A 288,358-nucleotide genomic window follows, 5' to 3' on the forward strand; every position below is an offset into this window, starting at 1 on the left:
CTGTAAGATCTGAATGGATCATAGGACTTCATGCTGTGAACTTGCAACACAAACTTGAGAGATTAAATCTGGAAGATTTCTTAGCAGTAACCCAATGCCTGTTTAGAAGACAGTGTTCAGATTCCTTATTGGAATATCACTGAAATGACCATTATTAATTGTTTCTCCTTCTCACTGGTACATCTCAAGTAAAAGGTTGCACTAATTAAGTGATATGAACCTGCAGGGTGAATATCCTCAAGCAAAAGTAAAATACTCTTAATTTGTTCTAGAAACGTTTATTAGTTTTTCTAACTGCCAATCACCTGAAGACATAAATTAAGAAAATATGCAATTCTATGTAACAAACATATTTTTAATTCAAACTGGGTGATCTAAGTAGTATTTTGACTGCCCAAGTCTTCCTATGATCCCAAGTCTTCCTATGATCAATAATACACTGGTGAATCCAAGTGGAGTTGATTAGGATGAACAAGATAGAGATTTAAAAAATTAGAAAAGAAAGATTAAATAATTGAGGACTTCTTCTGTAACTTAAATATAAACCTATTGGAACTCTTGTTTCAGAAAGGAAAAAAGTTGCTTAGACTTGCATCCCAATATTTTCCTTTCAATGATACTTCTACAGATCAAGGGAAATTCAGAAGCGCTGTCAGAAAGGACAAAATCTTCAAATTTCCAATGAATACGCCGATATCAAACAATCAGTGTTTCATTCACCTGCATAAAAAGGTGAAAACTCAGGGCACTGCAGTGCTTCTATGATGATTAACAATATCACTGAAGGTTTTAACAACTGAAAGAACAGAGGAGCAACAACCTTCCATGTAATTTTGCAAGTTAACGTCATGATATGCTTTGCTAGCATAACTGAATGAGTGCTTCACAAAGAATTTAATATATGCAAAGATTTGGGGAAAAAAGAGATTATGATGAATGGGAATATACTCAATCTTTTATACTCTCATCCTTTTTATAGTATTTCCCAGTTAGTTTCCTTGCAGTATTTTGAATAGAACTGTTTTTTCTCCTATGAAAAGCAATAGATCTAATTCCAACAGTCTCTACGGAAACTCATAATGTTTGAGAACAATTACTAAGTTGTGAAATGCTAATGTACACAGTGTTCTTTGGCTTGAACCAGACTAGAATACAGATGCAGAATCAGTGAAATTTTAAATGGAAGCCTGATGGCTCTTTTGATCTAGGACAGACAAGCTATTTCTGTTCAGGAAAGTTTTGCTTGGAAAGCTAATACAATCACATCAGTGTACAACAGCTTTTGGTATCTCTAGCTGTTAATATTAACAAATCTAACCACTCAGAAAGTGCAACCTTATTGCCAGCATCCACTGAGTAATGCAAAAAAGCAAACAAGCCATAAAATCACATACAAGAAAGACGCAGGCCAGTCCTAAATGAGGACTGCATAAATCCTTTTATACTGAAACCATGGGGAAGAAAATTGTCTTCTTATCTCCACAGTGGCCATTCCAATATTGAATTGATGTCTTTTCCTGCATGGAAAGAATAGAAACCTATCAGCAGCCTGTAAAACTGTTTTTCTTAGTTTGTAGCTTGTATGTCTCTGTCTACTTTGACACTGTGATTGCTTGCACGAGGCACAAGCACAGTTCCTTGCCTCAGAGGCTATTATTAGATGCATGAAATCAGTTGGAAGGCTGTGTTTTCTAAAGCCTGCCCCATTTCTTAGAGTACTTAAACACTGCAGGATACAGGCTTGGGAAGTGCCAGACTTTATAACAGGTCACATCTGTTCTTCACTCCCTGAAAGAAACCAGGCTTAAAGTGAGGAACACAAAGAAAGGAAAGGATGGGCACTGTGAGAACAGGCTCCAAGCCCTAGCAGTGTTCTATTACATAACATAAAGATGGCTTTAAAAGTCATTGGGGTATGTAGGTTAACTGTTTTACAGACAAAAGGTCTAAAACAAGCCACTAATCTAAGATGTATCAGAAGGCAAACAGTGAGAACTTGCTTCTAGTTTTAGGTTATGTCCTGAGCAACACTGAGTTTCAGCATAATACCAGAACAGAAATGTGATTCAAAACCACTGTTTCTCTTCTTTATCCTCCTGGCTTTGATGAATACTCCTATGTTGCCTCTGCTTGTTCAGTGAATTAAATTCTTTTAACCTTTGTTTGGGAGGACTGTCTTATTTCTGTTTGTTCAAGAACATAAAAATGCAACTGTGACTTGCCAGGACTAAGAATGTCGATTATCAATTCTGCTAGGTATTGGTGAGAATGCAATGATCATACTAAAAAATGTGTCCATTCATGTTATTAACAGACTGTTTTGTCATTATTGCTGGAAAATTGTGATGAAGTACTCAAAAGGGCAAAAAAGGACAATTTCACTCAAAAAATTTTCCAAGTGAGTTGCAAATGGTAAAAAGCAATAAATAGGAGCACAGTGTATTTCTGATGGCTGTGGCTGAATAATAGGTCAAGCAATCTCATTCATAGGCAATGATCTGATGATGCATATGCGCTGCCACAATAGCTGCATTGAAATTGCATTGCTTAAAAAACACTTTTCACAAATTCGCTTCACATAAAATACATTTGAGAGAGAAGTGATTGATCTTGTGAATAGGGCTGAGTTAATTTTAAGACTTAAAATGGTTGGCAGCATTCCAAGGAGAGTTAGACTCACAGATTTCTCTGCAATATTCTTATCTGCAGAGCAGTGCCAAAGATTTCTGAAAAAGAAATCAGCTTCATCAGCAGAGAAAATTGCATACAGGCACTGTGATGAATGCTGTTAATCAGAAAGGTGTGTGTAACACAGGTCTGTATCTCAAGTTGCAAAGTCAGCATGTTGACCTTCAATTGAGATTCAGCTCTTGGTTACTATGTTACTTAGTTTCCAGCTGGAAGAGACAGTAGGAAAACCCTCACAAAGACAGCAGTTTTCTGTCTGACCCTATAAAATCTACTGGACTGCAGTAATAACAATAACAACAACAATAATAATAACAACATGTGGCTGGAGTATTGATGTCTGTCTTTTTAGGCTTTGCAGTTTTTATTTATAACACTGCCTAACACATATTACAAACTCTTAAGAGACACACGAAAATAGTCTGGGCTGAAAAGTGTGCTAGTAGATGATAGTGAGTCGCAGGGAAGACTACTGGAATGCAAGGCTCTTCTGCAAAATCACCCCTGTTCTTACAAGGTACCCAGTATAAACAGCCAGAGCTGTAAGAGCTGTTTGATCTGGCTGATAGATACTCAGTTTTGTAAGAAAGGGGCTCGAGATCCATTTGCAGATGGAAGGAATTTGAAAACTGGAATTCCCCTCCAGAAAAAGGAGAAAAAATTAACCAAGCTCAAGAAGATTCTTGAGCATATAATTGATTATGCTAACAAAAGAATTAAACACAGTGAAGTGGGTGCTTGTGGGCATTAGCAGTATGTGTCATCACTTGGTTTAGATCACAGATACCTCAATGCCTTGTTTAGAGTTTACCTTGGCCTTGACATGTACAGAGCAGAGACAAGATCAGGGGAGAAACATAGGCAGCAGTGAATTTGGATTTTAGGGAGAACTAGCAGGCACAGATTTGTGGTCTCTGTAACTGAAACTGCCATCATAGTAAGAGGGGTATCAACAACAGTGTGAAATGTCAGAGTGGGGAAGGGAAAATGTACAACCCTACAACACCAGTCCTCTCACAGAACTGGATAGTTACTATTTCCTTGTGAATGGAATGAAATTAATTTGGAACAATGGGTACAATGAACTAAGAATCTCAAAACCAACAGGAGGATATTACCTGGGCAGAGGCAAAGCCTGATCCTGTATCACTAAACTCAGTAGGAGTGTTTAAATTTAGTAAATGCAAGTTGTGAAAGGCTGAATGCCCCACCCCCATGAGCCTAAATCTGTCTTGGTGTCTGGTGTTACCTGTGCAGGGATGCTGGAAAAGAACAGAAGGTCTCATTTCTTCACACCTGCTCAAGTTGTCCTAGACATTCAAATTGTCTCTGAACCTAAGTTATAGAAGAAAGGAAGAAAACAGACAACAGAAGTGTTGAGCAGCACTTTAGACACGTACCACAAAATATGTACTAACGAGGCAGGTTATTATTTAATTTTGCAAATTTAGAGATGTGAACAAATCTTTTGAGGCTTGATTCATTATGCATGTACAGCTTCAGGGCTCTCCATTCTGTGTAGCTGTGCTTACCTATGTACAACATGAAAATTAAAGGACCTGTTTGTGTCACTAAAACCAGAACGTGTTGTCTCTGAAAGGTGAAAGAATGTCTTCTCTTATATCTTGCCAGACCACATAGCTGCTGCTCTTTGGTGTCAAATTATCTGACTGTGCTGTACTTCTCTGTGCTGTATCTCCTTTACCTTCCTGGCAGACATCTTTGCAATTTTATTAGTATTTGCATAAGTGAACATTGTCTTGCACAAATGGTTTCTATGGAATGTATGCAGTAGCTTTATTTTCCTTGGTAAAGTATAAGCATTAGTAACTGAGGTGACTGATATGTTATGTCCTTACATTTGAGCTGTAATTAGACTACACAGGGAAATATTTGTACTAGTAATTGCTCTCCTGTTCTGAACTTCCAGGAATAATATTTAAATATATAAGAATATAAATTTATAATATATATAATTATATAAATTTTTATATATATATATATATATATATATATATATATATATATATATATATATTTTAAGAGTGTCTGAAGTGGGTGGGTTTTTGTATGAATATGTCAAATTCTAGCTTTGCTAAACAATATTATTTTGCTAATTGTCCATGCATGCCAACAGGAATTTATGCCTGTCTGTCTATGAAAAGTATTTGTGAACAGAAAATAACCCTTGAATCTTAATGTTAGCAGTAATGATTACTATATTAGCTAGAGATCATAAGCATGAGAAATAAGGAACTCAGTTTTGCATGTTCTTGGTAAATAAATGATAGAAATATTTTTTACATAATCTATACTGTAATGAAAGAGTATATTTGAAGAGGAATGTTTTATTAATACCCTGGCTGCTGTGTTTTTACAGAATATCAATAATAATAATATTTGAAGACTTGGAAAGCTAAGGTCACGAGTGACCAAAATGATAATTACTGCTGCAATGATTTTTGTACCCCTTGCTTCTTTGTGACTGAAAACTCCACTATTTTGCCCTGCTCCTTCTCTGATAGCCTCTGGCTAGAAATTTTGGCTCTTTATCCTCTGTCTCTTACTCCTATTATCCCTTAAGCAGCTCATATTCCTCCATTCTTTTTTTCAAGCTCCTATACATCTTATTAATAGCAACTATTCTGGTGCCTGATCTTCAGATTTCTTCCTGAGCTTTCCTTGTCATCAGCTTTCCCTTGTCCTCCACACTTCCAATCGCTAAAATGTTTTAGTTATCCTACTGTTTGTTTGTTTCAAGTCAGCTCCTGTTAGTTGTTTGTTTCAAGTCAACTCCTATTAGTAGTTCTGTGTTACTCTGAGTTACAGTCCTCCCAGCTGTAAAATAATTGGTCAGAAGTGTGAATGAGGTAAATTTATAACATTCCATATCAAAACAGACTTTCCCCCTTCCTTATTATAAAGCCTAATACAAGATTTCTTGCAAGTGTAATGAGATAAAAATTAAATAAAATCTCAGTTGTTAAGCATAAAACATACCTGGGCAAACTTTCCAGTGAAGAGTTGATCATTCAGTAGCCATTAGCAACTTTTGCACTCATTTGGCAATTACCTTTAAAAATAAAATTAAATTATCTAGAGAAATTAAATGTAAAAAAGGGGGTTTAAATGAACCCCTTACATTTTTTACTGGATTTGCAAATTGACTAGAAAAGCAAAGGAGGAAGATTTGTTTATCACCTGTACTTCCTGTCTGTCCTATGCTCTCAGCTTACATTTTAGTCCAGGCAGCTGTTTGAGTATGCTTGAATAGCTGAAGATTTAAGGTTGAAGTTATTATACTGAATTCAGATTAGTTTCTAAATCTAATGAAAGACACTCTGCTCTAGAACTTAAATCTTCCACTTCTCAAGCAGGAAAGCTGACCATAACCAGGATACTGATGAGTATTTCAGAAATTTACACTAAATGTAACACTTCAACAAGAAGGAAAGACATAAAAGAGAAAAGAAATTTAAGATAACATCTCATATATTTTTCCCCACTATAGCTCCCTAAAGGTTTTCAGTTTAATACGATACTTGTTAAATGGTTTGAAAAGTTAACCAAAGACAACCTTGAGTGAAACAAAGTATTACAGTGACTATGAGTTTTGAACAATTAAATTTCTTAACATTTCTGCATCAAAAATATTTTCAGTTTCACTGAAACCACAGTTACTTACAGAGTGATTAAAAGGGACAAAACTGGTGAAGTTTTTGTTCACTTACCAACTCCCACTTACTACATAATAGGTCTGTTTACATATTAATTTGGCAACCTGTGCTGGGTCAAAAAAATAGCAACCTTTCTCACATATTTAATCTAGTCTGAAAGAGCTACCAAAAGAGAGCAACCCCACACAGGGTCAGGTTCCATGGCCACCAATAACAGCGTGGTGCTAAGTACAGATGTGGCTGTTACACACGGCATCCTGGTATAGAATGTTAATCACATCTTACTTGCTTTAAGTAAATTATTTACTTACAGGTCTTTAATTATGAAGAACTTCACAAGCCATTAAACCCAAGTTCCTGTGGATTCAATGAGTAATCAAAACTTCTAGAATGTAAAAGGCTAAGATGAACTGAAACTCCTATGATCTCCTAGGTTTTACTATACCATGTCAGCACCTGCCACTTCACTAGAAAAATCAAATATTTGATGTTTCTTGATTTGTGGAGAAACTGAAAGTTTCAGAAATTAGCATGGACAATATCAGCAGGTAGATGTTTGTGGGCATGACAAGTATGGCAGATTTTGATCTTTCTGCCACGGCATTATTATATTATATTATATAATTTCAAAATAAGAAGGGTACGAAAGAACGTCCTTGTATGGATGGATAACTGGTGAAAAGATTGTAAGGGAAGGTGTGAAGGGAATATGATGTCTTATTATATAAGTCATTATATACTGACTTTTTTTTGTTCAGCAACTATCTACAAAGGGAGAGGAGCAATGAGATGTGATAGTTTGCCAATACATAAGAGTATTCAGAGTACTGAGGATGAGGGAAGGCATTAGAAATGAGGTCAGAAAGACCTTATGATACAGAGGAAATGATCAGATAAAAATCAGATAAATTAGGTACATAGGAAAAAAAGATCCCTGGCTTCAAATATAGGCAGGTGGACCCTGAGATGAAAGTTATGACTTAGGAGCAAGATCTCACTCCCACAGAAGTATCAACTCAATGCATTGTGTCATCTTCAAGCCACCAAGTTAAAGTTTTACTAGTCCTTGAGTAGTACTAGATATAGTTTAAACCACTATCTTACATAAAACAGCCTAATGGTTTTCTATTGCTCACCTTCAATGAAACAGCTTGCCGACTCTGACATTATTTAGCCTCACAAACACACTCAAATATTACAAGTTGCACTGAAAGGAAGTGAGATTTAATCTTTTATTCTCATTCTTAATGTTCTACTCTAACTTTGTCAGCACTTCATTCCTGCTGAGCCCGCAAGCCAGGGAGCCACTTCAGCTTGCATCAAATTAACCCTAATGAGATTGCTCAGCTCCAGATCATCCTAACCTCTGGGAAGAAAGGCCCCAAATGGAACACAACACTCTTTCCTTTTTTCCCTGTCCATGAATAAGTTAAAAGCATGTAGACTAAAAAGTCCAGCTTAAAATATGAAGGAATTTTACAGGGGCTTCCTATGAGGGGATAGTAGATCAAAATGTCCCAGACAAAATGGAAATGAGATAGTGGTGCTAATACATATTTATTTCTTTCAAAAGACAAACAGCTCCCAGTACTGAAAATTCTTAGCAGAACTTTTAGCAAAATAAAGTACTTCAAAGTGAAAGTGAAATATTAGTACACATAAATGAAATTGACTTTGGGCAGCAATTTCCAGCTGTGTCTTTTTAAAAGAGCTGCCATATCTATTTGGACAAAATGGAAAAACCAGCACAAAAAATTCCCTTTTATCTATACTGCAGCTAGCATAGTGCCCTATTGATCCACACAACCTATTAAACATGTATTTTACCCGTTTATCAGGAAGGATTCAAAGTTTACCCAGCATATTTGGCTCACTTTGTAACTAATTGCTGCTGTCAAAGTTGGACCAGCCATGCTGGAGCACGTAGCAGATCCAGACCAGAGGGATGACATCAACAAATTAAGCACTGTTTTAAACTCCCCGAATTTTCTAGTCCTGATATATGTGATTGCATAGAGTCAAATTTGGTTTGCTTAGATATCTGATAAGATTGATACCTGAAAGGGATCTGGCTAACACCCAAGTTTTTAGCAGGAATAACAAGCACTGGCTTGTGTGCTTCAATGCAGCTTGTTCCCAAAACCTCTGTAACCTCACAATCTGTAAAAAAAAGGTGATACATTTGGTGAAGCTCAGCTTTGTGCTGAGCTTTACCAAATGTGCAGCCAACTTATACCAAAGCCCTGTCACCTAGCTTTTGTGCAGCCCTGCTGCAGAAGTCTGTACTTCTATCTTCCCTGTGCAAGGCCACTCGTACCTGTGACAGACGCTTTTGTGAGGTGCTAGGCTGGATCTTGTTGGAGAAATAACACGCCAAAAGTAATCACAGATTTTAACAGAATCACAGCAGTTTTCCCCTTATTCAGGAGAATTAAAGTTGTCCTTGAAAGCATTGATGTAACAGGAACAAACTTTACAGGGAAAAAGCAGATTTCTGGTTTTTGACAAAGATTATGTCTGATTTATTGATTATTGGAATATTTTCAATTTTTTTTCCTCTTTTCCCTTTTTTTAAAAAAACAAAACTACTGGAGACAACTTTAAAGCATGTTTCAATTACGTTTCAAACTCTGAATAAAAACAGAGGCTGAGACAGCTAAAACATTATAATTTCAAGTGCAAGTGAAACCCCAGCACCTTCTCTGGGGCTATTCCTGCACTCTGGGGAGCTCCAGTCCTGTCACTAGCGGCGTTTCGATGCTGTTAGGAACGTGAGTGTCACTAACACTTAGCTGTAAACGTGCTCCTCGAGTTTGCGACAATTAATGCTGTTTGGACTTTTTTTTTTTTTTAAAAAAAAGGGCTTTTTTAAAAAAACCAATAAAACAAACCAAAGTTCCAAAAGGACCGTGCGAGCAGCTCTCGCTCCCGCGAAGGCATTTTCTTAGAGTGCCGTTCAGGGAAATCTCTGGAAGCGCCTCTCCGCCCCAGCCCCGGGCGTGCGGTTGCCCGGGGGCTCTGTGCCCCGGTGGATGCCGCGGGGCCGGGCGGCTCGGCCCGGTCCCAGCGGATGGACCCGGCTGCCAGGCCGCGCTACGAAGGCGGAGCGCCGCCCGAGCACGGCGGGTGGCGGCGCCCCGGCCCCCGCTGCGGAGCCGCGGTGCGTGTGGGCCGAGGTGGAGGCGGGCGGGTTGCGGCCCAGGGGCCGTGCCAGGGCCCCGCTGCCCTGCCCTGCCCTGGCCTGCCCGGCCCGGCATGGGGCGATCCCTGCCCGGCACGGGCCCGGGGGCGGTGCCCGCAGCCCCGCCCGTAGCGCCCCGAGGGAGCCGCAGGAGCCCGGCCAGGTACGAGCGCCGCGGCCCCTGCCCAGGCCAAGGGCAGTGGCGCTGCCCGCTGCCCGCTTGGGGAAGCTGGTTGCGTTTCAGGGCCTTTCCGGGCAGCGTTTCAATGAACGAACGCTTTGCCTGATTTTACCAAGAAATAGCTGCTTTCCTCCACCCCCGCCAGTGTGCTTGTCCTGGGAGTCGAGTTCAGCTGTTTCTTGTAAATGGAGCGCAGGAGGGGAATGGTGCGGTGGCTGACTTGTTTCCATGACTCTCTCTGGTGTTCGCTGCCCTCCAGCTTGGCTGGAGCTGGGGACAGCAGAGGCTTTGAAGCACAGTGTCAGTCGCAGCGATGGCAGGAAGCAGATGCCGCCATGTGTCCCCACAGAGTTAGTGAGACGAAAACCACGGTGTATCTACGGCTGTCAAGGATTTTCGGTTTGTTGGTGTGTGAGCAGCCACGTCCATGGCCGCGTACCCGCTTCTCACGGGGCCCCCGTTAATGTGAATCGGAACTGGCTGGTCAGGCTGCTTGCTGTACCTGGTACAACACAAGTGCCAACACAAGTGGGGCTGTTTTCTCTTTATCTCTGTGAAAAATGCATATTTTATGATTGGCTTTTCGCAAATATTAAATTGAATACTATATGTATTATGGTATATTGATTAGAAGTGCTGTATTAACATTTTAATAGTATGGTATATGTAGTTTTGTAGTTAAAATAGAACCTATGTATGTGGGGGTTTTTTTTACTAACTCAAGCAAGAGATGAGATAATGAAGAAACTCTTCACACAGAGATGACAGTGATGGGGGCCCATAAAGAATTACTGCCTCCTTATCGGAAAAGACAAACATTCTTCCACCTTCTCTCCGTCCTTATGGAACCACCAGGATTAAGGGGAAGAAGTTGACAAAAACCAGAAAAGTTCTTAATTTGCAAGGAATTTATGCATCATGTATGAGATGTATGAATATGCAACAGGCTACTGCTTTTAAAGATTATTCCTTTGTTCACAAGGCATGCTTATCGGGCTTAAGTGCCCGAGAGCATCCGGACGTCTGTAATTCTTTGCTTTTTATTGTCTTGTAATTGTCCTAACTCTAAATTTTCATTACTCTAATTGTATTACTATTTTTATAACCATTTTATTATTATTAAACTTTTAAAATTTTAAAAAACAAGTGATTGGCGTTTATAACAATCTCTTTTCCTTATTTGTAGAGGCTACTGAAGGTGGTAACTGAAGAAATGGGAAGAATACACTTACTGGTATATAAACTAAAGAATTAGTGATTTTTATGGGGATGTGTGTGTGTGTGTGAATCACTTACTATGCCGTGCAATGAATAAATGTCATAATTCTGTCTGCTTGAGTTTAGTAAGTCAAAGCTGGAGATATCCTTCAAGCCATTCTGGTTTTGGAGACCTTGGGATCTTGATTGTTTTTTTTTCCCTGTCAACTGAGCAGTCTGCTTCAGATCCACAAAGAAAAGCAGGATCTTTTCTCCCTTGTCTGGGAAGCTCTTCTTCCCAGATGAGCTTTGTATTAATCCTGCTTGGTGTCCTCTGCTTGGCACAGCGTTCAGTAAATCATACTGTGATTTACAGTGTTGCAAACATGCAATGTGTCTGCACAGGGCAGAACACTAGCATTTCATCTTTATTAGGATGACATTTGTCTTTTGGGAAAGTATATTCATCAAATCATCCTGATAGCAGTGTGTATTGTGGCTCAGCAAAAATGGCTTTGGCAGAGAAGTCACAAAGAGTAATTGGGAGCTCTACAACTCTTCAAAGTCCTTACACCATAGACATAGTTCACTTGCTGCATATTCTAAAATGGAATATTTACATTCACTTGGACAAGACATACGAGTTTCAGGTCTCTGAGATGGTGCCAATGTTTCTGTGAGATATATGTTTGCTGGTCAAAATAGTGTAAAATATCATGAAAGTATTTATTTTTTTTTCCTTTCTAAGCACAAGTATTTTAATTTGGTTTAGGTGATCTGGCGCTTCATTCTAGTGGAGAATAGGGCTTTCTTTTGATAGCACTGCTTGTTCTGTTTCAATATGGCTTCATAAAACATGTTTGCTCCATGGATCCATTACTGCTGCATCTAATGGGGATGTTGGAGCAAAACTCCTGCTAGAATAAACTGTTCGTCTGAGGCCTCTGGAAAGTAACAGTAAGAGTTGCTTCTGCAGGGCTTGCAGTTCTCAGTTTTGGAGAGCAAATTGTGAGGAAGGAGAATGAGATGTGTCCTCCTCCAGATAAGTTGCCAGAATTCAGGAAGCCATGCTGGTCCGTTATGTGGAGCATGCTGGGCTGGTCAGACACTGACCTGTGCTGGTCTTGGAGAGGGGAGAGATGGGCTGAGTGTCACCCATGTTTGGGAAAGGGACTTTGAATGGAGGAGTGCTGGCTCAGCATGGAGCATTTCATGGCTGCCTGCTAGAGAGGCAACAGTTTGTGTCCCTCCCCTTGCCCCTCCAACTCTGTGTGCTGCCATCCTCCATTGCCATCCTCCATTGCCACTATGGTTTTTTGTGATGGGGGCCGGGAAAGGAGATGCTAGGGAGTGCAGGGAAAAAGCTGGAGAATTGTAATGAACTAAATCATGTAGCAAAAAAGAAGATGCCTTCCATTTCATCAGAATAGCACCTTCTTTTCTTGACTTTTAAACTGGCACCCTCCCCACCAAATTCTGCTATTTTGTGCTGTTAATCCTAAAATACTCAGAATTCTTTGGCAGCAGTAAATCCATGCCTAGCTTATTGTGCTATAGCTACCAAATTCCTCATAGTTCTTTTGTATTATTCTTTCCTAGGCAGGAAGACTAGTTAGACTAGATCTTTGTTCTGAGTTTAAATTTGTTTTGGCTTAACCCATTTCTGAAGTTAATATGACTTCTGCATCTCCAGGCATTATCATAAATGCATGTTATAACAACCAGAGCAAGTAGGGTAAATCCAATACTTTAGGTATGTTTTATGTGGAACTTTAGAATATTTTTGCATGCAACTAACTCTGTGACTTTTTCATTTTCTTGAAGCCTTATTCCACCTCTGGGAAAGGTAGTTTTTATATATGTTAATGTAAGATGTGTAGAAAATTTAAGAAATGCACATGGGCTTAGAGGGAGTTGGATAATACCTCTAGAGAGTTTCAGAATGGACTTCCTGCATTTTAAATTGTGCTTAGGTAATACATTAAATACATCAACATTTAGGTGATCTTTGTTTTCCACTTTTAAGAATAGATATGCAGTTTAGTAGAGTTCACTGCAGCTCTTTTCAAGATGGTTCTTTGGAAGACATGATGTCTGCTTTGAAATTTTGGTGCCTTTTTTATTAAAGGAGAATTCCTAGTAAGAGGTGCTATTCTGCCTGCAATAATAATGGTTCTTATTGGACACAGAGAATCAGATCTGTGTGTATACTCCGTAAAGGACTGGTGATTGTAAAGCACTAGCCTTTTTGAAACAAGTAACCAGTCTTTGCATGTGCATTGGTGAAAACAAATAATGTAAGAAAACCCTCATAAATACTTCTCTATGATGTGTAAGATGATAGATGTATAGAAATACAGATGATACACATATATATGTATTTGCAAGATTAGAGCCTGAAAATTGAAAACCCTAAAAGGAAGGGAAAAGTGTATTCTAGTGAAAGAAAATTTCATTATTCAGTACAAACTTTGTTTTTTGCAGAGGCAGCAGGATTGTGACTTGCACTTTCACAGTCAGCAACTGGAAACATGCCAGATTCTGAAAGTAATTTGGTGTCTTCACATGTGGATATTATAAATGGTACTTCAGTCTTGAGTGAAATGAAAATTTCGAATGAAAAGGGATCTGTTAAAAAAAGAGCAGTGACTCAGATTGGGAAGAATGGCTATCCTGACTCCATATACATAAATGCAGCTAAGATTTTTCAAGGCATTCGTACTGAAAAGAGTACGGGTAGAATCCTGGTGCGGTATGGCGACAACTCCGAATCTCCCATGGTGGCTTTTAAAGGTGAGCATTCCAGGCGTGTATCTTATGAACTGGCTTTCAATGCTCTAAAATGTAAGTACAAAACTTACCCAGGAATTGCTAACAGAAACGATGCAGCAGAGAAAACATGGAAAAAGAAATGTTCCATGTCTGCCTGACAGCAGAGATCTAGGGAATTTTTTGTTAAACTTCAGGTTTAACAATTTCACAGAATATTCTGAATTGGAAGTCACCTACAAGGATCATCAAGAATGGCCCATAAGGGGATTGAATCCACAACCTTGGTGGTTGCTCTGACCAACTGAGCTCATCTCAGTGGTTCTTTTCAGATCCAAATTATGGATGTAATTTATACAATTTTTCATGTAAATGAATTACATAGGGTTGTTACTGTTGGTAATTGAATTTGCCCTCAATTTTCATGATGTTTAAGATTACAATTTAGTGACTTACTTCCATAGAATCTTCTAGAGAGTGGCATAACTTGTCAACATTTTCTTCTTTTTACAGATCAAGATCTTCTTGAAGAAATACTGTTAGATAGTAAGGTTTACCCATGCTACTCAATAGTAAGTGAACATTTTTGTGAGGCATTTTCGTTTTCTGTGTTGTTGTAATTAGTGCCTTTTCTGAGGATTCTAAAATGTTCTTCAAAACATTGTTTTGAATTCTAAAATGTTCTTCCTGTGTTGTTTTGAACTACATGGCAGCCTTAGACTGAAATATTGCTGACCTTTTTACATAGTTGTCTAAAGCATCCATCTCCAAAGCCTGTTGTGGGATTCTGTTGTAACTGATTGCTGGAAGTCAAAACCTTCAAAGAAAGAAGATGGGAGAGCGAGCCATGAACTTCACTGCGGCATAGTACTTGCTTGGTGATATTGTCCATGTCCATGTGCTTTCCTTCCCAGCTGTATCCCCTTGTGAGCAGGGGAAAAGAATGTTTCCTTCCAATCCTTGGGAGTTGGAAAACATGGAGTGATAAAAACAGACAAAAATGCATTGACCCCATGGTTCATTTGCTGGGCAAACAGTACTGTGTACAAATATTATACTGGCAAAACTGGGCCAGTTTACTCTCTCAACATGCTTTCCTGCTTTAATATGGAAAGAAATTCTAAAGCTGGCAGAATATTCTGCTGTTCCTTCCAGTTTTGTCTTTGATGCCTTTGAAAATTGCAGGATAAACTTGAGCTGATACAGTTTGTGGAGGTTGATATGAGCAGGCAAATGATATAGCAACATTATCTTTGGCTTGTTTTTGTAAGGAAGTAAGACTTTCATGCTAACATCTTGTGTTTGGTGGTATTTCCCAAATAACTTGAGTTTTTTAACTAATTTTGGTCATATTTGGGAGAAGGTCAGTATTTGAGAAGGCATAGTAACTGTAAGAATTTCATGTAAAGAGGCAGACAGGAATAAATTAAATGCAGAAATTATTGTCCTTAAGCAGGAGATGCTCCCTGGTTTAAACATTTAGACAGAGAAAGGAGGTTTTTTATGTATCCCACGAGCAGAAGGGTTATTATCACTGAGTGTATTGGATGCTACATATGGAAGAATCGCACAAGAGAGGAATTGATAGATGAGAAGTTTTTGTTAGCTTAGCTATTTAACAAATTATTAAGAGAAAATAATTTCAAAGTTTCAGTTCTGATAACGTTGGAAGTTAAGATACAGTATTTTATCTGTGTGCATGGAGAATATTTTTAATTTTGATAATCTAAACAACTTGTAAGTTTTGTATTTGAGTTTAAAAAAAATTTAAAAAGTGTTTTATTAACTCTTCACAAGTAATTACTTTCATACTCTTGCAAGTAAGCATTTAAGGGTTTTTAATGCCTTTTGCATGGAAGACTGCTGTTTGATATGGATCTTTTTGCAGAAATAAGGCATGCATTGGGTCACTTCCTCTATCCAGTTGCTTTTCTCTTGTAGCCAGATGAGTTAACCAGCTTGCTTGTTGTGATGCTTTATGACCTACAAGACCGAAAGTTTCAAAAAAGAAAGATTTTTGCTGAAGAGGAACCTGTAGCAGAAGTTCAGGAAATAGGGCATTATTTACACAGGTATATGTGCAAAGAGCTATTTTTTTTGTTTATATAGATCAGCAAAAATGAAGATTTGTATAATTAACGCCTTTTAAAAGTAATTATTAAACCTGTCTTCACCTTAAAATTTTGTGGGCTTTTTTTAAATGAGAGACTAGTTTAGAGGCAAACATTCATATTTATATAGTTATGAAAAATACAGATAAGAAACCACCCTCATATTGTGGATTGTTTTGCAGACATCTTTTCTTATATTGGCATTGTTGAAACTTTTATACAGTTCTAGGAAGGAAATTAAATATTCAGTAAATATTCATAAATGCTAGTGTAATAGAATCAAGAGGTCATGGAATGGAATAATATTTATCTATTTAGCAGTACTTCTACCATGAAGATTTGTTAAATATTTATTATTTTAAATAATTAGAACAAAAAACAGGGTGCATAAACATTTGAATATTTATTATCTCTTCCACCAAAATACAAACAACATTTTGTTTAACTAAAAAGGCATTTATTAGACAAAATTGTGTTGCTGCTGGATTTAGAATGGCCCAAAAAGTCCATGAATCTCTTAAGTGCAAGGTATTTCTGGAGGGCAGTAAGTAAGATAACTGAAGTAGTTCACCAGCAATTTTTATTTATTTTGAATTATCATGTCTCAGGAATAAGCATGAAGCTTGTGGGAAGAAAAGACTGGAAATATTATCTCAGACGTTTTCATGTAATAATAATGAAAGTGACTCCTGGTTGCCATCATACTTATATTGTTTTTGTACATGCTTAGGGGCCAGCTTTCATCAAATGCTCGTTCTGCACATGTATGTATTTACATATTCAAACATGCAAATACATCTGATGGTTGTATTCCACACATTGCAGTTCCAAAACATATTGAGATTATTTTTTAGCTGTCTGAGAAAATGGATGTATTTGAGGGTCCCCTGCTATAATTGCAGTCCTGCCTGATTTAAATAAAATAATCTTAGCTATTCACTACCACCTTGCATCTGCTGTTGTCTGGGGTAGAAAATGTTCTGTAACTGTATTTTCTATTGCAGCTTGCAGAAGAACGTGTCCCTTTTGGATTTGGTTTGTGAGCAAGAGGGTTAGGGTTTTGTAACAGAAATGTTGCATGCTAACAGCTGATGAAAACATTCATAAAACTTACTAAACTTGTGACTCTTTTGTAAGACCAAACTGGCAGCTGCATTAGCACGATGTCGCATCAAATATGATGCTCTTTCAGTTGAATACTTTGTACCAGAAACCATATCGAAGCAGGAAAAAAGGACTTCTGCTTTACCTGTCTGTTTTTGGATAAACACATTTAAAATCAGGTAAGGTCTTTAAAGTATCATCTGATATTGATGTTTTTGCATATGAAGCGATGTAGTTTGTTACATACTTGTTTTAGAATTTCCAGATTATATTTTTACCATTTGTTAAAAATTCTTACAGGAAAATTATGCGTAGTGCAGTGCCATTGTGTTATATATTTTTTGTAGTTTTTATCTATTGCATTAGTGGTATTTATACACTGTTTTGAAACAGTTCTTCTTACTGTTCTGTTGCTTGTGTGGGTCTTTCACCAAATTGATGAGGAAATAAAATTAGAAAAAACATATGGGTGAGTTAACTTGGTGACAGAAAATAAGAGAAAATGTCTTTAAAAGCAGGTGTATTAGTGTGAACCATAATATTGGCAAAGGGTGTTAAAACACAATACTTTACAATACAATACTGCTGTTTATTCTGTAAGGATATTGTAGACTTGAAATTAGAATGCATATTTTAAAATCTTTATATTCTTTATAAATCTTTATATTCTAATGTCCCCAGTTCTGTACTGATACATGAACCATACCAGATTATCCTGTTATCTGTTTTGTTAGACAGGTAATCCATTTTATAACATTTTCAAGAATTTTGTTTTACTGCTTTTGTCTTGGACCAGTGTTGTTCAGTGCTTAGGTTATAGGCTCTTCAAGATAATGTACCTTATTTCAGGTGTGACTTCAGAACTCTTAAATAGGAAATAAATAAAAACTGCTCCTTTCATCCCATGTTTAATGTACTGAATAAACTCATGGCACTGTCTGAAATAACATTTCAACAAACATCTCTTGCTATATATACCTTTAAATCTTTATGATATTTGAATTGCTAACCTCAGCAGTTATGCCTTCATTACATTTACACAAGGATTCTTTCAGTGTCAGCCATTGAAATTATTGGTGAGTTGGGCTAGATTGAAAGCAATTGAAAGAACTAAAGCATTCCAGCAGTAAATTTACTACAGCCTCTCCTGAGCACATGGGCATTTCTGTTTTGATGCTTTGAATCATCCTCTGGAGATACATACCTCTTTTTAAATTAATTGTATCAGACTTATTAATTTAAGTGTTTCAAACCAGAACTTACGTGCCTAAAGGAGAGTAAGTTTCCCTCCTGCATTAGACAGTATGCATTTTATACCTATATATGTATGCATATATATAAACACACACAATAGAAGAAAAAAATTCTTATAATCAGTGTAAACTATGTTGCTTAAGTAACTCTTGTATATTTAATGGTCAGAATTGTATGTTAACAGCCTTGAAGATGTTATCAGAGATTTGGAGATGAAGGGATTCACAAAGGTTGAATCTGTGTCAGACTTTGACTATTACACGTGTGCTGTGGACCAACATTGCCATGATGTATTGGTTTTTCCTTCCTCTCTTAGAGAAGAACTGCTTAATTTAGATCTTTTTGCAGATTGCAAACTCTTACTGCAGGTGAGTTGATGTTCAGCCTTGAGTCAGATGATCCACAAATAATAAAATAATTGAAATAATTGCTTTGCTTTAGAAAGAGGTTGTGTATTGTGTGACTGTTGTATTAAATCAGTCAGGCAAACTCTCATAAGGTTTTGGACATTTGTAATAATTAGGTTACAAACTGATCCACTTACTAAACTTAGCATACAAATGTGAATGCTTAATTGATAGCTGCAATTAAGTTAGTAGAATGTTTTAAATTTAATCTTAGAACTGTTGAACTAAGTATAAAAAGTGATCAAAAAGAGGCAGTCTCACTTCTGAAAATGTGAGGAAAGTTTCAATATAAGTCCATATGCTTTCCTGCAGTTAGTAGATAGTGGTATGCTATTGTAATATTTCTTTCTCTTCAAATACGTGTTTATAATGGAATGATCACACTTTGTATTTTGTGCAGTGTGGTTCCTTGATCTCCATAACCCCCACTGGTCTTTTTCCTGACTTGCCATTGTTAGACTCCCCAGTAAAGTTTGGTTGGAGGTTTCTGTTCCAGAGTAGTGGTTTGCAGTAACCATGCAACATAACCATGAATTACCTGAACTATCTGATGATTCTTGAGTGCCTAGCAGAAGCATTTCAACCAGCATTTTCACTAGATATCTGCAAACTTCAGCCTCAAAATTTATTGCTCAACTTAAAAAGTGACTCAGTATTCAATATTCCATTTCAATGTGTAGATTTTCAATACAATACTTAGAGAAAAGAACTATAGATGACAGCCCTCTAGGTAATGGGAACAAATTCTGAGTGTAACTACTTAAAAATATTCAAAATGAGTAAATAAAACTGTCAAAACTTCCATCTCTGTGGTGGGGTGGATGGTGCTTGAATGCTGTGTGTACATAGGCAATTATGTGAATTTAAAGGCTTAGCACTTTCTTTTTCCCTTTCCATTTATCGTCAGTTTGTCAGATTTGGTGCAAGACCTGGTATCTGTGGTCAGTATCTTCACTTCTTGCCTTTTTAAGTAATTTGATAAAAGTTTTCTCTTAATCACCAATGGTACAAGAGCATTTACTCTTGTGGAGCTGTCTCTGTTTTCTGCATTCCAGTGAGCCTCTGTTGTTTGAATTTCGGCTAAATCTTGATCTTTGATCTACAAGGGCAACATTTTTCCTGTAATTATCATCAAGAGCTATGTGAATAGTTTTGCATTTCTCTGTTAAGCTGCCTCAGAGGATGAATTCTACCTGAATCATGGCCAAAGTTTGTCTTTTCTGGAAAAAGTTGTTAATAGGAGTTCCTCCTTATGAGGATGATATGTACTTTATTTTCACCTATAGATGCGATGCTTTTTCATGTATTATTTAAAGTTATTAAAATTTATTGAGTGACTGCTTGGTTTTGTAATTTATTTAATTCTGTATTAGCAGATATCCAGATATCCCTGATTAGTTTTTTCCCTCCCTTCTTTCCATTTCCTATGAAAACAATGGAAGACTTTCCTAATTTGGAGAAGAAGGTTGGCATTTACAGAAACCAAGATAGTTGATCATACCTAATTTTTATGTCATTGTTTTGTAGGATAAGTCTCGCAGCCTTGCTGTACACTCTGCACAGGCGCTGTTGAGTGAAGGTCGTGACATTATAATGGCTCACGTAGGCTCCCATCTGACCATTGCCCATATGTCAGTGCTGACAAATGACAGCAGCTCCAGAATTTTTGTTTGTGGTGTGAAATCTTCGTCAAAAGAAGAACTGAGGAACAGTTTCAGTCACATGGGATGTAAAAGTAGGTACTAAAACAGTTGGTATTGAAGAAGTATTGTAATACAGTGATACAGTTTGTGATGTCTGTAAATATTGACTAATTCTATCAGAACTCAGAGATCCCCTCTTTGGAGGCTTGGGGATGGCAGTAAGAACTTTTTGGTCACAAGGTGGGCTGATAGCTCTTCAGCTACAGTCAAGTTAATTGCAGTCTAACCATATCATAGATGCAAGCTCCAGAAATATTGGTGTTTTCCTTAGAAGTACCTACTGCGTAGCAGTTGTTGTAGCTGGTAGTGGGGAACTTTTGGTGTTCTGGCTGTTGCTTTCAGTCTGATTTCCAGCTACTTGAGAGTGTTAATCCAAAACACATGCACTTGTCCAGTTTACCTGGATGACACTGTCAGGACAGAATGCAGCAAGACTGCAACCCCATTAAGTGTCTTTTCAGTGGAAGATACAGCCCTTCAATCTGTTTGAAATCCATAGGCCATACTCTGGAGAATCTGAATCTAGCAGGCTTTAGCTCTGTTGAATTCTATGTAATACCACAGTCTCTTCACCTCTATCACCTGTGGGCAGGCATACTTGCAGTCTATAAGTGTTGAGTTTTCCTTGTTTTTCAGATATTTGGTTGTTACATGAAGACTTTACTGAGCTTCAACCAACAGACTCAAGATTTGAAAAGGCAAAAGTTATTTTGCTGCTACCACAATGCTCTGGACTGGGTTGGCAATCCAATGGAGCTTATTTTAAGTGAACACAGAGGTAACTTTTGATACAGTATCTAGCTCATGCTTTCTGGTAGAAATATATTTAAGTATTGTGGTCTAGACTGTGCAGGTGCTTCCGTAAATTGTATAATTGTATTAAAGAAACCTTCCTTATTTTAATTACTATAAAATATATAAATTGATTTGCACAATTCTGTGACTGCTTCAGGTTGATAGTATGAAAGTTTGAGGGTGATTCTGGGGAGCAGAGTGTGTATAGCTTTTTTTTAAGTAAAAAGAATATAGGCAGAACATTTATTTTAAGATACCAACATGTATATAATTTTCTATTTGATTACACTCCTTTATTGACTGTTTGTATTAGTTCTTTCAGTACAATTTTCCTTAACTAGAAGCAAGTAAGAGACACAGGTAATTACAGGTAAAGAAGTAAAGCAAATAAATCAGGCACTCCTTGGTATTCTAATTTGTAAAACCTGCCTTCCCACTGCACCAGTAATAACCAGGTCTGCTTCTGCAAACAGCTGAATTTTCAGACACTAATACAAATTGCAAGACTAAATTTACTACTCTGCTTTTAGATGCAGGATTGCTACGAGACCTTTTCCAAGGATTTGTGTCTGAGGATAAACTCTGTATTCTTGCTGAGAGGCAGCTTAACGAGTTGATTCATGCGCTGAAATGTGAGTGTGCTAGTTTCTCAATTTCTGGGAAGACTTTGGGATATCAATTCCATTGTATTATCACCATTATCTAGTATAGTTAAAAATGCACAAATTACTCTCTTAATTAAGAATAAGCATGTAACCAAACCTCCTGAACAATGATTTCCTCCATTCTGAAGGTGTTCCTGTGTCCTAGTGTCCACCAGATATTAATATAATACTCTTCAGTATTGTGTAGAGAACTGGTTTATGGCTTAGTTATACTCTGCTTTAGAAATCCTGCAAATGTAGTCTCCCTCCATCTGCATGCTGCCACTTTTTTCCTCTCTCCTTTGGTAGCTGTATGAAAAGACTGGAGACAGCTTTGACTTTGTGCTGAAATCTTCAAATATTTGAAAATATTTGAATTACTTAAAAACACTAGAGACCAAGAGGTAAAGGAGACATAATTTTTATGATGCTTTAAATCCTTACCAAACCACTGTCAGTATGAAGAATCTGAAGAGTAAAAAAGTTGTGTTTTGTTTTGTAGTTAACAAAGTACAAGGTATTGTTTACTGCACTTGCTCAATTTACCCAGAAGAAAATGAACTTGTAGTGAGAAAAGCACTGGAATCTGGAGTGGAGGGAGATAAAGTACGACCATATAGGTACAGAATGAGCAGTTTTATTTGTGGAAAAATTAAAGTATGACTTTAAATTGTAGCATAATTCTTATCCTAGACTGATATGTATCTTGCATTAAATTGAAATAGCTTTTGCTGCCTGTCCTGCCATTCTTTCTGTTTATGAGATTACTTAGCAGTATTCTATTGACTTTCTCTTCTAATATTTTTGTTCATCTGAAATTAAGATGGGAGGAAAAGCATCACTGGTTGGAAATAACATTCTTCGGATAGAGCTATTGCTATTATTGTATTAGTATTCAGAGAATGAAACTAACTTACTAGCATGCTCCCAGCTTCTGAGGTAGAATGATCAATTTCAAAGGAAAAAGAAATTAAATTGTAAGAATCATACAGAAGAATAAGAACCCTTTGCTGTAGGATTGCTCTTTGCTGTATTCAGATGAATGACTTGTGGGAAGGACAGGTTACAGTAAGAGATCATCCTGTGCAATCATGGAAAATACAAATATATATGAAAAAAGTATGTACGCTGTACACTTCATATGTAGTTATAACCTGTCAGCTGTCACCCCTGTCAGCCAGAGGAATTGTTAAAAGACTGATGGGTACTTTCCGGATTTTCCTTTCAGTCACATAAATGCAAACAGTTGGCACTTGCACATGGATACAATAGTGGATTACAGGATGCAGGTTTAAAAGAGTTTATGTTGTAAAAAGCACAGAAGAGTAATACTATATTTTTAGATTGTATATTACCTTAGTTAATAATCTGGTTATCAAAGGGAAAGGCGCTGTGGCTCAAGATATTCAGTGTAACTAAATTTTGCATGATTAAAATGGTAAATATTAACTGGGGCCAGTTCAAAGAATGTTTAAAAGTTGTATGTTATTCATAAGACACAGTGCAACAAAGTGCATCTTTCTTCAAATTCACTGATAGAAAACAGCAGCCTGCTTGATTTTTTTTACAGCAAGTGGGATGAAATGAGGGTATGTCTTGCCGATGATGGTGTGCCAGATCAAAAGCATTTATGGGCTCTTGCTTGTGTTTTCTTTTGGAATTTGAAATTTTCTGGAGTCTGTCATGTTCTCTGTGCAGCTATTACTCTATGGGGAGAACTTAGGAGACCTTGGAATGTAATGGTCTCTATTGAATATAAATAATATGTAAATTAATAACATATAAAATAATTTTTATTTTAAAAAAAGTTCCTGGAGCTTTAATTATTTTTTTAAAAAATCCCCCTCATGTAAAACACCTCTCTCCCCACAAAGCCAAGCCAAAATCTGTTTACTGTTTTGCAGAAGCATCATGAATGTTGTCAAACCACCAAATCATATTACACTTTCAAAAAGACAATCTTGGATGGTAAGAAAAGGACAATAAAATGACAGTAGGATTTTTTCAGACCTGAGCAAATTTCTGACTGATGATTGATTGGACTTCATGAATGACAATTTCAGATTCAGTTTCTCCTTCACTGTCATGCTGTATCTTGGATGTTTCGTCATAGTCCTTGCTACAATAAAGCTGCTGGTAATCAGCACAAACAGAGCAGTAATAGAATGCCATAAATAAAATATACTGAGTGATTATGCTTAAGATGAAAGCTCAAGCCATTTAAGATGCATGTACTACTTAACAAAAATTCCTTTTACACTTTTCTTAGAATCAATTAGAGAACTTATTTGACTAAAACAGTGCAGTATAGAATGAAAGGCTGTTGCAGAGTTACTAGCCCCCACACTCACAGTAGTATCTTTGAGAGACAAGTCCTAATAAAACATGTTGTATGATCATCAAAGATCTACTGAATATTAATTCCATTTTCCAAGAAAATTGAGGGCTTCCAGGAAGCTCTTACAACATTTTTGGTTATGTGCATTTTATCTTTTGGAATTACTCTGCAGTGCTGAAATGGTGCCAGACAAAATAAGGCTCTGTTGGAGTTTGGGGTCACACAGCTGGTCTTAGGGCTGTGCAGTTTTAAGGGTGATTTCAAACATGTTTGCACAGGTTAAGCTGAACTTACCTTCAGGATATGACAGTTTACAGCAACAGCTTTACCTAAAGTAAGGGTACCCGTGGCAAACAGGTGTGTATAGAGTAGTCTAAACCACTTGTGCATTTTGCTTTGCCTATCAAATTTGAATTAATTTCTGCATCATTTTTCAGGGTCATTGAAGGGATTTCTGGTGAACAGTAACTTGTATACATCAATAAAAGATTACCACTGGGTTTTGTTGTTTTCCATTGAATAAGCTTATCTAAAATCAAAAATCTGTGTCATAAGACGTAAGGGTTTTATTTAGTAATGTGAGGAGGATTTGTGCCTTGTAGCCTGTTTTATCAAATTCCAAGGAACATAGAAAAAAAATCCTGATCATGGTAAGAACTTGGAAACAAAAGTTTTGCAGGCTTCCCATTAAAAGTGAACTAGCCAGCCAAATCAGGATATTGCTTTCAAATACTGAATACATTTCTCTGTAACCAACTTTGAATAAAGCTCTTGTCACCAGAGGGTTAGAGGGGCATTAAGGAGTAGGACTCTATCTTACAGTCCTCAGTGAAGAGGAGGGGGCTATAATTACAAAAGGACATTTTGATAGTGTTTTTCTGTACTGAGACAGCTTAGTACTAGTTTGCCAGCCTTATGAGCCAAGTCCTTGAGACTGCTTTATAACAACCAGGAATTTCTGGAATTCAAGGAGAACAGGAAAAGAGGCTAGTTCTTCCCTCCCTAGTGATGCACTGTAAAATTGGAGAAAAAGCTCTCAATTAGAACAAATAGCAAATTTTCCTGTCTTAAGATTTTTAGCTTAGATAGGTATTTTTTTATTATTATTATTACTACTTAAAGTTAACACCTCTACAATTTCTGCAAGCTCCTTAGTGTTTTCAGACCATTCCCCAACTTCACGGACAACCTGATAACTCAATAATTGCACACATGAGAAAGAACATGGTTTTTCATTGTTATATGACGTATTTATTATCTGGTAATAAATATACTTAATAATTGGGAAAAGAAAAGGAATTACTGAAAAAAAAATAGAAAAACCCCACTTAATTCTAAAAAGATGAATTCTCATGCATTTCTTGAATTTCAGTTTTTAAAAATTATGATAAAGCTATGTTACTGAAAGACATAATTTGAAAATTACTCAATGTATCCTTGTTTATTTCCTTTTATATTCTTAAATATTATTTTCTGGTCTTCCATTTCTTTTTTACAGGCTTATTCCTTCTATTTTTTCTACTTGCTGCGATTCAGTCTTCCACTGAAATGTTTTTCAAAATGGAGCCATCAGAAATTTCCAGTGGTTATTTCCTAGCTATTCTAGAGAGAGAGGTAAGCTATGAAAATAACCATTTAAATCACTTCATAGAAGATGATAACTGCAGCTTTCCACAGAAGAATAAACAAAATTGAATATTTGAAATAAAATTCCTGGCTGCTTTTTAGTTGTCTTAAGACCAAAAGACAGGTGAGCCGTTGAAATGTGCCACTTCTTGGGTTTTATACTGAGCACAGGTTTAAAAGACGTGCCTGTTCTTCTGGAGCTTGTGATCAGAGCAGACCCTTGATCCAAGTTAGTGCCAGCAAGATCTAGAGGAAATATATTGCTGTCATCACACTTTGGAATGAAATACAGAGCTTGATTAGACTCAGGATAAATGGTATCTAGTAAATGTGTTTGTTATATGTGTCACCAAGATTTTCCTGTATCCAAGCAGCCAAAATCTTAATCCCTATGGGTGACACTATTATAATTTGAATTAAATAGGTATGAAAATGCTTCCTTTCCAAACGAAGGCATATGCAAATCTAGCTTGAAAGGCAGGGCGCTTTTGCTGAGTAAACTGAAAAGTCTTGGCATTATTCCTGAGGAAAGGCCTTAAAGGGCTAGTTTGCATCTCTGAGCATCAACATTTTCCTCTTGTCTCTAAGAGAAACACACATTTTTTCCATCAAAAGTGGAAGGGCTGTGGGGAAGAACTAATCACAATTTCATTGCAGATTAAAGATAGGAGATTTTACTTGGTTATTTGTACCATTTTCTGTCATATTACAATTACAGTGCTTGAAAGAAGCTGGCCTCTTGGGGGAAGTTAGATTTTATTAAAAGTAAGAGAATAACATATGAAAAGCCTTTCAAGTTACCTATTATTGAGCTTTTTCTTTACAATATTAAATATTTTTAACTTGATCTGAGTTTCAGTTAATCATGCTATGTGCATCTCTCAACCATATTGTCTCTATCCAGAGAAACAAACACTTTTGTTGCAGGTAGTTAATTCAAGTAATTTTTTTGGGTCAAATTCTAATAGAAAAAAGCAATTGCTCCAATGGCCAATTTTTAGGTGATTCAGCAAATGAACATTTTCCACAAAGGAGAAAACAGGTACTTACAATTTAAACTGAAATTCCTTGTTTACAGAAACGTTCTTCTTAGATAGTTGTAAACAGTTTCTCCCCCATAGTTTCTCGTTATATACTTGGATGTTGACCTGGTTCCTAGTTTGAGAGTTCCTTACTTACATATTATGAGCAAGAACTTTCATTACTGTGAAAATTATCCGTATTTAATGTTACTGAAATTTCTGTATTTTCTGATACACACACACACAAAATTGTTCTTACAGGCACATTACAGACCAGGTCAGTGTGGGAGTGTGTTGGTTTTGGCTGGGGTGGAGTTAATTTTCCTCACAATGACTGGTGTGGACCTGTGTTCTGGATTTGTGCTGAACACAGGGTTGACAACATACAAAAAGTTTTGTTATTGCTGAGCAGGACTTACACAGAGCCAGGGCCTTTTCTGTTTTTCATACTGCCACACTGGTGAGGGGACTGGGGCTCTGTGGGAGGCTGTGAGGTGACACAGCCAGGACAGGTGACCCAAACTGACCAAAGGGATATCCCAGACCATGTGAGATCATGCTCACTGTATAAAGTGGGAAGAAGGAGGAGGAAGGGAGGACTTTTGCAGTAATGGCACTGGTCTTCCCAGGGAACCAGAGTCTTTATCTTAACCCAGGAGTTCCCTAGCTTTACTCTTCCAGTTCCTTCCCTGATCCTGTTGGTGGGGGAGTGAGCAAGCGGCTGTGTGGGGCTTGGCAACCAGCTGGGGTTAAACACACGTCAGACACACATTACAGAGCCCAGAACTGAGTTTCCCCTCTTTGGGTCAGTAGAGAAGAAAGCCTCTGAAGAGCAAATGCTCCAGTACCTCTTTACACAAGTCAAGTTCTTACTTTTGTGAATAAATAGTTTGGTTAGCATTTATCACACATGACTTGAGTCCTTCTGCTAGATTCTGCTCTTTTTCTCATGGAGTAAATTCTGAGAAGCTCTGTACTGGGGCTTCTATTCATTGTTGTTTTCTGTGAAATTTTCAGAATTATACTTCTAAAAAAGTGTCTGCTAAAGACATTTTGGCTTCTGCTGCAGCAAAAGCTCTACTAGATGGCATTGTTGAAGAAAAACTAAAAGAAGAGGTGAAAAAGCAGAAAGTAAAACAACGTAGACGTAAGGTTACTGCTAGTGATACTAAGCCAAAAGCTGCAAAACTCCTTCACCACCATACTAGAGCTAATGTTAAGGCTGAAGTTCCTGTGTCTAAAGCAACCAATAAGATACAAGAAAAGCATGTGTGCCCAAAAAAAACAACCAGTAAGATACAAGAAAAACATGTGTGCCCCACAAAAGCAGCCAGTGACACACCACAAAAGACTGTGCATGGGAAGAAAGCTGCCAGTAACACACCACAGAAGACTGTGCATGGGAAGAAAGCTGCCAGTAACACACCACAGAAGACTGTGCATGGGAAGAAAGCTGCCAGTAACATTCAACAAATGAATGTGCACCAGACAAAAGCAGCCAGTAACATATTCATGCCTAAAGCAGCCAGTAACATATCCATGCCTAAAGCAGCCAGTAACATATCCATGCCTAAAGCAGCCAGTAACACAGAGCAAAAGAACATTCCCCGAACAGACAGTCGTGTTGAGCTGAAGAAATCTGCAAACCCTGACTGACACACAGTCCCACTGAACTTGCACAGAAAGTACATCTCATCTGTCACCTCTGGGCAAGGTGTATGAGAGACAGACACCTGCTCAAAAGGCATGTGCAGAGCAGAACAGGGTTGTACTGAAGTCCCTGACAATCACTTTGCCTTCACTGATAACACCATATGAAAGGTTGTAATGAAACAAACCCAGGGTATAAACTTAACGTTGCTTTCATGGCCAGAGTACAGCATCCAACTGGTTGGATATTTACACCACCCTGGTCAAAAATGGTCAAGCCAACTTGGCTGTATGAACCTTCAGACTCTGGCCTCCCTTTGTAAAGAAAGTAAAGATTCCTGTATATTAATCAACAGTCTTAAATTACAGTATATATTTATGCAAGGATAATCTGGCCTTGGGAAGGATATATTATGTGCTACGTATATAGAAACATCCATGTTAGATAGTAACTTTTCATCCAGTAATCACACTTTAAGTGAATGGAGCTGCCTAAGGCTGATAGACTGTTGGGGGAAGTGAGGTCAAAAAACTATAGACTCTTGCTATACACTTTGAAGTGACAAGTTAAATCATACACTCAACCCCTCACTGTATCTAAACCTGTACAGGTAATCAGTTTCATATTGATGTTTTTAAAGTGAGACTGAAATTTTTTAAGTGGCTTTTCATTACAAGCGCTAGATACCATTTTTGTGAGTTTCCACTTTTCCATGGAAAACAAGCCTTGTATTTCTAAAACTAGATGTGAATTTTTGTACAGGAAACTGGCCAAGTACATTGAAACCCATGCATAGGCTTTCTAAAATGTGTTGTCTTGGTTTCTTCTTAAGTGTTCATTGAAATAAATAACAGTGAAAAATAGATCAAATATTCTCATGTTAAAAACACTGAATTGTCATCATAATGTCACATCAGACTATGTCATGGTTCATAACTGCTTTTTATCTATTTCTTAACATAAACAGTTCTTAGTTGAAAAGAGCTGCTACTGTCAAAGTAACATTTTTGTAAATGTTACCGCTAGTCAGCTGAATAATGACTGGGCAGAGTAGCTGTATTTGTAAACAGCTGTGGGCTTCTAAGCTGCTCCCTTTTGCTAGCAAAGATAAAATAACTGTAAAATATCTACAACTGTCTTGTAATCTGAGTAGAAGATAAAAGGAGGCACCGAGGTACTTTTAACAATAAATCTGATTTGTATCTAGAACTTGTAAAAATGAAAGAGATAGCACAATAATACAGAAAGACAAAGGTATCTGTGGCCCAGAAATTTTCCTCTAGGCAACCTTGTGGATACTTGGGAAGAGTGTTGCCAGGAGCATCAGCACTATAGTGTGGAACTTAGCCCATTTGACATACAGGTCTGGATTTAGAGAAAATGTTATTACATCTCTATTTTGTCTTCACCCACACCAGTCAGTGTCACTGGATCAGCAGCACCTTTTTAAGAAAGGATGTGAATGGTATTGCCCCAGCAGTGTAGACAGCTGGCTCTTGTTCATCTGATAAATATCCTTGCTTCACTGAATCAGTGAAAATTTCTTTCAGCATTTTAATCTGAGCCAGCTGTCCTGTACTATACATCCCTCACCTTCTGCATATTCCTGTGAGCAATCCATGCTCCTTACCTGTTCCAGTAACACAGTGAACTCTACTCTTATTTCTGAACAAACTTGTAAGGATAGATTTAGACCTGTACACATGCCATGTGTAGAACCAGAAAAAAAAACCATATTTTATTTCAAAACCATCTAGAAGGAGGAGAGATTCTGCATATTGGATGGAAGGAATGGACACTATAGAGATTTTTTTTCCAATATGGTTGTTAAATGCTTAAAATAATAGATTCTGCAGTTAAAGAATGTTTTTTTAAATCAAGATCTGTATCATTCATTATTAAAGGTAAAATTACTTGTAAAACAACATACATGTGTCTAATAACAGAATTTCTGGGCTACTTTCGTAATATGTGTCATGATGTCCCACACTTGGCCTCATCTTGCTTTCAAGAATTTGCATTTTTGACATAGTATAGAGGTTAAACCAGTCAAAATCTTGATGTCTTACCAAGAATATCAGAGAGTGAATATTTCAACTGCAGGTCAGCAGCTTACTTTGTAAGCATGGAACATCACATGGTGGCAAATCTGGGACTGACTTCAGATAGCTTGTAGGTAGATACCTGTAACAGTCAATGACTTTTTACAGTAAAACTGTATTTTATGTAACTACTTTTCTGTAATCTAGTTGTTTATTTGTAATTTTCAACTAGAAACTGTTGATTCAGCTTTTCAGATACAAAAACCCTCATAATACTGCTATTGCCTCTAAACCACCAGTATGTTTTTCCCTTCCCTCAACCACTAATTTGAACAAAATAATTTTGCAGTTTCATGGAGCAGTAACAGTTGAGACAATCACTTTATGCAGCTAAATTTATTCTCAGAACAGATTACATTTAAATATGGAGAAGTGGTCAACAGCAGGGAAAATTGTCCTTTTTGTTGTCAGTCATGTACTTCTATGTAAGACTGGGCTCTGCTAATAAACAGTGGTGTGTTTCCTTCTGTCTTACTGCTGTAAAATTGAACCAGCATGGGCTGAGGGGACAGCACACGTTGTGGCAATGTGTTAATTAACATGCCCAAGAAAGGAGTAATGCATTTGGGAGTAATGCTGAAATGCTGAGCCCATACTGGCTCTTGAAATGAGAATGTTATCTTTTCCATGGGTGATGTACTAACACTTTTAGATTCCATGGTAAGTGATCTATGAAATGCCTGATAAAATTAAGAAATGTAGAACCCTTAGTGACAGCACTGGTGTGAGCTATTAGGTACTTCACAACTTTTGTTCCTCTGCCACTGAAGGGCATAATATTTCTGTAGGTACAGGTGACTCTGCACAGGAAGTGTATCACTAAACCTCATTTTACTGTGAATGGATTCTGTGCTGTTCCTATGCTGTTTTTGTTATTCCCAGTTAGCCACCCTGTAGGTGGCCTCCATAGCCTTGCATCTCCCACACCTCCTTGCTCCCCTGTAAATGAAACAGTAAGTGGCTTAAATAAAACCTACAGCCAGCACTACAGATTTCAAAAGAAAGGCTTTTATCTATTAGTCATTGACTGTGAATATAAACCTCCTTGCTTCTGCAAGGGAGCCTGTTAATGACATGACTGACTGACATGTGATACCTCTAACTTACTACTTGCATTGAAAAAAATTACGAAGTTAGCTTTGCTTTACATGATTCTTCTACAGACTTCAATAAAAATGTGACTACAAATAATTACAAAGCCTGCCTTTTTTTAGGCAACCTATAGTATACAGAGTGGAGAATGTTACAAGAGCACATCCAGTAAAGACAATACATCAACATAATAAAGCAGGATATTTCAGTAAAAATAGAATAAATAAAATAAAAATATTTTAAGCTGTATTTAACAGGTTAAGTTAGAATATGGCATCAGACATACAAGGCATAGTGAACATGGCTGCCGGCCTACAGAATGACTAGGTATTATAAAAAATGCATAGATAACTGAAGGGTTGCTATAACATCAAGTAGAACAGTTGCAGTTGCTCAAACACACACACACACACACACACACTCCATACATACTTTTTTGGCCATGGTAAAAAGAGTGTCTGAATATATTGTGAAACAAAAGATAATAGGCTTTGTTATATTAGGCTCTGATTCTGCAAACACCTGGTGTATATTAAATCTTTTGGAGAACAAGGAGCTCTACTGAAGCAGAAAGGCCACATATAGTCAAATCATCAAGTACACTACTTAAATATTTGCAAAATGAACAGCATTTTGTTAACAGACATAAACCTCTTAAAACATACACTGGCGAGTGATGTACAGCTTTTCAAATACCTTTCTGTCTTCTCCTCCGCCCTGCCTGCAGTTGCACACATTGCTAATGAAAGCTAACCAGATGTTCCTAGCCTTGACAACATGGATGTAGAACCTTTACACTGCTGTTTGCTAAGTGTGGTTCAGTTAAAGAGAGTCTGGATCTCTCTTTTAACACTAGTTAATCAGCACTGTGCAGATGCAGTGACAAAATTTAATTGTACTGTTTAAAACTAATTCACTGCTGTACAACAGTTGCCAATCCCAAATCACGACAGGAATGTCAGCAGGAACTTTAAAAAGACACCATCAAAGTATTTAATTTAGAATAAATTAAAATGTGACTCACTAGCACAATGACGAACAAGGAAACTTTTATCTCTTAAATTCACAATCCTACCTAAGGGTACCTGTTAGCCACCACAGTCTGAGAGCAGTCATCCCTGGAAACATTCAACATCAGGTTGGATGGGCAACTTTGTCTGGTGAAAAGTGCCCCCCGATAGGGGACTGGAATGAGATGACCTTTGAGGTCTCTTCCAAACCAAACAGTTCTGTGATTCTCTGATAGGAAGTGAGTTTTACACTGCTCCTAACAGAGGTGACTGGGATCAGTAATGGAAACTATAGAAGCTATATGCAAGCTGCCATCCCCATGCTTTGTGATCTGGCTCTGTGGTCAGTTCAACCACAGGTGCTGCTAAAGGGGGTGGGTTTGCTTGCACCCCTCTCCTCCAGCTCTCCCTGTGTACTCAGCATAAGCAGCTTCTCCAGCTGTACAGGCAATAGAGGTGGTGCAAAGGAGGTGGCAAGAGCGTGAGCCTTGAGGGGGGAAACAGTTGCTTCAGTGCCTGAGGTGCAGAATCGTGGACATGAAGAGATCTGAGATCCGTAGAGGATCAGCTCTTCAGAGGATATTGTAGAAAGCTAAATTTAATTACAATAGTTGCATAGCCAGCCTTCACCTGACACTTGCTCATATATCACACTGAGTTTAGTAATGATTTTCCTGCATTTTTCAGTGCAGAAATTTCTTGGATCATCATTATTTTCCTGTTGTGTTCCTAAGTTACTTTGCCAGGTGTGGTCATTAATTTCTTTGAACAAGGAAATAAAAAAGAAAATAGTTTGTTTATAACAGTCTCTTGTATATTAAAATAAAAAAAGAGTTATTGTAACAAGAACTTTGCTAGGGCTCCTTTAGCATTGGAGTATCACAAAATTTGCAGAGCTTGGGAGAACCTAGCTATAGAAGGAGGCAAAACATTTTTAACACTAGTTAAATATACTTAATGCTTCATTTCCAAAATCTGTACCAATCTGCAGGTTTAGACAGAAGATGACAAAGGGAGACACTGAAGATGCATGACTGCATTTCAAAATCAGCCTGAGGTACAATTTCGAGGGCAATGCTGGGCTGATTGGTGAGGGTCTGCAAGTGTGTAAAGCAAATCAATTAGATGAAGTCTTTGGAGCAAAAGCAGTGAAATCCAATTGTACTACCTGAAACACTATCCTGTTAAAAAAGAACTCTCTACTTATTTTGTTACAAGGACATTAAAAGTAAAATAAATTTCATGAAGTTTTGTAAATAACAAGAAATATAATTGTTCTTCTTCTGGCATGCTAAGTATTCAGCAACAAACTCTTGAGGGAAAGGGAGAATTATGCAACCAGACACTGAACTGAACATTTCATCAAACACTTGTATAGAAAAGGTATGGCATAGTCTAGTCTATATAACAGTTGTAAGAGAAAAAAATCACTAACTACTTCTTATTCCTGATTGGTTTGAGCCCTTCATTAAATAAACTATTTTTGATGAATTAAGGATAGATTTAGGAGAATAAATTTAACAGCCAGCAGTTGAATTTGTATGTTTAAAGCTGAAAAGCTTCAGTGGATCACCCTGCAACTCAATTACTGAAAATGCTTCTGGATTTTTCATCATTGGTTTGGTTTTAAACAAAATTCTTCTGTAAGACCATAATGTGTAACCGGAAGATGACATAATGACACTATGCTTCAAAAACACGTCAGGGAGGTGTTAAAGTAGTTGCTAGACCAATGCTGACAATTTAAAACTAACAGGTGCAGTTCTGTAAAAAATAAAACTTGGTATTTAATCTACAGTAATTAAATGGTAGGTGATACTTGATACCTATTCCAGTGTTGAAAACAGAGCAAAGTGCTGTAGGATTTAAGATTGGTTTATGACAAATCCAGCTCAAGAAGGTGAAACTTTTAACTCAGGCATCATTCACTCCAAGGACTTTAGCATGAGTTCACTGGGAGGGACGTGGCCATATTCTCTTTTTTTGTGTGAGTTTAGGTAATGTTCGTGTATTTACAATCAAACAGACCTTCCATTGCCCATGATGTAACTCACTGACAGCAAAAAAATTATTCATGCTTCTTTTCATATCACACGATGGTGGCAAGAACGAGAGAACATGCTTGTCTAACATTGTTTTGATAGGGGTAAATTCTCTGAAGAGAAAGGATCAGCAACTGAAATGGAAGGTCAGACATCATCCGTTCATTTTCCTTAGTGTAGCTACTGCTGTCTTCAGTCAAATGGTGGGAGAATCTTCTCTCTTAAGCAGCTATGGCATGTCAGTGACCGGACGTTTCTGTTTCAAAGTGTCAATGAGAGACAAGACTCCTTTTTTTACGTTAGTTGTAACTCTTCTGGTCACCGAATCTACAGGCGGCGGGGGCGGACGAACTTTCTGTGAAGGAGGTCTGGCTACTAAGCACTTCTGATACCGTAACTGCAACAAAGCAAAGCCATTCTGTAATCATTTCTGGATCAAATCACTTCACAGACCATTTGAAATACACTTCTAGTATTTTCTCATTAAATATAGTCAAACATCTGCTTTGGCTGTGACAAAAAGCTCAGCTGAAGTCAATGGGAAATTGGTCTGTCAATGTTTGGGCAGAAACTGCCCATTAGCACACAACAGATATGGGTATAAATCATATAAATACCCATTTGAAAACTGAAAAGTAAGATTTCTGGGTTCAGTTACTCTTGAAAAAGGATTATTTTCACTATATTACCTCTGGATTTCATAACATGACTCCAAGCAAAATGTTTTTTCGGCATTAGGTTATTTGTGTAGTGAAAGAAAAGATTTCTAATGTACATAGATGTTGTAGAGGTTAGGAGAGAAAATAATTAAAGGGGCATTGTTCACTAGCTGGTGCTTCAAACATTAAAATGTTTGGATTTTAACTGATTAAATATATCATAATATTAATTGCTATTTCTATCTTTCTTTTCTCTGTCTTGAAATTAATATAATTACAAATTTTTAAAAAAATTGTAATTATATACAAATTTTATAAAAATTTGTAATTTATGGAGGCAGTGAAAATCTAAAGTGCTATTAGATGCCTTTGAAGAAGGTCACTTACCATACATGCAGCCTGAACAGCTTCTGATACATTGCCTGCATTTGGTTCACACCAAAAAACGTGGCACTCAAAATGCTGGTTTCCTGTGTCCATAATGAAGGCAAACGTGTGGATGTCTTTGCCTACTCCCATGAAGGACAGGAACCGCACACGACACTCCACCATGACTTCCTCTTCATTCTGGTCATGAGCCAAAGGATTGACGTTACTACTGGATACTCTGCGGAACTTTCAATTTTGATTAAATGGGAGGATATCCTGATACAGTACTGTAATTCCTTCTTATCTAGCTGCATTAACCAAGCATGCTCAGGCCTGGGCTGGATCTCCCTGTCCCGGCTGTCACCGAGGCTTTGAGCATTACCACAAAATTTTAAAATGTGGTACATTTTAGAAGCTGCTTGTTTTGTGAAGAAACAAAACAACATAGGTATAATGACTCCAAAACATGCTCCCCTATCACCGGTATGTTATAGAGATGTTGGTTTAGTACCTCATCAAAAGACATATATAAAATACAGCATCAGTAAGTCTCACTCCATGGAAAATGCTCTACATTTTATTCTGTAACACAGATTTTTATATTACTCTTGGCTTCCATACCAAGAGTAAGGCAAATGCAGTTTGGAATTTAGGATTGCTACTACTTTGGGCTTAACCTGCAACATTTTAGGCTCAAAATTCCTAGAAAGGAAAACACTGAATTTAATTATCTAGTGAATATTTTTAATAATTTATTTCTGAGAACATGCTTGGAATGATAAATAAAACTGAAACTGACATGAGCAGTAAGAGCCTCTGCAGATTCTGGAAAGAAATAAAATGCAAAATAAGCAAATGAATTTTAGTTTAAATGAAGCCTACTAGCATTTCTGTGTTCCTGGATTTCAACACTCATTTTAATTGTATCTTAAACAATACAGTATGCCTTACTCTTTCATTGATGACTGTGACAGTAGCATCAGCAACGTTCATGGTAACTGGCAACCAGTCATCTTTGCTAGAGGAAGCCATTAGACTTTCAATGGCACTGTTCAGAGTATCCATACCTAAAAGAGAATAAAATGCACTACTGAAAAATAATATACATAAAACATAACAGATTTTTTTATCTTCACACAGTAGTACAGAAAACAGATTGTTTTGGATTCCTTATTAAAATTAATTTGATCATGGAAAAAGGTATTGTGAAGTTGTATTTCTCCATCTGAAAGACCAAAACAGGTGCCACTGGCTCACAAAAAAACCAATATAGCATCTTGTTTAGCTTTTGTACTGTTTCAGTTCTTTAGGGCCCTTCTCATTAGTAGCAGAACTCATATTCAGAGAAAGCTGCATAAAGAAACTCCGCCTTCTTGGCAGCTCCCAGAATACTCTGTTTGCAAAACACATGTTCATGTGATGCCCTGAATATTAGATGTCTTTACTAAGCCTGATTCATGTGACTGAAACAGAAGAGCTGCTACCGTCCAAGAGTCATGCACTGGCAGCTGACAAGCCATTAGAGTTTAAGCAAGGTAATTTGGAATTCACTTAAGTGTTACGTACCCACAGGTTTAGCTACAGGTAGCATGCCCAGGTACTGGACGTGAAACTTCTGTACCAGTTCTGTCTTTGGTGTTGGAAAATCTACTGCATGGGAACAAAAGTCAATTTCTATTAATCGGCATTCACAACAGGAAAAAGCACTCTTATTTCATCAATAACATAAAACTATTTACCCATTAATTGTACTCTGAAGGTATTGCATTGATTTAAAGAAAATTTTATTCCTTCTAACAAGAACAAGCCTCAATAATTTCTAAAGGAATTTTTGGTCTATGCTAAGAATAAAATCACATTATAACGTTGGCATATTAAAACACAGAAAATAAAGATGAATGGGTCTCTGAGATGTATAAACCTAAGTTTCACTGCAACAACTATGTAAAATCTGTAATCTACTTTAATACCATCCTTGCTAATATGTTAAACATAGTCTCCAAGTACTCAATACTACTGCCTGAACAGTACACATTACACAGACCATTGCACAAGTTGATGTATGGATTAGGAGTAAGATATTCCATACAAACTGGTGGATCTAAAAGCATATAATTTGCTGTAAAACTAATGCAAAGTATATTTGTTCTCCTGGAATAGTTTCAAAACAGCAACTACTAAGATACAACAAATAACAGCACACAAAGGCAACTTCCTTCTACCATGCAGTGAAGTGTGCAAAAGCTGGGTGACAACCCATTTGGTGCCCTCGCCTCACAAGTTGCTAAAATAGATGCTGAAACCTAGAAGTACTCCTATGGCACTTCTGAATCCAAGTGAGTAACTGGAGTATATTCTGGGTTTAAGGAAGATTTGGCCAACTGGTGCAGTCTCAAGTCACGATGTATTTTGATTTGAAAAATACAATATCCTGAGTAGCCACAAATAAGTATGACTGCGTTTGAAATAATTGCATTTCAAAATAAAAGAGGAAATGCACAAGTTGACATTACTGACCAGGACTCCATAACTCTCAACATAACCAAGAAAAATACAAAAAGTAATACAGGAATAGATTACAATCAGTCAGATACATTAATTATAGATTAATGATATAATAGATTATATTACAGATACATCAGGAATACACTCCTGACTTCTCCACCTGGCATGCTCCATTTTTGTCAACATCTGCATCAGAAACAAAACTCATGTGAAACAGGAGCATCCTGAGGATACTAGCTGTAACACACAGTACCTTGCAGAGGAACATCAAGGGTGACATTCGTCCTGTCTTGCAATGAGCTGCAAGCCATAGCTTTAGCATTTTTCCGTTCAGCCATAATCTGAAGACAGTGATAATACAGCATTTAAAAAAATGTGGTACAGCAGCAACTACAATCTACTCCCTTTACAACCCTATTTCTGAAACCTGAAATAAGTCAGAGGGTACATGACTAAGCTGGTTATTCTTATTAAATAACAATTTTAACAGTTAGCAACTATTTTCCTCTATGTCCTGCAGGATAATACCACTGAATAACACCATTCAAACAAGGTCTGATGTATTTATGGAGTTTAACATCATTGTTTATTATTAATTGAACCTCTGTGTTCTTTTTCCATTTTGAACCTGCAGCATCTTTATTATTCAGGAAAGCCTTTGGCCTCTATACACACTTGTCAAATCAAAAGCACATATCATCCTCCTCAAATCTAAATGCCCACTCTCTCATAATTCCCATCCATTTCCATCCTTTCCCTTAAAAATTCTCTACACTGTTTCTCGTTGTCAGTTATATAAACTAAACTAACACTGCATACAACTGCTGATTACATGTATAAGGCTCAAGGACCTCTGAACAGACAAATGCAGCTGATTTTAAATCCACTTGCCTTTGAGCAGATTTCGTGTAAACTTGTAGCAATGGCTTTTGCAGGTGTGTCACACCGGAATACATGACATTTCAGAATTCTTGTGTCTTTGTCTCTTGCCACGTAAGCAAAGTCTCTGTGTAAACAAGATAAATGGACACATTAGAAACATGCAAAACAAATTTGATGACATTAGAATCAGTAGTATTTTCAAAACTGCAAGTCCTACTTCAGCTTATGTCTCAGCTCTCAAGATATAAAATACATGTCTTCAACAAAGCAGGTCTACAAATGTAGTAAACTGCTTACCCATGAAACATGTATCTGATCTATATAATTCAAAAGCTTAATCTATATAATTCAAAAGCTCATTATGTTTTCTTAACCATGCAACTTACTCAAATTACAACCTGTAATTCCAAATGCAATTGTAAATAGCAACATTTACTCAAATACGTTACTGAAGATGAAGTAGAGAGAGAATTACATATTAAGACAGAAACCTTATGCAGCTCTTAACTGCTAAAAACCCCAAGAAACAGCATACAACACTGTAGTCAGAGAAAAATGGTATTTCAAAGGACTGTATAAAGTGTTTAAAATATGCAGATAGTAATTAGAGATCTGGTTGCATAAGGGAGATGTGAACCTGCTGAGCTTTGCTCACACTAATTGCCCTAAATTTCTGACCTTATTTTTTCAAAAGTTAAATAAAGCTGCCCTACAAAAGGGATTTTTGCATGGTACTGGCTAGTCACCACAGCACAGTATCGCTTTCTAGCATGGATGAAGGAAGTGCCATGACTAGGTTTGTTTGTTCTCAGGCTGCTTAAGAGTTGGAGCTCTTCTGAAACAGTCAAAGTGATACATACTGAGCCTGGCTTTGCCCAGCTGCCATCCTTGCTATACCAGACTCTGTTTGCTGGTCTTGCACCTCTGCTTTTTCATGTCCTCCAAGCAACCACAGCTCACTCCTACTTTGTGATGCTCTTGCTACCTTCAGATTTCTCTGGGACTTTGCTCCAGCCTCTTATACCTGAAATCTCTTTTCAGTGCCTTTCTGCTTTACACATAAATAATTGCCAGCAAAGCTCTCAGTGGTGAAGAGACAGGAGGGATATTCCTAAGCCACAGACCTAGTATAAACTCAATTATTTCTGTATATAAAAGTCTGTAAATATACTGAGCAGGGTTTAATGGATAGCCAATTTTAAAATTAATTTTAAATGTTCCGTGAATTGAAGAATTTTACACTGAAGCTATCCAGGGAGAATCAGACTGTGACAAATGGATTGCTGGCCATCCTGCTCTGTACAAGATATAGACACTGTCATGCAGTTAAGTACTGTGCCTGTATCTAATTGAACTGCAGATTTTGCTCTTCATAAGCCCTTGCAATATAAGGGCTGCTCAGTACCAGAACAGTTGGTTGCTCCATCTAAGTGCTTTGCAACCCGAATCCTGATGAATGATATTTAAAAAAAAACCCCAAGCCACACAAAACTATCAGAGCATGAGATCAGAAAGCAATTCCACATGACTGAAGCATGCAGAAACACAGTGAAGCTGGAGGCCCCTCTCCATGTCGCTGCATCAAGCCTGCGATGGCACACATTAGGGCACAGCAGGGACAGGAGGCAGTGGGGCAGCACATGGAATGTGCTGCCACCTGAACCCTTCCTGCATGGAGAATGCAGCCTGTGGGCTGCATTGGCTGTCGCTGGCTGCAGCAGTGCCCTGCCAGCATGTGAGACACAGGCATCCTTTGGGACAGTGTTTTACCCAACTGATGGTGACCTGCAGGAAAAATCACAAAGCAATAATCCAGGAAGGTGCTGTCTATTGCAGACGATGCCCCAAGGCTTCCTCCCCAAGTCTCTGGCCACAAGAGCTTTTTGGCATGTCGTTCCCTTTTTCTGCACTGCAAGATGCTGAATTTCAGCTGGGATCTTGTTCCTGGAAAAAGACTGATGCTTTTGGCTCATCTGGACATGTGCCAAGCCTTGCTTTAGAATGGTTTCCTCCTTGCTTAATGCATCAAAAGCAGGCTGAAGACTCCTAGCTGGACTCCAAGAGAAGAGGGTATGGATCACCTGTAGCCTATGAAAAACTAGCAGCTAAGGGGAAAAAACATGAAACAAGGTGCCATATAAAAACCTCATGGGATTGGTGCTGGGTGGTGGGTGCTGGGAAGGAGCTGCCAGGACCACCTGGGCCACGCCTCAGTACTGCAGTGCTGCATGCAAGGCTTGTGTCCTGCCCCTCCAGCACTTGGTCCTGCAGCTTCTGTAAATATTTCTGCTTGTAATGGTATGCGGTCATAAACAAGGCTGTGTAACACAATTACAGAAGAAAATGACACACCAGCCAGTACATCAGTTTGGAGTACTGAGAGCTAATAAAACCCTGGTGGTGGTGTTGCAGACTCACACACTAGTGTTTCACTTTAAGTACCTGAACAGCTTCAACAAAGTAAATCAGCTAATCACATTCATGGATTGTGAATATACATAAAGCTTTAGATGATCAGGGCCTGTATCTACTGAGACAAAGTATGAAATGTGAATTCTTCTAAACCTGTGGTACCACATCACACTCAAGCCTGCCAGCACCATCTGTTTTCAAATCATCAATCAAAATTAGCACACACACCAGCCTTCCCCATTCTGGCAGCACACAGACAGTACCACTGATGCCATTAATTCATGGAAGTCACCTAGATGCATGCAGGAGTGGCCCTACATGGCAGCCCAGCAGCCAAGACCTGGAGATGGGGTACCAGCTGGTGGCAGCTGGCTCCTCCACTGCCAGCAGGAGCCTTGCACCAGCCTAGGCACCCAGAGAACAGAGCTCCATGGTTGGTCTTGGAGAAGAAAGGTATGGCTTTCTGAGGATTTCAGAGCATCTGCTTCCTACAGCAACAATAAAACGTAGGAAAAGCTTTGTGTTTCCCGACATAGGACCACAACGGAACAGCTTCTTTTTTGCCCAAAGCCTTGAATCCCAAGTAAGCCAGAAGACCAGCCTCTGATTCTTTCTCCACTTCAGATCTTTTCTGGGTTGGTTCATCTATAAAGCTTCATTTGACTGCAGCTCACTTGAAGCTGATTAACATTTAAGTGAGATTTATGTGCAACAGGCCCCTGGGATAATGAGGAAGTGCTGAGAAACGTGTTTGCAATAGAAATTTACAGAAAAGGGCAAATGCCTCCTCTTATCACTCCCCTATCTTTACATTCTGCTAGGAAAACAAGTGAAAAAAGAAATTTAAAAGCCATTACAAAGCCCACAGCTGGATAGAGAGCTAGCACAGGGTTAACATCACATCTCATCCAGCTGGATGAGTCTCTGTCTCCATAGGGTGTGTGTGCACATGAAATCGGTGGGATCTGAATGACAGCTCCTAGTAAAATTTAATTCCATGTCAGTGGGGAGAGCAGCAAGGTATTTAGTGGGAGAATGATGTTGCAAACAAAGCTGTATAGTCTTGAAATTTCATAACACAAGTGCAACACTTCAATTGGTACAGGATTATAGAGAAGTACTGCATAGAAGGTAATTTTAATTGTTTTAAAATCATTTGCACACTACATCATCCACTAATAACTTTCCAGTTATAGGAACTGGAATAGGAATCAATAATCAGGACAAAAGCTAGAAAAACAAAACAACAACAACAACAAAAGAAAAACCACCAAAAAAAAAACAAAAACAAAAAAAAAAATTACTTTGTGCAAGTGTGGGTAAGACTGGTTCTGCTGAACAGTTAAAATTTATAGTAATTTATTTTGAAAGAATACAGAACTAGAGAAAGACATTTTAAAAAGCAATTTGGAGAGTTGAAAGGACAATGTAAGGTGCTAAGTAGAAGGGAATTTAATTTCTATTTGCTCTTTTACTCTCTTTAATTGGCAAATGCCTACAGTCATTGACTAAACCTTAGATAATCATACCTATTTAACATCTGGCTAAGCATCACTTAGCTGCTCAACCTTGGATGAATATAATCACATTAAAAGCAATTTATGCTAATGCTGTCCTGTTTGAGTAGCAGTTATAACCATTTGCCACTATTAGGCTAAAGTCCTAGGAGGCATCTCAATTAAGTACAGCCTAAAAGAGTAGCACATCCTCCATTTACCTTCTCACATTAAACTTATTTATTCAAAAGACTGTAGAAGAATGTAGAATTGCATGAACCCTTTTTGGTTAAAAACTCCTAACATTCTAGCCTTAAAGTATGAAATAAATTTTTTTACTCTTCTCAATAAAATTAAATTGCTGCTTTTTAAAACATCTACATTAAAATTATACACATGCAGGAAAATGTACATTTCTTTCCAGATTTATGTGTTACAAATTGTAACAAGAATCCTTGAACCACAAAATTATATTCTCTGGGTTTGTCTTAAAATTGATTGAAATTCACCCAGAATAGCCTACAGAAGATGATTTCTCTGTACTGGTGTATAGACTTCTGTAACTGCGGGGTCAGAGAACGGGTATGCCAGGCTGTGAGGAAACCATCTCCTGAGTCTGTAACTTTCAGGCTTGACTTTGCTTTCCTGGAAACAGCTCACTAGAAACTTATGAAAGCAGGAAACACAAAGGGGAGAGCAGCCACCTCTATAGCAGAGCAGGGTCAGAGGCACCTGGCAGGGGGTTGCCATTCACTGTCAAGACTTGAATGTCCATGGGAGCAGAGGACGAGAAAAGCAAGAGAAGGGAGAGGAGGCACGTGATAAAAGCAGGTAAATTTAATGCCATCAAGACCATGCTCGGGAGGGGCTTTTCCATGACACACAAACATTCTAGTATCATGAATGGCAGAGAAGATGAGGTGCAAGAAACCCTACAGTAATATGTATGTTAGAAATTGCAGATCCTCTGGATTAACATTTCAGACTTTCTATCCAGACTTTTTATTCACATAGGAGAAAGGAGAATGGCTTATGGCTGAAATAATGTTTGTGACTCTGTTCAATTCACTTGTCTTTTTATTATGGTCACACCAAGGAACTTGCAAAATTAGGGAGAAAAATCCAAAGGTAAGAAAACGATAACTAGATGAAACAAGCAGCATTTACAAACGCTGCAAAATCTGTTTGTGAAAGATTTACCGAGGACCTTTCAACTACCAGATACCAGACAGATACGAAGTGAAACCATTGCTTCCCTTCCACCTGGTCCAAATGAAACTCATAGCCCCTTCTCCAGGTGAATATACACCCAACCCTTTGGAATCAAATCCTGGAGGAGGAGGAGGATGAAAAATAACTATTCCCAAGAGTCTTCTCCTTCCCATTTCTGTTATACAATAAGCACATGTACCCTTCTCTCCTCAGTGATGAGAGCTGAAAGTGATGTGGGGGAGAAAGAATTTTTCCTCTGTTTCTGACAGTTGCTGGAAACCCTAAACACACATTAAAGCCTTCCATGTTTCTTCACTCCAAGCACTTCACCTCACAGAGCTCCTCCACCTCTTTAGCTACTCTCCAGCCGTAGCCCACCTGGTCACCATGACATTACCCTGGTGATGAATTTTGGATCCAAGTAGTTAAAATGCCCTTCCCAGGAAGAGGGAGGGAGACTTTTCTTATTTCAGTTTTTACACAATTTGAAAATTGATTTCCTTGCAGCAAAACATCAGTTCTGCATTTTAATAAATTATCCTCAGATGGTCTGGCATTGACAGAGTGTAGCTTGTTTTTCTAATTCAAGCATAAAGTTTGTAGGGCAAATCATCCCCTGCTGAAAGGCTGTTTGCTTCATTCCTTGATAATGTCACTTGCTAACTCTGAAGGAGGAGCTATGGCTACTTTGTGTGATACTCAGAGGCTTTAATCTGGCAGCTCTAAAACTCACAGCTGCCGGTTTTTCTTTGATGTCTTATCATTGCCACAGTTCTGTGTGCTTCCAAAATTTGTTAAAACCCTCTCAGAGCTGATACGTCTGGTACACTGCTCAGCCCTTCAGAGCCCAGCACTTCCAAGCCTGAAAGCATTTGCATGACTTTCACTCCAATTTCCTTCCTGCAGCCTGATGCTTAGGCAGCTGCAAGCGCTGGTCCCCCAGATTGGCTTTCAGGGTCTCAGTGCTGCCTGCCACCTTCTCCTGTGCCCAGGGGACAGGAGCCCTGTCAGCCTCACCACCACTGCCTCACTAGCATGAAAGGTGGCTCTGAGATGTTACAAATCACTTCCCTCCCTACTGCCAAGGGTTTTATTCTACTCCTGCAAAGGACCACAGGTTTGTATCAACTGGAGCCATGTCAAAGTGCAATTCTCCAGCTCATGAGCTCTGTTAGCACAGTGACAACAGTGCAGACTAAACAGTGCAGACATTTAACAGTACAGGTTGAATGTTTGTTCCATGTTGGTCCTCCTTCCCAGCCTCACCTCACAATCCCATGGCCAAAGCACCACCATCATGGCAAGGAGGACAGTCTGTCACATGTGCCATGGTCACCACCAAGGGGGTGCCCTGGGAACTGAGCTCCTGTCAGCCTGGCAGCCCAAGGAGGCCCAGATAACAGTGTATTACATCCAGCTGGGGCCTGGGGGTCAGACAGGGCTTATGCTGCTCACCAACTGCTAGACAGGCATGGCAGACTGAAAAGTCAATCAGTAGCTTAGACCTCTGCTTGTTTTATAGATGGATTTAACAAGAGACAGAACTTCTGGGACAGATCGTATGAAAAATCCCTGGCCACTGACTTGGTCAACACAAATTTTTCAGGGTCTTATGTTGGTATTTCCCTTAACTACTTCACAATATTTTTGAAATGTGCACGGGCAAGGGGCTGCCCTCCTACCCTTGTGCAGCAGTTTTCAAAGAAAAGGCACAAAAACGAGGTAGTTTGCCAAGGCCATTATAGTTGCTGCTTCTCCCTGGAAGCATTGTAAAGTGGTGGTTTAACTCCTCAGGATGGCCAGCGTGATGAATCCTGAATTTCCTTTAAGTAAATGAATCTCTTATTATGCCTGTGAACCTCTGAACAGCCTCTTTGCAGCAGATCCTGTAAATTTGACTTTGACAAATTAGTATTTAGATATTTTTGACAATGCTTCTGCCTTCCAGATCTAATTGGAAGATCTAATGGGCTTTTGTTTAAAAGGACTATTTAAAGACTTAATAAAGAAATGCATCAAGTTGAGATGCTCAAAGCTCTGTTACACATTTAACTGAAGACAGAAGACTACACCAGAATAGTTAATCTCTCTAGTGTGACTTGTTTTATAAGCAAGGCTTCCTAGTTCTCCTTTGTTCTTTATTATTCAGACAGAGAACACAGCAGTTGTGCACAGACACAACACACAAATCTGCTTGAAGCACACTTTTGCCAGTGCTAGGCTGGAAGGCTCATCACTCTCCACATGCATGAAAGCTACATTAGACTGCAAAACCATAATCAAGAAAGTTCAAATATTTCCCTAGGCCAACACTGCCTGAAGAATTGATTAAAAAAAAGTCAGGCCTGGAAACCATTCTCATTATATTCCACAAAGCAAACACAAGGAATAGTCTGCATCTCTAAACCACATTCCTTCCACTCAGTCCCACTTTCAGGTTTTTGCAATTTAGAAGAGCAAACAAATCCCAAATCTCATCTGAGGGATGCAATTCTATTGCTAAGAGCCTTTGGAGTGGCAGCAGCCCTTGTGCTACAAAGCACCTGACTACAATGCCTTAGTGTCTGTGCTCCCATGAAACAGGAAGCATTGTAGAGAATTCCAAACGATCCCTTTGTACATCCAAACAAATCAGACGTACTGGGGACAACTTTTCTTCAAACTTAAAATACAAGCAAACAACCAGACAGACCCAAAACAAATACCAAAATATAAAATAAATGTTTACTTTTTCAAATCTCGCTAAACAGCTCTGAAATCCCCTGCTCTTAGTACCATATTTCCTTATTTTTTTAAATAAAAGCTGGGATTTTAACACTACTGTCTTGCATTTCAGATTCCAGAAAACATCATCATCTGAATTTAATCCCAAGACCAGAAGCAAATACTAAAATCCACTGCACTGCATGATTTTAAACTGTTCTATTATTAGAGGGCTTGGGGCCCGAGGGAAAAAAAACAAAACAAAACAACCAACAACCAGTATCAGTTGAACAATTCTGTTAACAGCAAATTGAAAAGGTGACAGATATGAATTTACTCACTTAAGTTGAGCTTCTGTTCACTGATACAAGCAAACCAATACAACATTTTTCAGTGCATGCCAGAAGGATAAACACAAAAATGGAAAAATGAAAACGATTTACCTCTCTCTGAATCCAGGGAAGCATGAAGAAACAGAAAGAGCAAGTTAGGAAGCATTCAAGCAGACAGAGCTCCAGCATATGATAAGACAGGGTAGCTGAAAAGTGCTGTACACTTAACATCCACTGTTTGTTTGCAGCACAGCGTATCTAAGCATACGGCCACTATTTCCTCTCAACACCTTTTTTTCATTGAATATTGTTGCTCTGAAGTTTGTATTTTTGGAAACATGCAATGAAGCCAACAGGCATCAGCTGAATTCAGTGAGGCAGTGCAGACATATCAACAGAGGGAGGTAATAAAGCTTAAAATACCACACACAAGTCTGGGAAGTAGTATGCAGAAAGTATAAATAGACACAGAAAGTGCATGAACCTTCCTTCTTCCAAAATAACACTTTCTACAGCTGACACTGACAAAAGAAACAAGAATAATTCTTCAGGTTGTGCAAACCTTACATTGTTTAAACTCAAAGAGAAGAACGATTGTCATCAGTTTTTTAAATGCCTCTTCCAAAAGCTCATGCCTCAAGGTCGCTTGGGGTCCTCTGAAAGTTGCACCCTGAAGAAGTGACAGCCTGGGGAACAACCTTCCACGAGCACTGAACTGAAGCCAGGATGTATAAAATCACCACACACCTTCATTTCTAATACACTTCAGCAACCACTAACTTTTGGTATGACTTAACCAACATCCCTTTCCCACAGGCGAAGGCAGGCAGGAGAGGCACAGGCTTCCCTGGCCGGTGGCTGTCCTTCTGCCCCCTCCCGCAGACCTGCTCTGCCTGAAGCCCTGGAGGAAGCTCTTCCTCCTGCCCTGAAGCCCTGGAGGAAAGCTCCTTGCAGGTGCTGGCACCTACCACAGCCTGCTGCCTTCCAGGTCATGCCAGCCACCACGAAAGCCCAGCAGGGTGAGCTGCCAGGGACACGTGTGCTTCTGGAGCTTGTCCTGTGAAGAAAGCACAGTTCCCTGGGGTGTTACCACAAAGGGTTGGCTGGGCTGGGGAAGGACGTGGGCTGCTGCCTGATTCTTTGCACCTCTCCTTAAACACTGGATGTCACTCTGTGCAAGGCATAGTGTCTCTACAGGGATAATGGCCATTCTCAGAAGAGAGCTACTTAGTCCTGCTCTCCCACTCCTGCCTCTTGCATGCACCTCACAACTTCCCTTTTTTAAGAAGGGCTTAACTGTAGTGAGCATCTGAGCATGGTTCGTGCACTGTGTGCAAAAGTGTGGGACCCTACATCATCCCAGCTTGTAACTAACTCTTGGGAAAAAAAAAAAAAAAAGAAGTGCAGTGGAAAAACCATAATGTAACAAGTAATAAGGCTAGGATTAAAGACAGAGCACACTGAAGAGAAGGGGTCCAATTCCCATTAGACATCTTATGTCAGCAAGCTTGCAGCAATTGATCTGTTGCTTAGAAATGGCTTAGTGAATAGATGTGGAATAAACATAGGTTTTCTAAGGAAGGTTTTAGCTAAACATGCATGTGGTTCCCCTAAGGAATCCATCCAAAAAGGATGCGTATGCATGCAACTAGAGATATAATTTTTTCTCACGCTGAGATGAAACTTCTCCTGTCGCAATTTGTACCTGCTGTCCCTTGTAATAATCTCTATGTGGCTCCTTGTGTCAAACAGGAATTCACTGCAACAACCTCTCCATGGACATGTCAGAGCTCCATCACAGGAGGCTTCATTTGTTAGGGTGCTAGACTATTTCACTTAGGCTCCCCTTCCCATAAATGGCTGGATCAGATGTTTTTTTCATATTCCTTCTAATCTGGGCTGTTCTATGATTCTAAGAAAGCAGTCAACTTGGAAAAATTATCTATATTTACAAATGTAATGGACTTTCCCAGAAATTTTGCAACAGAAGCATGAAACTTAGCTTCATTGTAAAGAAGAATCAGATGGTGCTCTGCTCCACTCCTGTCATACACTGAACTGGGAGTTTCCCATTATCCTGTGTGGATCACCCCAGCCAAAACCCCAGTCACTCCTTTGTTTCAGCTACATGGGCTTTCTACTGGGCTTTGTAGAGTCAGCAAGCACTTCAGCTATTGCTAGCATTTTATAAAATACAGGGCTAAAATCTCAACATTGCAAATACTGGAAGTCTTTCAAACCTAAACACCGCTGATATTATATGTCAGTGCCAATATGAAAATCAGAATTGAAAAAGAAGTATCACTTTCACTTTCTGAGAAAACACAGTGTTTCTAAATAGTATGAGAAGTAAAACATACACTATTTTGCTTTGTCCATTAATCACTGACTTTATATGAAGTAGACAAACAGAGATTTCCATCTCCCAGAAAAAACATTATACTGGAGAAATTGTCCTGTAACTTAGACACAACATACTGGGGGGAGGACAGGAAAAGAAATGTCTTAGAGACACAAAACATGACCTGCTGGAGCAAACTCTGAAAGGGAGATCTGTTAATTCCCCAATTGTTATGCAAGATACAACTGGACAGAACAATCACCACTGCAGCTGCCAGCCCAGAGAAAAGAGCACTGAAGGAAATTCAGGAAGGTGAGAGAAAAACAAGCAGTTGAGCTGCTGGACTTCCTCAGGCATCCAGAAATGAGTTGGGCTCTGGCTGCCGTGGTATGCATATGAATCAGGGGAGGCTACCTCCTGTTTCTAATCAGTTAATTACAGCTTTGCAATTAACCCAACAACTTCTTATAGAGTGTCTTGTAATTCATTAATTATTTTCATACAAAGGACTATTTGCCTGTCTTCTCTTTACATTCTAGTAACTCAAATATGATTAAATAATTTACCTTTAAACTTAAATAAACAAATTTTAAAAAAACTGCCCCAAGGCTAAAAAGTAGATACGGAAAGTTTCAGTTCAAGTGGCAGATTTTATTGATTGCTCTAAGTGCCAGAAAGAGCAGCTGCAAGAGCAGCTGTACAAATGCTTCGGTGTGTGCCCTACATATCCCTTTCCAAGCTGAGTTTAAACGGGTCAAGCCAGAGCCTGCCAACAACCTGGGAAGACAATCCCCAGAAAATTGTATCAGGGCTGCTACAGAGGATTTGAGATTCATTTCTGAGGGGAAAAGGCCAAGACCAAGAAAAACAGCCCATGACCTTCCAGCCTGCAGAGGTGTGAGAAAGGACCTCCCTCCTGGAGCAAACCCTGAGAAGACACTGCCTTCCAGGGAAGGTGGTAACAGTCTCTTCCTCCCCATCACTTCTGCCAGGCTCATTTATTCCAGGTTGTTTTCTGATCAGTGCCTTTAGGGACAGAGAATTGCAGTACTGGAAGGGCACCTGCCTCTCCAATCCCTGCTTTCCTCCAGAGTCCCCAAGCCCAGGGATGCAGTGGAGGCAAGAGACTTGTAGAGCACTGTAAGTGATGGGGCACTGCTTGAGTACAAGACCATTCCTTCTTTCAGTGCCATGTTTTGTACATCAGTGACTGATGCAAACTGTATCCTGGGGGCTGGCACTGATGTGCAATGCCCACCGCACAAGTGAAAGGGTGATGGAGATTTCACTGAGAGGTGAATGAACACCCTTTGACATGATGCTCATGAGGTTTATTTGCACTTCTGCATGCAAGTTTGGGCTCACCAATCCATGGAGAGTGACAAACTGGAGTGAGCCCAGCTGTGGGCAACCAAGGCTGTAGGAGCCATGCTTGTTTAGCCTGGGGACAATGTAATGGGAGAGGATCTAATTAATGTCTCCCACTTGCTCATGGGAGGGTTTAAAAAATAGAGCAAACCCAAGTTTCTTTGCCAAGAGAGTAGGTAACCCAGAGATATATACTCTAAGAGGCTGTGCACTCTGTTCTTGGAGTAAATATCAACCTGAAGTGGCTCTGAGGTAATCCTGAACGCTGCCCAGGCTTGGGCAGGAGGCTGGTCTAGCTGACCTGTTGCAGTCCGTTCCAGGGCAACTTTTTTCCCCTGACTCTGTAACAGAAACACCTCAAAGCACAGATCTGAGATGTCTGTACTGATGGACATGGTGATGCTGGTGTTTATGCAGATGATCAACCTATGGGACTGTCTCAAGAGGGAAGAATGAAGCTGGCAGGGATGAAACAACATGAGGCTCAGCAGCTCAGGTGCCCCACACATCCAACCCTGTGGCTGGGACAGCATGAGCTGTCCTGGACTCCAAATACTCCACAGGTGTTCCTGTTGTGTCTTCTGCTTCAACAAGGGCCACTGTAAGACTACAATGGGATGGAGAGCAAATCACACCAAGACACCTGACAGGTTTTGGTTTTGTCACCTCCAAAAAGGTATTTAAGGATCAAGGTGATGTTCTCGTGCTTGGATGATGTTCTAGTGTGGCACTGCACTGCACATAAGCCTGGGAGAGTGTTAGGGGTTTAATCCCCTGTACCTGGTAGAGGTCTACAGCCCAATCATTTTTGTGACTGATGCGTTCAGCTAACTTTGTGAAGACATTGTTAACATCTCTTCATTCCTGTAGCTTCCCCTGGAGTCTGGCATGCTGCAACTTCCTCAGTTGTCTTTTTTAAGCAGATCAGAAAAAAAAAAAAAGGCTGCCAGCAGCCCTGACCATCTCTCTTCCCAAGAGATAACAACCAGTTGAAATGTCTTTGCTGTCAATTACTGTAGAGTTTTAATGGAGTAAATCATATTTAACTTGATTAAAAGTTACAGTCCATTGCATGAGTCTTTCATCTTTATTTGCAGTTACAAGTATTTGCCTGAGCACATCCTCAGAGGCACAGAAGAGGGCCTGTTCTAGTTCTCTAATTTGTAATTACAAAGACTAGTAGCACTTAATGCAACAAAATCCCTAGGTAAAATGTAGTCACACCTCAACAACACAACATGAAAAAATAAAGGAAATGTCCTTCATTTCTGTGCATTTGAAAGCCTCCTGTTGCTTAGAGAATGATTATGTCTATCACTTTTGTGTGCCATAAGAGAAATAGTTTCTTTTAATGAAAGGAAAGTAGCTGTGGTTTATAATTTTTGTAAGGGTTTGGTAGCTTTTTAGTGTTTGTGGTTTTATTTTTTTTAAATTTTGTTTTGTTTGTTTATGTGGGAGTTTTTGCCCTTTGTTTTGGCTTTTTTTTTTTTTGTTTGTTTGTTTTTTGTTTTGGTTGGGTTTTTTTTTTAAGTAGTCCTTAAGCCTTTTGTCTCCCAACAAGTATTGAAATTGGAGACTATTCCAGCAGACTGGTCTTGAGTTTCTGGGTCCCTGCCACCACCAGAATGGAGACTGAGTAGAATTACAACTAATGCTTTCTGCATGAATCCCCTGTTCATTGTGGGCCAGACTGTGCCATCAATTTTTAAGCAATTCTCCACTGGTAGCAAAGAAGAGCTCTGCTTAAAAATTGATGGCTTGATCTAGCATTCTGTTGCTAATTATATATTATGAAGCCTACTATAACCAAATCAGATTCTATTTTTAAAATAAAAAAAAAAAAATTAGGCACCCTGACAAATCCATGTTTTGTAAAGACTAAATTTTACTCCTAAAACCAGAAGAGTTTGTTTTTGAGTACAGATTTTCTGAATCAGTAAGCCCCACTTACTGGGGCTTTTGGTATTTTGTCAGGTGTGACATCTAGGACCCAAATGGTGAAAGTTTCATCATTTGATAGTTTGGTATCTGACAGCCAAGCTTGGTTCCTTGTTATTCTTAAGTCGTCTCCATAAATAAGGAACCTCAGGTCATTCTGCCATTCCTTCAGGGTTTCCCTCATCTGCACACACTCAGTGACTGAAAAACTGAGATTAAAGAGTGGGTGCACTTAGAGCCCCCTGAAGCACACGGCCACCCCAGGTGCCTCCTCCCTGATGTAAACCAGAGACATCTTCCATAATACACTGCAGATCATTTCCCAATCATGAGGACATGTTGGCTTGTTAGGGAAAACAAACACATTTCTGGAAGCACAAAAAGAATGTTGACCAGCAAGCCACCTTTCCCCCAAATCACTAGAGCACCCTTTAAGATGAATTGGTTTGATATTCCCAAGCAACCAGCAGTAGGACAAAAGGACACCATCTTAAGCTGTGCCAGGGGAGGTTTAGCTTGGGCATTTAGGAAGAAGTTCTTCACAGAAAGGGTGATTGGGCATTGGAATGGGCAGCCCAGGGAGGTGGTGGAGTCACTGTCCCTGGAAAGACTGTCACTGTTTAAGAAAAGACTGGATGTGGCACTCAGTGCCATGGTCTGGTTGACAAGGTGGTGTTGGGTCACAGCTTGGACTCTATGATCTCAGAGGTCTTTTCCAACCTAGCTGATTCTGTGTTATAAGAATTTCTGTTTCAAGTTATTAAACAATTACTAAATTAAGCCATAAAAGTATTTCCAATTTAGAAAAAAATTTAAAAAGTATAAAGAAGATTTTAATATCACATCAACATCAAAATACTACCAAAAAAAAAAAGGTTATGTTGTTTCCTTTGGCAGACACAAAAAAAAGTTCTGGGACATGCCAGTTATTTTCTAATAGGTGGAAATGAAACATAACACTTTTTACTGACTTGATATCCCTGATTTAGAACAGTTAAAGTTCAGAGCTGACCTATATTAACTTTATCAGGAGAATAAGGCTATCACAGCAAATTTAAGCTTTACAATGCAGTTGAATCAATACTAGCACTCTAATATCAACTCTAGCAGAACTTTGTTCACTGTAACAGTTTTACTTCATATCATGAAATACAGGAAACTGTGAATGATGAATCAGAAAGCCTTGCTGAATTCCCAACAGACTGCAACAATACAAGAAATACTACAGACCTTCAATACACACTTTGAATATCTAAAATACTAATTCAAATGGTTTGTTCTCCATCTGTATTACAACAGGTCTCTGTTTAAATTTTCTTCATAGAAAGAGTTTATGTATATACACCCCCTTGTTGTCAAAGGGAAAAGTAACCTGCATTTAAAAAAAGAAAAACTAAAACTTAAAAAAAAAAAACTTAAAAAATTTAAGTGGTATTACATAAGAAAACCCCACTATCTTTCCCTTTTTCTCTTTTAAATCCTTATGAAAATAAATAGGCCACTTTTTACTGAGAAATGCTCCAGGGCTAAATAATGTTCTTTTCCTCACTCACAAGTTGCTATAATTACATTAATCACAAAGCAACAGCTACAAGAACATAATTAAAGCCATAGTTTTAAAAGATGGAACAGATAATGTACTCCCCTCATAGATTCAGCTATCCTTTAAGAAAGCAAAAATTACTGCACAGAACAGGGAGAGCAATGAGATTCCATAACATGCAAGAAACCTAACAGAAGAGTGAAGCTGCTGAGTTTAAAGAAAAAGATAAATGTGTTTGTCTCCCTTCCCTCCCCATGCACCCAGCATAATAAGGATTCAAAGCTATATATCAATTAACAAATCAATGAAATTTCTCCTGCTGCAATTTCTTATAAATTCAGATAGGATTAAGCAAGCACAGAGACCTCAAGGCAATAGATTACGTTTAATCATGAAGTTTCCTCTTCTGTCAAAAGAGCTGCTAACCATTTCACTTCAACTAAATATATCTAACATGCATGTATACCCACATATAGTGCAATACTTTTGCCATTAAACATGTTCATGTCTTTTGAAGATTTACACAGATTGTCTAGCTAGAAGTTAGCTGGGAATTAGGCATAAATAATTATACAGGTGGTATATGTTGAGAGAGAAAACACACAGAGCTTTCTTCACTTTAGCTGTTCTTAACTACATCATCTTTTCATACATTAACATGGCATTACCAGGAAAAACAAATTTTGACCAGCCTCTACAGAATCAGGCTGGTCAGTATGCAGTCAGTCACCACAGTCAGTTTAGGAACACGTAATTGTGAGCTGAACACAGTCCCACAGACCTATTAATCATAGGGATCCATAGTTAGCTTACTGCTCAAAGGAGCAACATCTGAAGGGATAAAGGAGAGGGAGAACAGCATCAAATACTTACCGCTCTGCACACAGCCCAGCATTTCTGCTACACTGCTCTCCTGAAGGTTGTTGAGTGTCAGCTCTTGGAGAAAAGAAATCTGACTTGCCTTTGTCACACTCGGAGCTGTAATTTGCCTTGCAGGCATCCACACAGTAGCTTTAGACTAATAGACCATAGCTTCGAAAATACAGCTCGAGACAAAGGCTACACTAATGCAAAACTGTTGTCTGGGGCTGGAAGGGGGAAGGGCTGAGGTTTTTTCCTTGTCACTTTTTAAGTTTCTTACCTTTTTGTTGCAGCTAACAGGAATTACATGCCAAGCACGTCATCCGAAACACCCAAGTCACTCCCCATCTCCGCTAGTGTATCTAGGCACCCGACGGTGCCTGTGCACTTGATGCAGCCGCGTACTCGCACTTCAACAACGGGGGCCAAATACCCCTGAGAACAGCAGCTCATTCATTTTGCATCGAATTGAAGCACATCATGCCAGCTCCCACTCTCCCCACGGGCTGTGCATGCTCGTGTGTGCCGGGTCCAGCTGTGAGTGAGTGGGTGCTTCTCCCTGGAAGGCCGGCTCCATCAGGGGTGTGTCCTTCCCTCCCTTCCCACCCTTCTGGCTCCCTGCGCTCTGACCCGCAGCTGAGGTCTCTCTCCTCGCTGCTATGCGATGTGTTTCTAGCCAGTAAACTTCAAAGATTAATCTTTTGTGACAAAGATCTTTTTCTTTTGGGGAAAGCTGAAGTGCTCAGGGTGTCTTGCCCCTCTCAATTTTCCAAGACCTCTGCAAAGCATTCACAACGTAGCTGTGTACTGAATGCAACTGAGAAAGAAAGTCTCCTTAAAAAGGCAACAAAGATTTACAGCTAAATCCAAAAATTCAGACACAAGTAACAACTACCTTTACGTCAATGAAATTACATCTGATTATGCTAGAAGTGAGATTTATCCTTGAGCTGTAAAAACAAACACTCCAAATAATTTGATTTTCCAGAACATGCACATGCAGTAATAGTAAATCCAATTTAGAGGTGCTGCTTGCACTCAAAGTTCCTGGAGCACTAGTTTTTATCAAAAATCCCCATCAAATGTGCTCAATCAGCAACAAAGAGCTGCTTCTGGCAGGGACTGCACTTAAAATGTGTCAGGGCTTAAACCCCATTCCAGGTTATTCAGCTTTCACAGCTACCTGCAGCATTGCACATCACTTCCCCTCGTGCAGGGGGAAGACTGGGGCAAGGCAAACTCTGACCAAGGAACAACCCCAAGTTTGCAAGGACATGGGTCACTACCCTGCAAATCACTCTTCTCCATCCAGGGGAATTTCTCCTTCTAACGTGCCAGCAGAGCTGTCTGTGGGATCACACCTGTCGTCTCCCAGGAAAATGAGCCAACACAAAAATGCCCACCAACAACTCTCTAAATTATCTGAGTCCACTGTGAATGAAAGTAGTGCAAGGAACTTGACCATGGATATTTCCACCAGCAGAGCTGAGAGGGTGAAAAGCAGTTAAGGACAATTTTCTGGCAATCACTTCTTTCAGCCACACAGATGCATTAGGAGCAGGATGTTTTTTTCACCACCTAAATATACCCTGTGAGTCTAGTGGCATGGATTCCTTCCTTCCTTTCCTCCAGCTTATCATCAACAAGGTTTGGCAGGACCAGTTATGCTCAAGCAACAACCTGTGCCATCCAAAAAGCTTTCTACTGATTTCCAGGGAGTAACAGGAGGGAATTTAATAAACAAATCTGTCGATGCTGCCCAAGATAAAACAGCTCCAGCTCCTCCTTGGATGTGCTGAATGCCCAGTGCTAAGAAGAATTCAAAGCCATGTAATAATTTTTGCACTGTCCAAGTAACTTCTCAAAAGTCTTGACACAAATGTGGAATTCACTTGTGGGGAAAGAAAGGGGCATTTTATGGACAAAGAAAGTGGCATCTGAAACTGATTAATGGGGAAAATATAAACACATTACATTTGTAATCTAGGTTGCAATATGCATTCCATGTAATTTCTTTACATTTGAAGATCAGGACACAATTAATTTGATAACTATTAACTATTACAACAACCCTCTTCATTACTGTTGTCCTCTTTTAGTCTTGGTAAGGAGAATACAAGAGGGTATGGTAGCCTTCCAGCTGGCCAAACAACAGCACTCATGAGAACAATGTCAGACTTCTACTTGGAAGGCTTCTAAGGAGAGAAGCCAGATTTTGCCATTTTAATATGCTGGAAGAGTTTGTGGGAGAGAACTGCTCTTCTCTGATTATCTTTCAGTCCGAAGAGAGAAAAAGAGATTCAGCAAAACTTTATAAACCTGTGAAAAAAAAAGTATAAAAAAACCTAAATCTCAGTTTTCAAGTTATTAGTTGGCTTTTCAAAAAGTGAACTGGGATTAAATTCTAATCCTGTGTTGGTTTTGATATTTTGTTAGATGCCACACACACTGCCTGTGCACCTGTCAGTAATGATATGGCCAGATATAAGTATGTTTCAAGGAATAACTTGCCCTGGTTTCAGCATTTCATATTCCCTTGCCTCACACCCTCTGCTCCTCCAAGTTTGTTACTTCTAGTTGATACATATGAAAAGGACAACAGATTTACCTCTGCCACCAGACATAGGAAAATCTCCTAGGGCTTGACCAGCAGGCAGTTTCTGAAAATGAAAAACAATCTGAGCCAAATCTCTTCCCATTTGTGCACAAACAATTTGCTTAATAACTACAACTGTGTTGCTGTGGCAAAACTTAGCTTTACGAATTCTCAATCACACCCAAAAATGTGAATTCAAACATGAATTAAAAATTTTAGTTATAGGCTTCAGGGTAATGGTAGTGGCATCTGGTTTCTAAATTCTCCCAGTTTATTTGGACAAGTTTTATTCTGAAAATGAAAGGTGAAGCTCACACAGAAGTCTTCTTTCATGAACTGTATTGTAAAGAATAATCATCAATAAGCTTTGAGACCAGTCCTGGAAGTCACAGAACTCCCCACCGGCTGCCAAGTTTGGCTGACAAGCTCTCCCCTAGCAACAACTGCTACCAAAAACACAGTGAAAAAATTTCCAGCACAAACACCACACTGAGTCCCATTTCCCACTGCCAGCCAGGCACTGTGAACTTACAGCCAAATCCCTCTGCAGGAAGGATCTTCGTACTGCAATTTACCTGCAGGCTGCAAAACAAATAAGCCTACAGCAAGTAATGGGTCAAATTTACACTGACAAAAACATCACCAGCAGCCAGCCCTGGCAAGGTCAAAACAGCCCACGAGAGCTCTCGGCTCATGAAGAGCTGACAAATTCAACTCCTGCAGTGCCAGAAGTGCCAAATCAAGGTCGAAGGGGTGTTTCGGGGCATGCCTGGTGTATGAATGACACCTGTGTTGTTCTAGGCTCTCCCAGCTATCCTGTGCTGCCCTCTCACGGGTCCACAGCTGGGGTCTGTTTCCCAGGCTGCTGTGTTCTGCACTGGGGATGATGTTCAGCCAAGTTCATAGTGAGGGAATGGGTATTTAAAGAATCTGGGCACATCTCCATGCACTTGGTAGCAATGATGTGCCCAAATCTCTGGTTAAACTGCCAGTGAACAGCAGGGCACCTGAGTAAATGAAATTAGCTTCTCCTCTAGACACAGGTGGGATCATGTTCTCCCTAAACTGATCAAATATTCCCATTGCATGGCTAGAATCTGTATCTCAGAGTGAAATACCAAGTGTCCCATCACACACAGCCCATGTAATTCTAGCAGAGCTACAGATGGGCTGAAGAAACAAAAACACTATCAGCATCCGAGATCTTCATGCTCATCCTGAGCATGTGGCAAGGACTGGATCCAAGGGTTTCACATACACAAAATTTTGAGAAAAAAAGAAAATAAGTTTATGAGTATGCAACTTGGATTCAGGTTGCAGTTTGCTTCAGTATGAGCAAAAGGAAAATTCTATTATAGCAACATATTCATACTGTGAGGCCAAGAGTGTATTTTAGTCAGTCCTAGCAGCTGCACTCACACTGCTGGCTCACAGCTGTACCCCTGCAGTCCTACACTTGAGGTAAAAGCTGAAGCAGGTTTGCATCCCAGCTCATGCTACTGCAGCACTCAAAAGCTCCACTTCTGCCCCACAGGAAGAGAAACAAATGCTTCCCAAACTAGCCCTGCCTTTTGCTATTTTGAAGCATCTGTCCTATCCCTGACACAAAACATTTTGGCACTTCCAGGAAACAAAAAAAATGTCCCTTTTGCAAACCTCAGAGCACCACAATATTCTTTAGTCTTTAACAACCTAGAAATTTAAAACCTCCCCTCAGTGTGATCATCAGCTTCCATCACAAATCATCGCACAGTAACAGCAGTGCCAATCTTCTAATTTATCTGAAATTTCCTGTCATTTTCAAGAAGTGGAGAGAAGGTGAGAGGAAAGTGAGGAAACATATTTCAGAAGGTTGAAATCTTGGATTCAGGCAGGTATATGTGAATCTCCATACACATCACAAAATGAGTTTCCAAAATCCATGGATGGATGAAGAAAATCTGAAATACTACCTTGAATCCTAAACATTGCAAAGTGACAAAATGAATACAGCATTTGTGAATGCCTGAGTTGGCAAAACTCCAGAAGAGCTTTGTTTGTCTTTTTTACATTAAGGCCCCTGAAGCCATGTATGCACTCCATTAAATGAACAGAGGGCAAGAACAATTGCTCAGTTTGCTTTTCTAATCTATCTCATTATGTTCCTGATGGTGGTGGAGCAAAAGCAGAGATGAAAAGCTATTAATAATAAATTAATTAAATAAATACACACAAGTGTCCTCCAAATAGAAAAAAAAAATTTGAATATTTCTTAGTAATTTATTTTCTCTTGGTGTGGGAACTATCAATCTTAAACACATATCTACATTGTTGAAGATATGTATATTAAGTTTCTTTAGGTTCTTCAGACATTGCAAAAAAGGAACAGGCAGAAAAATAAACTTCTTAATTGATGACGAAGGACTGATGAAACACAACTGCAAAGCAAATGCTGTTCAATTTACCCTTAGCAAACTGAACTACACCTGTGATAGCTTTCCAAAGGAAGGACCTTCACTGCTTTAAGACTGTCTGCCATAAGGACCCAGGCAGGCTCTTCCAATCTGAGCTACTAAAAAATTTGTAAGTAATCTACAGTACCTCTTTCTGCATCTTGTTGGCAAATACGGCATCATTACAAACACTGCTGTGCCAGTAGGAGGTATCCCAGAACACAGGCAAGCTGACGTTCACAGGGTCTTGTCTGAAATGGAAAAACTCACTCCACTGGTGTTAAACACAGAATCAGGAGAATACTATGTCAAATATTGAAGACGGCCACCTAGCAGACCTTTAACTCTTTCATACTCGTTTAAAAATCATAGTAGGGTCCTGACTTTCCCCCCTGCTATTTTTTGCTTGTATGAGAACCTTAGTCCTGCTAAAGAAATAACATTTACAGAATCCTGATGGCCCCAGAGGTACTACATTGATTTTGCTGAGCAATACTCAGGTCTTCGAGGTCCACCTCTGTAAGTTATGGACTAACTCAACTCATGGTGAAGCTAATAGGAAACTTCCCATCAATTATAAGGGGAATTTGGTCCAACTCAGGGCACAAGTGTACACCCAGCCAACTTGGAAATTAATCAAGGTGGGGAGAGGGGAACTTCAAGCAATAAAATATTGAAGTTTTAGAGATAATTAAGTTTTATGTTAATGCAACAATTCAGAATGGAAATTGAAAGCATTTTTATAGGATTAAGATGAACAGCATTTGTGTGAAGATGACTGTCATCAGAAGGGGTATAATGCACATGGATTTTTCAATGTCACTAGGTACAATTTTTTTTAAAAAGATACAGATGTTAATGTAACAATTTCTGAATTGACAACCAAGTCAGTAAATAAATCCCTAAACATTTAAGACATTTGAATTATCTGTTGACAAAACTATTTTCCTTTGCTCAAATTAGTGTTTAAATTTCTGCTAATCAATCTGCACATATCAAAGAGCCTTCAGCAGGTAATCTACCTCCATTGCCAGAGGCCAAATTGTGCTGAATACCCCTAACAAACAAAGGCCCTTTTCCCTGCTGGAGCCAGTGTTAGGAAAGAAGCCACCATACTATTCTCAGAATTAAAATACTGAAGTGAAAATGCTTTCTAAATACATGGAATGGCTAAGACAGTATATGCTATGGTTTACATAAAAATGCACTGCATATAAATATTTGAATTGCAATCATCTAGCAGCAAATGTGAAAAAGCATCCAGAGGTAGATGTGACACTTAAATAATTGAAGAGCTAAATTGAAAGCAAGAGAATCCTCTTAGAGGCACATTTCAAATTATTATATAAGTGCAGGTAGTAGAATTTGTGAGTGTGCATAGAGAGACACAGGTCAAAGCCTGTACCTCATTTTACTATTGCATCTAGCAAATGCCAGAAGACATTCAGTGGTAGAGATGTCACAAATCCTCTTGATATCAGGAAAACATTCATGCAAACATCAAAAGTGTTTTTATGTAGGTGGATATAAATATTTACACAGTAAAGGTGTATATAGAAACATCCTACTCTCTCTCTAACCCACCAGTACAATACTGGCATAAGATGTCTGGGCAGGAAGAAGAGTGACACAGGTCACTTTCTCTATGTACTTTTGCTTTTTAATTTGCTACATTAGAAAGTTGTGAATCTCCCATATTTTATTAACTAGCAGAACTGTGAGATAATTGAATTAAATACTTTCTGCTGCACAAATATTTTCCCTCTCAATTATTTTTCTGAAATTATTTGCCCAGTAACCATTTTTACGTAGTCAAAGTTTTGCTTACAATAGAAAACAATAAGCAATTACATGTCTTGCAAAAGGCTGACAATTTCAAGTGAACAGAAGAGTGTTTTACTGCTCATACAAATGTACTACAATCAAAGTTGCAGAGAGTTTTATGAACTTTTAGACAGCAAGGTGTTAGTAAGTAGTCTTGGCACAATTTTTCGTAAAACATTGCTCTTTTCTTCAATGGCCTACGCTTTCTTTGGCTTTTCTCCTCAAAAGGATTTTTATATGTCCACCTTAGTACTAACTGAACAGCTTCAATATACAGTAGACTAACAAAGTGAAATCACTAGTGGACTAATTTGGTTTCCTCTCATCTGCTACAGAGACTTTAGACTAGAAAAGGTCTTAAGATGAGAACGAAAGAATACAAAAAATTTGCTATTGATTCTTTTTTGGTTTGCTATGTTTTTAAGAAAAGTGTAATTTAATTATTTGACAGCCATTTCTTCCATAGATGGCTCCCTGTATACACAGTCCCTATGTTGATATAGCCTCTGAGAGATGTGTAATTAAGAGTAACTTCAGCACTGCTGAAGATAAAGGGGGTGAATGAAAGGCAGGCACCTTCTATTGACTCCAACTGGTTTGGGAAGGAAGTTGGTGTTTTTTGTTTGCACAGCCTCCTTGGAGAGGAATCAACAGAAGGAGTATGCACCCAAGTGATGACCACACATTGTAAATAAGGTAAGTTTAAACCATCTTTGACTGTGAGGTAAGATCAAAGCTTCTAACTGGGTGTTGAAATCTAGGAGGGTTGTAGAGAGTCTGGGAGGAAGATGGATGTTTTCTGTTGACAGGTACAGAGCTGGACAGCAGCTACTTTCTGCATCACTTGCATCACTGTTTTGCCATGGAGTTGAAGCAGCATTTACTTACAGAAATCCAGCCTCGACACAGCATCTGTTTAATTAACATGCAGAGAAAAGAACAGTAGAAGAACTCATCAGATTCCCACCCAAAATGGCAGTCAGTAGTTCTCCTGAGCCACAGACACTTTTACAGGTAGCTCAGCTGTTCTCAAGGGACCTCTGTGATAGCAACTTATATCCATGGATTACTCTAGCTGTATTCTGAAGTGTTTGAGTTTAATAGCTGAAATAACAGGGAATGTGTGGAGATTTTCCAGCACAAATTTGTATAAAGGCTTTAAGCCAGGGACTCAGTCAATATGTCATCTTATTAATTGACACAGCCTGACTATATCACAGTGCTTACTTGTAGCCCACGTCTAGATATATCATTTGTCTTAACTGAAACTTTTTCAGTTGAATAATTTCAAGTGCTATTTAAAAAGGTTCAGATTGGAGATCAGGAGGAATTTGTTCCCACAAAGAGTGACTAGACATTGGAATGGACTGCCCAGGGAAGTGGTGGGGTAACCATCCCTGGAGGTGTTCAAGACAGGACATGGCACTTGGTGCCACAGTCTAGCTGACAGGGTGGTGATTGCTCTAAGGTTGGACTCAATGATCTCAGAGAACTTTTCCAACCTAATTGATTCTGTGTTTCTATGTAATAATTTTTCATCTCATTAGTGAGATAACTCAGAAAGGATGGAGGGATGCTCCCCAGTTGAAGCCGCCAACAACAGAAAACCACTGGTGCAAAACTACAGGTGTTTCAAATTATGTAATATTTCAAGTTAATGCCAGCCTATTTCAATGCATCTACAGTCCACTGTGTCTTTCAAGTTAAAACCCAAAGCTAAAATAAACCAGTTTAATGAATCAAAGAATGAATGCACACATGCAGATTTTGCACCCACTTGACCATGTTTGCTTTAAAACATATTAATTGTGTAAGCTTGACTGGATTCCCCCTTTCACAGCTGTATTGTTTAATTACTCCCTCCTGGAACACACTGTACCTCCAAACAATAATGCCAGAACTTATGGATATAAATGAGAGGTTTTGCATAAATAACTACCTAAACTATTTCTTAGTGAGAAGAGAAAATGCTACCAAAACATACAGAAAAGGGTCTTCAAATGCAGCTGGCTTAGGGAAGAAGAAAAAAGAAAACTGCAAAAACCCAGCTAAGAAGAGAGGTCAGAAAAGCCAGTAAAATCCTTTTTCTCCAGTGTAATCCTTCACCTATGCCCTATTTATGTGATTCCTCACAGTCTGTTTTGTCCTTATTCCAAGGTTACAGGGACCGAAGGGAATAGGTGATATTGATTAATGGTGTTTCAGAGATTGAAGAGCTCAGCTGAAATTACACATTCTTTGAGAGGTGTAATCTTTTCAGAAGAGCAGGTGCAAACACCATTTCAGTTTTAATTTATTTTCTGCTTTTCTTGACCATGTCGCTAATGCGGAAAAGAAAGTTTATTATTCATTATCTTGTGCACTTTGATAAGCTTCTCTCATAGAATTGCAAAAAGACTCAGACAGGGCACATTCAATCATCACCTCAGAGGGAAGGCAATCCAAAAAAAGTTAAACACCTTCCTGAATGATGCATCTAGAAACCACTAAATCTGAATTTAGACGCTTGATTGTCAAAGACACTGAATGGGCAGAGATCCTACTGAGGTCAGTGGACAGCACAGGTGTTAAACACCTCTGAAACCCTGACATTTTTGTTAACCTTGGAAAAAGCAAGACAGCATACTATTTTTAATTCCCCATATTCTGAGGAATTTGAGCCATAACTTTACATCACATCGTCCTCATTTGCCACAGATTTGTCCCATTTTTCTCTTATATCACCCCAGAAGTTTTATCTTGTCCTAACAGCTCCTGAGATAACAGAGCTCAGATAATTCATATTGTTATCAGGACTCTCTTCTCTTTCAGCCTTAGAGGATTACATCCATCTGACCTGGGGCATCTATTCATTCAGTTGTCTGCTCTCCCCTTCTGAGGCAGCTTGAGTCTCATCTTTGGTGCATCCATTGTTCTACTTTCTCTAAAGCTCTGTCTGCCTTTCTCCCCTTTCTGAATCTCAGCTTCATTTTATTCCCACGTCTAGGCAGCTGAAAAACAGCAGCAGTTCAGAGCAGCAGGGCAATGGACATCCCCACCTGATAAAATGGACATTATTAAGGCAGAGGAAGGAAAACAATGCATTCACATCATCCAGTCAGTCAGAGTGTCTGTGGTCAGAAAACCTTAATATCAGAGAATGTGCCTCTCCCATCGCTTAAGAACCAAAAGCAACCAGGCTCCCTCCTCTGCCTGTCAGGAAAACACAAAACAGTGCATCGAAAACAAACCTGCTCCGTGTGGTGACAAAGCCAGTGGATGAATAGACACATGCTATGTGTCTATGCCCGCCCCATCCAGTTCCATATTCAGACCCATCAAAGATGTCTCCTGAATTCACCAGCAGCCCTCCTTGCCAGCTGACCACAGAATATTTCAGCTGGATATACTGCTGCTGTATGAAGTCACCAGGAGAGAAGAAATTGTGATCTTTCAGGCAGTTTAAGTCCTTTAGATTTTTTAAAATTTGAGGCGGGCTTTGGACTGGTGAAAGAGCAATGAAGATAAAGGAGGACTGAGGGAAATGTGCTAACAGAATCTCATTTACAAAACTGATGAGCCATTGCCTTTTCTCTCTTCCTTGTTAGTGAGCTGCTCAGAAAGCAAAGGGCATGCACCAGCAGTCCAGGAGGAGAGACAAAACCCAACCTGAGGAATGATTAATGTACAGTCATGCTGCTCACAAGTGAGAAGAGCAGCCCTTTTACAGCCTCAGTGGGCTGAGGCTGTAAACACACTTTTAACGACGAGGAGAAAAACATGGCATGCATGGCTTGCTAAGAAGCAAACACAGCACTGACAATTATTCACTGATACACCTATGACACCTCCATGTGACAATGACCTTAGTGATCTTGAAATCAAACTATTTATGCAACTGCAAGGATCGTTCTTATTTACAAATAATACTAAATGAATCATCATGACTGTTTTCAGTAGAGCAGGAAAGCGAGACTGAACAAAACACAGTGGTTTTTGACTTTGAAAAATCACAAGGTATCACCTAAGAAACCAAATCTGCCAAAGGGTTGCACGTGTGCAGGATGTTACTTTCCTTTAATGACCATATATACATATCAAATATAGGAGCTCAGTGTACACATACATGCATACCCACCAATTTTTGGGAATCTGCTTTGGTTCATGGTTTTATGAAGGCACTCTAGGCCTTTTAAAATCAAACATATTTTACTGACTGATCAATTGAAAACAAGGGATGAAACACAATATCACTACACAAACCAAGTTAACCAAATGAGGAAGCATTTGTTTACCCCAGGGTTGTTAAATAAGAAACTCCAGAGGTCAGGATAATAGCGTAACCTATGGAGAGAGTGATTACAGTCTCCTGGAAGATGCTTCTGCCTGAGGTGAGATAGCAGGCACATCCTCAGATTAAACTTTCATCAGCATATCTCTGTATTTCATCAATCTTTCATTATGGCAGAGCTTAGAAAATCATCTGCTCATGTGTCATTAGAAAATCTCTTCATCTTCCAAAGCAGAAACTACCCAAATAAATTAGTACAAGCAAAAGAGTTAAAAGGAGGGCATGCAGACCATTTTGGGGTTCAAATAGATCAAAATACAGGGAAATATACATTTCTAAAGTATTTTAAAATTGAAATACTACCTTTCACAAAAAATCCAATATGTTTTATTATACAGGTTTTTGGACTAGAAGATGTAACTAATTAATGAAATTCACGTGCAACAACTTCTGGAAGAATTTCCCACCATAAACTGGGATTTCATCAACTTCATGAACACTTAATCCACCTAAGCAGCAATGTGATCCCTAGCTTTTTTTCTGGTGATGGCAAACCCATAATCAGGGAAAGCTGCTTTTGCAGTCAGTGAATGGTTTTGGTATTTCTCACCTTAGCAGCAACAGGTGATTTTACCATGATGAATGCAAGGACTGTGGGCTTGCACGTATACATGAAAAGAGTTGCGGTGCAGTTTCCAGCGCAACAATATGGTTTTCTCAGCTTCTGTCCTCCTTTTGTTTTGCCTCAATATGTTTTCTCTTGTGTGTTCTTCAGCAAATGCTACATCTTTTATGCTACCTCTCAAAGCATGCTTCCTACACTGAACATCTCTATGCCCAAAACATATTGTACATCTGATTATGCACTCATAAGTTTGTTCTTTCTGCTTGTCACTTTGATCTTCTGCTATTTAACATCACATGCAGTCTGAATTTACTTACAAGTAATAGTTACACTGCTTCTCCTACAATCTTATTTTTTAAAATGTGTCAATAAAACATTAAACAAATTAAATTTCAAAAAAGTGGGCTCCAGTTCTGAAAGTCATTCTGGACACAAAATTTCTGTAAAAGCACCTATCAAAATTCTTACAAATGCCTACGAATAAGAAGTTCTGAAATAAAATTTCTTATGGTGAAAAAAACTCAAATTCCAATAAAAGTGGCTAAGAATATTAGTGTGCTAGCAAATGAAATATTAAAGCTTGTTTTGACTTTAAGTTTAATACCTGAACACAGTTCATATTAAAATTTAATAAACTATTTCTTGCTGTTCCTTACAGCAACTGGTCAAGAAATGTCATGCTCTCTAGGAACAAGAAATGTTCACTTTGAACAGAGAAAGGCCTACTCCCACTACTGACAAGGAACATGAGAAAAAATTAGTTTATTTCCTCTGCCAGTTTCTCTGTATTGTCAGTGTCACATACAAAACTTCCTTTCAGGAAAACAGTTGAGAAAGTGGCTACCTTTTGTGACTAAAAGGAAGAACTGGGTTTGAGGGGTTCTTATTGTTTGTATTTTTAGAATTGGACCTGTACTTCTCCCACATATTCCGTATCTAAACATTTTTTCTTACTAGAGACATAAGTTTCTGCAGGAATCTTAGCAGAGCTGGAAATCATCTTTGGCCCCCAGCTATGGCATGAAGAAGGGCAGGAGCGGGATCAGCGATTTCCCGTGTCTTGCACGTAGCTTTCGGTAAATGTTGTGGGGCACCACAGCAGGTCCGAGCAGACAGGGTGACCTGTGCACACACAACCTTTCCCAACTCCTGCCTATTGGTAGGGCTTTTGTTCGTCCAGGAGGGTCTGCTACTGCCTCCCACCCCCAGACACATTTCACCAAAAGCACAAAATGTTGTTGGTGCCACATGATTGCAAAAGGTACATTTCTCTTAAATGTTTCCTACAAAACATCCATGACCAGTTCTGCCTTTAGGAAAAGCAGGTAGCCAGCCTGAAGAAATATGATTCATTATCTTATTTTATAAAGAACATAATGGAATGATTTTGTTTCACAAAGGAATGTAAGTATTTGGGAAAAGAATTGTAAATGCTTAAAAAAATTAATGAAATTCAAAGCTGGCATCCTTTACTCTGTAAAGCTCCATCACATTTAGGTGCCCCTTAAAATGCTTTATTTATTTTCTGACAGAAGCAAGGTACTACAAAAACAGACTTGAAGGGAAATGTGTAATGCATCAATTTTCAATGCAAAAAAAGAACTCCAATGGTTTATTCTTTAAGAGTTAAAACCTTTTTACTTCCCAGAATTTCAAACTGGATTTGTCCCTTTCAGATCTCTCAAAAAATGTGTACCAATGGAAGTGAAAGCCAGTTAACCCATGCCCAATCAACTATCAGTCATTTCTAAGAGTAAAAAAATTAGAAACCTTTAGTCACCTAAAAATTAGTCACCTTCCTTTTAGAAATTTAGCCACTGGTGATCAGAAACTTTGAGGCAGATAAAACAAGTTTCAGAAAATCTTTTACTGGTAAAGATTTTTCATGTTTGAAATTACATTTCCTATCAGAAGTTAGAGACAAAAACCCCAGTCCCCTACTATTGCAAATATCTTGACAATCACAGAAGGGCTTGGGTTGGAAAGGACCTCAAAGATCATCTATCTCCAACTCCCTTGCCTTAGGCAGGAACACCTTTCACTAGACCACGTTGCTTAGAGCTCCATCCAACCTGGCCTTGAACCTTTCCAGGGATGGGGCGCCCACAGCTTCTCCTGGCAACCTGTTCCAGTGCCTCACCATCCTCACAGTAAAGAGTTTCTTTCTGAGATGTAATCTAAACCTACTTATTTTCAGTTTGAAACCATTCTCCCTTGTTCTGTCACTACATGCCCTTGTCAATTGTCTCACCCCATCTTTCCTGTAAGTCCCCTTTCAGGTACTGAAGAATCACAATTAGGTCACCCTGAATCCTTTTCTTTTCCAGGCTGAACAATCTCAGTTCTCTCAGCCTTCCCTCATAGGAGGTGCTTCATTCCTCCAATCAACTTGGTGGCCCTCCTCCAACAGGTCTGTGTCCTTCCTGTGCTGGGACCCCAGAGGTGCCCGCAGCACTGCAGGTGGGGTCTCACCAGAGCAGAGCAGAGGAACAGAATCCCCTCCCTCCCCTGCTGCCCACAGGGCTCTGGATTCAGCCCAGGACAAGTTTGGCTCTCTGGGCTGAGTGCCCATGGCTGGGTCATGTCCAGCCTCTCACCCACAGCACTACCAAATCCTCCTTGGCAGGGCTGCTCTGGATCTGTTCATCCCCCAGCCCCTGTTGGTACTGACCCAGATGCAGCACCCTGTATTTGGTCTTGTTAAATCTCATGAGATTTCCATGTCCTCTCTTCCCAAGCCTGTCCAGGTCCCTCTGGATGGCATCTCGTCCTTTCAAAGTGTCAACTGCACCACTCAGCTTGGTGTCATCAGCAAATTTGCTGAGGGTGTATTTGATCCCTTCATCTATGTCCTTAATGAAGATACTAAGTAACACTGGCCCTAGTGCAGATCCCTGAAGGGCACCACTTATCACTGATGTCCCCTGGGACTCTGAGCCATTGACCACTAAACTCTGGATCCAACTATCCAACCACTTTCATATCCATCCAACAGCCCACTCATCAAATCCACCTCTCTCCAATTTAGAAAGAAGAATGTAGTGGGAGACTGTGTCAAAGGCCTTTCACATAAATGACATCAGCAACCCTTCCCTTGTCCATCACAGCCAGTATAGGTCACGCAGGACTTACCTGACCATTATGAAACATGGACACAAAAAGCAGAAGCTTGCTAGTGTTACTCAATCCTTACTATCCGTGCGTCAGGATGGGTACTGTGCTAAGATCCTGGACTTTCTCAGTGTGAATGGCAATGTTTTCACTACATCAAAATGCCCAATCAGACTGGGAGACTGCTCACTGTCCTTCTCCAAATAAGTAACACTTTCGCAACCCTGTTTCCACAGCAATGTTACATGACAAACAAGAATGCTACCAAGAGATCAGTCAGGAAGGAAACCTAAGGAAAGAATGCTTCCAGGGCAGAAAGGCCTTTAGCACACACTCCTGGTGTGTGCTACCTACCACACGGAACAACTTCAGCTCGCAGGAAACACATTTCAGGGATAAACCTCAGTTTTTTGCAACACCCTTGGGGATTTTCTTACATCAAGAACTAGAAGTAATAATAATGACTTAAGCCCATTACTTTTCCCTCAATCCAGCTTTTTTGTCCATCATATTAAATATCTCAATAAAGTATAAACACACACAGAGCACTGGTAGTACATTTAGTTGGACCAGCAGGAAGACATGCTTTCACATAGGCAGGAGAAACATACTAGGAGAAATATTTGAAAACATGCTTTTATACCAAAAATACGACATATATCTGAAACAAATCAATGTTACATGTGCAGTTTTATGCACCTGACTGAGTTAATCCGAAAGGCTTGTTCAATGCAGGTTTAACAAAACAGCATATAAGCAATACACTATGAAAAGCAGAGTTTAAAAAGTAACACCAGCAACAAAAAGAAGAATTTAAGAATTTACCCACCTTCTCATAGGCCCTGGGACAGAATAATGTGCACTATGTATTAGCAGACTGAAATAGCACCAAGGCAGACAAGAAGAGTGAACACTCACCGACCATTGTCACGGCCCACGCCCCAGACTCTGATGCTCACGATGGGCTGCGAGTGCAGAACTGTGCGGTCCATGGGATCAATCAGGTTCAGCATGTCATTCTCCAGTATAAGGTACATGTCTTTGCCCTGCAGTTCCAGACAAAGTACAATTACACAGTACATCACCCTCTCAAACTGGCTGGGCTCAAGGGGTCACATCTGTGCTGCTCAGACTAGCTTCATCTTTACTCAAAGTTTTGGGTTGTTCCAAGAGCAAATGAAGAAAACTTCATATGCTTCTGGTGTGAAAAAGATCAAAGATGTTATCTTGCTACTATATTTTTAAACAATCCCAATCTCAAAAAGCTTTGATGTCTTTTAAATACAACTCATTCAGACACAAACTACTGAGTTATTCAACAATCTATGCATTTATCTGTTTTTCAGTAAATTCGTCAAAATATATGAGAAATTGTGGTCTGTCCTCATAGTAAAAGCTTGTATCAAAACCTGTACTTTTGAGGCAGAGTTCCTTCCTTCAGAGTGTTTTGTTTCCATAAACTTTAACCAATGGATAATGAGAACAGACAGCAATTTGCACATGTCAAAAAATTTACTCTTTGAAGAAAGATTAAAGGGGAAAACCTAGCATTAAAACGTGAATTCTGCTAGTGACTGTAGAATTTTGGAGCCAGGACTTCTCCACAATTCTTCTGGCATGTAAGAACAAGGATAATGCTTTTTTTTTCTTACAGGAAACAAATTTAGAGAAAATTCTCCTTTTGATTCTAATTCACAAATGCTTATCTTCCTCCTCTTGACAGCATTTGTAATAGGTCTGCTGCCTCCTCTATCACATGTAATATTCCTCTTCTTGGAGGCTGTACACATACTCTTCAAACCATGAGATCCCACAGAAATGATCCTGGACTGTTGCTGAGCAGTAAGACAAGCTGCTGCTGATCAGAAGGTGGAAGCTATCAACTAAATACAGAGTAATCTGTTTCCTCCCTTTTGTGCCAGATTCTATACATGAACAGAAAGAATGGAAAGGTTCTGAATCCCTACTGACTAATGTTTCAAAACAGACCCTTTTCTTCACCTCAGTGACACAGAAACCCTCTTCCCGCTTGGTTACAGAGGCTCAAGTCTTTCTGATGTCTAATTTTGTGTCTGTGTAAGAAATAGATTCATGTCACTCTGTGAGGGTTTTCTGCCACTGTTTGTAGGCAAGGCAGCAAGGGGCAGGCACTGCTCATCTCCTCTCCCAATCCTAACAGGGATTCCAAGGGAAGCTGTGACACAGAGCTGGCACTGCAAGTACCAAGAGGGATGTGGGAGGCATAGGTGACACCTGGTATGAGCAAAGCCAACACAAGCATTTTCTGCCTGATGGAAAAAGCACATCTGTGGCTGAGATGGAAGGCTGGATATATAGACTGCTTCTAGAGAAGCAGAAACTGATGCAGCTGTAATAGCCATGCAAAAAAATGGGGTAAAGCGGCAGTGATGAGATAGTAGTTAGTAGCAGACAGAAAAAGAAACATCACGAAGAAAAAAAGGGAGAAATTTGCTTGGAGGACAGAAGCAGTAAATAAACTGTGTGAAGAATGCTACCAAGTGTCACAAAGATTGCTTTTTGGACCCATTTTATAGTTATATATTTGTTCCAGAACAAAATTATTACAAGAAGGAAAAATATCTTATTCATGCAAAATACACTGGAATTAGAGTAACAAAACAGAATCCAAATTAGCTGGAAAAAAATTGGAGAATGGGCAGATAAGCAACATAAGTCACAGGAAATGATCCTTGCGATGCTCAGGGGATCACTTGTCTGCAGCCAGAAGCAATATATTTTGCTAAATTTTGTTGCCTTATTATACAAAAGCTATTTTAGAGATGAAAGTACTGTATAAGTCAAAAAGAAATTATTTAGACAGGCTAGGGGCTTGAATGTAGGCTTTAATGTCTCAGACTGCTGAAGAGCTGCAGAGATCTGATGGTTTGAGATGAGGAAGAGCCATGGAGGGAAAGTGAATAAAGGAAAGAGAGGCTCAATCCCAGCAGTTTTTCTGGAAGTGTTACAGGCTGCAGTATATAGGTCAAAGGCAAGAAGGTACCTTTTTCATGTAAGTGATATTGTAATGTACAGAAATGTAATTCATGGCAAAAGAACAACATACACAGATGAACAGCATTGTTCTGTTTAGATTTTTACAGAACAGTAGAAGTTCAAAATTTGTAGGTAATTTCTTTTCTTGTCGTGCAAAGGGCACGAAATCCCACATTAAAGCCACTAACAAAGCTTCTGCAGGGTCAGGATTTTACCCAGGGTGTGGGAGGTTTTGTGGTTTGTTTTGCAGTTTTTTAAATCATGAAAACTTGGGGCTAGTCCTAACCCAAATTTCACTTTCATTACATTCTAGCTGAAGTAAATCTTTAGGTAATCTTAAAATTCCTACATGTAGTCATTTAGCTTCATAATAGATTCTTGCTGTGATTGCTCCATCTGATACATCAGTGATGGAGTATAATTTTTTCAGGTTCCTCTCTAAGACATGCCTCTTCTAATCACTTTTGAAGCCTTATATTGCAGGCAGGAAAATGTGGTTGGATGTAATGAACTCTTTTAAAATCAGGAAGACAATTTACTTCAGGAGCCACCTATTCAAGCACAGTGTCTCTATTGTTTTGTCAGCTGATTTTTGTTTTTAATGAATAGCACTCTAAATTTAAACATCCATTGAAGAGGACCAAAACTTTTCACCAGCTTAGCTAGAAAACCTGCAAGGGTTTCCAACAAAGAATAAGGGGACTGACAGAGAGAAATAGAAAAAATGTGAACATTAACTCTTAAAACAAATCATGAGAGTTCAAAGTAAACAATAAATTTCAAGTTGATCGAAGTGCTGCTTTCTGAAATATGGAAGAGATTACATACATGTAAAGATACTGGGGTTTTTTCTCTCCTGGGTTCAGCAGTAAGTCCAAAGCCCATGATTAACACATCTGTAATTGCTTGTCTAGCTATATTATCTAAAGAAAACTGTTCCCAGGTGTAAGAAAGAAAGGAAAACAATATTGGTTTGTTCATTTATATGTAAAATATATACTTCTTACATATAAAAATCCTTCTGAAATATTTTTCAATTGATAGAACACTATAAATGTATTCCTTTAAACATAATTTCCGTTTTTAAGGGCACTTTCTCCCAGTTGCTCCCCCATAGCATCTTGGCATTGCTGTGGTCATAGTTAGGATGGTGAACTTCAGCTGTAGACTGCAACTATAACTTGGAAGACTCAATGTTATTTTTTCCTGATTTTTTTTCTGAAACGGAGACAAGTCTTTCTTTTGATTTCTTTTTTTGTTTGGCAGTGCCATTTCTCTTAGATCACACAAGGGAAGGTTACAACATTCACTCTTTTGTCAGTTTTGTATCCAGCTCTTGTGTGGCCAATCCACATTAGTGTAACCCTTCTGAAAATATGTCAGGAGAGAGGTAGAAAGTTAGATTTGGCAGAAGTTTAAGTTGTTCCACGAACAATCAAATAACAAAGATGCTTTCCGGTGGTTTAGTATTCTATGCCCTCTGTATGTCCCACCTTTTCCCTTCTTGTTTCACTTACTGACCCCTCAACATCTTCCACATCCTCATCTGTCTCCAGCACACCTGGGGACAGATGAATACCTCACAGTATTTTCCACATCACAAAACCTAAAGCTCCCTTCAATTTTCCCCGAGTTCCCACAGCGTTATCCTCTCTTTGCTGCCAACTCAGAAAGAAGCACAGAGCAACCATGGTTCAGTCAATGAAGGCACACTGACCCTTCAGCAAACCAGGAAAGAGAAAAGCTGGGCTCTTTTCCCCTCAGTGTGTGGGAATCTGGCATCCTTCAAAACTGGATGACACTGGTGCAGAGATTCAAGAGTTATTAGAGAGGAGCCAACAGACAGACTGATGACAAATAATTAATTTCCTTCTGAAACACTGATAAAATAATCATCATAAGATAAACCATCTGTCCATCAGCTCCAATCTTCTCATACATTTCACAACCACAACCCTGCCAGTGTGGGTTTCCTTAAAGCCCTTTGGCACTGTGAAACCTTTGAAAATGTTATTACAAAGCATCACTTTCAGACCTCTGGTCAAGAAGAAGACTTACACTGAATTTCAACAGTTTGGCCTGTGTGTCCCCAACACAGGTGTGTGCTAGCACAGATGTAACGTGAAAGCGAGCTTTGTGGCACCTCCTGTCCTGAGTAGTTTGGAACAAAAAAGTCAGCATTTTCCCTGAACTCTTCCATATATTTGGCAGTGTCGGGCTGAGGTAGTGAAATCCCAAACACAGAACATGGAAATAGCTGTCTACAGAATTGTTCCTTTGAGATGTTTTATGAGGGATGTTCCAAGAGGGGGAGAAGTTCACTCTGTTCTTACCTCTCCCCAAATGCCAACAGTGTCTCTGATGTCATTTTTACAGTAAGAGAGTTGTCTGATGCAATTGTTCACAGCAACACTGCTCTTTCCAGGAGCCAAATCTTCTTCTGCCATTTCTACCCAGCCCAGAGATCGCACAGCGAAGCACTAAAAATAAATCAAAAACCATCTGTCATACAACAGCAACTAGGCACTTAATGTTAAAGGTCTCCATCTAGAACTGGAAAAAAAATTAAGGCCTTGTAGAGGGGCTTACACTCAAAGATAAGTAAATGAAAATAAAATTTGTGAATGGCAAGGTGAAAACATTCAAAAGAACAAAGAAGAATGCATGACTTGCTATGAAAGGTGTCTGTGGAGGTAACAGAGATGTCTTCCAATTAAATAATTTTGTTAACATAAAGGAGGAAACAAGGGAGCAGTAAATATTAGGATACACACAAATACAAAAACAGTAAAGGAAAAAACACAACAATGGATAGAGTAGAATTGAAATTTTAGCTAGAATCTAGAGCTCTAATTGAAAAGAAAGGAAACACTACTGGATTATGTCTCCTGTGAGATATTCACTCTCTGGCTTTTTACCAGAAAATTACACTTTTTTTGTGGATTACAGCAATCATTTCTATAGTAAGTTTACCTAAAGTAGCAAACAATAACAAATTCAAAGCTAAGAAGAAGACAAGCTATCATAAGAGGAGAGCAGGCTTTTTCTAGAAGAAATTCAAAATTACCTTCAAAGTAAAACACTCTAATTATACATTTGTTAGCAGAAAGATGTTTAGCCAACCAGAGCACTCAGTTGGCTGAACAAGCCAAGGCAACATTATTTTGCACATATGGTACTTTTTGCAAACAAAACAAAATGGAAGAAATTGAATGGCACCATCTCTACCCTACACTTACTAAGGTAAAGAATAAAAAGTGTTTATTCTGAAAAAACACCAAAACCTGCTCATTTGCTCTCAGGCATTATGGTGGGAGAAATACAGACCTCACACTAGGTCAGTAGGAGTTTGTCTACAAGACCAAGGCTTCTTCCAGAGAAGGTTCCAGGTGTTTCACTCTGAGCTACAGCAAAGGGCTCAACAGGCTGGTTGTTGTACCTCCTGAGCAGACACACCAAATGCTTCAGAGGGTCCCTGAAGGGTCAGCAACAGCAGACCAACACTCATGGCTGAGTGCTGCTGCCTTGTGCCACACAGCTCTCTTTGCTGTCGGCAGCACCCTGCGGGTCCTTGGGAAAGCAGACAATGATCCTGGGAGCTGCAGGAAGGAAGGCAGTGCTGGTCACTGCTGGGAGCCCTGCTGCCTCCAGCAGCACACTGCCACGCAGCCCAGGAGCTGCAACAGCAGGCCCATGCTGCAGCTACCAATCCTTCTTAAGATGCAGTAAATCACAGAATCACAGAATAATGAGGTTGGAAGAGACCTCTAAGATCATCAAGTCCAACCTATGCCCAAACACCTCAATTAAATTATAGCACCAAGTGCCATGTCCAGTCTTTTTTTAAACACATCCAGAGATGGTGATTCTAGCACCTCCCTGGGAAGACAATTCCAGTACTTTATTATTCCTTCAGTGAAAAATGTCTTCCTAATATCCAACCTGTACCTTCCCTGACGTAGCTTGAGACTGTGTCCTCTTGTTCTGTCAGTGGCTGCCCGGTGGAAGAGACCGACCCCCACCTGTCTACAACCTCCCTTCAGGAAGTTGTAGAGAGCAATAAGGTCACCTCTGAGCCTCCTCTTCTCCAGGCTAACCAACCCCAGCTCCTTCAAACGTTCCTCACAGGGCTTGTTTTCCAAGCCCCTCACCAGCCTTGTTGCCCTCCTCTAGATGCGCTCAAGCATCTCAATGTCCTCAATCAGCTTCAGAGCTCAAAAGCCAAGTCTTCACCTGCCACTGTCCAAAACCTGCTGTGAAGTCAGTGAGTTGATCAAGCTCACACACCATCACTGGTGTGTCATTTGGGAACAGCTGCCCTCAAAAAACCCCTACCCCTGAACACCAAGGTATTTTAAATATGCATCATGTGTCAACTTTGGCAAACTAAGGAAGAAATAAAATTCACCAGTGGATAAAAAGATTAATGAGTTCTCTCTCTCTTTAAAACTTCTCCTTCAGCCTTCTTTCAGTTTGCACAATGCACTCCAGGCTCACTCCACCAAGCATGAGAGCTTGCTTCCTGAACCACTGGTGCCCACTCCAACGAGCCACTAACGCTGCATCTCACCTCACCTCATCTCATCTCATCTCATCTCATCTCATCTCAGGTATCAGACAGCAAATACACTCTGCAATTTAGCAAGTGTAGGTAAAAAATTAAAGCCTTTCATGCCTCCAGCTTTTTCTAGATTGATTTTTTTCCTTTACTTTGCAAACAAGGGAATCAACATTCTCCCACACTGCTGCTTCCTGACCCAGCTCTGCTGGAAACCCACAAAAGCGGTGACTTTCAATTCATGAAGGAGAAGGTGAAAGAGGAGACAAAGGAGGGACCAGTACTCAGGGGTGCTCTTCACTTCAGGGCTACACAAGATACAAAAAAACCCCATTTTTAGCAATTATTTAGGGGGTCTAATCTTAAGATTGCAGAATTGTTTCAGGCACATTAGATGCTCATGAATCTTGCTAAAAGTGCTGCTATACTCACTGGGGCATTAAATATTTATCTTTGCAAGCTTTAAAAATACTGATTCTACTGTACCAGAAGAAAGGATTTTTTTACAAGTATTTAAATATTAAATTGAATAGCAAAACACCAGCAGAGAGAAACATTTTGTCAATCATAAGAGAGGTGAAGAACTAAATATATACAATAACACTGTTTCCTTGTTACTCTTCATATCAACCACATCTGCAATTTGTTAGCTGCTTTCTGAACACGAGGATAAATATGGAATCACAGAATGTTTTGGGCTGGAAGGGACCTTAAAGATGGTCTAGGTCCAATCCCCTGTTGTGGGCAGGGACACCTTTCACCCAACCAGATTGCTCAGAGGTCCATCCAACCTATACAGTCCTTGCACTGAACAGAATGTATCTTAAGAAGGCCAAAAATTATGAAAGACTATCTATTCAACTTGACAGCAGATAAATCTCTTACTAGGAAAGATAGTGAACTGTTTTGCTATTTTTTCCTGGCCTATTTTTATTCTATGTTTGAAATTCTCTGGTGGCAGCATCCACTGTCTTTATGCAGCCCACTGTCAAAACAGGACAGGGAGCAGAGCACAACACTCTTGTCTTCCCCACATATTTCCTTCCATGTGAAAGACCTGGCTTCCTTCCCTGCTTCTATTCCCTCTTGGTGCTTCCAAGCGAGGTAGGCATGAGAAAGCCCTTGGCTTCTGGCACCTGACAAGTTTTTGTGTATTTCACAAGAAGCCCTTACCATAACCCAAACAAAATGTTTCAGAACAGCTTCAGAAAACAAACCGATTTCCCAAAAACTCACTGCAAACAAAAACCTCTCAATAAACCCTAAAAAGACTCAACATTCTACTCACAAGGCAATGCATGTACCTGAGCATTTATATAAAAGTAACTTTCTTATGCTCAAAATACACCTATAGACCAAAAACTTTGTATTTTCTGGTTAAGTGAACACATGTACTGATGTGGCTCAGCAGTCATGACCCCCATGTAGATTTTCAGAACTAGAAAACAGGAGGACCTAATAATATGTGACACATATCAGGGTCCACTCAGCATCAGTAGAGCAGAAGTTATATATAAATACACAAATGTGGAGTGGGAGAGAGGTGGAAGTCTGAGAGACTGAGCATGCCTGCATGTCTGTCTTCTCTGCATATTGCCAGCAGCTGCATTGTAAGAGATTCGCTTTGTGTTTCATTGTAGGTTGCTTTTTTCCTCTTTCATTATTTGACTTAGAGGTTCTCTTTAAAACAAGAGAGCACAAAACCCAACAGAAACAAACTACCTAGTGTCTCCAGGCAGATATGACCTAATTTTTAGACCATGGCTGGCTGAGTTAGGTGTGACAGCAGAATTGCTTCGAAATCTAACACATTAACACAGCATCATGGTTCCCTGCCTCCCACCAATGACACTGACAAGGCAAGACACAAAGTGCTTCCTCTGACCCCAAAGAGCTTTGATAATGCTCTATTGTCTTCTGGAACTAACACCTAGAGGCAAACCAAGCCAAGCTAAAAAACAGAGTGTAGCTTTCCTTCATTAAGAGTCTATGAGCTCATTCCTGGCAATGCCAGTTTGTTATGCATCTCTACTCAAGGCTTAGCGATAATTAGTGGCAATTAATAATTATTGGCCTGTCATAATTTCAAAGTAATCCCAATGTCAACTTTTGTCTTACAATAGTCTATCTAATTTATTTTCTCTCTTAGAGAAAGTTTTCTGTGCCTGGTCACGTTGTCTGCTTGCTCCCAGACACTTTTCAAGAGCTGGCAACAAAAAACAGATTTGAAGAAAAACAAAAGAAGTTGATAAGTACAGCAAGCTGAAAGATACTTAGGAATTGCATACTGTGCAAACATTGCTGTTTGGGATTGGGAAGATCAAAAATACTACCACAAACACTGCATGGCTGAGAGAAAGGAATAAAAAAAAATGTCACTTAAACCATGGTAAGTCAATAATCTTGTGTTTTTATCTTGACTGGAGACTTAACATTTCCTGCCTGGCTACACAGGACATTGTGCAAAGAAATTACACACAGGAAAAAAAATCCACCTTATCACACATTAGCCCAAGAAAAGACAGGTGAACAAAAATGACAACACAGGTATTGCTTCTTGGTTTTACAATTCTGGGGAACCTATGTTTGAATAGTTGCAAATCCAATTAATGTTTCAGGGTTAATGATTTGTAACCTAAGAACCAAACTCATAAATGCTGTCATCTGAACTCTGTATAGAGCTGTAAACCTCTCTTGCAGTGCAGTTCTGATCCAAAACATTGCCTAAAGCTGTGGAACTTTAGGATTGAAGAAACGAACAAACCAGAGATTACACTTTTGCTCTTTGGCATTGCAAACCCTTCACCACAGGGCAGGGTCCTGCTCTGCAGCAGCTTTTCCAAGAGGAACTCTGGAAGGAGCTTTGGCAGGGACAGAGAACTGTGACAGAGTTCTAACCATAAGCAAATGCACACTCTAGCTGTTGCCTCATGCAGTGCTAAGCATGCAGCATTAAAGAAAATAAAAATAAAATAATTGAGAAAGACAAAGTAAATACAATCCCCTACTAAAAAGAGGACAAGAGATCAAGTGCACATGACTGATGGCAGAGTAGTGTTGGAAGCTGAATGGATCATAAAGGTGTGGATAGAAAAGATCCCACAACAGGGTGAAAGTGAATTAGAACATCAGTTTGAGAACAAATGTACAAACTAATGTACATTACCACACCACAGACAGATTGCTTTTGATATTACACAGCTGTTGGCAGCCACTATGAACACATCTGCATTAAGAGTATGTTTGCCTTGATGCTTTAAATATGTGCTACTTACTTCTTCTGTACTTCCAAGCCCACAGGACTTGGTTTTGAGTAGTTTCCCTTTTTTCCTTTTATATTTTTTTCTTTTTAAAGGTTATATCTGCCTGCAGACATGTACATCACTACAGTATTTAATGAGGCCTTTTATCACAGACCACCGAGCAGGTTTGTGCCTGAGACACAGCATGTAGGTCACATAATTAACCATTTATTTTGCAGCCAACATAACCTCTGAAATTTCACTTGCATTTTCTTTGATAGTTTGAAAATAAAAAAACCCTATCATATTATTTTATGCTTTGGAAGCATAACATAACATCTTTCTATTCTGAGGAAGAAGTATGTTCCAGTTTATTTGCCTGCTACACAGCAAGAAAGATTACATTGATTTCAGATGAAAACACTGGAGAAGATCAAAGATATAGTAACAAGAGAATAAAAAGAGCTTATGCAATTAATGAACAAGCACTTTCATTTAATTGACTTGAAGAGATTGCAGTGCATCTACTTTCCCAAAGAAATATTCACAGATGTCACATAAAAGTTCTTAGCTAGAAAATAATTCAAAATGCTTAATCAAAAACATACTAATAAGACTTTTCAACATTTCCAGCTTTCTGTTGCAGTTCATCTTGTATTACTTGAATTACTGAAAATGCACATGAAATACAAAATTAAGCACAGAAGTATTCAGGTCACAACCAAATTCAGAAACACTAATAAATGCTATTTCAGGCAGATGATTATAAACTAAACTCTCATAAAATTAAATATGGGGACTTTGCAAATACTATAAAACAACCTTTATAGTACATTACTTCTTTAGAGGAGGTCAGCATCCAATTTTCTGCTCTCAGTCCCTTACTCATTCTCCAAGCCACCACAGTTTCATTTTTCCAGACCTGCAGACCTCAATGTGTAGGATGACAAAAGTTCCTCTCTCATTTTGAGCTTAATACTTCTGTCTCAGTGGTTCCCCCTGGCTTACAGCCAGAGGTCAAATCTGCTCTACCAAGGCAAGAAAATGTTGCAGGAACATTGTGCTGGTTCAAGATCTTTTAAGATCCAGTCATTTGAGTAAAAAATAGAATGGACACTACTATTCTCTAACAGCCCCTTCTGAAGAAGAAATTAAAATCATCTTATTCTTTTCTCCAGTCTTCTCAGCAAGAATAGGTTTTCACTTTAGATGCTTTACAGATACCTTGACTTCTGATCATAAAGGGATGGCTTTATGCACTTTGCTTTGAGCTAAGGGTGGTTTGGGCTTCATTTTAGTACAGTGAAATGAAACCTGTGCTTCCTCATTTAAGAAAAGCCAGTCATATTTTTCACTAGAAACTAATAAAGGATATTCAAATTCGGGTCTATCTTGCAGAGTAACTGAAATGTAGGATAACTGAAGCAGATTCCACTGTTCTGTGACACACAGACATGACCCCAACAAACACACACATATGCTTGTCAGTAGAGACAAGCCCTGCAGGAGTTTGCAGAGCATAAAGAACGTGCACATTTATTTCTTTAAAACAAATGCCCTGCACTTGTTAACTTTAACCTTAAATGCTGTATTTTCCCAATGTAGGCTCTTCTTCAGGCTGACAGAAACTTAAGTGCTTCTAATGCCACCAGCAGTACTTTATTTAATACTGTGGTGCATAATTTCAAAGGGAAGATGCATAACATCCAAATTTTAAAAGAAAAAAAAACCCCTGAAGAGCTCCCAACCTTTAAGTGAACTCTTGACCTTCTGAATCAATGAAGAAAAATCTTACAGCTTCACTAAAGTCAGAATTTCATGTCTCCTTAGAAGCATTATTACAAGTAATTTGATTTCTGCAGAAATTATGTTTACAACAGGATCCAAAGTCAGTGAAGTTAAGTCACTATTGATCAATTCCCACTTTTCAAAAAAGACTCAAGCATGAATCCAGAGTCCAGCAATCTTCAGCCCTGGTGGACCTCCCATATTTGAGGACCCATTTACTGTCACGCTGTCTCCTTGAAACACCATGGAGTCATCATCTCCAAACATATGGAATAATGCATAACTATGCAACATGGCACTTCGATGTATGGCACATCTCATGCTTTTGCATCTCTTCAGAGATAAATATTATCCCTCTTCTCTTGGATGAAATGCAGAAAACTTTGACAAGGAAAACTTCTCATTTTTAAAGTGAAATTTAGAAGTAGAACTAAAAATAAATATATATGCTTGCTAGAGCTATCTAAATATTGCTCTGTCATTCAACTCAATGCTCCACTTTAATTGATTTTTAAATGAACTTGCTCTGTAAATGTACCTTTCAGCTAGTCCACAATGGACAAATAACTCACCAACTTTGTATCATGCTGGTTTCAAAATGTGTATGTGCAATACATAACATAAATACACATATTTAAACATACACATAAAAACAAACCACTTTTTTCCATTAAAAATCTATGCCATGGAATGGCAAACACTGTAACATTTCAAACTAGAACAAGCTATTTCCCTGAGCTGCCCTAAACTGGCAAGGTAATGTAAATAATTGAAGAGAAATATCTGTCAGCTCATTTTGCAGCAATACGATGAACAGACATTCAAGAGGCAATTCACAGTCAACAGGCCATTCCACAGCTGAAGCTGACAGAGGCTACATAGATTGTTTTAGAGGTGAAATGGTTGGTCTCAAGTGGGAAGCATGAAGGGTTGCAAGCTGTGATTACTTCTGCACTGCACTAGCAAAGCTGCTGGTGAGCTGAGAGGGAGGTCTGCCAGCAGTATCAGCCCAGGCTAGGCTAAACTGGGAGCAGCTTGCTGACAGAATCATGGGTCGGCAGAATGGCCACAGAAACCTTTTGCTTGTGGCACATGAGTATGATGAGCTGCAGCTTCTCCCAGTTTCTGTCCATTTCTGAGGGTTCCTTCAATAATCACACACTAGGTACTGCTGACCCATGAAAAGATTACTGTGTTGCACCATAAAAGAGTGAATAAACTGTGATTTAAAATTACTAAAATAAGCAACATTAAAATATTAGAAAGTGAAGATTCTGAAAAAAAATGCTTAGATCAGCAGCCTGGGATTTTCTGTGTTCTACTGAACCACCACAGTTTGTTATATGGTTGTACACAGCAAGATGCATTACACAGACTCCAGCCAAGAAAAACTGGACTGTGCACCACCATGAGAAAAGTACTGAAGATGACACTGGCACTTTGACCTAGCGAAGCAATTGAAATTGCCGCCATGGAAGAAACAGCATCGTTTTAAAAAAAATTAAAATAGGTATATTCATGTTTTCTCAAACTTAGCCAGCACTTCCTAGTATCCCATGCCTGAGAGGCCAGAGCAGCACATTGGCAACCAGGGAAGCTGCCTCCCCACAAGGACAGTGGTCACTGGCATGCACCCAAACTGCCCACAAAATCTGGCCACTCATGACAAAGGCAGTAATAGTTCCAAGGGCAAAGCATGACCCACACATCTTCCATCTGCATCATTCATCCTCCTGTAACACATTTGGCATCTGTGTTCTTACCCAGGCGATAATTCCTGGTCAACACACCTGTGGCAGACACAGCCACTGTCAATACTGGAACTTTACTGGCCATGAAGATCTTTTGTTTTGATTTGAAACCAAGGTGTTCCTATGATTTATCTTCTCTTTTCCCAATCCTGCAGAAATCTCACAGCCCAGTGCAAACCTTTTGTACAGCCCATCTTAACAAAACAAATTCCGATAATGCCCCCAAATGCAAGATGTAATTCTTGCATTACGAACCTGGAAAATAATGATAAATATTCAAGCAGTTTCCATTCTCTTTCTCATGAGGAATGGCTTTGTGATATGTTTTTCTACGGAAGACTACAAGTAAAATGTCTCCCCTATATCCCTCCTACTGTTTGGGCACTCATGTCCTGATCGTGCGTGTTAGGTTCACAGTTAATTCAATGCCAGAGATATATGGGATTCCTAGGAGTGAAAGACATGTAATATTTGGCAGGATCTCATTATAATCTTGAATGGCTTGAGAAATTAGGCTACATTATCCCAGATATTTATATTTTACATATAGTATAACAGAAAACCATACTGTAACTCTGTATGCCCTTATAAAGTAAATCCATGAGATTTGGGAAAATACTGCGTCTTCCTTGCCCTGAACTCATCTTCATATTTGATTAAACAAGACTTCATTTAGGAACAAGGTGGAAGCAAATATCCTCTAGACAGAAATCTGCATTATGATGTACATCACATCATGACAGTGGGAGTTTTTACCTAATGACATACAGGATGTCAATAGTAATAATTACCATTCACAGAGATAAAGAACAAGCAAACATTCTCTGAAATGTCTAATGCACAACATGAAAAAGATTATTTTAAAAAACAAATCATTGAGGATATGTTGTTTAGTGCTTTAGTTGGCTATTTGTAAAACTGCTTTTGAAGCAGAACATTTTCAAGCACCTGCATCATTTACCTGCAGCAGCTCTGTAGATGTGAGGGTGCCTTAATGCTGCCAATGACAAACAGCCAAATTCAGGAACAGCAAACCAGTTTAGAAACAGCCACCCCCACCACTCACCATTGCTACCCAGGAGCTGCAAAGGTGGAATGGCAGATTACACTTGAATCAGTTTGTCAGGAAGACTAGTAAAGGCAGAAAAAGGACCCACAAAAAACACTTAAGAAGAAACTTGAAATTAATACATGTGTATGGGTTTATATACTGTGGTTCCCTTATAAGGGTAAAGAATTAGATTAAAAAATTTCTTCCAGTGCTATTTCCTAGGGAATGAAAACAAAAGATTGTTTTGAAAGAAACAAATTCCTAATCCAAAAACCAAGCAAAAATACCACTTTAGAAGAAAAACTGTTGAAGATATCCTATTTCTTTTTTAGATTTAATCTACTTTTGAAAAGAGACTTAAGATGGAATAAACTCCTCAAATTTAATTAATTTAAATTAATTGAATTGAGGCTTTTTGCAGCATTTTTTGAGCTCATGAGAAGACTGTATGCAGCCTGAGGTGGACTACTGGAAAATGCTGAATACTCACTGCTTGCACCAAGAATTTAGAAGCTGCTTTGACTGTAAGAAAAGAATCCCTTCTTGGGATTGCTGGACATGGCCAAAGCTCCTCTTAGGTTAAGTCTTCATTTGGATCAGAAATCAGATTCATGTCCATCCCCAAACACCCACACTGATTATTTACACATGATCCTGTGTCGAGGCAGGGTATTTGCTTCTGGAAAAGACCAGAAATACAATGCCTCCAAAACACGTACACCTGCTTCCATAGTAAGAAAAGCAGCCAAGATATGGATATTAAATCTTTGGGGGGCACATAGTATTTTGTAAAACTATTTTGATAGTGTTTAGATAGATTATTTAGATTTACAGGCCACTTTCACAACAGCCATATGTCTGCTTGCCAAAGGCCATCTGGTTAAACCTTAAAGGCCAGGTAATCCATAGAAATTCATCACCAACTCATTTCCCATGACTCCAAGTGTGTTTTCATTCACCTATAGGTGAATCACTACATTTAATACTTGTTATCAACATCTCCTAATGCTCTCTCTCTTGGAAATAGTCTTATTCTCTTCCTTTGAAATCCAGAGCATTTATTGGTTTCTAAAGTGGAAAACAGTCTTTTGGAGTAAATGCCTAGGACTTGCACAGATTTAAATATATTCTTCCCATTCTTAGATAATGGTATATAGCTAAAACTGCTCTAAAATGGTGAGGCTGGAAAAGTAAAGCTTTGTTGAGCAGATCAATGTGGATAGGGAATTTGAAAATCTGTGCCATTCCTAGGGACAGTGACAGGTTTCCCAAGACGTTCTGTTTCTATATATATCAACGTAAGAAAAAATTTAGCACCTTCCTATGTTTTTACATAGGGACATCGTATTTAATAACAATGAAAAAATGACAACCCAGAAGAATTTACAGTCTGGGATTGTTAAAAGCCTTGAAACTCAATTAAGAAGGCACACAGTGCTCTATAAATTAAGCAGGAGGCTACGATCTGTCTCCTGGGGAGCACCAATTCAAAACTCATTTCTAGCTGTGCATGCTTCACATGCAGAATTAGGATCCTCATCAAGCACAATAAGCCATCTCTTCAAGAAATTTCTACCAAAATAAATTGATGATATCAAGAAGTTGGATGTAATCATTCTCCTCTTTCCACTTCACCTTTATGACCTTCTGCAGACAACCTGACTGAGTCGCCACGGACATGAAACTGTGAACTGCACTTGTTCATTACTGACAATTATGAACACCTAAATGTGTTGCTGCATAAGTCACTTTTTTTACAACAATTACATGAATTATATGACATGCTTTTCCCAAAGCAGGCACTTTTGCAGTGCTTCAATCTTAGCAGAAGCTGACTCTCTGGGGGAAGACAACCACTAAAGCTTCCCACAAGGTGGCACAGTTCCCTTTGCTGAAATACAGCATTAAATGTGCCAATGCACATTTTTTTTTTTTTTCCCACAAATGTACTGGCCAATGTCATGATTAGGTTTAAGTAGGTTTAAGATCTCTAACATGCCTCCAACGAAGTTAATTTTAACAAATAATTCCAATAGATAGTTTAATGAGTTAAAACCACGTTTCTTCTCTTATGATGAAATGAAGAAAAAGTACTTATCTGTGCTTGCTGCCACACAAAAGCTTCAATCAAAGATAGTTAAGGCAGATAATATGGCAGGGGAGAGTCTAAAAGGCTAAAAATATCCAATGTTTTCATCAGTTTCAAATCCTCTCAGACTTCTTTCAGTCTCTCCATATTTGGGGTGGACTAGCAAAGAATTATATCTTGCATTTGGGGGCATTATCGGGATTTGTTTTGTTAAGATAGGCTGTACAAAAGGTTTGCACTGGGCTGTGAGATTTCTGCAGGATTGGGAAAAGAGAAGATAAATCATAGGAACACCTTGGTTTCAAATCAAAACAAAAGATCTTCATGGCCAGTAAAGTTCCAGTATTGACAGTGGCTGTGTCTGCCACAGGTGTGTTGACCAGGAATTATTGCCTGGGTAAGAACACAGACGCCAGATGTGTTACAGGAGGATGAATGATGCAGATGGAAGATGTGTGGGTCATGCTTTGCCCTTGGAACAATTACTGCCTTTGTCATGAGTGGCCAGGTTGTGTGGGCAGTTTGGGTGCATGCCAGTGACCACTGTCCTTGTGGGGAGGCAGCTTCCCTGGTTGCCAATGTGCTGCTCTGGCCTCTCAGGCATGGGATACTAGGAAGTGCTGGCTAAGTTTGAGAAAACATGAATATACCTATTTTAATTTTTTTTAAAACGATGCTGTTTCTTCCATGGTGGCAATTTCAATTGCTTCGCTAGGTCAAAGTGCCAGTGTCATCTTCAGTACTTTTCTCATGGTGGTGCACAGTCCAGTTTTTCTTGGCTGGAGTCTGTGTAATGCATCTTGCTGTGTACAACCATATAACAAACTGTGGTGGTTCAGTAGAACACAGAAAATCCCAGGCTGCTGATCTTGGTAGTCTACCCCAAAATGGACGAGCAAGGAATCCATCTACCCCATCCCCTTCCCATCTATGTGAGAAATAAAGATCTCCGAGCATTTTCCAAGGAATAAGATTTTCCCTGCTGTTTCTGGACCACTTGTCATTCCTGTGACATAGGGCCATACTTGCCCTGTCCTTGGGACAGAGGCAGATGCACTGAACTGCTCTGCCCTCAGCCTCTCCTGCTGCAAATCAGTGTCAGCACTGCTGAGCTTCACCTGCAGGACCACACAATATCTACTGTGGTCACTGCTGCCCCTGCACAGCATCTGCATTGGGCAGAAATCAGGCAAGCTGTTTTGACTCAAATGATTTTTAAAAAGGCAAAAACATTTCTAGTTTCTCTTCTATTTCTTTGTCTCAAACACTGCTGTGACTGCTTCAGTGCTCAGTTTTGATTACCCTTACAAGCATTATGAGCATAGTTTTGCCTGAACTGGAAAAACAAAACCAGATGTGATAGACAAAAGAGGACAAGCTTTTGGCACTGTCCCATTTCACAGACACCAGATAGGAACCTGATCCATAAATACTGTAGTTTAAACAGCAAGTGGGAGAGGGAAGGGAGGTGATGACACAAGTTATTTGTCCACAAAACTACTGCCATGGTCCTTCATGCAGGAATGGCTCAAAAAGTATTCAGTATAAATCACCTGGTAAAGTCATAGAGATATCAAAATACTGCCTTCCTTTAAGGCTTTCCATACCATAAGGCTCATCATGAAAGGAACAATTCTGTTGTTCTCAGACTGGAACCTAAAGCTCCTCACTCCTTCAACTCCATTTACTGTGCTCAGAACTTAGCGCTTGTTTTTAAATTACCAGCAAGCCAAGCAAAGTACAACTATTTACATCTGAATTAAATATCACAAGTCAAAAAATCAAGATGACAAAGAGAATTAATTGCCATGATCAGTCTGTTTTCTCTCTTAAAATATATCATTAATGCTATTAAAATTATCAACTCTGTTACATACATATTTGTTCCTGCAAATAAGTAGCTTCAGATCCTGTCAGTTGCAGCAGTGGTATGGCACAGCCTAAATACTTATTTAAATTACTTGTATTTTCAATCATAGAGATTCATATACACTCTTAATAATAGATGAAAGCAAAAGGCAAAACTATCAACAAGACAAATCTGGAGACAGATATGCAAGCATACAAAACTTTCTCCTGCTTCTTTCCCCTCAAAACCCTTAGACTCCAACAGTAAGTTTTGATTTAATTATGGTGCTTTGTCACATAATGGTCTAATTTTTCTCTATGAAGTGCATTCTCAAAGTAGGTTGCATTCTCTCTTCCAAAAAATTAAGTTTCTTGTTCTAAAAGATAACTTCCTTGCTAGTAGCTGTAAGTTGAAGGAGACACATAAAAAAGGAAGAATACTTTAAAAAGGGATAAACTTGAAAATAAAGAGCAAATTCTGTCACTGAATGCCCCTAGAAGCTATCTAGACATAATAAAAAACAGAGCCCTCTCTCAGACAGACACTCATTTGTTTGTGCAAGAGTACAGTTATTACAGTTGCACAGTGGAATCTTGAGCTCTAAAATCCAATTTCCTGGCTTACATGATTTCAAAATATGACACACTTTCCTGACCCAACCGAATGAAGTTTTAGATCTGCAAATTCCTTTGATGGAATTAGTCTCGCATGGTCAATCCACATTGTGCCAAGAGGAGGGGTACACTTAATTTCAAAACTTAGGAGACATTTTGCACCTTGCAAAATGCTAGATTTTTAATTGTTATACCATTGTGGATCTTCATACAGACCTTGGCTTCTGGATCACTGTTGATGCTACAAGAATCATCATCATCAGATTGTGGACCATTCCTGTGACACAAAAAAAACCCCAAAACAAAACGAGATCAGTCGTAAAGTCATATGAAAATTACAGCACAACACAAAACAGAGTTGGTCATTCCACTGAGACTTCTGAAGTCATTGTACCTGAGCTTCAAAGAGGCATAGCGTAACGTTGCTCCTTCAAACTCCTTCAGACTTGGGTCTGGGTTCACAGTGGCTGCATGCAGGTCCTAGAGATAGAGGCAATGCTATTAGTATAGTTTTAACACTATTATAATAGTATTAAGTACACCATCATGTTATTTCTTATCTCAAAGGGAAATTAAATCCTCCCTGCAAAGAAGCGATAGTATTTCTGGCTGAAGTTGAAAAGAGGCATGCATATATACAGATATATATATATATTTCTCAAGCTGCGTTTCATTCAGTGCAGGCATCTTATTTGTTTACATCATGGCAGTTGCCCTGCTAGTTTAGACTGAATCCATTCCAAGTGGAAAGATAGAAAAGGCAGCATGTTTGTGAGCTAGATGTCCCTAGCAGTACCCCCATTCACTTTGGCCTAGGTTATGAATGACATTCATGGAAAAATAAAAGGGGAAAACAGCCACTGCCATGCAAAAAACAAGGGTAATAGTAGTAAAGGGTCTAAAATCTGACAATATACTTGCCTTCCAAATGTCACTATTAATCTTTCCCCCATTCAGTACAGCAAAATCACTCCATGGCTGTTTCTAGACACATAATTATTCACACAGGAAGAAGCACATTGATAAAAAAAAAGGAAAAAAAAGGAAAAGAAAAAAAAAAACACAAGACACTGTTGTTAGCATTGATATTTACAGGATGGGTTAGGGAACAGATCACCTCAAACTTCAACTACTTACTCCACTATATAATGGCATTTGGAGGGAAGGGGAGAGAAGACATGCCTCTAACAGTTACTTACCAAAACAAAAGATTGAAACAAGGAAAGTTAATATAAATTAGGAACAGACAATGAAATTACTCTTTAACTATGATCTTAAAAGCAAGCAAAATGAATCTGAATATGAATGTTGGCCACAGCTGCTACAGCCTTTGATCAACAGCAATTAAGGGGAAACATTAAGATTTCCATTTGATTGGTACTTTTGTTAAAAGACCCTAATGGTACTGGAACTAGAAACACTGAAGCACAAAATATATATATACAAGGGCAAGTTACATATAAGGTAAAGATCAAATATTTCTAGAGAGAAAGCACAAGAAAAGGGCAAGAAGGGAAGAAGGATTAGTAAGGAATGCAGAGATTTCTTACTGAAAAAGTAGTTTTGAAAAGTCTACCAGCTTTTTTAGAAAACAACTCCAAACCAAACAAAGCACCCACACTCTCATTTTCCATTCAGGTTTCTCAAAGACTTTCAGAGGTGTTCAGTGGTACAATCAAGCAAGTAGCAGTATGTTTAGCACTAACACAGTTCAGCACAACCTGAGGTGCAGGCTTTTCTATAAAGATTGAGAAGAACAGCTGATGCTGGAGTGCCTCTCTCCTCTGTCTCACCAGGTGAGAATTCCCACAGTCTTCAATAAAAGCCAGGAGATTTGATTGCTGGGAGACCCAGAGCCACCTCTTTATAGCTTCACCAAATCAAGAAATCCTGAAATTAATTCCTGTTCTAAGATGAGCTCTGCTGGGCTGTCCAGCTCAGCCCCAAGGTGAAGTGGTACCCACTAATATGGCCCAAAGAATTCATCTGCAGTGTGGACTTCCCACCCCAGAAGCATTCTCAATATATTCCCACTGAAGGAATTATTTTGTGAGAAACAACTCTCAGGAGTAACCTCTTCCTAACGTGCCTTTGAACTAATTGAGTTGTTACCTCTTCCTCCCAAGCCCCTTCTCTTTCATTATTAGCTGCTAGTGGTTATGTTGCCTACAGAACAACCTCTAGTGGTGTTCAAGACCTGGGATGAGTTAGGCTATAAGAAGACACAACTACCATCACCAAATTCTCCTATGATCTCAAAGAAGCTCTTAATGAAACTTAAGCACTACAGATTTTCTCTGCAGAGGAAACGAGAAAGAGGCAGCAAAATTTCTAAAATTTGGAAGAGAATGTTGCAAAAGACAAGGATTCAAAAACGAAGTAATTTGACAACACACAAGAGAAAAGAAGGATCTAAAACTAAGTCAAATTTAAACAGCTGTGCAAAACCAAAATACATTTTCATGCTTTTGAGGGGGAGGAAGGGAAGAAATGTTACAGGTTATTCATATTTAGCATTTATTAGCATTTTTGTTAAATCAGCAGGATTTTTGCATAATGCTTAACCCATAATTGCTTTGGATTGAAATTTACTGATAATCTTGTGAAAGAAAAAATTGCCTTGCACTTCATGTAAAAGTAAGACATTTCCACATTATTTTCTTTTTTAAAACATTTTGCCATTTCTATGCACGGCAGCATCATTCCTCCCTATAGTTTTAAAAAAATTCTCTGTTCAACAGTAATAACTGTTTTTCTTTATGCTAAATATCCAGATTAAGCTACAACATAAAAATGGCTGAATTGATCTGTTCTTTGTTGACTGCCCTCAGCTGTGAGCCACATTCTACCAAATTAAGCAAAGCTTCTGTATATTACATTATTTAAGAGACAGGGACACAAAATAAAATGAAGGTTAAAAAAAGGAGGAAACAAGACAAAGGGTGAAAAGGTGCTACTCAGAGGGGTGGGAAAAATGGTGTTTCTAAATGTTTGTTTGACAAACTCATAACCTGAAAGAGCCCAAATAAACTCATTTCAAGACTGGCACATGATGATTTACAGCCAAATGTGACTTGATAAAGTATTTTTATGGGCTCACAGAAGCCAATTGGTTCAGATATCAAATACTACCCATGCCAGTCCTCAATCCTAGATTATACTCTTATCTACATAAAACCTATGTATGTCCCAACTTTTTCAGAAAGAAGCAGTACAAATCCAGCATGGGGGAATGAGCTAAACCAGCCCACTCAAAACATTATTTTGAAATACAGGCTTCCAGCAGCAATGGGGGAACCAGCAGAACACAGCTCACACATGGGTCCAGCTTGGAGGTGGAAGCTCTCCATCACAAGTGATGCTGTCAGTGGTAGTGCTGGGATGAAGGCATTTGGGAGCTCCTGGTCTAGACTGAATTCCCAATCTTCTGTGAAGCGTGACCTTATCACAGACACCTGCATTACTCTTTCCCAGGGAGGGAAAGGAGGAGCACTTGGGTATGCAGCAGTGCAGTGAACAGGAATTGAAACAAATACTGCCTGCCAGTGACTTGGAGATGATACAGTGCAGGCATGTACCAACTGCAGAGAGACTAAAACCTAAACATTCATGATAGCTGACACTGTCAAATTATTTCATTACTCCTATCTCAAACACACACTGTGATTTATTTCTCTCTTACTGCTCTGCACTGGGGTTTTGTCCAGAACCCGCTGAATCACAAAGGATTCTTCCTCCACTTCCTTTTAATAAAGCTTGGCATCTGTGGTTTCAAGAAACGCAAGATTTCTTCTAACAGTTCCCACTATAACTCCAGCTATGCCTGGAGCCTCTGTAGCTGTTTCAGTATTTGGAAATGGACAAAATCCTGAGCCCAGTTCATGCTCTTATTTTGAGCTCCACTACTCCAAGACTGCTGGTAATGTATTGGAATGCTATCTTAGTGATCACTGAGTCAAAAAGCCAGTACTGCTTCAATAATGGTAAGATGCTGATCAAGGAATGCAGAAACTGACAAAAAGCAAATGCTTTTGCCTATATCTACAATTAAAATAACTACATGATATCATATTAATATGAATTTTGGGGATGTGCTTATTTCTATATCACCTTTTACAGCACAGTACATGATCTTGGTGCTGCCATAGAACTGTCTTCCAGCATAAGTCTTTGCTGGAATAAATTTCTTGCTGAATTAGAACTGCCATATCAAAACTTAGGTGAGCCTACTATGAACTCACATATGCGCATGTCTTACTTAATACATCTATACTGTATTATAATCTATGTTGTTATAATTCATACATTTTGTACTCTCGTGATGCTGTTGAGAATTAATGATTATTATTCATAATCACAAACTATATTTCATTTAAAGCAAACAATCATGAAAAGTTAAAAATAAACGTAATGCATTACCAGCAGATCTGAAATTTTAATTGTAAAGACACTTTAAAAAGAAGTAGAAAAATATTTCAAATAAAAATACAGCTTTTTTCCTCTGCAGTTTACCAACCATACTGATTTCTGGGTTTTTGTGAAAGCCATCTATAATTTACTAATTAAGGTCCCATGCTCTACATAGTTAGAAACATAAGAATAGTAAAGTTATATCCTTCATATATACATTACAGGAATTTATACTAGAAGCTTGTGCAGCCCTTTACATTCAGCATTTCTGAATTTTTATTGTTTTCTACTAAAATTGTAACAGTTACAGTTCTTTCTCCATGAATCCTCTCAGAAATTATTTCCAGCATGCCTGGTACATGGTATGAGAGCTTGACAGATGTAAACCATAACTGAAATGTTGTGGTCAAGTTTGCAGACCTTATGAGTAGCATTTATAAACATGTGGGAACAACCTTTCTAAAACAATGAACAAGATTGTAGGTATTTAAGCTTACACAGGATAAAAGTTTTAGTGTCAAGATGGTAAAACATACTTGAATGTCCTTAACTCCTCTTAACTTTTATGTAAGTTAGTTTGAACAAAATCAGAATCAAAAAATATTCTCTAAATGAATTAAAAACCAAAAAAACCAAACCCCTAGGGATTGCCTGATCCAAAACTCAGAGCCAGTACAAAGACTTCCCTTGACAGAGCTGTGGACATTTTTCTGAAAATTGAATATAAAAATAATTTTAAACCAACATTATCTAATATTAGTATTTAATTCCATAGAAGTCTTCCCAGCATACTAAAACAAAGTGATAGCATTTTTTGAAGCATACTCTTCTTTATGAGAATTGATTTTACTTTTCTACTTACATGACGCCAAGCAAACCCTTGGATTATGCCTGAAAGCATTATTTTAAAAGGCAGTACCAGGTACTGCTCTTTCAGCACGTGTGGAGTAGAGAGTCTATCTCTCTGTTTCTAGTGAAAGCCTGACAGATATTTGGTACTGGCAGGATGCACAGTGACTTACACCATGAGAACACGACATGTTTATTCAACAGGAACTGCCCTGTAAAGGAACTAGTGTCTCAAATGAAGACTCATACATCTTTTGTGATATTCCTACCAAATGAGTCAAAAAGAAAATGCAAACAAAGGGTCCAGCCAAAAGTCTTCTATCATGAGCAAAAACTGTATGTATCCTGTATCCATATAAAGCAGCAATGCTTCAGAACTGCCAAAGTTTCACACTCATCAGACACTGCCTGTCTAATTTATCAGAGACACGTCTGATTCCATCCTATGCATCCAAAGTTTAGGGTGTTTCATCAGGCACCACCATTATAAAAGAATATAGAGAATAGATACTTACGAGGTATTTTAAGCAAGTAGCTACACTTTGGGACATTATCAGGCCAGCTTAGCTATCAGCTAAACATACAAGTTCAAAAAGTTATTTCAATTTTCCTTACAGTATGTAGCCCACAAGAAGACACAGCAGGTTACCTCAGTTTCTGGAGTAGGAGATGGAGTAATGGAACCAAGCGATCCTTTTCGTGAGCCCTGGAGATCTGTTGGGATGGACACAGGACGCTGCCATTGAGTTGTTCCTGTTGGTATGTGCCAGTAGTAGATCCCAGCAATGTCATTTATTTTTTTCCAACCAGGTGGTAAGTCTGGGTCTGTCTGAAATGAATGATCACTCCATATATCTGCTGAGAACAGGAAAAAAAATTCACACAAAGACACTAACAGTTCTTCCATGGGTCCGCATACCCGGTACTGCTGTTTTACAGTTCCTAGGCAAATGAACACCAGAAAAACATATCAAATTATGGAGACTCAATGTAACGTGACAGATGAATAACCTCTTGTTATACTGCTGGTCTTAATCCCTTTTTGGAATTAAAAGTTCCTTTTTAGTCTATCCTTCAAGCTTTCTACTAGGTGTTTTATTATGGTTGCTTTTATCTGAGTCTCTCATTTCTGCTACCCAAATTTATGCACATACACACAAACAGACACACAAATGTCATGATAACTTGAAATAACTCTTACACTCCAAGGTACAAACCAGACTATTTCTTCCCCAAAGCCACTTTCAAAGTTCTCAAATTACTAATTTACCATTTGAGGACTAATCTAAGCAAGTTCTGCAGAAGAAATGCTAGATGGTATAATTACACTCAAATGTAATAAAATGCCCCACCTATGGCCCAAATCTGAAATCAGCAACATTACCATAATCAGTTCCAGAAGTTCACAAGTATTCTAAATATTTGCTTTTAAATGTCTCCTGTTGTAGTCTCTATGGCATTCAAGCACGTAGTTCCTGACTCCAAGGTCTTATATGTTTTAAAGCCTATTCATCTTCAACCTTGCCCACTTTGTTTTCCAACTGAGTAAACTGACTGCACCCTTCTCAACCACATAAAAGGCAAATAAATGCAAAACACTTTCCACAATTTGGGCCACATCATGCAAGAAGTAATGTGATCAAATACTAAACATCACAACGAAGTATGTGTGCAACATCTCCCAGTCCAATTTAAGTTTAAAGTTTAGGCACAGCTTCTGACCTTGCTATACATACATATGGATGTATACACAGCTACTCAAACATACAGTCAGCAAAGTGTTAAGCTATGGTTGCATTAAACTGCTAATTTCAAACTAATCAACCAAAGGTGCAGAGGAACCAACATACTGTTATTTACCACTGCAATGACATGCAGTACCAGAAAGACCTAAACAGGAATTACTTTGAAGTAAAGCAGACAAAACTCACAGCAGAAATAAAATTTTTAACCCAGAGACTTAAACAAAGAACATTTCTGCAACAATTAGTTACAAGACAAGTAATTACCTTGTATGTGAACAAACAGTTGGAAGGAAATAAATATCTGGGATAAGAAAATACCACCTAGATGAGTAATACCAATTTATTTTGAAAATTTATCCATTAGCAAAAATAAATAAACCAAAATATGCTTTCACATGCTGAGAAATAAAACAGGAATTAGATTCATTTTCAATTAACATAGCTTGGGACTTCCAAAGAGCAGCATTTCCCACACCAAATGACTGATTTATGTCTGTGTGCAGGTGTTCCTCATGCAAAGAGACTGGCCTCAGACCATTTGATAAACAGGACAAAACCAGAGGGCATGTGTTCATCCTGAAACACCATGCCTCATGTTTGCTATGCAAACCTGCTTGAAAAAAAAACCCAAAACATATGTGTGTCCCAGCCCATGCTGCAGAATGGCAGACTGTTGGGATAACCTTTTCATAGGCTGTGGTTTCCTACCAGCATGAGCTGGAAAGCCTCCCTAGTGCACTGACTGCTCTAACAGATGAAAGCACTCAGTGTGCAGGTCAAAGGTAATGCAGCATCACACGAGATACCAGCACAAAGAAAGACAACAAAATAAGCATCAACATACAAAATCTAACAAGACAGACAAATGTGCTTGAGGCACCAGAGACCTGCTACAGGATATCAGGACATCAGTGGCTTTACTCTATTTGAATGTGGAATTACAGGTAGCAAAATAATTTTCCTCTGAATTTGAATGACCCCATTCAATGGCATGACATTTCAAAACACGTAATTTTTAGTTGCATAGCAGCTAGGTGTTATCTCCACTTCCAAGAGAACTTGGCGGTGATGATAAGCAAGATGTGGGGACAGAGAGTTGGTGCCTCTCTTCTTAGGTCCTTGTGCATGAGGGAACCTAGTTTACTGAAGGCCAAACAAACTTCTTTCCTGAAGAAAATACTCTTAAGTAAGGTAACATGTCTAACACAATAAATTTTGTATTGAACTGGAAAAAAAGCCCTGTATTTTGTACATACATCTCTTCTTCAGGTGGAAACAAATCCCACCAATCAGCACAGCTAGGGCACTAATCTATGGACAAAAAGAGTACTCTTGAGTAAGAGGAAATGTAGTCCCAAAGGGCTTGAGTTTGGCAGTACACATGACTTCAAAATAAAGACAGTAAAAATGCTGTATAGATTTATCAGAGTGCTGGGAGTTCTGTTCCTGGCAGGTGCAGTACAGTAATAGCTCCTATGCCACAGGACAATTTTAACTGTTATTTCACATGCTAAAACCACACTTTTTGAAAACTGGGAGACAGCAGCGAGGTAGAGTCATACTAAGACAGAAAATATATTCAGGGAAATCTGAGAGATATCATTGCATCATTAAAAGGACACATACTTTGCTTTTCCAGGGATTAGTTTCAACAGAGGGATCTCATTTTGTCTCCTTGGAAGCACTGCAGCAGATGTGAGTGCACAGCCTCTGGCTAATGGAAATACAGCTCTGCTGGAGCTAGTGGAAGCACTAGACTTTCAGTCAGTCTTTCTAGCTTAAAGAGGCCTTATTTCATTGCGTGGGAGCAGAATGCCCAAGTGAGACTGCTTGTCTGCAAGGCTCAACAATACTGGCAAACACTTGATCTACACTATCTAAATAGGTTAAGTAATAAAATACCCACACTGTACAGAGATAAAGATGAGATATCTCTTTTTTGTTTTATATTTCTAGCTTAGCTACCTCAATTCTTATGATGATTTTGTAACAATTTTTCTTCTGTTAAGATTCTCTGAAGAAAAGGAACACCATCCCAACATCGGATTTGATCCAGACTGATTGCCTATCACCACCACAAATGTACACTTCCACAGTAAAAAAAAAATAACTGAAAAGCAGTATTCATTGTCCAGGCTGGAAGCATGTTGGTACAAATAGGGACACTTTCAGTGTTTTCCAAATGTAAAAAAAATAATCTGGCCAACAATAAATCTCTAAAGTCACTTCTGAATCTCTGGCCCTCCCATTGCTCACCTTCCAGCAGTGGATGCACAATATAAATGAAGAATTCAAACTGAAAAGCACCTTGTTTGTAATAAGAGATCTGCATCAAAGCTTCCTATGTCAAAAATTGCAGAAAATGGGCCAGCAACAGTATCCAACATGTTGTCCTAGTGTTTGGCCACCAATGGGAAATGACTAGCTTCATATCTGATGTCTGTCTTAATAGCTGGGCTGAAGCATGATGAAGAGCTGGCCCACCATATCACATGTGTATTACAGATGCTGCACCTCTGGGCAACCAAGGGGAAGCACAAAAAGGAACTGGAAAGACAGGAGACTAAAAAGGTTTTAATGAAAGGAAAGAGGTGGGAGAAAGTATTTTCTTTCCTGAAGTTTCAAAATCTTGAAATGAAAATGTTTTACTTCAGCCTTCTCCATCTAAATAAAAGCAAAACTAAAGGAAAAGAAGGCCACAGAAACTTAGTCTTTTTGAAGAGATGCCAATGACTTCAGCAGATCCAGGATTTCATCCTAAGAGAAGCATATTCCCCCCACCCCATACACACACTGATGATCAAATCAGGCACTGAAGGAAGAGGAAGGCTTTGTATTAACAACGGAGGGCAAGTGGAATTCAAGGCTCCATTCAACAGCACAACAGAAAGAACACAGGTCATGCACATTTTTATCCCATCTATTTCCTGCAGAGGGCTCAATGTGCAAGTTTAAATTGTTTGGTTTTAATGAAAAGAAGTCTCCAAAGATAACTTCTCACTTTTTATGCACTACAGCAAAATCAACAGCTTCACCTACTCACATGATCCACATCAATGATGGCCAGAGAGCAGCCTCACCTAAGCATCATTGCAAGAAGCATGAATGCTATCTCAGCAACAAATGCAGCAAAAATACAAGTCAACAGGTCAAATAATCGTAAATCAGACACGTTTGTCTAATTTGGGGAACGTTACTCAATGAGGAGTGATAACCAGCCAGAAGCTGGTCATTTGTCACCATCTTAGCTCACAGCATGTAACTAGTTGTCATGGCAACTCTGTCATCCTCCTTGCTGAATTGCTGAACCAGCCACCAGTCACATGTACCTGGGGAGAGGAAGATTCTCTAACACTTTCCAGGAAAACATTCTGAAACGTGGGATTTACAGGCATACGTGCAACCAAACTCTAACTGTGACAAAATGATTTGCTGTTTTGATCAACTGTAAAATCAGCCATAATCAGAAAAGACCAACTTTGTAAAAATCCTAAGGAAATTTGGGATGAATTGCCTGTACTATTTTTGTTTTTCATGATATGCAATCTTTGTCTGGCTGTATAAATGAGTTACTACAAGCAGAAGCATTCAAGCAGAGATGACTAATCTAAAGGAAAGGAGAGGAAAGTAGATTTATCAACATTCAGGAAAAAAATCCAGAGACCACAACTTAACCCACTTGTTTTGCTGTCTTGGCTTATTTTCCCTTTCAACGACCAAAGCCCAAGCTGCTGATACAAGGACTACAATACTGGCACGATTAGCAAAGAAAACAAGGGCAAGTGACTTCAGCAGAGGGGCTCTGAAGAACTGTTGACGATAGCCGTGGATGAGGGCGATGGATGATACTAGCTGTCCTGCTCAAATGGGAGAATTCTGGGGCTCTCCAAGTTGTCTGCTCAGGGGCAGTACAGTCTGAGGTGCAGAGGTGAAACCGTGAGAAGCCAGCACCACAGCTTGTGTTTACAGGAGTTAATACAAACAGCAGCAGCAGCACGAAAAAGTACTGCAGTAAGACCGTGAGGAAAGGTCTATATGTTCCTCCCTGAAAAATGGGCAAAAAATAGGTAAACACAAGAGGACTAGCCTGTTCACCAACCAAAAACACCTATCAACAAAACAAGCAGATTCTGGTGAAGTAAGGAAGAAAGACTTGGAGGTGACCTGAATTGCTGTGTCAAGGGAGCTGTTGTGGCAACAGATGGACCAGGAAGAAGTCAGCCTCTGTCCCAGCTGGATGAGGGTGGCTGTTTAGTCAAGTGAAGCAGTGGTGAAAACATGAAATTATAGACATGTAGGAAGGATCATGTCAGCTTGAGCAAAAGCTGATGAATTGCTACCTGAAAGGTGCTGTACTGGAGACAGACACATCCTACGGCTCTTCCACAAATGTTATTGTGTGACAAGAGATCAATCTCTTGATTAGGGTGCTGATGGACATTAGGAGAGCTAGGCAATTAAGAAGATCTACTGGTTGGAATTGGCCTAATTTTTTTTTCTTAGCAACCTGTAAGGTACTGCACATTACATTTGTAACCAAAACAAGTGCTAGAAACACACCAGTGGTTTAGTTATTGCTGAGCAGTGCTTGCATAGGCCCAAGATCATCTCTGTTCTCAGCCTCGAGCCGACAGGCTAGGCTTTGGCCTGCTAGTGCTAGTGCTTGCATCACTTTTTATATACAATTATTTCTTTCTTCACTTACTAAGCTTTCTTTACCCTGAGTCATGACTTCTCACTTTTGCTCTTCCAGTTCTCTTCCCCATTGCCCTGGTGGGAGGAAACAGGCCACCATAGAATTCAAAACATATTGGCCAGCCTAAGATGCAGGAAAAAATAAGTAGGTACCATCTGGGGTGGAATGAAAGAGAGTCCCAAACAAGTGAGGGTAACATATAAATGAATGCCCTTTCCACCAAATTGGTGCTTAAATGAGACGGTGTCTGAACAAAGTGCACCAATACCTTAGAAGATATCTACCAACTAATTTTCAAAGCAGTCAAAATAATTTGCTACTGTTCTAGGAAGTGATCTACTGCTTATAAATACCTTTTGCATATCACAGAATTACAGAATGGTTGGGGTTGGAAGAGACTTCTGGAGATCATCTTATCCAATCCCTCTCCTAAAGCAGGTACACCTAAAGCAGGTTACACAGGATTGCACCCAGCTGGGTGTAGAATATCTCCAGAGAAGCAGACTCCACAACCTCTCTGGGCAGCCTGCTCCAATGCTCTCACCCTCACAGTAAAGAATACAACCAGCATAAGTGAGTTTCTAGCTTATTTGAAATACTAGTTCTCTATTCCTTCTACTAGATGGCAAAAGCTTTTACTTAAAGAGTAGTCCAAAACACAGCAGACTGTATACTTCTAAATTGGTCTACACCCACTGTGATCATGCATTGTGTGATTGTGACCCAAAGGGTCTCCTCATCTCAAAGGACTCTGAGCAGCAAATAGTTCATCAAGAGCTATTTAAGAGTATTTTCATTATCATTATTAGCAAATTACTAAAAATGGTATTGCAAGTCAGCTTTCAGGGCTAAACCAGCCCAGCAGCAATCGGCATCTGCTTATCTGCTTTCTGATTTTTTTTTTTTTTTTTTTTGCATAGTATCTCTTCTTCCCATGGCTTTCCCCACAGAGAGCAGAACTGCAGCATATGATCTCATGTTCTGGGTTCATAACATATTGAATTACTTCACCTTGTTTTAGAAGCAGGGTTTTGTTTGGTCTAAAGAGGAAGAATTAAATGACCACCCCACCCAAGGGACTGCTAGACTGACAGAGCAAAGCCTGTGCACACACTGTCACACCAACCTGCAGGCACACTGCACAGCACACCAAGGGAGAGCAGTGTGCACATGCAGGGAGTCCAGCCTTCCTTCCCTTCACAAAATTCATTTGTCACAACAGCTGCAGCCAAGCATTTGGTAGAAAAACTGGGAAAATCCCATTGGTAGCAGCTCTGGATTTGTTTATTTCTCTCTTAAAATAAAGAGCCTGATTCTCCTGTCTCCTCAAAGTGAATTGGTATGCTAGTGTCAAACCACCAACAGAATAAACCAATAATTTTGGGCAATGAACAAATATAGTCAGGAATTTTCACACAAACCAGAAAGGTTCAGTCTATAATACTGACACAAAAGGTATTCAAGTTAAACACAGATGTCCTTCTGATTTCAAGACACAGGATGCTTGCAGAGCAGGAGGGGATGGTGTGCCAATGTCTGGCAGATGGCAGTAGGGTCACCTCAACAGCTTCACTCTCCACAAAGGAACTCCTGCACCACAGAGCTTTACTTACAACTAATACTGTTGTTTTGCAAGCTTCAAATAGAGTTCAGTGTCTCCCAGCCTGTAACTCTCCATTTTACCTGGACTGGCTGTAGACAAAAATGGTTCCCATTTCCCTTACACTTTCTGCTCATAGCTAGTGCTTCTTACCTTGATATAAGCCATGAAAGACAGAGGAACAGATCTTAATCCCTCCAATACACTTGCCATTAATCCCTGGTACTAAAGAATGGTACAAGGTTGGACTCCACCATTTAATCCCATTTGTTTGAACTGAGGAATGGCTTTCTATCCTCTATTCTATTTCTATTGTATCCTCAATAGTTTAAATTGAGTATCAGTGATGCCAGCGAGTGCCTCTTTAATCTGAATGACACAAGTAGTAAAACAGAGTAAGGAAGAAATGATCTAACAGTCACCACCATTTTTTTTTCTCCATTTTAGAAAAGCAACTGCATAAAAATATATGCATTAAAAAGTCAGGTAGTAGGCAAAGGTAATTTTCTTCATCTGTAATATATTGAGGCCTACTGACTTCAGGAGTCAATGGAGAGAAAGGACTGCACTTCTCTGGAGAATGTCCTGCATAAATATATTGATATACTCTGAAATTTTAGGGACGTGCTCATTAGTGTTTTTGTGCATATGACTGGCTAATTAAAAGCAAGTGAAGTTGCCCAATGGCACAGACATACAATTCAACTGGTGGCTTGACTAAATCTGCTTTTCTTTGACAGCTTCATTTAGAGCACTGTGCAAATATATTAGAAAAACCTTTTGCTGAATTTAATGATTTGGTGAAAACAGAACATTAAATTGAATTACAATGAGCTACTCTCTGAAATTAAATGTTTTACTTCACAAAAAAAAGCAAACTTTGTGAGAACAGTCATTTCCCCTCCCATATGCAAGCTCTGCTCATCCTTCAGTTCACACACTGTAGCAGAGGCTCTAGGATGCCATGAAAATGACTGCTTTATCTTCACACCAACCTTGTGAGGCAGAGGAGTGCAAGTCCCGTTTTAAACAAAGTCAGGGAGGTGTAGGAGGAGAGGTCTGAGATGCATTAAATAACTCCCTGGAGTCATGCCCAGACTCCAGGTCTGTGCAGGCTCCCTGCACCCAAGCACCAGACAAACACTCAGTGCACAGAGATCAGGCACTGTGCTCCAGTGTGAGTACACATCAGAATCCCCTCCATCCTGCAGTATGGACTGCTCTTTCTAGTATGCCAAAACATGGTCAACTGGTACTCTCAGTAAAAGCTGGAATGTGACTTTTAGCAATCTAGATAATGGATTCGTTTGCCACTTTAAAGCTGTAGTGAAATGTGCATTAGAGAGCAAACGGAAGGTTCCAGTTTTTTCCAACATAGAAGCCACAGACCTAATAATTCTCCATCTGCAAATTAATTTCATGTTGCTACAGTATTGAAGGGATGGCAAAAATTTATTATGGTGAATATCCACTTAGAGATGCATAAACATGAAGTTTTGCACAAGCCTAGGAAGCAGCACACTGGCCCCATGGGCTGCCTGCAGTGAGAGAGACACTAAGGGGGAAGCTTGGGCACCTCAGGCAGCTCCAGCCCATGCTGAGGGCTTGTAAGATGGTGAGCTCAAGCTTCAACTCCCAGCCTTCAAACTTTGAGACTTTTTATAAAAAAGAAAGTCAACAACCAAACAACTTTAACCTTTTCAAAAATAATTTTGCTTCAGCTGAACTAAGTCTTTCCCTGCACAATGCATAGAGCCATACATGAAGTGCAATGTACAGCATCTACAACAAGAAGGCTTTATGAATGGTGGCTTCTGACAGCAGATGGAAGCTCCAGAGGAGCTGGCTGTGTTTCACCTGCCGTGGGAGAGGGAAGCGTGCTGATAGCACACAAGGGTCTCTTAGCCCTGCAGTTTATTCAAGTATTCCACATCACTACATTGGTATATCAATTTTCTATTAAATCTTTAGTCATACTGCCCAAATACCTTCCGGTATTAAGAAATCTCAAAGATGTTAATCACCTCTGAAAGCATCCGTCTAGCATTAGAAATACCAGTATTGTCATTCTCATATCTATTTCATGGCACTCCAGCATTAAAATTCTGGAATTTTCACAGAGTGGACTCATATATGTAATTGAAGCTAGACTTAAAAATCTGCATTTAAGGAGATACAAATGGTATCTCTGGTATAAGCACTAGCAAGAATTAGAAGAAAATTCAGAAAAAATAACTGTGGCCTAAATCAACCTGGAAAGTCTAAGTCAGCAAACAGTAGCCAAGAACAAACCCAAAACACAGCCAACTAGAGTCCTATGCCAGACAGCATTTGAAAGAGAAAAATGAATGGATTAATTTTAAAATTCCACAGAACCACAACACAATTTCACTTGCAATTAATCCCACATTCAATTCAAAGCCCATTAGCAAAATGGATGCTTTGAAAATGAGGATAAACTTCCCTTAAAGATGCATATGCCCAGAGGACAATTTGAGAAGTTTTTTTTTATTGTGAACCCTGAGATAGAATACCCCTAAACACAAACATCTGCTTGGTAAGAGCAAAAATATGCCAAAGCACAGGAAAACAATAGACAAAATTTCCAGTGTATGATAAATCATAAGCCACTGAGCTCTGTAAGCACTGTGGAGAAGACCTTCTGGTGTTAAAAAATCTCGAAGATGTTTGTCATTGCAAACACCTGATTGTCATCACATGTTGTCACAACCAGTAAAACAAGAGATGCAGGAGCAACAGAATGATCCTCTCCCCCAGCTGAAAATAGTAGATAATCTTTGGTGGAAACCTTATAATTTCTGGACATGCCAGAGGACTGCAGGTGGTTTTGGAAAACTGGAAAACCAGTTATGTAGGATGAGAAGAGTACCCTTTCAGGATTTCTGTTCACCTTTGTTGATGAGATAAACCAAAAGACTGCAGATGGAAGGATTAGGATACACACAGTTTCAAGAGCTGTTTCTCAATGCACAACCTTCACCTTTTTGTTTTCTTCAATGGACAAAGACACCTACCCCCTCTTTTTTATTAATTTCTTACAAGTTCCTTTAATGTTACTCTTCTGCTACTTCAAATCCTCATATACAACGGCAGGCAATTAATTATCTTTTGCCACTCTGGAAGGATCAAGGTCAGAGAGTTTTTTGAAGGTAGCATTTTAGTACTCACTGGCAGTTGAAAAAATTACACTTTAGGAACCAAGATCAAGTCCTCATGTATACAGTTTTAATGTAGGATTGAACCATCACAGGACTAGTGCATACACTTCATGTGCCCTACTATAAAAATGGATGCAGCAGAATTAGAAAAGAAAGACAGATAAAAATCTCTCTGCAGGAAGAGACATTGACAGTAAAGTAGGGCTCTCCCTCCAGCTTGGAGAATAAATGACAGGGAGGAGGGGAGGATGTCAGAGAAATCTGTAAAATCATGAATGGTGGGAAGAAGGCAAGGTTGGAAAGGAAATCATCATTCACTGTTATTTACTGCTTCCTAAAACAGAAAAGCAAGAGGCATCTAATGAAATTATTGGAGAGCAATTTTATAACAAAAGGAAATATTTTTCATATAATAGATAATCTGATTATGGAGCTCACGGACACAGGATGTTGTGGATGCCAGAAATACAAATGAGAAAAAAAATGATTAAACAAATTCATGTTAGAAAAGTCAATCAAGGGCAATTAAAGAAGATAACATGAATGACATACCGAGTCTGAAAGTCCATAAACTATCAATTACTGAAAGTGAAAAAGATATAATAGGGGGAGGACCACTTTATGCTAGCACTGTTTTTGTTTTTAGTGAAGCCATAAGTTTCTGCTGCTGACCCTTGTCAGAGAAGCAACCCATAAAGAACTCCATGAGCCTAAGGTCTGTTATATAGGGCCATTTGGTTATGTACAACATGGAACTGTAAGCACCGTAACTCTTGTGAAAGCTCTGCCTTCCCTTCACTATATTAGTTTACATTGGAAATACTGGAACTAACAACATTATTGAAGGACTTTTATCAAAGTTACCACAGCAGTTATACTGGATCAGATTAAAAAGCCTCATCTGATATAAGAATTCTCAAACCATTATTTCCAAGCTTCCTCTAAGGGATTTATATAAAAATATAGATATATATTCCTAGAAGGAAAATACACAGTAACTTTATTTTCATAAATACAAAGGTACACACTTTCCTACTCTAAGATACAGAATAATCTTATATGACAATAGAAATGCAGGAGTTAGGGGACTGAATATTATTATCTTTTCACACTTGTCCCCTTCCAATTTATATTAATATATATCCAAAAGGAAGATTTTACTACTTTTATAGCAAATTATGCATCACCATTTAACAAATATAAATTTATTTACAGACAAAAAGAACAGCTGCTCTTAAATATCTGTATGAATAAGGAAAGGGGAACATAGCTGAACTACTGAGGAGCAGTGAACTAACAGCAGATCTGTCTGGTGATTAGCGCAGGGACAACCGCTGTGGAGAGGTAATTAGCACTGCTTACACTACATGCTTTTACACACAACAATTACTACAGTTCAAAAAAGCTCTTATGTCAAAAAGTGTTTACAGTCTTGCTGTCCTGATAATTATTTGCATTCCAGAAAATTTCAGAAGTAGAAAGGAGAGATGATAGCAACATACTGTAAGCAAGATGCTAGCCAGAAATTCAGTTTATGCACTGATAACAAATTCTCAGTGAATCCTGCCACCTGAAAATAGAATTATCCCAGATAAAACTGTGGCCAGGCAAACACACAATCCTGACATAGCACCTGTAAAACAACAAACCAAAAGTCAAAATAATCCAATCTGGTGGGCTTTACACTGACCCTTTTACAGTTACATTACCAGAAGGAGAAAACAGTTTTCTCTCTTTTAAACTTAGACCACCACCTTACAGCTCAGCAAGTCATAAAACCACATCCCACCAAAAGAGCGTTAGTGTTTTACCAGATGAAGTAGTTGATTTGTTCATTACTGCAGAATTCAAGCTGTAAGGTTTACTCCTATCAAAAAGTTTACTTTTAAAACACTGAAGAAATTAAATACTACTCTTGCGAACTGACACTTGTTTTCAGCATTTTTGACAGAAATTTTTATGACTTTGTGGCTTGTGATATCTGGAACTTTTTGTCTCCCTATCTCCTGGAATCAATGGGAAAATTGCAGCTTGTCCACTTAAAAAAAACCCGAATCAACAAATATTCAAAAAACCCCTCATTACAACTCACCAAATCTCCCATGTTTCCCTCTAAAAAAAGGTAAAAGCTGAAAAAAACAAAATTAAAATGAAAGCATAGTCCTAAGAAGATAAACAATAACCTGAAATTTATTCTTGCTTTTCAATACACATGGTTTTTAAACTCCCATTTGAGTACAAGGTGTATTAGTTCCAAGAAGAATTTATTTTAGTTTTCCTTTTGTTTTTAACTGGTTTACTGGCATATATTGAAGAAATCATTCATCTCTACTTTAGCCTTTATAAATGCATCGTATCTATAAGTATTCCTGTGCAATGAAAATGAGGATGTAAAATTAAATGTATCACTAAAAAATGAGCAACATGTGAAAACTCCTTCCCCCTCCTCTACTTCTAATGCTTGATCTGTCCATTTGACCTGTCTGCAGATGGGGTGGTTTGCAGAGGAAAGCAAAAGAGGTCTACTGTGCAAATACTAGATGTATTCCTCCATCTACAATAAAGCTTCAGTAGTACACTTGAATACTTAAAATCCAACCAATAATTACTTTCACAGTATTTTTAAAGTGTGGTCTGCAGGGAGTGCAACTTTTAGTTCAGTACATTTTGCCTGCATTTTTTTTTTTAATACTGTCTGACAGTTATTGCACTGATGTTAATAAAATTTGGAAGTAGTGAAGCTCAAACACTGGTTGAACACATAGATAACATCTCCACTTACTTCTGGCAGAGAGAAAATTACCGTCCTGCATCATTCCTGGAAAACCACAACTAAGTAGAGTCACTACTCAGTTGGTTTTATCTTGGAACAGCTAAAGCTTGTCCCAGGTTAACAACAGGCTCCCTCAAGTCAGAGAGACCTATCCACCAAAAAGGGTGATTTCCTCTGGGAAGTGCCGAGTGTACTGGACCATGCCCCACTATTTTCTGGACCAGCTTTTTGAAACTTAAAGTGGATGTGGACAGGAGCCACTGGGAGGAACAGAGGATGGGGAAACTTCCACTGTCACCCTATTCCTAAGGAAGCTTCTTTGAGATGCTGCATTTTCCCTGTGAAGTAATTGAAGGATTAGAAAAATCTTAGGTAATAGGTGCTTGGTATATTCAAAGTACAGAAATCTAGAGTATAGTTCTGAAAGAGAGAATTCACCTGTGACATGAAATCAAGAGAACTATAGAAAAAAAATCTTCTGTTAATGATCACACATTAATTTTGATGTTGCATAAAAGTCTTATTTCCTATACTTACCCTGAATATACATAGGCAATACAATTTTAGTGGGAAAAAAAACAATCCTATAAGAAAAATGAAACAAACTTCCTCTTCCATGCCAGTGGAAGCTTAGCCCTGAAATCCCTGTTGTTCTGATGTCGTCTTCCTACTTTTCAGATATCTTTGTTACAAAAAGCATTGGCTATGTTTCAGCACAATTAACCAAAGGAAATAAATGTAGCCAGGAGACTACAAAGTTCCTTAGTTGATCTACTGACAGCTTCCATGGGCAAAAAAGGGAGACTCCTTATTTTGTTTTAGTTAAGCACAAAAGAAAAATAAGGTAATTTGAGTTTAACACCAAATAATATCTTGAAACTCTGCTAGAGCTGGAGTGAGACAAACAATGCTAGCTTACCCACAAAAGAAAAAAGTGAACTAAATTACAAATAATTTTACAAAAGCCAAACCAAACTGTTTCTTATTATTAGTTTGTTTCTGTAAGGAGCAAATACAGTTGTGCTGTTTAATTATAGTTCCCCTATAATGAAGACAAAAAGTTGTGTAAAGGTTTTGTGTGACTCAGCTTTCTAATAAGACATCCTTTCTCTACCTCAACAAGTTGATTTATTTAGAACTGTCAAGAAGGACAAAAAAAAAATCCAAGATATTAGTCAACATTCTTTGACAGCTCCCAGTTCACTACTGGCTATAAACTGCCTCATCTTTCTAAGCCCCAAACCCACACTCAATATTGCAAAAGTTTCTTTACCTTAAACTTTAGGGGTACCACTATCACACTATTTAGGGATATTTTTTTCTTCCCTTTGCTACAAGAAAAATACAGGGGAAGAATTTGTCATGTGTAAAGGAGAAATCTGAAGTCTGGTTTTTAATGTATTTTAAACTTATGTAAAGATCTTCAAGCTCTATGGATCACAAGTATAAAACATCACTTTTCAATTTACTACTGAAATAATGAGCATTCAGGAAGATACTGCTGCAACCTAAACTGTCAGATACCAGCTGATCTTCCACTGAGCAGAATTTTTATTAACAGATAAAATAATTGCAATCAGTATCCAGGCCTAAGTGACATTGTCAACCAGTGCTATGAAAAAGTAAAATACAAGTGTTACTTACAGTTACTAGATGCTCCTGTATAGTTCAACATGTACTGATCTGTTACCAGCATCCTTTAAGTTTGCTATATACATGTCCCAACAGTTTCACATTCTCCTTCTGTGTAGCATCTCCAACTCAAATACAAGAAAATACACATCTGTGTTTGAACAGACACTCACTCAATTAGTCGAACGAGGAACGGTGCTTTGGATGGGAGGGAAGAGAAGCCACCCCCATTCAACTGCTGGTAAATGTAACAGAGGAAAGACCACATGTTGACCATAAAAATGACTGCGTTTTCTAATAAGCCAAGAAAAAAATAAGAGAGATGGCTATACATGGATTTCAGCCGTGTGTGCATATACTGCATCCTCCACTGAATTCATTCCAGCTTGCAAGACATTGATGTATTTTCTGACTGACTCTGTTTAGGAGACAAGCTTTTGAAACAGTACTTTCAGCCCACAAGCTTTTAGATGACAATCAAATCAAGATCTAATCAGTTCAACTTTGAACCAGAACAGCCCCTCATCCTGCAGATCAGCCCCCAGAAATATATTTACGTTGATTTTTTCTCTTCAGCTGCCTGTATAAACATGAAAAATTTTAAAAAACTGTAAAGCAAAGATCCACTCTTCGAAGACAAAATTCTTCTTAAGGCTGTAAACCTCCGACTTCCCGAAGGTGCATTGCAGGAATGGTAGAAATTGATTTAGTGAAAGGCTTCTATTAGTGAGAGCACTGTTCTCACTGCAAAGTCCCTCCCCTTGCTATAATCAATAATTCAAGCAAAGCCAAGAATCATGTCAGCCAAAATGACCAGGATAACTTGACTGTCTCTTTCTTATAGAGTACAAGTAAAATTAAATTAAGGTCTGAATGGGAATGTATTCTAATTTAAAAATTAATTTGGCCAATCTGAGTTGTGCTTTTTTGGCTTTCATGCTGAGCAGAGGAGGAGGGATGGGGTCTTTTGTTCCTTAATTAAAACTTCCCAGATTCAGAGAAGTGCCCAAAATCCACTTCCAAGAAGAAAAAGCCATAACCTTTGATTCAGAGTATTTTTATCGGTTATGTGCAAAAAAAGTGCTCTATAAAGTTAAAGCTCTGACTTGTGGATTATGACAGTGCTATTCCTCTCTCAGTGCCCTGCAATGATGTCTGAGTTAACAACTGATGCAGTGTTTAAACTGAGCTCTGAAGAATCTCAATTCAAAAGCAGTTAAAACCAGGAAAAATGCATTTAGTTAAATTATGTTGTTGTTTAGGATGAAATAGTTTTGTTAAGGAACAGTTTCATTGAAGAGTTCTGAGAATGATTTTCAAGCTAAAGCCTCGAAGTAGTCTTAATATTTAATCAGTCCAGTGTATCAAATTATGTAGATATAAAATAATTAACGTAACAAATAGCAAGTTAAAAAACAATCCCTATAACACACCACCATAAAAAAAATGGTTTAAAATGCCCCAGAGACACTATAAGCAGGAAGCAAAAATATATGCTTTATATTTGGAGTTCTCCTCTCCCTCTCTCCCCAGTGATTTCTCATCACCAAAGTATCATGGACAAATCTACTTTGCAAGCCAAAGGACTCACACTGCTGGGGTTTACAAAACCAGATCCAGACACTACGAGGAACCCACTTAATGTCATTATCTTGAGCTCTGTGGCATCCAGATATTGGACATTTATAGCCTAATCCTGAGTACCCAGGGGCTCTCAGAATGAAGCAATCGTGTCTTAACGGCAAATACAGGTGCTTTCATGGGATTGCTTAAAAAAGGCTTCATGTCCCTTAAGGCAGGGACCAGACATCTACTCTGAAGCGAGGACTGAGTTCAGAGCAAGGTCTCTGCAGCATGCCAGGTCATATCATAAACACCTCTTCTGGCCCATGGAGATGCTCAGTACTGCTCTGAATCTAACCCACCTTCTGATGCCACAGCAACAAACCCAAGCTGCCTGCAGCACCATCCAGCCCCTGTCTTGGTGGTACATGCTATAGGTTTCTGTATATCCAGAAATTTCTGTATGTGCAATACCATAACTTTGAACAGCACCATTGTGACTCAAAGGACCCAAAACCCCACTTCAGCCAATCCCATGTTGCTAATTAAAGCTGAATTCAACTTCAATTAGCTAATGCTTGACTTATGTCAGAAGTCAGCACAGGCAGAATCAGTGCACTGAGAGACTGGGGTATAAAGGAGCCATTAACTTGGGATATGATAAGAAATACCTCCACATGCAAACATATCAGGTCAGGAACTTGAGGAGGATTTAAGTCTGTGTCCCTCCATGTCCAGACATCTCCTTCCACAGAGGCCTGAACTAAGATCTGACTTTCTCTTAGCAGTACTCCAGTATTAAATAACTCAGAGCTCTCCATTTTTGTGTTCTTTAAGTTTTCAGAACTTCTGTGAAATAACATCCCAGCACAGGCAAAATCCCCAATAGTCATTTCTGCTGCCAAACTTAGTCCATCTGATTTACGGTCATTGCCTTTGTGCTAGTCTTGCTTGCCTAACCTACTGTCTACAAACATCCCTGCTTGCTTCCAGCTCTCCTGCCGTTGGTGCTAAGTCCTTATTTATCTCCACAGCTGCATATTATTTACTCTCCTTTTGCTTCCCCCTCCAAGGCATCCCTCCTCCAGATCATGTTCCCATCTTCCAGCCTATCCTCCCCACTTCCCAACCCACATGTTCCCCCATCAGCTTTCTCCTCTGAGAGCAGCAGGGAGATCAGCTCACCACTGCTGGGCCTGACACTGGGATCACAGCAGGTGCTCACTGGAACAACCACAGGGGCTCAGGCTTTGCATTTCCACTCTGCAGAGTGCAAAGAGGCTGGAATATCTTCTGAGCAGGAAACTCCCCAAACTGTGCTGGCCATCCCCAGCTTGTACACCTGGTGAATCGCTGCTACCCCAGCAACTGCAAGGTCCTCCAAGAGCTCAAGGGCCACTGCAAAGACTAGAGACTCACTCTGTTGAGTGGCGATACCATTCCTCCTGCCACACCTCCTGCAGCTGATATATAGGAGTCTAGAAGATAACAAGCAAGCACCCAAACAGGCTGCAAAGAGCTTCAGAGCACACAGACCCCACCTAGAAAAATATAACCTTGTTCTCAGCTTGCCTTAACAAACAGAGGCCTGCACATACAGCATCCTCCCAAAGGTAATACTGTTTCTTCCTTCCCTTCCCCAGAGATATCTATACCCATTTCAAAGCATCAATCAGGTGGATTGAAGTTTGGCCTGACTTCTATGCAGCATTCAAAAGTGCTGAGGCAGAGGTTTACTGGATCGATTTCGGCCATAATTTTTTATTACTTGAACAGCTTTATGAACTGGAAAGTTTTTTTTTAAGGAGAGGTGGTTAGTCTGGTATCAGCTTATTGTGGCTTTTCTTCTGTGCAACTTCCTGCATTATCGTCCCTCTGAAGTCAGGATTCCCATTACCTTCTCTGTTTTCTCTTCTGTGATATCTTTTCCCCTTCCTCTTTGTTTGGTCCTATGTCTGACCAGGATCTATCCTAGGCATAGAAGAGCTTTTTCAGCAAGATGCACTTAACCTCAGAGAGGATATGCAGCATCCAGAACTACACACTTCTATCCCTAAACTTCAGAAGTTTGGAAAGTTTGAAATAGTTTGATCAAGTGAAGTACCTGACATGATTAATTTATTTACCACTTCTGAAACTTGAGTCTGCCCTGTAGAAGCTCAGAAGAGTTTTCCACTTCTCTACAGCACACAAAAAGCATGTCTTAATATCTCTTAATATTACACATTAATGTAAAGTGCATTGTGGAGTTAAGGGAAATGTGCAGTGCTCTGGGCATCTTGTGAACCATTCAGGCAGTAGCATGATGCTGGTATTTACCTCCCTGTGTTGTCTGGGCACCACCTCTACTCCCCATTGCCACCTTTTGCTTTCCCATGCAGGTATTCCACATGTTCCAGGCACAGGCCCTGAAGGCATATGTTTATCCCCCAACTACACATTTTACTGAATAGAAAAATACTCATTTTTAACACTCTCAAAATCATAGTACTGCACTTATACAAAGCAGCACTACGATATTTTCTGGATTAGGTATTATGTGCTTTACTAAGGTAGCATGGGAAGTTTCCCTGAAAAGACAAACACCAAACAAGAAATTAAATATCAAGGGCAAAACAACACAGTTATTTAGAGTCCCATCAAGTGGCCAGAAGTTCAGCTGGAGTAAGGTCAAAATCGATGAAGCTGTGTCAGTTAGGACTGGGCCACATTTGACACTATTTGTAGCTAAAGGACTAAGCTAGCCACAGCAATGCTTCAGTAGTCAAAGCACAGCCACCACAAGGCAACTGTCTTCAAACTCAATCTCCCCCAGCCCCGGGGCACCCAGGGAGAGATGTCACACTAGGAGAGAACTGTTTTTACAAAGAATATGACAAACCATCCTAGACCCTATGGGAACAATATAGCAGAGATTAAACATTAACCATATTTTTAAAACAAAGACACAGTAAATGAACAAATTTCATTTCTGCACTACAGGGCAGGTGTTTCAAACTTTATTCAGCTGGTTAATTCATCTGTGAGTGTTACCTAATGTGCATCCTGCTCAACCTGTGATTGTTTCTCCAAATGCAAGTCCTAGCTCTTGCCTCTTCCCTGCTGCCTGTCTTGGACACCACCAGACATCTCAAGGGACACCAGGTGGGCAGTTGAACCAAGCTTATTCTAGGGAGGGAATTGAATGGCGCTGATGAACTGAAAAATTGTTATCTTTTTGGCAAACAGTTAAGTATGAAACTGTTACTGTGACCATACAACACATTCTGGAAAACCTCTTCTGTAGTCCCAAATTTTGGTAATTGCAAACAAGAGTTTTAAAGAGGATGTTAATTGCTGCTATATAAAGCATCTATTCTCCCATTCTGGAATTTAAGCACATTAATTCACTTTTACATACCCATTTTTGTTACCTATCTCAAATCAAAAGGCTGCTGATTATTACTCTTAATTGTGGAATCTTTAGATTTCAACTCAGAGCACTCAAACATCCAAGGTAAGGATTTAGGTAGCTCCACTGAGAATCACAGAATAAAACCAACCTGACTGCCTAAACACAACAAGCAGCCTCCCTGTGCAACTGATAGTGGCAATGTGTACTTGAGAAGATCATCCTTCAAGTTCAATTTACTATCAAGTTAATTTTATTTTATAGCCTTCTACTACTAGACCCTGATACTGTGAACATTGTATAACCATGGATGCTCTTGAAGTTTTATTTCTTCTAAACTGACCCTAAAATCTTCTTATAGGGATGGCTAAATAGAGACAAACATGCAGTTAGTAACTTCACATGCAGAATGTTACCTGCACACACACTGGGGATATAGTGCAATAGTCACCTTTCTTATTTCATAAGCAGTCAGCAAACAGTCAAGCCTGAGACTATAAAACATGCACTATTCTTGAGACATGGTTATCAGTAACATGCAGGATTAAAAAAAAATACAACAGCCCAGTATTAAAAGTTGCCAGTCTTTAGGATGCACAGCAGGTATGACCCAGAGACTCTTATTCCTAAAAATATGAAAATTGGGTGTTTACTTACAACCCTATAACTGTATAGGCAGTTCTCTGTCTAGTTTTATAGGACTTGTGTTAATCCACAATGTAACTGAATGTATTTTTAGTACATAAATCTTTTTCCCCACTCAGGAACACAGAAAACATGTTCTGAGCAACTAACAGACTTATTGTCTGTATCAGATAGGTACTGCAAATGAAGGATCATGCATTTAAGGGGATATCCATTTTAATTTGTTAAAAGATACCAGTTAAATTCAGAGACAGAACTGACCATGCTATAAGTCTTTCTGACAAGCTCATGATTTACTGTAATTTTTATTGTATTAGGAGGGCCATTCTCCCCAGCCATGCTGTTATTTCAGAACACTGGGCTCTCTTTGCAAGAACAGCACTCCGGATCCCCAAGGGCCGCTCTCCCAGCTGCCCTTTCTGCACGGGATTGAACTTGTTTATTTGTAACCAGCTGTCAAACTGCCCTCTGCTATCTGCTCAGAGACCAGCAGCAGACAGGCATTGGTATATTGCAGTTGCACACAGCAGCAGCACCCCTGAAAAAGGACACTTGTGGTTTTAATACCACATGTACTTCAAGTACCACATTGACTTCAAGTAGGGAGAAACGAGGCACCATGTGGCCCAAAGGCTGAGAGAGCAGGGAGCCAGAGGAGGCTGCTGCTGCCCCTGCACATCCTCCCACAACCCCAAAGAGAGCAAAAGGGCAGCTGGCACAGAGCAAGAAACATCTGTGGCTCTCTAGCACCATGTGTCCCACATCTCAGGGACTTTCCTAATTATGGGGCTATTCCTGGTTCTAGAAGGAGAGGGTTTTATTTAAATTAAAAGAGAAAGCAAAAGCAAATTCCAATTTTCTTGTTGATTTGGAGACAAAGAGAATTCTTTTTATTTCTTGAAGAATCCTCATTTCTAATTCATTAGAGATTATTACGCAGAGCACTGCACATTACTATGGTGGAATAACTTTCCACTGAAATTGTTTTTCAGGTGATACAAAGATTAAGAAACGTGCCTGCCTTCTAGGGAGCTCCTTAACAAAAAGCAGACAAACAGAAAAAAGCAAGCGACAAACAGAAAACATCACTCTCATTCTCTCCTAGGTTTGAGCTCTGGGGCATGTGCTTTGCTGCTGCTTGCACCACATAGATTCATACAATGAATGCATACGAATTTATCCAGGTGAAGCTGATGAATACACAGAGAGCGAGAAGGAATAAGTAGATGGTGTAATCACACAAGATATGTTTCCTTTGAAAGCCAGACTAAGGAAAATTTCTTGAGAGAGAAGGAGGAAGCACTCCGCATGATGTGAACCCAGTTCTGGTCCATTTGCAGTATTAAAAGCACCTGGAGCTGGTGTGTGCTTATTCATAAGACTCTCCAAATGACAGTGGATTCAGCTGCACGGATATAGCAGGTCCCAGGGGAGATGCAGTGCTCAGGCCAAGGGAGGCAGGTTTCCTTGTCTGGGGGACTGCCTGCAGTGCTGGGTGTCAATCAGCTCTGGTGGCAAGTCACTGCCTGTCTCTAGGAAGGCTGCCTGAAAACCCATTAGGGTTGGCATGTGCTAAGATCTTGATGACATCCCACTGCTTTGCTGACTATAGGTTTTTTCTGCTTCTAAAATCACCGCAGACTCTTTTTTTTTGAAGTACTAAATCTCAAAAAGAAGGTTAGATAGCTGAAAGTGCTAATAAGATTATCTGAAAGTTGAGGTCTATGTAATTCTTGTCAAGATGCATAAACAGCTAATTTCCCTGGAGAAGAAGAGTTTCCTCAAAACAAATTTCTTATACTGTACTGTGCTTATGGTATTTAGTGCCCGTTATTAATGGATTCTATCCTATCTGTTTATCAACATTAATATTTGTTTAAATAAGTCAGTTGTTTTGTATCTTTTTAAATAAAGTTGTATTTATATTTTACCTCATCATTCAGAGAGAAGGTCAAGGCTCTTGAAAATGCCTTTTTATTAGACCACATGTAAAAGTATCCTGCCCTAAGGAGACTTCAGGAGGATTTTATCTAAACAATGATTCATTCTGAGTGAAATCAATTAAGAATAAAGTTTCAGGGTTTTTGAATTACACAACTCCAAAAGAAAACACATGAAAACAAAACAACAAAAATACCTCACAAAACAACATTCAGATTTCCAGGATTTGAATAATGAAATACTCTTAAGAGTGGGAAGAGCAAGACAAAACAATGCAGAAGCCCTGAAAGAAGTATATTGTTATTTTCAACAGTGTCGTCTCAGGAAAACCATATTTCTATAATATTTCTGCATAAACTGAAATGCCAAATACAATCTCTGGACTGAACATTATTAATTCCCTAGGTATCTGCTGACTACATTCTTTTATGGATTAACTGTTCTCAATACTGGGGATTTCTTCAATTCCCACAAGTCATATGACTAGAGCACTACTGCATATTTTTTCCCCTAGATAAATGTCTTCCTTTCTTTGGGCCCTAACATCTACTACTGGAGCATAAATGCAAGTGTTGGGGAGCACTGAGTTGTGACGACCCTACACAATGCTCTCTTCCTACCCTAGATGCAGTGGCAGAGAAGAGCCCTGTCCATGCCCAAAACCACAGACCTCCAGGACAGATATCACCAGGGCTCCCTGAACAGCTCCTCAGCTGGAAGGGCTTCTCTTTACCCATGTTGGCACATAGGGAGGGAGCATCATCAAATGCACACTTACGAAGTTATGCATTACAAAAGTTAAAATCTTCAGTGAACCTAAAAATCATCATTCAGAAAAGCTTTTTTGTTGTGTGTAGGTAGCTATCAGTAGTTCAGCATCTCTTGTAACTGTGTTCTTCTCACAACATGCACCCACTGATTATTGAAAAGCAATTATTTATAAAGTAGCAAGAGGTGCAGTCAGCATATTTCTAGGACCCTGTATAGGCCATCTGCTGGTACCTTTCTTAAAGCTGATACAATCGACCAGGAAACTTCCAAGCATTCCCTAGCAGACAAGCAGCTGTGTGCAATACCAGTGCTTGCATTTTGATACAATCCGCTTCCCTACTGAAACTGCTAAACCACCTCTCTCCTTCCTGGCACCAGCTGAGAAAAGCTAAGCAATCCCTTTCTAAAAGAGTGGCTGTGAGGAGCCTTTGCTTGTGTACCTGTTTCATCAGGTGAGCTCGGCGAGGCGCTGTCCTGGGACAGGGTAGTCCAGCTGGAGTCCTCATCACTTGGGGCCAGGTTTTGAATCCTGTGGAGGGCGCAGTCTGTTTTAGCCCCAGTTTTTGGGTGATCCTTCTTTGTTTCAGGGCTTGATGACACTGTGGCAACCTGGCCATCCTCTGGGCTTGGCATCTTGTTCTGTTTCCGGGGCAGGACTTCCCCATTGACAATAACGGTAGAAGCCTGGCTGTTGCTTTGTGCAGACTTATCTTCCATCCCAACAAAACCCCGCTCTAGATCTCGAGCTGATGTCTCTAGATCTGCATAGTAATTCAGGAAGCTCTTGGTCCTTCTTGGCTGCAAGGGTAATATTTCACAGCCAGAGGAATCCTGCGGGATTGGCTCGTTGCTTTCAAACTTCTCAGAAGTCACATTTACGCCTGAAGTGGTACCGAGGTTTTTGTTGGGATCCTGCTGTCCCTGCTCGGCAGCTTTCCTGAGCTGGTTTTCTCCATTCTTCACCAGCTTTATATTGGCAGAGCTGTTGCCCAGAAGGGGTTGAACGGCCGGATCGGAAAGACCCATGGCTGTCTGAATGTTAGTCAGCGCGTACTTTTTCCTGCATTTCGGAGGAGTGCTGTTCTTGGCCTCTGTGTGCCTGATTTCTGCATTCAGGAGCTCGTTGTGGGAGGAGCGCAGGTTCAGGGTGTTGGGCGGGGTGGCGGGGCTGTTGCGGTTCACAACGTCCGTCGTGCTGCCGCTAGCCATAAACACTGCCAGCGCGTCCACGCCGGAATCGACTGAAAAGCAGAAGGAACACTCGTGAAACACACTCATTGCATACATTCTTTTGCTAGGGCTTCTGGTAAAGGCATGTAGCACTTTAGGTAATTGTTTTACAGGAGGAAAATTACCACAACCTATGTGGGTAAGAGAAGAGACAAAAGCTTATCTTATTAAATAAGGAAGAACAGAGGCAGAAAAAATTACAGAGAGATCATCAGGATCACAAAGACGAGAAAAAGCAGAAAGCTTGACCCTATACAAGACAATTTTAGGGCAGATTTTTCATTTCTGAATCTGTTGCAGACAGAATCTGGGACAGCAGGGATGGCCTTTGCAAATGCCTGGACTCTCACAATATTACCATATTTCACAGTTACAGTTATGTTACAGCATTTCACCTCTGTCTTGGATGAGGAGAGAAATAAGTCCTCAAGTGCTCATCACTAGGAAGCAGAAGTTTGAACTATTTCTAAGCAGACTGCAGACAGATGCGGCTTCTTTTTCATCTTTGGGTAGTGCTGTTCCTGCTAAACCTGACTGGCTGGTCAGTTGTTGACTCCTAACACTTGCATTTTCTCATTCTTTCTTTCCCCTCCCTCCCCTGCCACCTTCCTTTTTTATTTTTTTTTAGGGAAGGGAAGTAGAGGGTCAGGGAGTACAAGTAGAAGATTATTTCACAAACGTATATTTGATTTCCAGGGGCAGGGAAAAAAATCCCTTGACAAAATACCCTGCTGGAATTCAATCAACTTCAAACAATGGGCTTGCTCCAGAGATGGTTTACTATTTCTATAGCTCCCAAAGTTCAAGCTTAAGGATAAAACACACATCCTAGGGCAGAGTAAACATACTACACTGTTAAATACTTTTGTCTGCTTGTAAACAAGTTTCTGATGTTTCTTAGCCATGGGCACAGCTCATATTTTGAAAAAATATGAAGTTTATTGAGGAAACAGATTTTTAGACTATTAAAAATTATCAATATATAGCTCTTTAAAAAACTCATTTAAAAAACCCCTGTAATTTGTTCCTGTACTGTCTATTTATGGCTTCCACTAATCTGCACAAGTACTCCATGAACACATCAATTTACTGTAGTAGTCACAGTTGTTTGATATCTGGCAACTAAATTAGAGGCCAATTAATAAATCACTCCCACTGCCACAACATGAAACACCTTTTCTGTTGTTCCTAATTTTCAGTTATCATTGACTGCTTATATTACACATAAAAAGGTATCAGGGGCTTATCCAGGAATGAAAAGATGTAATTTGAGCTAGCTGATGACAGATCATTCCAGCTGAGCTGTGCTGCATCTTTGGATATTTGATATATGACCGAACTGACTGCTGTACAGATTTACAAGAGATTAAATATATGGGTTTTAAAAGAACACATAATATATAAACAGAGTGAAAAGGAGCACTTGACATTGTTACCTAAATGCAGGCAGAGTTGCCCTCCTCTTTGATATGCTGTCAAAGCTGCTGCTCACTTGCAAACATCACTCTGGTTCATTTGAAACCAAGCAGATCAAGTAATAATACCCTTTGTTCCCTGAATCACCCACCCAGCTGCTGAAGAACAATTTCTAAAACTTATTAAAAACAGAATTTAAACTAAATTTTACAATTTTTCATGTTTGCCAATTTCTCAAGCCCTGGTCAGTCAATCTAAACCAACTGCAAATTCTTTAGAAGACAGATTACCCCCATGGACATGCTGTGCCATCACCTTAGGTAATGGCTAACAAACATCCTGGAAAAAAATCTTCAGCCACAAGAGACTTTAAAACACAACTATTACAAAATTTAATGGAACTTTATAAATTACTTCTCAGATAAACATGTCATATACACACACAGAGCTTTCTGGATCTTGTTCAAAACCAATGAGGTCTAATGTAAGCAAGGTTGCATCCGACCAGATGTTACCAAAATGTTTACATTAAACAGCTTCTACATATCAACTGGCTGCTTTGTACTCTTTTCTGATTCACTCAAAATCTGACAACATGAAAGTCACATAAAAAAGTAAAGTAATAGGGCAGGATAATTCCCCCCCCCCCCCCCGCCTGACCTTTAGAATTTGTGCAATTGCATGGTATCTAGGGATTGCACTAGATTACATTTTACTTCATGCTTCAGTAAATTAAAACAAACATTTATGTTTTTCACAAAAAAAAATACAATTACCACAATATGGAACAAGACTGAAATTTATTCTTCTCCTTTGCTACAAATGAGCTACTTCATGCAATATTTGCCACTATTTTTGCCACTGAACAAATTTATTAAAAAATAATCTTCCCAGATAAAGTTTATGTGTTTGCTTGCCAGCTTATCTTTAGCTCGTCCCCTGCTGTTATTGTTTCATTGCTCAGAAATATTGTTAACAATAAGACCTTGGAAGCATTGCAACAAAATGTATTACATTTTACTAATCTGCTTGATAAAGGCTCTCCATTAATTTGATGAACATTGGCACATTGTTCAACTCCTGAGCCAAGGAGTCTTTGCGGTCCACAAAGTATTGGTGACTTGGGTGTTAAGTTGGACTGGTGTATGACCATGAACAGAAAAATGTCAAAACAAACCTTTCACTAGACACCATCTCCCCTCCTGACCCCACCTCAGGTGATCCGTTGATCAAACCATCATGATCAAATGATCAATGAACAGGCACGCTGTTTCTGCGCTCCCAGCACGTGGCCAGCTTCCCTCTGCTCTTGGAAGCAGGCAGATACGAGAAAAAGGAAGAAAAAAAAAAAGAAGGCAAAAAGAGAAGAAGAAATACAGATGGGCAGATCTTTCATCTCAAGGGCAGAAGTTGCTCTGAGACTGGGACTAACTAAAGCATCAGAAAAATTGAAATGCGAGGAAGTGCCTAAGAGCACTGAAGAAAGATTGCACAGTAGAACAGCGTAAGGAAGAAGAGCAATAGCCTGTCCCTCCTCCTTTATACAGGACACAATGATGCTTGAAACACAACACTTTCCCCAGAGGAAGCACGTGCCAGCTTTCTAATTAAAAACTTCAGTAAAATGCAGGAACCCTAGATTCCTGCATCCAGGGCTGCCACAGGCAAACTCCATCCCCATCTCAGACAGCTCCTTGTGCTGCCTGGCCACCAGCAAGGACCATGCTACTGGCACAGGGCACCATATTTTCAATTTCTCTACTTTCTGCTGAAAAACAAAGACAAATGGACAACCAGACCAGGAATCACTGAGTTGATACATATATCTCAGTTTAAGTGGGGGAACGCTGCTAAGTTGTGAGTAAAAGTAGGGTATTACACTAAAAATATTCTACTCTGGTGAAAAGCTAACAACAATTAGAACATTATCATTACTGGGAATATGAATATGGTTAAATTGTTGATTCTTCAAGACAGCACTTAACTCAGTAGAAGATCTGTCATAGCAATTCATTAAGGGTTTCAATTTGCTTACTTTTTAAAAGAACTCTCAGCCTCAATTGTAGACTTTTAATATTCTTACAGATATAGGTGAAAATACTTTTACCACTATAATGTGTTCAACACAGAATAGTGCCTGTTCTCTAAGGATCATAATAATACAAATAATGCTATCACTTGAATGGCTTTTATCGATGTTTTTCAATCTTGTCATGTAACTTTCAGAGCTAGAAGAAAGAGAGAGAAAATGTCATTGCAAACAAAGAATAGTGCATGACCAATTTGTCTTTGCCATCTGATGACTTTTTTGCATCGTATTTTCTACAGGAAGTTTTTAAAAAGTTCAGTAGAGAGTTTCTTCAAAAAGGCACAGTTAAAAAAAATGAAGTGTTTTCTCTTTTTCATGTGTAAGTGCAAAATGAAAGTGACATATGAACCTGGAAAGAAGAAGAAGAAAAATAAGAGGAAAATTTTACATATTTGCATAGCAGAATCTTTTAAAGGGCATCTGACCTGGAAGTACTTCTGACATGGCTCGCGGGGCGTCAGCAATGCATCAGGAAATAGATTATAATTTGAAATCTGAAAAGAGGGACCATTTGAGAATTAAAACCAAAGGAAAACACAAAAGAAAAATACCACATTTTAGAAGCTCCAGAGAGATGTTAAGCATTCTAAATAAAGCTCACGGCATAAAAGTGAGGATCTTCTGAGTTTTTAATGATATTTGACAGTCAAAGTATAGGAGAGACTAGTCTGCAACAACACGAACATGTAATTAAAAATAACTATTATATGTTTGTTAATGTACAGCTTTACTAGGAGCACAAATTCAAAAATATTCTCCAGTTTTAATCAACATACTGTAGCAAAATACATTGGAAAATATGAGGTTTTTCCAATTACCCAATTACAGCTTACTCAGGAAACCACCACAGCATTGTAAAAGAAAACACAGCAGTAAGGCAGGTTCACAAGAAAATTTGCAGAATGAGATCTAGCATATGAAACTAAGAAGCACAGGGCTGATCTCACAGGAGGGAATCATAAAAAGAAAATTAGGCAGTAAATTCCAGTATCGGGCCCTTTCCTGGCCATATTCTCATAAATAAACCATTTTGCCCTAAAGTCTCTGGTTTGGATATGAATGACACACACAGTGAGAGACAAGGTACTAATGAAAAATTTTTGCCACTGCATCTAGGAAACATAGGAAAAAAATAATACATATTTTTCCCAAAAGCAGATTTCCCTTCTGCAAGGATGTCTCTTGAGCACAAAACATTTAATGACATCTTCATGCCACAGGGCTACAGCCACAGGTCTTAATGCACCTGGGCTTTAGTTTAAGTCTAAGCAGCTGTAGGGAGCACTTTCATTCTACAATGATTGCAGCTCAACACCAATTATCTCCCTTCACTTCAAAGGGTGAATTCTAATGTTAAAACATTCATTCTAAAACTATGACCAGCTAAATGGTAATAGTTAAACAGATGTCAGCCAAAAGCATCCTAATAAACTCCAGATTTACATTATTAGCTGAAATCAGAATCCAGACTAGAAGCTTTCTTAGTATCATATGTCATCTGATTCTTCTTACCTAGATATCTACACAAATTCCAGGCAACACCTAACATTTCCAGAATGGAAAAGGAAAGAAAATATTCAAATGCAGTGCTGTGGTAGATCAGAGACTACAGCTAATGATCTTCTTCTTGCTGCTCCCTCTGGCAATGACATCTTAGCTGGACTGAACTTGGAAGCTGGAAAGAAAAAGCTCAGCAAAGCCAAGGAAGCGAATTACGATGGTGGGCAGAGCAGTCTGGGGAATGCAAGAGCAGGAAAGGAGCAAGGCTGCCAGCACCTTACACATGGTACTCTCAAATCTATCTGCAGATGAGTCCACACAAATCTCTGAGTTGCTGAGGGTGGGAAGGACCTCTCCAGATCATCAAATACAACACTCCTGCCCAAGCAGGTAATCACAGCTGCCCTCTCTTCTCCACCCTGGATCTGTCCTCACATCAGAATAAAATCGCCACTTCAACCTGATTGCTAAATGCAGCTTCTCCCATTTCCAGCTATTTCCTGCTTCACCTAGTCCTACTGAAATCACCATCTGGTAACCAGCTTTCTGTCCTAGCTCCTCCATCCCCAAGAGGCACCCTGCCAGCCTCTGCTGCCACAAGAATGACATTTCTCCTTTTAGAGATAATCATGCTGCCAACCAACTGCAACAGCCGAGCAGCAGTGCTGTTTCTGTTCCAGTGGTGCTCTTATTCATGAGAATCTATAAAGCTGATCTGTCTTTATGTGGCGCAATTGAGGAAAACAAACTTCAGATCCTCAATGAGTTGTAGCACTCAAGTTGAGTATGCCTTCTCATTTACCATTTTTATCCTTCCCCCTTCCCACAAAGCCAGTCAAACTCCTCATCCAGAAAAAATTCTAAGACAAGATGCTTCCCAGAGTCAGATTCTAACAGATACAAAGAAAAAAGAAAAAAAAAATTAATGACAAAAAGAAACCGGCTAAATCCACTGTTCCTGTACTTTTTTTATTAAGATAGATACATCTAAATAATCAGTGTATATTTGACTACCTGACTGAAACTTTATATAGCAGAGAACATGGGTCATCTTGTGCTACTACAGTTATCTTAAATCAAGTAACCACTTTAGGAAATAATGAGCAATTCTTTCATTTATATAAAGTATTGCCATGACATGCCATAAAGAGTAATCCTGCATTTAATGAGGGAAAAAAACCCAAGATGGCATGCTAAGTCTTTTCCAAATTCAATTTTCTCCCTTTAATTAGATTTTCCCCCATGTGTAGAATGGAACAGTTTGGTAGGCAAAACCAGTGTTGTCACAGCAAGAAGATGGAGTGTCTTTTATCTGCTGGCTACTTGTGATCACAGATAACAAGACCTGTCATTAGATCTATACGTTCACAGCAACATTGGCTAAGTGAATGGCTGTAATTTTTTCTAATCCCGTTGCTTAAATTAAACTGCTGAGCCCTAACATTCTGCTTTTTTAACTGGCATATAAATTACTCAGTATCTACAATAAGGATTGCACCTCGGACCGATTTGCTAATTTACAAATATCCCTACTTTTAATCTAAGTGCTAATACAGGGCACAAACATAAACATCACTCTCCTTAAACAGAAACACAAACTCAGTTATTGTAACCTGAATTTCTGCACTTGAGACGACCAATAAGGCAAGAAGGACTTCTGTATTCTGCAGCTTTAATCTCAAGTGCCATCCAAAAATAACTCTCACCAAGCCTGAAGGTAAACAGTGTGTAATCAAAGCTGATGAGAAATACCAAAACAAAAGCAAAATGTCATATGAAACAAAGTTAGGATAAGCTCTCTCAGTGAAAAAACATAACCAAAATGTTTTGTAGGACAGGCAGCCTACCCATATGCTTGATGGAGCATTAGAAAGGAGTCAAGGGCTACAGATTTTGAACATAAAAGGACTTTGACTGATTCAGACTGATTTCAAACCAGGGATTTTTCAGCTCCACATAAATTTAACTTTGATCAGTTCCTAAATCAGGAAACAGAGCCACTCAAAAGATGATCTATTCCTTACCAGGCTTAAGGAAACCCACAAGGTCCAGGACCAGCTTTCCAGCTGTCTGAAACAGCACTGGACCAATCCCAAGCTCTTTGATCAGGTGACACAGGCACCAAAAGCAGGAAGGACAAAGCACAGGTCACAGTACTAGTTAGAGAAGTAGGCAGAATGTTAACTGAGACCCTGTCAGGTGGAATGGGTAAGGTTCCAGCACAGATGCTGTACTGGGGAAAAAAAAATTAAACAGATTATTATCAGTAACCACCTCCCACACACCTTGTCTATGGCCCTGCTATTTGCGGCTTGCAAACACTCCCTATTCCTGCAAACACTCCCTATTCCTGCAAAGCCCAAACACAAGGCTGCATACTCCTGAGCACAATCTGCTTCTCCAAGAACAACTAACTGCCTGCACATAAAGACATTTCAGTTTCCCTTCTTCAACTAATTTATTTTAAACTTCTGATGGCCTGCCATCATGATTTCACCTGCCACAACTTAATCAGCCCTCTGAAGCACATATTAAAAATTCATACCTAGTTATACATTAAACTTTTATCAAACAAGGTTATCCAGAATTGTTTTTATCCTCAAATTACTCAGACTGGTAGCAATAGTTTTGAGCCACCTATTTTTACTGCCTCACAGCTGAGATCTTAGAAAGCATTTGAAAGAGCATTCTACAACAAAAATTGTTTTCTCTTTACTGTAAAGTGGCACTTAGTATAAAATTAGGCTCTAGAGATGAAAATTTGAATATTAAAAAAAATGGAAAATAATCCTTCAGTTGAATCTCTACAAATCTATATGGAAATAAAGAATAAAAGTATGTTTCTATCAAAAGAATCAATATAAAGAACACATCTAATTTCATTAATTCCTAAGTGTTTGCAAATAATTTCAAATTGCTAACAGTATGTTAGTAACCAGTTAGTTACACCAGTGAATAAAAATAAAAAGCCCAAGACTCAGACACAGAAAAGAACATGAGAATGCCAGCTTTTGCAAAATGAGACTATCAGGGCTCTCAAGAAAAGCAAATTAGGATTTTGCGTGTTGAAAAGATTGTTTGTGTTCCATGTACATTAAAAATGTTCTGTATCTCACCTAGGTAAGGTTAGTATACATATGCACTTTTAACTATATCTGCTAAATTGCCTGAAAATTGGACTCATGTCCTACCCACATATTCCTTGTCTCCGGTAAAGGAACAGAGCTCAGGTACATCAAACCAAAAAAGGTCACTACATTTCCAGTCTGGTTTTTTCATCAAAGGTTGAACTAAAATAAGGCTCATTACACAAACATCTCAGCAAGGTTGAAAATTCCCTGCAAAGCTACGAGTTGTCTTCAACCAAACCTCAATGGGACAAATCAGAAATATTTCTAAATATACAACAGTTTATAAACCAAGTGTTGCAATACTGCTTAAGCTGACAGAATGCCAAGGGATGACTGAAAGAGCCATACACTACAGCAACTGTCCCAAGTACCATTATGGTGCTAGAATACAGCAGTGACTTGAATTCTGGACTGGTGCAGCCAGTAGAGCTCCCTGAGAAGGCTTTGCCCATAGTGCTCACATATAAAACAAACCACGTGCTCGAAAATGAAATCAAACTATCATATTTGCTTTATGGTCCCCCAGAAGCTAAGCAGATCAATCCATAATAAAGTGAAAGGAGAACGTAACAGAAAAGCAACTGCACTTACTGGCAATTATATTAATTACACTGAAGTGTAGCTGAAAGTAGATTCAGTTTCAACAAACTTAGCTGTAGGAGACATTGAACAAGTGGAACAGAACTAACTACCAGTATTACTGGCCTGAACTACAACATAGAATCTTGAGTTCTTGACATGCTAGCCAAAATTCTCTGTTTTTCTTTCTTATCTACAAACTCACAGGTCTCTACAAGGTATCAAATACCAAAGGAACTAGAGTTTCTGTGAAAGGAGACAGACACAATGCAAATCTGCTATCATGGTGGCTCTCCATGACTATATGCAACCCCAAGTGGAATTACAAGGAAACCTTCAGCATCTATCTCTGACTCCCCCATGAAGAAGAAATTGACCTGTCAGGATCCTGAGATAGGGCTACTATTTAATTATGCTAAGAAATAAGTGCATAAGTGACAATAGGCATTCAGAGCACTACACAGTCCCTAAAGAAAGCTTTTCATCTGCAGGCTCTGAGTCAGCTATTATCTGCCAACAAGAGCACAAGCTTTAGAGCTTCACCAAGGATCACTCAAGAGGAAGATGAAGTTCTTATGCCAGTCTCCATACAGCATCCTAGTAAAGGCAGAAACCAGAGAGACATTAAGGAAGAGAGCAACACGTGTCACTGGGTACTTCTGCAATTTCCACTCCCATCAGTCATCGGTATTCCTGCCTTTTCCTCAGCTATTATGTGGAGCTCTTAAAGAAACTTTACAGGAAAGTGTCACCTGCCCAAGCATGATCTGAGCAGTGCCAAAGTTTGAATCTCATTTACACCAAGATGTCTTTGTCTGGAAAGAAAAGGTCAGGAGATACAGGGCAGGATTTTGCAGACATAGAATTTTACTGATGCTTCTACCAAGAGTTGCACAGTGCATACACTCCTCCTCCTAGGGGTGAGGTGCCTCTGAGTCAGTACTCTGTTATTCTAGGAGCAGCTGCAAGCCCACAGAGCCACACCATGATACATTTTTATACCAACTCATCTTGTGCTAATGATAGCAATGTAATTGTCAGAACCGGCTGCAAGACTGGCAGTTTGGGGTTCTTTCAGGGGTTTGCTGTTATTTATGTCACCATTCTCACATTTGTTTCTTTATCTCACTGCAGTGAAACTAAGATTTTCCACCAGTTTCATGAAACAACAGCGCCCTTACAAGCTCAGTGCAATGAAAGGCACAGTTAGGCATTCCTTGGGAAGCTGAATAGACAGAGGCAGAGCCGAAATTTGAGTGTTCCTCAAGGGAAATCAAACCCTAAGTTTATAAAACCAACCCTGCTCTTTCTGCCCTCAAGCACTTTGAATTCTCTATAAGAGCAGCTTTCTCATGAAGCAGATGTTCATGAAAAACCAAGACTCAAACCTCTCCCATCTGCAGTCCAGGAGAGTGCCATCTCATGAGAAATATTTCCTTTCATTGTGATCCTTAACTTATGAATGCTTCAGAAAAATGGCATTTCCCAAAAAAAGATTGTTGGGATGAAAAAGTCACCCTTCAGCTGAAGTTTCTGAAATAAAACCTGAGGCAGTTCTAATAATTATATTGCAGAATCACATTAAAAAAATCATTTCATATGAACCTTAGTCTGAGTCACTAATAGTCAAAAATCCAGAAATCCACCTCTACCTGCCACAAATCAAGAGGATGACTTTAGGGTGGGACATGTGGCACCACTGTCTTTGGGCAGCGAGGGCTGGTCTTGGAGTTCCAGGTGCAGGTAGGTCCCTTCCTCGCAGTGAAAGCTGACGTGCCACTGCAGGACTCAGCTTCCACCCCTGAACACTCCAACGGTCAGCAAGTGCTGAAAACTACCACCCACTTACTTCTGTATTCTCACTTCCAATGTCCTGTGAAAAAGTGGGCTTTTTTTTGTTTAAAGCAGTCTCACAAAACTCTGCACTTTTAATTTTTGTTATTATTACTATTATTATTGCTGTTGCTGCTGCTGTTTAAGCCCTTTGGGAACACTGAATGCCAGCAGGAAGGCACTAGAGTCAAACCCATTTTCTTCAAAACACTTGGTCAGATTTCAATGTCATGCAAAAGACTACAACTCACTAAAATAAATGAGTTGTTATGCTGTGGACAGGATATGCATGGACAAGCCCTTTAAAAAGGTTTTTTCCAGACATACAGAAAAAAATTTAGTGTGGAATAAAGTCTGCGTCTACCTAAACATCCCAAACAGAACCATGTTTTCACAAGAGCTGCTGCAGCCAATGCAGAAAAGTGGAGTTTGTGAGCAAGAATTAGAAAAATATAAATAAAAAAGCTCAGGAGAAATTAAGGAAAGAAGTCTGTTTACAAAACCTAGCTTCCCAGTAGGTGGAGACTACATTCATCCTTAGTCTGTATGTTTTCACAAGGAAAATACAGAAAAGAAAGAAAACCCAACAAAATAGTACACCAGGGAGTGTTCAAAGCACAAGCAGCATTAGACAGTGCTAGGGACACACCTAAGACTATTTTGCTTGCTGACAATAAACAAGGGAGATCATTGCTCTCTAATAACACTTTTTAAAAGTCTAAACCTGCAGGCACCTGTTAAATTCACAGCTCTCCATTTTACAATTTAAACACCTTGCTTGTTTTTTATACCTTCAGCACCTGTATAGGAAATACATTTCCTAACATTAGGCTTCAAATAAGCCATTTTCTATTTAAACTGTTATGTGTTTCCACAACTATAAAACGCTTTGTTATTCTCATAAGACCACACACTATTCTATCCAATAAATTTATGAAATCCTTCAACAAAATAGTCAATGCCATAAATGGATGAAATGTTACCTTACCACCTAAAAGGCAATACAGCTGCTATATTCCATGCAGGCCAAATTCTTCCCTTCACAGATTTATTTAGGTATAGGTATACGTACAGACAGAAGATAAAAGTCAGGGACTAAAGCTTAAGGCAGCACCAAGTCCTTGATGTACAACATTAAGATTGCAACAATAGTAAACATGAAATACAATAACAGAGATGGTGCAATTACTCATTATTTATGCAAAGAACACAAAAGCAAAATCCTTTGTTTTACCAGCACTTCCATCGAGATCTAATCTGTTATCAGAGATTTCATTATGATCCACATTTCCCAAATACTGGGCAATTTCAATACCATTATTGCTGGATGTCCAAAACATGTTAGTTAAGCACCAGGAAGCTGCACAAATCATACAGTAACAAAACCAAAAAACAAAGAAAGTTTCCTGGCTTAGAAACCTTGACAGGTTAAGGAAAGGGGAAATTTAGCTTAACAAAAGCACAAAGCACTCATGAAGTAGGTGTTTTGATATCTTTGTCCTCAAACTGAGGGAGTTCTGGTGCCAATTGATTCTGACACAAGTTTTGGCCCTGGCAGATGGTGGGAGCCCCAGCCTTTCCCAAGTAAACAATTCTACTTCCTCATGCTTAAAACTGTTCAACTAGAGAACAGGAACAGCATTTCAAGCTCTTCTGGTAAGAATCTAATGCCTATTATTCATTCTCTCTAAGCAGGAATGGATTTGATTCTACACTAGAATATCTTAAATGTCTGAGCTTTAAGCCTAGGCATGTGATGTGAATATCATGTCTGGCAATACACTGAGAGGCCATGTTTGAAAGCTAGTGCCCAGAATTAATGTCTAGTGATTCAAACAGATCAGTCCAACTCAGTACTCCAGCACCTGACCACAAAGATCTGTAAAAACTGTAACAGCCATTTATTTCCTCCACTGTGGTATAGACAATATCCTTCAAACAAGTCTTTGGACACAGTATCTAAGCTGGCTCTAATGCACCATTTTAACATGTATTCTTAGGATATCTATGATTAGTCTGCAGCAGAAAGTAACCATGCTTTACTGCTTCCTAGGGTTTAGCCCTGTGGTTAGGCAAAACCCCAAATGTCAGGTTCTAAATGCAGGATCTTACCATGCAGTGGGATCACGTTCTTTTGTTACAGCAGAAGGAAGAGTGCATACAAAAGTTAACCTACCACAACTTCACCTCAGTAGCCTGAGGGATCAACAGAAAGTGCACAAGAACCAGCAGCAGACTTTTGGAGGTGGGGTGCTACCCCACAGCTCTCCAGGGAGGTCACATCAGCTCACTTCCCATGGTCTGCACTGTGGAACCACTGCAGTGTGGCTGCTGATGGAAGGAGTGAGGTGATAAATTCTAGGAGCTCCCTTTTTGTACTTCTACAGAAGACAAACTACAGTAAGGGATGATGTAATACAATCCAATAGGATACAATTCCGAGGAAAGAAACAATGTGAATAATATTGAGCTCAAGAATATAAATAATCTGAACTGGGGATGTTAGCTGCAGTTGTAAGCAATTGAAGCCACAGTGCACAGTGACATTTTAGGTTGAGCTCCAGTAGCTTGTTAATTTGAAGGTATCTGGTATTAAAAGCTTGAGATGGATGGGAAGAGGAACAGCAGCTAAGCTTAGAACTCTATCATAAATGAAGTTGGAGACCTTGAACACAAACCACAGCACACTGCGGTAGATCTGGTCAAGTCACATGGCAAGCCACTTTTTAAAGTTCTAGAAAGTACCTTTGCAGTTTAAACATAAATCAATATACTTACCATTTGGGTATGCACACAGAAGGGCTGCCATCGATTAGAATAAGTCAGCATTCTTTATAAATACTATTTCAAAATTGATAGGTTTAGCAGCCTTCAAAAGTAATAAAGCAACAAATAAATTAGACAGATTGCATACATACATGAGTTGCTTGGCCGATAGTGAGCCCCTGGGTAGCGCCTGCCCATAGTGCCAGTCAGCACATTCCCACACGCTGTCAGCTGCTTCCAGAGTGCAGATCCAAGTTCTTACTGAGGGAGAAGAAAAAAAAAGGTGAAGATTTAGTACAACAGCTGTATCTTTTTCATTAAAATGCTAATGATCCCTACAATTTCCAGGATAACTACATCTATAAATTATTCAGTCATGATGTCAGAGGAGATGAACTGTTGTGCTATGCATGCAGCACAAATTTATTATTGGTGGTTGGCCTCCATTCATAAGCTCACATAAATTTTGTGACACAAAGAAATCTCAGGTCATACAGTAGCTTCTTTTGGTCCATGACAGAGAGCAACAAACACTGCAAGAAAGAGCTTGCTATTGGCTTTTAATAGAGATAGCCAGAAGGTGAGATTTAAAAACAATGTTTGTCTTAAATTTTGTGAAGCGATCATTAAACAATCATTTATGAACTGTTTACTATAGAAGCAAAACTTATCCTTGCTATGTAACACTGCTTTGTTCTATTCTGTTCTATCTAGCAGTGTTTTCACAGGAATGCAGGCAATTAACCCATGTATCATTTTTCTTGCACTATCAAAACCCTAAGCAAACAAAAAATTGCATGGCGTATCTTACGGTCAGTTTGGAATAACAAATCCAAAGTCTTAACTGAAGTGCTACTGAAGCTGTCAAATTACTAGTATAAAATGTTTTAGTCTAAAACCAAGTCCCATTGCTTTTTCCTTTGGTGTAGGATTTTGTACCAAAATATGACTTTCAGTTGCTTTTCAGCTTTATCTTTCTCTTAGTTTCCCTGAATAGCCTTCAAATTCCCAGATGTCTGTCAATAGATACTGTATGTTAACCACATCATTTGTTAGTATACATTCCCTCTTATTTCCTTTGTTCCCTCGCTGGAAACACCAGGAAAAGCAGCAAATTCTGAGGAGTGTTTTTCCATATTCATTAAGGATTTTTAATGTCTCAGGCTGCAGCTACAAGCACAAACTTGTTCTATCCAGGAAATAAAGAGAAATATCAGGACACAGACAAAACAGCACTGCACTGAAACAGGGAGATCTCCCCAAATCTTCAGGTATGTCAATTCCCTTACTGAACACAATGCTAGCTTAGTCCTGAATTAGATAAGCCTATTATGTATACCAACATCCACGCAATTCTCTAGTGATGTGGTCTGGGAGCCAACACAGCTGAAAACTCTATCTACAGACACATTTTCAGTCAGATTAGGCTCCTGAAATGGCTGATGGTGGTTGCACAAGTATTGGGAGCTAGTGAGAAAAAGCAAAAGAAATAGGACCATGGCAGCCTGAGCTTAAAATGACTTTAAATGCAGTTGCATAACATTGCTACACAGCCTTTGTAGATTATTTCTGAAATAGACACCTATAAGGCTGCACACCTGACAGTCCAAACAACAGGTAAAGATCTCCATTGCTTTCCAAATCAGTGCTGAAAAAGCATGTCCTGTTCAAGTCCCCTCAATCGGGAAAGTTCAGTGAATCAATGAGACAGTACTCTCTTGCTGTTAAGAAGAAAAGTGAGTGGTATTCAGTAAATTAATATTGATTCAAAAATCCTTGCATTTCTTTTGCAGGACAATATGGGACACTCCTTGCCATGGGTCAAACAGACCTTTACAAGTTTTTTTGGTGGCCTACTAGCTCAACTCATTGTAAAGTTGTGCAAGGAACAAACCTGCAGATGGCTGCTTCCCTTTTCCTGTTCTATAGGAATAAAACTAAAAATACTTATTTATTAGCTGAAAAAAATCAAGTCTCTCCTCACCCTAAATGGGCCAAACTCATAAATTCACAACAAAATACAACAAAACAATCCTTAGCTGTGCAAGGATTAGAAGAGAAAATTACTGAGGGGAAAACAGACTGTAACAAGAAGATGGTATTTACCATTCTTTTCCATAGCTTGTGAAAGAGTTTGATCAGTACCTATGGAGCTGAAAGATTATTTGTTTTTCATAAATGCATTGTTGTCTTTCTAAAAGGTATACACTTTCCCAAAGCAATCTCACTAAATTATATCAAATGTCTATTATATCTAATTATATCAAATGTCTACAGTTGAGATTCCTTCTCTACCTAACACCACAGTATTAAAGGGGGCCTTCTGCACCACCATACCATAAGAAAATATCCCAAAAAATCCCAACAGATAAAAATTAAGACTCCCAAACCTTACAACCATGCTGTCAAACAGCTGAAATAAAGTACAGTATGGTCTTCCTAAGGTAGTGTGCCCACTCTGGAAGCAAACCACTCTTTGTAGAAGTCAAGACCCAAAGGTATGACCATTTTTAAATATCACATTTTAAAACTCCATAAATCTCAGTGGAAAAGATAACAAAGATAGATTCTCATTACAGCAAAGGTTTCATCAGTTACTGCATAAAATGTGAACTTCAAAGATTTACACGGTGGATTAAAGTCACGTATCAAAAGCCAATTAAGAAGTAGGTGTCAGACAGTAAAAGAAGTTAAACTGCTCTGCAAAATAATAGTAATATTGGCTTGTAAGTACCAGCAAGGACATACCCAGATCAAGTCAAATGAAGATGCTACTTGGGTTTGGTTTTGGGGATTTTCTGTGTTGTTGTTTGTTGTTTTTTGTTTCATTTTGTTTTGTTTTTCCTCAAGAACCACCTTTTGTGGTTCGGAGTAGCCAAAGCAACCTCCCTTTTCTTTAAACACATCCACTCATAGAGGTGAACTTTGTTAGATATCCACAACTCCACATAAATCTGAGTTAAATTTGAATGTACCTGATAAGCTGGATCAAGTCTTCATATTAGTTTTTAACCCGTTGGTTCACACTTGTTTTGTAACAAATATATTTCTGAACAGCTTTCTGTGGTTTTTTGCTTATTATTATATTGGAAAATTGGTTTAAAATGTTTTATAGTGATTTTTCCATCTTTATAGTTCAATTTAAAACTACATAGACACAAATAGATATATAGCCTTATAGCTGCTCTTCACGAAAAAAATTTGATATAGCTCTGCCTGAAGATTTTTTATATTGGTCCCTTCCTGATAATCTTCCCTGATTCCTTTCAGGTGGCCATCCCCATGCTGCAGCAGTTACAGAGAACCATGGAAACAAAACCTGAGCACCAGCACTGCATATCTGCTACTCAGGGAGCACCTCAAAGCCCTTCACCTCAGGCCAAGTCCCTTTTAGGAGCTGGGTGACAGAGCTACGAGCTACTCATCATCACACATAATGAGGACATACTTCATCTTGGAAAGATGCCATGACATTCAACTGAGACTGTCATCTTCCTAAGCCATTTTCTTTACTGAGCTATTCTTGCAACTCTTCCACATTTCTCAGGTTTTATGACTGCTACATAAAATTTTCATTTTATTTGTATTCATGTTTTGATACAATGATAAAAACCCCAAAAGACAAACTAAATTCTGGTAGTCATTGTGACTTGTTTTTTTCCAACGAGTGAGTCAAACCAAGAGTTCCGTCTATACAGCTGGCACACATAATCCAGTTTGCTTGAACTAATTCTCTTTTGTTTCAGAAAAAAACAATTCATAGTCCAATCTCCGTACTACTAATGGCCATTAAATCTATGTTGTGTTTCACCCGAATTTATTTTTTCACACAAGCTGCTGCTTATGAGGTCAGCTGACTCTTTGACCTTCCCTGGCTCTCTAGAAGCAATATTTGCTATAAATACATTTGTGTTCAAACATAAATATAGGTACATTCATATTGGCTGCCATAATCTCATACAACAGATTGTTGCACAGCCCACCCTTACATACCCAAGAAAAAGCATATGAAAAAAGGAGATGACTGCAAATTAGCTACAGAAGTCATCCAAGTGTGACTGACTACATCACTCAACACTTGCGAGGAACTGCTGCACACAGTGTGGGGAAAGAAAAGGTTATTGCATGATGTTTCTCCAGGGACAGCTACTCAAGAAATCACACTCCAGCACTCTGTGTGATATTCTGACAAACAATACAATCCTACCTTCCAAGTCTTGCTTTGAATACTAGGAAATAGGTCTGCTAAGGAATGGGTGAGAGGAGTGCTGTGCCTTGTTTTAAAAGCACATACAGCCCATTAGTCCTATACAAAACAGATCCATTACAGCAAAGGGTTCAGACACTGAAAGATGCTAATCAAGGGGGGAAAAAATTAAAAATCGGTCTGTAAGACTGGTGGATGGCTCATTTTAAGAAATCACAATTCAATATACACACAGATTTTGTGTACGTATTTGCATATATAATGCTAATTTCTTGTTTTTCACATTGCCTGCATTCAAAGTAGTGACTGGCAGCATCACCTGTTAGACAACAGTAGCAAAACACAATTCAAACAAGAAAGCAAAGTGCCAGCCAGGCCATTAGGAAGTGGTGCTGCTGATTTCTGGAGACACCTGCAGGGACAGCACTTTCATTTTCTGTACTAAGACCAGCTATCGGACACGGATCTCTCATATCAAACTGCCTCTTGGAGAAAGCACAATGATGTCTACTGGCCACATCTCTTGTATCGTTACATGTCTGACCTTTTTGGAGGTCATCAACAATTCCTAACCATTAGTTTCATCTAGTAACTACCAATAGTTTTTAAAAATAGGTATTTTCATTTCAGGAAGGTTTTTTCCCAAGTCTACTGTTACCTAAGAGACCTCATCCATCCTTCCAGTTTTGGCTGGCAGTGCTCACATCAAGGAGGTTATGCTGTCCCCTCCACCTGCCTTTGCTGAGAGGCAGAGCCACCCTGCTTTCCAAACAACTCCCTCCCCCATCACCTCCGCTTGCTGGCGCAGGATCAAAGTTTTCAGGGAACAGGAAAGACAAGAACAGTCCCACAGACAAGAGGATGTCCTGCCTGCACTCCAGCCCTGCTGCATTATCTATGGTTTTACCACACTTGGACCTGACATGCTCAGATATCTGGGAAGCCCTGTCCTGACCAAAAAGTCTGGCAACTCCATCATTTCTCCTTCCAACAAATTCTCAGTACTCAAATTCTTGTTGCATACAGACATTCTTGCTTGCATTTCTCTGTCCTGTATACTTTCTGGCTACCTTTGTGCTTCTAATTTCTCCCCTAACAAGTTTTGATTTGGATGCTTTCCCTCTTCTCCATAATTGAGCAGTTCTTTGTGAGGGCTTTTCTTTTTCTTGGTCACCCTTTGCAGGTACTGTGACACCCACCCGTTTACTTGAGGTTCCCATACACCATGTGGGGATGGATGCTATTATTTCCCACTCAGTTCTGGAGGATATCATCACTGTTAATCACTTGAACAAACTGCCTGCTGTTCAAGGTTTTATCATACAGTCCCTAACTCATCAAAAGCATGTTTTTCTGAAATTTAGCCTTTCTTCTGTAGCCAGATCACACAGAGCAAGCTGAATTCAAAACATTCATGGTCCCCTGACTACAGCCCCCTGCACAGATCATACATACTTTCTCAGTAAAGCACGCATGCTTTTTACATTTATTCTATACTACCTTAAAGCAGATTTTGTTCACCAAATGGTAACAGAAAACATCAGGACATTCTGTGCATAACTACATATATATATTTAACACAAAGGAAAGCACTGTCTATAGCACTTGCAAGTTTGTTAAAAATACAGTTAACCTCATTCACTCAGTGCAGCTATCTGAACTGGTATCAGTTAGCAATCTCAATTTTACTTGCTCATTGGTAAGGATTTGTTAAGTTAGAAGTAATGTTGCCCATTAAAGAGAAGAACTGCAGTGCTCTGAGCCTCCAGGGCTGCAGCACGTTGGGCTGTGTGCCAGAAGGAAGCCTGGCAAGCTAAGGAGCTGTAGGAGTGCAAAGGCATCACACAATCTAAGCAGTCATCACTGGGTAACACAGATCTCCCTATAAAGCCTGAACCAAGAGGGCAATATTTCAGACATATATTCTGAACTTCATTTACACCAAGATCCATGAAAAGTTTTTTTCAAAGCTGACATGAGAGTAATGTAAGCATATTCCTGGGTGCCTTCTTCCTTCACAACCCACATTGTATTGACAACTGCCAAAAAACAGCATAAAACTGAGATGCAACATGCCACGTTTACCTGGGGACAATGCAGTGAAAAGGATTCTCAGCATCCCATAAAAAATTATTAATTGATTCACATGTCAACAGATGGTTCATTACCTGCAGTTATCACATAAATGTTCTGCCTTTCTTGATGGGAGAACTTATTCTTAAGGAAAAAAATTAATAATTAAATATTTAAACATCTGTCAGGATAATCAGGGTAGTTTCATGTTGTTGCTCACACTTCATAATCCTAACTCAGCCATAAATAATCACGTTAAATATTGTACAATTCCATTTAAAAAGCAATTTATTTAATACTTTTTAAAATACTGGTAATTTCTACCTCATGGTGTCTTTTTCCATTTTTTGACAAATAAGATGAGTATGGGGACAATACCACCTCAAGACAATCAACCAGCTATGATTCAATTGTTACTTTTTAGGACTCTTCTCTCCACAACACCCTCTTTCCCCACACAAGGCAAGAGCCGAGTCCTTTTCTGCAAGAGCAACTGCTACCAATATAGCAAGAAATTTATTTATTTTTGAAAGTATCATATACTAAGGTAGTGCAAAATGATGAATCATGTCCTACACTACCCAGTACTACATCTTCTCTTACCAGTGGCAAAAGCAATGATGAATGATGGCAGCACTGGGAATAGAAGCACAGGCTTTGCCTGCTGCAAGTAGAGAAGTTCCCCCAGCATTTCCTTCTCAACGTATTACTAACAAAAGCAAACACCAGAAAATTGGCCTGATTTTGTGAATAACATAAATCTTTCACAAACAAGCAGGTATTTTTTCCAGTCCTAATTATTCTATGGTTCTGTGATTTTAAGAGATGATAGCATGACAGGAACTTTGTGATAGCCAGTGCTGATTAATAACTTGCATGGCAACTCCATGTTTTAGAAGAATACCACCCCATTCCCATGTAAGAATTGAGGGTCTGTCCAGTAGGTATGGAGACTAAACAACAACCTGAGAAGACAATTTGCATCTTTAGCCCAGCCTCCTATGTATTACAGACTGTGAGTCTGCTTGATTAACATTCATGAAAACCATGAAGACCATGACTAATCCTGAACCCTTCCAGAAGCCCTTAAAAGATGTCTTTACTGGACTGGCTAAAACATTCCCATCTCACATAACTACATACAAGCATGACACCAGCCCTTGCTGGCTGGAGTCCCATCATTGTCTTTGCACAAAGGCTAATTTAATAAGAAATGTGTCACTGGAGTGTAGCTTCATGTAGGGGCAGAAAAACAAAACCATCAAAAAATGCCCAAAATCATAAAGACCTCTGAAATTCTTCTGAGTGAGAAGTAAGAAAATTCTCTAGGAAAAGTAACATGCACCATGAAAAACCATTTTCTAAATCCAGGTCTAGGTACTAGCATTTATCTTCTCTCTGCATATTAACTAACCAGCTAAAGAGGAAACCTACAGGATAAGAGTTTGCAGCTGTGCATCCCACAAGTAAAACAAGAACTTATGGCATATGTAGGATTTGGTCAGTGGCTGACAAGGCTGGCATACAGCTGAAAGCTCTACCAGGTCACCTCCATCCATTAGGACTGTTCTAAGTAACACCCTTGTAAGGATCACATCAGCAAAAGCCTAAAAGGGTGCTGCTACATTTCAGAAACTTGGAAGGGCAATACTGATGGAAAAATCTTCCTGCCTCTATCAGCAAACAGAGCAGTCTCTCCACAGGGCTCTGCCAGCACGACTACTTGTACAGCACAGAAAAGGAGACATGGTTAGCCCAAGTCATCCAGCTAACAGCACTTGCTTTGTGGGCACACAATTCCAGACTTCTCACATACCTTATTTCAGAAGATGAGAAACCCTGTTGGCATGCCAGGTACTGGGAAATACATCCCCAGCCTGGTAAATTCATGTGAGAAGGAAGGGAAAGCCATGGCATCAGATGCTGCTGGGGAGCATGACACCAGATAATCTCTCCACACATGCAGCCTCAGCTGGAGTCACAAAGCTTTGTGGCTGTGGGCCTCCCTCCCACTCCAAGACCCACAGAGAACCATGTGGATACATCACAGGAGACTGCACAGAACACTGATATCCAGCACAGGTGTCTGCATTAACAGATAGCATTGCTGACACCACAGAGGAACAGCACTACTGTGAAACACCTCTGCTGAGTATAGCTTTTTCCCACATGAGATGGCAGAGCAAGTTACAGTACAGCTAATCTGCAAAAATGGATACACCAGGAGCTCTTGCTGGAGTACTAGAAGAACTAGACTACCACTGTTCATGAATATCATGATAAACAATGTAAGTACTGCATAGAAATACAGGTATCTCCAGTCTCTGTGCTAAAACTTCAGTGTTTAAGATGTGAGACATGAAAGGTTCAGAAAGAGCACCCCCACCCTGGAGGATCCCCAGACACAGAGCAGGTTACTTACTCTTCCCAGCTTGTTGTGGAAAGCCCGTACAAGAGCACCAAGTTCTGGAGCACCAGCACCCTTCAGGTCACTGCCGAAATCAGGCAAGCTGCAAAACAAAACCAAATTATATCTTTTAATTTATGAAGAGTCAAGAGGGATTAATGAAAACTACTGAGCTTGCAAAGGTGCAGGATACCAGAAGAAGCAGCAGGAGCCTGGGAATCAGAGCAGCACTGACAAATGACTGAGTAACCCAAGCGGCCACCTTCCGTTTACATCCTTAAAGCCATCCCCATTCTACAACATGCACACAGGAGAACTAAAAGCAGAACAGAGGATCCATGTATCACAGTGCAGGGATCCTCCCAAACCTAGTAGGTGTCACTATCTGCTGCCAGACTGTGGCAGCTCAGGTATGTAAGAGACACATTGCAAAAGCACGCTTTAAATTCTCTATGTCCACACTGCAACACAGAGCTGCAGCTTTCCCCCTGCAAAAACACTGAATATCATGAAGAAAATTAATCCAGATGGTAGACACGAGCTCAAGTTATGAAAAAGCAGCAAGAAGTGCTCAGTAAACAATAAGTTCATAAAAAATCATGTTTTCAATTACGCTTGCATTCAGTAGACATCAAGCATACAATTTATTTTTGCAATGTCTGTACACTGCATCACAATCATTTCACCCCTGGCAAGTGGTTACATTAATGCTGTGGCATTCGGTACTGAAAAATATATATGTATTTTTCAGTATATATACAAAATATATGCATAAATATACATATTTTATAATAATATAAACATCAACATTAAAATAATTATTAAATTAATAATAAATTATTGATAATCTTATTATTAATAGTACTATCAAAATATTAATAATAAAACAATAATAAAAATATATACATATATATATATATATATATATATATATATATATATATATAAAACCTCACATAATGAGGTCATCCTCCCATCAAAAGATGCTCCAGCAGCAGCAATATATCTGTCAGTCAAACAATGTTCTAGGATTCAGGGTGGAGTTCAACTTTCTGTTTGTTCCCCCATGTGGAGAAAAATATGCAAGACCAAAGACACAAATCTCATCTCCTGTAGAGCTTATGTAATATTTTTTTCTTTGTTATAGCAAAATCTATGCTAAATCAAGCCAAATTATATTCCATTTTAAAGAGAGGATTATATTTTCCTTTGTTCTAACAAAAATCCAAGAATTATAAATCTTAGCAGTGAGACAAAACAGATCATTTAAGAGAGCTAAATACATTCTTGCTAAAAAATATGTTTGTCTTTTGAAACTTGGAAAGAGAACTTTTTTAAGCTAGATAAAAAAGTAATTTTAAAATATAAAGCCTTTTTTTAAAAAATAAAGAAAATATATTCACTTTATTTTCAATAATAAATTTTACTTTAAAAAAAAAGTTCTTCATGAAGAAAACATACCAATGCTCATTAAACTAACATTCTAACATAATTTAGCACATTTGTGCACTTCTGTATCAGATTATCAGATTTCAGTATTTAAGAAAGCAGAAAAAAAAGAAGGAGGGAAAGAAAATACATGTGTTGTTAACACCTTCCTACCCGGAAAGCCAAGAAACCAGCAAGTTCCTGCTGAGATTCATGGATTTACATAAACAAAACTTTCTGAGTCCTCAAACTTCTTCACAGGCTGAGCATACATGCCAGCTTTTCCAAATAATTTTAAAGGATTTCTTCCCAAGATAATCAATATGATGCACCTGTTGTGGCACCCTTTGCCATTTTTATAATCAATTGTTTTCATCCTGTATATCAAACTTGCTCTAAACTGTGCCTAGAGTAACTGCAACTGAAACAGCAATCAATTCAATAAGCTTCAAGATAATAAAATCATCTCAAACTCAAAATCTTTTTGCTTCTGAAAGGAGACAGTTTTTCGACACAAACTAAGATAAGGTCCAGTTCTGACAACAGAGGAAAGCCTGAAATACAAAATACAGGTCTCAAAGGCAGGAATGACCAGCCTCTTCAACAAAACTGCAAATAGAAAATGGCAAAACAAAGTTTCATCAACAGATATTTGACCTCTGACTAAACAGGATCTCAACACTGATGACATAAATTCCTGAAACTGAGCTGCCACACCCCCAACATTTTCTATTTCCCAGTTGAGAATCCACCATCCTGAATATCTTCCCTTTCCTCTGAATCCTGCTGAAAATGTCCACTTCTCCACCCACATTTTTACCACATTGCCTGCCTTGAAAATTGGCAGACTTGAAAATAAAGAGAGGAATCTTTTTTCATCCTGTTTATAAATCTTCATATTTCAAGAAGGGCTAACACAGCCAACAGTGGAGCCAGCTCAGCCTCCCAGACCTATGTAAGCAGGAATAACTCATTTAGGGCTTTATTAAAAGCAGGAACTTGAAAGGCAATAAAATGCAGTTACTGATAGCCTTAGTAGAGAAGTAATTAGCAAATGTTTAACGCCCACATATGACAAAATAGTAAAATAACATTACCATTACTGAAGTAAACAACTGGCTGGTTGAGGTAATAATAGGTGCAAGTTTAAAAGGTGAAATTGTCCTTATTTTCTTCTTTTGCAAAAATGGGGTGTTAGCTACATATATTTGAAATGGGATTTCTGGGTACTTGGATTTCCATAGGACACAGACCTGCAATCCTGTCTTCACCTAGCCTAAGAAAGAAGTGATGTCACAGAAGCCAGTGTGAAACCTGATCTTGAGCACATTACAGAATTTCAGCTAGAAATAACAAAACCAAACAGAAAACACCAGTCAACATAGAAAAAAATTTGGGAGTTATTTCTCTTGCTGAGAAGCTAGAGCAAAATATACTTTTGTACATGTCTCAAAACAGAGACAGACTTCTATCTGATAGACCCCATGGATTTGTAACATTTAAACTCAGGCCAAATCTACTTTCTTGAGGTTTAGCAGGAATTTACCAACCTAGGAATCACTGCAGGTTTTTCCTTCTTCCCCACTGCAGTTTGTGCCTGGTGGCTTCCTGCTAACAGCTAAGAAAGTAGCTGGTTTTACAGCTCTCCTTTCCAATTCCTTGTTATTGGTAAGGAACTTGAAAGTTCAGGTTAATACAAAAGAGGCAGGTTTCCAACCACCAAACTTCAGCTGGAGTCATTCAGTACCAAAAATCAGTTCTATACTTAAGTAACACTTTCTCCTGAAGCACACACAGTAGATAAACAGTGGGTTGCTCAGCAATAGCATAGTATTTTTCTTTTTGTCCTTAAATTATAAAGTAACCTGCACCAGCAAGATCTTCAGATGTTTCTGTTGATGCTGAATGAGGAAGTCTGATTTAAATCTTAAATCTCACTTATATCTAAAAACTGACACAAAAAAAATCAAAAATATTTATCAACTCTTCTCCCCTGCCCAATGGGCAACTGCTTCTCAGACGGGCTGCAGAAAAGAGCAGCCAGACTGGACCTGGGGGTGGCATATCTGTCCAGGGAGAGCAGCAGATAGTCTTCCACTTCTTCACATTGACAGCTCATTCTATATGAAAATAAATCCATCTATTAGAATCAGGGAATACCAATTCTAAGAATTCTATCCCTCTGGAGCACTCCTCCTGTATCCATTACAGTTATGGCTATATATTGCTATTGGACTGCAAACCTGTTTGTTGGGCAGGGTGAAAGGGTGTAAAAGTCAGTAGGAATCCAGTTGCTCTGGGAAAAAAAAATCTACAGACTTCACAATTCCTGCACTTTTAGACTGGAAGCACAGTTATGAACTCATGTGTGAGATTGAGGATATTACATATGTACAGAATTCATCATACAGAGCTTAGTGAACTGGCATCAGAACAAAACTTGTGACAGTTTTCATACTGCAGCTTCCTCTGGGCATGCACAGACATGCAGGCATGCCACATTCACACTATCAGACAGGGAGCTCTGCCTTAAATTGTCTTTTAAACAGGAATCCCAGGATCCTATATACCACTCCATTAAAATTCACCTCTTCTTCCAATTTCTTAATAGAAGAAAGAAGTCATCCAATGTAACATCAATAATTAATAAGTACAGCATGGCCAACTATTTTAGGGATATATTTTTCTCTTTCCTTCTAGAAAGTACATTAACAGTGTCAAACTTCAGTCCATCAGACAGCCTCCCAGTAAGACTCATGCAACCACCCCCAGAACCTGGGCAGCTGGGGTTTGTTTCCAAAAGGAGAGAAGAGCAGCTTCATTTTTTATGAGGCTTCTAGGGGTTTTAGTCTGAAAATAGTCTAAAAACAAAAAAACAAACCTCAACAAAACAGCCTGACAACCATGGGGGACACACTTAACATAATGATGGCTAATAAAACTCATGGAACATGGGGTGGAGAAGAAGGCTGCTGTCACACCCCAAGAATTCCCTGACACTTTCAGCATCTACCTTTCTCTCCATCCTACCTTCTTTGGCAGTAGTTTTTGCCAAATCCACAGAAAGAAGCATCAAACACACTAATTCACTTACTGCCCTAGAGGGCCAAAAGGAAAATTGCATCACTTAGATGGTTTTACCTTCCCAAATTTTTTGAAGGTCAGGAGAAGTGTTTCTTTCACAACTAGTGGATAAAACACTGAAATCACATGGCACTGTTTTATTTATGAACCCTGACAAGTCCAATGAAACTGAAGAGATTTAATGTTCCACTACTGGCCGGAGGGGTGTCCCTCTCTTCCCCTTCCAGGTTAAGAAGCGTATTCTGGACATCCTCCTGGAAAGGGCAGGTGGAGGCCTCAGGTCCTCCTGGGACACAGGCATGTGTCCTTTGCTCCCTGCTCCCCCATTCCCCACAATGAAGACTGACCAGGAGTCACTGCAGAGGAGACTGTGAGAAGAGAAAGTCTCAATAATTATGAAGGATACTCAGGTCTCTTCCCTTCATTTTAGTCATTCTTTCATTAAAAAATATCCAAAGCAGATATTGAAATGTGGTTTTTGTTCTTCCTTTTAAGGTTTTGATCAGAAGGTGGCACATGTGTGTGGGACTACAACATTTATGCTACTCTGGCCCAAAACTGTGTTTTCATTTTAGCAAATCCTCCTCACCATTGCCCTCAAAACATTTATGCAGACCTTCACATTGCCAGTGACTGCTCCCAAACACCAGGGTATTACTTCAGTCCTCTGGCTGCATGACTTACTGCTTTTCTCAAGTCTTATTGTTTGCTGAACTGTGCTGCACAGACACCAAATCAGACGAAAGCAAAGCACTGGGTGACACTGAAGCAGAATTAATCTTCAGCCTAGGAGCGGTTGACATCTCCCAGCGCACAGCACTGGCTTCAGCTCACATGGTCCCGTCATATTGCGCGCTCCAAAAAGCCCACTTTGAATTGTGTTCTGCCACTATAGTTTCACACAAATCATACTACCTCACCATTAAAAACTTTCATGGAAATACCCTACACTTACAGCCTGAGAGAATTGGTATTTTCACTAGGAGTAATTCAGCTTCCTAAGGGTGAACCAGACAGCCAGGGCAAGGAGCTGTTCCAGAGGGACATGTGCTGCTCTGGTGTGAGGTCTCAGCACACATACATCCAACATGCAAAAGCCATTGGAATAGGGACAGCTTAGAAACATCCAGAACACAGCTCCAGCACTTCAGGGCCCTGCCTGAAGCAGGTTTGCAATGTGCTGAGCATCATCCCAGCAGCACAACTAAGCCTTATGTCCTCCTTTCTGTCCCTAAGTCCACTCTTCTCCAGCTTTCAGTATCACTGCAATTATGACTCACAACAAGAACCAGACAATTCCTGTTAATAAAGAACTGTCTGAGCAAACATCTGGGCTGAGGCTGACAGTCTCTGGGCTGTTACGCCAAAAGCACAGCACAATCAACACGGGCACATTATCGTTCAACAACAACTCTTCAATCAAGTACCACTGCAGCATGTTTTCCCCCCAGCGGATGGCAATCAAGCCATATTTTCTGTTTCCTCATCTGCCCTGACCCAAATTTTAGAGCTCACAAAAGCCCAATACACAATTTGATGATAGCACTTCAGCAGCGAAACAAGTATGCTTTGAAAATACTTAAGCAGCTGAATTTAAAAGAATTCTAAAAGCCTTAAAAGTGGAAATAAAAATTTGAATCAATATTTGAAAACAAAGCAGTCTGAAATTTCTCTCAAAAATCTTATTCTTAGCACAAGAGGGTGCAGCACAACTAGCTGAACAATTTTCGAATATATTTTAGGAGTAACTTTCACACAGGCATCATATCTTGAAGAAGGAATTGAAAGCTAATATATGTGACAGAGACCAACCATGAGGGTTAGAAGCAACTAAAGATCTCTTCCGTAAGCTGCCTAGGGAGAAAAACATCTCCAAGTGATATGACTTCTTAGCGGACACACCATACTTGAGACCAGGTTTTATCTGTCACTTACAGACCTGTGGGTGATGAGTATTCAGGTCACACACACACCTCTTCTGCAGCAACCCACAGCACAACTATTCATGTGATAAACACCCACGGCACAGTAGAAGCTAGAGGCAATGAATAATGCAGGAGATCCAGCCTCTCTACCACATCACATACCCATGGGATATGGAGGCAGCACTTCAACTTAAGTCATCCTTCCCCCTCCAGGGCGCAAGCATGCTCTTTAGTAATTCTCTCTCCACCTCAGGTTCTGCATATACATTAACAAGTCAAACCCAGCAAACCAGGACAAGTAGTTACAGAAGAAAGAGGGACACAGAAATGCAATGCACCCTCTCACAAGATCACATTAAAATATTACGTCATCTGCTCAGCTCAAGAGCTCCACAAACCAGGAAGTTTCCCCAAAAAGGTAGTCCTTTGCTGACACTTCCCAAGAGATGTACTTTCTCACCATTAAGACAATCATTTCTCAAAACATTAGGTAAACTAAGATAAATTAAAACAGAGCCACACTCAGCCTTCACTTATAACTCTGCCTGAATGAAGACAGGTTATTAAACGTGCACTGCAAAGCTGAAAGAAAATCTGAATTTGCAAGTCACCTCCTTAAAAAGACAGTATCACCTATGCTTTAGGCACAAATTCTCCCAGTAAGTCACACAAGTTATTAATTACTATTCTGAATACTATTACCTCTGTATGCTTCCTTACAACCCTTCTTGACATTCTTCAGTACTTTCCACAGCTTATGCTGCACACAATAAAGTGCTCCATTAGGGCATCCTTGAGACCCACCACACCAGGGCAAGGCACAGAGATAACGGGTATCATGACACAAGGCACCTGGCAATGCCAGCTTGGCTTCTCTGGCACACTCTGCCTTTCAGTATGCTGCTTAGTCAGCCACTCTGCCAGCACACCTGGCCTTCACACAGCTTTTGCCTTAGCCTGGGCATCCACTCATACTGCAGATTTAATATGCCATTGGAAGGACACACCTCTGTCTCACATCTGTGTTGTTGCATGCTATTTCCTTGACATTATTTTCATATACCCAAGAAAATCTGTATAGGAAAGCTGATGCAGCAAGAGAGCACACTGCATTCATTAATGCCTCGGCAGACTTTTAGACCGCATGCCTAAAGTGACTGCACTAAAAAGAAAATAGAGACAGAATAAAGACTCATGTCTATCTTCAGTTTCAGTCATAATCAACTTTAATGATGCTGTTACAAGACCTCATAATTTCAGCTTCAAAGCTAGCTAAAAGACAATAAAGAATTTCTAATTTCAACAACATGTACTAACAGAAATCATTCTGATTCTGCACACCCAGGCAACAAATTTTAAACTTTTTTGCCTATATGTGCTCAGTTGTAAAAAGGGATCATCTCATCTGCTTTAACAAGCTTCACTGTCACTCTGGTTTGCTGTGGGACAAAATTTAGAAAAAAATTTTACAGCACTTTTTTGTCCCACACTAGAAGACCTTATGCGAGCCTTGGAAAGGTTTGGAATAGATCATTGCATACATACTTAATAGAACAGGTTTGAGAACTACTTATAATAGTGTTTCTGCCTTAATTCTAGCTCCATCACCTCAAATATAACAACTGTTGGGATATGGGGGCTTTTGGGTTGGCTTTTTGTTTGGTCTGTTTGTTTTTTTAACAAAACAGGGTCAGATAGTACTTGGAATTATTTCTTGCTCAGAAGAACTAATGGTTAACAGAAAAAAATCTTTGGTTAGCTTTTTCCTTTATTAATCATCATTACTGGTGAGCTGACTCACTGTCTATAGTTGATCTCTTAAGGAAGTAAAAATATTTTATCAGTTGTTTTTTCACTTAACACTACAGATCTAGTGCTATGCAGTATTTTCTCAATTCACTACCTCTGATAGGGAGCCCTGTTAATGGTGCAGTCACCTGATGAAAAGAATGAGATTAATTTTCCAATCATCTTCAAAAAACATGCTCACATTTTTCCTACTGTCTTAAAAACTCCTATGAGGCTAAAATCTCTTATCTAATACATTTACTTCTACTGGTTTTACTGTCTTTTTTTTTAACCAACTTGAGGCCTCTGACAGAAGAGATCCTGCAGTTTCTCCTGAGAAAATGATAATTAACTATTCTAGAAACAATAGGAAAAATACTTTTTCCAGGGAAGAGAAATTGAGAAGATAGAAGATACAAACTTTTCAGGTACAGAAACGTCCAGAGAACCACTACTCAAAGAAAAAACTCAAAGAATGGCTGTCACATGACAAGAAATTTGGTACTCACATGCCAGAGAAGTAGGTCCTGTATCCTACATTTTCTTCCTGCATGGACCAATGAGTTCCCATTCTTTTCAGTATGACTCAAACTGCAGAACAGCATTAACTACGCCTTTACTGTGTTATACCAAGTTTTCCTTTACCATCTTATTGGCTTCAAGAGTTTATTCCTCTAAGCTTAGCCATATTCTACCCTGAAACATGCAAGCATGCTCTTAATTTATTTGAAAAATCTTTTTCGACAATTGCAGACAAATCGTCAAATCCAAACAACCACATGCCCTAAGACCACAATTAGCAATTCTACTTTTTTAAAAAAAAGGCATTTCTCAGTAACAACTTCTGCTCATGTATGATGACACCTCCAAGAGCTACAATGCATGCTCACAAGTCTGATGAGGCATTTACTCATAAAATAAAAAAATACGAATCCAATATTGATTAAGAAGCTTCTCCAAAAGACAGCCACTTTAAAAGAGGTTTATTTAACAGAAGAGCAACAGTAATACTACAGAACAATTACTACCTACATTGCTTTGCCCAAAATATGTTCATTTATGTTCTTTCCAAGGTCTCCACTCCTAAGATTTTAAGACCTAGATTTTTATTAGCAACTGTTGTGTTTCTGTTTATTTTTTAAAATAAGCTCATTTACAAAACACACGAGAAGCATCTATGTCTGTATTAAATCAAGAAGGTTTTAAATTAATTTCCTCTTGAATTGAAAGGAAATTTTCCTACAGGACATCTCACACACTTAATTAAGCAGCCAAATGGTTATATTTATGCATCATGTCAATACTAGAAAGTCAAACTACAGAAATTAAGATTTCATTTCAATATTGCAGAGTCTTCAGTAAAATAGCCTGTATATTGCTCAACTATTTTCATTAAAAGACAGGAATGCCATCTCAGAACAGACCTGATTTAAGCAGCTGTTACCAGGTGCTCCAGAAGGAAGTAATAAAATTTCCTAATAATTCCTAACTAATAATATTGTCTTGCTCTAGCTCACTTAGATCCCTATAATTTCTGGCTAAGAATTAAAACCTCTTATAATCTCTCTGTTTTATCTAAGGCCTCAATTCCAGAGAATTACATTGAATTTTTTCTAATTTATGCAGAACCATCCATGTCAGTAAGAAACCAAGGGGCGTCAAATATAACCACAGTGAGAGGAATCTCATCTCTCAACACTGTGTGCCCAAATAGATTTTAAGACAGCATAAGAAGCAGGGGTTTTTACCCCTAAAGACTGTCCTGGATGTGTACTGCAGTGCTTTGTCCTAGCTTTTCAAGAATGCCAGCTATGTTTAGCATTTTGCTTGGAGGTACTGCAGGAATGTAGGGTCAGCAGCAGCCACAGGTGGTCAAATTTACTCAAAACAGTTAAGTTAATCAGTACAGCAAAAAAATGTAACCTCTTGAAGAGACAGCAGGACTGGATAGCTTCCAAAATGAGCACTGACAAAGACTAGAAGCTGGCTTGGACAAGAGAGCTCTGGGGCTGTCTATGTATTGATCCTCTCTGGCTAAACTGTGACAAAAGATGTAAAGTATTATGAAATCAAAAAGAAGGTGCTCTACAACAAGAAGCAAAGCATATGATAGAACAAATTGAACTGAAATGCTGAAAAAGGTCTTGAGGAGGCCTCCAGTAAATCAAAGGAAATTTAGTGATCGAACCTAGACTAAGGTCTGTGTCACAACTGAAAAGTAAAATTCAAAACTCTTTGTTGTTTAAAAGTAATTTTCTTCACAGGTCACCTCCAAGCGGAACTTGTTAGTGTTCAAGTGCAGAATTACAGCTCTAGGAAACAAAATCACTGACCAGTCACATGCCATGGTTGAACATAGACAGCTGAAATGGGACCACCTGAAAGTCAAAAACAATAAAATTCTCCATCAGACCCTTCAAAACCTAAATGGCACTAGAAGTGGCTAGACAGCAGTATGTGAAGTGAGCATCTACAATCTCTTCTGAAGTCACAAATGGCAAGAGCAATAACTCCCATTTTATAACTCCAGTTTACCCACCCAGGAAGCTGGTTATTCTCAGAGCTACTGAGGGAGAACTAGCAGCTTCAAGACTTCCTGTCAGAGATAAGAGTGTGTATATGTGTACATACATATGTCTAAGTATGCATGTGAATGGACACAGGCACACACTCTACATGCCTGCAAGACCAGCTAACTCAATTTAAAATTAACTTATTCCCATAGTTAAAAGCAACAGTGAAATTTAGCATTATAATTAAGCTCAGTATAAATTTGAAATATGCAAAAGCAAGAGCTGGAAGAGTCTTTAATTTTATGCTGGCAGAACTTAAATAAGAACACAGTCCTGCACCAAACAAGTTAAACTCCATGTATAAACAGGCAGTGCTCACAAGCAATCATTTTAAGTACATTCAGCTGCAGAAAGTAAAAGTCAGAGTTGCTGTTTCACAGGCAGCAGAGCGATGGTAACTGTACAGTTTTACATCTACACTGATTTAAGCTGACTGTCCTTTTCAGCAGCACTTGGCCTTTAGCCTGGCTCCACCTCCTCATCCCAGAGACACGGTAACAAAGATGCATCTTCTTTGAGGGATTAGTTTCCAGCTGGGTCCTCAAATTAAACAGACTGAACAGGAGACCAGCCAGGGATGAGGAGATGGCACTCTGTAATAGCTTGAAGAAGATGGACTGACACCCTTAAACAGTTGCTGTTAACAGCTTTTAAAACATTAATTTTGAAGCAGTCCAAAGTGATGTGAAACCATGCCCATAATCATTCACCATGCCTTTAAATTTTGTTGAAAGATGTCACATCTGGCACATGTGACAGCTCAGGAGCACTGTCAGCACTAATGGTTTGGATGACACATGTAACCAGTGTGCTCAACTCTTCCCTGCCCACTCTGTTTTTTCAGTACTTAAAAATAGAAGAATAAAAAAAATAAAAAAAAATGGGGGAACATCAGAAGCTTACAGAAATCCACACATCCTGATCTAATTTCAGCACAGCCAAAAAGATCATCCTCATTCTCTGAAGGAGGATGAATAGCTGGCCCAGGGATAGACCTTGCAGCCTGGGAAAGAAAGGGAAAGAAATTGTGATCTCAGCATTGGTCATGCAAAAGCCCCCTCCAAGGATATAGAAGTTTCTGGCATTTATTGCCTGCAGTAGCAAACATTTTGAAAGAAATACCTTATGTCAGAAACATCAGCCAGGCTGGGCAATACCCAGGAGTCCTGGGAGCTTCAGCAGACTCAGGAGACAGAGTACAACAAGCAGCAACCAGGTTTCACTAGGAGAAACATCACACAAGTCCCCATACACTGGATACCTGGTCAGAGAAGCATTTACCTGACAGAGATGACAGTGCTCCTGCAAATTGAAGTTTATATAAACAGTGGCAATAGTATTAGAGTAGAAACAAATACAAAGCTTGAGAAAGCACCAATATTATAGTTCAAAGGCAGCTGAATTTAAGAAAATGTAACAGAAACCAGGGAAGTGTTCTGCCACAAAGGTACTTTCAGTCACAATGATTTAGGCATAATCTTAAATCAATGAAGAATGCTTTGGTGTAACTGAGAGGAAAATATTGTTCATAGCAGCAATTAGCAGACAAAAACTGTTACAAATGAAATCAGTGAAGCTAAGATTCCGTACCCTGTATTCATAATTCAGATCAGTGTGGTTTTTTTCAGTCACATATCCATTTAGCCAGGAATTCACAAAAACTTTAGACAAATCAATGTACAAATAAATAATTTATTAAAATAATTTCCCATATAATATACCAAGACAGATATCTGTTTAAAAACCTGACTTGAGAGGATGCCTTAAAATTCTCTGTGTGTCCATACCAGTCATCACCCACCATCTGATCTCCTGGCATATTTATTGCCAATCATCTTTCCAACTTATTCTGTTTCTGTCTGTACTTTCGACAAGCAGCTTGTGAACTATCTTAAAGATAGTCTGCTAAAAGAAATAAAAAGTCAAATCTATTTCTACTTAGCAAAAAAAAAAAAATCCATAATTAGTACAGCACAGGCATGCTGCTGTATGTTTAAACCTTAACAAAGAGGATTAAAAAAAAAAACAGTTATTGCTATTCAGCAAGTATTCCTATAACACAGGTTTTGCTGCTCATCTTTTTGCAAGATCACTGTATTAAAGCAGCAGAGAATACTTTTAAGAGCTCACCACACTCAATGAAATATTACTCCAGAAAATAAAGTCCTAATTAGGGATACCAGTATGCAAAACTCACAGTGCAGAGGTTCAGACCATTAGATTTCTACATCCTTCTTTGCTGGTCATCTCACAGGCACATGAGGAATTATGCTTAAACTTAACACAGTTCTGATGTGGCTGGTACAGTCAGCAAAAACACAGCCTCTAAACTTAAGAGAATGGAGTAGCTAAGCTATGGCAGACCAGGCTATCTGACTACAGTGCTGTAGTAACTGTGCCAATTCTGTGAATGCTGGCAACCAGGAAAGTGACTGTGCTTTGTATAAGCTAAGTAAAGATTTCTATTATGATGACTTAAATAAAACAGACCCCAAGAGAGGAAATAGATGTTACCCAAGTCATCTGGCATGTTTACTCTTCTCAGGTGCAGCAGACAGTGACCCTCCAAGACCGGAGACAGCATTTCCTTGCCAGGATCATGTCCACTTCCCCCCTTGGTAAAAAACGCTTTTAAATAACTTGAATTCTGCCACTGGCCTAGTTTCAGTGCATGTTCTGTGTGTTATTTGTAATTACTTATGCTTCTCAAAAATGGAGAGGCTATCAGGTAACAAAACATTACCCCAAACCATCTCCTCTCTTCCCTGATTCTGTGACAGATCGATACTGACATTCAAATGAACAAAAAGACTTCTGAAGGCATAACTTTTAAAGAAAATGACAATCCTCTTTTCCCTCAAATTAGTATATTTTGTTCCAAAGCTAGGTCTCTATGGGGGGACTGACACTGACTGGACGTCAGGTGCACACCAAAGCTATTCTATCACTGACATCCTTGACAGCACAGGGGAGACAAAGCTCCAGGATCAAGATATGGACAGGGAGAGATCCCTCACCAATCCTCACCTCATCATGGGCAAAACAACCTCCACTTGGGGAAATTAATGTAATTTATTGCCAATTAAATCAGAATAGGGAAATAAATCGAGAAAATATAATCAAATCATAAAACACCTTCCCCCAATCCCTCCCTTCTTCCCAGGCTTAACTTTACTCTCATTTTTTCTCTACCTCCTTCCCACAGTGGTGCTGAGGGACTGGGAATGTGGCCTGAAGTCAGGTCACCCCATGTTGTCTCTGCTGCTCCTTCTTCCTCAGAGAAGGACTCCTCACATTCTTCCCCTGCCCCAGCACAGGGTCCCACTCACAGGAGACAACACTCCACAAACATCTCCAGCCTGAGTCCTTCCAAGGGCTGCAGTTCTTCATGAACTGCATGGGTCCCTGTCCACAGGGCACAGCCCTTCAGGCACAGGCTGCTTCAGCATGGGTCCTTCACCAGATCACAAGTCCTATCAACAAACCTGCTCCAGAGTGGGCTCTTCTCTCCACAGCACCACAGGTCCTGCAAGGAGCTTGCTCCAACACGGGCCTCCCATGAGGTCACAGCCTCCTTCCTCCTTCAGCCATCTACGTGCTCCAGCATGGGGTCTTCCATGGCTGTAGGTGGATCTCTGCTCCATCGTGGACTTCCAGGGACTGCAAGGGCACAGCCGCCTCACCATGGGCTGCAGAGGAATCTCTGCTCCAGCACCTGGAACACCTCCTCCCTCACCTTCTGCACTGACCTTGGGGTCTGCAGAGCTGCTACCAAATGGTAACAGATGCTCACCACTGGTAACATATGGTTACCATACTAATGGTAACACATTCTCACTACTATCTTCTGCCTGCTACTGGTGTTGCTCAGAGTTTTTACACTTTTGTCTGCTATCCCAAAGGTACTACCACCACCGCTGATGGACTCAGCCTTGGCCTGTGGTGGGTCCCTCTTGGAGCTGGCTGGCATTGGCTCTGTCACACACAGTAGAAGCTCCTGGCAGCTTCCACAGATGCCACCCCTGTAGCCCTCCACTACCAAAATCTTGCCATGTATACCCAATACAGGCACGCAGAGGCCCAAGGTGCTGCCAGGCCACCCCAGCAGCCCAGGCTGTGGTCAGCAACCACATTTGCCTTCTCCTGCCCTTTCTGAACTCCAGTGCCATCCAACAAGTGAGAAGCCAAATGTACTTACACTGCATAGTCTAGCCAACTATTTTAAAACTTCATTCTTAAACAAAGGGCATCTGCCTGTAAATACAAATACACAGCATAGCAATCTGCTCTTTCCAAACATATGCTGCATTTTCTCCAGCTGAGAGGAAGGGGTTGGTTTTAAATAGTGACTAAAAATTCTGCTTACCATTCTTCATTCTAAAAGCACAACTGTTGCTTTGCAATTAACATCAATTTTCTGATGCACAAAATAAGACCAATGGTATAATTTAAGCCAATTTAGTCAAAGGTTGTCTTTGCCTGACAAAGATACAAAATAACAAACATTTAAAACACTGTACTGCCTTTAAATGCTTAGAACAAATGAACTTACTTTAAAAAATAACTGTTTAAAACACTTTTCTTCCATGTTACTGAGTAAATAACATCTAGAAGCTGTATCTAAAGAAATCTTACACACACACATAGTTTCACTGCCGACATTCCCCATGACACAGAGACCAGCTTATTCACCAGTACATAGATACAATAGGGCCCTGTCCACAGTAAAGGTAGTAATCAAGTTTTATGTAAAAAGAAAAAAGCGATGGTGATTACTGAAGGAAATGAAACCTAAGAATAGTTATTACAGTTGGGAAAAGACAGATACTTTAAAGGTTTTGAACAAGTGATTTTATTTCACCTGATAGTGAAAAGACCAGATCCTTCTTTTGCACTTAAAGCTTGCTTCTCAACCCTCTATCTCCTGCTCAGAGATGTGCTTTTAGCAAGGATCATGTTGCCTTTATTTGCACAATAAAAGACAACATCAGAAATGACAACAAACCTCAGACTCCTTAGGCTGAATCACCCACACTCAAGTACAGTAAAAGCAAACACTTGCAACCATACAGCTGTATTAATTAGGATACAGCTTCTGTAATATGAACATATGTATTTATTTTTTTACCTATCAGTTGAACCAGCATCATTTACAAGATTTCTTTAAAATAAGCCATTGAAAAATCATAGCTGAGGCTAAACACAGAGTAACAGTACAGAGATCTAGGATTTTCTTTTACTACTTACAGGGACAAGGACCTTATATAAATTGCTTAAGCTCATAGTAGGGTAGTTTACAAACTGACTTAAAATGACAACTACCCCGTGTACCACCTGTGGCTTCTTGACAGGCATCTTAGAGCAACCTGGAAGAGCGAATCTGTAACACCCTTTACAAGTGTATTAATAGCTTGTTTTGATGCTCGGAGACCCTCAGTTGAGGTATAACCTGCGCACAAAACTCAGAGCTGGAGGAGTTCTCTCCATGGCTTCCAAACTAGAGAACCATAGCAAGATCCAAAGAAGTGACAAACCAATAAAGGAGACATGAAAAGACACAAATAGATCCAAAGTGACCTATTACTCACAAATAAAACTATCTCAACAGTCAGAGAAGACTCAAGACTAACCATTCTATGCCACAGCCCCTTCAAGATAAGATCAGGAATTCAGCCAAACCTCCCCACACTATGCAGGCAAATTGAGTGAAGAACCTACTGTCACATCTGCTGCAATTTAGCATCTTCTAATATTCTTAACTCCTAATTTCCAAGACAGTAGAGGCTTGCTGAAAGTCTGCAAAACATATCCAGAGCTACTGAGAAAAGATAATAAGCAAGCACACACTATTACTAGTAAGCCTTAGCTACAAAGTTATTTTGTGCTCTCATGGTTTCCTCCATTTCAGGCCCTTTATAAGAAAACAAACAAAAAGCACCTACATAAAGATTGTTTGTTTTATGTGATAAACAAAGCAGCAGTTTATGCTAGCTAATAAAAGAACAAATCTATTGTATGACTTCAACATTCCAAGGGATAAGAATAAGCAAGCAATAAATATCTCCATTTGAGTGAAGCCCTAAGTTAATATTAGGATAAACTCACAGAAAACCCAAAGGTCTATAAATGGCCCTGACCTCACTGCATTTCTTCTAAAGCAATCCTTTTTGCTCTGTTTGGTGGAATGCAGCTCTGAACAACAATAAATCTGAGGCTGAACAATTTACAAAATACAAGGGAATGTATGTATCTGAGTCAGTGACTGGACCATGTAAGAGTCAGAGATAGTTTTTCCCATAACTACTGCACCAGCTCACTGGTGCTCAACACAGCAATCCAAAGGAGCAACTTCCCTCAGCAAGATGTCTCAAAACAGGGCAGGTTTAATCTTCGCTCATATTACTACACTGGTTGAGTTGTGAGCAAACATGCAGCAAACTAAGTCAACTTCTTGCTTTAGATGAAGAAACAGAAAAAGCAGCTCAAGACTAACCAATTGTTAAGGTGTCATGAATCACACTTAGCAGGTACAGGAGAAGTTGCTTGGTGTCTTACAGGAATAACCCAGTCCTTACACGACAACACCTACAATTACTAAATAATGATCAACAGGCTTGTTGATAGTTAAACAACAATCTACTTGTACAGGCTTTTCAAAAGCATCTAACACTGATACAAAGCCCTGTGAAAGGATAAATCTTTCATGGAGAAAGCGAAAGACCTGAGCTCATGCACATGTTGTTCTCTCTAGAGATGCTGCTGCTGCTGCTGCTGCAGTATCCCACTTCCAGGCCCAGCTATCAGATGAGCTGTCAGTGTGATCCCTGATTTAACCCCCACACCAGCTGCAGCTGTCTTCCACAGCACAGGAGCTTTATACTGCTGATGCTTATGCTGGGGAAGTATTAGAAACATTTATTCCTGCTTTGCAGCATTTTCTTTTCTGACAGATGTCTGATATCTACAAAACTCAAGGCCAAACTGGTGACAAAGGTCCTTAAGCTTGCAGTGGCACAGACTGAACAAGAAAATTGCACCATGTAATCACAACAGGATAATTAGTATATATTTACTTTGTCAGAGGAACACAAACAGGGTGAGTAAAATATGCTCAGTAACCACTTTGCTGCTGGAGGTTCTGTTAGAGGCAAGAGGCAATTTCTTGCAGCACTGTCTCTTGAGAGCATGCTGCAGGGATCAGCTGCTTCCTCACCACCCCTGAAAGGAAACCCAGGGGATTAACACCTCCGGGAATTCACACCTACAACACAGGCATAAAAAAAAAGCAATATCTGACTGAGGCACAGATCAGAAACAACAGCAATGGCGATATGCACAGCAAAATTTTAAGGATTCAAGAGTAGAAAGCTGCACTTTTACCTTCTATGAAGCTGAATGGTGATGAATGCCCAGTACTGCACTTCACGCCTGTCTTCAGTTTGGGTAATTCCAGCTGGCAAGATAGATCTCTTCCCTATTGCAATAAACTCTTTATGTTTCTAAAAAAATACAACCCAAGGCACCAAAAATCCAACATCACTGTGCCCTGTGAAACAACAGAACTACACAAGTTTTGCTCCTCTGCAACAAACACATCCTTCTCCTCCTTCTTTAGAAATGCTTTAGTTTAGATTTCCAGACTGCTTCTGTTCAGCAGAGTTCCCACTCACCTGGTGGACTCAGCCCACCCTGAGCCTCCCAGACCACAGGAAGCTCAGGGCAACTTTTTCTCTCACACCTCCTGATCTTCCTGAGACTGGTCTGGCACCCTTTCAAGCAGCCTCCACAGGGAGCAAGATGAATCTAAGCAGTGTATTTAACTCACACCTGGGGTTATATAAAATCAAGCCACAGCACTGGCTGAAACAAGAGGGCAGGGCCACATCACACAGCATGTGGGGGAAAAAAAATCCCACAAAACAAACTCAAAGAATAAGGATTGCCTCTTCCAGCAGTAATTCACAGGTTCAGCTGTAATATTATTTTTCACTTAATTTTTATTTTCATTTTACTCAGATCCATTTGGCTAAAAGGATGCTCTTCTGTTTATAAGAACTCTTCTCCCCGTGTACCCAAACAGCTGAAGCTCTTTTTCAGAAGTCCTCCAAACTTAATGGATTACATACAGTTAAAAGGCTGCAAAGCTGGGTGATTCCACTTTACACTCTAAGTTGTGGCAATTAAAAAATAAACAAATACAGAAATAAGCAGTATTGTTTCTCTGAAAGCTGCATAACTCCACCTCCCCATTCAACACCAGGCTAAGGCACATCCTGTGTACTTGGACATGGCTTGTGAGTACTGCCCAGTATCACACTGACCGTCCCTGCCAGAAGCTGGGGACTTTTAAAATTTTCTCCTTATTTTCCAGCCTTCAGTCTAGCAATTCTGTGCTGTTCTGTGAATCTCTGTTCCTTTGAAAAAGAGGAACACAGCTTGAGATAATAGTCACAAGTTGTCAAACACCATCTATAAACCAGAAATCAAAAAAACATACTATTAGTTTGCAGCTGAAATAGTTTCCAATGCAATTAAGTGTATTTCAAGCTACATATTATATTTGTGCACTAAATTATAATTACTTGGGTAACTTATGTACAGCACAACTAGTGTTGTATGTAAATTCAACTTTTCTTTATCATATTAGTGAGAACTCCCTTCAATTTTGATGAGTTAGTACAGGAAAAGAAATGCAATGCCATATTAGCACAAATCTAAGGAAAGAATTGCTTAGCTAAAATTCCACCATCTACTGGTTTTGCAAGCATCTAAAAACACAGCCAACAGTCACTAGAATTGCTGAATATGGTTTTTAGAAAGTGGGACACACACACAAAAAAGAGCAAAATTGCAGATCCATCAAAAAATCACTTTGAGTTCAGGTCAGCTTCTTATCACAAAGGTTTTGTAAAATTACTACTGAAATAACCATTTCTTTTTTGGCAGGACATCAAGAAAAAAAGACTTGAAACATCAAAAAAAAAGCCTATTAAATAATAAATATGTCCCCCAGATACTTTTGACCTCAAAAGGAAATGGTCTCAGCCATGGTGAATGATGCCTGCATTGCTCCTCCTCACTTTCAGAGGTACATTCAGGCACCAGTCCTCCATAGCAAGTGATGTGATTTCCCTATGGAGGCACCTCAAGCTAAGCACATTGCTCAGATTAGAGTGGCACAAAGGCAAAGCACCTTCCATAGTCATTTCTGCAGCATGCAGAGCACAGAGCTGAAGGACAGCAACAGCCAAGCACCAACAGCACCAAATAATGACAGTCGCTGAGGAAGAAGAGCAGACCTCCAAAGCCTGCTCTCCTGGAACCTCATCCCATTCAAAGCAGTGTCCACGTGTTCCGGACAAATGCCGCAAAACCAAGTTCTGCAAAAGCCTCAGCACACACCCAGACAGAAATGCCAACCACCTCATACAGCCATAGCTGCTGGGGCCAGGTGAGAAGCAGGAGTGGTGAGAAAGAGGGGGAAAAAATGAAAAATTCAAGAAATCAACACTAACTTCCCCATCCAAAATTGCTGCCTAGTTTTCTCCAAACCTGCACCAGGATTTTGGAATGCCAGCACCCAAAGAAGAGGTGCACAGAATGATCCAGTCCCGAATGTGATGTAGGCATGGGAACTGTATTTGGGTTAATTACAGAAGACCAGTAGATGTGACTTACAAACTTGCAAGAGCACAGCATCTCAGCTGTCTGTACAGCCACATTGCTGAGGGAGCTGTTGGGAAGCCCTACCATCTCTGATTTGCCCAAAACCCCCAGTTTGCACATGCATCACACAGTGCAGATTTTGGTTTCACTCAGCTGCATACTGATATAAGGCCATAACTCGGTGACCTGGCTCTGGAAATATGTAAATTTCTATTTTGCTTTTTCAAGTCTGTTTTTTACTTATCATAAAAAAAAAAAAATCCTCTTTTTTGCAAAAATGCATAGCATTTTTATTCCTGTTGCAAGCCAAAACCAATAGCAGATGGAAACTCATTTAAAATTCTTACATCTTTCTGCAAGGAGGCTACTACTATCAGCAGCCCCAGGAAAAAAAGTAAGTTAAAAAAAAAAAAAAAACAAACCAGCAATGGACTATGAAAATGATTTACATATATAAGATGAGAACACAGAAGATAACTGATCAACCAGAATGACTTCTTCGAAAATAATAATGTCTTATTATTTTCTTTGAAAACAATATAAATGCCTGAGAACACTATCAAGTCCCACCAGATAGAAAATGCATACTACATGTTCCTAAGGATAGTGGAGGAAACATGAAGTAGGTTTACTCTGCAACAAATCTCAGCTCCTAAAAAGCCATAAGGCCACAAACTGACTTGCTGTGAGTCAGACCATGCCAGTTGCAGAGGCCAAAAACACCCAAAAAGCCATCTCACCTCCATTCCCCACCCTCGGGCTATGATATGAGTTGAGTGAGAAAGCCAGACCAGGAGAGAGAATGAGACATCTTGTTGCTTCCCGAGTTTCTGTCTGTAGCTTTAAGGTGGCTGCTCTGCATGTCACTGGGTCACATTTCTTGCTGGAATAATAGGAACAGTTCTGTAGGTGACTCATTCATAATACATAAAATCTTAAGCATTTTGCAGCTCTCGCTACAAATGCAGAGCAGCATTTTCTAGTCTCATTTACCACAGTCAGCCTCAACAACAAACTGATATCAAAAATCAGTAACAGGAAAGTTTTCTGATACTGAGAAAACTTTGCAAATAGTATTAATACAACACTTACACAGCAATCATATTTAGAATGTGTGCAGCGGCCCTTATGGATCAGTCACTACAGAAATCTGAACAATGGCATGTCTTTTTAAGAAAGTAAGAGCTGTCAAAGTGTATATTTACACTATTTGCAGAGCATTCTTTATTTAGATTTCTATGGTAACCACTAAGTAAGAGGACTGCAGTTCATATTTTGAATTTTTTCATTCCCCATAGTCCAAACTAGCAGAAGTACTACAACCTTTTTTTAAGAAGGAAAAAGCAATAAGCAAACATCTTATGGACTCAAATAGAGCCGAGTCTTTGATAATTAACTTGAGATGGAGTTCCCTGATGTAGCAATAAACAAATCATTCATTTAAGTTATCCTTTTTAAAGTAATTTAGTAACAAAACCAGTCAGGTATGCATCACCCACCAGGCAAAACTTGTGACAACTGGATTTCTGCTGTTACATCATTTTATCTGTTAAAATGCAACAATTGAAGAGGAAACAGGCAAGTTTGTTCTCCCTGTGTCACATAAGGAATCAGGGACCACATACATTGTGAGAACCAGTTCCTGCTGCAGGGGTACTGTATGGTTAACATGGGAGGAGGCCTGCTCATTATCAAACCACACCAATTTAATCTGAAAAGTGGGTCAGAGAATGTACTGCAGCCCACACTCATCCTACACCTCCAGAACAGACTATAGCCAGGCTGGTCCAACAGCAAATTGCGCTTGCTGTAAACAATACAGGGCCAGCACAAGTAGCACCAGCTCTCACACCCACACTGCCTGGTTATGGGTTTTCCCATCAAGTCCTCCTACTTAAATTTCGGGATAATAAAACATCAGGAAGAAGAATATAATTGCTCTGTCTTGTAAATAATCAGAAATCAAAATGATTGTTATTTATTTATTTTGAGAGGGAGCTGCAAAGCAGGAAAAAAATCTACCTCTCACCCAAAATACAAGCTATGTCCATTTTAACATCAGAATTGTATGTAATCTCAGGTGTTCACTTCCTTCCCTTTGTTAGTCTTGATTTCTGAAGAGGATGCCAGGGCCAGACACTGGTCAGTTAGCTCCAAATATCCATAACTAATTTCCAAACCCTCAGAGAAATTAATCCACTGGCAATGACAAATGCTTTTTACAGAATATTCCTCTCCCACATTCCACATCTGGCCACTCTCTTCCAAACATTTTGGTTGTCAGAGATGGAACCATACCTCTACCTTCTGAAAGATCATGAGCAAGTCTGGAGTAAATGCTCCCCAGCAAGCCCATTTTTGCCCAGTGCATTGAGTTAAATTTTTGGGAATTGTGATTCCTCCCTAGACAAAAGCTATTTTTATCAAGGAAAGAGGAAATCCTGTCCCCATCTCCTGTGAGTTTTATTACACATCCACAATTCCCAAGTGAAAATGCACAGGACTTTGAGAACTACAGCATTCTGGCAAGAGCACTGAGGGTTTAGTCATGAGACAACCCAAAACTGCCTAGAGGAAAGCAATCGCTGAACGCAGCACAGCAGGAGCCCTCCATGACCACGTTCCTTTCCCACTACCCAGAAGCCAGACAGATGGCCAGGCAGCAGCAGATGACAGCCAAGGCAATCACTCTGCACCTACCTAGAGTCACCAACGAGGACCACTCAAAAGCCACCTTTTGCCAAACCTGTTTAGCACAAGACAAAAGCTACCTACCAACAGTGCTTGACCAGCACAGGGCCAGTCTGCATTCAGCAACACTTGCGATGGGACAAGCAGGACATTGTCAGCAGCCCCACAGCACAGGACCTCCATGCCCTCATTGCTGCCTGGAAAGCGCAGAGAAGATGGCAGAGGCACTCCAGCTACCCTAAATATCCTATCTAATTGAGAGCCAGGCACTCTTTGCAGCTTGGGCAACTTGCAGAGCCAAAATTAAAGAGCAGGGAAGCACTGGGGAAGGTACACTTTACTACTAGAGCCCCATGAATAGGCACCGTTTTGCCTAGTTCCCCCAGGGGCCTGTAAGCACCAGCCACTTGATCCCTCTCACCCCCCAAAACTGTGGTGCCTGAGCACAAAGGCTTTCTGTTTTAACATACCACTTCATGGCAAAAGCATGGAACAGCAACAAGCAATGGTCAAAAGTAAGCAATAGTTAAAAAAATTAAAGAGAACAGAAGTTCCGTGGAACAGAAAGCACTTTCAGAGCCCCAAGTTTCACTGGGTGCAGAAGCTAGTGAACGAGCATTCAGTTTCACTAAAATTACTCCAGACTAGTACAGCATAACATTACACAGGGTAATAAATTTTGAAAAACAAGAGCTTGTTAGATGCAGTAGAACAGGAATACATTTTCTACCTGTGGCTTATATCCCTCCCTTGATCTAATAAATCCAATTAATTTCAACATCACTGAAGGAAAACTGAGTACTTCACCTCCCTCATGGTCCTATCTAATGCAACTAACCAGTTTAAAAAGGGAGAAGTTACAAGTGCCTCCCAAGCGATGTGTCAGCCAGAGGCAGGCTGCTCGCCAACAAAAACTGCAGCATGTTCATCTCTGCACCTCCACATCAAGCCTCCTAAAAAACACTCTTCACAGCAAATCTTTCCTTAGAAACTTCTTGAGCTATGCTGAAGTATCTATTTGTGTTCTGCAAAGCACACTGCAAAGGTCTCAAACACTTCCTCACTCTGTGCTTGCACACATTAACTCATATAAGTCATATAACCGTAGACTATCCTGAGCTGGAAGAGACCCACAAGGATCATCGAAATCCAGCTCCTGGACCTGCAAAGGACAACCCCAACAATCACATCATGTGCCTGAGAGCATTGTCCAAATATTTCTCGAACTTTGTCAGGCTTGGTGGTGTGACCACTTCTCTGGGAAGTCTGTTCCAATGTCCAACCACCCTCACCCACCTTCCCCTAATATCCCATCTAAACATCCCCTGGTGCAGCTTGATGCCATTCCCTCAGGTCCTATTGCTGGTCACCAGAGAAAATGTTCAGCACCTGTTCCTCTGCCTCCCCGCATGAGGAAGCTGTAGACCTCAGTCTCCTCCAAGAACAAACCAAGTGACTTCAGCTGGTCCTCGCATGGCTTGCCCTTTAGAGACTTCACCATCTTCATGGCCCTACTTTGGGCTCTCTCTAATAGCTTCATATCCTTCTTACACTGTGACAACTGACACAGCAGTCAAGGTGAGACTGCACCAGTGCAGACAAGTGCAGGACAATCCCCTCCACTGTCTGGCTGGTGATGCTGTATACACCCCAGGACACAACTGGCCTTCTGGCTGCCAGGGCACACTGGTGACTTAATGTCATGTTTTAAAGTACCACAACTCACCACTTAGGTGGCACAGTTTAGCACATTCTCTTCCGAGAAGTCACTCTGAAGCATCCCCCTGTATTCAACTAGTCCTGTGCTTGGTTACACTAGCTTAAAAATGCACCTCCTGTGTACTCACCATGCTGCATGCTGACTAAGGTCTAGGGAGGGACAGTCACTGTAGCCAGCTAATTCCTTTTTATACTTACTGAGTGATTCCCAGCCTGACTCCATGGCCTTTGCTACTGCATCCTCACAAAACACACCATGACATGACCATCTCTATTCATCCCATGTTTGATGACTAGACCCAGACTGTCCCTGCTGGAGCTCAGAAACAGCAGAAGGAACAAGTAGATCAGGAACTGAAAGAGGCACCCAGAAGCTTTTTTTTTTTAATAATACATATATATATATATATATATACATATATACATATATATACACACACATGCACCCATATGCCTACTTATATTTTGATCCAAAACACACAAGCCACCAGCAGCCATCACACAGTGAAGGAAACAGCTGCTTCTAGACACTGATACCCTACCTCAGCAAGAACAGTCCCAAGGACAAGAATCAAGAGTAGTTTGGACTGTACCATGGGATCTCACACCTTTGTTTTTTATTGTAAACATCAATGCTTTGTTTTGTGAAAACACAGACCAATTTCCATCACAAGAATGACAGGAATCCTCCAGAGCATCCTTCTCACTAACAGATAAGGCGTATCACCCTCTGTGCGAGGCCACCCAAAACAGCACACTGTTGAGCTATGGTACACTGGGCAGGTCCAACCACATTAACACTGTCTTGCTCTGTCCAAGTAGACCAAGCTGAACCCAGCTGTAGATGGCTGCTGGCCTCCCAACGTCACAGCAGGAGCAAGGTCACTGCCACAGCAACACAACAGTCCAGACAGAAGCTCCCTGCTTTCAGCCTGTGCTCCAGACTTCACCATCACAGTTTCCTTCACTAACTGAAAGACATGCATGTCAGTGAAGTGTCTTTAGCAGTTCACCATCATACACACATGTTCCAAACAGAGGTGGGGGCAGAAAATCCAGTCCCTTTTGGTTCATTCAATTACAAGCCAGCCTCCTGCTACTCACAATACTGCAGTGGTACTCCTATAAAAGGGCACTTTATTTTGAACACCAAAGGTGATAGAGGAAAAAAACCCCACAAATCTATGATACTTTCTTCCACAGATAGGAAGTACAGAAACAAAGAGATCATCATAAGAGAAAACACTGTAGCATGCACTAAAAAAAAAAAAAAAAAAAAAAAAAAAGCAAATTCTAAAGGAAACCAGAAAAAATGGACTGATAGGCCCAGCTGTCATCCTGGCCACCCTGAGGTTCTGCCATGCTGGCAGACAGCACTGTTATCCACAGGGGCTGCTACTGAAGGAATGCAGCCAGTACAGAGCAAAATGCTCAGAAGAGCAAGGGAATAAGGAGGCAGGACTTCGGATAGCTTTTGCTCTAAATGTTTCTAAAAGGACCAAGTTATTTAAAACAATTCTCCTCTCTTCCGTTTGCAGCATATTTTATCTAGCTTTTTAATTTGTTTTGATCAGGCTCACATTCCTTCTGTTCAACCAAGTAATCCAACAACTTGATATGTGAACCACTCAATACTCCTTTTATCATGGAGTTCATATGTCACTGATAACCAGTTGCTTAGGGTGAAGAAACACATTGAAAATCCCTGTGCAGCTCCTGTAGCTCTATATAATAAAGGGCACAAAACTTTCCTGGAAAAATACTCTAGTATCCAGATACAATGAAAGGGGAGCACACATACACAGCTTGGCTGACCCAGATATTAAATGTTTGGCCTCTGTAAGTAAATAAGCAAAATAGAAAGACAGAATAAAGTAAAGTGAAATTAAAATAACCACAGAAAACTCAGGCTAGCACTAAAATCCCCCACAACACCTCCAAATATGCCCATGACGGAAAACAAAACCCAATGTGAACACAGGTATTCATAAGGAGTTTTTGCAGCATTGTCCTGCAGTGTTTGGATTATAAGGTCATACACACCCATTCACAGTTTCCCAAGGAAAGGGGAATCAGATGGCAGCAATAATCCCTCTCTATTTGTGCTGACTTCTCAGAAAAAAGCACCTAAAAAATTAAAAGTCCATGGTAGGCACCATAAATCTACTACAGTTATACATCAGCATTACAGAAATTTAGAATATTCCATAGTCTGAAGTATCTTTAAAGCATAACTATTCCACTTTTTTGAAATAATTCTGTCAGCGTGCCTGCAGGACTGTAAGCTAGCTAGAAAGGAATATATACCCATTGCTAGGAAAGAGTTAGTTGGGAAATGCAGCAACAGCAGGGAAGCACTCAGAGTGTGCAGAGCTCAGCACACTGCACAAGTCTGAGGTGCCTGGCCACCCCAAGGCACAAAGGGGAACAGGGAGTTTTCCTTCCTTTTTTCTCAGGACAAATCTGAACACTCAGGCATTATTTTCTATCATCAGATAAGAGCTGACTTTTGGAAATAGTCTGACAGTTAATCAAGAAAATTCCCCCCAGAGAAGAGACTGCTTAGTCTCTGCAGAAATCACAAACACATCCAGTTGCTTCAAATATAAAAGTCCATCTACACAGCAACCCATGCCACAAACACTGCAGTCTAACACTTGAAGTTTCACTACAAAGGCACCGTTGCCAGAACTACCAGTTTATGCTGTCAAACAGCACCTTAAGAGCACATTGCAGTAGTATTTTCTTTGTATTAAATATGCAGAGCATAGAAATAAGTCAAAGGTGCACTTTGGAAAGGTAGTCAAGTACTTTTCTTCTAAACACAGATTTCAAACAGATCAAACAGAAAGACCTAGGAACACCATAGGGGTGTGTTCCCCAAATACTTTGTTCTGAGGGTTACCACAAAAAATGCAAAAGGCCTCCAGAAACCCTAACTTGAATCTAGCCAGAAATGCATACCACACAAGCATAGTCCTTTCACTAAGAAAGCAGCCTATGGGGTGGTTTTGTTTATGCTCTGATTAGGCTGCTAAAAGCATTCAGAGGTACCCCACCTACCAGAGTGCATTCCTCAGGGTGTGTAAAAACACAAAGGTCCTCTTTTTCACTGAAGATCTCTGAAACTGTAACAGAGAACACATTGTTTCCTAACATCTTTCATACAACCCTGTTTGTGTTCCTGCAATTCAAACACATTACTCCCAGCATTTAACTTCCTCTTTATCTTAATCCCTTAAATTTGATTAATATATCAGCATTATTTTCCCCATAGAAACCTGAAGCCAATTTATAAAACAGTAAGGCTTAAAGACCTTCACATATATATATTCTCTCTCTATATATATAGTGCTATAAAAAAATTATAGTAGAGTCCAAGTGCTGTTGTTGAGATATAACTTTATTCACATTACAAAGTAAAGATGTAAAGGACGAAATGCCTGGATGGGTGACTGGTGTTTCAAGTGATGACTCTTTTTCTTTGAACTATAAAGCCTTTTCTTTCAAATACATTCGTACAGATGTAAAACCAAGAGTAATATAAGTGTACAGGAGTACACTAGGAACATCAGCAATGCTGACTCTAAAGCACAGAGATGCATCCCTGAGATGGCACCAGCCCAAACTGCCAAGGCTGCATGCTGCTGCCCAAGCTCAGGCACATTGCTCCTGGTCCTGAGCCAGATGGCATGAAACCAGCTCAGATCTCCTCCACAGCCACAGCACATTTATGTGCAATGCAGATAATCCTTCTACAACAACCAAGTGCAGAAGGTGGGGGGGACATGATACTATTCACTACAAGAAAAACTCCAACAACGCTTGGCTGAGCAAGACAGCAAGTTGGTCCACATTATTGAATTTGTATCTTGCCATAAACACCACCATCTAAAGTCAGCTTGCTTCCAAGCTTTAGACTCAATAAATAAAACCTACTTGAGGAATTATACTTATTTACATACCAAATACTAATGACCATTTCACTGTTTTAACCCTTTTCTTATTCCTTCACTGATGTTAAAACTTAGGTTTCATTTTCTTACCTTCCCATCCTTTTGCTGCATGTTGGCTACAATTTGGTAGAAACATCCTACCATAAGATTGTAAGCTGTGTGTTTGGAGAGATGCTGGAAGTGGATGTTGTCTGCCTGGACTTTAGTAAAGCCTCTGATACAATTTTCTACAGCATTCTCCTGGAGATACTGGCTGATCATTGCTTGGATGGGTGCACTGTACTTCAGGTAGAAAACTGGCTGGATGGTCGACCCCAGAGATTGGTGATGAGTTACATCCAGCTGACAGCCAGTCACAAGTGGTGGCACCCAGAGCTCAGGACCAGCTCTGTTTAACATCTTTGTCAATGACCTGGACAAGTCAATGAAGTGCATTTGCAGACAGTCTGCATATACACAAGTTGGGTGGGCGTATTGATCTACTGGAGGACACAAAGGCTTTCACAGAAAGATGTGGACAGGCTGGATCAATGCCCCAGTGCCAACTGGATGAGGTTCAACAAGGCCAAATGCTGGGTCCGGCACCTGGGTCACAACAACCCCCTGCAGCACAACAGGCTGGGGGCTGAGTGGCTGGAACGCAGCCCAGTGGAAGAGGTCCTGGGGGTGCTGGTCAACAGCCAGCTGAACATGAGCCAGCGTGTGCCCTGGTGGCCAAGGAGACCAATAGCATCCTGGCTAGTATCAGAAACAGAGTGGCTAGAAACACACCAGAAACACGGCAGTCATTGTCTTGTCCTCAGCACTGGTGAGGCCACAATTCCAGTCCTGTGTTCAGTTTTGAGCCCTTCATTCCAAGAAAGACTGTATGAGATGCTGGAGTGTCCAGTCAAGAGCAGAAAGGCTAGCAAAGAGTCTGGAGCACATGTCTTACATGGAGTGGTTGAGGGAGCTGTGCTTCTTTAATCTGGAGAAAAGGAGGCTCATGGGGGCTTTTTCACTCTCTATAAGAGAGCCAAGTTTGAAAGGAGGTTGCAGCCAGGTGGGGGTCAGGTTCTTCTCCCAGGTAATAAGTCATCTGACATGAGGGAACAGCCTCAAGTTGTGCCAGGCAGATTTATATTGGATATTAGGAAAACTTTCTTCACTGAAAGGGTTGTTGAGCATTAGAACAGGCTGCTCAGGGAACTGGTGGAACCACTGTCCCTGGAGGCATTTAAAGGACATGTGGTTCTTAGAAATAGGGTTTGGTGGTGGACTCGACAGTGCTAAGTTAACAGCTGGACTTGATGATCATGGGGTCCTCTCCAACCTAAATGATTTTATGATGATGAGTACCATCAGCACACTATATGCAGAAACCAATTAAGAGCTGGAAAATATTTGACCTATGTGTACAGAATTATTGACAAACGCTCAAACACAATTTGAAAACACAATTTGATCTCAGTAGTTATGCTTGCATGAGGAACATCAAGACAGAATGCATACACTACCTCAAACTAACATGCACTCTATTATCTGGTCCATTCTTCCAACTGTTCCTCAAATTATGTAATTTTTAGAGAAAACTTGTCTTTTGGCTGCTTGTTTTTCCTATACTCATATTTTCCTCTCTCTATCTATATATGTATGCACCAAGATCTTAATATGTGAAGTACAGGCAGGTATAACGACACTTTATTTAGGTTTTTTTATAAAAACAAAATGAGAAACCTGAAGCTGTGACCATTTTCATTAGAAATCAAAGTTATCATGATGATTTTAAAGTGTTAATTTGTTACTGTTACAATGTTTCCTTGCTTCACATTCTGGCTAAAATCAGCTGTGGAAATGACAGAAGAAAGGGTGTTTTTTTAACACCATAAATTTTAAGCCAGAACAGAAGCCGGAAGTTCTGGGAGTTTCACAGGAAAGCTGGTCAGTTTAATTTTATTGCTGGAAGCTACCTCAACATTTATTTTAACATCTGAATAGAGAACAGATATGAAGCTCTGAAAATTAAGGTTCATGTGCAGCCAAATCAAAGCAACACATAAATGAGTGCTGTTATCAAATTGAACTCTAACCACCATCAAGCTCACCACATACATGGCCTCTAGTGTGATGTTTTATTTAATAAAGTGCACAGCCTTAGTTCCTCAGGATAGGGACTATGCATTTTGAGTTAAAATAAGACATTGTGAGCCACTAAAAATTAATACTGAACTATCCCTTTAATGCTCCTGAAAAATTTTGGCTACACAGAAATTCTTGGAAAGCTGTATTTCAAAACTTATGCTTTTCCAACCATGTACTTCGAGATAGTTAAGTCATAACAATCAGTTTTACATGGGAGGTAGTGGAAGTCAGCTGGAAACCTGGGCTTGGCCCCCTCCTCACACAGTTCAGAGCAACCAAGAACATCTGCCAGCTTCCCATTCATCTCACTGCATGTGGGAGCCCCTCTCCACAAATCTGAACTACTCTTAAGTTTTTACACCACGGAATCAAGCACAGAGTTTCATCACTACTACTCAGTTTTAATTCCAAACAGTTCCTATTTAAAAGTTAACAGGATGTACATGTGTACATAAAATGTGGAGTAAAAAAAAATTTAAAAAATAGAGTTGTCATGCTTGAGTCATTAGAGATGACATGTTTCTTGGCATAAAGCTAAATAAGGAGGGGGAAAAGAGCAAGAACAGCTGGACAAGATCCAAGTTTTTAATGCCTCCAAAGCAACTGACATTTACTGGCCAAAGAAGACAACACTTCAAGTAATTTCAGGCAAAATAATTTTTTCTTCCTAATTCTTAAATAGCTGTAGCTACCAGGGCAAGACTACCTTATCCATCTGCACTGCCCTTCATTCTTTGAACTAGTGCAGTACGCATAGTAGTATCAATGTGGATGTGGTTTACAAAATTAATTCAATGCAAAAAGAACTCGTACTGGACTGCTCTGTGGATACCACTAGTAACTGCCAAATCTGAACTTCTCCAAAGTAACATGGCCAACCACAACAGGCATGCTGGTGTCTGAGAGCAGGTCTGTCAGTCAATAGACCCTGATGTATTTTAAATGAAGTGTGCTTTGCACTGCCCACCCAACCAAGAAGAAATCAAGGACTGCCACATGCACCTCCCCAGGCAGCACGGGTTTGCCAAGATAACCAGAGGATGGGCAGGTGGTGAGATGCACACATTCCAAACCCTGGCTGGGAGACCAATTGCAAGGGTCAGTATAAGGGTTCAGTGTGCACAAGAGCAGAGTGGCATCCTATCTCCCAGATCCTTGTCTTTTGAAGTATCTCACAATGCCATGAGCTGAAAGGAAGGCTGCAGCAGAGAGATATAAAAGGCAGGAATCTCAGAAAATGATAGTGTTTGATGTAAAGCAGTAACTGACAGGACCATGAGGAGTCTGCAGAAAGAAATAAGTGACATGAATGGACAAGAAATAAAACACCAATGGATCTGAGTATTAAAAAATGTGCACTAAATGCAAGCTTTTAAGCTAGCTATAAAACTTCACAGGATTTTTAACTAAATCATTAATTACAACATCTAGAAAGGGACTTGAAACAGCTCAGCAAAAGGTTCAAGATACAGCCATGGTTTAAAAGCAGAACCTCAAATTCCATAGCTTTGCGTAAACAGAACTGAGATGAGGAGTAATGTTCGCCTAATTAAGGTCTTCTAGAGGACACTAGTGCAGATTCCTTTTTCATAACATGCTGTGCTAGTCACTTCAAAAGGTGCTGCTAAGCCAGACAAGGTTACCTCTTTCATAAAGAGGTAACAAGTCTGGCTCTGTGAATGGAAAAACCCTCCAAGTACACTGTCTGCCTGAACAATCCAAACCTGCTGAAATACACCCAAGTACGATAAGACAGAAAAGCATTTGGAAAAGGAAGCCTGGCAGTTTCTGCTTGCATATGCAGAAGAGTATGTGAGTATGTAAATACAAAAACTAATTCTGGAAGGAAGTCAAGTATGGAACAATTTATGTGGGTATCAGAATCAGGAGAATTGTCCCATCTAGACCAGGTTTATTACTAAGATTCATTTATCAACAAAAAGGTCTACCTCTTACCATTACAGACCATGACAAAACAGTGGGAGAGATACACATAAAACGCAGAGATACTTCTACTTTTTCCCCTGGAAACATACAGCAGTGACACCTCATGGACAAAGTATTGAAAATGGAGGAACACAGGGTCTGATCCACCCTGACAACCTCCTCCAGTCTCAAACAGCTCCACTCTGTCTGGTACAGATAGAGCTCATTCCACAGTGGGTCTGGCTCTGGCACCAGACAAAAGGAGCCCTACACAGGAGCAGTAGTACCTGATGAAACTGGAACAAATTTGAGAAAGGGTAGATTTATACCTGGACATAAGCAAAATATTTTTATTACGAGGGTGATGAGGCACTGGAACAGACTGCCCAGAGAAGTTGTGGATACCCCATGCCTGTAAATATATGTTCAAGGTCTGGTTGGATGGGACTTTGAGCAACCTGGTCTAGCAAAAAATAAGATTTCCCTGCCCACAGCACTAGGGTTTTTGGATTAGATGATCTTTAAAGATCCCTTCCAATCCAATTCAAAACATTCAATGACTCCATGATTCTACCTGCCCTATAATGTCCTCTCTGCCTTTCCTAGCTACCACCCATACAAAGCCAACCTGTTTGGGAAAACAAGGGAGCACCAACCAACAGTACCAAGAGACAAAAAGATCCAAGATATATAAACTATACAGAAAATCATAAGGCCCTGCACACTGATCCTCATGCAAGTGGGAAGGACAGCTCCACATGAACAGTACACAAGGGTAACTCAGAGAAATGCTTAACTTCTGCAGAGCTGGCTACCTCTCAAGAAGGAAAAATAGCTTTCCTTTGAATGCTTTGTGATCTCAGACCTACCTCTTCCATAGTTCTAAAATATTGACTAAAATGACACTTTGGTGCATCTGGAGATTTGTCAGACATCTATCCCAGCCACAGAGCTCCCCTCCTCCACTTGTTGTTCCACACACAATACACACACCAGAACCCCCTCCATAAATTGTGCAAAGTTTAAATTGTTTCAGAAATTGCATGCTCAGCATCTGGAAATATACACATTTCTTAATGATCTTCTCAGTACTGCCTGTGCTGCTGAAGACTTTTCAACCCATTCACCGCAGGAATCGTATATTTAGCATGAGCAAAGATCTATTTTCTCAGAGAAAAAAATGTCTTAGCTTGAAGCTTAGATAAATCAATGTCCCTAAGATTAAATTATCTTGCTGCCCTCAAAACAAGTCCAGATGAATTTCTTTCCAGCTGAAAAAAAATAAGTTTTATGCCTTTTTCTGCTACTCTGCAAGCCAAACTGTGATTACATTTTTTTGCTGTTCAGAGTAAATTAAGTTGTCCTTGGAAACCATCAAGATTTGTTACATCATCTTCCTTTCTATTCTAGGAAGGTAACCTGTAGTGTTTTCCAAGTCATTGCTTTTCCAGGGTGTTAGCTCCTCCAGTGGGTAACCTCTTCTACCTCATCCAAATCCTACCTTCTCCTCAGTGTCTCCTTTTAATAGTCCCTTTGTCCCAAGACATGTTCCCAGGAAAAATAACCCATTCTAGTCTGCAAAAGACCATTCACTTTCTCTCCCTACTGAAGGCCCACACCATCTCTACCCAAACAGAAGATGAGGGCCAGATCCTCTCACTCTACTGATATCAGTATCATGAGATTAAGTCCTTATATATGAGGAAGGCCTCTCCATACTTGGGCAAAAGCTCAACAGTTACTGCCCAACTATCCACCAAAGCTGTTTTGATAAGTCCCAGTGAGGGATGGAATATTCAGTAATGGAGCTGGAATGTCATGCTCCAATGATGGAGCTGCATACATAGATACTCACTGTAAAATACTAACAGACATGTAGCTTGTCATTTCCTTCCTTTTTTCCTACCTCTTCACACAGACAAGTGAAATACCAACACTTAACAAGTCTGCCTGGTTGCAAGATATGACTGCCATCACTAAAGGAGATGCAGCTGAAAATCTTCCACTGTTCCCCCTTCAAACTCATCAACTCCAGTCATAAAAAGCACATTTCACTGCTTGCTGCTCTGCTCTACATTCACCTTTGGGCTCTGGTAGATTTTACTCTCTGAGAGACCAATCACTTCAGGTAACAGCTTGTAGAAAAAGATGGCTTGTCCAGATCTATGAGCTTCACCTTCATATTGAAGGTGACCACTTAAGATCAAAGCAAAATAAAGACTTGAAGGGAGCAGTGCAAGTATCAAGAGACCAGTTCCCAACAGCTATCTGTACTCACACATACAGTGGAGTTGCTCATCACATAAGCCTATGATTAATGGTGTCCTGATGAAAATAGGAATTCAATTTCAATTCTTCTAGAATAGCCAGAGGCCTTTTGGTATTTTCAGGATGTCATTTTGGTGTCTAGACCTTTATACAGTCTGAAACAAAGAACAAGCACTTGCAAAAGAAACATAAGGAAGTGTCATGGACAGTCTGAGCACAAAATCTATGTTTCAGCTATAATGAAAAGGTGTTTCTGCAAAAAGCAAAGTGATGCAAACACAAGCAGGACACCAATAGGAAAATACAAGTGACTTCTGTGACAAATTGTACATCACTGCATACAACACTTCACTGTGGGCAGCACACTAGAAGGAGGGAAAGCAAGAGGAAAAAAAAAAGATGGGGAAAAAGTACTTAAAATGAGAACATTTTGACTTTCCTGAAATCCCACCCACTGCAAGGACTCAAGGTGCTCAAGGACTCCAGGCCAAACATACTCCACTGAGGAGCCTTGTTAGTCCTCAGGAAGTTTGCCCTCTCCATTACACTGGAGTGAAAGTCCCCTTTACACAGCAACTCTGCAGGTAAAGTGGAGGGAACTGGAATCACTAGCACCCTTGCATGAAGATGTCAGAGCCCAACATCTCAGAGGAAAGCCCCAGCCATGAGACAGCTGTCTTCTGCAAATGCTAGGAGCCAATGCTTCCATTCAGACAGAAGCCATATGCTAACTCAGTAAGCTAAAACCAGATTATTTTTCCCATTTGTTCCTTCCAGCACACTTTGTTCAATGGAAAGAAAATTAAAACCTAGAGAAGTCGTTGCATTCATTAATCTCTGCAGACTCACTACAATCATAATTGGGCAGCCTCACTGCTCAGAAAATTATGCCAGTGATTCAATTGCACTGCAATACAAATAAAGATATCTGCATCAAGTGGGCTGCACAGTACTAAATATAAAGACCTAATGAAGTTATACATTTGTGCATCATTGCCCTTTCTAATAGAGTTTGGAAAATTGAAGGCAACATACTATTATATATGATGTGCTATTATTCACATAAGTGCCTAAATTACAGAGTTTTGGGAGATACTAGTTATATGCATATTAAAAAGTCATTTATTTCATCATATAATACACAGACCTCTTTCAAGATTGAAATAGGAAACATGAAAGCAACATCTGAATAGCAAGTTTCAATTAAAAATTATTTCTGCTGCCATAACAACAGCTCTTCCCTCCAGATTTTGGGTTCCCCTCTCATGCTGAGCACAGCAGGAGGAGAATTTCTGAACTCTAATTCAAGCTCTTTGTATTTATCTTCTTCCAAAAGAAAGTGTGCTGAGTACAAACTGTGACAGGAGTTCACAACTTGTCAGAACACTGGATAAAATTGTTCATACCACTTAAGTACAAAGTTAGAGGACCTGAATAAATCAGGTTTAGACTAAATGTTTAGACTAGAGTCTCTTAAGAGCAAGGGGGAGGTAAACATCCGCACCAGATAGATCAGAGATACAGAACCATTATTTAGAAGCAGAGGACACCCTGAAATGTGCAAAGGATGTTTAGATGTAGGGATACAGCCAAGTTAGCCTTTGCAGCACTTGTGATGGAAGCCTTGGCTCACCTTGCACACACAGGGATGAAGATGCTGAGCAGCTGTCAATCCCACGTCCCTTAATGAAGCCCTGGTGATATTTCACACTCAGCTCTCACCTTTTGGTTTTCTTCCTTGTTATTTTCACCTTGTGCCTAATTGATTACAAGCTTGGCTACCACTGGAATTGGTTGAGTTTCACAGTACCCCGGCCAGGGAGCTCCACAGAGGGACTGCAGCAGTGCCAGTGGCTGTAGGGAGCAGCCAGCCCCCAGCACCCCACCAGCCCCTCCTTCAGCAGGGGAATGGGGACAAGGAGTGATGCCCGGGCACAAAGGGTACTCCAGGCCAGCTGACCTCTGGCACTCTGAAATCAGGTGCTTCTCAATAAAGTTTTTCACAGTTTTCCACCCTGTGAACACTAACTCTCAACCCCCAAATTCAGGGTTTGATGAGCCTAGCTTTTCAGAAGCCATTTAATATCAGAAATTACTCTCTAAGCACCCCATCCCTTCTCCCTCAAAGGATTTCACACAGCTTCAAGGAGACAGACAAAAGTTTCCTCTCAGAATTTAAATATAAATTTATATTCAAAACAAGCTTAATTACTAAACTGTAGTTTGTTTTATGTGACAGGATTTGTCTTTATCACAGAAACCACAGCTGTTAAAACAGTGTCTGATAGTACTCTTTTCCTATCATCGCTACTCCTGCATTAACCACAGTGTATATCTTTTATCTTAACTGCCAAAAAGAAGCTCTGAAGTACTAAGTTGAACAACTTCTACTCAAGTTAAGAAAGCTATTGCCATCCTCACATCACAGATACATCAACCACAACTACCCCAACACTGCACAACACTGAAGTGACATAAGCAACATCTTCTCCAAATTGTTCTTTAAATCATTCAATATGCATGTCCTCAGCTAGAAACACCAAGCAGAATGCAACTCCCCTCCACAACCAGCTTTTACAACCAAGGATGCCACACGCTGTTTTTGTAATAGCAAGAGATAGCACCAAAGAGTGCAGCTGGCTGCAGTGAGATCCTGTTATTCTTCCTTTGACTTCTCCACATATTCTTTTCATCTGTGCTCAGTGATGTGGGCTTGAATCTCTTGAAAAATAGCATGAATCTAAAACCACACACTACATTTAGTCTGAAGGATTTCAAGTCTTTTGGAAGAGCTAACAGCAGCATCCTTCTTGTATCCCTGTAGATGGGATGGCTGTGCTTACATCTAATCCCCAAACCTTCACTTTATAACCTCCCTCAGCTTCTCTGCCTCAAATCTTCAGAAGTGCAAGGAGTCTGGAAACGAAATGGAATAGAGAAAAATAAAGCAAATTAAATTTTTAGACTTTTGTTTTAACCTCTCTTAAATGAATTCTTAAGTTCAATTCAAATAAAGAATGCAGTTTCCAAGGCACACCAAAAAAAAAAAAGAACTTTTACAATGAGAAAGGAATTGGAACAGAACACCTCAAAATTATTTGTTTTAAAGAGCTGAACAGAAAGTTCATGAAAGGTATCCTTAGCCATGAACACTTTGTGCTTTTCATTGAAATGTACTGATGTATCACAACTTTGGCCAAACTTCTAACTGTGCATTTTTCAGGGCATCAGGTAACTTCCGAAAATAAGTCCTCTTTTTACTCAAGAACACACAAAACTTAAATTTTAAGAAAGTCTCCCCATTCTAACTTAAAACCACCACTCAGCACAGGGAACACTTCTCCATGACAACGCTGCCTCTCGTGTTGCCATTGAGCTGGTGGGCTTTCCCTACCTCAGTGGCCAAAAAGATGCATGCTGGAGAAAAGGATGATGAAACACAGAAGTAACATCAGTCAGTGTCTAGACAGTGACTTTCTACGTAAGCCTTTCTTGTTTCCATGCTGTGGTAAGGCCAGATTGATAAAAGGTGTTGTTGAATAGCAGCTAAAGGCACTCTGGAAAAACAAAACACCGCAGCAACAGGAGTGGAGCCAAATGCAACTGGATGTGTTTGCGAATCCTGCCAGGAGCATAATGACCAGTGTAAAATGTAGCTGTCCTGACAAGGCAAAGGAAAATGCTCCTGAGCACATGTTATTCAAAGCCTGTAACAGCTCAGCCTGCCAGGCTGCAAATTCTTGCAGTTTAAAATTTCTTAAACAATCTGTTGACTAGTATTTCAAGGAGAAATAGCCTGGCACTCACTTGAAGTATTTTCTTCACTTAACCATCTATAATAAAAGAAGAGTTGACCTGTGTGTCAACCAACAACCAGCAAGAGGACTTTCCCTCCTGCCAATTCCTGGATGTCACATGATCCCTGTACATATATCTACCATGCTAGTTATCTTTTACATGATCAAACACTAGATTGCAGCTGGCACTTTGAACACCAGTGCTAAGAATCCAGGTGGAGAAACTTCTCCAGGGACTATGGAAAACAAGGCCTTAAGGGCATCTATATCTCAAATCTCAGTAAGAAAAGATAGATGTGTAACTATTTTACTACCAACTGAACAACATTACTCAAGCCACCTCCCTTCACTTTTTTCTCCCAAAACACATAAGCACAATTACCGAGTATTTGAAATATGTAGGAATTCTTACATAAACTAGACATTAGAGGACATGTTAAATTCCCCAGCACTGCCAATGTAGACAGATCCTTTAGTGATTAAGCACAAAGAGGTTATGCAGGAACTGAAGACAGGCACCTTCATGGCAGATACACAACATTCATAACTCCTTTGTTCTTATGTCTTGCAACACAGTTTTATTGGTCACTAAATACAATGTTTCCATATAATTTTAAAACTGTTCCACAATAAAGTGTTTTTCTCAATATAATGCTTTCCTCTACCAACACTAAAAACACTACTTAAGTAAGGCAGTTTAATATGACCTTAATAGAGAATGAGGTGAATTTAACAGCAACCTTTGATTATTTGCTTGGGGCAGGGGGGTAAATTAGAACTAATCACCCACACTGAACTTTCCTATCCATTTCAGCCTGGGGGAAAGTTTTACAGCAGCAAAGTGTTTGTTAATCTTTCTCTCTATTTCTGGTCACACAGGGACACGAGCAATGCTACAGGTTACCCATCGGGGAGGGAGGCGTTCTGCCCTAATTGCAGTTAAAAGGTACATCTGTACAGAGAAACCTCAAATAACACTGCAAGTTTACATCTGCCTTGGCAGGGAGCAAAACGCGAAAAGGGAAACAGGGAGAGATGTTTATGGCCCAACCCGCCCCAGCAGAGTGAAATATCAAAGAGCACATATGCTTACAGCTCCTCTGCTCTGTGCCACAGCTTCCCTACTGCCGCTGCACCATGTACAAAACCCATTAGTAATTGTCTGTTGCTGTGCTCCTGCTTTCCACACAAAGCCATGCCTTTTTCGAATGCTGCTCTGTATCAAACCCACCGCAGTCAGCTAAGCATTGCAAAACACTTTTGAATCCAAACACAGCTACCCTACTTCCCAACATACTGCAGATTGTTTTAGAAGGGGAGGAAAGAAAAAAAGCAAAGTCAATAAATCTTTAGCTTAGGGCAATTTTACCTTGTGTTTTGCAGCTGCTCTATAGCAAAAATTAAGCTTTATAGCAAGAATTAAGGGAATATTTTCAGTTAAAGCACATCTTGATCTCAAAATATCACTAATCTGATTCAAACTCCAGTCGCTCCTCATCAGAGAAGTAGTTTCTCATGGGTTTAGGATATATATCATTTTTTTTAAAGTACCAGCTGAACCACTAGGACGAGAAGCATATCTCTGAAAAACAATTCTGAAACTACAAAGGTCTCACTGTCTGCCAGGAAAGAACATCAAAAACATGCTCCAACTTGGCTGATGCTTGGACACTGTCAGCCTAAAGCCAAAGCGTTCAGAGCCAGATACTTCAAGGAAGCGCGAAGCTGTCTGTGCACTCTTAATTGTGCGATGACCCAATGTCAAGACCCAGCGTCCACTTTGGGGAGGGAGAGGCAAAATTTTGTATGAACAAAGTGGCATGGCTTTCAAAAGTGATTCAGGGCCCACTTACATCAGAGGGAAGTACTTCAGCACATCCATTCTACTAGCACCAGCAGGCCAAAATCAAAGTACTGAAGTCATTAAAGGACTGCCTAAAATGCAAAAGCAAAGCCAAAGGAACCACATATTGCTAAAAGAAATGAAGAAATATTATCCTGACAGGTAAACATGTTTTCCCAGAACATCAAAATCCCTGTTGTAACTTAACAGCAGTAACCCAAGCTATTCAGATCCAAAGGTTTTTTAGGAATTTTGGAAACACCTTTTACAGAATTAAGAATGCACAATGCCATATTTAACTCCTGGCCATGAGTGACTCAAAGTTAACATTTCTCCTCCATCTTATTTTACTCATGCCAATTATAATGGGTTACTCAGAATCAGCATACCACCTATCAGTAACAAGGGTGGCAAATGCTTTCCTTTAGACAGGAAAAACTTATTTTCTACACTGTTCTTTGAGTCTAACAAAGGATAGATATTACCACATGTATTAAAGTTTGCCACTGACTGTCTACATAAAATCTTGAATTGTTGCCATAAAGATTTTAAATACAGTAGAGTATTTAGAGAAGCCGACCCTCATTCTTGCTCTAACATCTTCTCTGTCTACCTTACAGAACCTCCTTGATTTGCCATGCAGATCTGCAAGGAACAAGAAGAGACTACTTGGATCATCACTCCCTGTCTTCATGGGTTGGAGATGGCAGCCCATAACTTGCATACCATGAACTGGGAAAGCTGAGAGCAGGGAAATCCTAGCACAGCTCCTAGGACTGCCCATCCTTCTCCAGCACTGTGTTCAAAGACACAAATCACTTACACACCATAATGTCCACTGGCTCTTAAAAACATCAGGGAGAGGAGATGTCCTTTGGTATTTTTAAGACAGGCAACTCTAATATACAAACTAAGCTCTAAACCTGGAAGGTTTCAGGTCACACACAACACAACTATGAACTTCAAAAATTCAGATAATGATAGTATTTAATAAATACTAATGTATTATACAACCTTCTGTATTTAATACACTGTTATTATAATTATGTATGCAGTGAAGTCCTTGCCAAAGCTTTTGCAGCAAGAAACACCACACTCTGCTGAATCTTTTTGGACTTCACCTCTGAGCAGCCAAACAGGAAGTTGCGACCACAGATTAGGAAACCTTATAGCCACAAGCAGCTCAGAGCCAGGAACTACAGAGCACTTCGCCCTTTTCCAGGCTGAGCAAGCCAGTCCAGTCATTCTTTGTGCCACTTCCAAAGACAATTAGCAAAATCTTGTTTCAATTAGCTTTTCCAGAGCTATAAGCACAAAGAGTACTGTACAACTTCAGAAAAAAGAGGTGAGATCAAAAACATGCAAAATGAGGCAGAGCTGGAAAGGAGGCAGGGAAAGACCAGATAAAGCAAGGGACAAGAAATCCCAAAGTGTGTCCCTCTGAAATGCTGAGTACTATGTGGAGTAACGCCAATGCTTGTGTTCAGAACATGGAACCTTCTTACACCAAGTTGGATTTCAAATTATCTTTCTCACTTCTCATTATTAAAATTGTTTATTTCTCATAGAGAAAAACTCCACAGTATACTGTATAATGGCTCTACTTCTTCTGTATAAGGGTTAGATACATCTGCAACATCTCATTTAGTACCAGCAAGATTAATGCACCTTTTGAGCACTCCTAACTTCTGGTTGACAATTTTTTTTGGCAACATCCCACCCCTAGTCTTCCCCAATCTAGGCATCTTCTTTGCTCTTCTATTGCTTCCCCTTTATTACAACCCTTAACTGCTTTGTAACTTGAACGACTGCCATAACCAATGTTTTATTAAAGACCAGATGAAATAAAAATATTTATCCTGACTCACATCTTAAGGTAGGAAAAAGAAAATAAAGGGTCATTTACTCTGACATAGTCCACCAACAGATTAATTTATGTTGCATTTTGTCCCATTTTCCATACATGGCTTTAACTATTCTTTAATTTAATATCTGTTTTAAAACTTAACAGTCTGATCGTTTCTTCTGTAAACACACACTGTGCTTCAAATACACCAGGGCTGTTGCCACTCTGGAAAATAAATAACTTTTACACATGTCTATATTCTAATTGAACCAGATCAAGAAATATGCAAAGAATGAAAACACAATACTTCATTGCTCAGAGTAAAGATTTAAAAAAAAAAACCCGCCCAAAAAACCATGAAGTTCTCTTTCATAGTCTACAAGAAAGATGGAGAAAGAGGATATAAAGACAGGAAAAGGAAAATGGCTTCAAACCAAAAGACAGTAGGTTTAGAGTAGATATTAGGAAGAAATTCTCTGCTATGAGGGTGGTGAGGAACTGGAACAGGTTGCCCAGAGAAGCAGTGAATGCTCCATCCCTGGGGAGGTGCTCAAGGCCAGGTTGGATGGAGCTTTGAGCAACCTGCTCTAGTGAAAGGTATCCCTGCCCACGGCAGGGGGGTTGGAACAAGAGTTTTGAGGTCCCTTCCAACCCAAGCCATTCTATGATTCTATACAGAGAATAAAAAATATGGTTAGTCACCCAAGAAAATAACAACTTTCCCTACCGCTTCTATTTCACTTACTCCAAGAAGGAGCAGTCTGCTGAGAAGGAGAAATTTAAAGCTTCAATAAGAAAAGTCACCACAAGGAAATACACATTTTCTTCAACAAAATATACCTACTAATTTCTGTTCTTTACAAAATACCTAGTATAGGGCAATATCAACGCTATCTCTGTAACCACCAGTAATCACTAACACTGGGAATTAGTCAAGCAACTAATTGCAGACAAGCACAATTGTGTCACAGGCCTTGAGAGGTGTTAAGTCACTCCATGCTGGGGAAGAGACACGTGGGACCTTTCAGTGAGCTTGCAGTGCTCATCCTCAGAAATCCCACACTGCTGCACTGAGATATCAAGTATATGTTTGTACAAAGGGGTCACTGACCTGAAATTAAGCCACCAAATTTCAACCAATTTTGATACCTGAGAGCATGAGAATTAATTCATTGGAGTAAAGCTCCACTGCTTTCATATTCTAAGTTTAGTTGGAGCAGCAATTTATACTCTATATGCTGAAAGGTTACACACACATGACAGTCTTAATAACAGTCACTCAAAAATCACAGAAAAAAATCCCAGTACTATTGTCACTATGCCTGCCTGGATGCACAGGTAGTGTGTAACCACTCTTTTATAGCACTGAAAAGTGTGGCACACAGGTAATTAAAGCATCAGAGTTCCCTAATAATAATAATATGATCCCACATCTGATGGTTGGCTGCAGCTTAATGAAACAGAAGAGCAATTAATGATTTACATAAAACCAGGATGGAGGCTAAAAATAAGATTTGTTTCCTCTAGACAAAGACAGAAGGACCTAAGTGATAATGATTACCTGTGAATATTCAAGAAAACAGATCATCTGTGATAAAAGCAATCTCAAAGTGTCTAGTATGCCATCATCACTTCTAGCTCCTATTTTTATCTTCAAGAAAAAAAAAAAAAGAATTGACTAGTTTCTTTTATATTACCAATGGCACTACTCAGAAAATTATTATGGTAATTATTCCTTCTTTTAAAAAGCACCTTGTCTTTTCCTTAATACTTTCTTCTGCCCTTATAATATGGGCCAGCAGTCAATTACCATCTTACAGGAGTTAAGTCCAAAACATGCCACTTGCCTGAGTGGTGGCATCAAAAGACCTCCTTTGGCAACACAGTCACAGCTAACATGCAACTTGCATATAAAGTTTTCAGTTCAAAAAATTAATACAGTTTAAGAAACTCATCTATCACAATCAGTGATAGATCTGGGGGGAAGCCCCATCAGCGTGGTAGGACCTAAGCATCTACCTAACAATTTCATTTAGAATGCAGGAAAAAAAAAAATCACAAGACTTGCTGTTCTCCCTCCTCCCCTTCCACGGTGATTCATTTCTGAAGACAAAACTTCTCATTTCTAATATACATTAAATGTTTATGCTTGCCTGACTCAATGTGGAAAGGAAAGCATAAAAAGAGTAACCAGGTCAAGGATGTCATTATCAAAAGTTGTATTAATGTGGTGAAATCCATGTGACAACAGGAAAACCAGCAGATCTAAAATTCCTGTCGGCATGCTATTTCTTAACTTTGTACTCAGAGCACCTAATTTGAAAAGCACTTTGCTTTTCTCTTCGAAGATAAGTGTTTTAAGGAAAAGGTTGTTTTAAACACAGATATTGTTGTAACACAAAAAAGCATGGAGCAAATGAGGGAAATGAACACATAAAAGCCTCCTAGCACCAATTCTCACAAATTTCATGATCTTGATTCTGACAATAAGCTGCTGTTCTAAAGTAAGCTCAGTTCCTGAAGCCATCCCTGGTGACCCTTAAGATAACAGCATTGGAGTTAGACTTCCCAGTACAGCTGCCTTTTTTTTTTAAATACTTGCTCCCCATCAGAGTGTATCCAACCCACACTGTTGTTTCACTACTGTGCTTTGCCTCTGTCAATCCTCAGCAGACACTCAGTAAAACCAATCTATTTCATTACAGCTTGTAAAATTGTGATGTGCTCTTCACACACAACAGTCTACTGCTTCTAATTGAAACACTTTATCAAGTTTAAAATATTGTGTTGCTTTCTACTTATGGCTAAAAACCTCGGGAACACCCATTTCAAAAGTACCAATAATTTTTCTACCATATCCTGTATGCTGAGCAGATACCATTGAGGTAAGAAAGTATTAGCCTCCACAAGAGTCAAGCATTCATGTGTGCACTGCCCTGTTTCAAAGAAAAAGTTCTTTCACCAACAGCTTCTGAGAAAGGTAGAAACACGGTTAATCAATGAGCCTGTCACACTCCACTTACAAGGCTTTGGAAAACACTAGTTTTTAATCATCCACTTTTACCAGCCAGCTGTGGCTACTTGACAAGCTTTGCACAGAATCTCTCATGGCCTATTAAAACTCCCTGTTGTGATGTGAAAGCATTTGAGGTAGCTTATGCTTCTGGATTAGAGATAATAAAAGCTACAGACACTACTACATTAGGAATAGCCAAGAAAATGCAAAGGAACATAGCTTGTATGTGAAACTCCCATGTGGGAACTTCAGTTTCTGCAAAACAAAACACAGTTAATTTCAAATTTGGTTACTTCGAATCTTACAGGATAAACCCTGGCCTATCCTTAAAACAGACAAGGAGAGGAAAGAAAGAAATCTAGAAAACATTTTTTAATGGATTTATTTGTATGTAGCACAGACTATGCCTCCCCACTGCTCCACAGAAGAGTTTTATATCCAGGTTAGTGTCTAACTCTGTGCAAGTGACTTAGGTTTATTTTACCGTTGCATTTTGCAGCAAATCTTATCATCTAGCTCCTCTGTGTAATTAAAATTCCTCTTCATCTATTTATGTACTAGCTCCTGCCTCCGAGTCCTCTGGCAGGTGCCTTTCCTGAGCCAGCCTTTGGGAGCACCAGTATTTCTTTTTGGATTTGCAGGATATGTGTGTCACCCTCCTCAGAGCATCTCATCTGTCAGTTTTTAAAATCTATTCAAATTCAGTTTCATCCTCCACCATCATGGATCTAGAATTTCAACACCTCCTTTCAAGCTCACCTTGTTCAAGGAGGATACACATCCTACCATAAAAAAACACGGTATCTACCCATAGTTAAAATATTTGCCTGCAACCTCAGCTCAAAGAACAACCCCAGAATGGGGAAAGCCTGTTTGAACATTGGCTGCCTGAGGAAGCTACCAAGTATTTGCACTCGGCAGCAGGGAAAACTCAGAACATGCTCACACTGTGTGCCATGGAAGAGCTCTCTAGGAGAACGCCGGACATGCTCACACTGTGTGCCGTGGAAGAGCTCTCTAGGAGAACGCCGGACACGCTCACACTGTGTGCCGTGGAAGAGCTCTCTAGGAGAACGCCGGACATGCTCACACTGTGTGCCGTGGAAGAGCTCTCTAGGAGAACGCCGGACATGCTCACACTGTGTGCCCTGGAAGAGCTCTCTAGGAGAACGCTGGATATGCTCACACTGTGTGCCGTGGAAGAGCTCTCTAGGAGAACGCTGGATATGCTCACACTGTGTGCCGTGGAAGAGCTCTCTAGGAGAACGCCGGACACGCTCACACTGTGTGCCCTGGAAGAGCTCTCTAGGAGAACGCTGGATATGCTCACACTGTGTGCCGTGGAAGAGCTCTCTAGGAGAACGCTGGATATGCTCACACTGTGTGCCGTGGAAGAGCTCTCTAGGAGAACGCCGGACACGCTCACACTGTGTGCCGTGGAAGAGCTCTCTAGGAGAACGCCGGACACGCTCACACTGTGTGCCGTGGAAGAGCTCTCTAGGAGAACGCCGGACACGCTCACACTGTGTGCCGTGGAAGAGCTCTCTAGGAGAACGCCGGACACGCTCACACTGTGTGCCGTGGAAGAGCTCTCTAGGAGAACGCCGGACATGCTCACACTGTGTGCCGTGGAAGAGCTCTCTAGGAGAACGCCGGACATGCTCACACTGTGTGCCCTGGAAGAGCTCTCTAGGAGAACGCTGGATATGCTCACACTGTGTGCCGTGGAAGAGCTCTCCAGGAGAACGCTGGATATGCTCACACTGTGTGCCGTGGAAGAGCTCTCTAGGAGAACGCCGGACACGCTCACACTGTGTGCCGTGGAAGAGCTCTCTAGGAGAACGCCGGACATGCTCACACTGTGTGCCCTGGAAGAGCTCTCTAGGAGAACGCCGGACACGCTCACACTGTGTGCCGTGGAAGAGCTCTCTAGGAGAACGCCGGACATGCTCACACTGTGTGCCGTGGAAGAGCTCTCTAGGAGAACGCCGGACATGCTCACACTGTGTGCCCTGGAAGAGCTCTCTAGGAGAACGCCGGACATGCTCACACTGTGTGCCGTGGAAGAGCTCTCTAGGAGAACGCCGGACACGCTCACACTGTGTGCCGTGGAAGAGCTCTCTAGGAGAACGCCGGACATGCTCACACTGTGTGCCGTGGAAGAGCTCTCTAGGAGAACGCCGGACATGCTCACACTGTGTGCCCTGGAAGAGCTCTCTAGGAGAACGCCGGACATGCTCACACTGTGCCGTGGAAGAGCTCTCTAGGAGAACGCCGGACACGCTCACACTGTGTGCCCTGGAAGAGCTCTCTAGGACATCCTGGCGACACTGTGTATTCACCCCGTTACTCTGAGAGAACAAATGATACTAGAACAAACACCAGCAAGCTGTGAACTTTCCATCCCTGTACTGCAGCAAAGGCAGTATCAGCAGCAGAAGCTAAAGCTCAACACTAGCTAGGTTTGAAGTCAGATCAGCATGTCCTGAATCAGCCCCACACTGTCCAGTCTTGGTTTTCCAGCCAGCATGCTGTGTGGGCTGGCAGTCTTATTTTAAAACTTTGCTTATGTGTTATTTAACCCACAGATTTAAAACAACCTTGGGACTTACAGACATGAACCTTAAGAGCTTTTGAGTAGTAATAGGATTTATCAGGCCAAAAATTAAGGGGTTGCAAACTCAAATTTCTGATTTATAGCAGAAGCTCATATTTCCTAATTTAAGTCCTAGTGCAAGCTGGGATACCAGATCAAGTGCTATTTTTTCCAGCTCTATATTTACACTTCAAGAACTATGTAGAAGCACAGAGCAGAAGCAAAAATTCAGCTAAATGCCTCAGTTGTGAGCCTTTTGGGGGAGGTTCAGAGAAGTTTGGGTTACATGTCTTCAAACAGGTTTTCAGGGCAGTATAGATCTAGATATCCATCACGACTCAAGGAAGGAGGACCCAAACATTAAATTTAGGAAAATAATAGCTTTACCTTGCATATGCACAGAAGCTTAGAAAAGCATTGAGACAAAAAGGCGGGTTTCTCTTCTGCTCTAGCAGGAGGTACAGCTGAAGAATTTCAGCCTCACCCATGCAAAATTAGATATTTATTTTGGATAAATCCCACAAAATGTTTTCCGCCCAGCCAGCACTCCTACCTGCTGGTTTGGCAGCAGCAGAGGCAGGCTCTGTGCTGCAGGATGGCAGGCAGCCAGCCACCAACTCCTGGGCCTCTCCAGACTGCCAGGGAAGACTGCTCAGCGCAGCCTCAGGGCTACTGCAAGGCAAGGACAGTGACTGCTCTCAGCTGCCACATCTCTGAGGCTACAAGGGTCACCAGAGCCTCTGCTACCAGGGAAACTGCAAATTTAGGGATGTACCTTGCCATATCCTGCCTGTCAGCTGTTCCCTTCCCTGCAGCATGTGCACACGCACTGGAAAGGAGGGAGAACAAACATCACCTCCTGACTTGCTGGTTGGACAGGGAAGCACCGAGGGATCCCCCTGTTTTCTGCCTAGAAACAAGCAAGTAAAACCTTATCGTGCCATTGTATGTGTTCCTACACACTGGCTGGCCAAAACCACAGCATGGAGACTGTATTTCAGAACCAACATGCAACATATGCTGTCTGAGTTTTAGCCCAAAGCAAGACAGAAAACAACAGAAATGTGACTCCTGCCTGAGGAACAAACCTGTAAGCTGAGGATCCATGACTTCAGGATTTTCTCGGCATCAAGCCTCACTGACATCCCTCAGAGTCTCCCAATTGCCCCTCTTGATTCCCTTCCCCACACAGACCCCTCACTGAGAATTCCTGAATTTTCTGTGATCTGCCATCAAGAGTTAAGCCATTTCCATGACAAACAGCAGCATCTTTATCACATTAGGACATATCTACATTGGTTTCCAGAAAATAATTACTGGTCCCTGAATGCTGATATGCCTCTACCAGAAAGCCTCCTATATTTTGACAGATACAGAATCATCATTTTTACCCATGTTTAAATCCATACTTGCAAAAGGAAATATATAGGATATTTCACTGAAAAAGTTTACACATGTCAGTGCTGGCATAACAGCATGCAAAGATTATAAAAATAAGGTTAAAACACACATACATAATTAGGCATTGTTTGCTAGCAGATCTTGCACATGCTTAAATAACAGCACATTTTTAAAGCAAACATTATTATGTGTTACTTCAATATCCTTTGTTAGTCATCTTAACAACCTACAAAGTTATCTAACAGTAAGTCCAATCTCAAACGTTTTTGAGAAGCAAACTTCAAATAATTAAAAATATGGATTTTTTCTAATGTTTCTCTTTTCAAATACACAAGTATCATCAAACTTTTTTTTCTAAACTGGAGAACTTTTTAAGGAAATGAATGTCAAACGCCTCAAAAATTTAGAAATCCTGTTTGAGTACAAGTATCTTTTAATATACAGCTGTGTTAAACCATTTCCTTTACTGATGGTTCCTGTGCTGTTTCACTGTTTTCTTGAATTATGGTGGGGAAAAAGAGAGAGGGAAGGAAAGAAGAGAAAAACAAAGAAGAAGAAGGCAAGCAGGCTCCCACATGACTCGAAAAATATGAGTTATTTCCCAACCTGCCACTCAACCAGAGTGCCTGACCTGTTGAGATCTCACATTGCCCAAAGGTTTTACACCCAGATGGGTATCAGGGAGGAAAAAAACAAACAAACAAAAAAACAACCAACAACAACAAAAAAAAAAAATCAACAAAATACCATGGAGATCTGCCTCTCCTGCTTACATAGGAGTCATGCTGGGTGCCAAGGAGACAAGATCATCACATAGTGCTGAAGGTTTTCTTAATGCCATGTGCATCCCAAACACCCAGGCTGCCTACGGTAGTTACTTCCAAATGAATCTTGCTGTAAGTTCATAGATTTATTTTATACATATTGTATGTATCTCCAACTCACACAACGTAATTAAACTTCCTTTCCATAATGCCGCATTTAAATCCCAATTTGATCTGTCAAGTGCCAAGTTCTCCTTATTTCTCTTCCTTGCAGTTCCCTTTCATGTTTCATGGTGGTTCTCTGCACAGCTTTCTCCACAGCTACACAATTCAACACCTTACTAAAAAACATCTCTTGCTAACAATAAACCTCTTTGCAAATAGAATTAACAAGGCAAATGTAAACACAAGAGCAATTCATTAGTTGCCATATTTACCCAAACTACTGCTTACACTTCCTTATGAAGTGGAAGCAGTAGTTTGGGTAAATGAAATTCTATATTAGATCCATAGGATGGCTTAATGTCAAGCTCCTCATTTGCTGAATTCTGCAGCTGGCTTGTAGGAGCCCTGCAGCATCTCCCTTCAATTCATCTGAGAAATTATACTTACAAGGTTCCAAATAAAGTCTTAACTAATTTGTGGCAATATTAGACACACTAATGACTGCCATTTAATAACTGTTTGGAGGGCTTCCTAGCCTGAGAACACTGCAAAGAAAATGTATGTTTCTACAACAGATGACAACAACATATAAAGCTTATGGTAGTTTCTTCTGTTAAAACAAGTTAATTCATAGAGGTAAGGAACATTAATGCATGTCAATTTCCTTCTCTTTGGAATCTGTCTTTCACACACAGTAATTACATCAGGAAACCTCCCTCCATAACCAACTAATGGATATAAGGAAAAAATCAGTTGTGACTAAGAGAGTACTGCATGAAACCAGCATTAACACCAACATTAAATCCAAATAGTATTTTTAAACATATCATCTACATTTGAAATCTGCAGAAGTACTTTAGAAATGTTTCTTTTGGTGCCTTTGAAAATTAAACTGCATTTGCACTAAAGGCAAAGAAAAACAAACCTCCAACAAAACACACTGCAAAATTGCTTAAAAGCATATCATAGTGAAGCATGACTAGTGCTTCCAGGAAGGTTTCCCCAAAGGCAGACAGAGCTGATTCTTTGTCTGACAGGGTATATTATCTGGGTGCAATGTAATCCAGCAAGGAAGACAAAGGAAAAAAAGATTCCCTTTTAGTCTTCTCCAGAAAATAAGAACAGCCAAACAATAATAAATCACTGAGTTATAACTCCATTTTGGCGTAGCTACAGGAGAACACCACAGAGATTTTAGGGAAGGTTTTTAAATTGTGAAGTCAGACAGATTAAACTGTCAAATATAAATCTGCCAGGAGTTTGCTTAAAGTACTTTACAGCCATAGCACTATTCATAAGTTAAAATAAACCAGAATTACAGACACTGGCTATCTGGGACTGAGATCAGAATAAAAATTTGCATATATTATTTTCTAGGAAACCTCCCTCTGTCACATATTACTTTCAATGCACTACTACTAAGTTAGCAGTTTACATTCATGAATTCCTAGACTGAACTGCATCGGACTTCATTCATCTGAGATTAGTGTTCAGTATCAAATGCAGCAAAGACTACTGATAAAGGCACATATTCGCATCTAGTTAATCATCCTAATTGGTATGCAGACCACTTTAAAAATGCACTAATCAGTGTTACACTCAGATGGAGGGTTTGTTCAACAGTAAAAGTCATGATCTAAATACTTACCCAAACAAATATCACATTTTAAGGGAAGACTGAAGCTCAGAACACTTCAGTTAAAGAAAGAAAATGATTTTAACATTGGGAGACAGAACTTTTGAGGCTGACCTTAGATCTCCAGCTAAATCGAGTTTCATCTTTTTAAGGCATAAAGAAATCCACTTTCTTTAACAAGGTTAACTCACTATCCTGAGAATGATGGAGGCCAGGTGTGTGCTGTCTTTGTCAGGGCAGACTCCTACATTCATTTCTGCTCTTACACCCTTGGCAACAGACTTCAGCAACCAGGACCCCCCAGATGAGGCACAGATAAACCAGTGGTCACCAGCAACTCCAGGGCACTCTCTGCAACACAACAATTCCCTCAAATTCTCCTGCCAGAGCTCTAAGGTCTCCCATCTGTAACACCCCTTGCAGGTGAATGGAAAATGGTAAAAGAGACAATAATCTCAGCAGGGATCCAGGGGAATCCAAGCAGAAAGCAGGAATTCTTTTCACAGCCAGGAGCAGACCTACTGACAAGCAGCACTCCTGGCTAAAGGCCATAGAGGCTGCAACAAGGTCCCAGAAGGCTGCAGACAGACCAGACAGGCATTTGGCACCAAAAGCCATCAAATGTTTTGAAAGGAAAGCTTGCACCCAACCCAATACCAAGCTGAGAACAGCCAGAGGTTCAGAGAGTATCTGTAGAGGAGGTTTTGAATAAGGGCATCCTGTTCTCATTTTTCCTTTGACATCTGCTTACATGGTAACCGGAAAAAAAAATTTTAAAAAAAGGAAAAAGAGAAAAAAGGTTGCAGAAGACAAGGGATTACAAAGAAAGCAGGCTGAAGGGTAAAAATAATTAGGCAACTAAAGCAGGACACCACACAGAGCATTCCAAAAACACCCTCTGCTCCTTAAATCTCAAGGGACAGCACAGATCAGTGCTCTGTCCAAAGCATAATGAGACAAGGTGACAGGCACAGAGATGCTGGGATACTGATCATCATGAGAAGCAGTCAGGTGCTGCTGACAGTCACAGTATCCAACATACAGCATCGGCAGCTGGTTGCCTTCTGTGTTGCACACACAATATTTTTCAAACCAACTACAGACTTCATACAAGTTCAACTACTGCAACCACCATGCCAGATAACAGCTATTCTGCAGGACAATAAATGAGACAAATCCCTTGCACAACTAGCTCAACTAGACTTGTTTTCAAATTTGTTTTAACTTCATTTAATTCTGGTCGTCCAGTCACAGCATACTTTGGAGAACTGGGCTCAGTTCACACTATCTGGGTCTACTGTACAGCCCCCCAGGAACTCCTTTTTGAGAGGATTTTTGAATTACTTTTATATGGTGGGGGCAAGAAATTGCTGCAGTTCATTTTTCAACCTGAAAGTTAATAAGCTCAAGCAGCTCATACATACAAACATATAGTTTCCTTATGCACAGCTTGGACTTTAAGGAAAAAGATTTTCCACACAATTAGATGCAGTTGTTAGACAACACATTATTTTAGAGGGGGAAAAAAACTAACATACAAAACATTTCAGAAAGCAGCCACTAAGCAAATTGCAACCGTGTAGCAATACAAGCTGTAAAGCAGCCATTTTTATAGCAGTTTTGTAACATCAGATTTTTAAAATAAGAAACACTAACATATAAAATCTATATTAAGTTAACTCAGACATACAGAAAAGCTTTTCCTGAGTCACCAAGCCTTCTCTCCTACTGCCACAGCCAAGCATACAATAAAGACTTCTTCAGCTTCCTCATCCTCAAGAGCCAGTTAAGGGGCTTACTCCCATTTACTGCATTTTAAGGTTGTTCTAGAACCTGAGCCCATTAAGGGAAGAAACTGTGTAAATTTCAGGTTAAGTTTATTCATGCCAGTTTATATCCATTTGTTCTCACGCCAACATTGCTCTTTAGCTTAAATAGCTCCCCTCTCCCTTTCTAGTGTTTATATCCCAGCTGTACTTGCAGACTGCAATCATATTCCATCTCAGCCTTATTTGCTGGGGTAAACAAGCCAGGCTTTCCTTGACTTCTCTGGAATAATTGACACTGCTGCCCTCCAGCCTCGCTCTGCACTGTCCCAGCTGCAGCACAGCTGAGAGAACCCGTGGCTGGCACTCCCCAGGAGCTCACACCCATTCCACCCTGGCTCCTGCCTGTGTCCTGGCCTAACACACTCCACCATCACCTTCACCTTCTCCATAGCAGCAAGGCAGCAACAACCTGGTCAGTGATCAGCCAGCGCAGCCAGCACATCCCTGGCTCTACTGCTCCCAGTAACGGAGCTCCTTGCTCGCAGCAGGGCACAAAGGTAGGACTTTGTGGCCCACTAGAAAGGGACGTACGGGATAGTTTATTTTCAGTGAGGATGATTTGTTCAAGTATGACTACAAGTCCCGTGTCAAAGCTTGCTATCTGAAGGAGATAAAATCAGTCAGTTGCTCACCATTACCTATCAACTACCAGGATTCATTTCAGTTTTTCACAAGCCCTGCTAAAAAATCCTTACAGCAGGCAATCTCAAGTACTCAAATTCCACCTTAAGCTCCTGAAGTCACCAGTCTCTTCAGCTCAAACCCTGCAGCAGCCCTTTCTACGCTCCTCGGGAATTTCCTAAGGAAGTCTCCATCCCTCCTGACCAATGGCACAGCAAAGTCTACTCAACACCACACCAAAAAAATGACCAGTTTTGTCACTGGTTTCCAACTTAGCTGCAGAACTGAAAAACAAAAAGAAAAATCCAGGTTTGCAAGTCATGCATTTCCTCTCCTAGCAATTGGTTCCCACAGTTGTAATCTACTATTTAGATGACTCTTGCTGGGAAAGGCACATCCACTCATGCTGCTTCAGAGCCAAGAATCTTCCTCCTTGCTACTACAGTTATGTTTTCTTCATAACACAGGATAAAATTACTCCTCATCCCAAAGAGTCTTCTCCAGACCTTGATTTCCCTTAGATGACAAAAAAAAAAAAAAACCAAAAAATACAAGCCAAAAAGTATTTCATCACATAATCATTGCAGTAAAGGAAGAACAAAAATATCCACGCTCCGCATGACTCTTCCAGGCAAGGAAATTAATCAGCTAAGATTTTGTCCCAAGGTCATCATAAGAGGATGTCTCTTCCTTTAAGTGCTAGGACATTTGCACTTTTATTTTAACTAAATGCAATTATGCCAGCAGAAAATAGTTTTAAACACGAGACAACTCATTCAGGCGTTCAGAAAACACTAGAGCACGAGATGGCAAGATGACAATAGGTAGGATCTAGAACAAACTGGAGGAGCACACCTCCGAGCCAGAGGACACAGCAAACCTGCAGCAGCTCAGCAGCAACCGCACCTCAGCTCCTGGGGCAACACAGCAGATCCTGGTGAAGCACCGAAACTTGCAGCAGATACTGTTACCCTGAACAACTGACTGCAGACACCATTTGCGACATACAGCTACCAGCAGCATCCACAACGCACAAAGCCTATCATCGCATCACCACTGCAGAGTTGGGTTTTTTCCTTGGTTTTGTTATTTTGTGTTTAAAGCCCAGAAGTACACTTACCCTCCCTAGCAAGCAGGAGCCCAGACAAGAATTATAAAACATTGCAAACAAGCAGGCAAAGCAATGAAGTACAAACACAAACCGTTACACTCTCCATTTTATCTCTCTAGCCGCAACGAAAAGTAGCTCCTTGGGAGCTGCCTTAGGACCCGAGCAAATTCCTGACAACTTCCGACGGATTAATGGGGTCTACGTTTTGTGCCGAGGACTGTATTTTTTGCACGCTCCCATTCGCAGCCCCCCGCGTAACCCTCGCGGTACGATTTAATCACAGAGCTCAACTCTCTCACTCTACTAATTAAAAAAACAAAACAAAACAAACAAAAAAACCAAACAAAAACAAACAAAAAAGCAAGCTACTTCTACAGTCACTTTTACCATTTTTCAGGTTTTTTTACCGCACCACCAGCAGCAGAACAAGACCGGCTGCCGCTGCTATTCGCCGCCCGCAGGAGCAGAGCCCACGCTCGCCGCAGGCTCGGCCAGCGCTCTGCAGTGCGCTCCTGCACACCGGGGGAAGGCAGCGGACCGCAGGCCGGCCTCGGCCCCGCACTCCCGAGACCGGGATGCGCCGGAATCGCCCCGAGCAAGGGCGGCAGGACCCTCCCCCGGCCTCCTACCCGGTCGCACCGGCAGGGCCGGGCGGAGCGGCGGCACCGCGGGTGGCCGCGCAGCGGGGCTCTGCCGCGGCGCGGCGCGGCACGGCGCGGCACGGCACGGCACGGCACGGCACGGCACGGCACGGGACGCGCTGCCCTGCCCTGCCCTGCCCTGCCCTCCCCGCCGCCCGCCGCGGAGCGCACCTGCCCGCCGCGCCGCTCTGCCGCCCGCCCCGGAGGCGCCCGAAGCCGCTGCGGGATGCGGCCAGCCTTCCGGAAACGCTTCCCAGCCCGCTGCGCTTACCCAGGAAACGATTCCGGCCGCCGGCCGCCACCGCCCCTCCTCTCCCTCCGCCCCGGCCGCCGCCCAGGGCCGCGGCCCGCAGGGTGCCGGCCGGGCGGGGCCGGGGCCCGGCCGCGGCGCCATGTCGAGTGCGTGCCCGCCGGCCCCGCTCCCGCCCCGCACGGCCCGGGCCCCGCCGGGCTCGGCGGCGCCGCAGCGGGGACTTTGGGTCAGCAGCTCACATCAGAGCAGATGTACCTCTGTGAAGGAGTAGAGCCTGTGTGTGTGAGGCAGGTCTACCCCCTGGAAAAAAAAAAAAAAAAAAAAAAAATCTTTTTTTTTTTTCTCCTTGAGGAAAAAAGAAGGGTCTGGCTCGTTCTCGGCAAGTGTAGTAATGTAACCATATCAAGGTGAGACAGTGGTAATGATTCTCCTAAAATGCCACCTGCTGTATGCCAGTGCTCCTCTGGCAATAGTGAGAGACAGAGAGGTAGACAGGTAGACAGCCAAGTAGGCTGGGAAGCCCTAGAAAATTTTATCACTCTCTACAATTACCTGAAAGGAGGTTGTAAACAGCTCGGTGTTGGTCACTTCTCCCAGGTAAAAGGCAATAGGACAAGAAAAAACAGCCTGAAGTTGCACCATGGGAGGTTTATGCTGGATATTAAGGAAAAATTCTTCACTGAACGTGTTGTTAAGCATGGGAACAGGCTGCCCAGGGAAATGGTGGAATCACCGTCTCTGGAGGTACTTAACAGTATCAGTAGATGTAGTACCTGGGGATGTGGTTTAGTGGTGGGCTTGGCAGTGTTGGGTTAATGGACTTTATGATCTTCGATATCTTTTCCAACCCTGACAATTGTATGTTTCTATGATTCTAAGAACTGTTTTTCACACTGGATATGGGCACAAGTAGCAACATGGCAGTGGGTTACACACCCCCATGGCTGATGAACATTAGCAAACCCCGTCTGGTCATGGATTAATGGAGTGTGCTTGGCATCAGCATAGCGCTCCAGGCAGCTGTGCTCTGGTTGGTCTCAAAACTCAGGTCACCAGTATGAATGGAAAGGAAGGAGGTGTTATCGTGTGCAGAAAACAAACGAGTAAAGAACCAGGCCTGGCAACTTCACTGCTCTAACCTGCACACATTGCTATAGGTTACGGTCCAGATTAAAGCCCTAGACACATCTAGAGATAGATGAGTAGAGAATCACAGCAACATCCCAAGACGATAGAACACACCTGTAGGCAGATATTTCTGTTTAATGCCTTCCAAATACCTGGAACATTGCCTGTTCTGCCAAGCTAGGCTTTTGAGATTGCAGGGGAAGAAACTGGTCATTGCTAAAGCAAAAATTCAACAGAGGATGGTAGTTCAGTGGAAAGCATGTAATAGACCTTTCACTTCTACACCTTCTAACAATTTTAGGAGGTCCCTGGAACAGCAGATGCAAAACAATCAGCAATAAAATAATGCCGCATTAGAGTGACCTAAGACATATAAGGAGGTCAAAGGAGTCTATTACAATAATGAAATTGGCATCTCATACATTTTCTGACATGTTATTGTAAATGTAAACACATTTAGTAGTCCTATTGAAGTGCCCAAGTCTACTTTAAAATTTATCACACCTTTTATAACAGCAAATCTATTTATCTGCAAGAGATGATTTTTCCTATGCATTCCATAACCTTCCTCTGTGTTTTGTTCCCTGCCTTTACAATTATGTTCCTGGTAATAACAGAACACTCATGAACTGAGAACAATTTAAAGGATCATTAAGAGTAATAGCAATATTATGTCTTTAATTAAAAAGTTTATGTTTTTAGAAGATCATATTGACATCCACCAGCCTAAAGAACAGAAAAAAATATTTGTAATTATAAGTGTTACATAGATGAACAAGAAGAAACAACAATTAGGCAAAGACATACAACAACTAGGTAAAATAATTCAGAGCAAAGCACCTAGAAATTATACTTTAATATTTAATAACTTACTCTTAAATGTATTTTTCTTTTTTGTAGTGGTACCCACTTTTTCCATTTGTCTTAAAATTGGACATTATTTAATCTCCTAACACTTTTATAAGCTAAAACTCACATTTTAATTGATATTAGATTCAAGACTAAGAAGATGGCTCAGAAAAGCCTCTAAATAGTTATAATTATCTGTAATAAAATCCTGTTATTGTGATCAGTTTCAGAAGGGCCTATGACCTCCTGAGACATCCAAAGGTGATTCATCAAATTCCAGCATTTGCAAATCAGGTTGCTTCCTTCTTCAACAAAGCACATCATCCAGCAGGAGGGAAAGCTTTTATGCTTGGACAGCATACTGGAGAAGAACTCTTCCTGGAATAAGCACTATACCTACTTTAGAGATGCAAGACAACTAGCAGGTTACCAAGATTATTAGTGAATACCCTATTAATAAATTTTCCTGACAGAAATGCTCAGGCAAGATACTCAGAAATTCATGTTCCTTTAATAAAAATAAGTGTAATAACACTGCATTGTGGTTTTCACTATGTGGTTAGAGTTATGATTAATATTTAGTTACCTATTCTATATAATGCACTTTGGATTGCAGTGTAGTAAGCAGTGCCATAAAAATGAAGTGTTGGGGAAACAAGTTAAGGAATTTCATATACATCCTAAATGGACTGCTGCCCAATACACTCACTTCTTGGAAACATTTGTGTGTGGATGCAGTGCTTGCCTAGGCTTAGCAAGTCTCATCAAATATTTCATAGAATCAGAAGATCATTATTTGGAAGGGACCCACAAGGATAATCAAAGTCCAGCTCTTGGGCACTTACTCTTTTACATAAGACACAAACATCATGTGGAATAATATTTATAAACAACAGTGGAGAAAAAAAAGAGGCCTTTCTATATTATCAGTTCATACCAAAAGAATTTTACTATTATCTTGCTGTTCCTGTGTGTGAACTATTGGCTGCAATTTTATGTTGGTCAAAATCTCTCCAACTTTGCAACGAGGAATGGCAGTCCATAGGAATGTCCACGGGCAAAGTAGATCTGCGCAGCTGACCTTCCCCACTGCCCCACGGGTTTGCAGGCCTTGCTTCAGGACTGTCTGTGCCCCAAGCGTGCTCCGAGGAGGAGTTCATCGTTTCTCCCCTGCTGTCTTCTGTGTAGTAGCTTTTTACTCAGGGGTTAGTCCGTGTAGAGGGGTAGTTACAGTAGGCGATGATCCCATCTCGAGAAACTCTTACTGCGGCGGGCTGCAGTAGGAAAGTGGTGGCTATGAAAGAAGCAAGCCTACCATCTTGTGGTGCTAGTGCGCTTCCATAGCACAGAGAAACATGCACCGTCTTTGGCTGAATATACTGATCCTAACCACAGAAACTTAACTAAGAAAATTCGATTATAGCAGAATGGTTGGAACACTTTCTCTAACATTTTCATGCAGCTACAGCAAGTCTCCATTTTAAATACAAAATCAAATAGTTTTCCGGAAAAAGCAAAAACCACCACACGCAGTGCACCTGCAGCTAGGAGATTTAAGAATTAGACTCGGAGCATGTAATTTTTCATTACAGGCTTGAGCAGGCTTGGAGGGTTCAGTCCCTCAGACACCTTGCTTCCCAGGACCCGTGCAAAAGATTGTGTTGCTGCCATTAGTTTGAATTCCTGTCTCCTTAGTGCTCCCTGGGCTAGCATATAGTGAAAGGTTAATTCTGCCATGAACAAACTTCACTGTGTTATTTATAGAGAAGCAAAGGCCACAAAAGACATCAGTCTCAGATAAGATTATTCCAGTAGTTAAATCAAACCAGGAACTAAATCAAGGCCTCCTGCTATACTCATGGAGCCTTCTCCCATTTGCTGTATTAGCTATCTCAGGCACATTGCCACTTCCTTAATGAAGGCTTTATAGGAACAAGTACAAGTGGAACAATTTGTAGGCCAGCAGTTCTCTCACATCTTGGCATGCCAAGCAAGGCAGATTGATAATTTTGAAGTTTCTCTCTAGCTCTTCAGGAATGCAAAGCCTTGCATCCAGGAATAGTTGTAAAGTAACTATAAATGATCTCTTAGACATCTGTTTTGATGTAATTCTCTGATCTCTCCTTTCTCTGCCTGTTACAGAGCAGTATATTGAGATTTCCTACAGGGAGAGTTGAAGGAAACGTGGCCTGACCTGACTGGCCCCCAGGCATGTAAACTCCTTGGTTATGTGGTGAATTTACCCAGCCCACCCACTCCTCCAACCATGGGCAGCTCCATTTTTTGTTATTATTACAGGCAGGTTTTGAGCAGTGCAAGTGGGGTGACTGTGTTTGCTCACAAACAATCACCACATTTGAAACAGGAGAGCATGCCAACTGACCACTGCAGGTAAACAGCCCATTTGGAACTTCCTTCTACCTGGAAGGACCAGATGGGGGAAAGCTGCTCTTTGTAACAAAAAAGCTGCTATTAATGCAGAGTTTCTAAATGCTACAGTAGCTGCTTAGGCACTGCTAGAAGCCAATAGCTGCTTTCAGAGCTGACTTTTCTACAAACTTCGCTGACTCTTTTATGTGGCTCTGGTGGACAAAAATACTCAAAAGCTGTCACAGAGCAAGGCCTGTAATTATAGGTAGTCAAATAAAGAGAATAGCTCACACTTTCAAAGCTGAAATCCAGCTAGATTTTCTTGCCTTGGCTGCTTAAAATGGGAACTCTAGCCCTGATGGGAGCTGAAACATATGATCAGCAATATTTTCCTACAACTGAGAAATCGGAATACAACTGAGATTTTGCAATGTATGTTGCATCTGAGGCTCTAAATATTTTGTTGTTCAAACAGCACAAAATACAGCACAGTTTGGAAGTTTTAGGAAAACACCTCTCCATTGGCAGCAGCTGCTATGCTTCAGGCCTGCTGCTCTGGCATCTTGGAGCTTTCCCTGGAAGAACTTCACTGCAGGTTCTGCCCAACAGGCAACCAAGGATAATGATCAGTACAGCTCCCTGGGAAGCAGTCAGGAAAGCCTCATGATATATGTGGGGCTTTGAGAAACCTGCCTGGTATAGCTGAAGGTGTCGCTGCCCATGGCAGGGGGTTTGAGATCTCTCTCAAAGATTTTTCAATAGTCTTGGGAATCTGGAGAGGTCACAGTTGACTGGAAGCTGGCAAGTGTTGTTCCAATTTTCAAGAAGGGCAAGAAGGATGACCCTTTACTTCAGTGACTGGTAAAATTACAGAGAAAATTATTCTGGGAGTTATTAAAAAACACTTGAAGGACAACATGGTCATTGGTCACAGCCAGCATGGCTTCATGAGGAGACAGTCCTGTTTCACTAACTTCATTTGCTTTTATAACAAGTTAACTCACCTAGGTAATCAAGGGAAGCCAGCTGATGTAATCTTTTTGGATTTCAGTAAAGCTTTCCATATTGTTTCTCAGGTATCCTTCTGATAAAATGTTCAGCACACAGCTGGATAAACACATCATGGGATGGGTGAGCAACTGGTTAACGCATCAAACACGAAGGGTTTTTGTGAATGGGGTGACATCAGACTGGGGACCTGTCACTAGTGGGGTTCCACGGGGCTCTAATTTAGGGCCAGTGCTCTTCAACATCCTTATAATTGACTTGGATGCAGGACCTGAAAGTAAACTAAGTTTATCAAGAGGACTAAGTCGTGGGAAGTTGTTGACTCCTTGGAACATAGAGTGGTCCTGCAGAGAGACTTTGAAAAATTAGAGAGCTGAACAATCACCAACTGTATGAAGTTTCACAAGGGGAAGTGATGGATTCTGCACCTGGGTTATACATACAAACTGGAGAATGAGATGCTGGCAAGCAGCACCTTGGAAAGAGACCTCTGCGTCCTGGTCAGTGGAAAGGTAATCACGAGCCAGCAGTGCCCTGGCAGCCAGGAGGGACAACCTTGTTCTGGGGGCCATCAGGCACAGCATCACCAACCAGGCAAGGGGGGGGATTGTCCTGCTCTGCTCTGCACTGGGGCAGCCTCACCTCGAATACTGTGTGCAGTTTTGAGCATCACAATACAAGAAGGATATAAAGCTATTAGAGAGTGTCCAAAGGAGGGCTATGAAGATGAGTGAAGGGCCTTGACGGGGAGCCATACAAGAGCATCTGAGGCCACTTAGTCTGTTCAGCCTGGAGAAGAGGACACTGAGGAGAGACCTCATTGCAGTTACAACTTCCTCATGAGGGGAAGAGGAGGGGCAGACACTGATCTCTTCTCTATGGTGACCAGTGACAGAACTTAAGGAAACAGCACAAAGCTGTGTCAGGGGGAGGTTTAAGCTGGATATTAGGAAAAGGGGCTTCACCCAGAAGGTGGTTGGACTCTAGAACAGGCACCCCAGAGATCCACCAAGACACCACCAAGCCTGACAGGGTTCAAGAAACATTTGGAAAATGTTCTCAGACACATGGTGTGATTGTTGGGGTTGTCCTGTGCAGGGCCAGGAGCTGTACATTGATGATCCCTGTGGGTTTCTTCCAACTCAGGATATTCTATGATTCTGTCATCCTTACTGGATGATCTTTAGGGTCTCTTCCAACCCAAACCATCTTAGAATTCTATGATTCTATGTTATGCATATATACACACTCACATCCACTAATACACATTAAGAGGTACAGAAAGCTAAGATAAAGTTGGAAACGCTAGGTTTGCTAACAGCAGAAGGCCAGTGCTTTGTCTCTGAAACAAGAGAGACAAAAGTCCAGTGCCTAATGTCCTAAATACAGCTAGAAAAGCCCAGGCTGCAAATGCACTCAATGGGAATTTTGCCCTACGTGTATAAACATACACAGGAAAGAGAGGCAATGTTTTGTGTTTATATTTGCAACTGTAGAATGTGATAGAGTCCCTTTGTTTTTCTGATCCATAGTGTAGTTTCCCTCACAATCTAAATATTTTTCTCCACTGAGACAGGGATTTGTTTCAGCATGCATATTCATAAGGTAAACTCCTCCACTGAGAGAAGTATGTCTCAAGGTCCAAATGATGTTGTTCTTCATACCAACATGTGCTTTGGGTAAACAATTCAAAACAGCACTTGTTAAACCGATCTTCAGAAAATAAATTTCTCTATCAGTGATGAACACTGTCTAACCACTTCTATAAAGCTGGATGTTTGGAAATGCTCTCCTCCTTGTGTAGTGGGAAAAAAATCTTTCCTGAAGCAGAGAATGAAAAAAAAAATCTTCCCTTTCTCTGCACAGCTGGTGCTCTGAGAGCAGCATCTGAAGAAGCACAGGAGGCACTATAGTATTAGGTTCTAAGAGTGGCTGGGTCAAAGGCAGCTTGGAAGGGCTGATATTTCCCAACTGGATTTGTTTCACTGGGTTTTTAATGTTAATTGCTTGCACTTGAGCCAAGCCTAATAACCTTCCACCAGTGACATCCCCAGCAGTGTCAGAGCAGCTGGGCCCCTGCGCTGCTGCATGGCTCCACTGGGACGAGCAGCACGCACAGAACAACTGTTCTGCATTAGCAAGACACTGGGTGGTCACCATGTGTAAAACACTTTGTGTCAGCATTATAACTTAACCAAAATGTTATGTTCTGCCAGATGTACTTCTAGAAAGTGGCTATTAATGTAAGGTTAAATCTCTCATTCTTACACATTTTGAAATCAAAGCCTTGACTTGTAAGTTCAAATGAATAACTACAATTATTTGTAATTAACACAGGAATTGGTACAGCAAAGATTTGGAGATCTTGTTGCCTAAAAACCACAATCTGCTAGTATGACTAAGGGATGCATTTAATGCTTCTATATGCTGTTACAGGGTGAAGAAGCAAGAGCAGCTCAGATCTAGGTCTGTGATACTTTTTATTTACCATGGTCACAGTGAGAAAGAGTCAAAGCTGTGCTGCTCTGGGTCACTTCTGGGTCACTACCCTGGCAGGCCTGCACACCAAGTATATGTAGAGGCTGGGAACTCTAAGGTATGCTTTAGGAGTGATTAAGAAGAGGTAGTTTGACTCTGTCTCAGATGCAGAAAATATCTTTCCCATGCAGCCCACTTCAGGATACGACTAGCTAGGCAGGCTCAGGGCAGACTCAGGGCAATCCAGGGACCCCAGGCTCTTGGCTTCACTCACTGGACTGGCAGCAGCTCTCCAGGTGAAGTAGTTCCAACAGAAGAACTATGCTTGAACAAGCAGCTAAAGCTCTAGATCTGCAGCTAAAGCTTTAGATCAGAGCACTTCTCCAATTAAAATCAAAATCCCCACACTTCTCAAGAATGTGCACATGTAGATTAGGCAGCAAATCCTTTGGCACAAGTTAGTGTAAATACTGTGCTACATCTGTCCTTGTTGATGCGTAGGAGTTCAGGGTAGCTTGTACTACCCGGGACATTTTTCTTATGCAAGTGAAGATTTTAGAGAACACGTTCAGCTGAGCACAACTTATTTCAGAATTTCTGTAAGTAGAGGTGAACATATACTTAAAGATCAGGTGGAGACAGTTGACCAGAAGACTATTCATAAGATACAACAAGAATACAGGATCATGTTAATTATGTGGAAAAAGCAACCATCTTTCAGGACTCTGAATAAAAACAAACATGGGGGGGTTGGGGATTTTTATTATTTATTTATTTTTGTATTTTCATGAAGTGGCTTTGTTGTTCACTGATTTCAGTTGTCAACTACTTTAAATTCTGCTTAAGGCCTCCATTTGCATAAAAAAGGATAAAAAGCCTTTTACATCTGCCCATCACTATCAGTCTGCTTTTCCTTCTCCCCAAAAGAAGATAGATGATATCCAGGACATGGTAAGATGGTTTGTTGTGCTGACTTGGAGTAGTTGCAAGGTTTCACAGTAAACCCCCTGCACATGAGAGTTCTTGTCTACAGGTGCCTCTGTTGTCCTGGAAGCTGGCCAACCCCTTTTTCTTTTTTCTTCAACAGACACAAAAAGCTTTCTGGTAGAGCAATACTTCTCCCTTTTTCATCCAAAAATGGACTAGCCAATTTCTTCATTTTCTCCTTACATTTCCCCCAGAAACACCAAAGCTCCATTAGCATGTAAAGAGAGTGCAGGTGACAATAGACTGGATCCAGAAGTTAGATCCTCAGCACCTCTTTAAAGCATATATTCTGTCCTTTCCCTGAAAAAGTTTAATTCTAGAGGTTGGAGACTGCTGACATAAAGAGGTAGTTGGGAGATGGCCTGTGCCTTTCCCTCAGCACCCCATAAGCCTGAGGAAGTGCATGTCTGCTACTGTAAAAGTACTGTTGAGTCAATGTCTTGATATTCTTTCACTGACTGACAACATTTCTCATGTCTCCTTGTTTTCTGCTACTCTCCTCCAGCTTAGAAGTGGCTACTGCTCCAGAGCTGATTTGAAGCAGCCTTTTATTTTGTTTCACAAGAAACTCATCCTGTCTCAGGTAAGCTCTTCCAGCAGTCCCAGAGCTCAGGGAGAGATTAATGCTTTTTGGGTGCTACTGAATGGCTGTTGAACATTCAGAAACAAATCTAAGGATAGTTTTTGTTATCTTTGCTGAAGAAACTGAAGACTGCACGGGAGAAGCAGACTGGCGTCACCCCAGGATGGTCTGGCACAACACAGTGCTTGGAAAGAGGCACAGTGTTGTACTAGAGAGTGTATTACAAGAGTCAAGTGCTGCTATTTACATCTCTCACAACCAATAGTTTAAAAGGACACAGCTCATCTTGTTTCATTTTGTGCCTGTTAATCTGAGGAAAGCATTCTCTGGATGAAAATGTAAGTAGGTATGCAAGTCCTCATCACAGATCATCCAAGTATTACATTGAAATGAAAATTATTATTAGCTATTACATGTATTATGCTAAATCCTTGCACAGAATAAGGTCCTCTTGAAATGTGTGTTTTACATCTCTAGATGAAAGCACTAATCCTAAGAATGTTTAAGTCAACAAAACAAAGAGGAATGAAGCAGGGACTGTTCTCTTCTACAGGACTATAAAGATGGATTATTACTGCCTATAAAGGAAAAAGGATAGATGGCTTACATCACCAAAGAAAGCATTTGAGGGAAAGGAGACAGAGGCTGATTGCCCAGGTGCCAATATACTGTCTTTCTTATCCATTGAGACCAGCCTTGCAAGCTTTCATATCTTTCATAATGAGATAGTATATAATTTCATTGGAAACTAAAAGACCCTTGTCCACAATGATGTCCCTCCTACCTTTCCTTGTGAAAAGAGGAAGAAGTCACTCTCTGTTTGTCCTACTTCTACTATGAAAAAAAGCATGCTGTTGCTGTGCTTCTGATAGACACCATCATTGTTTGGTGGACATGATTTTTCAGAGGGATTAAGTGAGGAATCATCAGCATCTTGCCAGACAGATCTGAAATCAAGGAAACCATGGCTGCACTCTTTGGAACTGAGACTTTCAAGGCAAGCCTTCAAAGCTACATTTCAGCAGTTTAACACTTCCACCTACAGACTTCCAGGAGAGCTCTTTCATTCTGTAGAACACATTCTTTACCTGCTGGTGAACTTGGCTGTAGTTCAGAGCAATTGCAGAGTCACTCCTAGCAGTCAATACACACAAAGGCAGTCCTTGGCAGAGCAGCCACCTTCATCAGCCTGACACTTTTATCTGCATTGCTTCTGTTACCCCTCTCCATCTGATCTTCATCTCAGGTCAGACCCAGGATCACATTGTTCAGTATGTCTCCACCTCAGAAGCCCTTAATTATTCCATTTCCTAGACAAAACATATGCTTCTCATGGACAAGGGAATACAAGAACATAAATTTTCCAACCTTTACATCTTTACATTAAGTAAAGCAAGATTTGTGCCTTCTCCCCCTCCCCCCCCCCCCCCCCCCCCCAATTCCAGCTCAGCTCTAGGCTGGTTTGAATTTCTTTCATTTGCAAGTCTCCTGCTTGACAATTGAGATGTTTCAGCCCAGAGCTCCTGGCCCATGGACCTGGAGAGCAGCAGCTGACAGCCAGGTGCTGAGTAGTGACTGGACTTAGACTTCCCCACATGCTGGGCTGCATGACTTGCAGTCACCAAGACTCCTCACATAAGTATTTAAATTAACCTGGATGTAATTCAGAAACAAACAGATGTGTCTCTTCCTGCTCAAATCTTTCATGGACTCAGCCCCTCTATAAAAGCACTCAATTGCTTGGCCTATTGATCCCTCTGATCTTCTAATGAAAGGCTGGGGCACGCTCATGCAGGAATTGCTGCTCTGCTCCAGACAATTTACCAGAAGAGAAGGGGGGATGTTACAGCCTTACACAGACCCCTGACACCCACTGTCCCTGCAGTGGCCTCAGATATGTTTTATGATTGATACATTGTGACACTGTGTACAGGTTTAGGCTGGGATGAAATTATTTTTCTCCATAGCACCTGTCATAATGCTGTGTTTTGGATCTGGATTAGGGTTAGGATTAGGATTTAGAGCAGCATAATCCTACCATTCCAGGGACACATTTGTTCCCTCCACACCTTTCTCTCCGGGACACTCAGCTTCAGCCCAGAGCTGCCATCAGAGCTAGGGTTGAGACCCACAAAGTTTCCAGCTTCAGGGCCACTGTCACAGCAGGAGGCATGCCAAAGGGAGCATGGCCCTGCATCAACATTGCTCCATCCACATGCAAGGATACTGCATTTGTGTGTAAATCAATCCCTCTCTAGCACACTGCTGTGGTAAAACTGAGCTAACTGCAGGATTTACCTCAGCCAGAATTTACCTCAAGCAGGATTTTCCCCCAAGCCAGTGGAGGTACTTACAGTAAGTCAGCACAGTTATCTGAAACACGTTCTACTCACGGAAGGGTAAATGCAAATGTGCAGTCACCAGGAGAATGGTGACGCAGTAAATCCTGCGGCTCCAGCACCTGCATAGCCACGTACCTGCATCCTGCTGCCTGGTCAGCCAGCTATGGACAAGAATTGTTTGTTTTGAAAGAATGGAGTAGGGAATTAAGGAGGTTTCCAGGAATGGATTTGGAAACCTTCTTTTGGGACGTGGTCATTACAAGAAAATGAAGAAAAGCACATGTCTGAGATGTTTGCTAGGCAGGTGAGGACATGGCAGAAGATTTTGACTTGGACTGCCTCAGGGCTTGGATTTTGGCAGGACAATGGGAAAATTATTTTCTAAAGAACAGTATACAGCCTCAGCTTCCATCTTGGGAGCTCTGCATTGTCTAAGGCCAGCTTTGCCTTCTTTACTACCCTACTTGTTATAGGTACTTTTGTTTGGAGATCCTCTGAACTCAGGAACAGGCCTTATTTATAGGTCTAGTTCTTATGTAACCTTCAACTGGAATAAGGTGAGAAGGTAAATACTGACACTAAGTCCCATATCTAAGAGAAAGCAATCTGCCAAAAGATCATATATGTAGCAAAGATTCCTTTGTCCACACTTTCTGGATTAGACATCTGAGGAAAACCTTAACACTGAGAACAGTGTTGAACATCACAAGTACTATTATTACATTTGGATAGTGCAGAAAGTTCACAAGTAGGTCCAGTCACTTTTCCTGGTGAGTATTAATTTTGTTGCAGTAATGGGAATGAATTTGATTAAATGTGATAGGCACATCTGTCTTCTTCTCTGAAGAAAGATGGTCTAGAGGCTTCCTTCATCTTTGCAATGAGGTGGATGGGGACTTCATCACAGCACTCACTTCTTATGTGTCTTTCTGAAGTCATCTTTATGCAACAGTAGTAGTTTTAGAAGTCTGATATTGTTACACTTACTGTTTATTTTAAAATTATTTTAATGATAGACTTGACAGATTCTTCCATAGAAACAGTTCTGCTATCACTTCCTGCATGCTGTACGTGGCATGCGGAGCCTGAAAATACACTTGCACAACTGTTTGCAGTCTCCCTCAACAGCCTGAACACAGGAGCCATCCCAGGGATGGCTAACCTAGGGATTTAAGTACTGCCATTGCTGAGGCAGGCTGGAGTCATAACCACCATTTGCTGCTGCACAATTCAGAAATAGGATTTTCTTGCCTTTTTTAGCCTTCTCTTTTGTAGGCTGCAAGATGCTATCCTCTCAGAGGAGCTGCAAGCAGACTCTCCTACATATCTGTCAGGGACGATTAGTATTGGACTTGTTCATTCAAGTTGCTTTGATATCCTTGCATCTTACAGTGCAGTAAGAGTTCATCAGAAAAGGAAAGATAGTCAAAGATACCATATATAGAATTAATATTTTGGGCCAATTTTACCTTGCTTATAGGCATCAAAGACTGTTTTCAGCTACAGTAAACGGGGGAAAAAGCAGAAATAAATGATACTGTGATTTACTGTGAAACTTTACCCCATACTCCCCAGAAATCTTGGGGTTTGAACAGTGTGTATTGCTCTTCCCTTTACTGTGATAGACTAAATCACAGGATCATGGGGTATTTCAAGAAGGGTTCTCAGGATATCTGCAGACCAACTTCCTGCTCCAGGCATGATCAGCTAAAAGATCAGAGTGGGTTGCTTAAGGCTTTATCCTGTCTGGAAACATCCCAGCTTTGGCCACAAAATTCAAAGTCTGCCTTGCTATCCTGCTTTTTCTTTACTAAGTCTTGTTATAGGTAGAACTAGTGTAAGTCTGCGTCCTGAACCTTTTATGGCCATATTTCAAAGATTAACTCTAGGCTTTTTTCCCCAAGAAGTTCATAGTAAAATGATTAATGTTGATGACTAGGTCTCAGTTCAAAAACGCACATGTGCAACCACCTGACGTGAATGATTCCCCACTAAATTACAGTGCAATAGAGCTAAAGTTAATTTAAATGCGCTTGAAATGAGGCAGGCACTTAGAAATTTTGCTGTGCTGGGGCCCAAATTGTTCTGAAACATGGTGAAAAACCAAAGGAAGAAAGTCATCAAAACCAAACAGACTGCAGACATTCAGCTGACTCTTTTGTTCAGTATTTGCATTGTTTGAAAGACAACTGTGAAGCATCTCGCTTATCCACAAGGCTCCCATCAGGCTGTTTACCAGTGAAATCTGAAAAGCTGTTGGGAGTCCACGTGATTTCTACTATTTTGAGCAGGTTGGTTTTGTTTCCTTGTTCAGACATGTGCTAGTCCAAAGACATTGTGCACAGAAAGTGTCAGGTCATGAATAAAAGATAAAAAGCCCGCTATTTTTTAACCGGCTTCACTGGACTGGCTCAGGGGTTGGTCCAAATGCAGAGATACAGTCAGCACACAGGAGACTTTCATGTCAGATTAACGATACTGGAAATTTAAAAATAAGTGTTTAATGATTTTGTTGAGTATCAAAACCATTGCATACTTTACGCAACATACACAGAACAGGGTCTGACGCTTAGGAGCGGCTGGGCACATGAATGTAGACATGGGCTTTCGGGATGCACGGAGCCCAGGGGCTGGGCTGGTGGTGGAGGAGAAACCTGTTGCCCTGGGTGATGCCAGCCGCTTGCCCACGCTGCCGGCCCACTTCCAGCACTTTCTCCACGCCAACGTCAGGAGGCCGTGGTGCCCCTGGCCGCCGGCCGCACCCCGCTCCTGCGGAGGCGGCGTGCCCCGGCCCCGCAGCTCCGGCCGGGCTCCCCCGGCCCCGCGGCCCTTCGGCCCCTCGGCCCCGCGGCCCCTCGGCCCCGCGGCCCCGCGGCCCCGCGCCCCCCCGCCTCGGCCGTGCCCTGCTCCTCCCTCTCCCTCTCCCCCCGCCGCCGCGCGGAGTGGGCCAGCCCGCCCCTATATAAGAGCCGGGTGGGCGGCTCCGCGCCCCAGCGTCGCCAGCGGCTCGGCAGCGGAACTGCTGCGGGGGACATCGTCGTGCGTGGGGCACAGCCTGCCTTCTTCCCGGCTCCCGCCGCCCTGCAGCCATGGCCTGGCAGCCGATGGAGATCAACCCCGAGGTGCGCGAGGGGCGGCGGGGACAGGGCTGGGGAGCGGGTGGTGGGACGCCGTCTCTCACCGGCGCTCACGCTTTCCCCCCCTCCCCTCGCATTGTCTTCCAGATGCTGAACAAAGTGAGTTGCCGCCGCCGGAGGACCGCCGCGGGCGGGAGGGCGCCGGCCCTTCCCCCTCCATCCCTCGCGTCCCGCCCTGCCGGGGAGCGCCAGCCGCGGTGGCGGTACTGCTGCGCGGGTCGCGGCCGCACCTGCGGAGCGCCGCCTGCCTCCTTCCCTCGGCATCCCGGCCCGCCGGGCGCCGCCTGCCTCCGTCCCTCGGCATCCCGCCCCGCCGGGGCGCCGGGCGCCGCCTGCCTCCGTCCCTCGGCATCCCGGGGCGCCGGGCGCCGCCTGCCTCCGTCCCTCGGCATCCCGGCCCGCCGGGGCGCGGCCGCACCTGCGGAGCGGCGCTGAGCCCGTGCGCCCTCGGGGCGGGCGCGGCCGGCAGGTGGCGCGGCGGGGCCGCGCGTTGTGCTGTGTCACCGGGCGCGGCGGGGCTGGGGCGGCCGCGCCCCGCGGGGACGGGCGTGGCGCGGCCGGGCCACCTGCTCTCTGTGCCCCGTGCAGGTGCTGTCCCGCCTCGGGGTGGGTCCTGGCTGGCGCTTCGTGGACGTGCTGGGTTTCGAGGATGAGGCGCTGCGCGCCGTGCCGACCCCGGCCTGCGCGCTGCTCCTGCTGTTCCCGCTCACTGAGCAGGTGGGTGTCCCCTCCCGGCAGGGTAGCTCTGGCTGCTGTCTGGAGTGCGGCTGCCATCCCCCAAGCATGTTGGGTGGGGATGGGGCTTGGCACTGACACGGTGTTGTGCTTGGTCCCAGCCTCCAGATAGCCTCAGCTGAGCACAGCAACCAAACAAGGACTCTCATTCCATCCCAGTGTTCCTGTGAGATTTTGCTTTATATATCAGACTGAGGAAAAAAACACGAGTGATCTTGAGTGTGAGGAATAGCGATTCCATTACCATGCTGAATCATTGGATCTGGAGAGGCCTACATTGCTTCTTTAATATATTCAATTGACTTGATGCTAAGGAAGTAAATGAGATGAAATCAAATTCAATTAACAGGTTCTTAAAAAGAAGGATTACAACTTTCCAATAGCGATGGCTTTTGCAGTTGTTTATACATTGTTCTGATGGGGAGGGGCTCATGAAGGCAAATAATTCTAAAAGGCCTATTGTAGAGACATGCTGAGTAGCCTTGTTCAGTGGACTGAAGCAACTGAGAGAGGATATAAAAGAGCCTATCTATTATATTATTTCCCACCCCAAGCTATTTCCAGTGTGGCACAGATGGAGAAGCTAAGAACAGTGCCTTTGGATGTGACTGAATCATGCAGGTAGTCAGTCCATTAAGTGTTGGCCTGAATCCAGTTTAGGCATATGGTGCTTTACTGGTGCAACAAAGATGGCTTTCTGAATAAATCTTTGTCTGGTCCTGATACTGATACTTACTTGTCCAGTGCACAATACAAGGATAGGACTGTGATGAAATGCCTAAAACAGTTTTGTGTTTACAGCATGAAAACTTCAGGAAGCAACAGACTGAGAAAATAAAGGACCAGGAGATCAGTTCTAAAGTGTATTTCCTGAAGCAGACCGTCAGTAACTCCTGTGGGACAATTGGTCTGATACATGCAGTTGCTAATAACAAAGACAAATTGAAACTTGGTGAGTGTGAATGTTCTGAAGTGCTTGAATTTCTGTTTTTTTGACAGCAGATTGAATGGATATGGGCTATTGGGAGACAGCTTACTTTCATGCAAGCCAAGTTAAGGCATCCTGTACTGTTTCAGTTGGTAAGTGGGTCTTCCAGCTCTTGGAGAGGGGCATGTGGACTGCCTGAAACACAGAAAGGAATGTGCTTTGACTCCTGTCTGCTAGCTGCAGAGGTATTGTCCTAGTAAGCAATGCAAGAGGAAAAGGGCACTTAGCAGGACTGATCCAAGTCTCTCTGTAATTAGGAAGTACTGTGTTCAGAAGTGGTTTTTGACATTAAGCTTGATGTCAATATACGAGATGGAGTTCTTCATGCTTCTTAAGTCTAATTTAAATCGATGTGCTCCGAGTAGCCTGTAAATCATTCTAAAACGTGTTTTCTTTTTGCTGGAGAAGTTGTATAGATAAGGATTTGTAAGATTTTTCCTACCAAGGTAATAGTTTTGATGGTTTCTTTACTGTAGAGAAAGATTATTTTGTTGTTCAGAGACTAGATCTGCAAAATACATCTACCATTATTCTAAGAGAACTTGGACCCTTTCTGTGGTGTGGGATTCCTTTTTATACAAAGGAAAACATGTGGAAGTCATAGTGAGCATTGAAGCATAGTTTTGCTTTGTTGTTCTTACAAAAAAGGATTCACTGGAATAACACTTGATGAGTGAAGCAATGATGCAGCATATCTTTTATGTGCATCTTAGTACTGCACTACTAATTTATGTTCTGGCAAACCAACTTGTCATGAGCAAGTGCTGCCTTCATTTGAAAGCAGGGAGACAATTTCATCTACCCATATTCTGTTAGTTATGTGTCCTATAGCTGGTACTTTTCTTTAATTTCTTCAAAACAGGATTGAACACTTCTGCCAAACGTGCAGTGGGGAAATCAGAAAAGCTAAATCCCATTTGAAAATTATTTTCAGAGCAAGCATCCAGAGTACACTGAAGCACTCTTCCCTGAAACAACTCTGTTTGTTTGTGTAGATTGTTACTAATATCTTGTGTTAATAGCTTACTTCAAGTGGTAGTTGTAATGTGCTTGGAGATAGTTACAGGCTGAATGCAATGACTTGTAGTTAGTGCAAAAAGCATTGATTACTGTGGGCTGCATCTAAACTGTGACTGATGTTTTACCTATACTGAATAAAATGTTTCATCTCGTGCAGAGGAGGGGTCTGCCCTGAAGAAGTTTCTCGATGAAACAGCTGATTTGTCTCCTGAAGAAAGAGCTAAGCATTTGGCAAATAATAAGGTATATGAACTACAGAAACTGCTGACAGTTATCAGCATTTAAAGATGTAGTAACCTGTACCTGCTTTCTCTTAAGGCTATACAAGAAGTCCACAATTCTGTTGCTCAAGAAGGACAGTGTCGGGTAAGATGTGAATGTGTAAAATCTTGGGAAAATGCTTAATGATGGTGGTAGAGCAACGCTTATTTTTTGCTTGTCAGATAGCTGTTACAGTTCATGAGGAAGGAGAAATGAGTGACTCATGGGTGAATGCTTGTTCAGGATTTCTTCCTCAAAACCTGCATTGAAAATCTGGATCAAGACCCAGTTGTAAAATATCATTTTACATTAGGATTTCTGGTGCTTGACCTTGTAGAAGTCTTGCCACAGACCTCTTCTGCTGAACTTAAGTTTTCAGTCCTTTGCTTTCTTATTGAAGTTTGTTCTGTAGTCAAAATTGGGTTTGCAGTGCTAGCTTCAATCTAACAAATATATCTGGTGTCTCCTAAGGTTGAGGACAACAGTGTGAACTTCCATTTCATCCTTTTTGTCAACGTGGACGGACACCTGTATGAATTGGGTAAGGTCCTGTGAACTCTGTGTTTGGACTGGGCCTACTTCACACTGCACAGCAGTGTTGGGGGCTCAAGCAAGATACTTTTTGCTAATTAAACTGGTTGCTGAGGCTCCCAGAGCCAAAACACAAAACACAATTTGTATTTTCATCTGAAGATTTTAACTGATGATGGGTTTCACTGAAGGCCTAAGGCATGTTGTCACTGGTGTAGCTGAGAGCACTGTTTCCATCTCACTCAGACTATTGACAATTTGTTTTGACTTCCCCAGTATCATCATATGTCTACTTGTTTGGGTCTACTATGCTCAGTTCTGCTAATTCAGAAGTATTTTTTTCACAGATGGCCGTATGCCATTTCCTGTAAACCATGGCACAAGCTCAGATGACTTGCTGTTGAAGGTAAGTCTTCTCCCTTGCTGCTTGTTGCCCTGAAAACAAGGCTTATAAAAAGCCTTATAAAGAGGTGAGAAGTCTACATGTGCTGTATCGTGGCTGTACCTACTTGCTGTACAAGTCTGTGCTTAAATCTGCTAAGTTTATGACTACTGAAGGTATTGTCCCTAAGAGCTAGATACCCGTTCAGTGTATTTATTAGCTGGTGCTATAAGATTATATAACTTACTTGGTGGGACTCGGAGAGAAACTGCAAAGACTTGTTCTCTACAGGATTGTATTTGGTTAGTCTAAGCAGCTGTATTTTTTCATCCCCAAGGATTCTGCTAAGATCTGCAGACAATTTACAGAACGTGAAAAAGGAGAAGTTCGTTTTTCTGCTGTGGCTTTCTGCAAGTCTGCCTAAGACTCTGAAGAGATGCAAGGAAAGCAGTTTAATAGCACACCAGTAAATGCAGTTTAAACTCCAGTGCTTCAGTACTTGTTAAACACAGCTGTTCTGGTAACTTAAATTACTTCCACCTTTTGCTATACACAGAAGCAACATCAGCTGAGCTTATGTTAAAGGATGAGCTCAAGTTTTAATGTGAATGGTTTGGACACATCAGATATCTTTAGACTCTTTTTTCACATGTTAAGTAGAAAATGCTTAACAGGGCTTGTTTGATCTGTGTTATGTTAATTGAGTTGTTGGTTGATATTTCCTTGTCCTTAATGAAAATAAAATGTTCTGCTGGAAGACTAAATGGACTTGAAGTGATGACTAATTTTCTCCAAAAGGAGTTGTGCGGCATCCTCTGTAAGTCTTCTTTTCAAAAGACCCTCAAAGCTCTCCTCTGAGCAAAAAGTTAAGTTAGCCTCAGGGTAGCAGGGCAATTGCTTTTTCTAGTGTCTTGGAGGCTTTCAAGGATGGACAGACACTGGTCTGTGTAACATATTGCAGTGCTGCATGCTGCACTACCCTTCTAATAAGGCTTTTCCTAATGTCCAGTCTGAAACTCATAAGCTGCAATCTGCCACTCTGAATACATTTATTTTGGAGGGGTAAGGTGTGATAAATTAACATTCAGACCTTAATGTGGTCTGTATTAGTGTACAAGCCAATGAATATCCACTGAGTTGGTTGATGTGTTTCCTTATAGGAGACAGCTACAGGTATTTTCCCTACCTGTAGCTAAACCAAACCTGCTGGCTGAGGCAGAACACAATCCTGGGTTAGGCCATATGTGCTTACTAACTTGTGATTCTGTTATGAAGACCTTTAAAGAGGTTGTATTTATTTGTCCCATCCAAAATGAGCTGAAAAGGAGTAACCCACACTACATGAATTTCTAATAGCAGGATGAAATTTTGGATTCAAGGGAAAGATATTTAATCCATAATACATAGTCTTTGGCATGAACCATGACCTTTGGAAACTATTTTTACCTGAGTCTTGTCGCTGTTTGCTGATCTTGCAGCTCCCTGCTGATACTTCAGGTAGCTGTAGGCAGGGATAAAACACCCTTAAACTTGGGTCTTTATTCTAATGCAGTCCCAGACTGTCCCTGGTAACCATTTTATACAGTGCTGGGTAACACAGTTGTAGATGGTCACAGGACTTTTTTGAAGGGTAATTCAAGCTCTTATTAAAGCTCTGTGTGGGATGAATTTGTTTTGTATTGGGCCTTGTTACTGCTCGTGTAATTACCTGATAGCTGAAGCTGGCAATGGGTTGCAACACATTTTAATTTGAAGTCTAAGAATTTGCTAAACCTCAGCATACTCCAATTCTAAACATCAGTATCTTCTGCTTCTGTTAGCAGGGAGGTGAAAACTATGCTAAGAAAAGGTCTCTTATGTGTCATTGTCCTCTACAACAGCATAATCTTCTGCCTCTTAGTGGAAGCTGTCGTAGTGGGGGGAGAGGCCTCCTGGGGCATCTCTGCTGCAGCCCTGCTCCAGCACAGGCTCGGAGCCATGCTTGTGGCTCGGGCTGCTTAGCAACACAGCCGTCAGCAGAGGAGAGGCAAGGGGCATGAGCACGGGAGAGTGCAAGGTGCAGTAAAAACCAGCTACAGGAGGAGGAGCACCAAGTGAGCTGTCTGCCTTACCTGGGGCTGTGAGCTTTAGTGCTGCAGAGCACCCTCTCCTTGCCCTAAGGGCAATTACTGAGGATACATGCTGTGGCTGTGCCTGTGTAGAGTCAATGCTGAAGAAATCTGAAAATGTCTTTGAGATACTACTGTATATTTTTTAGTGATTGCAGCAGTTCAATATTTTGTGGTTTAGTTTTTGTTTTAATTAGCAGTACAAATGGGGCTACTGAAGTTATTTCAGTGTTTCATAAACTTTTTTTGTCATTCTCCTCAAGCTTCTGAGTTAAGAATCTACCAGAAGGCAACATTTTATTAATTTAAAATAAATCAGGGAAAGGGTTGTTTCTGCCAGACTTATTTTCTCACATTCTGGTCCCAGGTGTAGTTTCAAAGGATGGAAATAAAGAGAAAAACTACAGAATGAATGTTATCTATCTACTTATGTATAACATCCACTAGCAAGGCTGTTGTCCCCTGCAGAAATGATGACAAGGGCTTAGGAAACAGCTGGGCTTTATTTTAAAACACCTTGGGTTTCAGACACAGGAAGACAAGTTATTTGGGATGGCAAAGATCTTGGGAGCTGGGATAGAGATCTCAAACCATGGGTGGTGATCTGTAAGCTGAATAGATGGAAGATGTTGCAATATTGCAGTGCAGCTGTTCAAAATGTGTTAGTGCATTCAGAAAAAAAGTCACAATGCATAGAAGTGTGTATTTGACAGCTTGAAATTCTATTGAATGAGCCATAAACAGAAAACCAGGAAGATGTTTTAAAGCCATATCAGGCATGTATAATCTCCAAAGAAATGCTTTTTCTTATTCATATATTCTAGCTGATTTTACCTACTTGCCAGTTTTTTAATTTTAATCTTTGCCCATTACTTCACACTTTGGCAGAAATGTTTGGGACAAGAGTTGTTTTTTAGAGTGCTATGTATCAAAACACTTCGCATGAGAGGATGCTCTTATAATTTAGTATTTTTTCTTGGGCACATCTATAAGAAGTGAGGATCATTTCTTGTCCCTTGTTTTCGCCTCTTTGTTCTTATAGTTGTAGTTTCACTTGGAACTGTTACTTTTCCTTGATTTCCTGTGTGTCCTTCTTAAATAAATTAACTCTTTTGACCCTCTCTACATCTCCTCTAAAGCCCTTCGTGTTTTTCCTGAAATTTACCCCTGAATTTTCCCTGTGAAAATTGTTGAAAAGGGCAGGAGCTTGCAAAGCCTGCTGTGTTTTATGCCTACTCTGAAGAAACTGCTTCTCTTCCACACAGAGGAGTCTATTGAGCAAATTCATTTGAATTTGCAGGTTCTTGCCATTTTTGTGCTGCCTTCCAGAGGCAAACATTTAACAGTTAATATATAGAACTATCCTTGGAAATATTTGAGAAATATTGAACGTAGGATTTTAGGCTTATCTGTTTAGACACGCACATTTAGAGCTAATTGAGAGCTCTACCAGGGTTGACTGTGTGCAATGTATGTTTTTCATAACAATTTAGTTGCCTGCCTGTTGAAAGCTGTAGTCATCTTACTCTGTAGATGGCAGCATTGGGAAACTTAGAGCAACAAGTCTGATTTAGGACCAATGACAGATCCAGATGCTATCTTAAGTCCACAGCTAGTCCTGTTGCTTTCAGTGGGATCATTCACATGCTTAAGCACACTTGTGATTTCAGAGCCAAATAGCCAATCCTTATCTTTTAATTAAAAGTTAGGCATAATGCAACATGCAAAGCCTCTTAAACATGTGAATAGTCTTTGCCTTAGATCCCCAGTTTACTTGCAGCTGATGCACAATTTTTGTCCAATATATACTGCTGTGCACTATATACACTACTATTTCCATACTAAATAGAATTCTTTTTTTTGGGGATGTAAGGAAAGTGTGGGACTAACTCCAACAGCATGCAGCTTTTGACACACAGACCAGTTTATCAATATCAAATATTTAAGATGGAGAAGCAGTTAGCTGAAAAAGGAACTAGATACACTCGTATCCCCTGCCATTAATGCAATTACAGCAGGGCCTGTGGTGGGCATTGGGAGCAAATGAAACTGGCAATAAACCTTGTAGTCACAGGATCCCTCTCCTGGTGCTGCCAGCAGCCAAGAAGAGGCTGGTGGCAGGACTTCAGCTCAGTGAAACTGTGGACTAAATGAGAACAAACACAAATTGAGAAAAATGCAGCCAGAAGCAGAGTAACAACATTAAAGTTCCTTTGTGAGCAAAGGACATAAAATATCACTGGGATTTTAAATTTTTTTACATATTGTACAGGATGATATTAAGTTACAGAGACTGGTTGACATTCCAAATGCTTTGAAGCCAAGGGACCTCAAGGGATGAGATGATGGGTTAGAAGAAACCTCGAAGAGTTCAACATGGTGAGGTGCAGAGCTTGACACCTGGCTGGAGCCACCCTGTGGCTGGGAGGTGATGGGCTGAGTTTCAGCCTTTCTGCAGCCTGGGGGTTATGGCAGATGCCAAGCTGAATATAAGCCCATATGTTGAGTGCTCTTCCTGTAAGGCAAATCACATCCAGTGTTCGGAGTTATATTGGGAGGAACAAGACCAGCAGGTGGAGGGAAGTTATTACCTATTTATTCCTTGGCACTGGTGAGGTTGCACCTGGAATAGCGCTTCAGTTCTGGGTCCCCCCACTCAGTCCAAAAAGGGTGTGGAGCAATCTGCAGAGCATCCAGCAGCAGGCTACAGAGGCAGGGAGCATGTGGCCTATGAGGAGAGACTGGTGGAGCTCAGCATATGTAGTCTGGCATGGAGGAGACTAAGGCAAGGTCTAATTGTAGCTTACAACTACATCAAGGGCAATTGCAAAGATGACAAAGCCATATTTTGTCCTGGTAGTAGAAGATGGTCTATCAAAAACCCCAAATTGCAGCTTGGAAAGTTCAATTCAGGACATTTGGAAACAAGAAGAGTATTTCTTTCTGGGAAAATAATATACTGGAACAATTTATCAGGGAAATGGGAGCATCTCCATCCTTGCAAGTGTATAAGGGACCAGAAATTAACAACCAGCTTCTGTCAAGCTGCCTGAGGTTACCTATTACAGTATGAAAAATTAGAGCAGTGATCAGTGCTGCTCCAGCCTCAGGAACTGAGGAACTTTCATTCCCTTTCAGGAAAGGGAATGAAATCTTGAAATCAGAGAACAAAGACTAACAAACACTCTGGAAAGGAGATATGATTAAAAAAATGCAATCGAAAAAACCCAGAAAATTTGGAAATAGAGTGACTAGAACCAAATGGACTGAGAGGAAATGAGGGGTAGTGAAAAGGACCAAACCTTGCCAAACTTACTCCAATACAAATTCTGAAATCAATGAAGAAAGGTAAACAAAAAGAGAGGAGAAAAAAATTGAAGAATTGAAATGCTAAAAAAAAAAAATAAGGAAAAATTTCGAAACCAAGTGAAAACAATAAAAGTGAATGGGATGACAAGAAGTGCAGGGAAATGGACCAAAGCTTGCCCAATTAATCTCCATTGAAATCTCAAGTGCTTTGTGTGGGGAAGTTGTTTCCTGGAGGAGGAGCTGGAGGCTGCTGCTGACTGCTGGTTTTCTTCTCTATCCAGGGTAGAAGGACAAGAATGGCTGCAGGAAAGCAGCCAATGCATCTAGGGGGAGGCGCAGGTTTTGTTACTGATGGGAGGGCAGTCACTTCACAGAGAGTGGGGGAAGGCAGAGGCCAAAGACCCGAGGGAGCACTTCTACAATCAATGAATCAGAAACTGAAGTATGAGGAGTCCTCCCTGAGGATGCGTGCAACATCCCTAGGAGTACCCTAGGGGAAAAAAGAGCAGTGAGTGATGGGGAAAATGGAAAAATTATAGAATTCCTGGACATTTTTCAATTGTCATCTTTCCAGCAGTACCATAAGACTGTTCAATTAAGTTTCCCAATCCCTTAAATAATTGTGCATCAAAAATGTAGTGCTAGATGAAACTCAGTGAACAAATAATGAGCTATGTGGAACTGATTTGAAACCTCTGTACTTTTTGCTTAGATAAGCTTCAGATGTGGTTAGATGATATTGCAAGGTCTGCAGCAAGATGCAAAAAGTGAGGTCTGCATGATGTTGGAGAAACCAGACTAGGCAAAGATATTTCAGCTAGTTTAGCATTTCCAGCAGGGTACCATAAAAAACATGACAGTCAATTAGTTCATTGCTTAGGAACACTCAATACCATACTAAGAGGTATTATTACTTACAGCACTGTAGCCAGACTGAGTTGCATTTTCTTTTCAAGTCTTCATATGTATGCATGTTAACATCTTAGAAGAAGAGCTTCTACTCTTAGTGTGTTGAGGGTGGGAGAAGTGCAGCTTAACTATCCCCACTTTGCAAGTAAGGAATGTAGACATAGATTCCCTGATTTTTTTTTTTTTTTTTGTTTGTTTTTTTTCAGAGAGAGTTCTTATATTACTCTACTTCTGCTTTGGGCCTGAGTTCATACACCCTCCCTCTTAGCTGGACTTATTAGCTAAAGCTTAGTGTTAGACTAACCTCAGCTTGACTGACTTAGAGAACAATCAGGTGAACTCATGTCTGTCTGCAAAAGAGGTCTGTATTGATACATAGTCCCGTGAGTCCCCTTATAATGCCTGAGGATATTTTTCCAGTAGACTTATATTGCAACTCAACAATCAAGAAATAATACTTTCTCCTTCTTTTTCCCCTTCCCATTCCACAAAAATGTTTAGCAGCACCGGGGAGTTGAGGATGATGCAGAAATATAAATTGCAGATGATTATATGAAGAGTGGTTGCAGTATTCAGGCTTTCTGACAAACTGAAGAGTCGGGTGGCAAGGCTGTGGCTATATTCCTGATGATTAGAAGAAGTATTGATGAAGGAACAAGATGGTTCAGAAAAGAATATAATTATTTGGCTAGCTTGATACTTTATCTGACTTTACCAACCATTCTTTCTTCTTTCACTGAACAATGCCTCCTGAAGGTCAAGTCATGTCAATAAACAACACATTTCTCAGGATCAATTCTTACTGAACAATATGAGAAAAGGGGCTGAGTGGCTAATTTTTCCCAACTTCAGAAAGCAGCTGTTGCAGGTTTTTGATGCAGCCCAGTGCTGTAATGAATGTGATCTTCCCTAAATACACAGTTTGGGACTTGGTTTTCAATTTTCATGACCCTCTGAGAGGAAGTCATAATGTAAACTCTGCTGCATTTTAGAAATGATCAGTACTGGCAGCAGTGACAACAAACTTTCCTGTAAAACAGAATTCAATTCTTTTATCAAAGATGGCAAAATCCTGTTAGGTTTCAATCAGTACGATGCATGTTCATGGCCCTTGGTTGGGCTACGAGGGTTTAGGAAAATTGTTGCTCTTTGTGAAAGTGCAGTGTTTCAGGGCAATGAGAAACTGCTGGTTAAGCAGCCAGGGATCTTCTACAATGAGTTTTTACAAATGTTGTTTCGTTTCTATGGTCTATCTGCCACAGCTGCTGCAGGGATCCATGTCAGTCAGGTGACAGACTTTAATCCTTTGCTTAGCTGCAGTGTGGATGTGTGTAGTTCATGAGTGTCACTCCTGAGGCTTGTAGTAGGGGGTGGTCCCAGGAGAGCCTGGGACCACTGCCTGTCTTTCCTGCAGGGAATGTGCTTGCTATGTTGCAGGCTGAGAACCACACACTCATTGACAGATTAAAAAACAGTAGGAAGAAATTAGATTAAAATCTCTTTGATTTTCAAAGCTTGAGATATTTCTCCTGCCAGCATCAAACAATTTGTGGTTTTTTTTTAACCTGTAACTTAGCTGGTGTTTTTGAAAGCAAAATACGCAACTGCACTTGAGTCCCTGTGAGTGCAATTAAAGAAAAATAAATACTGCTGCTCAAAAATTTGAAACATTAGCTTCACAGCAACATTGGTTTTGTTCCTTACTCATTTGATACATGCATGTCAGGAAATGTCATTTGGTTCATTAGATTTGATGGGGCATGAAAAAGTTCCCTGCTCAAATACCTTCACTAAATTCAGCTCTTGGGCTGCAACAGACACATTTATTTTTAAGTACTGTGTAGCACTTGGGGTCTGATTTTACAGAGCACCTCAGCTCATGGCTAGTCCATGATCTCAACTGAAATCAAGCCTTCAGTAAGGCTCTAGCACATGGTTGAATTTATGTATAGGCTGAAGTGATTTCCTCAGTCAGACACTTGATGATATTTCCACATCTGTTTAGACTCAGAGCCTGAACTCATCAAATGAGGAGGGCAAAAGTCCATTTGCTTTCAAGCAGAAGCCTCTCACTTGGTATTTTTCACTCTGGACAGGACAGGGAATTAACAAACTGCCAGTCCTTCTTACAAAATTATATCAATTCTACTACATCAAGTGGGACAACTTTCCTTGGAATGATTATACTTTTCCAAGATTCCATATCCTCACTCATCTGTCTCCATTTAGCACAGGAAATTACAGTTAAGCTGTAAGAAGACTTACCCTGACTAAATCCAAAGTTTATAAATTATAACAAGGCAGAAAAATGTCAATCTCAACAATGTAATTATAGTCTGAAATGTAAGCATTCACAAGTTCAGCTTCTTTCCCAAGTGCTTTTTACCATGGCAGTAACATGAGTTTGTATAAATAATGTATGCATTTTTAGCTTATTTGCACACTGTAATATAATAGATAATATTCGTGTGTATTAGAAGAATGCAGACCTGTGTGGGCTGTCTCTGCTTTCATTCTCAGACAGGAGATTTTTGGACTTTTCACCAGCAGTGACCACCAACAGAGCAATTTCCTTCTCTTTGTTTTTTTTTTTTTTTTTCCTCATAAGAATGCTACTGGAAAGCTTCTTAAGAAATAAGCTCTATAAAGCTTCTTAAGAAATAAAACAATAACAAGTTGGATATGCTATATCCAGTCCCACAGTATTTTTCATGTCTATGGCAATATCTCAATATTTGTCCTTTCAGTATTTCAGCAGTCAAGCCAAGGTATACTTATTATATCTGTGCAATAACCTCACACACAATATGGACCAACAGGTGAAGAAAAGGCTCTCTCCGGAGAAAAGAGCAGATCTAGCAGCAATGAGGGCCAGGGCCAGTCCCACAGTTTAGATTTTTTTGTGCTGTCCTAAACAAACCACTGACTGGACATAGATTCATTATTTTCTCCTATGTACATAAAAGACTTAATGCACATTATGCAAAAGATGCATCATCCAATATGGGTTATCATAGTAATAATAAAAATATCATAAAAATATCATGGATCATAATAATATAGAGAATTATTTTAAAAACTTTAAGTCTAAATAAGAAATCATAAACACATGCAGCTAATACCTCCTGTATGGTAATGCTTTAAAATGCTTGAGATAGAATTACTGCTCCCAAGCATATTCACATGTAAGAGGAAGAGGATTAAGAACAAAAATAAGAACAATTACTGCATTGAATTGAGGGGAAGTTTATAATACACTGACTTCTGAAATACACTAGGTTTTAAATTCTAGGGTTTGCCTTTCTAGGATTTAAATTAGGCTCTTGCGACCTAAAATTTATGCAAAGTGACTGGCTTTAGCTGTTTTCTGTTGAACTATTTTTCTTTATGGATGACTGCAAACCCTTCAGGGATCACAATACAAACACTGTCAAAATCAACAGTGGTGAATGTGTGGGGTGGGGAGCATAAATTAGGGAACTTCAATGCCTGGTTAGTGCTTGGCCATGGCAGAATAAGTGGCCAGCCCCTCAGGAGAAGGACTTCACCCCTTGACTACATGGAACCAAAACCAGTTAAACTAGGTAGGCCACTCAGCATTCCCATTTAGGACCAGCTTTAAAAAGGAAAATAGCTGCACTGTGCACCAACAAATTCAGCTTAATAGAAAGTGTTAGCACCCAGGAGAATTCTGGCCCATGACCTAGATAATACAGAAGCAAACCATTGTGTGACTGCATCTCTTTAGCAAATGTAGTACTGCAGTCAGCAGTCTGCAAAAATACTCACTTTCAAAGCAAGCTTTCAGTAAAGCTTTCAGAATGACTTTTGTTTCAGGAGGGAATCACAGATGCAAGCACTAGAAAGACTTTTCAACACCTGTTTATTTATTTATATTTATTCTTATCTGGGGCAAAATAAATCCTTGTGCTTTTTGTTTGCAAATAAAGCACAGGCAGTGAAATTTATAACAAAATAAAAGGGTGTGTGGCGGTACCATTAAAGTTCTGTCCAGCATATATAAGATAACTAGCTGGAAGAAACATCTGCAAATACTAATATGCATATACTTTGTAAACTGTTAAAAAAATCACCTATAGTGTAGGAAAAATGGTTTGAAACTCATGCCATTTCTTGTAGGGAATTATAGTTAACCTTTCTGCATCAAAAAAAAAAGAAAGGACACAGACAATATTGGAATGGAATACTGGAGAAAGGCTTCCCAAACTACAGCCAGTGCATGCTCATGGTATTCAGGCATAAAACTGCAGCCCACATACAGAAGGCCAGGATTCTCATTTCATAGTTAATTTAGAACTGTAGCTAATCTGAGAAAATGTTTAGGGTCTGGAGTGGTCTTTCATGTAGAAATGTACTGTATTATAACATGCAGATTTTGAACTTGAATTGGTAATGAGTTTCACCTATATCTTGTGGCTCAGATGTATTTGTTTTAGTACATCTCTAAGTGTGTATTCCGGGAAGCCTTCAGGGTGAAACACAACAGATGGACAAAAGCTGTCCAGGTCTGCATTTCTTCAAAGCAACAACAAAACATGAGCTATACTGGAGTTTAACTGGCACACACTGGTGAGGGGACGTTTTCCAGAAATGTCTCTGTCCTAAAATTTCCTCTCTATTCTCACACTATCTCAAAGAGCGACAGTTTCTCTCGATTGTGCAAAAATTACCTCGGCTCAAGAGATTCCATGGAACTCTCATCTCAATTATATTGTCATGCCTTTATTCTTGTTGAGTATTAACTACTTTCTACAGCCTGGTAGACATTTAGAAAAAGAAAGTATTCTCTGAGATGATAGGCAAAGGAAAAACATCAGTGTTGAAAGATCTACAGGTCCATGTTCCTGGAATGGCAGCATATAGACTCTCATCTCAGCTAGTCAGATTTTGGGTATAACAGTGATTTTTTTACCTCCCTGGGTCTAAGATCATAGGTATTAGTCCTGCTGGAAGAAAAATTTTGATTCTCCCTGCCCATTCAAAGTATTTTCCCCAAACTTATGTCCGCAGCTTTTGAAATGTTAACACAGCCTTTTCCATGAATACCAAATAAAGTTAAAGAGTAGTTTTCAGTAGTGAAAGACTTAAAACTTTCTTTTGAAAATGTCTGTTAATTTTTGGTTTGTGGTTTTTTATTTTAATTTTCTCAGAGTTGTTTTGCAAGTAGGGTTTTGCCAGTGTTGAAAATGGAACCACACTGATGTAAATAGGCACAAGAAATTAACTTGCACATGAAAGTTGTTTTTTTCAGTTTTATGTCGTCCAGAATCAGGGTTTGAATAAAGTAAGTTTGGAGAAGAAGACAGTAAAAAGTAACTGGAGTTAAACATTCCTTTCATTTAGCTTAAGAAGAGTTCATCCAGTTCCTTCAGGGTCAGAAACCCAACTCCTAAGCCAGCTGAAGTTGGTGGCAAAGTTCCCAGGGATGGCACATGGTATAGCTTACATCCTGAGTCTTCTTTTACTTACCTAACAAAAATCTACAGACCCATAAGAGGCAAGAAAGCCACTGTTGTCCAAAGCAATGAGGATGCTCACTGACAAGCCACAGTACTGTGGACAACTGGTAGAAAAAGCAGGAGGGCTGGGTGGTCAGACCAGGTCCCCAGAGTCTTACATTCAACACCCTGCTCTGCCACCTCTGCTCTTGAGGGAGCTGCACAAGCAAAGCCCTGCTCCCACACATTTTGTCACTCAAGGAAATCTCAGCCTTCAGTTAGGCAGCATGATTCTATACAAAACCAATGGGAAGAACAAGGGACTTATGGCTGGGGAACACAGAGCTGTAAACCTGCAGAGGAGGGTGTTGTTTAAACCAGGTGATGGGAATACTGAGTCTAGACAGAGGTTTTCCCCAAAAGGACTTAAACACTATATGATGGTGAGAAGGAGATATTTATCCCTGATTAATACTCTTACAGTGAATAATCTCCTACTGTTAGGTGTCCTTTTGAATGAGAGAAAGAGACATGACAGGCTGTCCTGTGTTATGCCACTTCTCTTGCTAGGTGTTCTCTTCTGCTCTGCTGCCAAAACATATACTGAATCACTCTATGTTTAACTAAGTTTAACTACTATCTCACCCATTATGATGAATGGGTCTGTCTTACTGCAGTGGTTCCCCCATTTGAAAGCAATGAATAGTCCCTGGAATAGGGATTTGACTCTCACTCTTTCACACCCGTTTCTAACTTCTTCCATGAAGGCAACGTCTCGACATCTCTCCTTGCCTTAGTGTATATCCAGTTTCTTTATGCAAAATGTATTCCAGAGATCTGTACAATTTGCTGTACAAGGTAAGAGTCTGCTGGTGGTATTCAGCTCCTAAAACATAGAAGCATCAGATGAAAAAACCCAGGAAGCTGGAGGCAGACCCCTGACCTCCCATCAGAGCCTTTCCCACTAGGTGATAACAGATGTGCACTCTGAGAACTACAAGACTTTAGTCAATTTTGTTCTGTGCAAAGCCTCACCTAAGTACTTTACTAGCTTACTCACTTGGCAAGAAGGCTGAGTTTAAGAGTGCCCTGACCCTTAACTCAGATTGCCAAGCAATTCTGTGTTACCAGGAGATGGAGACCCTCTAGAAAAAAATAAATTCAAAACTGTGACAACACTGGTAGAAAAATATGGCCTAAGGGCAGGAAAGCTGAATTAGGCAGGAAAGCTGAACAAGTTTTCTGAGGATTTTAGTAGTGCCTAAAGACTGAGTGCAGTGCTCAGAGTTTCCTGTTGGATTTAATGTTTAGTTCCAGCTGATGGTTAAAACAGTGACCTGGTTGCTGAAGGTACAAAGTAAGGTTATTGAAGGAAGCGAGACCTCAGTTTACAAGCTAATGCTATGTTCTTTCTATAGATGGCGCTGGAACTTACCAAATGCTTTGTTTCCCTGCCCAAAATTTTTCTGATGCTGTCAGCATTATGCCATCTCAAAAAAGCACACTGAGGGTGAAAAAATCCCTCAAAACCATCAGTAACACTGAGATGCACCTCCGGTCACGGGTGTGATTTCTAGTCTTAAGAGCATTATAGCATTTTATAGGATCTCATCAAAATGCATCCTCATTCAGGATCTGTGAATGGTCCGTGATATGAACTTGGGGTAGAATGTCAAAGGAGACTAAACATATAGTCGTGTTTGACAGATTTTTCTTTGGTGAATTTCTTCAATTGCTTTTGCACCCACATAAACATAAACTTTAAACATCCATAGCAAATCAGATGGTTTTGGTTGAAACGTAACTTCTGAATATTTCCAGAGTGAACATAAATTCAAATGCATTGTAAGACATTTGAAGCAATTAATGTGGAAATTATTATCATTAGGAGCAGGAGCTAACTAAAAACAGCTGCTCACACATGACAAGTCATATGTGGTTTTCTCCATTATCTTTCTCTTTGCACATAGCAACTTCTGTCTCAACACTGCCTTGAATAAATGGCACCGTCAGCATCCTTATTGCTCATTGGTAGTTTAGCAAACATCATTGTCAATAAAACTAGGTCAAATACACCAACTCAATAAACTCTGTTTGTAACCACAGAACATTTCTAAAAATAACATTGAATGAAAACAACCTCTGTAGAAAAATTTGTTCATCAAATTTACAGGAGTATCAACAAATTACCTCAATTCAGAGTCAAAACACTTAATGAAATCCACAGGGACAGCCCAGCAGCCTGGCTTTTCCTCAGGATGTGGAGCTCACATTACAGCAAAGTGGTCTTTTTAAGTGTTACAGCTTTAGAGGTACCCTACCACCAATAACCACCGCAGCACTGAAATCAAAGTAACAAGTAGTTACACATTCACACCATTCACTTTCAAAGTCTAATGAAAGAAATATTTCTGTATAACTCTTTCAATCATGATCCCCAAAAATTTATGTTCCTTTTTCAATAACCTCAATATATATATACACCTATATGTATGTTACAAAAGCAATATCAAATTGTATTTTCAATCTCAGATGCAACTTTAGTTGCAAATGTAATTTTAGAGTGAATTGTCATTATATAACTTCCTTTCTGACAGTTCTCCTGCTTTTATCACCCAGACTAATAACTTGTAAATATCTATGGAAATAATACCTTTATCTTTTGGAAATTTGCAGTAGTATTCTTCAAAATTAAATAAACAGATAGTAGAATGTACACAGTAACTGAGCCAGATTTATGGTTACAATTTTGAAGAAATAGGCCACGGTTTATAACTGGTAAGCACAGTGTTTTGATTTGGTGGAGAGCAAGAAATTTATTATGTGTTTAAGCATTCATTTCCTTATTTTTGTGCATGTTTTCTGTAAAGGATGTGTTAACTGGGTTACAATCACTGAAACAGGTTTGGAAAGTCAGTCCTAAGTTTCATATTCATTCACCGTGTTATAAACTGAGGATATCTCTTGATGTAAACATCTCCCTCCATAATTCTGTGTTTCTGCACAGTGTTTCTGTAAGAAGAAATTACTCAGGGGATGGCTTTTTGTATTATCACAAGTTTTAAATGCAGAGTATTTCAATTAAGTCATTTCAGTTCAGGCATGGAAGACCAGAAGTTTTAGAGGGAGATAAGAAATTGATCGCAGAAGTTAGGATGCAATCTTCCCACTGTCCAGCCTCCTCTCTGGGATGGGGTGCAGAAACCTCATCTGTCTCTCTTCTGTGGATTTCACAGTGACGAGCATTGAAAAATACAAATATGTTCAGAAAGTCTATGCGCTCTTGCCAAGTTCACAAGAGGAGTGCAGCAGAATTAGTAAAAAACAACAGAGGTCCATATCTACCTACAGAAAAACAGATTCTCTCCCTCCCTCACAGCTCCTCACCTGCCACAGGGCTGGAGTTCCTTCACAGCATATTCCCTCCCCACATTGCTCCTGGAGGCCCCAGCACTTTCAAGTCCTCAGAAAATAAGAGCCATCACAGTCTTTGCAATGAAGCAGCCCTAAGAAGTGTCAGTTTTAATGGAGCATATGTACAGCTCTTACTCTTCTGCACAGCACCTCCAGCATGTGATTATGCACACTATGATGGTCTCCAGCTGGCTTCTCCTATTAGGCCAATTTCAGTGCTCTGTACTCAAAATTTTTCACAGCATTTCAGAAGCTGGAGAAAATAACTGCTGTTGAAAGTGGAAGTGGAAGTGGACTGTAGCCACCTGATGATGCTGAGACCTACCCACAGGTTGACATAGTATGTGCCTTGAAGAACCATTGCTCCTCTAAGACGTCATACACTCCGCACATGAGACTCCATTTTCCTTGCAGACGTGTCTCCCTCCTCTAGGTTTAGATCATGAAAACTTGAGCGCTATGTTGACACCAGCCACCTCAAAGTTAAATTAGCTTTATGTTGCAAGAGCCCCCACAGCTAATAGCCCAGTCCCTCTGTAGGGCTAGAAAACCTTCCACTCTGTGGAACCACTTGCATGACTTCCCTTACACACAGGGATGAAATCCCACAGATCTTGATTGTCTACAAGGTTTGAGTGTTTATTCCTGACAGGCTCATGGTTTCCCAGTTTCACTGAGGCATGTAAGATGCTGCCCAGCCTCACAAGGTGTTCCAGAGGCTGATCATTTCTTCCTGCACAATAATCTTTGCTACACTGTGGTTGCAAAGGGGTCTATAAATAGAAACATTTGCAATGAAGCTTGACTGAAAAGTCTGGAAGTAGTTCACACACACAAATCTGGCATATTCTAATTCGGTATAGAAACCTGATTCAAGTACTAATTCTCAGGGAAACATGACCTTACATGCTGTCTAAAGTTAACTGAAGGCCCTTTGTCCCTTAGAAAACCTTGATTCTGAAGTCTGCCAAATGATTAATTACTTAAGTGTTTCCTGTGCTGTCTGACCTGAACTTTCAGCCATGACTTCCAAAATGTTTCCTTACCAGTAACACTGAAGTCACTTAGAGGTACACCCTCATTTTGACCTTCTGCTCACCTACTAGCATGCTATGCAAACATGGGGTCACCAACGTCTTCAGACTAGAATTCTTTAATTGGATGGTACTTAGGGGCTTGACCCTATTATCTTTTGAGATCTGAACATCCAACTCCTTTAACATCTTATCAAAATCCCTATCCAGTTTCCTGGACATGGTTCATCAGCACACAATGAGTGTGCACTACATTTCAAGGAGAAAAAATGCTCAGTAAATATGGCCCTTTTAAAAAGCTATGATTAATGAAAAAATGTAGCTTGGATCAGCCACAACTATAACAGTTCTGCAGCCTGTGGATTTTCTGTCCTTTCTTCTGATTAGATCAGGATAGCCTGTCTATTTCTGTGATAGACAGTCCCACCCACCAGAAGCCAAAAAGTGCCTGAGAATAAGAGTCAACAGGTATCAGCAACCATTTCAGTAATGTGGATTATCAGAAAGTATTTTCTGTTCCCTTGAGTGATCATTTGAGATTTTCCTGACCTTTGGGCTTCTTGTGGAGGCCCATAGAAGAGCACTGGGGCCTCCAAACAGGAGAGAAACTTCAGGTCCTTTTCCTGGCCGAACAGAAAGACATAATTACAGAAGTAATAATAAAAGAAAGTTATGAAAATTACTTTAAAGGAATTTTTAGCTGGTATGTGTGTTTAAGTGGTGAAATCATCACATAGCTCACAGTAGTAATTTAGGCAGGGTTACAAACTATACTCCATCCTTTGAAATGACAGGTAGAACAAAACAAAGAAAACATAATAAAGAAAACATAATAGAATTTAGACTGGTGGCTGATTTTGACTCCCTGACTCTTATGAATATGTGACCATCCATGTCTGTGATGGCACAGCAGATGCCATCTCTCCCAGAAATGGTACTTGTGGTATAAAAACACCTTCACAGACTTTGATGAGTGTCTTGTTCTGCAAGAATTGCCATGACAGAGGAGATCACTGAGCAAGAGAACCTACATACAGAGGAAAACCTCACCTATATCCTACACTGCACTGCTTTTTCTTGCCCCTAGTTAAGCATGATCCTCTGCTAAATTCTGTCCTGTAAATGTTCAATTAAGGGAGAAAAAAACCCACCCCTAATATTCTTGTGTCTTGGAACTAAATAATACTGTTGCTAAATAAGATATATTGTTGTCTTACTCCATGGAGGTAAGTAAGTCTTTTATTGCTTTTCTTGTTTTCTGACCCTGCTTCTCTCTTTCCATTTTCCACTTTTGCTTGCCTATTTCCTTTATCTTGAGTGAATGAATATTCCAAGTTTCTGTGAACCAGCTAAACTCCAAACAAATTTGGATAAAGCCCAGTGTTAATTTCAGGTACAGGTTTTCCCTTTTGATCTCCTTCACAGGAATATTTACTAAGAAAAGGAGAGGGAAAATATTATTCACCAGTTCTTTCTGGATGAGGCAAGTCACTGCTAAAATTAAAGGCTGAATGTGACATGGATTTTCCCACATTTCTCAAACTTTCATAAGCAGCTACCTAGCAAATAGCTGTTCTAACATCAGTGAGAGGAGGTTTTGCTATTCTTTTTGCACATTTAATAAAATAATATGGTTTGGTGAACTACATGTTTATGCCACCACTACATAAAATGTATTATACACCAACAAAATGATTACAAGAACCCAGGAATTTACTTTGGAGGCTAGGACTTGGTTTTCAAATCAACTTTTTTTTCCACATACAGGTTTTGGTTTTCATCCCATTTTTCACCAGTTTGGCAAAAGTTTCTGACTACATTCTTTGCATGCTGTCTCATACATGACACCCCCTCCCTTTCCCCAAATACCACAACTCCGTAGCACTCATTTGAAGCCACAGCTTCCCGCAGAGATTTGTAGACCCCTGAACCACCTGCTCTGGCTCCTTGTCTTTCCTTGTCTGACTGAGCCTGGTCAGACTCAGCTGCACTTATGGAACCTGAAGCTAGCATGTGCTCTCTGAGCATGTTAGCTGACTTAAAAGCCCCCCTTCCTTGGTGGTGGCACTATGAAAGATGCGTTGAGGAACATCTCTCTGAGGGTACTAAAACCTCTCTAAGTGCATTCCTCACTGAGAAAATTTTTAGTAGCTCCATGTGCTTGCCAATTTAGTCTGGATGGTAAAAAGGAGTAGATAATATGCATACTGGGTGTGTGGCAGCAGGGGAAGATGCTGCATTCAAATGAGCAGACTGCAAAATCAGCTGGAAGGTTACTGCAGATACATCCTGGAAGTGGAGAATCCTGCTCTGGACCAGACTGTGTTTGGAAGAACACCCCTACTTCCACTTCCAGTCTTGAATGAAGTAGATTTAAAAAAACTATCTGAAAAGTAGTCAAAATTGAAAGAATACTGAGGAGACATACTGTTTTGAGCTTCTGTGCCACTTCCAGTTCAGCAGAGAAGTGAAGGCTGTTTGTTGTCTTTACATTAAAGAAACAGGATGTCATATTGGCAGGTACACAAACCTATGAGCATCCGCTCCCCATCAATGCACTTTTGTTTTAATGGACTAAAAAGATCTTTGATAACAGCTGGTGAAAGACCCATTGTCTTGCCACATCCTTTTCCAGGCTTGACCTGTCAAGAGGGCAGAGCTATGCAGCTCTGGGAGCAGAGAGCAGGGTGGAAGAGACACACATTCCTTCAGAGTACCCTTTCAGTTGCAGGTCTGGGCATGTGGACATTTTCCTCTTGTAATCTGGCATATATTTTATGAGAGGATCTGGAAAGAACATATATGGACCTGGACCTTGCAATGCTTGGTAGCTATGAATACAGAATGAAAGGATACTCTGATAAGTTCAATGGTTCTGTGCTCAGATTTATTCTTCCTTTTACCTTGATATCTATTTATTTCAGATTCCTTCACTTCCTTTTCACCACTCCTCCACTTTTTTTGTATTACTGCTCACTTGTCAACCCAGTTTATATGTTTTTAATCTTGTGTAACTTGTTACCACTTGTGATCTTCCTCCTCTCATGGGCCTTCTCTCTGCTTTTCTTTCCTAGTGGTTTTCATGGTTTTTATGTGCTGGGTTTTTCATCCACAAACTACATTTGAACAAGAGGAAGTGAGAAGTACCTGAGATATGTACTGGAGGTGAAAGACACAAAATTATGGCAAGCTGGGACAAAAGAAAGCAGGCTCACAGAGAAAAACAAAAGATGCTTGTTAAAGAAGAGGCTGGATATAGGAATTTCCTATACCAGAGGAAAGGCAGATCTTGATGAGAACAATAAAAAGAAGGAAGGAAATGGTTGTTTGGGTGAGTAGGAAAATTGACCATGGTTGTGGGATGAAAGGAGACGCTAAGTCAGGCTCTGTGCCATTAGCAGAACTATCAGGCTGGGAACTGGAGGCCTCCAGGAGAGGTAGAAGCAAGTCTCAGAGCCAGAAAGGAAGGCTGGGCAGGAAAACTTCACAACTAAAGGCACAGCAACATTTAAAACAAAGAGATATTGATCAGAAATTTCTTAGACAGGGAAGAGAGAGGATGGTGAACTCCCTCAAAATTATGGCTTGTAAATGACATTGAATATTTACATGCATTTATGCATGGCAGCTCCTATTTTGAATCACCTGCACTCTGATTCATTAGGCTTATAGCTCTTTAAATAGCAACATGGTATATCCAAACCTGGATTTTCAATAGCTTTTAAAATCTAAAAAATAAATAAAATGTAAAGACAGAAAAACAGGAAAATATCAATTGGTGCTTAGCTACCACATGACAATTGGCTGTACTAGCTTTCAAAAATCTATATATAGAAGTCCAAAAATATAGAAAAACTGCTTCACAAAAGGGCTTCACCCTGTTCCAGGACAGTGTGAGAAGGGATAATCATGCTGTTCTCCCAGGAAAGAGCAAATTCAGATGATCCATCTACTCCTGTAATTCCCAGAATAACACAGAACATCAATGCCAAGCCTGACAGTATGTTGCTGAATGAGTGGTACCAGAGAGAAAGTGACTGTGGCAGAAGACAGCATGGCCGGGATAAACAAACAGATGCTGTCAGCCAAGTGCTGAACACTGTAAATATACCACAGCAGCTGCCCTGATTAAATAAAATGTGAAATCACAACATTTGTCTGAGTGGTTGGAAAAAAATCAACATGCTCTCATGGTCACAGATTCATTGATTTTTCATGAGAATTGAAAATAACTAAAGCTCATTTAAAGAGTCATTTTTCAAAAGTAGGGATTTTCTATGTCTTGCTTCCAAGTGGATATTATTACCAGCCTTCTCTCCAAGATAGCTTGCCTGTCATTGAGAGTAGAATTGTCTCTGAATCTAGTTTTATCAAGGAAGAGAATTCCTAACTCCTGGTAACCATCTTCTCCACCACCCTCCTCTGCCTTGATAGATGCTGCTTCAAGGGCTCTTCTCACCTGCTCACTCAGCTCACCTCTCAACTCACCCTTCCACACAGGACAGGCTGTGAAAATGCACAACCTGCCTTTGTCAGTAAAGTCAAATCAGTAAAGTCAGTAAAAAAATCTCCAAATAGTCTCTGGCAGGGTTAATACCTGTTGGGAAGAATTAATACCAAAATCTTTCTGCCAGAGCTGTCCAGCTCCTGCAGCACCACCAGGCAGCCATGCTGCTCTTTGCAACAGTGTGAGGCCCATGCCAGTTCCAGACACTGCAGCTCTGCAATGATCTGGAGGTTAAACAGAGCTGTGCTGGGTGTGCCTGCCCCTGGCTTATGCTTTAGAAAATGAAGGAATTCCAAGCAGAATTTTTACAATAAATACCATACAACCTCAAGTTGTCTGCATGATATTCAGTGATTTCTTAAAGGCACAAAAAAGACAAGCAAACCAAAGAAATGTATAGAAGCCCTTGAGCAAACAACAGGGAAGATACTTAGCCAGAACAGTATGCTTATGGTTCAGCTCAGATTTCTCTGAGATCTGGCCCAGGACAGTGCAACATCCCAAAGTATCACCATTGTGGTCTGGAGAAAAAAGAAATACTGCTCAGAGAATTTCAGCCCAGAGTGGCAGGTTGTGAAGGAGAGAAGGAGGCAGAAAAGCCCTGATGCCAGCAGGATAACTTCCTTTCTTAAACAGACGTGGGGCCTTGCTGGCTTAAGGTGCATTGGTAAAAGCTCACAAGGAAAAGATAAATGAGCAAGGTAAAATAGAATACAAAATCCTTGGGTGTTTCATTTGTTCTCTGTGCCATGCTTTTTGGTAAAAGAAATGTTTTTCAAATGGAGGTTACACATGTTGCTGGAAGCATTTGTGACAGATTGGCTTTGAAGAAAAAGGTTCGTTTTCAGGCTAATACAATCAGAAAGACTAGCAAGAGTACAGAGATGCCATCTAGGAGTAGTTTTGCTGAGAACTTGGTCTTGAGCACCAGACCTGTTCATTCAGGGAGACAGATCAGAGTGGCAGAAGCTGTTCAGGACACAGCTTCCTTCAAGCAAGCTATTCATTGCTCTGCCATGGGATAAGATCTGGCCTGCCATAACAGCAGTCAGGCCTTATTAAACCTCTGCTCTTGCTACTCCAGAGGCTTAACAATTTCAGATGCTAGTTGAAGACAAAAAGAAACAGGAGAGTTCCTCTTTCCAGCAGAGGAAACTAAACAAGGTAGAAGACCAAACCAATTAATATAAGCTGAATACCTAAAATGGTATCTTCCTCAAAGCCTCTATTTTTCCATTTGTTCACAGCAGCAGAAAGATCCTTGCCAACCAGAGAGGACCTTCTTTCTCTGTTTCTCCTATAACCAATATATTGTTCATTTTTCTACAGTTACTTTACTTATGCACAGGCACAGTCTGCTTTTGGGAAGGGTAACTGAACCTGGACAAAGATATGCAGTTTGGCACTGATACCTGCACCCCCTTAGGTTTTCCCCTGTGTAATAAATACTGATGTGAATGTGTTGATAAGAATTGTTGAAGTGCTGGCTTGAGTTTTTTTTCTGGAAAGAAAAAAGAAGTTAAACTGCAGCTCTTGCTTTTAAATAAGAGAATTTTGAAAAGAACTTCAAGAAAAAAATCTCCTATGTTTTTGCTGCTACAAATTCCACCACTAAGTTTCTAGCAATGTTTCTGGTTCTGTAATTGAGTGACCTTGGGAAAACCTTGCTGGAGTTTCTAACATTCTAGTTTTCATATTTTATCTTCTGGAGTTGTCAGGGTGGCTGTTATATGGAAAGGAGAATCATTGATAAACCTGTGACTGGTATTCAAGGGGCTTAGAGCAAGCCCTGCAACTCCCCAGGCAGATGGTGATTTAAAAAAAAAAAGAAGAAAGTAAGCTGGGCTGATGCTAGAAGTGTGTTTCCATGGGAACAGGGAGGTATGGATGCTGCCTTGTACTTGACCGAATGAGAAGCTGGTTCAGGATTAGGGTTAGAAAAGAAGTGGCCAGATCCCTACCGCCAGTCAGAGTGTCTTTTACACTCCTAAATACATAACAGGGTTCTTTAAAGACTGCACTAGCTATATATCCATGTGGTGCTGTGAGGATTTAATAAATTTTAAAAGTTGTGTGTGCTTGACTGTAAGCATATAAAGAGAAGTGTGTATCAGAGCACATTTTCTTTAATGATCCATGAAAATTGACTGGATAAATGGGAAATGAATGTCCACCCCTTGCTTCTAGACAAGGGCTTACCCCAGCCCAATCCAGCTCTTCTAGTTCTCCAAGAGATGATGTTGAGTTCACCAGACAGGAAAATCATGCATTTGATATTGCACAGTAATAAAAAAAAAAAAAAAAAGAGGTAGGATAATTATTTTAAATTGTTAGTCTTTTAATGCCCCAGGAGAATGAATCTAATTGTTGTCTGATAAACATCAATGTTATTTAAATATTACAAGAATCAGAAAATAGATTGTTAGTATAAGCATTTCAAAATACACTTCTTATTTATTTTTAAATATTTGAGATTGGATTACCCATTCACCTAGTTTTTGTCTAGTTGCAGTTCTCAGAAAAGTCCCTATAAACCTTATATCCTGTTTTTAGGCCTTTTGTTACTCCAGCATATTTGAGGCGATAAACAAAGACCAAAAAAAAAGATAGCAAACAATAAAGACAAATTCCTAGAATGAAAACAGAGTTAAATATATGCACTTTTGTGGTATATTTATATTTCATGAGTTGGTAATTTTTGTTGACTATCAAAATAAAGAAGATTCAAAATCCCAGCTATTGAACTGAGGGGAAATAAGGCCGAAACTAAGGCCATGTTGAAAAGTAGATCCTACAGTTTGCTTCCTGTCAAAACTTGTTGACACCTATCACAAGCTGAAGAAGTGGCCAGTTATGACCCCCTGCTAAAAAACTTTAGTAGTAAGGGTTAAAGTTCGCATACCTGCATTTCCAGCACACAGATAACCTTTCTATGCTTTCATAAATATAAGCAAGTAACTTTGGCTCATATTTGGAACGCTCATGAGAAGAGATTTTTAGGAATTGTCATTTAAAAGGCCTGGTGAAAAAAAAAAAAATCCTCCTGTTTCTAGAAACTTCTATGCTTAACCTTAGGCTAAAAAGCATCCGCTTGATGTAGGACTACTCACACCATGTAAGTTAGGCATGCAAGTCTCTGCAGGACAGAGTTGGATTTCTTCCTCTGCATAAAGACAAAACCGGGATATGTTTTAAAGCACAGCTTGATGCCTGCTCTGTTTCTCAAGGAAGACGAACGCAGCCCAGCCCCGTGCTGACCCTCACGCAGAGTTCTCGCAAGGCCAGTGTCGCCCCTCAGCAGCCCGAGATGTTCCGCGGTGCCGTCAGAGGCACCGGCCGTGCTCCGCTCCCGGCGCAGAAGCCCCCGGCCCTCAGGCAGGTGGGTGAGGGACGGGCGAGGAGCAGAGCGCTTTCCCCGCGGCGGACATGGAGATTCTCGGGTGCTCCGCGTAGCAACATCGATTAATGAGGTGTTTAAAGCAGCAGCAGCAGCAAACAGCAATTCACCGTGTGCGACTAGGTGCCCGCCGAGAACTGAGGGTGGGGGACTGGCTGCCCCCACAGCAGGGGGAGCCTTGCCATCGAGTCCTCCCTCCCCGGGAGCAGCAGGCTGAGGGTAGCGGCTCTCCCCCAAGCGAGGAGTGCTTTGCCATCACCGTCCCCGTCCCCGTCTGCCACGCGGGGTGCCCGAGTCCCCCGCCCACCCTCCCCCCCGGTCGCAGCGCCGCCCGCGATGCGATGCTCGCGGAGGGGAGGCGGCGGCGCGGGCATTTGCATGGGCTGAAGGCAAAGCGGCTTCGCCCGTCTGTTTTATTTTTAGCTGGCAGCTCAGGACAGCGCAGCGAAGCTCCGCTCCGCCGGCGGGGCGGGCGGGGCGGCAGCCGAGGGAGGACCGAGCCGGCAGGGCGGGCGGACGGACGGCGCACCGGTGGAGAGAGGTTACCGCAGGCGAGCCGCAGCCAGCCGGGCTGCGGAGCGCCGCCGCCCCCGGCTCCCGCCCCGGCGGCTGCGAGCAGGGAGAGGCAGGGACAGACAGGCAGCGGCCTCCGGCGTCCCCTCGCTGCGGCCGCGGCTCACCCCGGGCTGGCGACTCGGTGCCTGGCTTCTCCCTCGCCGCAGCCGCGGCGCGCCGGGGCCCTGCAGATGGCCAGTCCTGGACTGGAGCTGGGAGAGGTTCAGCCTCCTGCCGAGCCCCCCCAGCCTGAGCTGGCCTTCACCGAGGCTCAGAAATGGATCGAGGTAAGCCCGCGGGATGGCAGGGGTGCGAGCGCCTGACCCCATCGGGGACGCCCTGCGGGACAACCCGGTGTCCTTCCCTCCCCCCACGGTCGCTGTCCCCCCGGGGACTGTGGGCGTTTTATTCCACGCTGATCTCTATCTCGGCCTCCCCGCCGCTCTCCCCAGTTTTCCTCGCTGCGGAGAAAGCAGCCGGGGCCGACCGAGCCACCACTCAGCCCCCGCGCAGGGTGCGCGCTTTGGATGGGCCCCCGCCCCGCTTCCGTCGCTTCCAAACTTAATCTGTTAATCGCATTTCCCCTCCCCGCCCCCGGCGTTGGGATGAACGGGACGGCTGTAAACATGAGGCGGGCAGGTGCGCGGAGCTGTGGAGCGGACGCGGATGCTTCCCGTCCCCCCGGGGCTCCCGGGGGCGGCGAGGGGCCCCCGCCTCGCCGGGAAAGGTCCAGCCCCGCGCCCCGCCGGCTCCCCGCGGCCTCGGGCGGCGGCGGCGGCCGCGCAGGTAGCGCTCCGCAGTGCGCGGAGGGGCGGGCCGTCACCGCTGCGAGGCCGGGGACACCCCTGCTGCCCCTGTTCCCGTCTCTCAGCCGACCGAGGAGAGATATTTAGTTTGGCTGTTAAAGCAGGGCAGAAAAAAATAGATGTGCCTGCTGTTTGCTCGCGCCGTAAAACGGAAAGATGAGCAGGTGGTGGGTCAAATTTAATAGTTAAATATTTTGGCATGTGCCAATAGAGACGCTGAAAATAGCTCTCCATCTGATTTCCGGTACAGAACATGCGTGAAGGTGGCATAAACCCAGATACCAGGGTAGCTGCTCCCTTCAGCTGTGGGCTTTGAATTTAATCTGCAGCTTTTAGAAAGCCTCAGTGGATTCTCTTTTCTGAAAGTGACTAGGCAAAAGGTTGTAAAAATCGTTGTGACTTTCAGATTCTGTGAAGCCCTGTGAATTTCAGACTGTGATGCTTTACTCCAGTATCAATTAGAAAAGTAATGCTGTGTCAGTCTTCAGGGAATTGGCCCTGATATGATGTGAATCTGGCTGGTGTAGGACCAGAGGCAGAGGAACCGTGATGAATGTGAAAAGAAGGGCTTTTGTGCCAAGGAAAGGTGAACATGCAGCTTGGAAAACTGAAGTGCACCTAAACACCATTTGTCCTGGGAAGATGAATATGGCAGTTTTTGTATAGTCTTCTTTTTGACAGAGGACCAAGGGAGAGAGGCACGTGACTCCATCATACATATGGTGTAAAAATACCTTATGACAATGAGTCCTGCTGACTGCTAATGGAGCCAGGAACTCAATGGTGAAGCAGTTCTCTCTAGATAACAAAGCTGTCATCAGCCACTCCGGGCACGATAATAATTAAGGGACTATAAGTCTTCCTGTATTAGAACAGAACCTTGTGGGTCAGGCAGAAACTTCTCTCTTGGGCAGTTTATTCCACAGTTCACTGTGGCAGGAGGTCTCATGCCTGTCTCTTGTGCTACGCAGGCCCTGGTGAGCAGACCAAGAGAGCTCTTTAAGATATTTGTCCTCCATGCAAGTCCAAGAGTTCAATGTGTACAGGGGAAGCTGTCAATAACTTCTTGTGCTTCCTCCAATTTTTAAAACATTATCTGCTTGAGGCCTGAATGACAGAACTGTAATGTACTGTTATTTTTGCAACCGTCCCTTTGCCTGAGGGGAATGTGTCAGGAGCCTGGAGCATTGCCACAGCTGTGGTGTGAGAGGAAAGCATCTGCCTTTCCAGCAATGCCTGGAGTTGATGCTCCCACTAAGAGAAAGAAGGAAGAAGCTGCCAGTGAAGCAAATGTGGCTTAATTTGCCTAACACATCGTATTTCCTTTTAATCCTGGTTTGGCTTACGCTCTGGAGCATGAGGGTTATTACCTCTTCCAAAAATCTGGTCAGCATTCACCCTTCTCAATCTGGATGATTTGAACTGATTGAATTATGCAGAACTTAACATGCTAGAGCAAAGTTATTGAAAAGCAAGGTCAGTCTTAAAAAGAAATAAAATTTTAAAAATAGGAAATTATAAGGTATCAACATTCAGAGTCCCAAGCCCTATGAATTTGTGTGAAAAGCAGAAATGGGGGTCGTGCTGTGTCTGGCTACTAAGTCCATCTGCCTCAGCTGGCTCTGTACTTGTCTCTCACCAGTTTATTCTCTGGCCTGGAGATGTTAGGAAATGTCCAGTGTGTTGTGTCTTCCAACTCCCTTCTGACCATTTAAAATTACATCTCTCTCAAATGAAAAAAAAAAAAAAAAGAAATTGTTATAATTGCAAGGAAGGCTACTGAACCTGTAGAATGTAGCAGACAAGCTAGTGAGCATGTTACCAGTGTAAAACAGCTTAAAACCTGTCTTAGGCTGTAAAATAGTGCCATGCAAGGAAATTAAAGAAGAAATGGACAGATTGAAAACTCTATCAGCTTACTGTGCATTTTTATTTCTAACGATTAAGTTGTGTGATTTGCTTGTTCGATTCTCGTCTGGTTTAAATCCTCGTGTGAGTGCTGTCACTATTGTTGTAGGGCTGCAGAAATCCACCCTGTGGTATGCAGTACATTTCTCCTGTGATGGGACTGGAAAGAGAGGCTTCTCCTCTTCTTGCAGATGGGCAGCCAAGACATTAAGTTATAAATGTTTAGATCTACAAGGATCAAGGAACTTCTGTTCCACTGCTCCAGAGGTCTTAGGGGTCTTGTTTTTACTCCTTGGGTCTGTCACCTTTCACCAGAGATGGTCTTCTGGGTGCCAGAAGCCTTCCTTTTTCTCTGCCAGCATTACTTTAATCTGGATGCTGCAGTGTAGGGTGGTCTAAATTACACTGAAGTTTTGATGGATACCTTTGGGTAGGAAACCAGAGTTCAGGCTTGCTTAATTTTGCATAAATATCAACTGTGCATCCTCCTTGTAACAACAAACTAGTCTATTATTTTAGTTTAGCTTGGCATGTACTACTTAAGTGAAGAATTCCCTCTTAACAGTAAAATGCACCTTATTAGTAGCACTCAGAAGAATTAAAATAAAGGCACTGAATGAAAAATCCTGTGAGAGAGCTACATCAGTCTGCATTATTAAAGGTGTGGTATCTCATTTCAATTAATGCGTCTTGATTTCACTGAAAGAATATATCAACCTTGTAAAGCCTAGTGGCATACTATAGCAAAATAACAAATCTAATTTAATCTAATGGCCTGTAATATTAAAATATCAAGGTTGTCTGTATGTATGTTTAATCTGGAATAGCTGCTGGTAGAAAGAACATCTGTATAAACAGAGTTATTCTTGCTGTAAAGACTCACAGGAGAATAACATGGTAATAAAGTCACATTTAATACTGGTGTAACTCCTAAGGGTATTGTTATCTCCTCATTGTGCCTCCTAGCCTTGCCTCATTAATATGCTCTCTTCTCATTGCTGAGACTTGGTTCAATTAGGGATGGTTTTTCCATAGATTTGTATTCCTTAGAAACTTTGCCAGCTGATAAGAATACTTCCTTCATAGTTGTATGGCAATAATAAACAGGTCATGTTTTTCTGTCCATTGTGACCAGTGCTTGACTTCATCATTCCCTATAGATGTGTGTAAGCTAAACCCCATCAACTTCCAATAATCTGTTGCTTTTTTCCTATATACATTTCCCATGAGAATTCTTGTGTTATGGAGAAATTTGCCAGCCAGAGAAGTTTGTTGGGTGTTTTGTGTCTTCTTTTTGCCTTCTAGCAAAAACACCTCTTAGATTTTTTGTATTTAAGGCGGTGTTTTAAATTGGTAACAGTGGTGCTGCTTCTAGAAGAAGCTGTAGGACCATGTGCATTCCCTAGTGCCTCTGGATGTGCCACAACATACAGCAGAATAGGTAGGCCACTCCTTTACTACCTTCTCGATGGAAGAGTCTGAGAGGCATAAATTCAGGGAAGTGACTCAGGCAAATAAACTTCATGTGATTTGCTTGAGAGAGGAGTCTAGAAACAAGGTTTCTGTAGGGTGTCTCTCTCAGCCAGAGAGGAGGTTCCCACTGCAAAAATGTAGCTTAAAAGGAGTAAAAAGTACTTTTTTGAGCAAATATTTTCTGATGGTGAAAGACTTGGAGTATCTGCAGCAGTGTCCTGGAACTTGAGTAATATGCAAGTTTGTTTATATGATCTTTGGAATGCAGTATGACCTTTGAGGAACATCAGAGATAAAGCTCTTTTGGTGAAATGTGATTGGGGAAGCTGACTGATTCACTGAGTATACGAGTGACCTGCATCCTACAGGAGTGTTTCTATTTCCAAACATGTGTTCTTCTGTGAAGCTGATTCTAAGATCCTTAAACAGGGACACCAGCTCCTTTGAACATTGACACAGTACCTAGAACAGTGGTGCCTACAGTCAAACTGGGACCTTTGGGTGCCACTACAGGTATGCCATTATTTGGATAGGAATGCATTAAATCCAACAGACATCTTCACTAGCAAGCATTTCCAGAGAATTCAATTTAACTACTTTATAAGAGTATTTCAGTGCTGCCATTTAAGTGTAGAATGTTACACCAAGCTCTAAAACAGAATCGTTTTATTAATCAAGTATTGTAGAGTAGCTGTTGAATGAACCTCCAAGCAGTGTTTACAGGTCAAATTTCTCAGCCTTTAGCTTTTCTTTCTTTTTCTTCTGCTGGAAAGTGTCTTACCTATATACTTTATGTAATATATTGGGAATTAATTTATTAAAGTGAGCAAGTGTATTCTCAGACTAGAAGAAGCCTATGCAAATGTGTTAGACAAGTAGCCTGATATGTGGACAAGCTGAAGTATAGGCCAGAAGAATCCTTCCCATAGTGTTTGTAAGGTAGCCGTGAAGAGTCAGAAGGTGTGTGGCTGATATCAGGACCTAGATGTATGTGAGTGCAGGATACCTTTACTGTGGTTACAGTGACTGGACTTGGAGAGGAATTCTTCACTGCTATCTCTACATCTCCTCCTGGGCAGCATTTAGGGACTGCAGGCAGGACAGATGGGATGCTCTTCATTCTGGCTCAGTTAGTCATTTGGTGGAATGACAGCTAAATTGATTTAATAGGGGTGAAAGAACCCACCCAAACTCTCTGACACTGTCAGACTACCACCTTCTAGAAATATTTTCCTCTCCAGTTACCTGGCAGCTGACCTCCTGTGCTGTATACATGAACCCAGTTCCTTCGTCATGAGATGTTTAAGCCATGTTACAAGTAGTGCTTGGCACAGGGGTGAAAATAATCAGAACAACAATACTATTGTTGAAGGGATAATGTCAGGAAAAGCAGGGCTGAACTCTTAATAGTCTCAAACCTGAATTAATTTCTACTTTCAGTACTGAAATTTTAAAATAGGTAAAAGATCTGATCTTAACACCAGTCTGGGATGCCATTATACAGTTGGTGGTGGAGACCAGTTAGCATAGCTATGTAATGTCACTGGGCTTGTTCTGCTAATAGTTACATTTTTTTAAGGCAAACTTTGGTCCTCTAGAAAGGAAGGTGAAATCTTTTCCAAGTATGGAGTTTAAATAGTAGGTTGATACAGCAGGATTTTCTAGCTCCTAAAATGTTCTGGCTTATCAGGTTATAAAAACTGCATCTTGTGTTTATAAAATCTAGCAGTCTAGGAGCTTTTCATCCATGGATGAAAAATTCTGTGCATTCTTTTTCTGCAGACATTCCAAGAAGAACAATTTTCTAATGAAAAAGACAATTATGGGGTGAAAGTGTCACTTAAAAGGACAGCTGCATGGGGGAAGCTATGAACATTTTGGCATGCATGCCATGAAGATCTAAGTTTCCCTCCTTCTCCTTCTCCTTCTCCTTCTCCTTCTCCTTCTCCTTCTCCTTCTCCTTCTCCTTCTCCTTCTCCTTCTCCTTCTCTTCTCCTCCTTCTCCTTTTCTCCTTCCAATATTATCACTTAAAGAAGGAAGACTTGCCTCACTCAGGCCCTTAGATCACAATGAGTACAACAGATACCATGGCAGCAGGAACATGGCATTAAAATTGATAGCTGAAACTTCTCCCAGCTATGTTAACCACTGCCGTGGGTGAAAGGGCTGTGACCTGTGTCCTTGAGACAGAATGTGAAGAACAATAATGTACCACAGCTTAAAATAAACAGCATAAATGTAATTCCTGTACCTGGGACAGGGTGGGGACTGACTGCTGGGGCAGCAGCTCTGATGGAAAGCACTGGGGGAATCTGTGGGGAAACACAGGCTGGGCACAAACCTGCAGTGTTCTGGCAGCAGGAGAGGCTACCCCTTCATGATCTTCTGGAGCTGGTAGTGATGGATGTGGTTGTTTGCTCCTGTTTGGCACTTGCCAAACAGGCAACTCTTGGAATACTGCATCCAGTTTTGGGGCCCTGAGTGTGGGAGGGACATTGATAAGCTGGAGGAAATGAAGCAGGGAGCCCCCAGGCTGAATTGGGCTGGGACACTTGTCATGAGAGGGTGGGGAAACTGGGCTTCTTCAGGAGAGATGGCTTTGTGTGGGCATGGCAGCAGCATCCCTGTACCTGTGAGCAGGTTTTTGAGAAGACAGATTCGGGCACTTCACAGAGGTATGTGACAGGAAAATTAGATACTTGTCATAAATTAAAATAGGAAAGATTATGGCTTGATATAGGGAGAAGTTTCTTCACCTTGAGCCAGCTGAACATGGGTGCAGGTTGACCAGAGGTGCTGGGAGAACACCATCCCTGGAATGCTTCATTCCTGTGTGGACAAAGCTGGGAATGGCCTGGTCAGACCCAAAAGCTGAACTTGCACATAGCAGGAGGTTGGACTAGAGGCCTTCTGATGTCCAACCTGATTATTCTGTACATCTATAACTCCTTGACAGTGGGTGAGTAAGCATAATTTATTTTTAATGCTACTTTATAGGCCATTTGTTTTATTGTAGTGAAGAGCTTGTTTATATAAGCAAGATCCTTCTTTATAGAAAAGCCAAACTCCTATGGCTTATGGCAGGCATCTTCAGGGTATGCTACTGAGTTTTCTTTGTAGAAACTTATCAAGACAGTGTGAAATATGTTTGGCTTCTAATCTAACTATTTTTGCTAAGCCTGTTTTATTATAGGAAACTGTGAAAATTACTAATTTCATTGGCTTGGCTTGAATTTTTTTTTTTTGTTTTGTTATCATTTAATTCATTGTGCACTGCTATAACTGACCATTCGGGAATTTAAATTTCCCTTCCTTTCTAGATCTTGAGATGACATGCAGGCTTAATTCTTGAGACTTTAGGTGCTAAATCCTTAAGAGGGTTTTTGTGTGTGGTATTAGTTGTTTATAAGAATCCTTTACCTTGATAGTCACTCTCCTCAGTTCCAGTATAACCTGCTACTGTTAACTAGGGTTTTTCTTTAATTGTATGCATATATGATATTTATTGCCAGCAATCCTTACCCTAGAAAAATGTCTATCTTAACAAGAGAGTTAATAAAAGAGCTTGCATCTGATGTTAAAATTGACTTGAAGTAGTCAAGTGGATTTTTGATTGATGAGGAGAAGAAAATCGTTTGCTCATTTGAAGAGAAACCCTATTTTGCTGGTTTCGGCTGTTCAGAGGTCTCATGCCTACTACCAAAGACAGCTTGATTTTGAAATCTACTTTGACAAGCTAAGATTAAGAAAAATACTTCTACTGTGGCTTCTTGGCTTTGACATCGTTGTCAGTGATTCACAGAGCACTTCACAGGCTAAGGAGCAGCATAGTGGAGGCAGGGGAAGCAATTCTTTAATTCTGCTCTGAATGGATGGATGAGTAAGGTAAGAGAGAAATGCTCTTCATTAATTGCTCCTTCACAGAGTGTTTTGGATGATCCCTGGTTCATGATGTAAATAAGACAGGGATTTTTGCAGTGTGTGATCTGATCCCCCTATGAGTTTCAGGAAGAACATCAAAGGAAAAGTTCTCTGTGATGGCTTTTTCCTTATGCTGTTCCAACATCCAAATTCTCTCTACCTTCATTTGACTTTTCCACAGTCTTCAGATGAATCCCAGCCCTTCAGTTATCTACAAGCTATATGAAAGTGGCTGCACATTCTCTCTGTAATGCACAAAACCCAGGAGACCTCATCCTGATACTGTAAATACATTCCCTCTGGTTTCCTTTCCTCTTGGTGTTGGTAGATCTCTGTAGAGTGCTGCAATCGGGAGCAATCAAATGTCTGGGTAGATTACAGTATCATTTTAAAAATAAATTAAGCTCTTACCTGCAGTTCCTCAGACATACATTGCTGTGTCTCAGGTTTTTCTCACCAACAATAAGGAAGCAAAATCTATGGAAAGATTAGCATGTAAGAGTTCAAAAAAATTATTTTAGCTCTGATACGTACCTATAGCAAAAATGCAGGCCAAGGATTTTACATAATATATTGATAATTCTTGATAGCACTGCATCATCTGGATTCCTACACATGATGGGACTCTTAGAAGGAGAAGTTGTGAACCGAGGATGAAGAAAAGTATGGTCTTCCACTCGGGACCTTTGCATTTCTAGAGTGGCAGGAAAAAGCCACGAGTTATCTTTCCACTAAAACCAGAAGGCCAAGAAAGTCAAAGGAATTTGTAGCTCAGCATCGGGTCACAGACTAGCACAAAGAGTTTTAACTGTTGCTCTGACCTTGCTTTTGCAAAAGCAGAGGCTGATACCCATAAATAACAGATTTCAAGTGGGAGCACTGCCTGGCTACAGAGGACAAGGGGGTTGAAGTTAAAAATCTCTTTGTGGGGCTTTGCCAGCACTGTTCTCCATTAAATGCACAAAGTTATGCTGTCGTGTGACAGCAGACTGTGGCTCTAGTGGAGGTTAGAGGTCTTGCTATGTGTCTTAAAGCAAATGTAACTCCCAGACCCAAAACTCTAACTTTAATCTTCACCTGCATAAAAATATTCAAGGAAATTATGGAACTCATGATGATCTAATTTCTTGTGCAAATTCTAAATCTGATGTTGGTGTATTGGACACTCCGTTTCAATTCTACTTCCAACAAATACTGAAAATTCTTTGTCCAAATGTCTACTTTACTAATCTAGAAAATTACTTAATCTAGAAAATTCTTAAGTAAAAGATTTTTTTTTTAAGTCTGCTATCAGAGAAAGGAAGCTTCTATCTGAGGAAAAGCACTGAAGTCTTCCTCCCCATTTTTTCCCTGAATTCCTGGGTTTGAATATTAACTTTATGCCTTTGATGGCAATTTTGCTTGTATTTTCCATTTTCTTTTTTTCCATTTAAAAAAGAGTCATGGTGTGTTAGGTGAAGTCTGCTACTTGTCAGTGAGCATTTTCTGACTGTGTTTGGGAAAGGGAGAGGGATGAGAAGAGGCAGAAGTGACTGCCTTGTCTCTGTCAGGCTGGTGCAGGCAGGGATGCTCAGTGTGCCAGGATGTTCAGCCATGAATCCCTTGGCTTTGTTTCTGTGCAATTGTTGTGATTCATTTCAGTGGGCTAACTCACATATATAGTTGCAACAAAAACAACTTCGGAATTTTTTTCAGTCCAGAGGCATAAATGCAACTATATAATCTAAGCAGGAAAAAAAAAATAATAACTACGCAAGTATTTTTTTCTGTTTGTCCTTTTCCTGATTCTGAAGAGGTTTTTTTTTGAAGTTGTGGTTTGGAAAAAGGAAGCTACGGATTTAGGAGTATGCATGTGCAGTGTCTGTCAATCTGACAGTGTTTGGATCAGTTAAAGATAGGAAAGAAAATAATTTGTTTTCCAGAAAAAAATATGCTTGCAAGGAAAAGAAGGTGTCATAATCAGTAAGTCACAAAAGTGAGTCTTGCCTGAGTTCAGAGAAATTATATAAAACCTTAGCCTAATATCCTACCCCTCCCAAACCCAACTTTTATTTCAACAAGAGGGCCTTCAGTTTTGGAATAACATGTTAAAAAACCAAAAATCAACAAAGTTTAATTGACTCAAATGATCCTTTATTAGAAACATCTTGCCTGTTCCAAAGGGAAGCAAAAGTACCTTCTAAACATTTTAATTGTGAACATGCAGACTTCAGTCTTGCTGGGACTTAGTTTTCTCCTTCTCTCTGACCAGAGCCACTCTGCCCATGCAGTACTCTGCTGAGGGTGCTGGGCTGAAGGGCACTTTCTGGCAAGGCAGGTACTTCTTCCTGCTGGTTGGAGGGGCTGTAGGCAGTCTACACTCATCTTTCAGGACGGCCCAGGTGCACAGCTACTGCTCAGAGTGGAGGTTGTGTGGTGGCCACTGCTCTTGTGTGGTGGTTCCATCTGGTGCTTCCAGCATGGGTGGCTGTTGCAGTGTGGTTCCTGACATCCAGAGACTCTCAGGCTGGCACAGCACAGTGAAGGGTGAGATATGTCCTGTGAGGAGATGAGCATAAAGGGAGCACAGGGTGTTAAAAATCAAGCTGGTAAAGTTGCAGTAGTTTTACCTCCCTTATCTTTCAGTAATTATTTTCTCACAGGAAGCAGTCCTCAGTTAGATTTGCAGATGTTCACTTGCTATGGGTGCCCTCCAACCATAAGCATCAAACTGGATCTGTAGTAGGAATGGATCTGAAGGAATATGCAGGTTATGAAGGATGCACTGCAATTGGTGGGAGAACCTTCTTGAGTACCCTAAACAGGAAAAGACACCTATTTTTATTTAAAAATGTATCTTAGTAATAAATGCTTTTTAACTTCATTCCTTTCACTCATTTTGCTTTGTCTTAGTAGCTTCAGGGGAGAAAGTAAGCAAAGCAGTTATGGCTAGCTATGGGACAACTTAATGAAAATTCACAGAGGTAGCTCTGCGTGGCATTCCAGTAAGATATAATAAAAAACTTGTCTAGCGGTGCTTGCAGGATTTTATCCGATAATTTTCATTCATTGTAGTTCACTAGTGTCTCTGAGGTTGCAATGCTGAATAATAGCTTTGATTCTGTACTTTTTATTTTTGGATTTCAACCAAGACTCTTGAGTGCATATTCTGGTCATAGGCAGATCTGATATTTGTGGTTTTTACATCACCCTCAATATTTGTTAGTTTTTCAGTGCAATGCTTAGTTCTCCATTGTCACACTGGGTTTTCTTTTTTTATTTTCTTTTTTTAAAATAAATTGTGTGGAAAAAACTTGCATTTCAGCTTCCCACATTAAGGGCCTTGAAATCAATAGATCAAAGCCAGAGCAGACTTGCTGGAAGTGGTGCAATCTCAAACTGTGTTGAAAGCTTTTGTTTTCTGCCTTTTTACTGTCTCTTGGTATCTCCCAAGAGGAGGAAGACCATGTGGGGGGTCTCTGTGTAGGGAAAGGGGAGTATGCCATCATTGCATGCTTGGGGTGCAGGGCTATGTGACTAGAAGGTGCTGATTTTCACAAGCAGCAGTGGGGGAAGGCTTTGCACAGGATGAGGAGCTCCGATATGAAGCATCAAAGCAATGGTTTCCCATGGCTTGACCTGGTGTCCAGTACACCCAGGAAATAGGTGCTGTTGGAAGATGTGCTCATGGAGAAAGGACTGTCAGTGTTAACTATGAGCAGTGAACATTTCTCAGTGCATGCAGCTTCAGCCAGGTAGAAGTTTTCTTTCAGGATTGAGAGGGGAAAACATAAGCATCTTGTACAAAAAACATATGAAGAGAACAAAACATAAGCTCCTATTTTTGTGTTTGCTGGGGAGGGAGGATGCTTTAAACTTAGAACTGCAACAGCATGAAAGCTGTAAATGGTTGGTGAAGTAGATGTGATAGAGTCAACAAAGTTGAGATGCTTCCATGTGTCAAAAACTCTTGCTGCTACTCTGTTGATGATAAGCTTTTATTTCTTCAAGAAAAAGCAAGTTAGAGAAATGGCTCTTCTACAATGTAGAAAGCTGCTGACAGGGGCAGAAGGTCACTTCTAATTTGCAGATTTGTGTCCTTTGTTGTCCAGAGGTGTATCATAGTAGAATTTCTTAGGACAATGGCATGAAACGAAAAGAACTGCTGTCTGATAAGAACTTCCACAACCAATTGCATTTATAGGTTGCCATGAAAATGTCTTGTGAACGACTGAGCTTGAAGCCAAGTGTGTTGACCTGTGCACTTGTCCTACTCCTCAGAGCCATGATTTCTTCCTGCCAGAAGTCTAATGAGGGTTTTGGAGGGAAAGAGCACGTTTGGGAATTTCGGGACTGCTGTAACTATAGCTCTTTCACTCCCAGTACAGTGACAGAATATTTGAACTAATACAAGTTAGGAGAATTACAATTTTGTTCTTACTAGTAAAACAAAATGCCCTTTTTTTTGTTCATTAACAGCCCATCTAACTTAAAATACGGCTTCTGACTGAAGGGCTTCAGACCATTTTACTTGCTTCTTGTGTAGGCAATGTTGGGGGATTTTTTTGTCTGTAAATGACTGCCCAGTAATCCATCTGTTAATGCACAGAAATATGGGTGGCAAAAGGCACTCACTTGATGCATTTGTTGCATGGATTCTGCCAGCTCTCTGCCTCCTGTGTGCCTTAAGGGCTAAAAATATCTTTACCTAGGATAATGGTTATTGTGGTATTACTTGAGTAGCTGACATGCAGTTGGTCTTCCATGCCCCTTGTATCTTTGTATCCTGGTGCATATAACTTCAAGGTTTTTCTTCTAAACTTGCCCAGAAATAAAGAAATTTAGCAAATTTAGCTCAGAGAAGGGAAGAAATGAGAATTAGCAGAGTCTGGTTAAAGAGCTTCAAGAGCACACCCTGTAACAGGCACTTCAGAGAATATAAGCTAGATCAGGCATGTCTAATCCACTGTAAAATCTCCTTTTCCCCAGGACGTCCTGGTTGGAGTGGAGATCTTGAGCCCTGATCATGTTGCAGGCAAGATGTAGCTCTTTCTACTGGAAATATTTGATAGCAATTCTGACTAGAGTGAGTTGCTCAGCAGGGCTTAATAGAGATTTCCACATTGTTTCTGTGAAGTTGTGTCTTCAAGAGTTCTGCATTTAGTATTCTATCACAGTAGAAAGTGAGAAGCATGAGTACAGATACCAAATTGACAGATCATCTCTTTGGAAGACACTTGGATTCAACTCTCAAATTAATTCCAAATTGACCTTGCTCTGTTTCTGAAGAGAACAACTGTTTCTTTCCTTTACTACTTCTGTCTTTGTCCTGCATAAACCCTGTTTTTAAGACAGAAGATGGTGGAAGCAGGTTTTAGTTAAACTGTAGTATGAGCTCCTGGTTTTGCTTTGAGGTTGGGCTGAACATATTGCTTTCCAGGTCTAGGCAGTTACTCTTCTAGTCGACTTGAACAGCATTTCATCCTGACAGCTGTTTTGCTGACATTATTCCCAGTTAGTTATTCATTGGGATTAAGGGCTTTCTGCAGCCAGAACTCTTTGCTGGGAGTGTGCTGTCATTTGGCAGACCATTAAATTCTACAGTGCTTAAAAATTTTAATTTGCCCTACATTCTTCCTATTTGGAGTTCCAGCTTAATTGCTCTGTGGGCAAAGAATAAAAATTTACTATAATTACCCTCATTTTCCTCTCTGTTCCCCTTCTCCGCAATATTTTGAAGCCAAAACTTTAAGAGCCAGATTTTGATAAGAATTGCTTTTTCCTGAGGTAACACATGTACCATGTGTGAACTTGGGACTCTGTATACAACTGTTCCTTGAATGCTGAGTGAAGTCCATGGGCAACAGGGTCACCCAGCATTAGTTTGCATTGTTCAGTCTCTGAAAATGATGACTGCTGTTTCCAGATTTGGTCCCATGGGTAGCATGATCCTGGGAAGAGAGTGCTTGTAATGGTGGTGATGATGACACTGCTGCTACCTCTTTCTGCTAGTGCTGGTGGCACAGGTGGTGTCCCTTCAACCTGATGTCCTCACCTCTCAAGGAGGTAGCAGTAGTGGTTCTTGCCAGCACGGTTGGGCTGGGTGAAGCTAGAGGAGAGTGCTTTGTGTTTTGCGGAAACTTTGTGCTTGAATGGCCATTTCTTTCATTTCTCTACTCCTTGGCAGTCACCTGATAGTAACTTGTCTTATGCTTTGAGAGTTACAGTTTTAAGCTAATGTGTAAGCAATCCTCCTGTAATTAAAATCAAGGATCAGTTCTCTTTTGGATCTGTAGATTAGTTTATCCTGGCACTGGTCCAGACTGGATGGAGAAGCTGTTTTGCTCTGTAGGCTTCTTTACTGCTGCTAAGCAGGTAAAAGGAAGAACTCTGTCTGGGTTGCATGCTCTCAGAACATCTGTTTCTTTACTAATATGTTTCTTACTGGCCTTGGATCTATTGCATAATGAAGATAATGTTAAGCCTATGTGGTACTCTTTCATGGTTTGCATCCAATTTCAGCTCTAGTGCCACCTACTCAAACACTGTATTTATAATGTTTGGCGTAATTCTAGAAAGAATTGTGATAACCCCTTCATTTTTATCATATCTATACCCTTTTCCTTGGCTCATCTATTTGTCCTGCTACCAGAGGGCATTGAATGAATTTGGTATGCCTCTGGTGAAAGCACTCACAGGCATGGAAGGAAAAAAAAGGTGTTTTTTATTATTAAAAAGAGCAAAGTCTTCAATAAAAGGGCAAAAGGACTGATGTCCCTTTCAACTGGAGATAAATTTCTAACACTGTTCAGCTGATATGTGTCATATTTTTAGAGTTAACTGACACTACTGATTTTGAATACCAGCCCAATTTATATTTGAAAATCTCTGGAAAAGCAGGTGTGTTCATGAGTATGAACTGGCACAACAGAATTCTGTCTCTGGAAAGACATAATAGTGTTAAATAGTAGTGAAAAAGTATAAAATTCCTTATATCATGTCTGTAATCAGAAAATTCATCTTAAAACTCAAGACTATCAAAAATGACCTGCTTCTTTGAATATCATCAGCAGAAAGATTTACTAAACAAGTACTGAGAAGTACTTTTTTTTTTTAAACAAGAGAATCAATCTATGTATCCATCTTTCACTCAAAACCAAGTCATTTGAATCCCATAACTTCTCTTTGTACTGTGTTGTACTTTGCTATCCCAAGGATAGGTTTAGGGTCACATTGCAGACCAATCAGATGATCCAGCTAAGCTTGTTTAAGTGGAAGTGGAACAGAACTTTCTGGACCTTTGTTGTTTTTGCGGTTAAAGTAAAAGCTGCCAGCTCTGCCCTACAAAGCCAAAGCCCATTGGTGCCGTAAAGTCCATCAGCTGGCTTCCATTTTCATTTTTATAGAGCAGACTACAGAGATTACTCTGTAATACTTGTACTACAAATACTGCTTGGAATTTGATAGCCTTTGAAAGTGGCCCAGACTGTAGTAAAGATTATAGCTCAAGATGATCTCATTATTTAGTTCCTGGTTTGGAAGATTTCATTAATGTGTGTCTTGAAAGACCTATTTTGTATATTTTCACCCTTGGTGATGGTGTCTCCTTTCCGTATTGAGTCCAGACATTTATTAGTTTTGTTTTCTAGCACTCTGATTTTAGGGTAAGTTTTTTAACTTTAGATAGACTGAACCCTTCTGTTTTTTTGGTAATCGTTGTCACCATAAGATTATATACCTAAATTTTTACAGGAGACTTAAAATTTTGCATTAGAAATTTAATGTGCTAAGAGTAACTTGGCAATAGTTTTCTATCTTTTGTTGTGGCTTCAAGTTAGGGTAGCAGAAGTAAATTTCATCATCCAATTGGGAAACAAAATTATTTGCATTTTTAAGTACATTCATGATTTTTTAAAAATCCATTATGATAGCTTCCAATACCACAGAAATCGGTTGGTATAATTTTGCAGAGAGCTGAGGAAGGCTCTGTGCATTCCTCCAAGAATACCTTACTTTCTACTCCAATAGTCCTTTCATGTATACAGCACCGGCAAATCCAGCTTCACACCCCCATGAACAGCAGAGCTTGTAAGAAGACAAGAGAATATTAATGCAAATGATGCTTTCCTGTATATGCAGGATATTTCTGGGCTAATGCTGGAGGTTTAGCCTCCACTAGAGCACAGGAAAACTGTTTGGCTTCAGGAGTGCAAAACAAACCTTCTTCCATGGAGCTTTTAAAATTGTTTTCTTACTACTGCTTTTTATTTGAACATATACTTTGTCTGACTGTTCACTCTTTTGGCACTTCATCTCCTGATCTTTGCTTGTGCATTTTTTAGACTGAATTGCGTGTACAAACTTTAAAGTGTTAAATTATCAAGAGGTGTGCTGTATTCTCCTTTGGAAAATAGGCAGGTTTTTACTCCTCTCATACGATACCCAACATCTCAGGGCCTGATCTCTGAAGACAGCTAAACGCAAGTGAAATAAGAATTGTCTCAGTAATATGTTTCTGTCTTCAGTCTTGGAGAACGTGATGAAATTTGCAAGGTCAGGCCTACTAAAATAACACAATAGTGTTGTCTCTGCAAGCTCAGTTTCCCTTCATGGGCATGCATATTAAATACGTGGTCACTGCTGTGTTTCTCCTGAGTATCTCTTTAGTGCACAGAATGAATAGCACAGCTCTCAATGAACAGCTATTCAGTGTTTCATTTTCTCCTTACTGTTCAACATGCAGTCCTATGCCATGTTCTTTGTTTGCAGTTCAAACCAAATTCCAAGGATGGAATTATTTTCTCAGACTTTTGTGCTGCTCATCACTAAAGTATCTTTGCAAAAAAGTTCCGTGCAAACATGAACCTTATTTCATGCCTCCACTGTAAGTATCAAAATTGTGGTACAGAGAAATTGATTCAAGACTGTATGCTAATTTGAGACTCTTAAGACGTTGTATTCTTTGCCATGTATTTAGCATTCCGTAGCATTATAGAGGCACAGCTGTGGCTCCCTTCCATGTGCTGGGATGCCAGGCACTCAGAGCAAATGAGCAGTGTGTGACTGGTAATCAGCTATCGAATCTTGGTATCACTGATTGCACTGGTGACACCACTGAGTACAGTGGCATCAGCCAGGACAGTACTCAGATCTCAGATCAAGTGTGTAGCTGGCTGAAATAATCTTTTCAACTCCCTGCAATTCTTTCCTGCTTTCGCTGCCTATGTACAAATTATATAGGCAAGGAAATATCACTGCCCTTGCCTGAAATGCTGCTCTCTAAGGCTTTCAATCTCGGTCTTCTGTGATATAAGTGACATAATAAATCTGTCTTGTTTTAATACCAGTTCTTTATTTTTAATCATTCTCAGGCAGTTTCCTTTTCTCCTATCTTCTCACTTCCCTTACTCTCATACCTCACTGGATTGTGTGCTTTAAACTTAGCACCAGACAAAGTGAAGGAGCAGTGTAGTGGGTGCTGTTGAATCCCAAGGTTTGGGACTGTTCTAACAGGGAAGAAGTGGGGCTGAAATGCTCCTAGCTAGGAAATCTTTTTTTATTCTATCAGGATACAGTCCTAGTGACTTGTTTTCCTTGCTAATAGATGATAAACTGCTGTAATTATAAGTACTTTTCTGACTAGAATTGCAGATCTTCTGTCTACACCTTTCTGGATAAAGACAATTGAAGAGTTTGTCCAGCACAAATTATCTGGCTTGCTATGTACATTTCAACTGGAATGTAACATTTTGCATGCTTATGGTCACTTTTTGGTAGTAAGAAGTCGCAATGAATCAGTAGTTCATACATTAGGAATTTTAAAAAGACATGTGGTAGGAGAGAGGGCTAGGGAGGCCAGCCCATAACATCTGTCCTACTGTGTAGCATCATCTGTTCCTTGGTATTCAGGTTGTCTGAATTTCTGGCTGAAATTCAACATGTGAAGGTTATTAGATCAATTTTTTTTCTGTCACAAAGGCTGTGGAAGCTTATTTTGCCCGTTTTTCTTGGTAGTGAATCTGCTTTCTATCGCTATGCTTTTATAAATCTGCTTTATCTCAGTAACATCATAGGTAACTTCCATAATTAGAATCAAAAGTCAAAATGAAATTATTCATTTAATACCCACTATGCACATTATTATAATATAATAGTATTAATTTGGAACCTTCTGGCATCTAAAATGTATGTCTTGTGGCAGATTTAAAGTAGGGATCTTTATTCTTAAAATTTATAACCTACAAATTTAATTTCCTATTTTGATCAAGCTATGAGGTGTAAAAATTGCCTAAGGCTGTTTCTTACATTTATAAATAGATGCATAAAATTTTTATAGTGGTTAAATGAGAAATTAATTAATTTCTCTGTAATAAAGGAGACTACACTATAATAAAGAGTACATAATAAATTTGACTAGGAACCATAATATATTTGACTTAATATTGGTAAGCAGTAAATCAGTTATGTGTCATGGAAGTAGGGTGACTTAGAGTCTAAGTGGTATGTCTGGTATAAGCCACAATAGAATAATGTTTTGAGCTTAATGTGCTAAATGTTCATAGGTAGTGGGTGTTTGACAAAATAAAGGATCCCTAAAGGAATATTGTGCAAAATAATCCAAACAACTCTAGTTGGCTGTTTTACTTTTTTTACCCCATAGGATTTCTTTGAGCATGTACGAGACCTGTTGCATTCCAGAAGGGTCAATGCAGTTGAAGGGACAGCACTGTCTCAGCATAAAACACTTTAGTTGTAAAATATGCCAACTATTTTTGAGGCTAGCTGTCAATAAGCACAGGTCCTAGTAGCTGGTGATTCTTCATGAAAAGAGAAAGTGTATGTTAAATATGCATGCAGGCACACCAACCATGCTGTCATGATGTCATGATTCTCTGCAGCTTGGAAGGCTCTAGGGACAGCAAAGTGATAGCATCACATTCAGATAGAAGGGAAATTTCTGACTCATCTCGGTGAAATCATTCATGCCTTGGAGACCCTTCAAGTTTTAAAAAAAAATGTCTATTTGCAAAGGACATGGTGACCCTTTAAATGTTATGATAAAAGCTTGGAGTTTGCCTCTGGTTTTGTGCTGTCACTGTAACATGAGCTGGTTTATCTGATATAAAAGCTCCAGGGAATCAGAAAGCTATATATTTAAGTTTTAGGATGCCATTTGTAAGACTCCTATTTTCACAAGATAAGTGTTGATCACAAAGGAAACCTTATCTGTCTGTCTTAGAAGCACAGGGTCTACATCATACAAGTCTCTTTTGGTGTGTTGGCATGAAATCATTTCTCAGAACAATACTTGCACTATGACAGTGGGTAGAAGTGGAGGATAGGCTCCCAAATGGGGACACAGGTAAGCAGAATAAACGTTTTGGCTGGAACCCTGGGAAAATGCTTGCAGCTAGTGTCTCTTGTGGAAAAAGAGAAGAAACCTGAGATTCTAGCACAAGGTAGCTTTGTGCAGGTTTCTCTTGATGGCAAAGAGAATGTGGAAAGTTGCATGGCAGACACTTGATAACCAGGCACCAAGAAAAATACCTTTTGATGTTAAATCCTGTAGGTCCAGGTGGCTTCTGAAAAACTGAAAATATACCGTTTTTCCCAAAGTAGCTGATCATGAAGTAAGGGGAGGAGCTGGCAGAATGAATCCAAAGGAGGATTTTTGAAGCTGGAGTGTGCCTGTTGCACTAATTTGATCCAGACATTATCTTGTGGGTCTCTAGATAAAGCCTCATGTGAAGTAAAGAAGGTACTTATATCCTGCTGGCAAGAGTGTGATCATCATATCTGGAGCTTTTTTGTTTTTCCTATTCTTTAATTATGTGTGAGCACCATCAGTTTGCTGTCTGAAAATCAGGCTGTGTGTTCTGCAAAGGGTGGGAGTGGGCAGCTGACTAAGTCCCCAAGTGCCTTCTTGGGTTCCCTTGCAGAAAACCTTATGGAAGACGGCCACAATTTACCAGGGTTTATCTAGTTACTCTGAAACTTGAGGGTTGAGGTTTTGGGCAGTAGGGTATGTTTTTGCAGACTCATTCATAGCTTTTTTACTTTGATTTCTCTGAATAGGGTCTGACAGCATTTGCCTGAGAATCTTATGACTCTCAAGCACTTTGAATAAAAATCTGTGTTTTATTGATACTCAGTTCACTCATTAGATGCTACTGAGATCCCAAATTCTGAAAAATATCAATTGGGAGGAAATAAGCAGACATATACACATGAAAAAAAAGATTTGCTAAGAAACTCTTCATGATACATTTGAGGAAACAAAATTGATTCAGAACTTTGTAATATCTTACCACCTCTTAAAGAACTTGATGGGTTTTTTTCCAGTACTTAAGTAAAGGCAGTGAATGAAAATTCTAAAGCTAGACTTTTTCTTCATTTGCTTTGTCAAAAACTAGGTTGTTGTTTCACATGAGCTGAATATGTGAGCTTTATGTAAACTATTTGCTTAGCATATTAATTTTTGATTGGGCAAGTTGGTGTTGAAGTTTAAATTTGCTCTGTAAGTTCAGTTCCTGTGGATATTACTGTGACTGCCAGCATGAGGAGCATCACCATCTGTATTTCAGGGGAAAATGAATTTCAACATAACAATGTTATGACAAACTGAGTTGAAGTTTGTTTTACAACTGTTCATAGGCATTTATGAGTCAGGATGACACACAGGGACTGAAGTAGGATTTTGATTGTCAGTCTTCAGCTGGGTTTTATTCCATCTAGCCATGTATACAATGTTTAATATGTGTAGGTGCAGGACACCTGCCCATTTCATCCCTCCCCCTTACATTCAGTTAAGGGCTTGTGGTTAGAGGAATGAAGACGGTGACCAGCTTCACACAGCTGGAGGCAGATTGTGTCACCTGATGTAGACTGGCACTCAGCTCTAGCCAAAATACCACCTGTCTCTCTGAGGGCTGGCCTCAGAGATGGCCTTTGCTATGAGGTGAGGCTGTCTGAGCACAGCCAGCAACCTTTTCCATTGTACTTGGCTGGCATCCTGGAAAATAGCCTGTTTGTGGATTTTCTCTTTTAACTCTCTGTAGCAGAGATCCTCCTCATCATTGCTGAACCTGGGAACATGCTTGGCTTCTAACGGGGGCATCTGCCAGATTTCTGACCTAACTTGGCTATCAAAAGGCCCCTAGTTGCTGTTTTGGCATAGCACATTTAAGAGCCTCGATGCTTCAGTAAGGTTAAGGATATCTTTTGCATGCAGCTCTTCCACCCAAGCCATTGAACCCCTGTGGCAGTTTTTCCCTACTTCCATGCTGTCAGTTTCTGGGGCTTGTAACTGTGACCCCTAACAGTGTTATTAGGCCGGTTCCTCTCTGGTGTAAGAATCACCCCTCTTTCCCACCTTTTTCTTATCTCTGGCTTTGTAGATTTTAGCTCATATTAGAGTAGAAACAGGACCCAGTTCACAGCTAAGTAGGTGAGTCCTTTAGTTCTTGATAACTGTTACCCCATGGTGTATGTACACAGAATCAAACCAGATAATCAGTATGAAACACTTGCACCTAGTTGGCATTGTCCAAACAGCACTAATAGCATCATATATGGGTACAGCTGTACTTCTCCAGCATTCTGTATAAAATCTGCATCTATGGTAGGCACAGGTAAATGAGTATTGTCTCCAGCTGGACCTAGGAATGTGCGTTTTGAACTAGGATATCTGAGGTGAGACAGGGTATTGTTAACCAGTTATGGTGCCCAGAAAATATTCTGTAGTAAATAGGGACATTTGAGTGCCTGTAGTGCAGAGCCTGGCCTGTCAGTTTGGTGACAAGACTCATCCAGCTGTATCACTGATGCAGCTCAATGGGGAATATTCTGGAAGGGGAAGGCTATATTGAGAGCATAGCTTGAGTGACGCCTGTGGCCATCTTCAAGCATGCCATTCCTTTTCTAAAACATACACCGAAATCAAATATCCTCTCATGTCCAACTGTTCATGGAATTCCCTCCTCCTCCTCCTCCTCCTCCTCCTCCCTCTCTACCCAGATCCTGATTCTCTCCTTCCTCCTCTGTTTCATCCATATGGTTTGCTGGCCTTCAAAAAGACCTGGTGTCAGCCACTCTTCCTGATCATGAGACTTGCAGTACTTCTCCTCTGTTTTTAAGTGCTGACCACACTGTCATCAGAATTGATGCCATGGAGATGGCTTGCTCTCTTCGGTATCTTTTTTAGCCCAGCCAAAACCCATCCTAGAGATGGGCTGATCCACTCTAATGCTAAGCAGGCCCTGCAACACTCTCCAGGCAGGGCTTTATCATTGAAAAAGTGTCAACTGGAAACGGAATAGGTCATGTAATAGGTCAAAATACACCAAAATGTGTATTTAATGCCTGATTCTATTGCAACTGATATTTGGTTTGATTGTTTCCACTGCTGCAATGCCATCCATCATGGAGGGAGCATGGTGGACAGGATTATTGACCAAGCCTCTAGGTTTCCTAGGGGCAATGGGCTCAAAGAAAGGGCACATACATTTGTGTTTTTTAAGTGTTGTTTAAGTTAAGTGTTTTTAAAGTGTTGTTTAAGTTAAGCCAGAAAAATAGTGCATCCTTGCTGTTCTCATAGCTATGAGGTGAAGGTTGTGGCAGTCTGGTTGAAAGGAGTGGCTGCTCTCAAATGAACTGTCAGGCGCTGCTCCAGCCCAGCCGTTCAGTGCCTGAGGTTCACCTCAGAGCACAGCTGTGGTGCTCAGCTCTGTGCAGGACTCCTGGGGCCCTGTTTTCTGTTTAGCTCAAAGATGAGAAAAAATGAGTTGTGGGAAAAATAAAACCCAAACCCAGAACTTCAAAGACTCAGGATGATGATTGACATACAGAGATTTTAAGAAAAACGTAGTTTGAAAACTACAGCTTTGTCTTCACAAAACAACCCAATGTTCTTTCAGAGAAAGTAAAGATATCTCCATCCTCTTCTTCTGTGCATTAGCCATTTAGAGGTGATATATATTCAGGGATTCAAATTTTGCAATGAAATGAGCTCCTGTAATGGGTTCAAGAGATGCTGTGCAGGGTCAGTGCATTTTGCAATTCTTGGGTTTGGTTTTGTACTTTTCTACGTTTTCTTAATCAACATGCTCCCCTCTCCATCCCTTCTAGAATCTGTATTTGTTTGTGGTTTTTTCAAGTTGTGTTTGCATCTGGCTTTATCTTTCTTTTTTTTTTCTTTTTTTTTTCCTCTTCTGCTTTCATTTCCTCCCCTTTAAGGGATCATTATGAAATTCTTGACATTTCTGAGCATTCTTATATGCAGTTGATTTGTGTGGTTCATTTTCATCACTGAATAGCAAAGAAGAAGGACAGGTTAGAATTCCTGTAGCAGTCTGCCTAAATTTACTGAAAAAAACCCCAGATTTTCTTGTCTTTGAATTTCCATGGGTAAAATAAGGCTATCTCAAATCTGTTGCATATATATATATATATATATATATATATATATATATATATATATATATATATTTTCACTAAACTACTTTGTCAGTGCCAGGGAGGGCAGCTGAGGTAGTCCTGCCTTGTGCCAAGTCCAGTGGTGTGCTCTTATGACATTGTTTACAGCTGCTGGGCTGAGTTGTCTCAATTAGTTGTGGAATTCATCAGCTAGCAAAGGATATTGTTTATCTTTTACCAGGGAAATCCTCAAAATAGTTCAGGTCTCAACTCTATCGTTTGGAGCTTTTTTTTTCTGTCCTCTGTCCTTAAGCTTTTGCAAAAAGTCCAAATGGCTTCTTCTTTTTGGACAAATTTAGAAACTGCTATCATGTTGCTTGTAGCTTGTGGCATGCAATAGAACTGGGAACAAATGGCTGCACAATGATGTATTTGATACCATTTGATCTATGGAATGCTACACCCCCCACGTTTCTTCTCCATGTTTCAACCCCCTCACTCCTATAGACCTATCTAGTGGTTTAATATTCTGCCAGTCCCTAAAAACAACAAAATCATGCACATACTGTACTGAAAGACTGAGATAGCAAAAGCTTCCCATTTGCAGAATGTGATGCTAAAGTCTTTCTTACCAAGAAAAGAAAAAATCAAATTCTTTAGAAATTCAAAAAGTCTGGCTGTAAATCAGGGTTTTGGAGCTAAGTGGCATTCTTAGTGAGCATTTGTGTTGAGTGTGTGATGTGAAAAAGCACTCTTAAGCTGCAGTTACTTAAACCTTCCTGTGCTCTCCTGGCTTGCTTTCTTGTGGGATGTTGAAAGCTTTCATTGCTATGCAGTTTTTCTCTCTGTGGCTGATGCTGTGATCCTTTTGCTTTCTAACTCTTCTTACTTAAGCAAGGTGGAAATAAAAGCTCTTGTTCACAGATTTACTGAACAAAGAATTATTTTATTTTTTCCTTGACTGTTCAGTATTAGCAGTTTACTGGAAGAGTGCTTCTGACTTATAGCTGTAGGAAATACAGGTGCCAGCCATCTCACACAAGGGTTATCACTGATTAATTTAGAAATTAGCAATAGACTCATTTCAAAAGTGCAGTTTTCCCACTCAGCTTTACAAGGCTCATCAAGTAAATGGTATTCATAGCAACCAAATTTTACTGTATTTTTTCAAACCATAATGTTAATGCATTTGCATTTTTAATGAAGGTTGGATGGGCTTTGGGACAGACCTGTTGCTGCTGAATTTTCTCATTTTTTTAAGGCTGAAGGTTGCTGTATGTATTAAACAGATTCTACCTAGCAACCTGGCTCTTGGCATTGAGTCCCACTGTACAGATGAGTGTTGAGCAGGTGATCCAGCTCACATGTAGCACCCCCAGGCAGGGCTGAGTCCTGGCATGGCCAGTTGCCTCACATGGATCTTGGTGACTTCTGTTCTGTATTACAGTGACCAAAGACATAGCAGTAAGCCAGCAGCAGGTAGATGGTGGTTGATTTGAGAAGCAGGTGTGTGCTAACACAAGGAAAGATTTTGAGTGCTTTTCAAAGTATTGTCCACAAAAATCAGATTTGTTAACCTGGTGTGCAACAACAAGTCAATAATTACACGCTTGAGAGAGACATTGGTTATTTCCTTCGGAGTTGTGCAAGCCTGGGTATTCCACAAATCAAGCACACTAACTTTTTATTAAACTTTTTATTATTTATACATTTTATCAAATGAAGGGCTTACTGTTCCTGACTACTTGCTTCTCATGATATTTAGTCCCCATGCTCAGTCTTTCTCTTCTTTTGAGTCAGTGAATTTCTTGGGTTGGTGATGACAAACCTTTGGTGATGATCTTCCCCTGCCAGAAATATCTTTTACCAAGTCAGAGCTGATTTCAGCACAATTGCTGAGTTGGCTTTATTAGTTTCTTCCTTATCTTGGGAGTTCTGCCAAGTATCCTTGCAGCCCGTGAATTCTTTGTGTCCATCATCTGTGAGCATCTTTCTTTCCAAGCTTTGTTAACCTCCACCTAAGTCTGAAATCACTGAGACATCAAGCCTTTGACCTTAATATGGCAATTCTACCAACAAGTAATTTGTTTTTCTAACACCCAGGCATCACTTAGAGTTTGCCTGTTACCTGCTCTCTGTTTCAAGGGTTAAATCTTCCTTCCTGCTGATCAGACCTGAAAGCACACAATGATCTAACATCGAACACCATTTCCCAAGAAAATTTTACATATTTCAAATTTTGCAACAGAAAAGGGAAAGAGATTTTGGAAATTCAATGGAAAGTAACTATTCTGCTTCAGACCCCTCTGCCCTGTCAAGAGCACAGAGAAGACACAGTTTGAGAGTGGATGTTCTGAAAATAATTCCTGTAAAATCTTATGGATCTGTCTCTCTTTTTCATTAAAAAAAAAAAAAAAAAAAAAAAGAAAAGCTGTGCTGCTCTTCATGGCCCTACCATGAATGGTCTCTTGCAGTGCACTTTGCAAATCTCCTGCTGGGGAAGGGACAGCCAAACAAAAAATGATAGATTTATGTTTGGCCTCTGACTATAAATTAAAACAAAATTTTTAAGTTGGAGTAGTGCTGATGTTTGACTTTCCATAAATCTTGTCTCATCAGTATCTTACCAGCATTTTTAATCAGTTGTAACACAATGGTTCAAGTGCTCTGAAAAAGAATTTGGAGGCCTTATGTATTCAGATACTCCATCTTTTAATGGCTGCTATGAAATGCCATCAGCAAATTTATGCTGGTATATGAATTTTCCTCAGCTCTACAGCTCAGAGTACATGTTGGCAGGAAGGGTCCCAGGTTTAGGGGAGAGACAGGAAATGACATTGGACAGGAAAAATGGCACTGCTGATAAAAGTGTGATTTTGGCCAAAGTTGTGGTTGACAAGTTTCAGGATTGGAAAGGTATCCTATGTTTTGTGTTGAATGGTGCTATGATAGAGTACTTGGACAAGAATATCCCATTTAGAGTATTCAAGCAAAATTACTTCCCTGTAGAGTTTTCTTGTGGGAGAACTTTTCAAGTGGTACATTAATATTGCTCACTTCCTTTTGCTTACTATAAAAATCACCCTTACTTGCACACATCTAAAATATCTGTAATACAGCAGATACATACAAATGTATAGATTTTTTTGTCTCTTCCCTGTTTGGAATATTGATTAGCATCTTCAAAGAATAAATGAAAATAAAGATCAAATAAATTTTTAATGGTGCTAAACAAAACACTGTGATATGGAAAAATGTGACAGCTTGTTACTATCACCATAACATTTTTTAGGTGGCATTATCTCTGTCTGAAGCTACTAACTGTGTAACAAGGATATTAGGAAGTATCCAGTTTTCAGCAGTTTTACTATGTTTCTTCTTCAGTATTTTAAGTGTTCTGCATGAACATTTATCTCTGCATAACATTGAAAAGTGTTTGGAAAAAATACAAAGGAAAACACAGTGGCAAAAAACTAGAATAATCACCTGACTCCTAGAATTTAATATACACTGATTATTTATAGTTGTTGTAGTTGCTGTCCTAAAAGACTTATATGAGACAGGAAAACATCTAGAGGAGGAGTGTTGTTCTGCCAGGAAAATTTTAATAATTAAAGCTATTTCACAAGAGCAAATGACTGAGGAGATGTTTGTATGAATATTGTTCTGTAGAATTCTAGTAGCTTTGAAAATGTCTTCTGTTTCTTACTTGGTTTCATTTAAAAATTCCCTCCCAAGTAGTTTATGATGTTAATCTTCAAACTGAGTTGGCATAGGTCTCCAAAAAGAACTGTAATGTAAAAACGCAAATGTAAAAACTGCAAATGTAAAAAGATACGGCAATGCTAAATACATAGTTAATATAAGAAAAAAAAACAGCAGAGACCCATGGATATCCATAGATACAAGCTGTTTTGTAGAACACTATTTTTCTTTTAAAACTTATTTTTTGTCCAATAAAATTATGTAAAATACCACTTGCATATGTTGTATTCTTCAGACCTTTGTGTGTTGCTTCAAAACCAGAACTGGGGCAGAAATGCAAAAGTTTGTTAAATGTACGTAGAGCTAGGACAGCTCTCTAACCTTTTACTAACTACAAAATTACATTGTCTGGAGACTTACAGCTAAGGACAACTCCTCCCTTTTATGACTTATGGAGAGATGAAAGTGGCTGTCTTCCAGTTTATCTACCCAAACTCATTTGTAAGAACCGTAGATAGGATGCTCTTGCCAACAAGGTTGGGACTGAAGTTAAAGTCTGTCTCTGACTTGGAGGTTGCTTGTGATCAAAGTGGTAATTTCTTTTGCAGTAAGGTGTGAAAGACAACATTTGTAGGTACTGTTTTTGCCTTGTTCTTTTTACAATTCTTTGAATCAGAATGACTTAGTACCTCTGGTGGAGCTCCATGTAGAGCAGAGAGCCCTGGCAGGTGGATTGGAGCTGGGAACTACTGTCTTCATTAGGTCTTTGGGGTACCTGGCACATGAACTTGAGTTGCCCCATTACATGGCACAAGATTCAGTGAATAGGGAGCACAGAGTCCTTTGGAACCTTTTCTAGGTCTTAAGATTTTGAGCTATGTATTTAGCTTCTCTCACTCCCTTACACCTTCTGTTTGCTTATTATAGTCATAGCTGAATACAGAAAACAGAATCTTCTTGTTTATTGCAATGGAATATAACATCACGTTATACTTTTCTTCACTGAAGACTTGCTTAACAGAACGGAGCTTCCTTTGAGTTGTTTCTCAATAAGCTGGTATCATATTAGTTACTAATTCCTAAAAAAACCCATCTATCTTTTGTATACCTCATCCTAACATACTGCTTTCAGTCCCTAAACCAGAATTTAACTGATGGTTTAGTAGAAATGTGAAACAATCTTGGTATGTAGTGACTCATTTTTGCAGCTCAGTCCTCCTTTTGGGAGAAAAAAAATTATCCCTCTCCTACATTCTTTCTGTCTCTTTCACACTTTGGTACAGGTTGTAAAGACATTTCATGTGTCTACTGTGTAGGATTTCCTCAGTGTAACGATTGAAAGCAGATGTGTGAATATGCACACGCACACTGTCCCATGCTCACATACAGTCATATGGAGCTAATGAATTTTGACTGAGCCACAGATGATGCAATAAATCTATATGGCAGGTTTGGGAGTGTTGCCACTTGTAGATATATGCATATGGTATGTCCACTTTCCTTTTTGCTCTCTCCTTCTCCAATATTACTTGTATCTAAACAATAGACATCAGGATGACCTTTGGGAATGCTAGAATGAACATATTTTTTAAATTTTGCGACTCTTAAAAAAGTTTAGTGCAACTCTGTCTGCATTTTTTGTTTTCCCTCCAAAATTATGAAAGATCCTGACTAATTTTCATCCTCTTAGCATTGTGTCTCCACAGCATTTCATTGTGGTCTAGAATGAGACCAATGCCTAAGTTTTGGTGGGTGGCATTGTTTTGTTTCTAACATGGAAGACTAAAGCAGAGAAATACTTGGAATTAATGCTCCAAAAGAGTGGAATGATAGGAGCTCTGTATGGAAGGAAAATCAGTCTCCCTAGCAGTAAAGCTTAAAGATGACATAATCTTCTGTATCATTTGTTTTCATCAGATTCATCCTTTATGTAATGCTCTTCCTGTTGACAAAGTAATTGGGGGCTGTGTTGGGATCGCAAACTGTGCTCTCCTGTTCAGCAAAGAGAGGAAAACCAAGCTTCCTTCTTGACTTTAAAGACATTTGCTTTCTAACCTGCTCCTGTTGTTCTTCATGAGTTCTGAAGTTCATGTCAGTTTTACGGCGAAGGCTTTGTTAGAAACGCACACCCATACCTCCTGAAGAACCTTTATCCTTTAGAAAGGAAGTAGGTTTTGCCCTGCCTTCCCACCTGCAGTACCTGTGCTACTCTCATGCTGTGTCGGTTTTGCTCCTTGCCATTATCAGTGCCTTTGTGAAGTAGAGGAAGAAAACTGAAAGCCAAGAAAATACTGATTGAAAATCAGCTTGGGACTTTGTTGTGGGTAATGGCCAAGACAACTGATTTGGCTATTTGGACCCCTTTTAATTTAATTAGTCTTCCCACGTAGGGTCTCCTTGCTAGCTCCCACCTACAAGATGACTGGAGAAACCAACTGCAATTAGGTATGTCAAATCCAGCCACATATAGTGCAAATATATATAAATGGACAGCCATATATACCACTGTTCATTGCCAGACTGTTGACTGGGAGTTATCAACGGATAGAGGTATCAGTAAATGCATTTATCTGCTGCTCCTATAGTAATACATGAACCCTGAGCTTTTGTTTTAACCCATCAGCTCTAGAGAGTTGAGAACTTGTTTTGTTTTGACTTTTAATAATCTCATAATGCAGTTCAATTTGAACCTTAGGGGAGACAAAGTGCAATTAAGAGCATGAAAAACTACCATAGGTTTTACTCGAGTTTTTTTGATCCTTGCTGAAGTTGTTTCCTTAGAGATTACTGAACTCCTCCAACAATCAAACAACAGACAAGGAATTTAAAGTGGATATTTGTGCATTAGAGACCACTTTATGTTCTCCACCTGCACCTTACAAGCTGCAAAATTCTAGGGATTGCTTCTCTTGTGAAGACAGCACTGCTGTAGTAATGGAGTTTGGTGCTACCTGGGAGTTCAAAATGTTTGTATGTAGGAGTGAGTAATCCGTCATGATGTCAGAATGTGACTTAGAGAATATTTTTACTTTATTTTTTTGATAAATTTGAGTTTTTTCCTGTCGTTTTCCAATCTTGACTGTTTCAAGTTTTGCATAAACAGTTTTTCAGGGTTGATTTTTTAATGGTTATTTCAAACCAAGTGATTTTGATATCTTCTGTTTATTGGACTTGGGTCATATTGCATAAAATAGAATATTCTTTTAGCCTTTAATAAAACATGGTTTTAACATTTAGCGTTATGAACACGGTTGAGAGGTCTTGTGAAATAATAAGACTATAAAGATCACCCTCCAATGCAAATTTGAGCATTGACTGAGCAAAAATTGAGCTGACTGAGCAAAAAATGGTTAAAGGAACAATTTAGCCACAGAGCCAGTAATATCATAACGTAAACTTTAGTATCTAAAATTGTTTCACTTTTTCCACTTCTTAGACTGTGATTGTGTGCATACATTTGTAGTGACTTCTAGAGGTGTTTCTAGAGGTGCTTCTAGAGGTGTTTGTGGTACAAGACTCAAATAAGCAACTAAATATGTGGTTTCAAGTCTTACAACACATGAATAGGGTAATATGAACAAATTAATATGCTTTTTGTCAAATTGATAGAAATTAATTAAGAAAGATTTAAAGAACTCCATCCAGATTTGCTCTCAGTGGTAGAAGGTAGGAAAAAAATGTCTGGCTTGTTAAAAGTTTCACTAACTGCAAACTTTCTGTGGGAGGAAATCAAAGGCAGGTATGCTGAAAAATGGTACAAAAATTGCTACAACTGTAGGTGAGAAAACATCCTTTTTTTTTTTTTTAGAGCCAAGTTTTTTAACTGAGAAAGCCGTATAGGTCTTATGAGTTACTTTAATGTCAGCGGAGAGTCTGCTTCATGTCTAGTGCTAACTGGTAAAACTTACAAAGAACAAAACCTTCAGTAGGAATTAGTCTCCGCGCTGTTCCAGACTGTTTGCTGATTACAGCAAACACTGTATTACAGTATGTGTAATACTGTAATCATGCTTTGAACAAATGCCTTTTCTAGTGATATAGCAAGGTAGCCCTCTGCCCTCGAGAACCTTACCCACACAATACATGGTCTAGTTTTCTTGTTTCCCTACTGACCTGCAGTGCTGAAACACTCTAAGCTTAGTACAACAGGACAAGTCAGTGAGAACAGTGCAAAAAGTCTTGCTAAACTGTCTCAACTCTAAATCTCATTAATAGTGTTGGCTGTACCATGTGAGCCACAAATTGCTGCTCATTGCTGAAGCTTTGTTGTTGATCACTGTGCCTTCTGTAGTGGGTGGCTTTGTACTTGGAGAAAGGAGAAAACCTGAATCTCATTGAATTTCAGAAAGACTTAACATATGCATCCCTGGCTTGGAGCCTGCACCTGTGGTTTTGGAGCCTGTCTGGGCATTCAGATATGGCCAAGTTTTCTCCAGAACAGCTGTTCTTATAAGATTTAGAACAAGAAGAGGAAATCTCCCAAGAACTGCTGATTGTTGTGGAACTCTTTGCCATTTTGGCAGAAAACTTGCTTTAGAAACTGAGGACAGATCCTAAAGTGCCTAAGTACATAAGAAACTTTACACACCCGAGTAGTTCTGCTGCACTCAGAGGACTTCTATCTCTATGTGGAAAACTGCTGATGTGTTTTAGTGCTTGCAGATTCAGGCTTGAGTAGTACTTTTAAAGAAGATGATCATCTTCTGTAAACTCAGATCCACAGATGGAAGACATGGAGGCAGGAGTTTTAAAGTGATGGGATAGGTAGAGGCCAAAATACAAATAACATAAAACTAGACTTTTATTTATGCATATAGAAATATGGACATCAATAGTGTCAGGTCTTAAATCTGGGGAGACAAGAATGAAAGCTAAGTAATATTAGATGCCTTATATTACATGGTGCATCAAGAAAAGGAAGTAATTCGTTTTCTTAGGAGCCTGTAAGTCAGTGGGGTTGGGTTCCTTAGATTGAGCTCCTGATGGAAAACCCTTTAAAGTTACGTGGCAAAGTTAGTTGGTAGGAATCACCTTTCTTGCCAAGTGTCAAAACACAGCCAGTATAGTCAACACCAAGAGAATGCAACTCCCAGGGGTGGCAAAATCCAAGCTCACTAATTATTTTAAATGGCTGTATAAGATAGTAAACAGTATTTTTTCATAAGCATGAATAAAAATGGGGAAGTGACTTTTTATGCTGGATGATCATACTCAAATAAGCGTAAAAAGTAGAAGTTTTTGACCCTGGGTGAAATGCAATAAGAAGGGCAGCTGGGGCCAGGTGCCTATGGCAGTGCTGAGAAAGGGGCTTTCTTGTGCTGCATTTGAAAATGTAAAAGCTAGCTAGCTTTATTCTTTGTGGTGTATCCATAGGTGTGTGCAGGGACAGCTGTCCATATTTGTGCCAGGCTAAATGAAGATCTCAAAGGAAAGCAAAGAAGTCAACACTATGCTGAAGATGTATAACACATACTCTTTTTTTCAGGAGATATACCACATATGATCAAGTTGTAACTGTGCTACCAGTTACTCTGATGCCTGAGATCATCTGTTTTGTGTAAAAGCTCACAAGGGGAAGTTCTATGATAATTTTTGGTGGTGCTGAGATGTTAAGATAGACCATCTTGGGGCAATTTTTCTCTGTCTCTCTATTTTTTTAAAAAAATGAAAGATCCTTCCTCCTCCCCACACAATGTATAGGCACAATTCCAAAACACTACTAATGAATGCACTAATTTAACAGCATGCAGTCTGTAATGCTGGATTTGAGAACTTTCTATGCACAGATGGAATTTTTCCCCCCTACAATGAACAGATGAAGCGAGAGACAAAACAGGCTTCTTGGATTTCCCAAGGGATTTCTTTGGTAAGACACTGAAACCCTTATTTTGTAGGGATAGACTCTGCTTTCCTGTCAAACTTCCATGTTTTGGTTCAGAGTAGTCTGTGGTCAAGTCTGTGACTTGTTTTCAGAGTTCACTTTCTGAATATGTGTGGCTTCTTATTGCAGGCTTGTGTTAAAAAACCCCAACACTTCTTAAAATGTGGAATGCTTAGAGCTAGAGCCAGCTTGTGGAATTGCTTTGAAATGAGACAGCTTAACTGCTCAGAGCTGGGAGATGGAGTCAGTTGCACTTTTGTGAAACTCCTTCAAATCATTGTGGAACTGCTTTAGTACAAGATATTTAATTTTCCAAGCCAGTGAAATTTACTTCAATAGTTACAGGTTATTCATGATGCATTTCCTGCCCCAGTTTCATGTGAGTTACTAAATTTTGTAGAGGTGTCAACAGAGAATCTCATGGGATGTAGACTCTGGTTTGGTGGATGCAATGGAAATATTTAACCAGTTTTAACAGAGTATGGAGTAAACTAATTAGATAGCATCCAAGGCAGGAAGAGCTTTTTTTCAGAGACAGTGCTGTGTTAAAACAAAGGGATAAACTTTTACATTAGTACACAGAACTATGAATGAGTGAGAATCACTTTATATCATTGCTGCAGTTACTCTGCAGATGTGGTTCATTGGGTTTTGCAAGCTTCGTTCCAAAATGAATCTGACTGCTTTGGCTTTTAAAGAATTTTTTTCTTTTGTCTGTGAAAACATGTGGTATCAACTCATAAAAAAAAAAAAAAGGAAAACCTCAACAAAAACCCCTTTACTGCATATTGCCTTTAGCAGTAAATGGTTACCAACTGTATAAACAATGAAAAACTTTATGAAAGTCTGAGTTCACATATGTCTTGGTGTGTAGCATGTCTTCAAGTCTCTCAGGTTTGAGCTAGCTTGAACTGAGATCGTTATATGGGCATCAGGAAATCTTGGTCAAATTGAAACATTTTCATTGTGTTGTCTGAGTTAATTTTTCAAAGGTTACAATATCACTGAGGCAAAGCTATTTCCTCTGGAGCTTGCTCATTGTTTTTGCATCATGATAGGCAAGCCTTCGTCCACACTTGAATCCTGTTTTTTGGTGTCAGATGTTTTTTGAAATGTAGGGTTTGTTAATCCTAAATTTAGTTTTAAGTTTGAGACAGCAGACATAACTAGCACTTGTTTTAAATTCAGTAGGATGTCCCATTTTTGGGGCAATAGGGATATTGAAGATTCATTAGAAACCCTTTCTTGAGTTTTTTAATCTGCAATGCACACTTGTTGATTCTCGGGTGTATTTTGCCTGAAATAACGTGGAAGAAAATAATGGAACAGCTGTTTTGTCATCTAAGTACAACTTGGGTAGCTGGATCAATAAGACTGACTGTAGTGTTGGATCTGCTGGGTGGAGCAAACAGCACAGCTGTTCTCTGGAGTTGTGCGCCAAATGAGAGGTTTTCTTGGGTAGGGAGTGATTGTCAAGAAAAGGAAATTATCATTAGCATGCCAAAAACATTTCCTGGAAAAACCTTTTGAAGAGTTTAGTTTTCTGGGATCCATCAGGCTGCACGCAAAATGTTGTGAAAGATTTGTGTCTTGGGCATAGCAGGAGCAGAAAAGACAGGGGAGCAAATACCTCATTGACAGCACTTTTGGTTTTGGGGCTTTTTAGAGTCACCTTACATTTTTACAGGGGGTAAAAATAAGCAACTGTGTTTCATTGTAAAGTGGATATTTTAATCTTGTCCTACTACATCCAAATAAATATGTTCTATTTTGACTTTTCATTGATTTGAGCTTAGGCTGTTTGAAGTTGGGCAGATGTTGGCATAGCTTGTTTCTGCCATTTTATAGAAGTTGCTGTGTCTATGAGACAGATACATTGTTTGTATTGCTAACTAGCCATCTAAATATTTTAACAACATTTTCTCTATATAGTTTACATAATTTAATGGGTAGAGCTCAGATAGTTCTCAGGTGCTTCATTCAAACTGTATTTGAGCTTTGGTCTTTTATTTTTGTCCCCTGTACTGATGGCTTAGTAACTAGAAGATTTAGATCTTTCATTTCTGAATGGTATTGCATGAATTTTTAAACTATTAATTATTTTAATTTTTTTCTCATCTTAATGCATATACATGAAGCCTTCTCCTGTGCCATGTGTTCATTTTGGTAACGTAACAACCTCAAGACATTTTGGTTGGTTTTAACTAAATGAAAATAAACAGGCAACTGGCTGTGTAATGACATCAGAATGCCTATATAAGCCAGGAAAATGTTACAGTCATAACTAAGTTAAAAAGATGGTCTCACAAAATCCGATTCTATTTCCTAATAAAGGAAACTGCAATATCTTTGCTTCTTGTTTTAAAAATCTCAAGTTCTAGTAGGTTTTCCACAATAGTGGAAGGCGTTTTCAATACTGTATAGTTTAAATAGAACTGGTTCTCTTTCTCAGGTTTGTAAACACTTTGACTTAAACATACAACTGGTTTAATACTACAGGGCAAATTCAGATGAAGTTGAGCAGACAGAACATAATTTTAAAGATGAAATACCATTAAATATGTTATTTATCTGACTTTCAGTAATTACTGATAACAGCTGTTGCAAAAGTCCTCCTTGTTATTGCATGAAAGAAAACTTGTTTCTCAAGTTCCTTTATATTTGGTAGCCTTTCAACTTGTTTTGATGCCTTTGTTTAATCCCTTCACCACGTTCTCTGTAAGTTTTATGACCATACATTTGTAACTATTTATTAAGAATATTCATGCTTGTAAATGGATCTGGAAAGTTTCAAACACTGTTTGCTAATACTGCATGATAGAGGCGGTTGTGTGAGATAAGGAATGAAGGGCAGTCACTGGGCAGAAGTAAGCCCATGTCTTTCTATCCCTCATTGTGAAGGGATGTTATTGAGGAAAAATGTCTGAGGGGTGTTATATATCATTTGAATAGAATTGTGTCCTCATGATTATAGATGGACCTTCACAGATTCACAGAGCTTTATCTCTTATAATCTAGTACTTTAATGACCAAATGTGTGCAGTATAGGAAGGGGGAGTATAAATTGCAAACTTACTCTGTTCTGAAGGACAGTGTTATTTGTTCCACAGAGCAAAGACCAAGGGCACGTAGAACTGTTATCACATGCTGGGGGTCAGGTAAAGTGTCTGTATGAAAAATATTGCCAGCTGTCCTCAATAATTATGCTGATGCAGCACTCTGCTACAACCTAGCTGAATTATTGGGCATTATAATTAAGCTTTCCAGTCCTTTCTTCTGTTCATTCAGTGTTTTTCCTTCTTAAACTTCTTTTCCAGAACTGCATCCAAACTGTAGTGATTCTGTGGGCCTGATACAACTCTTACAATGCTATAGAATACATTGTGAGGACAGAACACAGGTACAATTCTGTTACTTCCACAAAAATTTTGCAGATGCACGTCAGACCGAAGTGCCTTATTTATTTATTTTTAAGCCTCTTTGGCAAGGATTTCTAGGTCGTAGTATTAACAACTATTTTGCCAGGTGTCAGTAAAGATTACGCATTCTTGAAATTTTCAGTAATTGTCACTGATATCTGTGCAGTTGGCTTTGAACTTCCAACTTGGACATTAATTGTGGACTTGTAGTAGCAGGAATGTAGCTTGGGAAATACTAGAGTATTTCTGTGTGTAGCTGCTCCAGAAGCCCTCTTGGAGCCCTCCAGACCTCTGTTGGGTCTACTTCTTCAAACTGGATGATTCAGTGTTTTCATATGTTGTTTCATACTGAGTATGGTATGAAGTTTCATTTTTCACCTTTGACTCTCATACAGATCTTTTGCTTTGGAAAGTAAGCTCAAAGTATGGCTAGGGCTACCAGCATTTAGTTGGGAAAGGTATTGACTGAAAAATAATATTGGCAAACCTCTCTCTTCAGCTGGATGGTCTGTACTCTAGACTATTGACCTGTTTTTGGATGGGAGGAATTTAGGGCACTAGAACCACTAAAACTGTCAAAAGAGCAGACATGAAACCACCTTGGAAAAGGAGTCTCCTGACAGTCTGCTCCCAGCTAACAATAAGGCAACTTGGCAGGGAGCAAAAGCACAAAAGAGCTGAAACATTGTCCACAAAGGCCCAAATCAGCCAACTATGTAAAATGCTGCAGCCTTCTGTAAGATCTTTAAACATGATCATGTGAGTGTCCATCCAAGCAGAAGAGACAGCCTACTAAGTGATTTCAGAACTCTGACACTTGAATAGCTTGAGGAAAGGATTCCTGATGAAGATCTTCTTATGGAAGATGACCTCCATATTTTATCCTTGATTGATCTACACTTTATCTTAAAAAAAAGTACTTGAACATTAGTCTAGACATAGTGTAGTTTTTAGCAGTGTCCAGTTTTTCAGAGTCTTTCTGTTGTCAAAATCCAGACATTCATTCAGCTTTCTCATTAGACATGAGACATCACATTTTAATACTCAAACAGAACATAAATATACCCGATTTTTTTCACTCTGTCTCCTCAACAGCTCTACACTGGCTCTGTTATTTGAGTAGTGGACATCTGGACCCTGTTTCCCTCTGTGACAGTTAAATCTTTCTGAAAATTCTGTGTGAGCCAGAGACTGAGATTCTCAAAAGGGTAAACAAAGACTATGTTGTCAAATTCCATGACTGCCTCTTTCATTTCTTCTCTTTCCATTTTCTTAAGAATACTGAAAAGCTAGACTGATGTAAGTGCATGTTCTTGATGCATTTAAATTAAGGTCTTCAGCCTCCAAGGATTCAGATTGTTGCTAAAAGTATATTGGACCCTTATGGAAGTCATGCCGGAAGCTGTGTCCAGGAAATACTGTGTGTTGAATCTTCTGTTCCATAAAGCTGGTTCCTCTGTGCATCATGAGAGAGGAGCAAAGCCAGAGCACTGTGCTTTCTGACTGTCAGCTCACCGGATCTTATGCAAAAAAATATGGTTTTCCATATGATGAAACTGTTGGCTGGAAGCTGCAGCCCACATTCCCAGTTATTGTTTTTGAGTCTTTTGATACTGGTGCTGAACAAGCTGGCACCTGTGAACAAGCAGAGGTGTTCTATCAGACCCACTGCTTCTGAATAATTAAGAATGGATTTTGGGTTGATGACAGATTTGGCAGCTGCAGCTGTGAAATGATGGCATTTAAAATTGTCAGTGAAATGAAAGATAATAATGGAACCAACTGGACTTCAGGAGAGCAGACTTCAGTTTGCTCAGGAAACTGGTAGGAGTGATCCCGTAAGAGGCTGATCTGAAGGAGAGTGACACAGGAAGACTGGCCTAACCTTTGTCTGCAGGAAGTTTATGGCAGAAATAGATTATGTTGGAAGCTGTTTGAGGCTATATGAAGATCAAGGAAGTGATTAGAAAGAGTCAGCCTGAAGTTTCACAGGTAAATTTTGGCTGACTAACTTGCTTGCCTTATGTGGTGAGATAACTGGCTCAGTGGCAGTGCAGCAAATGTTCTTTTCCTTGATTTTTGATGTTGTCTCCCATAGTGTTCTTTTAGACAAGTTAATAAAGCAATTGACTGAAGTCTGCTGGATAGGTGGAGAACAGACTGGACTGAAATACCACTGCCTAGTAACTTTTAAGTTCAGTTGGTGGCCATTTACTACTGGTGTTCTTCAGCAGATGCATATTGTGACCAAGGCTGGTCCTTCCATTCTTTGTGTCTTTCTGTAGGCGTCTGCCTAGATTTATGGCTATGTAGCTTTCTGTCAGGAAGTTTGCAGACTTCCTGGCTGATACATCAGTATCCATCCAGCCACATACAAATATAATTAATATTGGTTCATCTGAGATCCCATGCTTGCTCTTCTTCCCTTACTACTGTTGGTAGCCACCCAACTTCCTTTACGTGAGCCATTCTAGTGCTTTGAATTTTGCTTTCTGCTTCACTGTGCATCTTGCAGGTGTCCTCAGTCCTTTGCTTTGCAGTGGCCTTACATTATATTTTAGCCCTTATACACAGTGACAGGACCTATTATGTTTTGCTGAGCTCATTTTGGTTGTTTGGTATGATTTATAAAATTGTTTTGTTTAAATGCTGAGGAAGATGTACATAATGCATCTGATTGTTTGTGCCACATTACACAGAAAGCCATCGTGACTCACTTCTGTCATTGACTTTATGTAGTTATCATTAGCTGGGCTTGTGTAGGTTCACAGATACTTTACACATCTTGGCTCTGTTAGGGACACCTATTTTGTGAGGCAGAAAGGGATGATAAGAAAGACCATAAAGACCAGAACATGGTTTCTCTGGCTCCTGTCCACAAGCAGCCTTTAAGCCTTTATTTGAGAATGAGGTGGTTGAAGATGTCAATTGCCCATAGTTGTCCATTAGGTATGTAATAAGACTCCAGAAAAAAGGAAGTAAGAAGAGAATGCATTCCTTTTAAGGAGGATTGTTGCTTCCTTACGGCAAAACCCAAACAAAACAAAATATCTCTCCCTAACTCTTGGTAAAGGGCTAGTATTGTTTTTGGATCCTGTTTTAGTCAGGACTGCAACACAGGTATAGTAGTATTTAGAAGTATTTATCTGTTGAATATGTGTCGTAAGAGGCATAAAGGCCAGAACGCAGGCTGGATTCTGTGCTTAGACTCCTTTGATGCCTGACATTTAAAACTGTTGTTGGTTCCATATCAGGTGGGCTGTGATGGCCAGTAATCGTTTTCATTGCAAATCAAAAGAAATCTTTCTGTTTGGTGCTGCACGTGTCGGATGATGACTAGTGCAAAAGAATTAACTAGTGGAAAATGCAAGGTTTTCTTAGCAGTCTTCAAACAGCAGAGCAGAGCATTCAGTCTGTCAGCTTCAGAATCTGAGAGATGAGGCCGAGTCCTTATGTGAGCTGGATTGTGGAGCTTTGCAAAAAAGACTTTCGATTGTCTGACTACATTGGTCTGCTTGGTCAGGAACTTTTGGTCTATGCAATCATCTTCATTTAAAAATGTTCTAGAGGTTGTGATTTTCCACTCCTCTCTATTGTGAATAAGCACCAAAACACATGGAATCAGAGGGAATGCGGTGCCTACTGTAACCTGTTTTGATAAAATTGATTTCACACTTTTATGTGTAAACTGATCCACAACTGATCAATTAATGATTTCATATACAACTGATCCACAGTGATGTCATATACAGATTTTTGTTTGTTACAAAATGGTACATAAAATGTGAAGGTGTGTCAGCTTCGTCAGCTGTTCTACTGCCATTTTCCTGAAGCACAGCTTTGTTTTTAGTGACTAGCAAAGCATTTGATGTTCATTATTTGTTCACACCATTTCTTTTACCTAAAGCCTAAAATCAACTTTTAGAATTGCCTGTAGCAGAATTTGTCAGAACTACTTGTTCTAAGAAACATAGATGTCTAAGATCTGGCAATCCAGCCTCTGTTTGCACATCATCTTTCAAGGAACACTTTTGTCCTTCATGAAGCAAAACTGCTGCAGAATTGAAGATTTCTTTGGTAGCTCATATTTACTTTTCTAAATATCTAAACAACCTGTTCTAGACATGGGCTGTCCACTTGGCATTTCAGAGCTACTCTCGGAAATGTGTGCTTTTTTCAGACATTTTTTCCTAGAATTACAAGCACTTCATAAAGAAATAATTTGGGAGGCTATGTGTTTTTATGTAGGAATTTCTCTCAAAGGACTTACAAAGAATTAACCATTTGCCTAATTTAGCTTGCAGGTTTTAGGGCTTATTGAATTTCTTGCAGTTATTAGAGCTTATTGAATACTTCAGATTTCTGTATGCAGATTCTGTTGTGGTTCAAACAAGATCTACCAACATTAACTTCTAACGAACATTCTAAAATGGGTGTTACATTCATAAGAAGTGTTTAAATTTTTATTCAATATTTCTATATAACTTGCATTGCAGTAGTAAAAAAATAGAGTGAATTTGAAGGTAAGCACTTAAAAGCCGGTGTTAGTATTTAGTCTGCCTCTCTGGTCTTACTTCTAAGATGCAACATAAATTGTGATCTTTGCCCACATAATCATGGGCTCTCTTTTTCCAGCAGTCTTTTTTTCTTTCAATGTATAAGATGCATAGAGCTAGGGCAGCTGGTCAGTATTGATCTTTATTTGGTGTGTGTATTCACTCCAGGATTATTGCATGGTATCTAAACATGTTGCTGAAAACAGCTTTGTTAATTTATAGTTTTGAATTGTCGTTCTTGTCTTTTTTATTATATTTAGTACCCCTGAGCAGTTACGTGAGTTCAGACAGGAGAAAAATAACTACTTGCCTTGCATTGGTCCTATTCTTATCTAACCTGTTAGACCTTCCTCTGCAGTGGAGTTGACTGTGCTTCACAACCTAAAGCCCAATTGTATCTTCATTCACTTCTGAATTTCAGACCTGAGATACTGCCAACAAAAACCAGTGTGTTGCAGTTCAGAGTTTGCATAGGCACACAGAAGAGCACCATTTCTTGGGTCTACAGTAGTTGTGAGAGGAAACTTACTGTATATGGATGTGGCCAAAATCTTGGCTGCTGTCAGTACTAGGATAGTTTTTGTGAAGAGACCTTATTATGGAAGACTAGAGAGGATAAAAAACCTCAATATATATTTTAAACATATATCAATGACTGTATCTATTGCTGTGCCTGTTCCTGTGTCAGTGTTGTCCTTTGACTTAAAACTCTCCTGGTTCCAAATGCTCCTCATTGTTTAACAATCATGTAGCTCTACAGTCTCAAAAACAGGAGATTGAATGAGTTAAGAGTAGAAACAATTTAGCTGGGTGAACTAGCAGTTAGCCCTGCCTTGGGAATCTTTTGATAAAGAATGAAAAAAAAAAAAAAAAAAGAGAAAAAAACCAGAACTCATGAGTGTATGTATAATTATTACAGTGTAATGTATTCCATGTAGGAAGAGGTGCTGTCTTGGCCCCAGGCTCATTGGAGAATTATTAACACAGGTTGTAATGGGAAACCAGAAATAGGCCATCTCTGAAATATAACTGAAAATATATTGCTATTAGACTCCATGTATATGTAAAAAATTGATTACATACCAATTTCCAATTCTGAATATAATTTTCATTTCTTCTAAAATTATATTTCAAGGACATTTGCTTTTCAGTTTATCTTGCTTGTGGATACAAACCCCTTCATTTCCTGACCCTTCATACAGCAAGATTTTTCAACAGTCAGCTTTAAAAGCCCGAACTGGCTTTTAAATTGTTGGGAGGTGAAGTTGTCTTTGTCTTTTATGTTTACTTGTAATCAGTGTGAATTGTAAAGAACAGTATTTATTGCAACTGTGGTTTTGTCTATTAATAAGCTGATATTCATGTTTGTGGCTGACAAATTGTTTCCCCAGTAGGCAGGCTGCTTCCTGAGATGATGATCCAATTTACATTTAGTGTGGATAAGAAAGACCTGTCTGAAGCTCTGTCCAGGGAAGCTGTGTGGAAGACTTGCTTATTAAGAGGTTAATGATCTGGAATTTCACACATAATGCAAAATAATATGCTCTATGCATTCTTTGTAAATCTTCTCACTGATCACAAAAAATTTTTGTTTGGTGTGCTAGAATGGTCCATAAACTAAACATACCCTGTTCTTTTAATTGGATGGAGAGTAACACTGCTAATTGGAGAAAACTGAATGAAGTAGTTGGTGCTACATGCCAAAGACAGATTTTATACAGGAAGTATACCTTGTCCTTTATATGCATCAACAGAGTGGTAGTGTAAACATGTGATACAAAGTGAGGCTGATAATAGTCAGAATCAATTCCATTATTTTACAGACACTACTAGTTTTAGATGACATCCTCACTTGAAATATGTTTAGTGTTTATTTTGCAAGCTAAAGCAGGTGTAGACAATTGACTTTGCCTGAGAGAACGATGTGACTGAGACCTTGATGAGAAGGTTGGTGTTTCTTCAGCATTCCTCCAGCAGAACTGCCTGAATGCAGAAGAAAAGAGCAGCACATTCCACCCTCCACCCACAGTCTGTTTGGTGAAGGAAGAGTTAGTCATTATTAAAAGGGCATCCACTTAGTGTGGAGTATCACAGATTCTTGAGATCAAGACACTAGTCTTTCCCATGTTGTCGAGAGCAGCTTGCATTCACTAGTAAGTTGCTATTATGGATGATTAATTTCATAAATAAGGAGGCTCAGAAGGATGAAAACACACACAGACACATAAAGCACAGCTTTAGTCTTTTTATGCTGCTGCTGCTGATTCCTAGGTAAACATCTCTGCATCCTGGTAAAATCCTCTAATCCTTTTAGTGTTGGTCTGTAGTGTGAAAAGTAGGTTGAAGGTGCCAGAGTACATTTTACAACACTGCCTTCTAAATAAAACACTCTGGAGAATCTGGGATGTGCCTAGCCAGGCTGAGATACTGCTGGACAATTTGAAATTTAGAAATCTTTTGTACTGCCCCTCAAGCAATAGAAAAAAAGCATGCTGGTGACATACTAATTGTATAAAATTGTTTGCAAAATACGCAATCTAACCTGATAGTTTGACAAGAGGGTGAAAAGATATTTCTTTTTGGCTAGGCATTGGAAATTTCCCTATCTGCGGCTGAATGCTTGGTGGGCTTCTGTTAAGGAGCCGTGTCTGTTTTATCAGACAGCCACCTTCATGAATTTGGGAAAGCTAGCACTAAATGAATGGGACTGAAGTAAATGCTGGTTTGGCTTCAGGTAACATTTAGGGTATCATAACTAAATGAAACAATATTGGTCAGGAAAAAAGTAAATAAATGTATTAAAACACATTTTTTAAGATGGAGAGAATAGGACTGAGGATGCTTGAATGGATATAAATTATTTTATCTTCAAGGCAGAGGAATTAGTTATCTATTTGGGATGAAAAAAGTAAAAGGTTTTCATGAATGTAGGAGATGAAAATGTAGGTATTTGTCTTTATGTGCTTGGATTTTGTCTGACACAGAATAAACAGAATGCATTAACAAACATTTTCTGAAGGGTGAGTAAAAGAGAAAAGTGCATAGGTTTGTTTGTTGGGTTGTTGGGGTTTTTTTAATAATCTACTTTGGACCAAGGTTGTCATGTGAAAAACAGGGATCTGTGATGTATTTGACTGCTAAACAGATATACTTTCATTTTCACCTGTATTGGCTGGAACAATTCTGCTTTATTACTGTTCTTTCCCTGGGACAAATGGTAAGTCATTCAGATATACATGGTAAACACTTCATATCTCCCAAAGCTAATTATAATTGCTTTAGTAAATTGTCATATGGGCTTGAATAGAGGGGTAAAGTAGCCACCAGAACTTTTTGCAGAGTTCATTTGTCATCAAAGAAATTGAGGGAGAAATAAGAATTGCATGAGATACAAAAAGAGCAACTTGGCCTTTTTTTCCCTTTTTTCTCCTGTATTTTTGTTTCTTGCAATTAAACTGGCAGAATATATTCAGCTCTAAGAACTGTTCTCCCTTACCACTGGAGTTTGCAGCACAAGGTTTTTATGACTCCAGCTGGAAACACAGACTAGCTAAACTCAACTTCTAAAGGTGTATAAGGGATAGGCAGAAAGGGACAGCAACTTGTAATCTACTTTCAGAAGGACCATTTTAGATGCCATCCCTGAACAAGTAGGTTTTAAACTCCAGTTAACTCCAGTCCAGAGTTTTTGGGGAAAACACCCTCCACACTCCTGTGTGTGGCTCTGGATGGCCAGTCCTGTGTCCTTGGCATGGCAGGGCTGGCTGGAGAAGGGGCAGGGGAGCTTCTCTGAGTGTGCAGGTGCAGAGGCAGGTCCTTGTGGCTGGTGGGAAAGCAGGAGCTGGTGCACAGCTCCAGCACTCCCATGGCAACTTCTTTATGTCAGTCTCCCACTTGCACTGGAGATTCTGTTCTTTCATTAGATGTGGAGCCTAGAGATGGGTCTTGTTCTTTTGCCTACAGACCCTGGCCTGTGTACTGTGTGATGTGGATGATGTTTCTTTCCTAGGCTGCATCAAGTGTCTTTTACTGTTCCTTGTCTTGCTGTCAGCTTAAGCCAGTCTCTTCCAGGCTCTCAAGGCTGTTTTTCTTCATTGACCAGCAATTGATCATCAGTAAGTTACAAATAGTTCTGGGGTGTCTGTGGTCAACCTGTGCCCACATTTTGGGGCTGCTGCTGTTTCCCTGTTGGTAACTGGCCCAGCAGGCCAGAACCAGGGTGCTGCAAAGGCAGCACAAGGCATAGTCAGCATCAGGCATGTGGCCTCTTTACTAGAGAAGGCAGCATGATTTTCAGGTAGCATGAGGAAACTCAAGGGTGTTCCTCTGGACCTCTTAAATTTTCGCAGCATATTGTTTGGTGGTTTTTTCGTTGTTGGTTTTGGGTGGTTGGTTGGTGTTAAGTTTTTTGGGTTTTTTTGGTTTTTTTTTAACCCGTTAAGTCCTGTGTTATGAAAATTGACTTCCACAGACGATGCATTCTGTTGTATCACCTATTCATTTGTAGCATTTCAAAGCTCAAGGAGGTTTGGGGGTGTTTTTTCATGCTGTAGTTGAAATGTGTGGGTTTTGATCTGGTGGCTCAGTGGCCTTGGCATTTTTCTGGTAGCCGTCTTTGCATGTAACACTTGGTTTAGATGGCTGCTACTTTTTAATTCACACTTATAGCAGACTAAATTATTTA

The 288,358-nt window shown here is 40.2% G+C and overlaps 4 protein-coding genes across 16 annotated transcripts in view; 3 read left to right on the forward strand and 1 right to left on the reverse strand.

Moving 5' to 3' along the window:
• The first annotated feature begins 9,606 nt into the window (after positions 1 to 9,606).
• On the forward strand, positions 9,607 to 30,913 carry NSUN7 (NOP2/Sun RNA methyltransferase family member 7). The gene is given in 15 exon segments (XM_068189213.1): positions 9,607 to 9,709; positions 13,409 to 13,768; positions 14,207 to 14,265; positions 15,635 to 15,767; positions 16,931 to 17,087; positions 18,347 to 18,530; positions 20,097 to 20,304; positions 20,909 to 21,011; positions 21,013 to 21,050; positions 21,598 to 21,699; positions 22,214 to 22,331; positions 25,548 to 25,586; positions 25,588 to 25,663; positions 27,715 to 28,279; positions 28,380 to 30,913. Coding segments are annotated over 14 exon segments (2,241 nt in total). The 5' UTR covers positions 9,607 to 9,709; positions 13,409 to 13,455; the 3' UTR covers positions 28,526 to 30,913.
• APBB2 (amyloid beta precursor protein binding family B member 2) lies at positions 30,771 to 199,161 on the reverse strand. Of its 12 annotated transcripts, none has more exons than XM_068188942.1 (17): positions 199,039 to 199,160; positions 142,472 to 142,559; positions 133,922 to 134,030; positions 124,386 to 124,454; positions 119,666 to 120,466; positions 95,939 to 96,144; positions 90,952 to 91,014; positions 90,425 to 90,510; positions 90,247 to 90,307; positions 75,422 to 75,568; positions 70,992 to 71,119; positions 39,019 to 39,133; positions 38,381 to 38,468; positions 37,189 to 37,272; positions 36,574 to 36,689; positions 35,641 to 35,820; positions 30,771 to 34,991 (listed from the first exon to the last, which is right to left on the reverse strand). In XM_068188942.1, exons 4-17 carry the CDS (start codon positions 124,402 to 124,404, stop codon positions 34,824 to 34,826), a joined length of 2,262 nt encoding a protein of 753 aa, XP_068045043.1. In that variant the 5' UTR covers positions 124,405 to 124,454; positions 133,922 to 134,030; positions 142,472 to 142,559; positions 199,039 to 199,160; the 3' UTR covers positions 30,771 to 34,823. The 12 variants fall into 12 exon arrangements, with proteins under 12 accessions (XP_068045043.1, XP_068045042.1, XP_068045041.1 ...); XM_068188941.1 differs by having other exon boundaries at positions 95,939 to 96,147; XM_068188940.1 differs by lacking the exon at positions 124,386 to 124,454 and having other exon boundaries at positions 37,189 to 37,269; positions 95,939 to 96,147; positions 199,039 to 199,161.
• Positions 199,162 to 213,846: 14,685 nt separating this feature from the next.
• UCHL1 (ubiquitin C-terminal hydrolase L1) lies at positions 213,847 to 218,683 on the forward strand. The gene is made up of 9 exons (XM_068188950.1): positions 213,847 to 213,987; positions 214,090 to 214,101; positions 214,591 to 214,719; positions 215,539 to 215,689; positions 216,903 to 216,988; positions 217,064 to 217,111; positions 217,478 to 217,547; positions 217,885 to 217,943; positions 218,257 to 218,683. Exons 1-9 carry the CDS (start codon positions 213,955 to 213,957, stop codon positions 218,341 to 218,343), a joined length of 675 nt encoding a protein of 224 aa, XP_068045051.1. The 5' UTR covers positions 213,847 to 213,954; the 3' UTR covers positions 218,344 to 218,683.
• A 23,821-nt stretch (positions 218,684 to 242,504) lies between these two features.
• Positions 242,505 to 288,358, forward strand: part of LIMCH1 (LIM and calponin homology domains 1) — a 175,323-nt gene continuing 129,469 nt past the window's right edge. The window contains exon 1 of one of the 2 annotated variants that reach the window (XM_068188951.1): positions 242,505 to 242,898. In XM_068188951.1, the coding sequence (XP_068045052.1) occupies positions 242,803 to 242,898 (96 nt within the window). In that variant the 5' untranslated portion in view covers positions 242,505 to 242,802. The remainder of the gene's footprint in view (positions 242,899 to 288,358) is intronic. The other variant, XM_068188952.1, reaches the window with a different exon arrangement.

The sequence above is a fragment of the Anomalospiza imberbis genome, chromosome 4, assembly GCF_031753505.1.
Source record: "Anomalospiza imberbis isolate Cuckoo-Finch-1a 21T00152 chromosome 4, ASM3175350v1, whole genome shotgun sequence".
NCBI lineage: Eukaryota > Metazoa > Chordata > Aves > Passeriformes > Viduidae > Anomalospiza > Anomalospiza imberbis.

What these genes read in the sequence shown, in the direction of transcription:
- APBB2 (XM_068188938.1), bottom strand. Translation starts at nt 133,967, where the DNA reads ATGGGCAGGCGCTACCCAGGGGCTCACTATCGGCCAAGCAACTCAT. An exon ending in CTCCTACTCCAGAAACTGAG is followed by an intron (nt 91,015 to 95,938) that starts GTAACCTGCTGT and finishes TTATGTGTCTAG; the next exon opens with AAACAGCCATGGAGTGATTT. An exon ending in ACAGTGATCCAGAAGCCAAG is followed by an intron (nt 75,569 to 90,246) that starts GTCTGTATGAAG and finishes ATTTATTTTTAG; the next exon opens with TGCTTCGCTGTGCGATCTCT.
- UCHL1 (XM_068188950.1), top strand. Translation starts at nt 213,955, where the DNA reads ATGGCCTGGCAGCCGATGGAGATCAACCCCGAG. An exon ending in CAAAGACAAATTGAAACTTG is followed by an intron (nt 215,690 to 216,902) that starts GTGAGTGTGAAT and finishes CATCTCGTGCAG; the next exon opens with AGGAGGGGTCTGCCCTGAAG. An exon ending in CTCAAGAAGGACAGTGTCGG is followed by an intron (nt 217,112 to 217,477) that starts GTAAGATGTGAA and finishes GTGTCTCCTAAG; the next exon opens with GTTGAGGACAACAGTGTGAA.